The sequence below is a fragment of the Hyaena hyaena genome, unplaced genomic scaffold (assembly GCF_003009895.1).
Source record: "Hyaena hyaena isolate Hyena2069 unplaced genomic scaffold, ASM300989v1 scaffold_142, whole genome shotgun sequence".
Lineage (NCBI taxonomy): Eukaryota > Metazoa > Chordata > Mammalia > Carnivora > Hyaenidae > Hyaena > Hyaena hyaena.
In genome coordinates this window covers 615,903-850,023 of record NW_024080774.1, presented here as the reverse complement: position 1 = coordinate 850,023, position 234,121 = coordinate 615,903, and the positions used below count along the sequence as shown (strand labels likewise).

Genomic DNA, 234,121 nt, shown 5'->3' with positions numbered 1-234,121 from the left:
GTAGTCGGGCCCAACCGTGAAAACCGTGGGGGTGTGTATTCGGGGAGGAGGACCAAGGTGCCAAGACAGAGCTTGGGGGATTCTGGAGAGATCCGGCCTGTTGAGAGCGCAGTGGACGCCCCGAGCGAACGCTGTAGGAGAGAAGCAGGTGTATAGAGCCGAATGCCATGGGGGACCGTGGGCCACGTTCGCATCAGGATGGAGAGCCATCGGGTCAGTGGCAATCCACCGCAGTGAGCTGGTTTATAGGATCACGCCGCTGCTGAAAGGAAGGTGGGCTGCAGCGGACATGCAGGGACATTGTGGGAGAAGCAGGGTGGCCCCAGGGGCCGCTCACGTACACATGACAACAAGTTCTCTGCCTCCTCGCACATTTACGAGATACAGAAGATACGAAGTGCCTGCTATTCGACAGGATCCGGTAGATTGTTTAGGGAGATGCTCTTCCAGTAGCCATAGGGCATAACGTAGACCTCACGGAACCCAGTGCAAAGCCCAAGCCCAAACTGCTTCCCGTATCAAGGTGAACAATCCCAGCGTGCATCATGACGCCCCACGGATGGTCAGGCACAGAAGGCCCTTAGGTCTCCAACGTCAGCACTGAAGAACCGAAGCCGTGGGGGATGTAAACAGGAAAGGCTCCTGGGGAATGTTTCATGGCGCACTTTCTTAAATTTTGCTTCTTTGTTTAGAAGAAACAAACTTTGTTTGTACGGGAGCCTGGTGAGCTCAGTCAGTAGGACATGCAACTCACAATCTCAGGGTCATGAGTTCAAGCCCCACACTGGGCACGGAGCCCACTTTTAATGGATTAATTTTAGAAAATTAAAAATTGCATTATTTAAAGACTGACTGAAATGGAATATTCATACCCAGTAATTTTATTGAGACATGGAAAAATAGAGTAAATTTCTCTCTCCCTTTGATTCCTTGCCTGACCCGCCCGATATGGACAGCCCACTCGGTATCTCAGCGTCGCTACTGCTCTGAGTGTCTCTACTGTACAGACGATCTGTAGTACTCGACTTCTATTCATTGTAACGTTTAAACCGCACCTTCCCTTCCTCAGCGTCATTGTATAGCACTTTCTCATCTCACTTCCTGAAGAGGTGCATGTCCCCAATTTTACTTCCTATGCGCGATTCCCAGCCCCACATTTTATAGTATTCTACTTTGTGCATTCAACTACTGGAAAATGATTTCCTCTTGCCTAGTTTGGGGGCATAGATTTGTAGCATTGTTTTTTTTAATCGGTTCTTCCCAGAAAGCAGTTTGTTGATGTTTATAGAGTTTGGTCTATTACAGTGAGTAAGATGTGCTTTGCATAAGGACATCCCTAGCAATGTTCTTGATGTCCATGGGGCGGAGGATGTGGTGGCCATGCCGAAACAGACCATGAGGTCTGAATCATTTCCACTTCGATTTTCTCCAATGCGTCAAAAAGGCACAAAGAGGTATTGCTGTGCCGCTGATGAAGTCAGAAACTTTTTTTTTTTTTTTTTTTTTCTCCAAATGACGATGATGAGAAGGCCCTGATTGTATGCTGCATCCAGAGTCGGGAAGTTTTGGGTGAACATCATGAATCCTCTGGCACTGACAGAGAATATCAAATTGAATAGGGGTAGCCCGGGAGGAAGGAAAGAAAGACCTGCAGTCGTATGCGGTTGTCAAGAATGAATCACCCACTAACTCTTCATATGGAGCCTCTCAGTAGGCGATATAAAAATAGAAAGACACTCAAAACGTACTCTGTCACTCACCTTTCTGCCTGGCAAACTGCTTCTCCAAATACCAGATAGGAAAAAAACCCTGAAAACAGTGGCAAGATCAAGGTCTATTGTTGCAAAGGAAATATTCCTGCATAGAAATGTCTGAAGACTGAAAAAAGGGGGGGAAAAAAGGCAAAATGTTTCCCTTGAGATTGGTGATACTTGACAGAAATCTGTGTAGTCTTTCTGTGTCAACAGAGTTTATTGGGGTGGTGCGGATACACACTTCCTGAACCTTCAAGAATGCGTTCATTGAGAGACCGTACACTATTATACACCTGCCTCCTGTAGAGAATATCTTATAGATTCCTACTGGAGTAGGGTTTCTACAACCCTGCAAGTGAATTTTTGCTCATATCCTCTACTGTCACTCATAAAAGCCCACACAATAAAACATGCCTTGAATTTTCATTTGGGGCAAGTTGCAGTGGGTACAAGGGAAGGTAGAGATAGGTTTCTACAAATAAGTGTGTGTGTTTTCTCCTACGAGCAAAGGATAATATTAGACCGATGAATCTCTCTTTGGCTTATCTCTCAGCAAATGTCGATCTAAATCCTCAACCCAAGCTTCTCAAGCTACTGAATATGGATGCCTAATAGCACCAAATTCCTCCAGGTTTTCTGATGGATTGCATCCTGATGCTTCTTTATGTTTCCATTTTGTGCTTTGTCTTCATCGGGAGTTGACTCATAACCGTGTGGCTGTCAGCAGATGTGGACATCAAAGGAATGAACAGGATTGTCTTTTGTTGAGGCTGTGTATACCTCATTTTCCTGAGAGTCCACGTTTCTGGGGATGTCTAGAAATCCTTTTCTCAGTTGCGTTGTGTATACTATTCTAAGAGGAGACAACCTAACTGTTCAACCCATCTTTGGGCATCCCGCAGCAGAACCTGCTTCTCTTCTAGATGGTTCAGCCAAGGGGAGACATATGCATAAATATACTATCAGATGGGTCAGTGACACATGATATCTATGAAGAAAAATGACACAGGTAAAAACATAGTAAGTGCAAAAACTATATAGTGGACCATTCGGGATGGTGGAGGCTCGTCAGTAAAGGATGGGCTCACAGCACCTGGGTGGCTCAGTCGGTTAAGCTCAGTTGGTTAATCCAGCTCAAGTCTTGATTTTGGCTCAGGCCAGTGATCTCATGGTTCCAGAGAGGGAGCTCCACATTGGGCCCTGTGCTGACAGTTTGCAGCCTGCTTGGGATTCTCTTTGTCCCTCTCTTTCTGCACCTCCCCCACTCGCTGTCTCTCAAAAGAAATAAATAAACCTAAAAGAATAAAAATTAAGGGTGAACTCGCTTAATGCATTGGAAGGGACAGATATCCCTCGTATTCATGTTATAGATAACTCAGAAATAGCTTGCAGTCCACAGAAGTGCCAGGTCACTAAACCTGAATATCTCATTTTCCCAATTTCTAAACAAACCCTACTACTGTCTTGTGCACCTAATCTCTGTCCTACTCAATGTGGAACTGTCATCTTGATTGCTGCCATCTCTTCTGGGTTGAGATGATGAGTTCCTCAAGGTGTTTTTGTTTTTTTGGGTTTTTTTAGAGAAGTTATTATTGGGATATAACTGCATACCTGTTGAAAACATATTGAACTTAAGCTACATAATAGGTCTGATTTGGACATCAGTCAGTCTTACTACTTAGTCTTGGTCATGATGACAATGTAATAGTAAAACCTTAGGGTTTTCTGGGTATCTTCTTCCATGTAGACAGAAAGCAAAGCACTTCCCTTCCACAAAGACACATCAGGAGCTCTGGCTAACCAGCACGTAGGATCACAGTCCCGTCACAGAAGGTATCTTCCACACAATGTTGGAAAATGAAAAGGTTGCAAGTGCCCAGTGTAAAAAAAGGTAAGTAAATCATGGCGCCTACATAAAATGAAATCATGTTGCTGTTTAAGAATGATGTTTTTGGGCACCTGGATGGCTCACTTGGTTAGGTGTCCGACTTCGGCTTAACTCATGATCTCACAGTCTATGGGTTCAAGCCCTGCATCTGGCTCTCTAACCATTTCAGATCCTCTGTCCATCTCTTTCTCTGTTCTTCCCCAACATGTGCTCCCTCTCTCAAAAATAAATAAACATTAATAAAAAAAAAAATAATTAGGTTTTCAACACATGGGTTCATGGGCAAAGTCCAAAAATAGAATATTAATCGGGAAATAAGCTGTAACGCTATATAGAATTAAAGTTTGAAAGTTATATACATATATATCTATATGCCCTATGGATGCACCTATTGACATTCCATATGTACACCCCCCATCATCCTTACCAGAGAGAGAAAGAGAAAGGGGCACGGGAAATGAAAGGGATAATATTCAGAATCTTGCACGAGATAAACAAATCACGGTGTCTAGTAAAGACCTTGTTAGGTCACGTTTACTCTCTTCTTTGCCTTTTAGGATTTCTAAAAATAAAATAAAATATCATTCCCCAATACAGGATATAAATCCCCAAAGGCGATTCTTCTGTAGATAAATGACGTGCTGTTTTGCTACCATGGGCCTCCCTGGACGTTAGTGACTCCTGCCCTGTTGGTGAGGGAGAATTGCGATGTTCACTTTGGCTGCGTACAAAGACAATACAAATTGTTAAACCTGCAACTTACATTTGCACCTCCGCTCGAAAAAAAAAAAAAAACAAAAAACCTCTGCTTTTACACAACTAATGCTATTAAATACAACTTTCTTATCCCGAGGTAGCATTTTAGCAGGAAACTTTGATGATCTTGATTATACTTCAGCAAATGCATAATAGCCAGGCAGGCACCGTGCCGACCTCTGTGTGATGACTGACAAATGGCCAAGTTGCCATCTGGCATTCATTTGAGATGGTCACCTGGGAAACCTGCGATAACAAAACATCAGTGAGTCAGGCCGTCAGGTACCATCATTTATCAGGTGCTGATCTCAGAAGCTGTAGAGATGGTGGTAGTGACATTTGAGGAAAGGCATTGCCCTGGATCTATTTCTGTCAGCTCAAGAAAGGAAAGATGCTCATTTCTGAACTGAGATCTCTCTTTGTACCATCTATCAGGAAAATCAGACATACCCACAAGTATATAATATTAGTGTCCTGCATATAATTTAATGTTATCATTTTGATGGCTATTAGGTTAAATCTGGGAATCTTTGTAATAAACATTTAACATTACGTAGCTGTTGTCCTTAGATTTTAGTCCTTTTCCCATCATTTTCTGTTGTAAATGCATTTTCTTATCTCTAATGATAACACACACCTGGACAGTTTTTTCCCGTTGTCCTTTTTGTCATTGTCCTTTCTTTCTCTTCTGTTGTTCTTGTGATCGGTGGATTCCCCTAAGACTCCATCCTTGGCCTCCGTTCTTCCTCCAGCTGCTCTGTCTCTTCAGCCAATGTTTTCTATTCCTGTGGTCATCTCATACCTTGGTATCGTGATGACTGCCAAATTCTTGTCTGCAGCCACTGACCTCACCCCTAACAGTCTAAATGCAACTACCTAATTGATATCTACACTTGCATGTGCATAAGTCAACTAGAAATGAACACATCCAGCATAAAGCTGTTGATTCTGTATTGCATGCAAAGGTGTCCCCTCTCTTCCTCAGCTTCTCCATCTCATTAAACAGCAGGTGAAGTCAGATTTACACATTTGATTCCTGTCTTTCTATCTTACCACACCCATTAATAGACCATAAGCCTGCCCACTCCATTTTTTAAATTGTAGTCCAGGGGTGCCTGGCTGGCTCAGTTGGTAGAGCATGAGAGTCTTGATCTCAGTGTTATAAGTTCAAGCTCCATGTTTGGTATAGAGATTACTTAAAAATCAAATAAAGCCTGGGGTGCTTGAGTAGCTCAGTCGGTGAAGTATCCTACTTCAGCGCAGGTCATGATCTCAAGGTTCATGGGTTCAACCCTGCGTCGGGCTCTGTGCTGACAGCTCGGAGCCTAGAGCCTGCTTCAGATTCTGTGTCTCCCTCTCTCTTTCTGCCCCTCTCTGCTCATGCTATTTCTCTCAAAGGTAAATAAATATAAAAAAATTGTTTTATAAAATAAAATCTTTCAAACATTAATCAATTAATTATAGTCCGAACCTGTCCAATTTCTTTCATGCCCCCCACTGACACCTTACCCCCGGCTGCCACCATCTTTCATCTGTGCTGTTGTGAGAACTCCCTGGGCTCTCCCAATAGTGCCTTGTCCTGTTGTGTGGTTCAATAACTATTGGCCAAAAATTCCACGTTGTTTGGTCACAAATTATCAATGCTCAAACCCCCTCAGTGCTTCTAATCACACTCAAAATAGAAGCAAAAGTCACTAAGCCTTAAAGGCCTTACGTGAATGCCTTTGCCTCCCTCGCTAGGCCCATCCCCATCTCTTGACCGTCAATCACGGTGTTGCAGATTATTGCAGATTGAGAGGCTGATGTTTTTCAGCTTCTTAGACACAAGGCACATCATAATATTCCATAACGTTGTTTTCAGGAGTCAAGGAGTTAATATACATCAAGTACTCAGAGCAATATTCATCGGACACTCAACGAATTTATTGTTGCACACTGCATTCAATAAATATTAGCCAGCTAATATGAGCTATCCTATTATTTAGGAAATGAGCTAACTTGTTTTAAATCACAAGTAACAATTAGGCGACATTTCTGTCCTGCGGTGACTGTATCCAATTTCCAGATCATCACTGCTGTCTCTAAACTGAAGCAGGTCAGATAGCTAAGGCTTTCAGTTTCTTCTCGGAACTCTGTAGCTTAAAAATACTACAGAGCGGCCCCATACCCGTTCTTGCTTGCGTCTTTTGGTGAAAGCACTTAGGCATTTATGTTGGATGTTTGTCCACGAGTCGAAGTGCTGGGTCACAGAATATGCATGTATTCAACATTGTAGATACCACCAATTGGCTTTGCAAAGTGGTTTTTTTTTTTTTTCCAGATTGCACACTTACACTATTTTTTTTTTTTAGGTCTCATCAAATGGTTTCCAAATTAGCTAGGTTGAAAAATAATTCTTCCTGGATATACTCCATATGACAAAATGTATTCCTGTTAGCTCAAAAGATTATTATAATTAGGAAGAAATGTATCAGCATAAAAATTATCTAGGAATTACAAATTACATATCACTCTGCATTTTTATTGCATGTATCATTATTTGGAATAGCTCATTATTTTAATTGCAACCAATTACTCTGGTTGGCATAGCCACAGCAAGCAGTATTATATATTTTAGGAATAAATTAAATATATCATCTAGGAGCTCATACTAATATCCTGCCTTTGCATTCATTAAATGATCAGAGTTTCCGTTAATGCTCATAGGAATTCGGGATCCACATAAATATATCATTAGGCTGAAGGTGAACATGTTTAAGGTAGGTTTACCAGCAGTTTGGAATGTTAAATTGATGGCTAATGCACATTTGTACTTTTAATTTATCACATGCAGTTACGAGGGGCTGCAATACTCATGTTGAATGTACCGACTGTAAGGTATAAAAATAACTACACTCAGAGATGATATTCTGTGACTGTTTTATCGAGTTTTTATTGTTGTGAATCCAGTACTTTGCTATTGATTCCCTAGGTAAATAAATTATTTCCCAAGTTCTTAAAACAATTCTTAGTTTAGAGAGAGAGGGCAAGCTGGGGAGAGGATCAGAGTGGAAGAGATAGAGAATCTTAAGGCAGCTGGGTGTCTCAATCCCGTGACCCTGGGATCATGACCTGAGCTCAGATCAAGATTCGAGCGCTCAACCAACTGAGCCACCCAGGTGCCCCCCCTGTTTCTTAAAGTATCCAAATATGTTTGTTCAGTGAGAGAAGTGACCATTTTGAAGACACTTTAGGGTAATAATATCCTGAGTTTTAAGACAGAATTTTAAAGATTGTGCTATAAACATTGAACTTAATAATGCGGTTTTATGTGACTTTACCTACCAAAATGAAAATGCTATGTTTTGGTGCTGTGTTACATCAGTTTCATCACTGTGCTTTATTAGGGTTGCGTCTTCCTACTGGACAGCAGATTTTACCTGAGCTGTGTGCCGTGCACCTGTGGCAAGTACATTGCCCCAGCTGACGTGGAGATCTGATGACTAGATTTCACTTGGCATTTTACTTGCGGTGATTAATCACATTCTAACTGCGCACTGCTGACTTCTACGGAAATTCGTTCTCTTCCTCTCTTTTCCAACTGTTTATTTTTTATCAGTTTCCTCTTTTGTTTGCATCATTTCCTGTGTGTCATTCAGTCGGGGCTCGCTAATGTTTACAGATTAAGAAATAAATCCTACAAAAATAAAAATACATTTAGTACAGCCTTAATATTAGTGGAATTAACTACGTTAGCTTCCTTTTCTGGAATCTGTGCTTTTTTTCCCCCAATATGGATTTAGAAGTAGATAGAAAATAAAATCCACTGGGAGCATGCACTGCATGTAAGGTTGGTCTACCCTGCTTCCCGTTTCTATCCTAATCCATCACAAATACAAACCCACTGTCTTCAGCCAGAATGTTCCGGTCTGGGGGGCTTATAAACATCAGACGTTTGGTTCTCACGTTTCAAACGCTGCAAGTCTAAGAGCAAAGTGTGAGGGAGGTGTCTGGTGAAACCCAGCTTCCTGGTTTTAGTCTTGCACACGGTGTCCTCTCTCTGAGGTCTCTATAGAAGGCCACTAATCTCACTCATGAGGGCTGCCCCCTCATCTCCTAATCACCTTCCGAAGGCCCCTACCTCCTAATACCATGCCATGAGGGGCTGAGCTTCAACATTAATTTGGGGGGACACCTTCACTCTATCGCACCACACTTTATTTTTTGTATTTTTTAAAAATAGAGTTTATTGTCAAGTTAGCTAACGTATGGTGTATTCAGTGTGATCTTGGTTCCGGCTGTAGATTTCCATGATTCCGCTTACATTCGACGTCCAGTGCTCATCCCAACAAGTGCCCTCCTCAATGCCCATCAGCCATGCCCCCCCTCCCCTCCCATCAACCCTCAGTTTGTCTCTGTATTTAAGAGTCTCTTATGGTTTGCCTCCCTCCCTCTCTGTTTGAAACTAGTTTTCCTCCTTCCCCTCCCCCATGGTCTCAAGTTCTACATCTGAGCGAAAATATGTAATAGCTGTCTTTCTCTGATGACTTATTTCACTCAGCATAATGCCTTCCAGTTCCATACACGTTGGTGCAAATGGCAGGATTTCATTCTTTCTCACTGCTAAGTAGTGTTCCACTGTATATATAAACCACGTCTTCTTTATCCTTTCATCAGTTAGTGGACATTTATGCTCTTTCCATGAGTTAGCTATTGTTGAAAGGGCTGCTAGGAACATTGAGGTACACGTGCCCCTGTGCATCAGCCCTCCTGTGTCCTTCGTGTAAATTCCTAGCAGTGCTGTTGCTGGCACCACACTCTAAAACATAAAGCATGGGTATGAAGGCATCAGAACACCTTGGTTATATTTATTTCTCTGTAACAATGTTTTCTTTTTAGAGGGATGGAATGGTATTTTATAAAAATTTGACATAAAATAGCTATTTCTAAAAGAGCGGTGAGTTCTGGTATCTCGTCTTTGCATTAGAAAAGGTCCCATATTTACACGAGCAAAAGTCGAGCACCCTAACACTGTGTAGTTTAGGTCTTGGCTTTAGTGGGAGGGAGAACAAGGGCTTTGGAGCCTGGGAAACGTGAGCTCAAAATGTTACGTCTCTAAGCTTCCATTCCATATGCTGTGGGACAGAGATAGTACCATCAACACAATGTGTCAAGTCCTTAGCAGGCTCAGCAGGCTATAAGACAAATGGCCCTTCTAAATGCTTGTACCAGTTTCCCACCTTCCAGGGCCATGTGAGAATTCCATTGACTTCTCTCCCTCGTGGCCCATAACCAGCCAGCTGCGAGGCTCCTGCCATCTGATCTGGAACAGAGGGAAAACAATGGCTACACAGTGGAAATTTAGGGTGTCCAAGTGGGCGGGCGGGTGGATGATGAGTTGCTGCTGAGAATCTGGCCGCATCCAGTGCACAGAAAACCCAAGGGCCACCTTCAGTTAAAGTGGGTCTTTACCCTAAGAGGACAGTCTTTAAATGTGTTCTTCTCTTTGGTTCGTCTGTGCTGTCTTCACCATCTCCTCCCTTTCCTTCCTGTCTGGACTGACATATGTCTAATGCCAACTCCTGTTTCAAATCCCAATTAGTCATCGTCTTTCCCAATATGGAACCTATTTTATTTTCTCTCTACCACACTGTATCTAGTCCTGTGCAAATTCTGGTTCATCACAGATGTAACTTTCTCTAGGAAGCTTGACTTATACCTGTCATTGACTTAGTGGAGTTCTGAGTGAAATCACATACACTTAAATGGACCAATAGCTTTTGGAAATGTGCCAGTTTCTCCCATACACCAAGCTTCCCAAAGACAGGAGTGGCCTCCATTTTGTTCCCCCAATATCCGGTCATTCTCTTTGCTTAATTCCCACCCACCAGCATGTTTCCCCTTCCACGACCCATCTCCCACCAGCCTTGCACGTTACTTGACTAACCCACCCTATCTGAGTATTCAAGGATCCTGCCTCCGACAATACTAACGGAGTGATACAAGGTTGTGAGGAATACAAAGCATATGCAGGGCTGTTTTTGCCATGCTGCAGATGAACTGTTTACAACTTAGTCTGCTGTTGCTTCTTCCGCTGTTACTTAGAACTGGCTTCCTTTTTCTTCCTTTTCCCTTTTCAGTGATTTTTCTCATTTCCCCAGAGACTTATTTAATCATAGACATTGTAGCACTTAATTAATTTCTATTGAGTGTGGTCTCAAAATATTTCAGACTTAAATGCAGGGTCTACTGTTTTCCATCAATGACTTCCTGGCAAATATTGAGTTTTTTACCCGCAGAGCAAGAAACATACACAGTCTCATTAATCTCTACTCAGCTATCCCAAAGTTCCCCTCCTCCCAGACCTCTGTGTGAAACATATTGAGTATCCAGTCTCATATATTATTTAGAGAGTACCATTGATTTATACAACTTTTCCTAGGTCAGAAGTCTGGTGATTCATTGGCCCCATATTCGGTTTGACTGCGGGAAGAGTAACCATTTGTGAGAATACTCTTTCTCGATGCATGAGGCTGTTATAGTGGGTTTTATCTTCTTTTGGCAAAGAAGAGCTCTCTGTGGGTATAACAACCTGATCCGTGTGGACTGCTTGGGGAATAAACATTCTACAGTAATAGATGAAAAGAGTTGCAGAAACAATTGAACTAAAAAGGCTTTCCCCAAATCAGAGATTATACCATCACCCATGTGTAGATGAAGAGATTTGAAAGCAATATGGATCATATTTCCACACTAGTTATGAACAAAAGGATAAGATATGTCCACAAAGAGCTCCCATTTTTAAAAACATTTTGCATTAGTCAAGCGCCCATTCCTTTCCAGGAAGTCGACGGCAAACTTCTTTTATGGGTTTCTTGTGCATGCCATAAACTACTGGCATCAATTACCTCACTTTTCAAAGTTATCTCAACAGTCAAATCTTGGCTCATTCCCTGTATTTTCTGATGTGTGAAATTTTCAAAATGATAATGAAAGGGTTTAGAAGAAAAATGTAATGCCAAAATATTAACACCCTTGGAAGAATTAGAGCTTGTGGAAGTCCAGCAATCCATTCTTGCTTTTCACTGGAGACCCTGAGAAAAAGAAGGAAAGGTGACCCGGATAGCTCACCAGTGTCTGCTCTTGGTGAACATGGTGATGCTTTTCCCTAATGGGAGAGTCCATATCGATGATTTGCTTGGAGCAGAAAGTAACTGGCATGGTTAGGATTCTTTATGCATTTAGGAACATGGCTCCCACCAAAATATTATGTAAGCTATGTAACTATCTGAGTATAAAAGAAGTTTCAGGAGGGAAGTGATTCCCTTCTTTATAGAGAATGTTCCCGAAAGCATTGCTTAGAGACTCCAACAGTTAAATGAGGGCCAAAGAGTGTCCCAGTGAAACAAGAAAGAGTTTAATGATCCCAGACCTTGCTCTTCCTGTGTTATTAGTAAAGTTGGACACTGGGTAAGATTTCAGGACCTCATTCGATAATCCGATGTGACTTATCTCTATGCTGATTTTATATTAGTAGATATTCTTCACCTTTGTCTGTAAACATAAATATATCAAATTTTAATGTTTTATGCATAATGTTCACTTAGCTCTATCACATTTGTAAACAGGAAAATTAATGCACAAACCATCTAATTTTAGAAACAAAGGAATACAGATATATTATTTTTAAAGCTAATTTTACCTATCCTCTGAGTTCCTTATTTATCTTCTTGTTTGACTTGGTCTATACATCATGTTAAAACATAACTACTTGATCATCCTGGACTGTGCAATCCATTTTGAGAGTGACACACTAAAATGTCAGCTGGTAACTTTTGTTTTCTGTGGGTGGACTTCACAGCAGAATAGAATAACTCAGTAGAGGGGCGCCTGGGTGGCTCAGTCGTTTAAGCATCTGACTTCGGTTCGGGTCATGATCTCATGGTTCATGGGTTTGAGCCCCGTGTCGGGCATTGTGCTGACAGCTCAGAGCCTGGAGCCTGTTTCGGATTCTGTATCTCCCTGTCTCCCTCTCTCTCTGACCCGCCCCAGGTCACGCTGTCTCTCTCTCTCTCTCTCTCAGTAATAAATAAAAAACTTAAAAAATTAAAAAAAAAAATAACTCGGTAGAGACCAAGACCTTCCGTGGGAGGTCCTCCACTCAAAGTATCAACGATCCTTTCCCCTGGGTTCGTCAGTTTCTTGAGAAAGGAACTCTGGCTGTCAGAACGTGGTGGGCAAGTGAGAAAAGGACTGGATAATGCAGAATTGTGAATGAAGAATTTGGCCTAATTCAGTTTTCAAGATCGAGGCACTCTACCGCAGCATAAAAGCAGCCAATAGTCATGTTCATGTGGAACTTTGCAATGCCTTGAAAAATCCATGGGAACATTATCCCACCCCCCCCCATAGAATCTCATATTAAGCAGAATTATCAATCCTGTGAATGTAAAATACAAACATTTGCATCTTTTCAAAGTCTCAATAAGTTACCTTTTCCGAGGAAGGCACTAAAGTGTGTGCTTTACCAACAGAGAAAATATTGAGGGCAAACACATAGGAGTACCAAGATAAGAGAGAAACCAAAGAAATTCAGAGGATGGTGAAAAGAAACCCAAGTATGGAAGCTATATGGCATTTCGGGAGACAACTCAGTCCAAAATGACAGAGGTGTGTTTGTGTTATATATCTAGATGTACGTTTCTGGTAGAAAGTTGGTGATAACTCAGTAACAGAAAAAATAAAAATAAGTCAAGCAAATAAAGGGCGATTACTAACTCCAGGGAAAACCATATTGTTGTATAAAACTTAACTGTATCATTGTGCATTCTGTGCTTTGGTTCTGAATAACGGGTATGCAGCCTTAATAGTACAAATGATGATTATTGATTTAGCCAAAACTTGTGATTGTTATCGGGGGTTGGGGTGTAGGAGAAGTGTTGGAGGGGAATGGTAAGAGACACAAATGAGTAAGGAATAGTGGATAATCTCTAAAACTAAAAAACTCAAAAATTGCACATCCTTGCTTTTTTGGTCTTTATTTTGTTTTAATGTTTATTTATTTTTGAGAGAGAACAAGAAGGGGAAGTTCCGAGAGAGGAGCACAGAGGATCTGAAGCAGGCTTCATGCTGACAACAGAGAGCCCGATGTGGGGCTCAAAGTCACGAGCCGTGAGATCATGACCTAAGATGAAGTTGGACACTTAATTGACTGAGCAACCCAGGTGCTTGCTCAGTCATCCTTGCTTTAAAAAAAAAAAAAAAAAAAGGAATATCTAAAGAAACAGCAGAAATAGTGAAAAATGCATACCTGCAGAGCTCTAGAGATGGGTAAGAGAGATATAAAGGACTGATGGTTTTTGTTACAGTACAGCAAGATCATTTTGTTTTCTATATGTACACACACATACCTTTAATACATTTTTAAATTAAACACTTTTACAAAATAAAAAGGTTGAGACATCCCTCCTTTCCAGAATCACCTTCAATTTCCAACTATTGGCTTTTTTGCCCCAAGCACCCAAAGTGTACACGTTTTATGAAATGGCCCTCTGCTGGGTGTAATCACTTTTGGGAGCATCTCAGGGTGTTTTTCTTTGACTCTCTGTGAAACAGATACCAAACTCAGATTTGTTTTTCCTATACTGCCAAAGAAATGCATATATTGTCCTGCCTAAATGTAATTGTTTAATTTCCTTAATCTTTTAAAAAAATTTTTTAAATGTTTTTATTATTATTATTATTTTTTTTTTTTTTTTTGAGAGAGATATAGATATTGTGTGTTTTGGTGAGTTTTAGAGAGAGAGAGAGGGAGACAAAGAATCCGAAGCAGGCTCCAGGCTCTGAGCCAGCTGTCAGCACAGAGCCCGACACGGGGCTCGAACCCACAACCGCGAGATCATGACCTGAGCCGAAGTAGGTCGCTTAACCAACGGAGCTACCCAGGTTCCCCTTAATCTTTTTTTTTTTTTTTCCCAAAAATTTTTAGTTTATTTACTTATGAGACATAGAGATGGTATAAGTGGGTGAGGGGCAGAGAGAGGTAGACACAGAATCCAACGTAGGCTCCAGGCTCTGAGCTGTCAGCACACGGGGCTAAAAGTCACAAACCATGAGATTATGGCCTTAGCCAAAGTCAGATGCTTAACCATCTGAGCCTCCCAGCTGCCCCAAATTTGCATAATCTTTAAATATTTTGTACCTTCTATGTTTTGGTGCCATTGGGAAAGCTGTGTCCCCTCATTCTAGCCAAAGTCCTTCTTTGAGGAACAAAGTTCGTCCAAATCTGACCTTATTCTTTCTAACTTTCATCTGTTCCATTCCATCCCACTGTCTCCACCCTGGTTGTGTGGAAACTATGCCCACGCTTTCTCACATTCTGCGCCATCTAATATTAAATTCCTTTACTCTCCCTCAAAAAAAAAAAAAATGAAAAACTTAGAATATGTTTTTTTAGGTTTTTAATTCTTCAAGCCTTATTAAAACCCAGACTCCATTCACATGAGGTTGGTTGACCTGTTCTCCCTTCTCTGCCACAAGACTGCATTTCCATTCTCTCTTCCTTACCCTCAGAAATAAGTACTTATCGGGGCGCCTGGGTGGGGGGGCTCAGTCGGTTAAGCGTCCGACTTTGGCTCAGGTCACAGTCTCACAGTTCGTGGGTGCGAGCCCCGCGTCGGGCTCTGTGCTGACAGCTCGGAGCCTGGAGCCTGCTTTCGATTCTGTCTCCCTGTCTTCCTGCCTCTCCCTGCCTCAAGCTCTGTCTCAAAAATATATAAACGTTAAAAAAAAAAGAAAGAAAGAAGTACTTACCTACATACATGTTTTCCTTTCTGAGCTTAGATCCTCAGAGGTAGGGAATGTATCTTAACCATAGTTATGTGCCCATAGTCAGCCCCACACAGTAGCAGACACTCAGTAGAAGTGTAGTCAATGAATATATAGAGAATCACTAAGTAGTGACTAAGTTAATGGACAAATGACCAGCCTACTTGTATTGTAAGGAGAGACGGATCCTCTTCGTCTGTTATATGCAAAATCTGCGTGGGCAGAAAATTAAAAAACAACAAAACTTACAGTGACACAAACCATTGTTCACAGATTGTTTTTGTGACACAGAAATGGATTCGTTCCTTTATCAATTCTCAAAACATTCCATTTTATACTAAAATATAATGCCATTTTAATAAGATGGTTGTTGTAGTTGAAGTAATTGTATCCATCGGCAGAATAAAATTGTTTCCAAAATGAAATCAAACAACATACCATGAGATATGCATGTGTTCACTCAGACTGAACTTCCTGAAATAGTTTTCTTGAGATATCATTGATGTTTTACTATTTATCTGTCTTCGCCATCTAATTACACATTATGCAGATGAAATCACCATGATAAAAATCATTTCTGAATGTTACAGAGAAATGATGTACAGGTTCTTTGAGTTGATCATGAGCTATTGTTAAGCTCCTGGTTTTTAATGTGCAGAAGGAGATGGTGAGTATTTAGTATTTGCTTAACAAAGCGTACATGTTCACATCACATTTTGTGTGTGTCCCCGTCTTAGCAATGGGAAATGAGTTGTTACCTTCTGTCTGTCCTTTGTTCCTTCTCATTCATGTGAACGGACACCTCACTGACCAGAGGGGCTAGGTGTCCACTTATTTTTATATGCTCAGCATCTGGTACAGTGCTTGTAGATGCGTAATCTTTTTTTTTTTTTTTTTTTTAAGTGAGTCAGTGTGTGGAGGAAAAGTGCATTCTCTACAGATGAAGAAAGAGAACACAAACATACCAATGTGTTACTGGTGATAAATTAGGAGTAGGAAGAACAAATGATGATACCTTTTTCTTCTTTCTGCGTTTCTGTATTTTTCAGTTTGTAAAGTCTAAAAAATAATCTTCTAAGGATTAAATACATTGTGGCCCATGTATCTGCTGCACTGTGGACATCACTTGGGAGCCTCTTAGAAACGCAAATCCTTGGTCAGGTTTCAAGAGCATCTGAATCTGAATTTACAGGTTTTTTTGGGGGGGATCCCTAGGTGTTTCCTATGCATATTTAAGTTTGCGAGGTGTTAAAAAGTTTGCCTCAATAGTAAAATTTTTATCTCCTCATTGTACTTGATGTTGCCAATAATGATTTTGGTTTTCTTAATATGAACTACTTGATGGAAAATAGGGGGATAATGAAGAAGGTAGCCATGTGCCTCTGAGGAAGAGCCTTGTGAGGAGAAGTCCATACTTTAGAAGGGGATGGAAGGGTTCAAGGATCAGCAAGGGGCTTTGTGTGGTCCCTGGGAATGAAGCAAGAGGGGAAGAGTAATATGTCATGGAAGGGGGTCATCAATGGTCAAGTGGTCAGATTCTGCTTGTACTTGGAAGATGGATGCCATAGGACTTCATGAAACAGTGGAGGAGAGGCTATGAAGGATGGACAGAGCTCCAAGATGTCACCTCATACTTTGTCTGAAGAATTGACATTTAGTTGGAGGAGACTGCAAGGGAAATAGGGATTGATTGATTGATTGGTTGGTTGGTTATGGCATTGGAGAAGTGCTGAGGACTTCAGATTTTGAGTTGTTAAGATAAAGATGAGTTTTCCCTTCTTTCTCCTAGATAAGCCAGTTAGACAACATGATAGGATTTGAGGGCATAATGGGTGAAATCAGCCAGACACAGAAAGACCAATACCATATGACCTCACTTATCTGTGGGAGCCAAACTCATAGAAACAGGAAATACAGTGTGGTTTCTGGGTGATGGGGCATGAGGAAAGGGGAGATGTTGGTCAAAGGGTGCAGACTTCCAGTAGTAAAATAAACAAGTTCCAGGGGTCTGATGTACTGCAGGGTGATTTCAGTTAACACTGCATTGTGTATTGAAAAGTTGCTGAGAAGGGATGTAAGTGTAATGACCACGAAAAAGAAATGGTAATTCTGTGACATGATGGAGGTGTTAGCTAACTACTGTGGTAATCATTTCACATTTTATTTATCTTTTTATTTAAATTTTCTTTAATGTTTATCTATTTTGAGGGAGAGAGAGAGAGAGAGAGAGTGCGAGCGGGGGAAGGGCAGAGAGAGAGGGAGACACAGAATCTGAAGCAGGCTCCAGGCTCTGAGCTGTCAGCACAAAGTCACGAACCATGAGATCATGACCTGAGTCGAAGTCAGATGCTTAACTGACTGAGCCACTCAAGTGCCCTCATTTCACATTTTATACGTAGGGCACAGCATCGCATTGTACTCCTTAAATTTATAGAAAGTGATAGGTCAACCATTATCTTAATAAAGCTGGGGGAAAGACTGGGATGGATATTAGGCATCCATGTAGAGGTCTTCAGGGAGAGCTGAATGCATCAATGTGGTGTTGAAGAGAGAGGTACAGACGTGAGATAGAAATGTTGTTATCGGCAGAGAGGTGAAGTTTGAAGCCATTCTGGTAGATGAGATCCTGATGGGAGCACGTGTAGACAAGCAAACGGAAACATCTGAAGACCAAGCCTGGGCCACTGCAGAGCGGAAAGCTTGCGCACACAAGGGAAACAGACAAAGGAGCTTAAGAAGAAACAGCTAGGGACCCAGGAAGGGACAGAACAGGAGAGCAGGCATTACGTGACAAAAGGTTTCCAAAGTTACGGTTGTGTCGAATGACATAGAAAGTCAGGGCAGGGGTGTGGGGGGCAGGGAGTGACGTAGGTGATGGGGATTCGGGAGTGCTCGCGATGAGTACCAGGAGATGTGCTGAATCAGTGTATCAGACACTTGAAACTAATATGACAGTGTATGGTAACTAACTGGAATTAATGTAAACATTGTTTAAATGACATATTAAGTTCAGGCGGCTGAGGACTGAGATGAGCGTTGCATGCTGCAGAGTGGAGGTCACGGGTGACTTGAAGAAAACCAGTTTTCACTGGAGAGGTGTGCAAACCCCTTGTGTTAAAGAAGAATGTAAGACAGAGATCGGAACAAGTCAAAATCAACCGATTTTTTTTTCCGACGTGTTCTCTCATCAGGAAAGAACAATGAGGCAGTTCCTGACAATGGACAAGGGGATAAGAAGCAAAGTATTTCTACTGTTCCTTTGGGTGGGGGTGATGCTTGATAGCAGAACAATCACTCACTGCTGATTTGGTTGATCTAGTTCAATGTGACTAATGATGACAGAGAAGAGGCAGAGAACCATGGAGGTGACCGAGATCTTTAAGTGGGGCCACTTTCACTGGATGGGTGCCGGGGGTGGACTGAGGTCACAGAGTGGAGGGTGAAATGTGTGGGCATCGAAAGGGGTACTGGAAGGTCTCTGTTGATGGCTTGGATTTTCCCAGTAAAATAAGGTCATGAACTGCAAGCAGGGCTAGGGAGAAGGTATTGGGCACTGGACAAACGTTGGTCATTTGCGGAGGGAGGAGAAGGAAGGTTCCTCTAGATCCCTGCCACGCAGAGTGGGTTATGCAGACCAGCAGCATCGTGACGGCCTGGGAGTTACTTTAGTCATCACCAGTCTCCCCAGCACTGAAGGAACCAGGATCTGTGCAGTCTCTCGGTGATTTCTAACCCAGTTGTTTTCACATTCTGCACTGGATCCAACCAGGAAGATTGAAAAAATCTGGATGCCCAGGGCCATGTTCCAGAGCGATTCCATCAGGGTATTTTGGGACGGGACCCAAACATCAGCATTCTTTAAACCTACCCAGATGGTTCTAGGAGCGGGGTTCCGCCTACTACCCCGCCTTCTTTGTTCTGTTCTTCTCTCCTTCTTGCCAACCAGAGGGTCTCCGTTGGTAGCTCGTCTACACTCTAGCTTTCGGCAAGGGATTTAAAAGGAAGTTTTTGAGAGTTGAATGTCATGATGCGTGCTCAGCTCTCCCCCTCCCCGTACTCATCACACATCCCCATCAGAATCGTGCAAGCAACTGATCATTCAATGGATCCCCATCGTGTGTGTGTGTGAATCATCTTATTTTGTTCTTTGAGCCTAAATAACCTCATCTGTAAATCTGTGTGACCCATAATCGTGATTATCATTTCCTGATTTTTTTTGTTTTTGTTTTTGTTTTGCTATTCTTTCCCTCTTTTCTTTTATGGATTTACACAGATTTTCTTTCATGGATTTCCAAATTCCCCTAGAATGCTTGATTTAATTTTGGTAATTTGTATTTTCCATGGAGATCCTGCACGTCTCTAAAATTTTCCAGTTTGTCTGCACATATTCGTACATAGTGCTGCCTTGTAATTTCTTTTCTGTGGGTCTGCCATATTCAGTTTCTCGTGTCCCACTTTGTGTCTTTTTGTCCTGATTTGTCATTATCTTTTACAGAGTTTTGTCTCCTTTACTAACAAAGGCTAATTTTCTGGGGCTTACTGATAATCATCGTTTTCTTTCCTTATTATGAAGTTATATACAGAATACATATTTATTAGATATAATGATGGATATTTAATCTATATAATGAACATATTTCTAGTATGAAAATTCGACTACACATATAGGAAAGGGAGGGAGAAAGAGTCATCAGACAAAGCCTGTGTGACATGTGATAGCTCTCTGCAAAGCTGTTGCCTCTGCTTTTCTGTGCAGATGCTGTCTGCCTGCATTTATTTCAATTGGCCTCATAGTATAGTCTTAATTATCTGCTGTGTTTGCTTATTTTCAGTTTGATCGTAGAGAAAGAGGTGAAGTTAGAGAGATGAAGTTATGGAGCCTGGAATTGAGATTCTTAGCTTCTTTCTTTGTGTTCTCAAGAAGCCCCTTTCTTATCCCTGGTGAAAGGCTCCCCCCTCCTGTGCTTTCTGTGGGAAGCGGAGATAGTCACACCTGCCCAACAGGGATGATGAGCCGATTGTGAATATGAACAGTTTCCACCTCATTGCATATGCATCAGGTCAGTGGCTGCTTTATAAGCATCCCTTGTTATCTGTTAGCTTGCTTCAAGGTTTTTTTATTTTTTTTATTATAAGGAAATTATTTCTAAATCCCTCAATAGGCATTTTGTATATTCATCTGACTATCTTTACATTTTCTGGAAGTACAATTGTTAGAAGGAAAGGAAAGATTTTGTTTTATTTTTTAATTTTTTAAAATGTTTATTTATTCTTGAGAGAGAGGCAGAACGTGAGTAGGGAAGGGAGAGAGAGAGAAGGAGACACAGAATCTGAAGGAGCTCCTGGCTCTGAGCTGTCAGTACAGAGCCCGACGTGGGGCTTGAACTCGTGGACTGTAAGATCATGACCTGAGCCGAAGTAGGACACTTAACTAAGTCACCCAGGCGCCCCAGGACTGTAAAGATTTTAAATAAATATGTCTGAAAATGCAGTAGTTGACATGATAAACAATGGTTGACCACATTATAATACTACTTTTTCAGAGAAGAAATAATTCTGTTGTTTTAATATGACTTCATTTATATATGCATGAAAAATGAGTCCATATAGCCCTTTTCAACCCAGATTAGGCCCTAAGGGTAACGTCTTTATGTTTTAAGCTTTTATTTTTAAGCAATCTTAACACCCAATGTGGGGCTCCAACCTATAATCCTTAGGTCAAGAGTTGCATGCTCCACTCACAGAGCCAGCCAGGTACCCCCAGTGGTGACTTTTCTGAACATCTATAGTAGTACTAGGTTTAACAAGATGGTCATGGGGCGCCTGGGTTGCTCAGTTGATTGAGTTGCCGACTTTAGCTCTGGTCATGATCTCCCGGGTTTGTGAGTTCAAGCCTGCATTGGGCTCTGTGCTTACAGTTCAGAGCCCAGAGCCTGCTTCTGATTCTGTGTTCCCTCTCTCTGCACCCCTTTCCTCACACTCTGTCTCTGTTTCTCTCTCTCAAAAATAGATATTTTAAAAAATGGTCACTAAAATCACCATTTATATTCTGTGGTTCAGATAAACAGCACTTGTTGGGATGGAGTTAATAGGAAAAATTAATTCAGATTCATTAATTCAAATTTATTTACTGTATTTAAGATGAATACTCCTTAAGAATGATTTTGAGAAACTGATAAATTGAGTATGTTTAAAAGCAATCGATTGCCTTCAAAGAATTGGTTTTTAATAACTTGGCATTAGATTGATTAAATTGCAGAAACCGGCTGGCTATTTAATAAATAGACCTGTAGCCCCACCGTTTGATATGTAGCAGTTAATTCAGTCTTATGTAATTATTCAATTTCCTTGTTTATTTTTGCCTTTTAATCTATCAAAAGCAGAAAAAATAGGTTATGTCTTCAACTGTTCTTTCTGTTAATTTGTCAATTTTTTTTCTTTTTTAGATTCTCATTGTTTCTGATTCATTAGATGCCATTTTTAATGTTTTTTAAATTTTTAATTAATTAATTTATTTTATTTTATTAAAAACGTTTTTTTAACATTTATTTATTTTTGAGAGACAGCGGCAGAGAATGAGCAGGGGAGGGGTAGAGAGAGGAGGAGACATAGAATTCGAAGCAGGCTCCATGCTCAGAGCTGTCAGCACACAGCCGGATGCAGGGCTTGAACCCACGAGCTATGAGATCATGACCTGAGCCGAAGTCGGACGCTTAACCAAATGAGCCACCCAGGTACCCCTAAAATTTTTTTAGAAAGAGAGAATGTGAGCAGGGGAGGGGCAAAGAGATAGGGGACAGAGGATCTGAAACGGACTCTGTGCTAACAGTCATGAGCCTGATGAAGGGCAGGAAGTCAGGAACCAGGAGATCATGACCTGAGCCCAAGTCGCATGCTTAACGGACTGAGCCCCTTAGGTGCGCTATTAGTTGCCATTTTAATCTTTGTTTAGTTTGCTGTGTGTTTCCAGCTTCATTCACTTTCCTTTTCCCTTTTGTAACTAATTAAGTTGATGACTAGTAAATGCATTGTGGGTTTTGTCAGCTCATGTGGAAAACTTTTTGAGTATGAACTTACTTCTGAGTGCAATTTGGACCAAAGACCATACACATCAGTATTCGGCCATTTCTGGTCACCAGCGCCACCAGTGGCCACTGTCTGACATGTCCAGCTCATCCCTCTCACATTATGCTTCTGAGTGAGATGGATGTCATTGATATTTTTTCTCTTGAACCCAACTTATCCAAGGTATGTATTTCAAAGTATTTATTTACTGATGCATTGTTGAATAAGAATGAGAAGACTGAGGGAAGAGCCAATAGATAAGTCAGTAAGCACATGAATAAAAAGATACTCCATCATCAAGACAGTGTGGCATTAGTAAAAGACTAGACAGCTGGGTGAATGGAACGAAACAGGCAGCTGGGAAAGAGACCCACACAAATACAGTCAACTGATCTTTGACTGAGGAACAAAGGAAAAAAAGGGAAAAGAGATGGTCTTTTCAACAAAAGGTACTAGAAAACTAGGACGTCCACATGCAAAGGCATGAATCTAGAGCATAGACCTTCTACTCTTTATCTTTTATATGTTTTTAGGGTTTCATTTTTAAGTAAATTCTACACCCAATGTGGAGCTCAAACTTACACCCCCAAGATCCAGAGTCACATGCTCTGCTGACTGAGCCAGACGGGAGCTCTAGATCTTACACCCTTTAAAAAATTCATTCAAGTGCATCATAGGCGTAAATGTAAAATGTGAAACTATAAGCATCTAGATGATAACACAAGGAAAACAACGAGATGGTGTGGGGTCTTGCGATGACATTATACGTGCCACATCAGTCCTTGAAAGAAATAGCAGATAACCGACAGTGTATTAAAATTTAAAAGGTCTGCTCTACAAAAGGTACTATCAAGAGAATGGGAAGACAAACCACAGGCTGGAAGAAATATTTGCAAAAGACACATCTGAAAAGGACTGTTATCCAAAATATAGAAAGAAGTGTTAACATTCAATAGTAAGAAAATCACTCAATTTAAAAATAGGCAAGATACCCAAATATACACGTCACCAAAAAAGGTATCCATGTGGCAAATAAGTGGATAAAAAGTTCCACTTCATATGTGATTTAGGGAATTGCAGTAAATAACAATGAGACACACCCATGTTGGAACAGTCAAAATCCAAAATGCTTACAACACTAAATGCTGGTGAGGATGTGGAAAAACAGGAACTCTCATCCGTTGCTTATGAGAACGCAAAATGATAAGGTCACTTTGGAAGACAATTTGGCAGTTTCTTATAAAGCGGAACTTACTTTTACCATCATATCCAGGATTGGTACTCCTTGGTATTTATCCAAAGCAGTTGAAAACTTATGCACACCCGAAAACCTTTACATGGATGTTTGTAGCAGCTTTATTCATCAGTGCCAAGACTTGGAAGTAACCAAGGTGTCCTTTAGTAGGTGAATGGATAAAAACTGTCCTACATCCAGATAATGGAACATTATTCAGTGCTGAAAAGAAATGAGCTATGAAGCCAAAGAAAGACACTGAGGGAAGTTGTAGGTGAAAGAAGCCAATCTAAAAAGACTATATCCTGTGTGATTCCAACTCCGACCCTGGATAAAGCAAAATTACAGAGACACTATAAAGACTGGTGGTTGCCAGGAAATGGAGGGAAGAGGGATGAATAAGCATGGGCCAGAGGAGTTTTAGGGGAGTGAATCTCTTCTGTATGCCGTAATGGTGGATACACATTGTTACACATTTGTCCAAACCCACAGGAAGTACAGCACCAGGAATGAACCCTACTGTAAAGCATGGACTCTGGATAATACAGATGCATCAGTTTTTTTGATGGTATTTCAGGGCCATCTGGCTGGCGCAGTTGGAAGAGCATGCATCTCTTAATCTTGTGGTCGTGAGTTTGAGCCCCACGTTGGGTGTAGAGATTACTTAAAAATTTTATTTTTAATTTAAAAAATTAAAAAAAAAAATAGGGGCGCTGGCGGGCTCAGTCAGTTGAGTGTCTGACACTTGATTTCGGCTCCAGTCAGCCTCTCAGATTCTTGAGATACAGTTCTGCGCTGGGCTCTGAGACTGGAGCTGCTTGGAATTCTTTCTCCTCTCTTCCTGCCCTTCCCCCCACTCTGACACGCTCTCTTGCTCTCTTGAAATACATAAATAAACTTTTTTTTTTAAATCAAAAGATATTTCAGGTGAGCATTTTGAAGAAAATACGCGAAGGTAATATAATGCGGAGTAAGTGGAGGGGGCGATTTTGATGGATTATGGGTGTTCTCTCAGGGAATTGAAATTCCTCTTTTTTGGGTGAGGAAGGCTGATTTCCTATGCTTTGCTGCTGCCCTTGAGGTGAGAAGAGTATTGTTAGCAAAAAGTGTGTTTGTGTTCCAGTCAAGGAATATTTTCAGAATTATTTTTTTATAATTTTTTTAATGTTTATTTATTTTTGAGAGAAAGAGAGACAGACCAAGAGCTGGGGAGTGGCAGAGACAGAGAGAGAGAGAGAGAGAGAGGAAACACAGAATCCGAAGCAGTCTCTAGGTTCGAGCTGTCAACACAGAGCCTGATGCGGGGCTCAAACTCATGAACTGTGAGATCATGACCTGAGCCGAAGTCAGACGCTTAACCGACTGTGCCATCCAGGCTCCCCAGGATTATTTCTGTTTTTGAAATTTAACATAAAATTCTTTACTACCTAACATCTGATCTTTTAGGTGAGGCAACCTGTGTACAACTGGCCAAAACAGAGCCTTCTCTGCTTCTAGACTTGCAGTGTAATTTATGTCTGTTAACTAACACTATTGATCACATTGCATATAGTCTCTGTATTTTCATTGATTTATTCCTTTTGACTTAGTCTGTCAAAGGCTGGGAAAGTGTGTCAAAGTCTCCCCAAACAATTTAGTATCTTTGCATTTTAAAACACATTTTGCAAATACATTTCAAATACATTTCGATGCTTTGTCATGCACCTCATAAATATTCATGACTATAATAGCTCCATTGACATTTTATCTTAATTGATGAGTGCTTTCAAATTTTGTCCTTCACATATTTTAGTATCAACTATTTCAACAAATCAAACTTTGTTCCAACTTAGAGGGTGTTTTTTTGTTGTTTAAACTTCTTTTTGTGCAGATGCATTGGTTAAAGACTTGGGACATTAATTTTTTTATACAGAGTTCTGAAAAGAAAAATAGAATTACTTAAGATCAACTTCAGATTATGGGAAATAGAGAAAAATGCTTCTCTCTAACCTTTCCTAGGGTGATGAAAACAAGTAAAACCACAAGGCCACATCACATGAAGTCGTCACTCAGTATATGCTGATTTTGAAAGGATTTAGATGGGATGGTCCAGCCCAAATTATATTCTTTATTTACTTATTTTTTGAAATGTTTTTATGTACTTTTGAGACAGAGCACAAACGGGGAGCGGGCAGAGAGAGAGAGGGAGACACAGAATCCAAATCAGGATCCAGGCTGTGAGCTGTCAGCACAGAGCCCGACGCAGGCCTGGAACCCACAAGATGTGAGATCATGACCTGAGCCAACGTCAAATGCTTAATTGCCTGAGCCACCCAGGTGCCCCAGGTCCAGCCCAAATTTTAAAAAGAGAAAGAAAGAGGACTAAACAGTACACACATTGATATACATATTTATCGGTTAAGCCATTGGTACTTAATTTTTATTCACCATGTTTTCAAGTGTCTCATCAAATCCTGGTTTCCATCTTACTCTGCCATGTGCTTCAACCTTAGATATTGTTGTATTATGACATGCCCGGTCTTGTTGTATTTATGCATTTCAGTCGGCAAGTTAATAAGTGTTAATATTTATATGCTTAGAGGTTTAAAAATAAATGCACGAGATTTCCACTTTTCACATTTAGAATGTTTCTACAAATAGCACACTAGATTTCTTTATAAATTTTTTAATTAATTTTTTAAAAAAAATTATTTTGAAAGAGAGAGGTGGGGGAGGCGCAGCGAGAGAGGAGAGAGAATCCCAAGCAGGCTCCACACTGTCAGTGAAGAGCCTGATGCGGGGCTCCAACCACAAACGTTGAGATGATGACTTGAGGCGAAATCAAGAGTCAGATGCTTGACTGGCTGAGCCACCCAGGCGCCCCAGAAGATTTCATTTAACATTATCATATTGGAAATATATATCAGAATTAGACAAATACAGAAGACAAGAGCGTAGTTGAAAAACAGAATTATGTGGTTTTAGGAATAAATTCTAAATTTTATTCCTGGAAACTCAAGCACATAAGCCCTATGTGCTTGAGTTTCAGATGTGTGAAATAACAGGAATTAGATCATATCAGTTGTATCTTGGGCTGAAGAATGCTACTTCCCACAAAGATGTCTATCTCATAATTTCTAAAATGCTTGACTCTGTCACCATTGGTGGCAAAGTAGAGCTGTAGCTGCAGGTAGAATTAAGGCTGCCAATTCGCAGACCTTAAAATAAGGGGATTATCCTGGGTTTGGTTCAGGCGGACCAGTGGAGTCGTAAGGGTCCTTCAGTGTGGAAGCTGAGGACAGAATTAGTGTTCAGATGACGTGGCACAAAGCCGACTCTGGGTCGCTGTTGGCCGTGAAGAGAAAAGGAGGGACAAACCAAAGAACGTGGTCAACGGGAAACATGTTCTGCCACAGAGCCTTCGGAAAGGACCACAGCCTTGCTGACATCTGGAAAGCCCATTATGGACTTCTGAAGTCCAGAGCTGTTAAGATGATCTGTAAATCTATGTTGTTTCTATTGTCTGTTAGCCTGCAGTTTGCAGATTCACTCGCTTACAACTGAAATATTTGCCGAAAAGCCAAAAGGTCTCCTGGTGGTGCTGATTGATAAGCTTCTGTCTGCCAAGCAACACAGTGGTGGGTGGAAAAGTCAAAAAAAGAGACCGTTGGGAGGGCGTCTCCATTTGTACAATGCAGCTGTCTTGGAACTTCTTTCAGACTCGCCGTGTTGAGCTCAGAGAGCCCCATTTTGAAAAGGTGACATTATTTCCTTTTTGCAAGCTCAAGGTTTTAGAACTTCACCGGAAACAGTGTGAGACGTCTACTCATTATTGTCACTGCTGGCTCCCAGCCACGCCGTAGCTAGACTGAAATAGAAGGATAAGAGCTTAATTATTTTGCTTTTGATTTGATTATTTCCTTTTCGTTAATAGTAATGAAATGAGGCACACATCTGAAGTTAGCAGAAAGGCTTCTTGATAATGAGTTCCTTTATGCATCACCGAATTTCCTCATTCAATCAATAATTTCATTATTTTATGCGGAACTTTGTAAAGCTCCCCTTTCCGTGTACATACGTACATAACCAGTTTTGTTTTTCAACATCTGTTCCCGGGGTGCCTGGGTTGCTCAGTTGGTTGAACGTCCGACTTAGGCTCCGGTTATGATCTCGTGGTTCGTGGGTTTGGGCCCCGCCCGCATCAGGCTCTGTGCTGACAGTGCAGAGCCTGGAGCCTGCTTCCGATTCTGTGTCTCCTTCTCTCTCTCTGCTCCTCCCCTGCTTGCATTCTCTGTCTCTCAAAAACAAATAAATGTTAAAAAATAAATAAAAAATAAACATCTGTTCCTGTCAAAACTATATAATTTAAAAATATTATAAATGTTCACATGTAGTTCTTATCAGCATGCCATCTTGATGATATTATGGAATATCATTATTTAGACGCAAAATTTTGACAAATGATCACAACCAATCTAGTGATTTCTTCCATTACGTTACAGGAAGAGTCTTTCTTGGTAGCAATACTGCCGAACTTCAGAGCAGTGTTCTCCTCAGCAAATAGAAGTCCTGGGACTTTCTCTGCCGCTCTTGGAGCACACGGTGCTGGGTATGAGAGACGCTAGAGCAACTCTGTAAGGCGTCGGAATGGAAACCAAAATGAAGAAGATCCTACAGGTATATTTCTTTTCTCAATTCTTACTGCTAACACCCACCTAAATGTAAGGCAAAGAAATGCACAGATCATGTGCTGTCTCCACTTGTGAAATGATGAGAATTTTTATAAGGGAAAAAAAATGTGCTTTGAGTTTCTCTGTCTTTTGTTAGAGTCTTTCCACCTACGTAAATTGACACTCTCATTTTCTCCTAGAAATGGGCCTCATATTTATCCTGAGTGATTATAACTCGTTTTTCGGTGGCTGCAATTTGCTCCTGGAGTAATAACTGAAGATGCTTCCTATTTTATAAGAATGTCAGGATGTTTTCTCTTTGTGACAGTCCTTTGTACCTCCTGTGTACATGTGTATCTTTTTATTTTTGTCTTTCTTTCAATGGTTATTTTTGAGAGACCGCATACATGAGCCAGGTAGGGGCAGAGAGAGAGAAAGAATCCCAAACAGACTCTGCGCTGTCGGCGCAGAGCTCAATGTGGGGCTCGATCCCACCAACCGTGAGATCGTGACTGTAACTAAAGTCAGACGCTCAACTAACTGAGATACCCAGGTGCCCCGCACAGGTATTTTTCTTTTTAAACAAACAAAGTCTTCAGAGTTTTGCAAGCCCAAAAACTCCCTTATGTTACAAATCCTCTTATATTTAAGGAGTTTTAAACCTAGTTTTCAGTTCAGTCACCCCACCAGGCCTTGTTATGTCAAGGTAAGTCCTAGACTGAGATGTGAGTCGCCAGTGATTTCTGCAGTAGACCAAAAGTTGGTTAGCCCTTTGCCTCTCCAATGTCCAGATGCCATTGTTCATGGAAAATTCTATAAAGGCACTGACAGGTATTTTGGGATCAGGGAAGGAAGGAGTAAACCAGGTGGCTCTGGAGATGTTCCTGCTTTGAAGAGGAGGCTGCACACATTATTTTTACAGGGAAGGTAACAAACACGTGTTGAGCTGCTCTCAGTCACCACGTGTGTAATCCTCATCACAACTTCAAAATATGTTCTATATTCGTTTGACAGATGCGTATGTTTTGGCTCAACAGGTGAAGTGACTTATAAGAGGATTGAGTTTTGTGCGTCTACAAAGTCCAGGCTCTTGTGACTGTCCTCTCTCTCTCTCTCTCTCTCTTATTTTCTGCCACAAAACAGATATGGTCCAGGCCACTCACATCACCGAGCTGTGTGGATATTTACAGACAAGTCACTGAACCATCTCTCTTCATCCGTGGGAACCAGAGAGGATGGGGTTAAGGAGATAAAAATAGCACCGTCATTTTAGAAATCTAGATGCAATGCGAGATGATGTTTGATTACGATACATAATGGAGCCCTCAAACGCTTAAATGTAATTAAAGATATAAAAAGGATAGAGGGAAACGTAAAAATGTGACGAATATACAGCAGTGTGATTAGTTGCTTTCTTGACACATGGCAGGAGTTGTAAGCTCTTGTCCGTTAAAGAAACAAAAAGTGGCGGCGAGAAGGCAGTTACGAGGATGATGGAAATGGAGCTCACACAGGTGGCAAGACTCGGGCCGCTGGGGGAAGAGGTGGAGGTCAGAGAGGCTCAGTCATTGGACTGGCCTTAAGGAGGAGCCTCTGGATGGCCATCTCAATGTCTAGAGCGCTAGGTCGAGTGTCCTAGTTTCATTGGTAACTGAACAAAATTCAGCACAATTCCACTGCGGTCCCGTCCTTGAGATTTAGTATATTCTGTCTTGCGGAGAATAATGGCTCTGGGATTTATGGTTGGCGGGGCCGTCCAGAAAGCAGCATTTTTCTTGATACGTCTCTTCTCATAATTTGCTCCTTGGACTACACAGATGAGCCTGGAATGGAGAGGAGATTTTAGTTTTACTCGTTAGAGGTTGCCATGTACCTGAGAGCCTAGAATCTTACAAAACTTCCTCCTGCTTTCAAAAGTCTCAAATATAGGGACGTGTGGGTGGCTCAGGCAGTTAAGTGTCCGACTTCAGCTCAAGTCAGATCTCATGGTTCATGGGTTTGAGCCCCGCATCAGGCTCTGTGCTAACAGAGCCTGGAGCCTGTTTCTGATTTTGTGTGTGTGTGTCTCTCTGTCTGCCCCTCCTCCACTCATGCTCTGTCTCTCTCTGTCTGAAAAAATAAACTATAAAAAAAATCAGAAAATCCACAGAAGTCACACATACAGTGGCACCTGGACAGCACAGTGGGTTAAGCATCCAACTCTTGATTTCAGCTCAAGACACGATGTCACGTTTGTGAGTTTTTGAGCCCTGGGTAGGGCTTTGCGCTGTGGGCCTGGAGCCCACTTAGGATTCTCTGTCTCCCTCTCTCTCTGCCCACCCCCAGCTCGTGCTCTGTCTCTCTCTTTCTCTCAAAAATGAATAAACATTTTAAAAATTATATTAAAAAGTCACAAATACAGAGTCATTAGATTTCTCAATCAGATCCATATTTTTCCTTAAAAAAAAACCAGCATCTTGACATTGGTTAATCTTCAGTTTAATGATGGTGGTGGTCAGTGCTGTGAGGTTTTGAAGGTTACATTCTTTAGTCAAGAAGGTGTTTTGTGAAAGGAAATTGGATTATTTTACATTCTTAAGAAAAACATTCTGGTAGTGTCTGGCTGGGCTCAGTCAGCAGATCATGCAACTCTTGATCTCGGGGCTGTAACTTCAGGCCCCACGTTGGGTGTGGAGATGACTTAAACATAAAATCTTCAGAATAAAAGAAGACTTTCTGAAAGGTATACTCCTTTTATTTTTAGGAGAAAATAGCAATGTTTAATCTTTAAAAGGCTTTTGGAGTTCCAAAGTGGTGAAGATGTCTTCTATACGTCTACCAGTGAGAACAAGTAAGTATAGAAGGACAGACTGCACATAATTATATCTGTAGCGTTAGAGGACGGTTTCCGGACCTCAGCACTGAAACTACCATTTGCGTCTGGACGTTTCCCTGCGGTGCGGTATCCACTACTTTGCTGGACAGGGAGCAGTAGGTTCGTTTCCACCCACTAGATGCAACATCACCCCACTCTAGCTGCGACTCCAAAAATGACCCAGGACACTGTCCGTGTGCCCTCTTGGGAATCACTGTCCTGGCTGAGAACCATTATGTTAGAGATGAAGCTGTTCTTATAATTCTGATGTTTGGGAGATCTGTTTCCCTATTGTGGTATTTTTAGATCATCTGAAATTTTCCTACCCTCACATCCCAGGATGTGTAAGCTCTGTGAGAACACTGATCTTGTCCATTCTGCCTGGCATACCCAGAGGCTGGCAGATTTAATTTCTTTTACTGTGTAATTTGTTCTTGAGAGAGAGAGCATGAGCAGTGAAGGGTCAGAGAGAGAGGGAGACACAGAATCTGAAGCAGGCTCCAGGCTCTTAGCTGTCATCACAGAGCCCGACGTGGGCCTTGAACCTTGAGATCATGACCTGGGCCGAAGTCCAAGACTTAACCAACTGAGACACCTAGGCCCCAAGCCTAGCAGTTTTAATAAATACTTCCTGAAGAAGTGGATAGAAATATGATAAAAATAAATCTGCTCATGCTTTATTGAGTGGATAAAATAAGATGTGATTTCATTAATAATATATTTAAACCTATATGAGTTCTTAAGCTTTGTATTAAATGGAATTTTACTGACCTTGGATTAGTGAATTTTACAAGTAATATAAATCTCCTACTCTTTCCCATTGTCCTCTCTGCTAATTGGGTTAGACACTGCACTAATGGGCATTGTATGCAAGGTTGTAGAGAAATAAGTAAGAAATATATTGCGTATTGTGATTGCTTTGTAATTTATAAACTGGGGAAAACTATAAAATGTGAAGACAACTTGTCAATGGAAACAGAGAGGGCCATTCACATCCCTAAGCTGGTTGGTTGGCTTTGCTCACGTTTCAATGGGATGTTGTGCGATGGTGGCGGTGTGTTCAAACTTCGGGGAAGGGACTGATGATGGTGACCAAGCTAACAGACTTCGAGAGGAAGCGACTGAACAAGAGGAGCTGCAGAACAGGTTCCCGAGAAAGCTGGAGAGCCAGGGGCAGGAGCAGATGAAGAACCCGCTGTTGTTCACAGAGCTACACAGGGTGCGTGGGGGTGTGAGTGCTCAGCTCGGTGTGCCCTGCACAGAGGCAAGACTCAAAGGCCAGAAGCCACAATGTCAGCGCTGTCCAAAATCTGTCATGTCTACTCATGAAACTGTGGATGGCAGGCTGGCAGATTTGGAAACTGCAGGTGGCCTGCGGAAGTCGTAGAAAGTAGGAAGCTGCTGTTGGGTTAGAGCAATAAAGAGAGCTGGCCCGTCACTGGGATGTGGGCACTGGGAGAGGGGTCCAGCCCTCTGGGGCCCCAGGGCTATCCCTGCATGCAGACTTGAGGGCTGAGGGTCCTGTTGCATGGTACGGCTGGGAGGGCTGATGATCATGTGTTCTCACACTCAACGGTCTTGTTTCAGGTATGAGGTTACTTCCTCTGACTTCACCAATCTAGCATGTAGTGGAGCCACTGAGAAGTGTCTGGGGCCACAGAGGTCACTAGGCACGCTCTAGCCCCCTCCCCCCCAGGCTATGCCACCATGTCCCGTCCCTCTCGATGGGAGGTCAGAGATGACATGTGCCTTCTGCTGTTGATGGGGGACTCAACGGTGATTGGGTCCAGTTGGATGGATGGATGGATGGAAGAATGGATATATGGAGGGAAGGAGGGGAGGAAGGAAGGGAAGGAAGGAAGGAAGGAAGGAAGGAACGAAGGAAGGAAGGAAGGAAGGAAGGAGAAAGAAGGGGGAGGGGAACGAGAGGGAGAGGCCAGGAGAAGAAGAGAGAAAGGGAAAGAAAGGAAGGAAGGAAAGAAGAAAGGAAGGAAGGAAGAAGGAAGGAAAGAAAGGAAGAAGGGAAGAAGAAAAGAAGGGAAGAAAGAAAGGAAGCATGCTGGGAGGGAAAGAGAGAGGGACGGAGGAGAGGAAGATGGGAAGAAAGCAAAGTAGGAAGGAAGGAGAGAAGGAAGAGAGGAAGAAGGAAAGAACATAATGGAGAGTTACGTAGAAGCCTTAGATCTCTCATGGATGTCGTTCTGAGATTAAAAGTACAGATTGCACACTTGAAAATCCCACGTGTGCAAACTCATTTCTTGTCGTTCTTTAGTGAATTCCATAATGGTCTGAGTGTAAAGGGCCCTTCCAGGAACTCTTCGGACAGAAGGCCCTAGAACAGGGAGGGCATGCTTCATCTGCCTGTTGTCTTCAGGATGCTAGTTCCCGGAACAGACAAAGCTCGGTGAGCTGTAGCTCTTAGGGAAAGCCACTTAGTAAGAATTATTTCCAGTCGGAATGCACTGTTAGGGACGCTTTCCACAAATGTAAGTGACTGTCCATCTTCTTCAACTATTAACATAGTCAGGTGCGTTTTGTCAATAGTACTATCTGACATATCCCCTTAAGAGAGAACTTTCTGGGGGCGCCTGGGTGGCTTAGTCGGTTAAGCGTCCGACTTTCGCTTGGGTCATGATCTCGCGGTTCGTGGGTTCGAGCCCCGCGTCGGGCTCTGTGCTGACTGCCAGCTCAGAGCCTGGAGCCTGTTTCAGAGTCTGTGATTCCCTCTCTCTCTGACCCTCCCCCGCTCATGCTGTCTCTATCTCTCTCCTAAAATAAATAAAACATTAATAAAAGAGAGAGAGAGAGAGAGAACTTTCTGCCACCATATTTCACAGCCAGTATGAAAATTTGGCAGCCAACTAAGAGCTTCCCCTCGGCATGTCTAATTATTGCCCTGCCCCCCCATAAGGTCCCCTTCCTTCTCCCTGGGTTTCTGAAACTGCCCTCTGTAGGGTCACTTGTGAACCTCCGTTCCTCATGTCTTGCTCATGGGCTTGGGCTCTCCGAGGACCAGCTTGCGCTCTGTGCCCCTGGCATTGGGATCCCTGGAGCTTACGGATCTTCCCGATGCCCACCTCTTATGAAGTGGCTGCCATCGTGGCCCTGGCTGCAGCCTCTCCTGAGAGCTCCCAGCAGCACTTACAGGAGGTACTAGACCACTTCCTTCCCTTTTCCCCTCTCTTCCTTTGTCCCGAAGACACTTCCATTTCCTCACCTGTGAATCGCGGGCTTGGGGCTGGTTGTGGGAGAATCCGCTATACTCTGCGTCCTTCCTCTCCGCTTTGGTCATGTCTAAGGGTCAGTTCCTCTCCCTCAGAGCACCACTGGCTCCCAGCGCTCCATCACCCCCACGCAGCACAACACCAATACCAAGCCTTTGTGCCACAGCTCCTACCTGGGCTATTTTAAAACAGGATGTCCACAATTTCCACACGGAATTTGTAGCCGAGCGAATCCATCAGGTCTAGACCACACTTCTTCAAGGGCATGTTGCTGTTCACCATTCTCTTCCTCTTGTTCTCTCCTTTGGGCCAAGGCAGGCTTGTCTGTGGTGCTGAGGCTGGGGTGGGGGTCAGCTGGTTGAGTTCTGGTCTGCATTCACGTGCGCCTCTCGCTGGAAGACGGGAGCATGTCCTGTAGCACTCTAGACCTTGGGCAGCCCTGACCGTAGACCTCCGTCCCCTGGGCAGGGCAAGGGCTCCACTCAAGTCCAAGCGTGTGCTCTGCGCCACTTTCCTCCGAGCCCGAGCAGCTTGCTTAGGCTCCTCCCAGAAATTAGCGGGCTGCCAATGGTGTGCAGTCTATGCAGCTCTTTAATGTTTTGAATAAGTCCTTAAAAGGTTGACCCTACCTAATTAATAATTAAAGCCAGTAATGTTTAGTAAAATTTTCTAAAGACTACATAATAACTCACTTGAGCAGAAAAAAGAATATTGTTCCTAAAATAGTCCTTTGAAAAAAAATGTATGAAATCATAAAGGCTAATTTGTATAGGTTTTAAAAAAAGAAGCTTTAAAAGGTTATTTTATCCAGTTTTTTAAGAATTATTTTCAGGGGTGCCTGGGTGGCTCAGTCGGTTAAGCATCCGACTTCGGCTCAGGTCATGATCTCACGGTTCGTGGGTCCGAGCCCCATGTTGGGCTCTGAGCTGACAGCTGGCTCAGAGCCTGGAGACTGTTTCAGATTCTGTGTCTCCCTCTCTCTCTCACCCTCCCCTGCTCATGCTGTGTCTCTCTGTCTCTCTCTCTCAGGAACAAATAAAACATTATTTTTTTTTTTTTAAAAGAATTATTTTCAGTCAGAGTTCATAGATGTGAGGGACGTAGCTAGCATTCCTGGAATTACGAAGTCCATGACTTCTCTGCTCTTCACCATTACTCTCATCCTGGAAGGATGCTAGAATATGAGAGTCCATGGCTTCTCCGCTCTCCGCCATTAGTCTCATCCAACTAGGATGCTGGAAAAGGAGAGTCCTTGACTTCTCTGCCATTACTCCAATCCAGTGTCCTCCAGTGGCTTCACAGAATCCTAATTGTCTCCAACACTGGCTACTTAAGTCTTTCGTGGCTCTCACTTCATGACCTCAAGTTTCTCTCCCTGCAGTAAAGCAGTGAGGCCTTCCTGCTTGCATACTCACACATGATCCATGTCTTCCACTGCCAGAGGGGTCCCTGCACACGGTCAGGCGGGCCCACACAGCTTTGTCTGAAGGACGTGCTGTCGTCTTAACGCCCTGCCTTTAGAAGATGCCTCTGCTAAGTGAATGTCCTGCCCTCTGCTCCAAGATATCTGTGTACACCGTCTTTCTCCTACAAGAGGCTGTACTTCTTCACCATCCATGCTCTTCCACACAAAGCCCTTCTTTCCCCGCCCCTCCCAATGCAGAACCACTTTCCCTATTCTCGCATCCCATGACTTAAAGTATCTTCCCAGGGCACCTGGGTGGCTCAGTTGGTTAAGCGTCCAACTCTCGATTTCAGCTCATGACTTCATGTTTGAGTTCAAGCCCCACGTAGGGCTCTTGCCCTGTCAGTACAGAGCATTGGGATCTTTGTCTCCCTCTCCCTCTCTCTATTTCTGGCCCTCCCCTGCTCACACACATGCTTGCTCTCTCTCAAAACAAATAAACAGACTTTAAAAAATGTGCCCTATTACCTCTACATGCCAGCATGTATTCCAGGACCTCTTCTATTTCTTTCTTTTTTTCTTTTGTTTAATGTTTATTTTATTTTTGAGAGAGAGAGAGCGAGGGGCAGAGAGAGAGGGAGACACAGAATCCGAAGCAGCTTTAGGCTCTGAGCTGTCAGTACAGAGCCTGACACGGGGCTCAAACTTATGAACTATGAGGTCATGACCTGAGCTGAAGTCGCATGTGTGACTGACTGAGCCACCCAGGCGCCCCCAGGACTCTTCAGTGTAGCAGGCATCTTGAGTACTGGAGGTGTGTATCACCATTTAAGTTCCTCCTTCTCATCTTGCCACATGGCGTACACTGTGTATTTGACAGAGTAATCCATTCTTAACATTTCTTTTTTTTTTTTTTTATATAACCATTCTAGTCTATAGGATTAATGGAGGAATTTCCTTTTTTTCCCCCTTTCCTTTCATTTTTTTTTTTTTTTTTTAAAGCAATGAGGGGGATTTCACTGCAAATGAGTGTCACACTTACTGGGGTTAACCTAATTAAGAGCAATGAAACCAGATGCTCAGCAATCATAAGGGGAGGGGGCGGAGGGCCTAAGGGATAAAAGACAAGCTCAAAGCGAAGTGGGCTTTTAGAATAGACCTTGGATAGGTAGCCTATGTTCATGGAAGGTAAATCCAGGTTTTAGAAGTCTTCCTGTCAGAAGAATGATCAGACTGAACTAAGAAGAACCTAGAAAGTGTGTTTCAGCACAAAAGCAGCATGAGCAGAACTGAGAGTGTAATGCAAATTGGGACTGCAGGCTGAGAAAGTTAAAGAAAAAATGTTTGCACTTTCTTATCTATCCATTTCCAGCACCCACAGAACTCTGTTCTTCTGGGATGGCAGTGGGAATTAGCAGACAGTGCTTAATAATTGCAAGTCATAAACGCTGAAAGACAAGGAACATCGGGCTCAAGTTAAAAAGAGAAGAAATTATATCCCTCAGAATGAGCATCCCTCACCATAAAAGATGCTCACTTGTAAGCATTAACATAAAGCTATAGGGAAGGCAAACCTTGGGATAGATTTCATGAACAACAGACTGGAAGGTGTAATCCATTGTAGAATTCCCCTAATTTCTAAGCTAGGATCATTAACATGCTGTGAAGGTAATAAGCTGGTTTATTGTAATGAAAAATTGTAATTATCTGAAACTTCAATGATACTTACTTGTCACGTTGGACCCTTTAACTGTTTTTACCTAAGGTCTTAGTTCCTGCATCCTGAACGTATATACTTGCGTATCTGTTGTTCCTGGGATGCACTGCTATGTTGGCCAGTCTTCAGGGAAGAGTGACTGAATGAGTGGTTAACGGAATGTTATATGAACATCTCTTGTTTGCATTTCCTCCTCTTCAGATCCTATCTCCATTTCCAATAAGATTTAAATGAGCAGAGAAATGGATTTATTGTCCTCTTTGATATAGCACTGTTTTCTAATTCCATTCATCATTTTCTCTGACTAGTTAATTTCAGAAGGACTCTAAACAAATATAAAATTGTTAGGCTGATTATCTGCTATTAATGTTGATTAACAGTTAAACATACGTTGATAGTGTTTTTCGGTGTAACTCGAACATACAGACGTAGCCTTCATTGAGAATTATATGGTTTTAGTATTATGCAGAATGCATAGCTAATCCATGGTGAGATTAGCCAGTCGTATTTTGCGATGTCCGGAAGAAACATTTGCTCACATGGAAATATAACGTGCTTATAAAATTTCATAAAAGTTTGGTAAATTTTGGATAATTCCCTTTGCTTTGTCATATAAAAATTATTCTTTACCATCTTCATTTCAGTAATACATCTCAGATTAGAAATATTAATTCAAACATCCCATTGGTTTTATAATTTTAGGTTACGTATACATGGTCTGCGAAGCAATGAACAGACTTCTCTCCATCTGGACACCCTTTTGGTACAAGCAAAGAAATTCAATAAAGTAGAATTGTACAAATCAGATTAATCATGTACAAGCACAGCCACTCTTTGGCTCAGATACTCTGAAGAACAGTGGTTTTAGTCTGCATTTATTTCCTCGTCTCTTAATTGCTCATGCTTGGACAAAAGAACTCACGTGAAGATCTGCGGAAAGACCCATATCTCCAAATTGTTGGATGTTGTGTATATCTGAGAATGAATTACCCCTGCCGAGTCTTCTTACCCCCCAAGCCTGTGGCCCAATAGAAACTTTGGAGTCCAGCTCTGGAAATATCAGGGCCAGGAGAGAAAGCTCTAAACGGAGTGACCAAGCTGAACAGTAAAAATTATGTATCATAGGCTTCTTTGCATCTCTCATGAAAGACAAGAAAACCAGACATGGCCTTTGTGCCTGAATTTGGAAGTAGGAGTTGAGAGAAAGTCTCTCTCTTTTTTTTTTTTTTTTTTTTTTTAATGTGTATTTATTTTTGGTAGAGACAGCACGAGCAGGGGCGGAGCGGAGAGAGAGAGGGAGACACAGAATCTGAAGCAGGCTCCAGGCTCTGAGCTGTCAGCACAGGGCCCAACGCAGGGCTCGAACTCACAAGAACATGACCTGAGCTGAAGTTGGACGCTTAACCGACTGAGCCACCCAGGTGCCCCTTAAGCAAAGGAATATTATCAACAAGGGATTCAAGTAGCAAAAATAGTCTAAGGCATGATTTTCTGAATATGGATGAAACTAATCTTTGCTGTGATAAAGTCAGCCCAGCTGAAGAGTGTTATGACCTCTGAATTAAAACAAGGCATACTTTCCATTTGCTTATTTTTGCCTACCTGGTCAATAAAATTTGAGAAGACTGATAATATCCCTTGTTAGTGAAGGCAGGGAGAAAACTGTTCTCAACTGTTGAGAGCATTTATCTCAGTACAACTTTTCTTGAAGGGTAATGTGCCCAGATCCTTTTGGAATTTTAATTGTGTCTTCCCTTTGAGCCAGCAATTGTACCCCTAGGGAATTTTCCCAGTGAAAATCGTTGCAGTGGACAAAGATACAAATACAGACATCAGAGAGAATCTAAGTGATCTCACGTATGGGGCACCTGGCTAGCTCAGCCAGAAGAGCATGTGACTCTCGATCTTGGGGTCGTTAGTTCTTGGGTATAGAAATTACTTAAATAAATACAACTTTAAGTGACCACACATAGAAAATGATCATCTGAGTTTTAGCATCTTGCAACAAGGCAACTTGAAAATAATGAGTGAGAGTGCACCTGGGTGGCTCAATCGGTTAAGTGTCCGACTTTGGCTTAGGCCATGATCTCACAGTTGGTGAGTTTGAGCCCCATGTTGGGCTGTGTGATGACAGCTGGGAACCTGGAACCTGTTTCAGATTCTGTGTCTCCCTCTTTCTCTGCCCCTCCCCTGCTTGCACTGTGTCTCTCTGTCAAAGATAAATAAAAAAAAAAATGAAAAAAAAAAATGTGTGAATTCGAGAGAGTGGCTCCTGTGAGGTACTATGGGATGTTGAAAAAAATAAGGGACGCCTGGGTGGCTCAGTCGGTTAAGCGGCCAACTTCAGCTCAGGCCATGATCTCATGGTCTGTGGGTTTGAGCCCCATGTCAGGCTCTGTGCTGACAGCTAGCTCAGAGCCTGGAGCCTGTTTCAGATTCTAGGTCTTCCTCTTTCTCTACTCCTCCCCAGCTCGTACTCTGTCTCTCTCTGTCTCAAAAATAAAGGTTAAGAAATTAAAAAACAAAAAACAAGAAAAGTTGTGGAAGAATATATACTCTATAGAAAGTATGAACCAAATCTATTCTTCATCTCAAATGTGCTTTAGTGTATGTAGATCACACAAGGGAACAAATATATACCAATCATATAACAAGTAATATTCTTAATACGTTCAGAAGGGGAAAGAATTGAAACTCTTTTGTTTTTTTTAACCTATATATCTCTCATTTTGAATTAAAACATATGCACAACTTTTAAATACATACATACATATATACGTATACACAACTTTCAAAGTAAGATTAACTACCAGATGCAAACTTTCTAAAAGCACTCAGAATTCATGCTGTAGGAGGTAGCTGGACATTTGGCTCTTCCCACTCAATATTTATGGCTTAACAGCCTGAGTTCTTCCTGCATATTCTATTTTAAAAGAGATACACAGGGGCACCTCGGTGGCTCAGTCCGTTAAGTAGCTGACTTGATTTTGGCTAAGGTCGTGATCCCAGGGTTGTGGGATCAAGCCATGTGTCGGGTTCCATGCCTCAGTCTCCCTCCATCAGCCCCTCTCCCCAACTCACACTCCCTCTCTCTTGAAAAAAAAAAAAAAAAATTAGTCTTCTGACTCATATTGAGGTGGTAAACCTACCCGAAACTAAACCATGTCACATGGTACTAATCACACAGTTCCATGTTCAAAGGGGAAAATACTTGAGCCCAAATCATAACAGTTTGGAAATGCTTTTCATCTAGAAGGCAACTGTAAAAATAAATGACTTTTTCCTCAATGGAATTTTAGGAATGTAAACTAGTGTGAATATTGTTGCAGATTATTTGATGTCATGAAAGTTGAAAATAGAAAAAAAAATCTGAACATGAAGAGAGCCTTAACTAAGAGTATTCATGAAGTGTATAAAGAAAGATATGGCATTTAGAGAAATGTGTCACAGTGAAAAAAACATTAGCAAGAACAAAACTCATAATGAAAAATGTCAATAAGTGCATATAGTAATTCAATACTTCGCCCTGGTTCTGGTTTGTATCATTCCGCATTCACTGATCTACATTTGTTACATGCTGTAACCAAAAGTTCGTTTCTCTCACTTTTTCATGGCTCTTTTCTCCCATAAATAACGTTTTTCTGATAGTTGCAGATTATGCAGGAAGAACGAGATAATGGGAACTAAAATAAGTAGGTAAGGAGTATTTTTCTTTATTCTAAACATTCCATCTGTCTAACTATATTTATAGTATGTAAAACACCTGTTTTTATTTCCAAGGGACCAATCTGGTTCTAAAGTCGCAGCTGGTGATAGTCTGTGAGGGTGTTTAGCTACTATTTCTTGAGCGAGGCAGATGGCTATCAAAAGCAACTTGATAATTTTATTTTTTCTCACATCCCCAGATTTGGACAAATTCATCCAGGCAGAATTAACAGTACTTGAGGTTGAAGAGTGCAGGATATGTGTTCAGTATATATGCCTGAGGGATGACCATAATCACGTGAGGGTCGAAAGGACGAATCACCGAGAATGCTCGTCTCATAAAAATCATGCTGCGAGTAGTCAATACCTAGGAGTTAACGGTAAATGAATGATGATAATAGTAATTTCCAGCAGCCCCATTGAGCTAAACTGTCGGATGAACTGCACTTGGCCAGATCCCCTTCGGAGCCAACGGTGGCAGAGAATGGTCACTCTCTCTACACCAGTGTGTATAATTAAAGGACAAGTGGCACAAAAGTAGGTTTATGATGAAATGTACTAAGATGAGATGCCGAGGTCAAGTGACATTTGGAGGAATAAGCTGGAGTTACTAAAATATAACTGACCAATTATTGGAAGCAATGACTTGGACAATTCCTTATGTAAAAGACTAAAGATAACTATAAAATTAGGACCTCTCCAGTTGAGGAATCAACTCAAACAAAATCAGCTTGGAGCATACAAAAATTTCTCGTGACCTGGATCAGGAATAAGCTGGTTGGTAAGCCAAAACCTTCAACTGTACGTAGTCTGAATGCTCATTATCTTTAGGGTGAGAAGATGGAAACATTCAATGTGTGTACAGTTGTTAAAACTGATGAAATGCCAGAAAGACAACTCTTAATAATGAGTAAGAGAAAATAAGAATACAAATGATAAAGAAATACTGTTAAATTTATTAGTACTTTTGACCTGATTATCCTAAGTGAATCCAGTTTTCAACACATTCATTATTATGTGTGTCTATTGTGTGCGCTCAATGTAGTGCTTAAAGCATTTAAGAAAGTGAGATGTATCAGACTGTGATTTGAATTAAAAGATTAGAAAATTTTATTAGGTGTATAATCAGTGTTTAAAGGTCTATTAGGCATCTTTTTGTTTAATAAGTTTTGCTTTGTTGGTTAAATAAATAAAATATGGATATGTAGAAGAATGCTATATAAATAATTTGGGTATCAAAATAAAAATAGTGGTATTCATGTGCATAAACTTGTGGATATAAGGAATCATCATTATAAAGGGAAGATGCATTGCTATCTCACATTGTTTATAGCTAGTGGAAATGGAGATTTAAATTAAATTCTAGAAGTAACTACTGGTAAAGGAAAGATAAAAGTAAGGAAACAGTTCCCTCTGGATGATGGAAAATAAGATCCTCAAACCACGGATGATATCATCAATCACCAATTGAGAATATGTTATTTTAGGATATTTAAACCAAGTAACAGGAAGCAAAGGAGACCATCCCACTGAAGTATTTGTTAGCTGTTAATAAAATTCTTTTTTTTTTTTTCAAGTAATCTCTAAACCTAACATGGGATTTGAACTCACAACCCTGAGATTAAGAGACACTTGCTCTACCAACTGGAATTCATTCTTTTTTTTTTTTTAGATGAATATTTATTTATTTTGAGAGGAGGGTGAGGAGAGAGAGAATCCCAAGCAGGCTCTATGTTGTCAGTGCAGAGCTCAACATGGGGCTCGATATCACGACTCCAAAATCATGAGCTGAGCCGAAATCAAGAGTCCCAACACTCAACTGAGCTACCTAGGCATCCCTGGAATTAATTCTTTTTATTTTTAATGTTTATTTATTTATTTGTTTGTTTATTTTGAGAGAGAGAGGCAGAGACACAGTGTGAGTAGAGGAGGGGTAGAGAGAGAGGAAGACACAGAATCTGAAGCAGGCTCCAGGCTCTGAACTATCAACACAGAGCCAAATGCGGGGCTCGAACCCATGAATTGCGAGATCATGACCTGAGCTGAAGTCAGAGGCTTAACCCACTGAGCCACCCAGGTGCCCAGGGCCAGGGTTGGGTCTTGGGGGCCATCAGCCAGGGACACGGCAGGAAAAGAAGCATAGAGCATGCGTGTTTGCAGACGGTTTATGGGACGTGGATGAAAAATGCTGCCTGTGTTTCTCAACTCACAGGTCTCTGAGACCTTTTCAGGAGCTGCTTGGATGGAGGTGGGCGTGGGAGCCAGAGCAAAAAGCAAGAGGGTTGGCAGGAGGTGAGTAAATGGAGGTGTTTGACTCCGAAGGTGCACAGAGCCACAGGGTGGTTTCTCAGGGAAACGTGGGGACCAGGGGAATTTGTTACGTTAAATCTGGGCAATCGCGAAGCTCATTAGCACTGGGAAGTATGAAAGAGAGAGAGATGAGGGTAGTGATGAGGGAGAGAGCAGAGAAATGATGGACAGTCTCCCTTCAGAGAGAAGAGGTGATGGGCTACAGGGTAAATGCACAAATTCTGGGCAAAGGGAGCGCAGAGACATTCTCTCCATTTCAGCATGGAGGAAGGACAGGAAGATGGACTGAGTGCAGGAAGATTTGCTCAGTTGGTTTTGAGAAGCTGGTGGGGGGATTCCCATTAGAAGCACCTGATTCTCCCCCACCCCTACCCCTGTATAGAAGATGAGGTTACAGGCAGACTTTGAAAAGAACCAGGGAGGCATGATAGTTACTCACAAAAGAGAAGAAAGGAACAAAACCTTTATCCTAGTAGGCAGCTGAAGAGGGAGCGTACTAGGAAACATTTGGTATTGGCTCCTCATGAACAGGAGAATTAATTCAGTAGAACTTGAAAACAGAGTTTTGCAAAATTTGAGTACAGTAAAAATGTAACATGTAAACTATTTTGCAAAGTCTTAAGCTTTAAATTATTAAGCAAACTGCTAAAGTCATTTTACCATTGGAGGTAGAAAGACTAATATTATCATTACTAACCATTAAAATAAGTTACTGCAGAAAACCCCATCACTTATTAATAGACTTTTTCCTCAAATGGTAATGGAATTTGGATATTCATGTTCTATTAATGTCAAAGGTAACGTCATTTTCCCTAATGAGTTTAGAAACTTTCTCACCAATACTACGGTCCCGTGCACAGAAGGCTTTATGGGATTTCGCATCCCAAGGAAAATACCTTACAACTTTGGTATTTCCATGCACCTCATTTCTTCCAATCCATTATCCTACTTGCTCAAATCCAGGGGGTCTCTGACACAAGAGTGCTTTTTTGTCACCACCCTATGACCCTTCGCTCCATAAATTCCACTCTCCTGTTTGCCATTTTCCTACCGCCGTGGTCCTTACTAGTCTGTTTCCACGTGTCAGCTATTTGATTGTGGTAGAAAGCACAGAAGCCATTACTTTCACAAATAGTAGAAGAAATAATCCCAGCCAGCCTGGCAGACGCACATTTTCTGCATAAGCTGTTCTTAAATGATCTGCCTTTTGTTGTGAGATGAAAGCCAATACCCTGTTCCCTTTCCTCTATCCCTCAAAAATGATGGACACAGCTAACGTCTCTTCCAAAGATCTGGCTTTTCAGAAAGCATTCCTTCTCAGTCTGGCCCTGGTGCTTTTGATCTGACGTCTACCACCTTTCCATGGAAATGTGACCTGTACGTGGATGCCCTTCGTGCTCTCTGCCTTTCTTCCATGCACTGGATCTTCCTCGTTTGCTGACAAATGTGCCCTTCTCTTCCTTCTCCATCTCCCTCGTGTCCCCAACTAAAATAATGACTATCCAGCCATCTAACTTCTTATTTACTGTCTTCTCTCTATCCCTTCAAAACCATGTATCTTGGGACCAATCTGTGAAATTCGGCAATCTTGTCTCTGCCATGGGCCGTTACTGCCCTCCTCGAACAATTTCTTCTTCTCGTTGCTGTGGGAACCAGCCTCTGACCGCTATTTCTCAGAACTCAATGAATCCCTTGGTAATGTAGTTAAAATGCAGATTTGACTCGGAAGGCTGAGGATGAAGCCTGAACTTCTGCATTTCTAACAATTTCCCAAGGGATGTCCCACTATTGGGTTAAGGACTGCAATTTGAAATCCTGGGATGTAAGGGCTCATGACTCAAGGACTTACTAATGTTTTTGCAAGGTGGCGCTTGAAAACTAAAGACTAGAATCTTGTCTTCATTGTTTCAACTATTGTAACTCTCCAACTCAATATTTGTTTCACGAGCCCATCCCCCCACGAAATGGGCTCTCACTGATGGATAGTCCTAGAGGGTCACATTCAATGGCTTTTCCATTCCTATCTTACTGGCCTTCTCTGTTCAACTCAACAGACTGCAGTACTCATGCACCATACATCCTGGCTTTTTAATAACATTACTGTGCAAGTATCTATTTTATAACAAGCCAGTAATAAAAATATGTCAGTATTCCTCTCTTTCCATTTGGGCTCCAAGCCAAACTGTCAGAATATGGAATCTCAAGCCCGTAGGAGATCAGAGATGGCACACGATCCAATCATACCCCAACAGAATCTTCTCTTGAACTTTCTGTTAGGCCTAAATCATCATCATCATCGTCATCGTCATCATCATCATCATCATCATCATCCCTCCCTATACCTAGTAACCACTTCTATGGTAAAAGAATGAGTTTTGCTCAGAGAGCAGCCACCTTACTCCCCATCCAGAGAGAATCTGTTCTAAAGACAGATGATATCTGGTGACTTGATTTAAGCAGCTGTACGCAGGTGTGCTAGATCTATTCAGGACTGTCCAGACAAAGGTCATTGCCATAACATGTGGCCATCATCCTTCTTGTATTCCTCTTTGGCTTAAGGTACTTTGAACTGGTCTTCCTTCACATGCAACAACAGCTTTTGACAAGCAACTGGCCTAAAAATGACCTCCGTTTGGCTTCCAAACATCTCTAACACCTCCTTGGAAAAATGGACAGAAGGCATTAGGAAAAATTCTCTGAAGGGATTCAGAAAGTTAAGGTTAGAAAATCACTTAACCTTTGTTGGCACTCAGTGAGCAGCCCTCCGACCAGTCAAACTTTACATTCCATTTGTCACATCTTGAAAACATAAACACTGACAGTGTGAATGAAATTTACAAAATTTGTGTCTTAATGTGTAGAGAGTAGATACCACCCAGAATTTGATCTTCCCATTCTGAAACAGTCTATCTCATTATCACAGAGGTAGGTAAATCTAGTTTTCACATTTCTTGCACATTTTTTATTTGTTTTTTATTTAAGAAAAATTTGTTAATGTTTACTTACTTTTGAGAGAGAGAGAGAGAGCGAGGGAAAGCAAGAGCACACAAGTGTGGGAAGGACAGAGAGAGAGGGGGAGACACAGAATCTGAAGCAGGCTCCAGGCTCTGAGCCCTCAGTACAGAAGCTGACATGGGGTTCAAACTCATGAACCATGAAATCGTGACATGAACCTGAGTCAGGTGCTGAAACAAGTGAGCCACCCAGGTGCCCCATTTGCAGTTTTTAGATGTTATGTGTCTGTTCGCTATTGTGAATGCACTGCTCTACTTTTTAAGTTCTGCTGGTATAAAAGTATTATTTCCATATATTACTGCCTTTTTTTTTTTTTTTTTTTTAAAGGAAGAGAGAGTGTTTGAGAGGGGGGAAAAGGGCAGAGGAAGAGAGAGAATCCCAAGCAGGCTCTGTGCTCAGCACAGAGCCCGACGTGGGCCTCGATCCCACGACCCTGGGATCATGACCTGAGCTGAAATCAAGAGTTGGATGCTCAACCAACTGAGCCACCCAGGCGTCTCTATTACTGCCAACTTTTTCATGACTATTTCTTACAATATTTTTTAGTTGACTATATTGTTCTTCGAGACCTAGAGTCATTTATTACTCAACTATTGAGGATTTATGTGTGTTGGGTCATGAGCACAGTGTGAGACACAACATACAAAGGAAAATGGCTTTACTCCTTTTTCCACCATAAATATAAACACAATTTTCTACCGTAAGGAATTAAAGCACACTTGAAGAAATGGCTGATTCAATAGCTGGGGAAAAGAATGTAGAAGATAAGCCTGGAGAATCTTGTTCTAGAAAGCAAAGAATGGTTCAAAAAATGATGATTATCTGTCCAAGGGACACAGGCATCAGCTAAAATAGGTTCCCACGGACCAAACGAAGGCCAATGTAGTCATCAGGATTAATCGTGATAGTAGATACCAGTGCACTGAATAGAATGGAAAACCATGAGTCCACATGGAGATAAACAAATTGAAAGCTGGACGAAGAACCAGCTATTTATATGATTCTGAAAATGTTTCTCCATAGATACGTGTTAATCATAAAGGGGGATAGAATAATCTTACAGTTGAAAACGCTGGGCAGACATTACTTTAACCAAAATTAAGTCAGGTACCAGCCAACAGCATGCAATTAGAAAAAGGCATTACATCTGTGATGTCCCTCCCAACCACAAGGAAACATCAGATACAGGGAAATCCTATCAAATAACTGTAGTGGATGGAATAGTGATTCCCTAAAGTCCTGTCCACTCAGAACCTCAGAATGTGATCTTATTTGGAAATAGGTCTTTCCAGATATAAATCATTAAGTATATCAAGATGAGGGGCACTTGGCTGGCTCGGCTGGTATAGCGTGCTACTCTCGATCTCAGGGTTCTGAGTTTGAGCCCTACACTGGGTGTAGAGATTACCTAAAAATAAACTCTTCAAAAAATGTGAAGATGAATCGTCATCCTGAATTTGGGGTGATCCCTACGTCCAGAGACTGGCTTCCTTATTAGGACACAAGAGGACACAGGCACGTGCACAGGGAAGGAGCCCAGGTGAAGATAAGATTTTGCAGCGATGAGACCACAGACAAGAAATGCCGAAGACCTGCCGGAAGCCTCCAGGACGTGGGAGAGAAGCAGGGAGCAGAGTTTTCTTGAGAGCCTCCAGAAGCAACCACCACGGCCAACACCTTGAGCTGTGGATCTGTGGCCTCCTGAACTGTGAAACAAGCTCCTGCTGTTTTCACCCCCACCCAGGTTGTGGCAGCCTTAGGAAACTCACACAGAAGCAGACCCACAATCTTCCATACTTCCAGTGCCATGCGGTCAAAGACTGCCACCAACGGCCCAGACTGCAGGGCAGGCATAAGAGAGGCCCCAGAGAGCTCCCTCACCCTGCCGACCTTGTGAGGACACAGGGAGAAGGTGGCTGTGTGCGATCCAGGAAGCTGGTTCCCAGAAGACTGAATCTGCCAGAGCCTTGACCTTGGCATGCAGCATCCAGAAGTGTGAGAAGTGAATTCCTGCAGTCTCTGAGCCCCTAGCCTGTGGTGTTTTGTCATAGCATCCCAAAGGGCCTACGACACCATGGTGGACGGTAACATGGCCATGATCGTGTTCAGCCAGTGGAAGGAGCGATCGGAAACAGCCAAGTGAAACGGATTCCTACCCCTTGAGGAGGGACCGACGGCGATCACTCCTTTGGATTTAACACCACTGGTATATACTTCAGCTTTAGACTGGTCAGTACAGCTTCATCTCCCAGCTCCACAGCCTCGCCAGGGGCGAAGTTTGGGGGCTTTGGGAAGTGTGCCCATTGCCAAAGTGTTGCCCATGTGACCAAGCCCAGCGATCGAGCACTCCTCTGTCAAATTTTCTCCTTTCCTGAAGCAGCTCCTGGATTTGAAGATGTGTCACCATCAGCCTGTCCAACAGCACTTCTTCCCATCCCAGGTCAGTCATGGTTTGGGTGGGGTGATGGCAGAGGTGTGACCTTGGCTAGCAATAGATATCAATATGTCTTGCGTTGTGACAATAGGAAAGGCACGGACCGTGTGCCCCCCTCAATCATCCCAGCCCTTTCACACTGCTCTTGTGGCCTGAATTCCCTGCACAGCCATTTCCTAGTTGCTCAGGTGAGCGCCATGAGGGTAGGAAGCCACACATATGTCCCCTATGATCTTTGTATGGTTCATGTCCTATCTTTGGACATAGAGCATCTCACTTGACCTGCACCTTCCAGGATGGGGTTGGGCACAATTCTAAATCCATGAACCTCTCAGCCTATAGACCATAGCCTACGAGCCAGGGACCCACCTGCAGCCATGAGCTTGCCCACAGCTGTTAAATCATATGGCAACCCTGATGGGGCCCGTTAGGAGAAGGCTGTGCTCCTGGACTATCTGTTACTGTGTGGCTTTTCAGAAGTGGACAGTACACCGATTTGGCCTTTACTTGGTCCGCCCACAAACATGAATTTGACTATTGCAGCCTAAAGAATATCTGTAAACACGGTAGGTAAAGGAAAACTTCACGGTAAGTAAATGGAAGAACTCAGTAAGTAAATGCATCACCTCTGCGCAGTTAGGATGTACGTGCCCTGGCCTGCTGTATGTCAGGCCTACGCGGGTCTGCGTGCATACGTATGCTGAAGCATCATGTTTTGTCCAAGTAACGTTACCTTATTTCCAGATTAGATGGATATGTGGTTACTGTGAGGAGTGAAGGTCTGCATCTTCACAAACACTCTCTATGGTGTGGGAAAGATTGAATTCTATTTTTGCCCCTCCTTGAGTCAGTCAAGTGCAGGAGACATTATCCTCAGAGGACAAGTGTCAGGAATACATAAATATATGTATCAGCCCTGAGTAAGGACGTGTTTCACTTGTGTCACCAGAGGCAAAATCAAGTGCAAGCTGAGTAATTACATGGTGAGCTCAGCCCAACAAAACTGTCAATCTGCAAATAATGGTAATTAATAATAATTAGTAGTAATTATCAGCAATTACTACTAATCATTAGCAATTATTATTATTGTTGTTTAAAAATATGTCCACTTTTTCTGATCTGCACAGATTGCTTTTCTCCCTGCTTTGAGTTATGTGGATAATTACTTCCAATTTCAGTTTTATTTTGCTATAGCATAGCAATGACTTAGGCAAAAAAAAACGGAAAACCCTGAACTTCCTTAATTATTGGTTCCTCAACTGTAAAATTAATGGACTAGATCCAGAAACTTTCTATGATGAATATTTACAAATACAAAAAAGGAAAGTAATTATACGTGTACCTGTTTTAACCATCGGAAGAAAATTAAGAGCAGAATAACTTAAATCTGCCCGTTTTAAGTGCCCTTATCTGTTGAAACTTGTCATTCAATCCCAGAGCTGCAAGGCTGTGTTTTGCAAGCTTCTGGTATGCACACAATACATCCAATATTGTAAAACCAGAAAGTAATAGTTTTTTTTTTTTTTTTTTTTTAAGTATACTGCTTGTTCCTTTAGAACATTATTTAACTTCAAACCCAAATCTAGTTTCTCTAATTGTCAGTGGAAACACTGGGTTCCCATAGTGAGAAAGCAAATAGTGTTACTGAAAAGAACAGAAAGACTAATGAAATTTTAAATGACAGATTCAAAGGCACCAGGAATCTGGCCCCAACAGGGAACGGGGGGTTTATCAGGCTAACAGTCACAGTAATTACCCCGCGCACACACCAGGATCTGGCCATGAGAGGTTCCCCGGCCTTCCGTACACCCAGGCCACAGTGCTTCCACGTACTGATGTCAGTCATGTTGCACAGCCTGCTTGGAGAGCCTGGTTTCCATCCGTAGGGACGCGTAAGGGTGCATCCTGGCCCGCACTGAGCCTGCTCTGTGACCTGCCTCACGCGGGGACCCGGCGCGGCACCCGGCACGCACGGATTACATTCCACTGCGTCCCGCGGTGTTCCTCAAGGAAGGTACACCCACCAGCATGCCCTCAGACGTAAGTGGTAGGTACAGCAGCTCAGAAGTCTAACACGCTAGACTTTGCTCCCGGGAGGCATCCTAAAGAATTTATTGAAATATCATACAAATGGGATGTTCACGTAAAATGAAAAAGGGTGGGGTGTGGAGAATGAACAGATCTGAAACTGAACTGAAAATCGTCACGTCACTTAGAAAACAGCATACTAAGACAGAACTCCATACTCCGAAGAAGAGTATCGCCATTCTGTAGCAGGTCTCTGGGTAACTCGTAAGAAAAGAAGCCATAATTGGTGTTTATGTGCTAAGAAATGTGTATTTGGGGCTTTTAAGAGCTATAAAGCTGATTTAAAGAATGGTTTAAAATGGTAAAAGAGAAATGCATAACAGTTAAAACATACATTGAAGCTGGTTTGTTTCTAATTGCCTCTTGGTAATTAAGAGTTTGTGCTTAGTAGAGCCCCATAAAAACAGATTTAAGATCTGAGACAATGTCCATGAATTAGTGTAAACCCACATACAAGTCCTCAGTGTGATAGGATAGCCAAAGAACAGAAGACCTAGAATCCAGAACATGGCTTGAAATAATAAATGAATGATTATTTTGGATGTGATTCTTATTTACTAGGCTACTTGGTTGCCTTGGTTCTTCATATTTAGTAGTATATTATCTAAGTTCCTACAGTAGACAGATCCAGTCCATGGACTAATGGCCAAACATCCGGTGAGGTATGGCCTTGTAGGAATAGAGGGGAGAGAGAGAGACGTCAAGACATAGGCAGAAAGAGCTAGAGAGACAGATATAGAGAAATGGAGAGCGGGGAAGAATTATTAAAAAAAAAATTTAATGTTTTATTTATTTCTGAGAGAGAGAGAAAGAGAGAGGCAACGTGACCAGGGGAGGGGCAGAGAGAGGGGGAGACAGAATCAGAAGCAGCTCCAGGTTCTGAGCTATCATAACAGAGCCCGACGCGGGGCTCAAACCCAAGAACTGTGAGATCATGACCCGAGCCAAAGTCGGACGCTTAACCGACTGAGCCACCCAGGCGCCCCAAGGGGAAGAATTATTAATACAGCTTTGGGCTCATAACAGCAAAGCCTCAAAACAGCCTGATGTAAATCACGTTAGCCAGGAGGCTGGGGTGTAAAAGGAGGAAGGTGGGAAGGGAATAAACATCTCCTGAAGAATGAAGAAACCCCTACCTCGTGTCCAGTTCTGCTGGGCTTCTGGGCTCCCATCTCGCATCCACCCCGTACCTACCACCAGGCACAGTCACGACCACCCGTGAGAAGCAGACCTGTGTTCTTCCCACCCCGGTAACACTGCTAAGTCACAGAAAAACCCATGATTCACCTCAAAATCGTGCAGCCACGTTCTGTGTAGGAAGAAAGCACTCATGGTGGTCCTCCGTTTCAACCTTCCATGGTTGATCCGCATTGCTGGCCCTTCTAAATCTTTCAAAGGACATGAAAACTAGTAATCAAGAATCCTGATAGGTTTTTTTTTTTTTTTTAACGGATTTAATTAGAAACATCCATCAAGAACCATGTGGACAAAAATGAAAAAAAATTGTGAAGTCTGTTTTGCATTATAAACGCTGAAGCGTTCTATTCAAACCAATTTTCTTTGTGTAGAAACTTAATGGCGTCATCAAAGCCATGTTGATACAGTGACTCCAGTTTCCTCTTGCCTGGTGGGAAAAGGGCTTGGTTAAGCCTCATCAAGTTTGCCATGGACAGCTGCAATAGAAAAACAAATGGGAGCGATAGGACATTACAGTACACAGACATGTCACCTGAGATTTCTTACCATACATGCAATTAGTGGCTTAAAAAATCAGTAAGAGAAAACCCAACTTGAAAGCTTCACTTCACCCACAGGCTAGATGCGGGTTTCTCGGTCTTGGTGCTAGTGACGTGTGGGGCCAGATACTTGCTTGTGGTGGGGGCTGTCTGCGCATCAGAGGATGCTGGGCACCACTCCTGACCTCCACCTCCTGGATGCCAGGAGCGCCTGGCAGACGTGGGAATCAAACATGCGTCCAGGCATCGCCAGTGTCTCCTAAGTGTAGTATCGCCTCGGGTTGCGAACGATTAGACTACGTTAAGGGAGTCGATATTTTATGTAAGCTGTTCAGTTCAGTCCTAAAATTTTTCTCCAATACGTTCTCACACTCAATTCTCACCATTTGTTTTACACCAATAAATGACCTAGTTTGCAGTTGTACTGAAATCCTTCCCTAAGTTTACTGACCTGAAGAAAAGAGACAGAGAACTTTTCACAAATAGGTGAATAGTGAAAGGTTTGCCTACTCACAACATATCGGTGCACCCGCGTCCAAGTGCATGACAGGTACTGGAAACTATTAAAATCCCGTATTACTGAGAACATGCGATGCGTACATGAGGTTATCAGTGAGCTTCCAGCACTTTGGAAGCGTGTGGAAACTTTTAGGCAAGTATCTCCGAATGTCAGTGAACACGGTACTCACCATTATGTCCTGTTTCGCGATGTTAATGTACAGATCCAGCTGCCCTTTGTCCTGAGGGGAGATGTCCAGTCGTCCACTGAAGGGTGAGATGGCTACCGTTCGGCCGACAGGGAGGATGGGAAGGCTGTTGGTGAGCCCTCCATCCACCCACTTCTGAGGGAAGAAACGGCTCATGTCAACGACACCCGTCCCACATGAAGAAGATGAGCACAGAGTCTTCAACAGGGCTCCTTCCTTCCAGTATCATCAGTGTCTTTGGTATGCTCTTAAATGTCTACTTACGGTGACTGATCTGATTGGTGAGTTTTTTAAATCTTTGTACACAGACCATTTACCCCTATAATGAGAAACTGAAAAGATCAGGAAAGCTCTCCAATTGTTTAAAACCTTTCAGTAGAGTGGCACCCAGGTGGCTCAGTCAGATAAGCGTCCAGCTCTTGGTTTCTGCTCAGGATGCGATCTCATGGTTCTTGAGTTCGAGCCCCACATTGGCTCTGTGCTGACAGTATGGAGCTGACTTGGGATTCTCTCTCTGTGTGTCTCTCTTCGCCCCTCCCCTGCTCTCTCTCTCTCAGAAATAAATAAAGCCTTAAAAAAACGAAAACGTCCAGTTGATTATTTTAATTAAGGTGTACCTTCATTTTTATGATGACAGGGGATGCATAATGTAATAACGTTGGGGCTCACCATTTAATCAAAGTGCAAAGCCAAGTTTAGAGTTGATACTGAATATCCAGCAACACAGGACATTCCAATTTTATTATAACAACTGGACACTGGCATTCTCTGTAGCCAACTTAGAAATAAACAGAACAACCAGAAATCCTCTTATTCCAAACTGGCTCTTGAGTTTAAGACATGAGGTTTTTATTTAATTTTTTTTTTTTTAGATTTTTTAAGTTTGTTTGGTTGTTTTGAGAGAGAGAGCATGAGCAGGAGAGAGACAGACAGAGAGAGGGAGAGAGAAAATCCCAGGCAGGCTCTGGGTACTGTCAGCACAGAGCCCAACGTGTGGGTTGAACTCACGAAATGTGATGTCACACCCTGAGCTGAAATCAGGAGTCAGACACTTCACTGATGGAGCCACCCAGGCATCCTAGGACATGAGGTTTTAAGGCCACAAAGAATGAAAAGTGCCATATAAAACAATAAAATATTACTCACAAGAGGTTTCTTTGTTTTCAGACCAGTGCCTAATGGAGAGGGATGGACAGAGCAAGTAAGAGAAGCTTCTAGAGGCTTCTGCACAACTGTGTGCTGAAAAAGAACAACTAAAGAAATGCAAAGATGGTATTTCTTATGCTGTCCATTTCTTTCTTTTTTTAAATGTTTATTTATTTTTGAGAGTCAGACAAAGAATGAGGAGGGAAGAGGCAGAGGGAGAGGGGGACACAGAATCCAAAGAGGCTCCAGTCTCTGAGCTGTTCGACGCGGGGCTCGAAACCCACAAACTGTGAGATCATGACCTGAGCCAAAGTTGGACACTTAACCAACTGAGCCACCAGGCGCCCTGTTATGCTGTCTGTTTCAAAGTCAAATAGTCTCAAGCCACTGTTGTCCCAGTGTGTTGACCTAATCTAACAAATATATGCACGTGCGCGCGCGCGCACACACACACACACACACACACACCTCAGTGCAAAAATAAAAGTCTGGTAATGGTTGAGAAGTCCCTCAGAGAAGAATCTTTAGTCGAGAATTCTGCACGCTGTGTTTCCTCTGACACTGAGAAGTCATGTGGGGAAACCACACCGTGCTGTTGAGCGTAGAGCCAGAGGAAGGAAGGAGACATGGTTAGCATACATGTCCTGAACTTGATTATAAGACACATTCATCTTGTTATAAGGTGTCTTTCTTTTCATGTCTTTTTTACTTGTTTTTATTGGTAAAGCGGGTGACTGCTTGATCAGCCCCGGACTGTGTGCAATGGCTTTGGCCAGCCAGCAACACCCTCAAAGGGCATCAAAGTCAATAAATGATGAATGGACCCTGTGTTGAAAGCTGCAGAAAACAGAGGCAGATCAAGAGTAAAACAAAACCGATCTGCATAATTTGCATATCATTATTTTTAAAAGAACACCACACACATTACCATGTAATTACATTCTACAGACATATTCATATGTGTTTGTGTGTTTAACATGCCCATATTCATGTGTGTGTGTATATTGTGTGTGTGTGTGTGTGCGTGTGTATATATATATATATATATATATATATGCTTATATAAACCGTTTTTTTTTAATGTTTGTTTTTGAGAGAGGGAGAGAGAGTGTGTGAGCAGGAGAGGGGCAGACAGAGAGGGAGACAGGATGCGAAATGGACTCTGTGCTGACAGCAGAGAGCCCGATGTGGGGCTCAAACGTCTGAACCATGAGATGATGGCCTGAACTGAAGGTGGATGCTTAACCGAGTGAGCCACCCGGGCGCCCCTATACATAGAATTTTTAGAAGGGAGATTTGCAGTGAGAAGGCCCCCAAAAATATGGTTCTGTGCCTTCTTGTCCCAGATCTTGCTTTTGTTTTGTTTTATTTTTGTCATTTGCTTTGGGGATGGATACCGATTTCCAGAATATGTTAGTAACTACAGGAAAAAAAAAAAAAAAAGACACCTGAAATTATCTTTCATATTCTCAGTAGAATATTTCAACAATGACATGAAAGTCTGCTTAGTTTCCATCAAAGGATATTAATAATATATACCTTGTGTCACTGGACTTAACTAAGAGCCCTTGTGACTTTGCTCAATTTAAGGAAAAGAAGGGGAATCGGGTTCATCACACTGCGGTGTTGTAATTTACCACAGGGTTGATGACTGCTGTTTGGGGGAACTGAAAATTCTTGCTCCAAATTTTCTTCACTCTTGTTAGCTTGTTCTGATTGGATACAGGACTGTGGGAAACGTATAGCTTATTATGAAATGGCTTGATTAAATTTGCAATAGACCCGCTCCTCTCTAGCCATAAGCCTCCAGCTCGGGTACTTTGTATGCAGTGCCTCTGACTCTGATTTATGCTCTCAGGAGCCAGATCGTTCCCCGAAGCCACGCATTCATTCAGGCATGCTGATTCTAGCAAAATCTCTAGTAACACCAGTAACAGCGGTAAACATTCCTCAGCCCCAAATTAAAAGCGGAAATATTTTATATCTAGTGTGCTCTGGTAGAAACGCCTGCATTTGAATACTACTGTCCACGAATTCTCTGGCTCTCTGCTACAGATTCCTGCAGCGATCCCTTCCTGCCCCCTTCGTGGGCAGCATTCTGTAAGGTGGTAACCACTGCCATGACCTTCTGTGATTCCAGAATCTTCTGCAGATAAACAAAAACACAAAATACAAAAACCTGTGCTGGTTCTTCCCATGATGGTTTTGTATCATTTCTAAAGGGACCGTGGTCACAGTCACGGCCAAACAGGTCACATTATCCATATGCCGGACCTTGTCAAAGTTTGTGGTACATACACACTGATGTCCTCCCTGGGGACGGAGGAGGGACATGACCCGAGGTTTGGAAACTCAAGCACTTCTTGTTAAATAACTAAAGGGGAAAACCTCTTTGAAGAAAACCCTATGCGGGTAATGTCCTCTGTACCATCACTTCACGTACCTCACAGCATCCGGCCTGTGCCTGGAAGCGTGGTTGACACTGGGCTGTGTGTGCCCGTGGGACAGTCTCCATGCACGGCTGAACTGTCCTCAGGTGCACCTTGCTCGAGAAGCAGGTGAATACAGGGGCGCCTGCGCGGCTCCGTCGGCGAGGCAGCCCACTCTTGATTTGGGCTGACGGTTGGTGAGTGTGAGCCTTGCTCAGGCTCCACACTGACAGCACGGAGCCTGCCTGGGATTCTTTCTCTCCCTCTCTCCCTGACCCTCCCCTGCTCTCTCTCTCTCTCAAATTAAAAAAAACAAACAAAAAAAAAGCAAGTGAATACAAAACACTCTGTCGGAACAATGAATGAAACGTTGATGTCTATAATTATTTTGAGTACATGGCACAGGGCTTAACAGTTTATAAAACGTCTCCCCTATTACTTAGTTTAATCTTTACCAGAATGCTATTGGATAGGAAGCTCACGCTAGTATAATCAGTGTCTTCATTTTAAAGAAACAGAATCTCATGCGTGCAGGGTTGCTCACCTAGGTTACAGGCTGGCAAAGTGCGGCCCACCGCCTGCCCTTGTAAATAAAGTTTTATCGGCATAGAGCCCTGCCCTTTCGCTTGCACACTGCTGTGCTGCTTTCCCACTACGATAGCAAACCTGAGTAGCTGTGTCAACAGAGCCTGCATGTCTCACACGCCAGAGTATTTACCACTTGACGCTTTACGGAACACGTGTGCCAACCACTGCTGCGGGGTACGCAGGCAAAGGGGGTGCAGCTGGTGTTCTCACTTCCCTTCCTCATTCCCACACACTGTAAATCGGCCGCGTGCGAGGGGGCAGGGAGGATCAGAACTGTTCTCCGCAGCGGTGCCTGGGTGGCTCAGTCGGCTAAGCATCAGACTTTGGCTCAGGGCATCGTCTCACGGTTCGTGGGTTCGAGCCCCGCATCAGGCTCTCTGCTGTCAGCATGCAGCCTGCTTCGGTTCCTTTCTTCCTCTCTCTCTCTGCCCCTCCCCAGTTCGTGCTTTCTCTCTGTCTCAAAAATAAATAAAAATATCAGAGAAATAAAAAGAAAATGTTTTCTGTAGCGTTAAGGAGGTGGGATCAGGGGAAGTAAATACGGGAAATATGCCTTATTTTCTTTTATGATATAAAGGACAAATAGTTTATGATATAGAGGACAAATAGTGATGTCCAACAGAAATTCTTGGTTCTTTTTTTGTTTTTTTAATCTTTTACTTAAGAGAGAGAGAGGCATGGCAGAGAGAGATACACAGAATCTGAAGCAGGCTCCACGCTGTCAACACAGAGCCCTATGCACGGCTTGAACCCACAAACCGTGAGATCATAACCTGAGCCGAAGTCAGATGTTTAACCAACTAAGCCGGCCAGACGCCCCTGAACATTCTTGGTTCTTGATTCTCAAAGTAGAGGGGAGGGTGAGAGAGCAAGACAAAGAGACACCCACTCTCCACAATACAAGTCAGAATCTCCCATTTGAGACAAAGGAATGCAGGAGGGGAGACGAGATATATGATCCTTTCTTAATCACAGGGAGACAGCTTAAAATAAAGGAAACAAATTTAAGAAGAGGCTATGAAAACCCTTCGGTACTTCTGCTAAAGATTACTGGTACACTGTTGTCTTAACTTTTGAATTTCTGGTTTTCGATTCAGAAATGATGACTTTAGATACTTAACTTTGAGAAAATGCTAGAGGTATTTAGCTACTAACAGCATAAACGTTATCAAAAATATTCTCTGGAACACGCATACGTCATTTCAGAGACAGTGCAAAAAGCTGTAGGATGTTGCTGAAAACCAAGATTTTCTCCATCAGAATAACTGAGTCAATATCCAGGTGCCCGTCAAGGCTAATCTGGCTGTTCACTAGGCCAGTTACCACTCCCTGTCTGCTGAGAGGGTGACTGCGTCCCATACCTGTGTGCAACGTCTGAATCACGAAGTCATAATTACTATAGAGATAGTTTTATACAAACACGTAGTGACACTGTTCCACAATTCTCTTTCCCATAAATATGTCCGCAATGAAGGGATTATTAATCCATGTTCCACGCAAAATGCTCAGTAGACTAGAATCATTCAATGCTAAGTTTTCTCTAGATCATACACAGTCCCAATATTACCTGGATTGTAATTGAGACAAGAAAAAACCCACGGCTTGTCTTATGATCCACACAGTATCCGTTCCAGAGATGATCTTATAGCGATATTATGACGTAGCAGTCCCTTGCCACTGCTAATGGTGTCACATAAAAACCAAACAGGACAACTTGTTAGTGAAGATGCCCTCCTGAAAATGCTCATGCTTCTTCCAAATTGATGGCAAGAACCTGTGGAAAGGTGGTGTGATAGGACGCGTGTTTGGAGGCCATATTGCTGATGGAAGATTCAGGAGTGAAAAATACAAGTCTGACCTTCAAGATATTTCCATTCTTCATTCATCAGCTGTTAATGACTATCTACCATAAACAGGGTACTAAAAACGGTCTTATGAGATGAAGCCAGGGAAACGTACAGAAACTTTTTTTTTTTTTTTACAAATAGTTTATTGTCAAATTAGTTTCCACATAACACTCAGTGCTCATCCCCACAAGTGCCCTCCTCCATGCCCATCCCCCCCTCCCCCCCACATCCATCAGTCCTCAGTTTTTTGTCAGCATTCAAGAGTCTCTCATGGTTTGCCTCTCTCCCTTTCCCCCACCATTTCCGCCCTTCTTCTCCCCCTTGTTCCTCCATCAAGTTCCTCCTAATCCTCCTATACGTGCAAACATATGGTATTTGTCCTTCTCTGCCTGACTTATTTCGCTCAGCATAACACCCTCAAGGTCCATCCATGTTGCTACACGTGGCCAGATTTCATTGTTTCTCATTGCCATGTAGTATTCCATGGTATAGATAAACCACATCTTCTTGATCCATTCATCTGTTGATGGACACTTAGGCTCTTTCCATGTTTTGGCTATTGTGGAGAGTGCTGCTATGAACATTGGGGTACACGTGCTCCTATGCCTCAGCATTTCTGTATCCCTTGGGTAAATTCCTAGCAGTGCTATTGCTGGGTCCTAGGGGAGTTCTATTGTTAGTTTCCTGAGGAACCTCCACACTGTTTTCCAGAGGGGCTGTACCAGTTTACATTCCCACCAACAGTGTAGGAGGGTGCCCGTGTCTCCACATCCTCGCCAGCATCTACAGTTCTCTGATTTGCTCATTTTAGCCACTCTGACTGGCGTGAGGTGGTATCTCAGTGTGGTTTTGATTTGTATTTCCCTGATGAGGAGGGATGCTGAGCATCGTTTCATGTGTCTGTTGGCCATCTGGATGTCCTCTTTGGAGAAGTGTCTGTTCATGTCTTCTGCTCATTTCTTCACTGGGTTGTTTGTTTTTCGGGCGTGTAGTTTGGTGAGTTCCTTATAGATTCTGGATATTAACCCTTTATCTGATATGTCATTTGCAACTATCTTTTCCCATTCCGTTGGTTGCCTATTAATTTTCTGGGTTGTTTCCTTGGCTGTGCAGAAGCTTTTAATCTTGATGAGGTCCCGATCGTTTATTTTTGCTCTTGATTCCCTTGCTTTTGGGGATGTGTCAAGTAAGAAGTTGCTGCGGTGGAGGTCAAGGAGGTTGTTTCCTGCTTTCTCCTCTAGGGTGTTGATAGTTTCCTGTCTCACGTTCAGGTCCTTTATCCATTTTGAGTTGATCTTTGTGCATGGTGTGAGAAAATGATCTAGTTTCATTCTTCTGCATGTTGCTGTCCAATTCTCCCAACACCATCTGTTAAAAAGGCTGTCTTTTTTCCATTGGATATTCTTTCCTGCTTTGTCAAAGTTCAGTTGGCTGTATACTTTTGGGTCCACTTCTGAGTTCTCAATTCTGTTCCATTGGTCTATGTGTCTGTTTTTGTGCCAATACCATACTGTCTTGATGATGACAGCTTTGTAGTAGAGGCTAAAGTCTGGGATGGTGATCCCTCCCGTTTTGGTTTTATTTTTCAGTATTACTTTGGCTATTCGGGGTCTTTTGTGGTTCCATACAAATTTTTGGATAGTTTGTTCTAGTTTTGAGAAGTATGCTGGTGCAATTTTGATTGGAATTGCATTGAATGTGTAGAGTGCTTTAGGTAGTAATGACATCTTAACTATATTTATTCTTCCTATCCATGAGCATGGAATGTTTTTCCATTTCTTTGTGTCTTCTTCAATTTCCTTCTTAAGTTTTCTATAGTTTTCATCATACAGATCTCTTGTATCCTTGGTTAGGTTTATTCCGAGGTATTTTATGGTTTTTTGTACAATTGTGAATGGGATCCGTTTCTTGATTTCTCTTTCTGTTGCTTCATCATTGGTGTATAAAAATGCAACCGATTTCTGGAAACGTACAGAAACTTAAAAAAAAAAATTAGGGAAGGAGAGCCTGGGGGATTCATTCATTTAAGCATCCGACTGGCTCATGGCATGATGTCATGGTTGGTGAGTTCAAGCCCCAATTGGGTTCTGTGCTGACAGTGTAGAACCTGCTTGGGATTCTTCTCTCTGGCCCTCTCCTGTTCATGCTTTCTCTAAATAAATTAATTAATTAATAACTTAAAAATTAGGAAGGGCACCTGGATGCCTCAGTTAGTTGAGCATCTGACTTTGGCTCAGGTCACGATCTCACAGTTCGTCTGAGCCCCACCTTGGGCTCTGTGGTGACAGCTCAAGCCTGGAGCCTGCTTTGGATTCTGTGTCTCCCTGTCCTCTGCCCCTCCCCATCTCATGCTCTGTCTCTCTCTGTTAAAAAATAAACATTAAAAAAATAGAAAAAAAAATACATAAAGAAACGGACACCATACCACGTCAAACAACTGATACACAGGTTAGGAAGGAATTATACATCTATTAAGTTAACCTTCAGCCTTACGAAAGAATGAAACTTCTTTAAAAAAATTTTTTTTTAATGTTTATTTTAAAGACAGAGCACAAGTGGTGGAGGGGCAGAAAGAGAGAGGGAGACACAGAATCTGAAGCAGCTCCAGGCTCCAAGCTGTTAGCACAGAGCCCGATGTGGGGCTTGAACCCACGAACCACGAGATCATGACCTGAGCTGAAGTTGGAAGCTTAACTGAGTGAGCCACCCTGGTGCCCCAAAAATATGGAACTTATAAGTGATGATTGATGATTCAAAAAAATCGAAATATTAGGTGCACAAATAAATACCAACAAAATCCAGTATGTTCAGTACTAGGTCATAGCGGATGTGGGAGCTAGGAGTGTGCATTGCATGAGGGGGGCACAGTTGAGTGCGCACGAATCCCCGTTGGCGACGGCCACACGGTATACCCGCCACAGGCCACTCCCCCACATGGCACTGTTCTGCCCCTACTGCTGCCATCACCTCAGTCCTGTCAGGAAAACAACCAAATCCAACTGACCAATTGAGACCTCAGTTCCATGAAAACATTAAAACCTAGAACAGTAGGTGTTTTCAGCATGATGGACATGTTTCTGTACTGTAAATCCTAGGGAAAGCTCACACCCACTGGCAAACACTGTGTTTCAAGTAAAGCTGGCATTTCGCTGAAAATGGAAAGATTCCAGAAAACAAGCTGGCCTACAAATCGTACGAAATCTGCGGGAGGCTCTCAGGTCGAGCGTCTGGGATGAGCCTGTAAGGAGGCTGGCGCGGTGCTGAGCGTGTGTATAAATGGACGAGGTCTCTGAGGGTTGTGTCTCTAACTGTGTGCATAGGAACCGCTCTGTGTGGACGACATTCAACCACCAAGGGAAAGCCGATGCTTTCAGGAGACATTAAAAGTAAGTAATTGTCGCGTGTCTACTTTTCACAGACACGAGTAAATGCTGTCCATCCTTCCCGGCGATGGTCTCCTTCCTCGGTGATAGTCTCCGTCCTTCTTGCCAATGGTCTCCACCCTTCTCACGGCTCTGGGGCTGCATCCCCTTCTGTTCAACATTCACTTCCAAGTATTCAATCATAGCGTGTGAAATTCAGCGGAGAACATCTGACCCATTTACCATTCCCAGTGTTCAGGTCACAAAGCCAATGGGCAGGGATGAGGACAGACGGGAAACAAACTGAGGAAGATGCTGTTTTTAAGGGAACGGACCAGCGAGGGGACCAGGAGGCACAGCAGAGACACAGACACCGGAGAGCAGGCTGGGAAGGTGCCCCTCACTAGCTGGCTGACCTGCGAGAAGTGAATGCACATCGCTGTGTCTCCCTTTCTCGTCTGTGAAATGCAGCGGCCATCCCGCGACAGGTGACAGGGTTCTGTTGTAGCTGATGGGAAACAATAACAGCCCGAGTTGTACTGCTTTTTCCACCACAAGGAAAATGGAGACTGGACTGGTGAGGACGGCCTCCCCAGGTCGTTCAGGACCCGCCTTTCCAGCTCACTCTGGGGCCATCCCCATGGTGTGACTGGTGACCTCATGATGCACCACAGCTGCTGCACTTCCAGTCATCACAGCCCAGTTCCGGGCAGCAGGAAGTAAACAAAGGTATATAACTCCCTTCTTGTAAGTGCCACAGAAATCCAGCTTCTATCTCGCTGGCCAGCATTTACATGGGAGCCTCACCCAGCTCCAGTGGAAGTTGGGAAATGTGGCCTTTTAGCTACACAGCCCTAGGTCCAGCCGAAGACTCTGATTCTGTCAGAAGGAAGGAGCAGAAAGTTCATGGTGGAAGAAAACTAGAAGCCTTTACCACCTGCACCTCCTTTATTAATATTTGTACAGGAAAGAGTGTAGCATAGCCTTAGAGCATCCTGGGCTTCTGGGACTCAGCCTTATTGTAACTTTTCTTTCTTTAACTTTGTTTTATTTGGGGGGAAAGAGACAGAGGTAGAGAGACAAAAAGCCAAGCAGGCCCTTCACTGTCACCACGGAGCCGGACGTGGGGCTCAGACTCACGAAGCGTGAGATCATGACCTGAGCTGAAACCAAGATTCTGTCATAATATATAATCTCTGAGACACCTTAGCATTTTCTGCCCATTTCTATCATTATTGTATATTTTATCTCTAGCCATTTCTATCATTATTGTACATTATACAATCATATTTTGAAGTAAAATCATTACATTTCAGATCTTTATAAGGTTAAAGTTTATAAAATAAAGTTGATTTCAGTCCCATCTTAATCAAAACTTATAGCTAAAAATAAATATTAACTTTTACTCCTAATATATAATAGGAGAGGAAATGCTACTTAACTTACTTTAAAGTAAGTACAATAAAGTACAGTCCTCTCAAATTTTTAGATGCCAAAACAGCTCAGACTCCTTCAGAACTAAGTATGTATTAGGTCTGAGAGACAGTATCAACTACAGGGAAAAGAAACCACCCTGCTTTCCATGAGCTGATGTTTAAATTATCTGATGTATTAGATTTCATGTTGCTCTTAAAAAAAAAAAAAAGATCAGTGTGTATTTTGTTTCTAAACGGTCACAAAGAGGGTTTTAGCATTCTGTACGAAGTATATGCATACATACCGCTAATAAACAGAGTCAAACTGGACTCTCTTAGGCTCTGCAACTTTGTATCTACATGGCTTTTCTGGTTACTTAATATCTCTGTGCCTCGCTCTCCCCTTCTGTCCCCTTAGACAAGGGCCCTGGGGCAGACCAGTCTGGGCCCAGAGCTGTACAGGAAGCACAGCAAAGGACTGGAAAGCCCAGGAATGCTCAAAGAAAGAAAATCACGAGGACTTGCAAGATCACAGCCCAGTCAGGTTCCCAATCATACGAGGTAAGAGATTTGTAAAAATCAGTGCCTTTGTTGTGTGATCACCAATTCCTTGGGTACAGGTACTGTGCACAGGGCACTCGAAGTCCATGAGCGAGTGAGTGAATGAGTGAATGACAGATATGAGACATTTTTCATGTGCCCACTTATGAGTAAGTGCATATGATGTATATATAAAATAAAACAAATGGCATTTATTCATCCATGAATAGGTGCCTGATTTGGGGTATGTGTTAAATAGATGCCGTATTTGATTACAAAATACATATCTGTGGTTTATGTTAAATAGTGTATTTGATTATAAAATGCATATTTCTATATGTGTTAAATAGATACCTTATTTGGTTATAAATATGTATGTTTAATATATTTTAAATAGATCCTATATTTGACTGTAAATATATTATCTCTGGTATATGTTAAGTAGATACTATATTTGATGATAAAATGCATTTCTCTGGTATGGGTTAAATAGATACTATATTTGATTATAAATACATATCTCTGGTGTGTGCTAACCAGATACTGTATTTGATTATGAAATGCAAAACTCTGGTATGTGTGAAATAGATACTGTATTTGATTTTAAAATTCCTATTTCTGGCATGTGCTAAGTAGATAATGTATTTGGTTATAAAATGTATAACTGTGGTATGTGTGAAACAGATATTGTATTAGATCATAAATGCATATCCCTGGCATGTGTTAAATAGTGTATTTGGTTATGAATGTGTGTCTCTGGCATGTGCTAAGTAGATAATGTATTTGATTATAAAATGTATCACTGTGGTATGTGTGAAATAGATACTGAATTTGGTTATAAGTGCCTATCTCTGGCATGTGTTAAAGAGACAGTGTGTTTGTTTTAAAGGGTGCGCCTGTGTGGAGGAGCCAGCGAGGGGAGGATCGTGATCCTTTACTGCAACCGCTGCGGAAGGCCGAGAGGAGTGGCCGAAGTCCGTTCCTGCAGCCCCGCCTGAGAGGTGCGTGCTCACCTCTCTCTCTGTGCTCACCTCTCTCTCAGTCCCCCAGAAGCGGCCTCCTGCCTGGAGTGTGGGCCCAGGGGAAGTGCAGGGCTGGGGAAGGGCGGGGCTTGCTGCCTCGCAGGGGGCTTCTGTGGGGGTCAAGGAGTGGGTGCTCCCGCTCCAGCTTGGGGGGAATCAGGTGTGCGCTGCCCTGATGCTTTCCCCAGCTGGATGGCTCAGCCCTGCATGTAGATGAGGCTGTAAATACGACTTTTAGTGCTTTAGAAATTTGTTTAGTCTTTTTTTTTCTTTTAACAAATGGGATAAGGTTTATAACCAGGTGGAAAAAGGAACATCCCAATCATCCTGAATGTCGAGATCTTGCCACCAAGCCCCCTGCACTTGATTTCTTTTCTGTTAAAAACAGAATTATTTATGAAAAAAATCATATACACTGATTTGGAACCACCAGAATAATGACAGCATCAGGTCCTTCAGAGGAAACGTATTAATAGAGGAATTCCTGAGGATTCACCAGTTATAAGAATGTTACCTGCCCTTTGTAGTCCACTGGTTTCAATCCCGCGTAAAGGGGCACGAAGCTGCTGGCCAAGAGAACCTGGGTGGATGAAACAGAAACAGCTCGTAAGTATAGGCATTCACGCACGCACGCACGTGCGCGCACACACACACACATGCACGCCGGATTTGATATGTCAGTAAAAGATGCTACATTTTTCAAAAAAAAGCAGTGTTTACTATCAAGGACTAATTTCCGTATATTTCAAGTGCACACCAGACACAGTTAAACAGAAGGTAACACTTTTAATATCCGAAAAGACCCTGAAGACAGAGGCACAATTCAGTGGTCTGGGACTCAACTGACTTCACCTGAGTAAAATCGCTATTTTAATCGTAGACAACCAAGTCATTAGAAAACTGAACTTCCAGGGAGGTCTACATTCGTGAGTATGTACAGTCTGCAAATAAATGATTCACAGTGCTCTGTCACGTGCTGTAAAAATCATTCTCAACTTGCAGGTGCCTCGCTCGCTAGCTCAGTCTGTAGAGCACCGGCTTAACCTTGGGGTGGTGAGTTCAAGCCCATGTCGGGGGTAGAGTTTACTGAAAAAAACAAAAATAAGTTTGCATTCTTGTGTTCCAGAGGAGCAAACCCCTCTGGTCATCACAGGAAACACTGGGCTGCAGCTTGGGAGTATTCTCACGTGTCCCCAGGATGTCGCTATGGGAGGAAAATGCTCCACGTGCTAGCAACATAGTCTGGATAGCTAATGAGAAGGCGGCAGCTCGGGACACCAATTATGCGTTGTCTTCTGTTGAAAAAGTCGAAGAAGATCGCCGTTTAAAGTATTACCATTTCTTCCAACAAAAGTACTTGGGCATTGGAAGCTTTTCTGACTTTTTTTTTTTTTTTCTTTTTCTTTTTTGACTTGCCGTTTCCAAGTCACTACTGTTCTGTTGGGAAAGACACAGCAATAGACACTGAATATTTAAGCTATAATCTTTCAACTAGTAAGTGAAGACTACCACTGTTCCTTGTCAAAGATTTTATGAGATTTTGGCGGGGGTGAGGGGAAGGCGGTGGGACATATATTATCCAGAAACGGACTATGGCCCCCAAACTGATTTGCCAGTCGCCTGCTTAGAATTGTTTAGAACTCAGAGAGCATTTTCCCCAAAGAAACAATAGTGCAGGTATGTTTTCTGAGGTTAGCTCTCAAGGCCAAAATACATATTCTGCACTGTGAGTCAATGCGAGATCCAGTCACCGGCAAGCTGCACTTCCGACAGGAAAAGTCTTCTGCGGCTTGTAACCTGACGCAGCTGGAATCCGTTATCTCTGCATCGTGAGCCTGGAAGTTGGCACCGGCTTTTCGATGCAGCGGTTTCAACTCTAAACACGGCTCGTGGCTCCTCACCGCCGAAAGCTGCTGGAGGGAGAGGGTCTGTGCCTCCTGCACGGTCGGCCAGTCCTCAGGGCTGAGCGCCGCCGGTGCCTGTGTCAGCTTCCCTCCTCCACGGCAGGAACGCAGATGAGCACCCTTGACGCCTCCCTGGCCCTCCCAACAGTGGGGCGAAACGAGGATTCTCCCACGCTGTTGGGGGCGTGCCGAGCACAGGGGCAGAGGTCCTGGTTGTAACAGCCCCCACGGCCGCAGGCTCCTGACAGGCGCCCCAGAAACACCGGGGGCGTCAGGTGAGTGGTAGCCATTTCGGTGGTATAACAGCACAAGCCAAGGACTCCCGCAGGAAAGAAGGAAAGATCTGTGCTGTTCCCGGCTGGTGCCGAGTGCCAGAAGGAGCCACGTCCTTTGCGTGCCCAGCACACGATGAAAATGCAGGTATTAAGGATTGCAACATCAGGGAACCTGGGCGGCTCAGTTGGTTAAGTGTTGGACTCTTGAGTTCTGCTCACGCACGTCATGATCTCCCGGTTTGTGAGATCAGGCCCGGTGTTGGGCTCTGTGCTGATGGGATGGAACCTACTTAGGATTCTCTCTCTCCCTCCCTCTCTCTGCCTGTCCTCTGCCTGCATGCACATTCTCTCTCTCAAAATAAATAAAGTGAAGAAAAAAAGAATTGCAAGATGTTGACAGCGTATCACCAAGCCAAGGTACAATGGCGGTCTTACGTGAGGTTTGTCAACTATGTACAATGAAGAGTGATTGTACACATGACGTACTTAGCATTCCTCTTTTCTTTTTACTGTTTAAAAAAATTTTCTTAAATGTTTTTTATTTATTTCTGAGAGAGAGAGAGGGAGAGACAGCATGAGCAGGGGAGGGTCAGAGAGAGAGGGAGACACAGAATCCGAAACAGGCTCCGGGCTCTGAGCTAGTTGCCAGCACAAAGCCTGATGTGGGGCTCGAACCCACGAACTGTGAGACCATGACCTGAGCCAAAGTCGGACGCTCAACTGACTGAGCCACCCAGACGCCCCTATTTTTCATGTTTTTTGATTTATTTATTGAGAGAGAGAGAGCAGGGGAGGGGGAAAGAGAGAGGGAGAAAGAGAATCTCAAACAGGCTCTGCGCTGACGAGCTTAGCTTGTGGCTCGATCCCATGAACCTTGTGATATCATTAGCTGAGCTGAAATCAAGAGTTGGATGCTTAACCGACTGAGCTGCCTAGATGCGCCAGCCTTCCTCTTGAAATGTGTGGCTGGAAAGAAGCTGTGCCGTGATGTTGGGCACACCTGTTATACAAAGAGGCAAAGCAGGAGTGAGCATCATCTTGGGTGATGTGTGCAAGGTTACTTCATAAGCCACTGGGTGACGACAGAACAGAAGCCCACCTTCTTGGCCCCACGACATCAGCAGTTGGGTGCTTTCCAGAGAAAGGCTGTTCATGGTTTTCATTGTCATTGCATTTACCCTAACTGAATTTGGCTCTACCATCAATTGGCTACTCTTTAAAAAGAAAAAACAATTACAGACCCTAGGTATGTTTTGTAGACATGCTGTGGCTATTTAATGAAGTAATTTGGCAAAAAGTTACATCGCGCTGTAGCAATCACTGGAACGTTCTGGGGAGGGCAGACATATTGTGAAATTACAGTACTTAAGGGTCTTTAAAGAACCAGAGACACTCGGTAAATATACAATTTATTTCATTATGCTGCACAATCATATGTGCCCTACAAAAAAAAAAAAAAAAAAAGAAAGAAAAAAATCACTACCATTAGAATCAGAATGATGCGTTTTTCCTCCCCCGGTGTCAGAGGATAATGTAAAGTTCACAAGTTAATGCTTGGAACTGTTTTGCGGTGTTTGGTTGAAAAATGCTATTCAATTACTTTCCTACAGATAAGAACAGTACGAGTCCTCCTCAATGATATGAAGAGTGCAGTGAATTGGAAAATATCTGACAGGTATTTCCTCCAAATCAATGTAGTCACTCTGTCGTACCTCACTTTCCCTTTATGTGGGCTGCTGATTTGTGTATCAAACTAAGTCTAGTGGGAAAATTGGCTTCCACAGTTCAAAACTAAGTGGTCTGTCTTATTCGGGGTGTGCTTGCTGCCATTTTATTGCAAGCAAACGGGATTTTCCAAGGAAAGAGGTGAGGGATGACGCTGTAATGGCCACTTAATAGGACATACAGGAGGCCTACACACGTCCGTCCACTGTGTCTTACCTCGTTGTTTGCCAAGTGAAATTTCTTCTCATCAGTGAATCACAACACACGTAGAGTAGAGGTTCTCTGTGAGTGGAGGGGGTATCTTTGTTTCCTGGGGACATTTAGCGATGTCTGGAGTCAGTTTTATTTGTTGCAATTCTGTATGTGGTGGGGCTGGGGGTGGTTACTGCTGGTAGAGTCGAGGGATACTTCTAAACACCCATTAGTGCACGGAGAAGTATCAGACTCCAAATGTCAACAGCACTGTGGGTGACACACTGATGCAACATCTGGGTCTTGCTGTTCATGGCCCATCACAGGGCTCAGTACACAGTGTACATAGTTTAGGACACTGAAAATAATAGTATCTTCCTCTAGCAACTGCACAAAACATCGCCCAGTGTGTACTCAATGCATGTTCTGACTAGCTCTTTTTGTTTTACATGTTATAGAAGAGGGGTGTTTAGAAAATTATGTGGCCTGGCTTTCTTAGAGAATGAATTCCCAGCAAGTTTCATTTACGCCTAAGTTTGCTGTGGAGTTTAATGAGGACCTGGCTGTTTATTCAGAACCTGCTGGTGTAGTTGAAATTCAAAGACACAGTCAAATTTATCTTCCCCAGTCTTCCCAAGATAATGAACAATCTTAAATTCAGGCCTTTGTTCACCTTCACAAGGCTAAATGTGGGAAGATCTTGCTATAAGAGCATTCTCGCCAAAGTGTACGGAAATTCAGCACTTCAGAGCCATGGAGAGCGGTGGTTCTTCTAAGCGGGGAACAGTCATGCACGAAAGCCTTCCTGGGAATATCCATCGACCAGCATTCACTTGGGTCAAGTGACTGCCTCGGACCGCATGTGTCCATCAGTTTTAAAACGTGCAGAATTCAGCGTTCGGTACTCATCCACACAACACCAGTGCTCCGCGGCACAGTTAATTTCACAACCATTTCTGCTCAGCTGTGGAAGTGACCTACGACTTTCTTGGAGACAAAGGATTTGCCTCCCTCATCACACTTTGCCCAAGGCTGATATTAACATGTGCTTGGATTTCCTGACTGCATGTTTCCTTGTGAAGGAAGAACATGCAGAATCCCCAGGATATTGTGGAAAGGGGCCCGCAGGGAAAGGAACTGCCAAGGACATAGTCACCCCCAGAGGCCCCGCCTGCTAGTACCATCTCGTGGGAGTTGGGTTCAACATGAATTTTGATGACAGAAACATTCAAGATCTAGCATTTCATCCCGGCTCTTCTAAATTCATGTCCTTCCTGCATGCAAAATATATTCATACCTAAAAAAGTTGTAAGTTGTTCTAGCATCCACTCACACAGGTGAAGTTCAAAGCCTCACCTCAAGAGCATCTACATCGACTCGAGGTGGGACATGAATTACCATTCTTGCTGAGGCACACGCTTTCCGGCTGTGAACCCGTTAGGTGGGTCAGGTTATGTGCTTCCCAAATACACGGTGACAAGGGGGCAGGAGAGACTTCTTCGAAAAGGGAGAAAGAGGAAGGCAAGAAGAGGGAACGCATTCAGAGCAAGTCTGAAACTCAGGGGGCAGGTTCCCTTAGACCTGAAGGCTTGAGGGTAATCCTCCTTGGCTTGATGTTCTGCCTTGTGGGCCCATGAGGGCAGGGTCCTGCCCCTGAAGCTTTGCTGGGCAGGGCGTGGGCCCCACCCGGGTGTTGGCTCTGTGCCTCAGTCTCCCACCACAGGCTCCATAGGCTCCCGGGCTGGAATCCTCTCATGCCCAGTGCGCTTTGTCTGGGATCTCCATGGCAGGCCCCCTCCCGTGGCTTTAAGGCAGGGAGGACTGGCCTGTGAGAGCTGAGGGTGTGTTAGTCTACAGTTGCTTAATTCTCTGGGCTTCCGATGAGAGAGGCAACCCTCCTGTGACCTCTTTGACATGTGTCAGGGGTCATACTTCTGTTGTCTTGGACTATAGTCCTGGCTTCTCTTTACATGGCTGACACCACCCTCATCAGGTAAGTGGTTCGGTCAGCTCTCCTCGTTCTGTTCTGGAGAGGCTGTCATTGTTTTCAATAAGGACAGGCCGAGAAGGTTCCAAATCTTTAAGTTCTCCTTTGCCTTTGATAAGCAATTCCATCTTTAAGTCACTTCTTTCTTCTTGCATTTTATATAAACAGTCAAGAGAAACCAGACGGCTCCTTCAACACTCCACTTAGAATGAGGACTCCTCAAATATTCCTTGTCATCACTTCCAAGTACAACCTTCCAGACCACGCTGGGACAAGAACACAGTTCAGGCAAGTTCTTTGTTCCCTCGTAGCAAGGAGGGCCTTTCCTCCAGTGTTCAAGAGTGTGTCCCGGTTTCTCTCCGAGACCTCATCAGCATGGCTTTGCTGTGCACAGCTCTACCAACATTCTGCTTCCAGGCCCTTACGGATTCGTTACGAAGATGGCGGCTCTCTCTCCAGCTCTTCTCTTTCTTTTCTGTGTCCTCTTCAGAATCACCTCTACAGGTCCATTCACAGCAACATGGACTCGTTCTAGCATGTACCTGTAGTCTCTCCCAGGCTCCGTCTGTTACCCCGTTCCAAAGCTGCTTCCGAATGTGCAGGCATGTGTTACAGAAGCACACAGTTTCCTGTCTTAGTCCATTTGGGAGGCTGCAGCAAAACACCACAGGCCGGGTGGCTTATCAGCAACAGAAATTGATTTCTCCCATTTCTGGGGGTGGGGACGTCCAAGATCGAGGTGGTGGTGGATTCTGTGCCTGCTGAGAGCCTGCTTCTTCCTGTTCTCTCACGAGGAAGGGAGTGTGACCTAAGTGTAGGGTCTCTTGTATCAGGGCACTAATCCCAGTTATGAGGGCTCTACCTTCATGACCTACTCACCTCCCAAAGACCCACCTCCGATATTATCATGTCAGGGACCCTCCATTCACTTTAGGAGTCGGGGAAGGGGGATTACAAACGTTCAGACCATAGCACTGAGTTAAGTCACTGCGGACATAAGATTCAGAACACTATCGAAATCCAATTCTAAGGGAATCTTTGGAGCACGTGAGTGGCGAACAGAGGTTCGTAGAAAATAATCAACTATCCATGCAGATATCACATGAAAGAATCATCTTTTATTCAACTAAACGTGAAGTTAATAAAACTTAAGTGTGAGTCGCTGAACAAAAGCAAATTTATAAAAGGAAGCTAATGGTAAAGAGGTGTAAAATTAAATGCCAAAAAGGTGGCAAAACTGGGTAGTAATCCATTTCCTGAGATGTTATAGAATCAGATTAGCACAGTGTTCGTGAACACAGGTGATAAGTAAGAAGCAAAAGCAGTGTGTAAGAAAAGGTGACTTCTTCCCCACAGGAAGAAAGCTGTGATACTTCAAATTTCACAACAGACTCCTATGCGCATGCTAACCGGTAACATGTGTGGCTTACAACCTTATTAGTTTACCATTTACTACATACTGGCTTTAACCAACATGCACACAGGGATTTCCTGCTGAAACATACTTCTCCATGCTTCATTTAATGTGCTGTCCATGGTGACACAGATTGACTTATTACCTCCATTTCACAGTTGGGCAAACTGAGACTCCAACATCATTAGCCCCAGAGGACACTGTGAGGAAATGACAGACCTAGATATAAATGCTGGGAGAGGCACATGAAACATGCAGTACTCCAAGTGAGCACGTGTGTGCACACAGGCACACTTTAACCTACACAGGCGCCCTCTCTGTAATAGAAAATGGCGGCCAGCTGGTGGGTAATAAAGAGCCCAGCATTAACAACAACACCAAGACGCTAGTTGGTAAGGGAATAAATAGTTAATGATAAAATGGATATAAAATGCAACAGGGTAGGGCGCCTGGATGGTTCAGTCCGTTAAGCGTCCAACTCTTATTTCGGCACAGGTCATCCATCATCTCATGGTTCATGGGATCGAGCCCCTCGTTGGGCTCTGTGCTGACAGCATGGAGCCTGCTTGGGATTCCCTTTCTCCCTCTCTCCCTGCCTCTCTCTCACTCTCTCTCAAAATAAATCTATAAACTTAACAACCAGGAAGCAAACCCAAGGCTGTGTTCAAGGCCAGGCGTACAACACTCCCAGGAGACCAGCTGTGCACCATGGGGCTGCTCCCTCTTGGCTTTGGGAGGCCTCCCGTCTCCCTGTCTCTCTGCCAGGGGAGTGGAAAGGCTGGCTCTGGGCTTCCTTCTCTCCCTCCTGCTGCTCTACATGGTCAGAACGGCCACCCGGGCACGTGCCACTTCACAGGGCATTCTGCCACCGGCCTCTCTGTTACCCAGAGCACATGAGCTGGTCACGTCCCCACCCAGAAGGGAGTTGGCTTTCTTCCCCCGACCCCATGTGTCTTCATCTGCCCTCATGTAGCCTCGGCTCAATCCTGCTCTTGAACTCAGTGCTTCCCGACTATCCCAGGCGTGGGTATCAGACATTTTACAGTCACTGTCTGCCATCAAAGAACTATCTCCCCTTCCTATTTTCCGTTCTGAAAAAGGTTAGAGCTTTCTGCTAAACATTTAAAACGCTTCTTGTAGAACCTAGATAAATGTTAATTATTCAATTATTCTTCTTACAAGATATTACACATTTGTGTCAACTATTTCTCATCTGTTCAATGAACTCAAGTAATTACACCAATTCTCTGAATAGTTATTATCCAAAACAAAGGAAATTGAAAAAAAATCATGTTTACTTACTGCAATAGTTTGCTGTTGCTGCTGTAACAAATTACCACAAACGTAGAGGCGTGAAATAACACAAGTCCGTCCCCGGGCCATCTAGAGATCGAAATTTCTCGTGGAGCTAAAAGCAAGCTGGCAGGGACTGAACTCGTTCACATGCTGGCTGAGTTCAGTCATGCCGGCTCCTGGACAGAAGTCCCCTTGCCTGGCTGGCTGCTGGAGGGAAGCGACCCCAGCACCCAGAGCACCCACTACATGTGTCCTCCACCTCCATGAGGGCTCTACGGCTCAGAACCAGCAATGGGAAAGACCTCCATTTGTGAGGACTCATGGACTTAGTTTGGATCCACCCAGATAGTTTGGGATCCTGTCCCCATTTCTAGATCTTTACCTCAATTGTACCTACAAAATCCTTTTTGCCACAGGAGGTGACACATTCACAGGTGCTGGAGATTAGGGTGTGGACATCTTTGGGGGCCGTTATTCAGCCAACCACACGGCCACATAAAAGGAACTGAGAGACGGGACGCTTGGGGGACCGAGTCGGTTAAGCGTCTGACTCTTGATTTTAGCTCAGGTCATGATCTCTTGGTTGGCGACTTTGACCCTGTGTCGGGCTCTGCCCACTTGGGCTTATTTCTCTATCTCCCTTTCTGTCCTCCTCCCGCATGCACTCTCTCTCAAAGTCAATAAAATTAAAAAAAAAAAAAAAAAAAAAGACCTGCGAGGAGGATAATTTTGTCCGGCATATGATAATCTACATGTAATCGTGTAGAATGTTGGAGACCTGGGCTGTCTTCCCAGCAGGGCCACTGACCAGCTAAGTTATTTTGTTTTTTAATCTTTTTTGATGTTTATTTATTTTTGAGAGGGAGAGAGAGAGAGACAGAACACCAGCAGGGGAGGGGCACAGAGAGAGGGAGACATAGAATCTGAAGCAGAGTCCTGGCTCCGAGCTGTCAGCACAGAGCCCGACGCGGGGCTCGAACCCACGAACTGTGAGATCCTGACCTGAGCCGAAGTCGGACGCTCCACCGACTGAGCCACCTGGGCGCCCCGGCTAAGTTATTTTGTATGGGTCACTCCACGTGGAGGATCCAGACACTTGTCCTTTCGTCTTAAGTGAGGCCACTGTGACAGATGCCACGTGAGTCTGTTTAGGTGTTCAGTCAGTCACTCGCTGAGCACACGGGGCTCTAGCTGGTGCTGTGCCAGGCGTAGGGGCCGGGAGAGCGGAGAAAGCAGAGTGGCTCTTGCCCACGCAGAGCTTACATTCTAGTGAACACAGACTGACAGTAAAAACGAAGTCCTAAAGCAGGAAAGTACGTAGCATGTGAACAGTGACAAGGAAGGGAAGACAGGAGACAGGACACATCAGGTCGCTGCCAGTGCAGACAGCGGCCCAGGACAGATGCAACGAGGAGGAAGTGACTGTGATGAATTCCTCCTGTGCAAACCCCAAGAGGTCTTCCAACACCAACACACCCACAGCCTCCGTGTCTGTACCGGCATCGGCACGTTGTGACGAGTCACGCAGAGACTGACCGGCTTCTCCCTTTGTACTTTGCAAGTCTCCATGTGATTACAGAAAAGTGTGTTTTTCTAAGATGGGAAGACTATTAACTTATAAGCCAGAGACTAGCATAGTCAGCACACCGCGTAAAAATATTCTAATGTATTAAGTCACAAAGTAATTTCACTTGTCAGTTCAACATTTCATTAGGTATTTCAGATTATATCACCCACACAGTAAAACTCGAGCAGTCCGATTCGATAGTAAAAATCAATGCATTTAACATGCAATTCAGGCGGAACTTTTAGCAGTCACTCTCAATCCGTCGTCCACTGCTGTAACCAAACACACATCCGCCATGTTATCCAAAGCTTCCCATGATTCCCACAAAGGGGGAAAGAAAGAGAAAAGCTGCCCAGCTTTTGCAAGAAAAGTGCATTCTTTCCAATTTACAAATATTGGATGTATTATCTTAGCAAGCACACTGTTATTTGCAACTCTAGCCAAAGTATTTCCCAGAGATAATAAATTCACCACTGAGCAACTTTCAAATGCTTTGGGATAGAAAAGAATGAAAACAAAATGGGACCATCAAGTGGAGCATGAGACTGAAGAACAGACCTGGGGTCCAGTCCATTCCCACTGGCTAGTCCTCGTGACCTTAAATATGTCATGGAAAATCTCCTTCCCTCCCCCACAACTTGTCCTCTGTTAAAAACCCAGTAAAAGGGCAGTAATCCCATCTGTCTTCCCTGATGTACAGGTGGCCTGGGAAGGACTGAGTAAGGCAGCAGGTGGATGAAATCTTGGGACACCCAGGGACACTGGTTAACCCATCCACCAAACACATGATTTACTGAGCACACGCCATTCTGTGATAGGAAACCGTGGGTCTGTAGGGCATGCTGATGCTCACTGGCTGTGAGAAATATTTAAATCAGTACTCGCTGAACTCCTCGATCGTGAAATGTGGCTGTGTTACCTTAATAAGGTCCTCCCTGGAGGAAAACGTGGAGGCCAGGTAATTTTTTCTGGTTTTCATGTTGGTGATAGATACGTACAGTCGGTTATGGGCCAGCTCGTGAGCGTTGGGAGGGAGAATCAAGTCCATTCCGCTTCTAAAGAAGAGAAAGTGACCCGCATTACTCACCTTGAATTATTGAACGCCTTGTAAATATTTTAGAGGAGAGAACGTTGCGCTGAGCTTGCCACAGTTTACACAGAGCTCCCTCCACATTCTGTCTTCACATGCTTTGGGGGAAATGTTCTAGATACGTAGGTATACCTCAGTTGGGCCATGAAATCGTAGCCGGGTGTTACTGCCCCAAAATACTGCCTTCGGATTTCTTCGGCAAACTTGTAGGTAAATTCGTTACATTCCTGGAAAAGAAAATGAATGGGTGACCCTATGATTTGTAAACAACAAATTCCTACTTTTCCCAGAATGCTGTGGCCATCACACAAGGAACCTGGACCCTACACCCTATAAACCCAACCCTCGGAGTTCGGGGGCCACTTTCCTTCACAGGTATGTGAATCCCCATCTGACCTGGCCCTCACCTACCATTCTTAGTCTCCAGGCAAGCTGTGGGTTCTCAAAACGCAATCATTTCTTTTCCTTCTTTCTTTTCTTTTTAAACCAGTTCAAATGGCTTTGGCCACATCTGAGAAATCCTTGAAGTCTGAGTTCTGATGCTCACTTAGCACATTCTCCGACACATTTTTCCAAGACAACTGACCTCCTCTCCCATCCCAATTCTATGGCCTCTGGAACAGTCTGACTGCGGACAGTGCTGATTATTAATGACACTGAATGACCAACAGAGGAGTCATGATGACCGCCGTTTGTCTTTGGAACCCAGTCTCAGGCACTGGTATTTGTAACAGTCTCTGAGGGGTAGGGAGTGGGGTGGGGGGGACGGTGGGTGCATCTAATGTGCTGGTATCCACGGATCCAGCTACTGTCAGCCACGTGGGCACAATCACCCCACTTGACAGTTAAGAGGTCTGAGGCTTGAAGAGATTAAGCCTCTCTCCCAGGCTTTCAACAAAAACCCTCCAGAGTCAGGATTTGAACCCAGGTCTATCTTTCCTTTATTAATTCAAACATTAAGCAACCAGTATGGGGTGCTAGGCACTGGGGTTTGGCCGGAACGATATACAAAGAGCCCCTTCGCTCATGAGACATAGCAGTGCATCAGTGCGCGGGCCCCGGAGTGCTGTGGGAGCGCTGTGAGAACCGAGCCTCTCACCCCCAAAGATGTCCGCATTCTAGTCCCTGTGCTGTGTGTTTCCTCACATGAGCAAAGCAATCTTGCAGATGTGATTAAAGGTTTTGAGGGGCGCCTGAGTGGCTCAGTCGGTTAAGCGTCCAACACCAGCTCAGGTCATGATCTCGTGGGAAGTGGGTTCGAGCCCCACATCGGGCTCTGTGCTCACAGCTCAGAGCCTAGAGCATGTGTCGGATTCTGTGTCTCCCTCGCTCTCTACCCCTCCCCCACTCATGCTCGGTTTCTCTCAGTCTCAATAATTATTAAAAAACAAAAAAAAAAATTAAACAAAAAAAAAAAAAGGTTTTGAGATGGGAAATTGCCCCGGATTATCTAGGTGAGGCCAACGCCATCACAAGGGTCCCTGTAAGAGAAAGGGGGAGTCAGAAGTGTCACGGGAGAGAGATCTGAAGCTGCTGTGGGTAAGGGTTAAAGAGCGAGGGCGGGGCTGTGACCCCAGGAATGCAGGCTGTCCCTCTGGAAACTGTAAAGACAAGGACACAGAGTCTCCTTGGGACTTTCCGGACGGAGCCTGGCCCTGCTGACAATCTGATTTTGGTTCAGAATTATGACCTCCAGAGCTGTAAGAGAATAAATGTGTGCAGTTTTAGGCCACTGAGACGTGTTATCGTAGCAGCAAGAAGAAACTAACACAGTGGGCATTAACGAAACCACCCTCCAGCGTGATGTGTACAGTTGGGACCTAAATTTGCGGAGAAGCCGGACAGGAGATGGGAGTAGCTGGGGAGGACGGAGACATCTGAGCACAAGCCAGCAGGAACGCTGGCCTGACGGTCATCGTCGGTGAGCTGTGTGAGGACTGAGTCACCTGCGGCCTTGGGAGGCATGCCTAGAAATCTGGACCCTATTCTGACTCAAGACAGAGTCGGGGCGGGGAGGGTGGAAGGGATAAGAGAATGAGATTTAAGTTTGAGTAAAAACAGCGCCGGTGCCGTGAGGTGGGTGGTTTGTCGGCAGTGGGAGTGGATGCAGGCCCGCGGTCAGGAAGCCCCCGCGAGGACGGCCCCTAGAATGTGTGCTCCGTGTACAAGGCTACACTGCCCACCTGACCTACTTTCTGGTGTTAAGTTTAGTTACACACACCTCTGCTCACACTGGAAACTGATTAAGGGATGGACTTACTCATCTTTGTGTTCCCACACCGTGCCTTGCAAGCCGTGAGGGCCGAGGAAAGGCTTGTGGCACTGAGCTCTTCCGGATCGACGTCGAAATTTGCCTGCCACCTAAAATCCACCGAGCGTCAGGTGCTCCTCTTAATTATACAGGCCTACGCTCTGAACTAGATTAATTACTCACGTGTTTGTCACAACACCACAAAGCTCGAGGAACCGTCAGCAAGAGCTGAGCTAACGCGGACGTGGCTAAGTCCAAAACAGTGTGCTAAAAAACTCAAAGCAACCCTATGGGTGATGGATTTCAAAGGCTGACAAGAAAAGTCAAATAACCTTAATCCAACTGGCTGAAAATTGTTGTTGAAAAAAGAGAAATGAGGATGTTCTAGGTAAATACAGAGAATCATGTTCCACCTTCCAGTGTGAACACCCAGTTTGTCCATCCCCTTTACCAACTTACCAGCCAACTTAATCATAGCAACACCACTAGTAATACGATGGGTCTCCAATTGGTTGAAAAAACACGGAACAGGTAATCTAGCTTAATATGTGATATCAAATCTTGAATCCAGATAAACCGTCAATATCTTAACATCACTGAATTTCAGCTAAGTGCCTGTATTATGGCAGGATTTTCGAATCACATCATTCCTAATTCACACTTGATACAGTTCTTTTCTTTTTTCTTTTTTAAGTGTTTAATTTTGAGAGATGGAGAGAGGGAGACAGAGGATTCAAAGCAGGCTCTCCTCGGACAGCATGGAGCCCGACACAGGGCTCGAACGTGTGAACCGTGAGATCATGACCTGAGCTGAAGTTGGACACTCAACAGACTGAGCCCCCCAGGGCCCCATAATTAATACATTTCTAAATCTGAGGATTCAGAACCAAGTCTACTCAACCCCCTGGCTGGGGATTTGCCCCACCTAAAGGAAAGATGGCACTAAGGAGGAGGAATCAACCTCTGAGTAGAATCTGGCCTTAAAAAGTTCTGGAATGGAACTGGCTTGCAACCCAAACGATAGGATTCTGCCAGCCTGGGGGCTGTTCACACCTTACTTATATGTTCACTGCCTTCAGATTCTCATTCTGTGCAATGTATACAGTTTTTCTCACTTTCCAAGTTACCAATAAAGGCACCATATAAAGAAGGGAAAGAAAAGATAAATGGATTTCCAAGTAATTGGCCTTAAATCCAGTTTCTCTTCCGTAAGGAGCTTATCATCGATTTGAGAACAGATTTTGGATGTTTAAAATTTTCTAGTTTTGAAATTTTAAATGTGACTTAAATTTGCTCTTGGGCATGAATGTGTTGTTATTTGATTATTGCTTAAAGCCACTAGAGTATGTAGGGAATGAATGAGTATGCTATTTTTCACCTATAGAAGACAGCTCTCACAGTCAGCAAATGCATGGTTGCTGTCTAGAAGCAGAAAACACATTTTTACAACATAGATTGCATTAAATGAAATACCTAATGGAAGCTTATTTTCATTACTGTGGGATAAATTGCTTAGAATTCACGACTTCTCACTGGGAATGAAAAACAAATAAAATCCCTGTTATCATTCCACTTAATAGAAATTACTGGCCCACGTTTTCATTTGTATACCTGTTTGTCAATAGGAGTGAACAAAGCATTACTGGCCACATGCTCAGGGCTTTGAAAACAGGCCCTGTGTTCTCATGATCAGATAAAACAGAAAGATTCTTTGCTTGAAAGAAACCGAGCTGCAATCTTAAGACTAAATACTCAAGAGTAAAAGAAGGCATTTTATTTCCTCGTCTCACTGTCACTAAAATAATCTTTCCCAAATCCAGAGCACAGATCCCTAATAATTAAATTTTAAAAGAAATGTCGTAACCTTTTCTGTTACCCGGGAAAAGGATTATATCTGTGCAGTAAACTTAGCGCAGCTAACCTTCTTCTCCGTCGCTGGGTCTTAATTTCCTGACAAGGAAAGCAGCCTAGTTACCACTTAATTACCTCTAGTCTTTCTGGTGCAGTTAGCAGGACGGTAGCAACCAAGGACCCCGCAGAAGCCCCTGCAAAGGCCTTGACTTCCTTCAGGAGCTTTCGGCCGTGTCTATAAAGTGCTGATGCTGCCCCCAAGTGGTAAATGCCCAGAAACCCGCAGGCTGAAAAGGACAAGTTGATGGGCTTCATTTTAGCTGTGAAATTGACCAAACAAAAGACAAAAATGCCGTTTAATTGGTATAGTTTATTTCACATGGGGTGAGTGTTAGGGTCGTCATCATTTCAAGCCTTTTAACATACAATTCTCTGTGCTAGGCACAGTACCTTCAATTAAAGTCTAATGAATACATTTTTCAAGAAAACTTTATTCCCCTTTCACCTTGACTCAATATAGTTTTATGAATCGAAAAAACATTCCATATGCATTCATCACATAGAGTATGCAATCTACAAGTACTCGGCAAGAAACATCAATAAATTACAACGGGCAAGGCTTTTTTTTTTTTTTTTTGACCTTTTAACTTTCGAGAGAGGGCTACTATTGTGAAAGGTAAAATCACAAGACACTAGCAAATTCCAAAGGAGGGAGGGATGTATTCTTTGCAAGTGCATGGCTACATTTCACAAGAAGTCCCCATTCCGGATTGCCCCACATTTCCATTGCAAGCATCCATATATTAAAAACAAAAAAATACTGACGCCCACGATTATTCCATATTGCAACGAGCGATCATTCCATAATGCAATGAGCGATTATTCAATAATGTCATATATTTATTCAATCACCAAGTTTCTTAAGACAAAGGTCATGACTGTCAAGGGCAATTGAAGGCTCCAAGAAATGTGAAGAGCACCACTTGATTGCTTGTGATAAAGTTAACGACGGGACTGTTTCGGGAAGGCTCAGTGCACCTGATGTGACCACGTGCATGAAATCACGCAGCCAAAACGCTGCTCACCTGGAGGACCCCAGGCCTACCTCCCCCCAGCCCCCTCCCCCGGCTCAGGGGTCTTCAGATGAGGCACTTGGCCTGGGCCTCGAATTTAGGAACCTAAGACCACCGTTGCGGGCGGGAGGAGGCTCGGCCTAACTGCAGCCGAGCCCCGGGGGTGGTTTCATTTCTGCAAGGTGCAGTGGGGCGCTCCGTGTCAGCGCGGGCTGCCTGTGCAGGCCCGGCTTCCGTCAGCACCCAGGGGGCGGTGGCGCGGGAATCGCCGCCACCCCAGCTCCAGTTCCGGGGGCCCGCTCCGACCCACCCACCCCCGGGAGCGACCTCCAGGGGCTGGAGCCCGCCCCGCGCCCGCCCCGCGCCCGCCCCGCGCCCGCCCCGCGCGCCGCCCTACCGAGGCAGGCCCGAGGCACTTCCAGGTTGAACGGCCCCCTTAACCGGAAGGCGGGGCCGGGCCGTCACTCAACGAGGCCCCGCCTATCAGGGCTGGCCCACGCTCGCGGCGCGCCTGCCCAGGAAGGTCTCGCGACGGGTTTGGGGCGGGCCTATGCGCGCGGCATTGTGACGCAGGCATTCTCCCCGCGGCCCCGCCCACTCCATGTAAACCACGGCACTCAAGATGGCGGCGCGCAGGGACGCTTGACCCGGGCGTAAGGGGCAACACTTTCGTCCCGAGTCCTGCTGTCTTCCATACCTACTGATGCGTTGGAGTCCCTCTGCGCTTTTTAGCTGACCCCCTCGCTTGCGACTTCACTGACCCTGAACGACCCTCCGTCGCTGCGCACCGGAAGAGCTTGGCCCTCTTCGCGGCTGTCCCCCGGAAGTGGCTTTCCTCTGCCCCGCCCCCGCCCTCTCGGGGCGGGCCCAAAGGGCTGGGTCCACGTGAGGCGTGTGGCCTGGTGCCTCGCCGCTTCTCAGCACCTGCCTCTACTTCCCCCCTGGGCATTATGGGAAAGGCCTCACTGTGGCTTCGGGCGCGGGCACCCCCCTCAGGCTCCCTGGGCTTCGTGACCCTGCGCAGGTCGCGCCACCTCCCTGAGCTGCTCAGGTGACTTACCTGCGGGTGCTCCGCCGTAAAGCTCGTGCCCCTCCCGCCCCGGCCTTCGTCAGTCGGCCTCACTGTCGTTTGGTGGCTCCGGAGAGGCTCGAGAGACAGCTTTAAATGGGGGCCAAGCCCGCTGGCATCCCTGTCCGCCAGCTCCCCGGTCTCCTCTGTCGAAGGACACATTGCCCCCGACGGGTGCACGTGTAGGAGAATCTATGTGCGAGGGGCTTGGCCCGGAAGAGGGGGTGAACGGGGCTCCCCAAACGGGCTTCGCGTTGGGTTCTTTTTTCCTCGTCCCTCGGGCTGCCGGGACCTGAGCCCACAACGCTAGCCCTAAGCCAGAGCCCCGGATGTGATGCCAAAGGACTTTTGGTTTTCGCGCTCGTTGGTCCTGAAGAAAGTCTAAGCCTAGCGCAACCCCGCTACGGGGGGAGTGTTTCGTTCCCGTTGCGGTTTCGCGAAGGGAATGTGAACCTCATGCTGAGGAAATAGGGGTGGACAAGCTCTTCCTTCTGTGGTGGAGGTGGTACTCCCGGAGGGCGTCCTGCAGGAGGCGTCCTATGGAGGAAGAATCGCAGGCCTCCTAACAGGTGTCCTAAAGCAGAATCTGCATTTTAACAGAACCCCGTGCTCCGTATCCACCCCCCGAATTTGCTCTGCACCCGGAAGTTTGTGAAGCCGCAGTGTAGCTGCTGGGTGACGTGGCTACAGGTGATGTTGCGTTGGAAGATTCAGGAGGCACAAAGCTGCACAGCCGGAGGCTGGGGCGGTGGTGACGCGGCAGCTCTTTCCTGCGTTTGAGCAGTGCCCGCAGGCGGCTTCAGGAGGTGGTCAACACTGGTCACTGGGCAGCCGGGTGGAACAGCACGACCGCGGAGCCCTTGCCTGGAGGAAAGGTGAGCTCCCACGCTATTTCCACGACTGCTGGTGAGTGGGATTCGACTGCATGCAACTGTCAGGGCGGACGTGTCTGAGCAGCTGTAAAACTGAATTCTTAACGTTTTAAAGTCTTAAAAATTAGCCCCTCCTTCTGGCCTTCCCCCCCATGCCGTATTCACATGCACCTGATTCACAGGTTCGGCTCCCATGGGCACCTGAGTGGCTCAGTCCGTTAAGTGTCTGATTCTTGACCCTGGCTCAGGTCATGATCGGATGGTTCGCGAGTTCGAGCCCTGCACTCGGCTCTGTGCTGACAGCGCGGAGCCTGCTTGGGATTCTGTCTCACATGCCATATGAATAAGTAAACTTAAAAAAAAAAAAAATTAGCCCCCCCCAAGATAAGGAAGAAGATCAGATTCATCCACTCCAGCCCATTAATTCTTGCTGTGTCATCAGTAAATATGTGTTTTGGGATGTTGGATTTAAGGCAGTTGCTCTTGTGATTAAATAGTAACTTAATTGCCGTTTAAGAACTTCCCCCCCCCCCCCCCCACTAATTCATTTGCTCGTTTCTGCTTCTCTGTCTTCCTTGCTCATTTAGTTTGGAACTGGTTTGTTCATGAAACATTTATTAAGCACACGTTGTGTGACAGATGCTGTGCGGGTCGGGGCTGAGGCCGTTGAGCAGAACGGAGTTCTTCCTCATCCGGGATGTGGCTGGTGCGGGCAGGGAGGCGGGTGACTTGTAATTACGGAGACCAGCCCCACGCTGGCACTGAGCCGCACAGGTGCTCTGCCTGTGAGCGCCGGGCTGCAGAGAAGGGAACCCTGCGCTCGGATGCGCAGCTGGCGGGAAAGCCACGTGTGGAGACCGGCCTGTCCATCCTCTGGGCCCAGTGGCCTCCCACGGCATTTTATCGACTGTGCGGTGGAGAGGGAGGAAGGGACAGAGTGAGGGGTACTTGTCACATCTCTGCCCCCCGGGACAGGGCGCCATCTCGGTATTTCTGAGCCGATTGTCTTCTTCGAGTCTACCCTGCTGTCACAGGGTCTGGAGTTCTCTCTTGTCCAGCAAGGGCGCGGACGCAGGATTAAAATGCAAGGGAGGCTAATGTCCGGGAGGAGACCAGAGCCCCGAGGAAGGCTCCTTGCTCGATTTTGTTAGGGTCCGGGCACTTACAGGCGTGATGCATGTGCACAGAAGACCATGAATCCGTGAACATGAAGTCATGGGCATGAGAGAAAGGAGGTTTTGAGGACCCAGGGTGTGAGGGTCAGTACTTAGTGTGGGGCACGTGGTTGTTTCCGAATGTTTCTCTTAGCCAGCCTAGGGCACAGGACACAGCACGCCACCTCGGGGCCAGTGAGGCACCGTTCTTTTCCTGATTAGCTCTGCTTCCCCCTGCCGGCGTCTATAGCTCTGTGTACCTGTTGTGGGCCTTCCTTGCTGGGAAAGCAGCTTTCTGCGATAATACTAAGTTGGGGGGGGGCTTCCGCCCTGAACACCTAATCTTGTTTGCCTAACCTTGGATGCTTTCATCCTGAGGCTTCCTGTGCATATACGCCTTGTGAACCCATGGGTGCAAGCTCGAGGAATCCCCAGGCCTAGTCCCCACGCTCTCTGCATAGTGTGATGTCATTTCCCCTTCTCGCACCTTACCGCGTGTTAATGCCTCTGGGGCTTGCCGTCATTACCTGGCGACAGCCTTGGCCTCTCTGCTTTTTGGTGACTGCTCACCCGTCACCTCTTGCCAGAACCTTGCACACGGTTCCTGATTTCAGGGCAGGGTGGCCACACTGTTGGCGTCAGGTCATAACGGTCGATGATGTGGGCATGCCCCCCGTGGGAAGCTCGCGGCAGGATTCTGAGAAAGGCACCTTAGCAGTCACGGGGCAGAAGGTCCCGTCTGAACCCAGGGAGGGAGGCTGCATCCGTTCCCAGGGACCGCTCTCGCTAACGAAGCACGGGAAGGCTTCGATGAATGCCTTAAGGTTCTTAGAACTCAGTTTCTAAGTTTTGCAAGCTAGGCAGTGTCACTAATTGCCCTACTTCTTCCGTTGCATCTGTTTTCTCTTTACTACAAACTTGCTGGAAGAACCAATGCCTTGAACGAACACTGGGTGAATCCTTTCTTTTTTTTTTTTTTTAATGTTTTATTTATTTCTAGGAGAGAGAGAGAGAGAGAGAGAGAGAGAGGAGACAGTGTGAGCAGGGGAGGGTCAGAGAGAGAGGGAGTCACAGATTGAAACAGGCTCCAGGCTCTGAGCTGGCAGTCAGCACAGAGCCCGACGCGGGGCTCGAACCCACGAACCGTGAGATCATGACCTAAGCGAAAGTCGGACGCTTAACCGACTAAGCCACCCAGGCGCCCCTGGGTGAATCCTTTCTCAATGGGAGAACATTGTTTCAAAAAACATACAAATTACATGTGTAATATACACATAGTCTTTCTTGTATACTTAACAAAAGGCCTTTCTTTGACACCATAAGAAAACAATTCAAAGTAGACAACCTACTTTGAATTGTAGGTTGTTAAATTGTTAAATGTAATTTATGATTGGATGCATCTACAACATATAATCTATAGGTCTTCTAAACCTGGCATAGAAATTAAATATCGGGTTGTTTCTATGACAGACATTTTTAAAATGTAACATTTATTTATAAGCTGCATTTTATTAAAAAAATTTGGGGGGGCCGCCTGGGTGGTTCAGTTGGTTAAGCATTCGACTTCGGCTCAGGTCATGATCTCACAGTTTGTGGCCCTGTGCTGACAGCTCAGAGCCTGGAGCCTGCTTTGAATTCTGTGTCTTCCTCTCTGTCTCTCCCCCACTCATTCTCTCAAAAATGAATAAACGTTAAAAAAAAAATTAAAATTTTTTAAGCTTCATTCTCATTTAACACATTCCCAATGTATTATACATTTGCATTGACAAATAAAGATTCTCTGTTTCTACAGCACTAGTTCTTGATAATCTGCGTAAGCATAAGATAGAGCAGGAGACATTTGAACATCTGCATACTTAAGAATACATTTTGTAGGGGCGCCTGGGTGGCTTAGTCGGTTAAGCGTCCGACTTTCGCTCAGGTCATGATCTCGCGGTTCGTGGGTTCGGGCCCCGCGTCGGGCTCTGTGCTGACTGCCAGCTCGGAGCCTGGAGCCTGTTTCAGTCTGTGACTCCCTCTCTCTCTGACCCTACCCTGCTCACGCTGTCTCTCTCACTCCTAGAAATAAATAAAACATTCAAAAAAAAAATTAAAAAAAAAAAAAAGAATACATTTTGTAGCAAAGAGATTTCAGTCTTTGATACGGAAGTAGGGGAGTTGGGGCACCGAATGCATTACAGAGTCCTAATTAAAAGAAAAAAAAAATTTGGGAGACCACAAGCAGGGGAGGGGCACAGAGGGGGGACAGAGGATTCGAAGTGGGCTTCAACACAGACACCTCGAAATCAGAACCTGAGCTAAAGTCGGTGCTCAACCGACTGAGCCACCCAGGTGCCCCAAGTTACAAATAATTTTAAAAACCCAATGTTTGCTGCCCCATAAACATTCTTGCAGAACAGCTCTACCCTTGACTTGCCCACAGCCGTGGTCCACAGTTTGTGCACCCTTCTTGGGGTCCTTCACGTGGTTTCCTCACAGTGGAGGAGATTATTAGGGAAATAACGTCAGCGTCAAACAAGTGAAATTGTTGAGTGATAAACAGAATGCCCACGTTCGTGCCTTCAGCTTCGTTACATTTACCAAAATGCTGTATTTTCATGTGGACCTCTGTATTTAGCCATTACTGCTGCCGTTATCAAAAGAAGCACCCTAATTGCTAAAACATCCAATTACCTAATTACCTCATTTCGTGGGGACAAAATAAGGATTTCAATCTCTTTTGTTTTTGCAAAATGCCTTCTTTCCTGAGCACCGACTCGCATTTACCGGGATCTCATTACTAATAATTACTTCACTTCATGACCTCCTTTGACCCGTGGGTCCTTCATAAGCACTGTCTCATATAACTTTTACAACAATGATGAAAGGGAAGAAATATGGGTGAAAATTTAGAATGAAAACAGTTTTCCCACATCCACACAGACACAGAGATTATCAGCCCAGATCCCTCTCATCCCAAAACACGCCCTGTACACAGGTCTGTCTTTCCTTCACTGTTACAAAAACAAATTAATAAGTGCCCGCTTTGGCAGCACACGTGCAAAAGTGAATGAATAAAATAGGAAGCTCTCATTAGGTGCTGAGCACTGTGCTGTTTGGCCACGAAAGGGTTCAGAACCTTGTTTCTTCCTTCAGTTCTTTCTCTGGTCAGAGTTTGTAATTGGTGTTTGTATTTAAACATTTATAATTTTAATGGAAAACGGTAAAAGTCCTTAATGTGACCTATATATTCATGGCATTTAGAGAACTTGTTTATATCTGGAAAAGAAAAATAAAAAGCAAGCCTAACAGTTCGTTACAGCTACCCTTTCTCCACGTATCAATTACAGAGGTTACTCTTTCTGATTGCTACTTTTCCTGGAAGCCATGTCACAAAGTAGGTTATGGTGAAAAGAACATAATTTCCATCAGGAGCAATGTTAAAGGCTATCTTGTTACTGACCAAGGTCTTAACTCAAAGAAATGATTTATGTAATCATTTATCTTTATGCCTTTCCTTTCTCTTTGAATAAACTTTATTTGGTGTTTAATATATGACAAGGACTGGGCTAGGCATTAGGGGGAAAAAAAGGTACACTTTCTGCATTTAGTTTACTGTTTTTTTGTTTTGTTTTTCCTCGCTGGAATGTCCTTGCACATTTTTCCTTTTCTCCTAAGCCCTATTTATTCTTCAAGGCCTAAATCAGGCACTGCTGCCTCATTATATCGTTTTGGATCATTATTAGCAACCTTGTGTCAGTATTTGGCATACCTACCTCTTTGTTGGTCCCTGAGGTGTTGCCATAGCATTTATGAGTTTTTATTTAGGTTGAGATGTGGTTTTTGCACTCTCTGTGTTCAGAGTTCATTTCTAGGAAAGACTATCTTATGCTTCCTGGTTTTTGCCGGTGTCTACCAGACAACTCAAAACTAGTAACTATTTATAAGACTTGGGAGTCTTTAGATGGTGTGTTTCAGATAATCTAACTGGTTTAAGCAGGAAGAGAATTGCTGGTTAAAAAAAATCTAGAAGTTTAGAGGAGGCAGTGCTGCCTGCAGGTATGGCTGGATCAAGCACTTGGTTTTCATTTTGTTTCATTCTGCAGGCAGAGTATCCCCAAGAGGCTGCTGGCCCCACATCCTCTTAGCCTATCAGTGGGAAGGCTCTGCCTTCACTGTCTGCCTTTTAGACTTAGAAAAAGATTCTGTTTTTATCACATGCATATCCCTGGAACAGTCATTGTGAGCAGCAAATTTGACTACAGATTTCCCGGTATCTGAAGGTACAGTGTCCCTATGAAGTCTATTAGCCAAATGATGTGAGGCAAAAAAGCAGTTGCCATTAATTTATATAGAAAAAAATTTTGTCCATTCCCAGAGCTAAAAAACCTGATACCTTAGGACACATCTTCCAACAGATGCACAGAATAGGTGAAGATGCAGCACAGATGCCCCCAGACACACTTGAGAGCTGTGGTGGGGTGGTGCTGGGGTGCTGGCTGTAGTTCTGGGAAGGGCTTGGCATGCTGCCCTTGCCTGTGACGCTTCCTCCCCTCGGGATGTCACTGCCTCTGGCTGCAAAACGTGGCGTGCTACGTTTGCTTTTCCTGGCTACAGTGAAAATGCTCTTTGTGTTTATGGTTAGCGAAGATTGGTGCTAGTGTAGGTGTTTCGTCAGAGTGACGTGGTGTGATGGGAACTTCCAAACAGCAGGGTTATCTGCGCCGGGATGTGGGCCCATGACCGAGCAGGGGCATGCCGTGCAAGAAATGGGCAAGTAGACCCAGGCGTTGCCCAGTCTGGACTTGCCCGCAGGCCTCCGTGGGAGGAGACCTGGCAGTCTCAGTCAGCATATCCGCTGTAGTGTCCGATAAATACCTGTTCAGTTAAACACAAGGAAAAGGGCAGCTGTGACCTGTATGAAACAGGAAAAAATCTGTTTACTCCTTAGCTGTATAAAACTGCACGATACATAACCATCATGGGATTAGTTTCCCAAAGAAATAGGAACACAGCTGTGATGTTTGATGCCTTCAAAAGTTAGTTGCAATATTAATTATATTTAAATGTACAGTAAATATTACTTGGCATAAATGTCATTAGGCACTGAATTAGCTATAGTACTGCTTGGCTTTTTTTTTTTTTTTTGTAGTTACATGGGGTATTTGGTGTGTTGGTCATCAAGCCAGTATAAATGGATGGGAATGTTTCCTGTGATAAATTTCCCTGTAGAAAGCTGTGGTACTCAGAGTTGTAGCAAGATCTTAATGTTTATTTTTAAGAGAGAGAGAGAGTGGAAGCAGGGGAGGAGCAGAGAGAGAGGGAGACACAGAATCTGAAGCAGGCTCCAGGCTCTGAGCTGTCAGCACAGAGCCCGATGGGGCTCAAAACCAGGAATAGTGAGATCATGACCTGAACGAAAGTTGGGCGCCTAAATGACTGAGCCACCCGGGCACCCTAAGCAAAATCTTACCTTACACCTGGAGTTAAAGAAATAGGTACTAGCAAATGTTTGTTTTTGACAGCAATGACAAAAACGGCAATGCCCTTTTACCAAAAACATTTTGCAGAATAGGAAGTAAATCCAAATGTTTTTCATCTCTAATTTTCAAGCATTTTGAAAAAGTGTAGTTGGCATTGAGTGTTCACTAAACATCTCGCATTTCATTTTAAAACCGTAAGTAAATACACAATTCACAGACTTTCAAAAACATTCTTTACAACAGCTTCACATGTTTCTAGGATAAAAGTGACATCCCCAGCTATACAGATGCATTCTCTGTTTGGAAAACTACAAAATGAACAAGTAAAATGGATCAGCAGTCTGAAATAGGAGCGCCTGGGTGGCTTGGTCAGTTCAGAGTCCAGCTTTGGCTCAAGTCATGATCTCACGGTTAGTAGGTTCGAGCCCCACATTAGGCTCTGTGCTGACAGTCAGAGCCTGGAACCTGCTTCGGATTCTGTGTCTCCCCCTCTCTCTGCTCTTCCACCACTCATTCTCTGTCTCTCAAAAATAAATAAACATTAAAAAATTATTTTAAAAAATCTGAAATGGAAGTCAAAGTGAAATTTTGAAAGGACCCAGCCTGACATGTAAAAGACAGATGTAACTTCAAGATTTCCTATTATGGCTTGAGTTTTCAGGATACGTGCTTCAGAGCAGGAGCTAATAAAATATGGGTAGTATTTGTTGAATTATATGGACTGATGCAATTCTCCCTTGGGGAACCCCCCCCTTCCACAAAGTTCTGGTGAACTTTCCTAGATCCCTGTGGTCAGCTATATTTAAAATAATGAAAACACAAAATCCATTCTCTCAGTAGGTAAGATGGCAAGTTCAGGGTCACTGCAACAACATCCATGGCCTAGGGAAGTCTGCCTCCTCATGTACAGGCCTGATAGTAGTTTTGCGTTTGTAAATTTCTCATGGAAGCCAGTTAGCTGTGACTTGTCATTTTAAGCACCAGGCTTTATTTCCAGTACCTTATTCTCTCTCTTCACCTTGGGGTACATGATCCCACCCTTAACATACTTTTGAGTGCTATAGTAAGAAAGTAAGTTTTTTATAGTGTAGTCCTGGGGCACCTGGGTGGCTCAGTCAGCTAAGCATCTGACTTCAGCTCAGGTCATGATCTCACGGTTCGTGGGTTCGAGCCCCGTGTCCGGCTCTGTGCTGACAGCCAGCTCAGAGGCAGGAGCTGTCTTCAGATTCTGTGTATCCCTTTCTCTCTCTGACTCTCCCCTGCTCACGCTGTCTCTCTCTCTCTGAAAAGTAAATAAAACATTAAAAAAAAGTAAAATGTAGTCCTTTGAGTAGCCTCAGATTCATATCTCAAAAAGCAACTATAAATGTAGAAAACACTCCATATGGACCATCAATTTAAGGGTCTTCAAAGACTCTTTGTAATTCTGAAATCTAATTTTTCTTTAACTTTGCATACATATACTACAAATTTTGTTTATTTAATACAATTTTAATTAAAAATTGAAAATTTGGGGCGCCTGGATGGCTCAGTCGGTTAAGCCTCCAACTTCAGTTCAGGTCCTGATCTCACAGTCTGTGGGTTCGAGCCCCATGTTGGGCTCTTTGCTGACAGTTCAGAGCCTGGAGCCTGCTTTGGATTCTGTGTCTCCCTCTCACTCTCTGCTCCTCCCCTTCTCACACTCTGTCTTTGTCTCTTCTGAACAATAAATAAATATTAAAAAGAACCAAAAACTAAATTCCAGCATAGTTATCATACAGTGTTCTATATTAACTTCAGGTGCACAATACAGTGATTCCATACGTTACTCAGTGGTCATCACGGTAACTGTACTCCCTTCAAAAATATGTTAGGAGTGGGGAGAGTACTTCAGAAGGGATGGAGGAAATAGCCCCTGAAGTTTTTTATTTTCACGTAGTCCCGATTGTTTAGTTTTGCATTTTTTCCCCCCTCGCTTCAGGAGACCTATCTGGAAAACTGTTGCTATGGCCAAGGTCAGAGACACTAGGGTCTGGGCTCTATTCTGGGATTTTTATGGACTCAACTCTCACATTTGGGTTCTTAATCCATTTTGAGTGTATTTTTGTGTGTGATGTAAGACACTGGTCTGGTTTCATTCTTCATGTTACTGTCCAGTTTTCCCAGCACCATTTTTGAAGAGACTTTTTCCTACTGGGTATTCTTGCCTCTTTGTCAGAGATTAACTCACGCATAATGTGGGTTTATTTCTGGGTCTTTTCTGTGTTTTGTTGACCCCTGTGTCTGTCTTTGGGCCAGGAGCCTGCTGTTTGGATTACCACAGTTTTGTGCTCTATCTTGAAAGCTGAGATTGTGATAACCTCCTTTCTCTCTCTTTTCAAGATAACTTTTGGGGTGTTGTGTGCTTTCATACAAATTCCCTATGTCTTTTCATTGGAGGGTTTAGTCCATTTACTTTGGAAGCAATTATTGACAGATACCCATTTATTGCCATCTGTTACTTATTTACAGTTTTTATAGCTCCTCTCTGTCCCTTTCTTTTACTCTTTTCTCTCACATTTTTCTGGCTTTCTTTAGTGATATACTTGGATTTCTTTTTATTTTTTGCATATCTTATACTAATTTTTTGATTTGTGGTTACCATTAGGTTTGTATATAACATACATATAGCGCTCCGTTTTAAGTTGGACTCATTTAGAATGGACCCATTCTAAAAGCACTTAGTTTTTACTTCCTCCCCTCCCCCCATTTTAGGTATGTAGTGTCATACTTTCTATCAATTTATTTTTTTGGATGTAAAAATTACTTATACTTTGTACTTATATCCTGTGGTTTTTCCTTTCCACGCAAAGAGTCCCCTTTAACATTTCTCCTAGGCCTGGTTTGGTGGTGATGAATTCCTTTAACTTTTGTCTGGGAAACCTTGATCCTTCTATTCTGAGTGATACCTTGCTGGGTAGATTATTCTTGGTTGCAGGGTTTTGTTTTGTTTTTGTTTTCTTTTTGCACTTTGAATATATCCTATTCTTTTCTGGCCTGCAGTTTCTGATCAAAAATTAGCTGATAACCTTACAGAGTTTCCCTTGTAGGTATCTGCTTTCTTTTCACTTGCTGCTTGGGAAATCTCTGTCACTACTACTTTCCGTTTTAATTACTTACGTCTTAGTATGAACTCCCTTGGGTAGATTTTGATGGGAGTTCTCTGTGCCTCTTGAATCTGGATGTCTATGTCCTTCCCCAGAATTGGGAACTTTTCAGCTATTATTTCTTTAAATAAAAATTCTGCCTCCATGTCTCTTTCTCCTCTTTCTGGGATCCTTGTAATAGAATGCTCCCTTCCCTTAGTCTGTTTTCATTTGTTACTATTTTTTCTCTCTCCTGTTCAGCTTGGTTGCTTTCCATTTCTCTGTCCTGCAAGTTGATGATCCGTTCTTCTTCCACTTTACTTCCCTCCACTTAATTCCCTCCAGTGTACTTTTAATTTCAGTTACTGAGTTCTTCATCCCTGAAGGTTCTTTTCATTCAAATTTTAGTTTTGTTTGTTTTTCATGTACTTCAGATTTTAGGAAATTAGCTCAAATCCAAAGGTGACCACATATTTCTTCTTTCACTTTAGGAAAAAATTGGGTTTTTCAGTGTATAGAAACATTCATAAGGTAACGTTTAAATGTTATTAAGCTTACTTTCACCATTCTGTGAACACTAATATTAAAGTTCATTTTCCCTTTTATTATAAAGGAGAATAAAGTGATATTTTTGCTTAATTTTTAGAAGATAACTGCTTTTTTGTAACAGTGTAGTGAAGCACATCAATTCTGTGGCCCCACTTCTACTTTTCCAGTACTTAAATTAACATTCATCCAGGGTATATTTTCATTAGGTGTTGACATGTAATTACTGAAATCCTTGTGGTTTCCATTATTTACACATATTCTTGATACTTGGCTCATGCCTCTTAATTTCTTTTCTTAACCTCGGTACTAGAATTGTAAATCATCATGGTACCTTGTGCTCACAGAAACCCTCTGAATATATTTTTTGCTTCGTATTTTATGTTGTTAAGGGGGGAAAAAGCGCTGTCCGGTTTGTATTTGTTTTTATTTCTGTAGCATACTCTCCCATGATGTTTGCAATTTGCCTCTCGCAACCAACTTCCAAAGATAGATGCCGTTAACGTTCCCAAGAGCGCTGTGAGTCGAGTCCGTGCACTGCACCCACGGTTTATGGTTGGTAAATGTAGCAGAAAGAGGCTCGCTTTCCTGAGATCACTGACCATGAGCAAAGGCAGGATTTGCTTCTGGAGTGTCGGCTCTGCTGCTCCCGTCCTGACAGAGTCACAGCCGGACGCTCGCACGTGTTTGCCGCGGGCATTTTCATGGACATTTGAGGAGCAGAGTAAGAAGTGAGGCTGTCCAGCCGTCCTTTCCCAGGATCTTTAGGGGCTCGGCCTCCACCCAGCCAAGAAATGGGGATTCCCAGGACTCAGACCTGGGGCCTCCTCCCTCCCTCTGCGCGTTCCAACCAGGCGGCACCATTCATGTCTATGGCTTCAGTGCAGCCTCTGGGCCTGTGGCCTCCACGTCAGGTGACATGATGACCTGGGAACTACAGGTTTTGATAGGCTCCCTGTAGATGTGGGAAGTGGGGGTATAATTTAGAGCAAGGCCCTGCTTTTGCAAAGGGGGAAGCCCATCCCACCCACTAGCCCGGTTGAAGAGTGGAAGAAGGAGAGAGGGACACAGATAGGAAATCAGCATACTAGGGGCGCCTGGGGGCCCAGTCGGTTAAGCGTCCTACTCTTGATTTCAGCTCAGGACATGATCTCACGGTTCCTGAGTTTGAGCCCCGCATCGGGCTCTGTGCTGACAGCACAGATCACGCTTGGTGTTCTGTCTTCCTCTCTCTCTGCCTCTCCCCTGCTTGCTCTGCATATGTCTCTCAAAGTAAATAAAAATTAAAAAAAAAAAAAAAAAAACACCGTACTAATTCCTCCACTTCTCGTGTGTGTATGTTGGGGAGCTGCTCATAGACACATGCAGAGAAATAAAGCCATGCCCATTTTTCCGCACATAGCTGCAGGAAGCTGTAATACTGCCGTGCAGTGGTTCTTAATTCCGCCTCTTGTGATGAGTGCAGGATGGAGGCCCGGCATCCATATTATTAGGAAAGCACGAGCAAGCAAACAGCTCCCAGGGAAACCTGATGTGTAGCCAGGGTTGAAAACCACCGTTCTTGGAGATGTTCTCAATTTACCCAGTGTGGGACCGGAGCCATAATGAAGGTCTGGCACGGGGAGGTACCTGGATAGAGAAGCTGAGCTAAAATAAGCTTAGCATGGTGATCAGACGGTCTGGAAGCTTCTGTTCAGGCTGATGAGCAGTCACAGAAGGGCTGGCAAAATCAAGACCAGCCTGAGATTGGGATGCAGAGGCCTGGTGGCATTTGAGAACCAGGACAAAAGCCAGGATCGTGCACTGTACTGTCAGGAATGAAATGAACGCTCCACGATGCCAGAGGACACCTCAGAGAACCCCAGACCGGGAAGCAGACCATAGCAGCATAGAGCAACGCAGAGCCTGCTACTTGACCAGAACTTCCATCTCTGTGCCACAAAGTCCCAGGGACAGAACTTGATACAATTTACAGGGTCCAGTGCAGGAGGAAAATACAAAATTCTCGTTCAAAAAGAAGGGGGCAGAGTGCCATTCGAAGTCTTGTCCATATTTCCACAGTCTGTCTCTCTCAACTTGTCACAGACTTTATTGTTTGCTATTTAATGTCTTTCTCAATGAAAAAAAAAAACCCTAAAATTTTAAATTACTGGCATGAATTTTATCATTCATGTTGACATTGCGTAATGCCCAATGCTGTTAGCGTGGAGCCTGCTTCAAATCCCTTGTCCCCCTCTCTTTCCACACCTCCCCCCCTTGTGCTCTCTCTCTCCCTCAAAACTAAACAAAGATTTAAAAAAGGGGTGCCTGTTTGGTTCAGTTGGTAGAACATGTGACTCTTGATCTTGGGGTTGTAAATTCAAGCCCCACGTTGGGTATAGATATTACTTAAGAAAAAAAGCATTTTTTAAATATGTATTTTGAGAGAGCGCGCAAATGCACAAACAGGGGAGTGGCAGAGAGAGAATCCCAAGTGGGGCTTGACCTCATGAGATCATGACCTGAGTTGAAACCAAGAGTCAGATGCTCAACTTACTGAGCTACCCAGGCACCCCATAAATAATAGAAAAAATCTTAAAGAAGCAAACACAGGTTGAAAGATTAAAGCATTACTAATTTCAGGATGGTGACAGCAGATCGTTAATCCAAGTGTGGGTCCTTCTGGGCATGGAGCCCATCAATTAAGCCTTGCTCGAAAATACTCTTCTGGATTCCCAGATGTTATCTTAGAGGAAGATGGGAGAGAAGACCTTTTTTGCTACACCTGAAATCAGACTGTCTTGGTTATTGGATCCTACTTATAAATTCAAAGAATGAAATAATTACATCTTAAAAAATTATTCCTGAGATTGACTGCATTAGTTAAGATTCTATTGGTCACTGAGTGAAAAAGTGAAAGTCATTATATACATTATAAAAGATTTTTTTAAGAATATGAAGCCAGGGAAGGGCACCTGGGTGGCTCAGTCAGTTAAGCTCAGGTCATGATCTCAGAGTTGGTGAGTTCAAGTCCCACATTGGGCTCTGTGCTGACAGCTTAGAGCCTGGAGCCTGCTTCAGATTCTGTGTCTCCCTCTCTCTGACCCTTCCATGCTCATGCGCTGTGTCTGTCTCAAGAATAAATAAACATTAAAAAAACTGAGAATATGAAGCCAGGGAAAGATGGAAGCCTAGGGGATTGTCACTAGGAAGGGAAAGCCTGCAGACAGCATGCCTCTACTTTGGATTTCCAGGCTCTTGTGGATTCCCATCGGCGTGTCTTTCTTTCCTCTGCCTCAGGAGATGCACTTTCTTTATTTCTCAAGGTGCACATGACTGGATGTGGAGCCCCTCTGTTCAGAAGTGTACCTTGTAATTGATTAAGTGTTCTGTGCCTAAAAACAGTAAGAGTTCATAACAGTCAGGGAACAGTTACTGTGTCCCAGAGTCCTTGCTATCCATATATTCCCCATCTCAGTCTCCACAATCAGTGCTCAGAAGGACACAAAGTGGCCTCACGGACACATTGAGACACGTTTCCCAGATGACCTGGACAGTAAGAGAGCAAAGGAAAGGAGCCCAGGTTCATCTGTGCTCAGGGCTAAATTCTCAACCATTTCACTGGAACCTAATAAATTACAGAGGCTGGTTTTAGTATATACTTTGTTGGAACAAAAACCGTCCTCTTACAGTTTCCTTTTCCCCCTGGTTATACGTTGGCTGCTGTCAAAGAGTTGAGAACACTTGTGATCCTTGATTTTATTCAAGGAACTCCGTTAAAACGACAGTAACAAGCACAGCAGATTCTCATAAATCTTTGCCCTTAGTTAATGAGTGACTTTCAGAAGAGTGATTGCATATCCTCCAAGACACTGTGCATAATCCCACAAAAATTGATGCCAGGTGGATCCGACCTGCGTGCAAAAACAGGCTTCCTGGAATGTTCAGGAAGTGTCTTGTCTAAGTACTTTCAGGCTGCCCCCTGCTGGCTGATGGACGGGGACATTGCCCACCCCAGAAGGATGTGAATGCCACCGAGAAGCATGGGTCCTAGGAGGGCTCAGTTTCATGTGGCCTCAGTCCAGTTGGAAGTGGCTGAGTCTCCCCTCCCTGTATTTTATGCCCCATATCACCTCCACAGAGGAGTGAGAAACCGTTCACAGCAGTTTTTTTGTTTTTGTTTTTTCTCTCTCTCTTTTTAATCCTCTGTGTGCTGCATCCAAAGGCCTACTGTTGTTGCTTACCAGAGTCAGGACTGAAATCTTGATACAAAATTAACTACGTAAACATCGGAAAGCAGTCCAGTTAGATTACTGGTGGTCATTTTTGTCCTTCTCATCTCTTGCCTTCCTCAGCGGAAGCCTGCAGGGTACTTACTGAATTGAAATGTAGATGAACTAGATTCTGTCATGAATAAAAGTCACATGGCTATATAGTTACTTCTTTAGACTGGTTTTAATGTTCATTTACTTTTTTTCTCTATTTTCCTCCTGTACTTCGTAGCTGTGTCTGTATTCTGATGCTGGTGAATTTTTCTTTTCCTTTTTATTTGAGCGAGCGAGAGAGAAAGTGGACACATCTATTGTGGGTGTAAGCATGAGCAGGGGAGACGTAAAGGGAGGGGGGAGAGAGAATCCCAGGCAGACTCCATGCTCAGTGTAGAACTCAACACGTGGCTTCATCCCACGATCCTGGGATTTTGACCGGAGCCAAAATCAAGAGTCAGATGCTAAGCCAGCTGAGCTACCCAGGTGCCCCTTAATGTTTATTTTTATTTAAAATGTCATTGGGGTGCCACGTAGCCACTACTTTATTAAGTCCAGCTTATGATTTTTTTTTTTTAAGTGAAGAAAGTTAACTGTAAAAAATAATTAGAAGATAGGTACCTTGTTGGCTCAGTCAGAAGAGTAGCCCTTTGTTGGGAGTGCAGAGATTACTTACTTACGTACATAAATGCTTTAAAAAATAAAAAATAGGCATAAGATAATTTCTATATTAGCTAGTATAATTAATCAATAGCTTTCATAGAGCTAATATAAAAGTAATATCTAGGACCTGAAAACAGGCTGTAAAACTGCATGTGTGCACTCAAGGGGGAATAATTCTTTTACAAAACAGATGTCAGTTCTTTGTAATCCTGTTAGCATTTCGTTGAGAATAAAATAGTTAAGGATTTAGAATAAAATATTTTTCCTTATTTCTAAAGAAGCACATATTCATTATAGAAAATTCAAAGACTACAGATTTAGAGAAGCGAAATGGTGACTACACCTGTAAAATTAAGGTGTGATGTATATATCACACATATGTGTGTCTAATTTACTTCCTAGATATTTCTGTCTCAGATTTTTTTTAAAGTTTTATTTATTTTTGAGAGAGAAATAGAGACAGTGAAGGGTCAGAGAGAGAGAAGGAGACACAGAATCTGAAACAGGCTCCAGGCTCTGAGCTAGCTGTCAGCAAAGAGCCTGATGCGGGGCTCGAACCTACAAACCGTGAGCTCATGACCTGAGCCGAAGTCAGATGCTTAACCGACTGAGCCACCCAGGTGCCCCTTCTATCTCAGATTTTAATACAAAGTGTTGTATAAATGGCCATTAATATGAGAAAACCTAGCTAAATAACTGACAGTAATTTAAATGATTCTATAGTGAATGAATACAATTAAACGTATGTAAGACTCCTTTTCACATATATGGCTTCTAGTATCGTATCAGGTGAAGATGATGTTAGCACATAATAGTGCCCGCTTGTGAATGACAACAGAACAGAGATTAAGTATCGATGTTTAATTAGCTGCTAGGGTTGTTTTTTTTTTGTTTTTGTTTTTTTTTAAACCACCTAAGTAACCTCTCCCCACAAACTTTAGTAACCAAACTGTTTGAGCTTAGGTTCCAATGAATTTATAAATTCTGACCTGCCATGAGCCTTGATGCTAGAAGTTTAAGTGCATAAAGACAAGGGTGTGTATAATATAGCAGGTTTGTTTAAACACACCCCTTAGAGCTCATACCTTCAAGTGTTTCATTGCACATGCTTGCATTTAGAGGTTATGAATTGTCTCTGTAATCCATGAATGTATTCGATCAGTGCTATTGATGGACTGCTGTGTGTGGACGTAATCATGGATGAGACAAGCAGACTGCACTCTAGTGATGGAGAGAGATGACAGCTGGCCAGTCTAAGACAGAAGACCGAGTCCTGGATGGGAGATGGCACAGGGTGATAGAGCCCCCCGCCCAGCCCAGTCCTTGGGCTCAGGTCCATGTAAAAGCGTGGAGGAGAAGAAGGGGAAAAATAGTTGGGGAGAGGGAGCGAGGCAAACTATGAGAGACTCTTGAATGCCAAGAACAAATTGAGGACTGATGGGGGTGGGGGGAGGGGGGGGGAGACGGGCATGGAGGAGGGCACTTGTGGGGATGAGCACTGGGTGTTACATGGAAACCAACTTGACAATAAACTTAAAAAAAAAAGAAAATGTGCTAGTTGGGCTGTGTCATAGTCAAGGTGCAGTTAGGACTGCGGATACCTGACTGTTCAGGTCAGACCTTTTATTTTATTTTTATTCTTTTATTTTTAATGTTTAGTTTTGAGGGAGAGAAAGAGAGAGTGTGAGCAGGGAGGGGCAGACAGAGAGGTAGAGGGAGGGAGGCACAGAATCTGAATCAGGCTCCAGGCTTCAAGTTGTCAGCACAGAGCCCGACCCAGGGCTTGAACTCCTGAACTGTGAGATCATGACCTGAGTCGAAGTCATAGGCTTAACAACTAAGCCCCTCAGGCGCCCCGCGTCAGACCTTTGAGAAGCCCCAGGATTTAGCGGAGGGAGTGGCCTGCAGCAGGTGCTTAGTGAATGCTTACTGACCACTGACTGCGGAAGTGGGACCAAATGATGGTTGCACCACTGAAAAGTGCTTGTTCTGATCTCAGCCCAGGTGGATCTAGGTGCCAGGATGGATTGACTTGTCTGGCTCGCTAACTTGTTATCTCTATTCCTGCAGGGCTTTAGCGGTTCGGACGAGAGGCCAGGCCGCCACGGCATACTGAACACGTCTGGGTGAGTGCTTTGAAAAGGACCATATGTATTTGTGTTTTAAAATTGGGAGACATTTGTTTAAATCAAAGCCATTCGATTTAAAATCACTCGATTTGCATATGCATTGATACATTTACCTACCTACACAATTCTCCTAGACTACACGTTTAATTGATATGGCTTAAGATGAGTCAGCATTTTTCCTGGTTCATGCTGACTGTTCCAATCCAGGCTCTACCACTTGGAGCTGTGTGCCCTTAGGAAGGTTACTTGACATCTCTGTTCCTCATTTCCTAATCTATACATTTTGGACAATGATTACACCAAAATTATAGAATGTGTATGAGGCTGAGTTAATACACATAAGGAGCACACAATACTATTTGTCACATAGAGAGAACTGTGTAATTATTGTATTGTCATTATCCTAACCATAAAATATTTACATTAAAAACATTTAATTCACCAGAGTAAAAAGTCTATAAAGTAGTGGTTTATAGAACATATCTGAATCCAAATGAGCCCATATTGCAAAGAACAGAGAATGCTGTCAGACAGTAACTACTTTATTATTATTCCTAACCATGATACCACTAATGTTAAAAATATTTAGATTACTAGGTCAAACTAATACTTTAGTTTATTATCTATCAAGAAGGTTTTCATTATTCTTGGTGTTTTAAATATGTTGAAAAACATGAATTACAATGAGGATGAATTTAAATGGTGAAAATGGAAATGCAGTCATTTAGGATACCTTTTCTGTCTTCAGAGGAAAAATATATCCTGAAGGAGGCTAGTTCCTTGGAATGAATACATTTTAAAATCTAATTTGTTTTTCTTGCAATTTGTAGATCTGGAATTACTAAAGTGTTCACATCTTTGAGCTCATGCGGCATACCATATTTCATCTGCAAAGCAAAGATGACATGCCTAGAACATGATCTGTAATCACTTTGTTTCCTCCTTCAGCCTCATATTGCAAGCGCTCTGTTGGAAGGTGGACTGTCAAACATGTTTTGTAGCTTCTAGAACTTTCCAAAGAAATAAACTCGTAGGAATTCGTAAAAGAATAGGACATCCCTCGGAATGTATCTTCTTCACCGTTTCCCAGTTGCCTAGGCTTGTTGGAATGTGTGGGGGGCTTTGGGACTGTGCTTTGGGCCCGTCTTGTTCACTGGGAAGTCTGCACTTCTGTGGGATGTTTGTGTGGGATCCGTGGGAAGGGCCCGGGCAGTTGGGGGCGGACTCGGTGGTGGCAGCCACACGTGGCACTGCCCCTCCACGGGGTGGGCTCCGGAGGGTTGCCTGCGGCGCGGTAGCCCTGGGGTGGCCATGGCGGCACCCTCACGCCAACGACGACCGTGCTCCGGCCTCGGCGGCGGCCTCTCCAGCACGCTTGGGGCCTTGCTTTCAACACCGCATCAGGGCTGGAGGTGCGGCGGTCGGGCATCCCAGCCCAGTGCCCCCCATGTGGTGGCTCTCCGTGCTTTCTGGAAAGCACCTGGGAGCGGCGTTCTCCAAGGCTGCTGGTCACTGAGGTTTCTCACCCAGCTTAGCACCTGCCTGTGGTCTCCTGACCTTGGCTGTGGCCCACAGAGATGGCCAGACTTCGGCTTTGGCACTTCTGGGGTGTCTGGTTTCATAGCGTCATCTTGGAAGATCACTCACGCTTCCTGTTGGGTTGGCAGAGTGTGTGGGAAGAGGGTAAAGAGTAGCTCAGAGGCTTTTATTATAATTAAGTTTGTCTGTTTAAAGGACCATTTACTCTGCCGATCGCAGGGATTATTATTATTAGCTCCAGTCTTGGTAGTAATTATGGCAGTAAAAGCAGGGGAGGGATGAGAGGAGAAGGAGTGTAGTAGCCATACTACTACTAGTAATATTTATTGGGCACAGCACTAAGGCCTGCCATGTAGAATGTCACGCGGTACGTAGGCCGGCACTCCGAGTGGTGCCCAGTATGACTCTGATGTTGGAGGTAGCGTACAGAGGAGTTACGTAACTTGTCCCAGCTCCTGGAGCTGATAGCAATACAGGTGGGGTTCAGGCCTGTGGTAGGCATCCTTCATTCCCACTCCCATCTGCTGTCCTGAGAATCGGGACCCAGGCTTGATTATCCCATATGCTCATCGTATAAGATAACCTGTGTATTGGATTTTATTAGCCTCAGTTTCCTCATCTGCAGAAAGTCCCTAATAATAATAGCCCATCTGACTTTCTCGCAAGGTTAATATGAGGGGGGAAAAAGATGCTGAGAAAGTGTTTTGTGAACTATAAACCCTTCATCAATAAATGTTAGTGTCTTACTGACATTGAATATTTTGTGTTCTAGAAACGAGAGTAGTCTGCAGTTGTAAAATGTTGATGACAGCAGATGCTGTAAACTCATTCTGGGGAGTTGAGATCCCAGGGTGTAGGAGCTGGTATCCAGTCCACAAGTGCTCAACGCTGCTACATGTTTGTATCATTTGGGGCAGCTTCTAATAATGGTCGTAGTTCAAGATTTAGTCCGTTTTTCAGAAATCGTATTTACTTGGTCTGGTGTAGGGCCTAAGCATCTAAGTATGTGTACATGTGCGTGCATATGTATTGGTACATGTAAGTGCGTGTATGAGCCTGCAGGTGTATATATATGTTAGTGTGTATCCTCCAGAATGATTTTAGTATGTGTTGAGGGGGTACAAGTGGCGGGATTGAACCAACGAGCTTCCTTCTGACGTGAGAGGTGACTGTCTGTTCATGAAGGACAGCCCCAGTTGACCCGTGCTATCCAGTGTCCTACCTGGTGACCCACCCCCTTTCACTCTCAAGAGTCCTTGTTGGGATGGTAAATTACATAGGTTATATGGATTATGTAGTCGCCTGCTGATGAGGAAATGAGGTTTGGGGAGGCTATTTTCCTTCTAAAAGGAGTAGTGTATGGGATTGCTTTGGAGTCCTGTTGAACATCTTGTGAGTAAGCAGGATGTTTCTTGAGATTCTTAAGCTGAGAGAATTTCTTAATTTTTCTGTGATGAAAAGAACTCTTTAAAATAAAAACACGCACTGTTTCCAGGTAAGCCAACAAAGTTTTGCAACGCTGAGGTCTCATCCCACAGACTGATTTACGTAGAAAACAGTTGTAGAAACATCATTTATAATTGCTGAGAGCAGCTTCCTGTGAATACTGTCCTTTGTTACTTAGAAAATTAGATTTAGGGATATATATATATATATATGTATATACATATATATGTAGCTAAGATAATTTTCAGCCAGTAGTCTGGGTTGTAAAGGATACACAAGGAGTCTGTATTCAGCACACACAGAAATCCGTGGATATGGGCATTTTGCTGTGCTAACAGGCAGGATACCGCCTCATCATCGGGCATGCTGTTCCAGGGTGACTGAATCTGAAGTGCAGGGCTAGGGAGATCACAGGTCTCAGAGTGAAACCAAGGACGCTAGAAGGTCACATCACTCGGCAGTAATGGGTGTCCGCTTGTGGAGTCCAGGAATTGTGTGATATCCCAAAGATCTGGTGCGGTTCACCATGGGACCCTGAAGTGTTCTCACTTTTGTTTGTGTGTGATTATGGGTGAAAGTCAGAGATTTAATTTTTTTTAAGGCCAGTATAGTTATCATACAGTGTTACAATAGTTTCAGGTGTAGTGATTCAGCCATTCTGTACATTACTCAGCGCGCATCGTGGTGAGTGTACGCTTCATCTCTGTCTCCTGTTTGCCCCATCTCCCCCACCTCCTCCCTGCTAACCACCTGTTTGCTCTCCATAGTTACAAGTCTGGTGTTTTGTTTGTCTCCTTTTTCTTTGTTTAGTCTCCTAAATTCCACATGAGTGAAATAATACAGTATTTGTCTTTCTCTGACTTATTTGTCTTAGCCTTCACTATCTAGCTCTATCCATGTTGTTGCAAATGGCAAGATTTCATTCTTTTTTACTGCTGAGTAATATTCCATTGCATACATGTACCATCACTTCTTTATCCATGCGTCTGTTGACGGACACTTGGGCTGCTTCCATAATTTCGCTGTTGTAAATAATGCTTCTAAAAACATAAGGGGGCGTATATCTTTTCAAATTAGTATATTTTTATTATTTGGATAAATTATTTGGGGAAATTCCACCCAGTGGTGGATTTACTGGATCATGTGGTAATTTCTGTTTTTAAGTTTCTGAGGAACCTGCATACTGTCTTCCACAGTGGCTGCGCCAGTTTTCATTCCTACCATCAGGGCAAGAGGGTTCCTTTTTCTCCACATTCTCGTCAGCACTTGCTGTTTCTTGTGTATTTGGATTTTGGATTTGGTATCTCATTGTGGTTTGGATTTTTATTTCCCTGATGATGAGTGATGTTGAGCATCTTTTCATGTGTCAGTTGGTCATCTGGATGTCTTCTCTAGAAAAGTATTTATGTCTTCTGACAATTTTTCAATTGGATTATTTGTTTTTTGGGAGTTGAGTTGTATAAGGTCTTTATATAGTCTGGATACTAACCCTTTATTGGATATATCATTTGTAAGTATCTTCTCCCTTTCAGCAAGTTGTCTTTTTGTTTTGTTGATTATTTCCTTCGCTGTGCAGGAGCTCTTTATTTTGATGCAGCACCAATAGTTGATTTTGCTTTTGTTTCCCTTGCCTCTGGCGGCATATCTAGAAGAATCTTGTTATAGCCGGTTTCAGAAAAATTACTGCCTGCACTCTCTTCTAGAATTTTGATGGTTTCAGATCTCACATTTAGGTCTTTAATCCACTTTGAGTTTATATTTGTGTATGTTGTAGAAAGCAGTTCAGTTAATTCTTTGGCACGTTGCTGTCCAGTTTTCCCATCACCATTTGTTGAAGACTGTCTTTTTCCCATTGCATATTCTTGCTTCCTTTGTCAAAGATTAGTTGACTGTGTAATTGTGGTTTTTTATTCTGTTGTGTTGATCTGTGTGTCTATATTTGTGCCAGTACCACACTGTCTTAACGATGGCCGCTTTGTAATAAAACTTGAAATCTGGAATTGTGTGCCTCCAGTTTTGCTTTGCTTTTTGAAGATTGCTGTCACTATTCGGGTCTTTTGTGGTTCCATACAAAGTTTAGGATTGTTTTAGTTCTGTGAAAAATGCTGTTGGTATTTTTTGATAGAGATTGCATTAAATCTGTAGATTGGTTTGGATAGTATAGACTTTTTAACAATATTTGTTCTTCCAATCCATGAGCATAGAGTATCAGTCAGAGATTGATTTTGATGTATCTGAGATTTCTTCTTTTACAAATCTCCAAAAAAAAACCTTTGCAAAATATAGTGACACTTTCCTCGATTTTAAAGTTTGAATGGTTACACGGTTGATATTGGAAAGGTGCTATGACTGTGCAAAGTGGGTCCTCAGTGAACGGTGGGCTTGTGTTATTTGAAAAAGAGTAGTGTAACTCTTGCTGGGATTTAGAGTCCAAGAAATGTATACTCTTGTAGTTGTCTAATTTAAGAGAGGTCAACAAATTTCCCCATTTTCTGAGGAAAGAGGACAATTAAATGAAACACTTAATCCAACTGTTTTTCTGATTCTCCCAAGATGTGCTGGGTGTCCCTTCTCTGTATTTCTGAGTGCACCATGCACATTTCCTTTATTAGGATACAAGAATCATTGTTTTGCCCAGCCTTTTTCTGGTCTAGAGCAGAAACCATGTCCTACCTAGATTTGCATCCCAGGAGGTCGGCAAAGAAATTAACCCTTACTGGATTTACAGAATACCTTTGGAGGTAACACATAGTCAGGGAGCAGTGATATTTATTTAGGCTGACATGAAGATCTGCAATGAAACATCACGGAGACCAGGACTTTCCCATGAGCAAAGCACTTCAACTCATTCAGTGTTCAGAGAGAATCAACTCCCTTCTAAAGGTGACAAAAAGAATGAGGGAGGTAGAGAGAGCTTATCAAAATCTGGTTTTGCTCAAAGTGACCAATATGTTTTCATGACCCTGTCCTTAAATAGTTGTGCTCGTCAAAGTTCGCTCTGACTTAGTCTGAGCAGTGGGGAATGCATTTCAATGTGGGAATGGCCAAAGCTTCGTGGATACACTTTCTGGACTAATGTGATTATGAGGTCAACCAAGGACGACTGAATGCAAAGGGCTTCAGTACTCCTAGAAAGTTCTGCCTGATTGTCTGGACGAATATGACAGCCTACACACATAATAAAGTGCATTGCTGATCCCGGTCACCTGCTTCGTAGGTCTTAGCTGTGACCCTGGTTTCCAGGGAGGCACTTTGGCTGCCATCTCCAGAGCATAAGGACTCTCCACTTTCCCAAGTTAGACTGTCCACATGCTTTACTTACACAGAAGTAGCCATTTCTGAGCCACCGCATCACCCACATGGTAAAGGAAAAGAGCAGTGATAGATGGAGCTGGCCTTCTGAACAGGAAGGTGCTTTTTGTAATACCAAGCAGTTACCGATTTGTGTGTGTTCACAGGAGTATAAACCACCTGGCGGAGTTCAATTGTGCCTATCCGTAAAGTGCCAGATGGCCCCTACACACCAGCTTTGCTTACTAATCACAAGCAGTGTCATCTCTCTATCGGCATAATGCGCAGATTGATAAAGTCATGCAGCTGTCATGGGACTAGAGAAGGTTTATGACCACACCAGCTTCTGTGCTTTACAGTCCGTAATGTTTACAGATCGCTTTGGGGGTGTTTCTCCAAGGATAAATCTATCCCTTTAATCTTGGTATCATCCATACATCACTGACGTATTCTGCTCTGTGCTTTCACCTGTTCACAAGACGAATGAAACTCTTCCTTTCGGATCTCAAACCAGCACGTGACATAGGAAGCATCGGCGGCCTCATGGTCCTGGGAACCCCACCTCACACCAAGTTCTTTGACTTGACTGTTCATCAACAGTGCTTGTAACTAATAAGGTTTGCAAACCATATAGCTACCAGGAAACCACATCTTAGAGAAAAATTTCCCTGAGCTTAGCACAGTTGACTGAGCGACTTACTCTTTCTTCAGAGATCTTTTCTTTGTCTTTGGTCTTGAAGGAGGGAGTCGATATCTCCTGGTCTCCACCATACCCTTGTAAGAAAATCTTGCAAATAATCCACTTCACATTTTTTTTATTTAAACAATTTTTTAAAATGTGTTTATTTATTGTTGAGAGACAAAGACAGAGCATGAGCATGGGAGGTGCAGGGAGAGGGGGAGACACAGAATCTGAAGCAGGGGCTCAAACTCAAAAACTGTGAGATCATGACTTGAGCCGAAGTTGGACGCCTAACAGACTAAGCCACCCAGGCACCCTCCACTTCACAATTTACCAGGGACGGTAACTGTTTCATGTGACTGGGATAATGCTGATTCTGTTTCTCTTTTTTAAAAGACAGTTGTGACTTAAAAATGTAATATCAGCAATTATATTTTTTAAAATTATTTTTTAAGTAGGTTCTACTGTGGGGCTTGACCTCATGACCCTGGGATCAAGAGTCGTGTGCTCCACTGACTGAGCCAGCCAGGTGCCCCGTACAGCAGTATTTTTTTTTTTTTAACAAGAATATATTATATGTGAGCTGCACTGGGAGAACAGTTGTGTAATTGTAGAGTACATTTCTTGTGAATACTGTTTGTTCCACTATTTTATACTTTAGTTCTTCTTTTTCATAGTTTTGAATCTACAATAAATGGCGTATTTTAGAAGTAGGTGGCTCTGACATTGTTCACTTCTAGTTTTCCAGAAAACATTTCTGAGATGATTTTCTAAAAAGTCCCATTTTGGGAGCACCTGCGTGGCTCAGTCAATAAGCGTCCAACTCTTGATTTCGACTCAGGTCATGATCTCACAGTTTGTGAGACGGAGTCCCCAATTCGGCTCTGTGCTGACAGTGTGGAGCCTGCTTGGGATTGTCTCTCTTTCTCTCTCTCTGCCCCTCCTTCACTCTCTCTCTCTCTCAAAATAAAGAAACATTAAAAAAATAAGTCACATTTTGGCTTTTATACAAGCAATTGAATTACCCTTCCCAGGAGTAAATCATTTTTTTCAATAAAATCTGCACACTAATAGCCATGACATGACCAATTCTAGATTTCAAAATGATGAGGAAATCAGTATATTAAATTAATTTTGAGAAGTGTCTCCTTGAGACCTGCCTGCTATTCTAGTCATGTTAATAGTGTGTATACCTTTGTGTGATGGAGAACTTATTGCAATCACTTAATTTTTTTTGATGTTCACTTTTGAGAGAGAGAGAGAGAGAGAGAGACAGAGGATGACTGGGGGAGGGACAGAGAGAGAGGGAGACACAGAATCTGAAGCAGGCTCCAGGCTCTGAGCTATTAGCCCACAGCCCGATGTGGGGCTCGAACCCACGAACCGTGAGGTCATGACCTGAGCCAAAGTCAGACCGTCGACCGACTGACCCACCTAGGCACCCCTGGAATCACTTTTTAAAATGGCTTAGTGTAGGGAGTGTACGGTGAGGGAAGACTTGAGGATTGGTTTCTTCAGCCTTTTGATGAGATTCCAGTAGAGGTGCGGCTTCTTCTTCCTAGATAACTGGTTCCTCACAGTAACCACAGATATTCTTTCAGATTTCATAGACCTGTATGTTGTGCTATGGTCAAGATTTCAGATGGAGCTTAATAAATTGGTGGTAGTATTGGTGACACACTGGGGCTTTTGGTTTGTCCTTGTCCAGGGTGTCAAGAGAAGACCCTATGCTAGCCGCGTTAAGCTGTGGTACTTCCCCCACCCCGCGCAGGTGGGGACAGCTTCTCCAAGGTGGTGTCTGATTTTATTGATGTCCTTCTCTGGGCAGAAGGTCCACGTGCTCCCCAATCCCAATCAACTTTAAGTTGTAAGGGGAACAGAGTTTTGCGATTGGAAACACAGCTGCGTATCTTTCACCTCTACCCAGATATTTCTGTTATGCTGCAAGGAATCTTCATCAAACTGATCTTTAGTTCAAACTGGTAGAATACACATGGCAAACATGCCTATGAAAAGATGCTCTGTGTCTTACATCATCAGGGACATGCAAATTAAAACCATCATGAGATACCACTGCACGACTGTTAGAGGTGGTGAAATCCAAAACACTGACTACACCAAATGCTGGGGGTGGGGGTGGGAGGCAGAGCGACAGGAATGGTCTCACTCACTGCTGGTGGGCATGCAAGATGGCGCAGCTGCTTTGGAAGACAGTTGGTTTCTTACAGAACGACAGCCTTAATATGTGATCTAGCAATTGTGCTACTCAAAGGAACTGAAAACTTAAGTCTAGGCATAAACCTGCACACAAATACATACAGCAGCTTTATTCATAACTGCCCAAACTTGGAAGCAACCAAGATTTCCTTTAGTAGGTGGATGGATAAATAAACAGTGGCATATCCAGACCAATGGTGTATTATTTAGCACTGAAAAGAAATGAGCTGTCACACCAAGAAAAGACCTAAAGGTTCGGAACTTGTGCGTATTACTTAGTGGAAAGACCTAACCTTGAAAAGGCTACATACTGTGTGATTCCAACTCGATGACATTCTGGAAAAGGCAAAACTGTGGGGATAGTAGAGAGATCAGTGGTTTCCAGGTGAGCGTGGGGGCAGACACCGTTTCTGGGGCACCTCTGCATGTGAGAAAGCGTCCCTGCTGCGCTCCACAAAGTGGTTCTCTTGATCCTGGTGTGGACATAAGTGGTTTCACCCGCAGGGAGGGACATGGTTGGACCACCACCGTCACGGCCAAACCTGTGCGCGACTTGGACGGATGCCTTTGATACGTGTGTGTGGTGGCACTTGGAGAGTGATTTAGGGGCGCTGCATTGATGGACATCCCTCCCCCCAAATCTGCATGGGATTTGTACTGACTTGTCACCTAGCTGTGCTCCACGCCGCTCTGGATAGTTGGGTCCATGTCGTTTTATCCTGGTGACCCATCGTCTTGCACTTGGCATGCTTAGTACTTAATACACATAATAGAATATTATTCACGGAAAAAAGGATCGCTGACAATGGGCACACTGATTCACACCATTTCCTTTTTAATATCACTTTGTTTTGTCACCGACATTTTCACATGAAATATTTCTCTGTCTAAACTAAAGTACCTCTATTTAATTCCCTTCAGGGTAATGAATTCTTTACAAGGAAAAGCTGTTTTCCGTGGGGCCTCCTTTCTGTTCTGTGACCTTGCCGCCGCTTTCTAATTTATTTACAGTTCTGTTCTTCATGTGAGAACGCCACTTTGCCACATGGTCCAACTTTGTTCTTCCTGCAGTGTACTTTCCCCAGTCGGTGACATTTCTCCGTGACAAGTATGCTGTCTGCAGGTGCCTTGTCCTTCCTCAGTGACACCTGATAAGCTGTGACCCCCATCACATGGGACACAGGCACCAGGTGAACCTTCTCCCTGCTCCGTGCATCATGCACGGTGCACCCGCAAGGGAATTTTGTGCACAGTCTGACACTGCACGTTGCTTCACGCCTCAACGTGCTTTCCAGTTTTTTGCCTATTTTCAAAGTGTATGAAAAACAAACACACGTAGCATCATCTACTTTTATTTTTCTCCTTAAAAACGTTTTCTTGTCTATTCAATAGTGCACAAATTCTCACGAGTCAGTTCTTGTGGTTAGTCGTTCCTGACATTGGTTTTGAAAAAACGGACAAACTTTAATAGACGTTTGATCAGAAAATAAAGCCCCTCATTTAGCAGAGATATTGCAAACTCTGTGTTTGACGTAGTGACAGTTGGCTGCAAAGAGCACTGGTCCTAAACTTTATGGGTTCACCAATGACATTTTTCCCCACCCCAATTTCAGACTGACTGCTTATCTTATCCTTTTCTTAGGGCACTCAGGGAAGAAGACAACTTAAAAATATCATTTGCTCCCCAGCAAGGATGTGGCCAATACACACATATCTATTTGTGTGTGCACACACGCTTGTGTGGTACACATCCATTATACCTATGTGTGTGTGCGTGTGTATGATAATATATATCACAAATACATATTGGCGGTATGTGTATTTATACAACATATATGTATGCGTGCACATATAGTATATATATTTGTCACAAATACATACTGGTTGTATCTCTATTACGTATACAACATACGTGCACATGCATGTGTACATGTATATTCACACACATAAATATCCATTATAGCTTTGTGTGTATATATGATAACATGTGCATGTGTATGTTATATATGTAGTATACATTTGCTGATACTGTATGCATCACATATTATATATATGTATGATATGCACACATGTATACGTGCATATACATACCTATACACACGTACATAATACACATCATTATACCTATATGTGCATATGTGTGTCTCATATATAGTGTGTATTAAAATATGCATCCTGTGTATACTACATATATGTGCTATGCACACATGTATACATGTATATACACACATTTACAGATACATAATAAACATCATTATACCTGTGTGTATGCCTATGACAGTGCGTGTACGTATTTTCTGCACATAGCATACATTTGTTGGTAGCCTGTGTATCATGTATAACACACATATGTTATATATACATATATGTACTATACATATGTATGTGTATATACATGCACATGCTTACACACATATGATATACAAGTATAATAGTAATGCGTAGTTAGACTCCTTCTAATTAAGCTGACAGAGAGGAAGAGCTGAAGAGCAGAGAAGTCCTCTCCTCACACCCACTTCTATTGAGCTCTAGCACAGCAAAACCTAGGATGTGGAGGCATGTGGAACAGAGACTTTTGGGTAGCTTCAGTGATAGGAGGTTGCCCCTGAAGATTAGGGGAATCCATCAAGGTTCAGGCAAGAGAAAGTAGAAATTGAGTGCATCTGGGAGAGGTAGCCTAGGGCTCACAGTAAGAGTCCGTGTGGCTCATTCTCGAAACCAGCCCACTGGGAATTGGGGCTTTTCCCCTATAGCCAATAAGGAACTGAGCTGGAAAGCAGAAATTAGCAGAAGTCAACAGGAAAGTTCAATTGTAAATGAGCCCGTAGCTCAGCAATTTTTAACCTTCTTTGTCATCCAAAAAAAAATGTGTATTCATTGATAAAAACACATTTCAGGGGCTCCTGGGAGGCTCAGTCTGTCAAGCCTCCAACTTCAACTCAGATCATGATCTCACGGTTCATGAGTTCAAGCCCTGCATCAGGCTCTGTGCTGACAGCTCAGAGGATTCTGTCTCCTCCTCTCTCTGCCCCTTTCCCATTCATGCTTTGTCTCTCTTCTCTCAAAAATAAACATTAAAAATTTTTAAAAAAAGAAAAACATTTCAAAATGCAGATGACAAAAAAAAAAAAAAAACACAAAGTAATGACCAGGATTCGCTCTGAAGTTTTACTTACTATAATTGGGGGTGAGCTGGCATTTCTGTTTGAGGCAGTTGCCACTGGTGCTGTATCACACAATCAGGGTTGTGTAGCACTGAGGGGTTGCACAGTTGGTCTCCAGACTGTGGGGTGAAGTGAGACCCGAAGATTGAACAGAGCATCATGTTAAAGTGTTTGGACTGTGCCTGTGGCCAGTGGGACATCCTGCGGCGTGGACTGGGAAGGTGGGGGCAAGGGCAGCTAGACTTTAAACATGACAATGATGTTCAGATGCTAAGCATTCTATAAAAGCACATGTGGCCAACATAGTTCCAGCACATAGTTCCAGGCTGGGAACTATTTAGCGTAACTATAGAACAGGAAAGATCTGAGTGCTTTCAAGATGTAGGAAAGATATAACATGGCATTTGATTAGAGCTGGTGGGCGAAGAAGGACAAGTTTTGGGAGAGGTGTGATCCTCTGTCCCAGTGGCCACAACTAGTAGAAGCCGACACTGTTTGTGTGGATTTGGCTAAGAGGCCATTATGGATCTCTCATAGGTAACCTGGTATCCAGGTTAAAGGGGAGCACACTAGGCCAGGCTGAGGAGCTAACTCCATTGGAAAATGGCCTCAAGGAGAGCAGCCAATAGCCTGAATTTCTTCTGTTCATACAGGTACCACTGCTTTATTTCTGCATATTTTTTAGGATTGAAGAAGCTCAGGGCACTCGTCAAAGTAATGATCTGATGAGCGTGTGAAACCTAGGTTTTTGTGACTCCTCTGCCATCTTTCTTGGGTTCAAGGTCCTTAGTGCAGTGTCCAAAAGTCTACTGTGGGGATTTCAGTTCACCGGTGGAAGCTGGCATCACACCCCAGCCCAAGAAAGATGGGCTAGCCAAAAGCTTTTGTAAGAGAGAACAAGAAAGTGCCAAGAAGAGCATATCGATGTGCATAAATGCAATGCCAGGATGCTTTCTGCATGATCTTCAGAAATAGCGCTCAGAAATAACGGATGGCTTGTCTGAGGGCGTGATACAAGCGAGTAGCTGAGTCATCTTCAGCATTGGCGTGCAGGGATTTTTGAGTCACTGGCTCTGAGTTCTGTTTCATTATGATGGGTTATAATGTCTAACATCAAGCAGGACACTGGAATGAACTTTAAAAGGAGCTCTTCCATTTCAGTCCTTTGTCTTTAGACCCTGACCATACCATTGAGACAGGACTTCAAAGTAACCTCTTATACCAACCTGCTCTCCTACTCAAACACACGGAGAATGTGATCCATCCACCGAGGCCACTGGGGCAATGCAGAAAATATGGCGGACCCTGAAATAGCAAAATAACAATGCTCCCTCAGTTGGGCATTTTATACACAGATTATTCACGCACTATCCTGACTGTCCCCGCAGGTTTCTGTCCCTTGTGTTATGTGCATGTCTCTAGTTAGGCAAACATGCCCATAGCAGCCTAGATTTCTGAAGACCCAGTACATAGCAAGGATGGAAAAATTGGTGATTTGATTATAAAATAGATTGCAAATATAACCAACTACAAAACCATTACGTCACATCGTTGTACTTTTAGTCTTAGAATATAGGTAAACCAGGCATCATGCTCTATAGTTAATTCAGATAAACATTTTAGGAGACTGAAAATTATAAGACAGTTTTTACAATGACAGAGATAATTTGGTCTCGGTGTTTTCCACAAGAGAAGTTCTCTGTCGATTAAAATGCCATATGAAAGGCCATAAAATTTTGCATTAGAAGACTTTGGGATCTGGATTGACCAGTGAACGCTTCATTCTCTACAAGATCATTTTTGTGCAGGACCTTTAGCCAAATCTCCTATGAAGGGCTACTGCTAACATCAGGTTTTCTGCAAGAATCTCACAGAGAGCTAATGTGTGTGAAAGAATGTAGTCAGCTGCATAGTTCAGTGCAAATTTAGAGATGTCATTAAAGTATATAGTCCTTGCTTTAAATAGCAATATATATACATTTTTTTTCCTTTTAGAACTTTATTCATAAGGAATTAAGTACTCCTGGAATAGTAATTCTAACTTCTTGAGTAATAAAAGTAAGTGTAATTTCTTTTTCCTGTAATATGCCGTTTGATAGCAAGACAATTATGTTTATGGCTTTCATTGGTTTAATGGATAATGGAGTTTAGAAGTCTTTTTTTAAATGATCAAATTTGTCCTTGAATAAAAAGGCATTGCGGTCAAATTAGTATTCAGTTGGCTTGTATTATCCCAAGTTTCTGAGCTCTTTCTTCAAGAATCATTGAGTATTTGCCACCTCTTTTAAAATTCACAAGGTGATATTTAGGGAGGCATTCCATTTTAGAAAGATAAAAGGTAAGCAGCATTGAATGAGTACTTACGGTGTGTAGAATTTCTAGAAAATGTCATGTAACACGATTTCTGGTGGGGCTCAAAATGAGACTACAGTGGAACTTTGTGGTGAAGCTTAGTAACGCTTCACCCTCTTCACCACTTTGATTTCAATTGTCTGAGCTGATTTATTTGGGGATTTAAGAATCTCAGGGACAGGATATCAATACTTGCAAAAAATAGGTGACATTTCTGGTTTACTACCAGGCAAGATTGGGGGTACAAGTAGATGGGGGGAAGGACTGAGCCACCCTTACAACCCACATCCCAAAAGTGGATGATGTAGTCCCTGAGGTCATACTCCTCATAAAGGGAGGGAGCAGGGACGCCTGGGTGGCTCAGTGGGCTAAGCAACCGACTATGGCCAGGGTCATGATCTCACAGTTCGTGAGTTCCTGAGAGCCTGCTTGAGAATCTTACTCTCTCTACCCCTCCCCTGCTTGTATTTTCTGCTTCTCTCAAATTAAATTAATTAATTAAAAAAAAATGAGGGAGCATTCAGCAACATGGTGAGAATGTTGGAGCTACAGACATGTGGCAGGTTTCTTCACCATCCTGGTAACACATGATAGCTTTTGGGATTAAAATTCAGTCAAAGATGAAACAACCATTTCTGGGGAAAGTGCTTCTAGAAGGCGATAGACCGTGACCTTCTGGATACAAGCAGGTCTGTGTGTGGCGTGTACAACGGGAAGAGCTTCTGCTTTGCCCTCCAGGACAGGAGAGGTCTTTCAGCTGTTGCCGTTCCATGATCCGTGATACAAAACCATGATTTCCCTCATTATAAAAGCACTTTGCACTTAAGACTTTTGACTTCTAGGTGAAGTGCTGAATGATAGGTCTTTCCCCCATCCCTACCCCGCCCCCGGAAAAAGAGTGGGTTCTTAGAAGACGCAGGAGAGTATGAGCATATGTTACTTGTGTTGTCTCTAGCACCGTCTGTGTTTTAAGAAAAAGGTTGGAGAGAGGAGGAGAGAGGAATCATGGCGCTGTTTTTCTTCATCTTCGGCAGCCCCTGCTCCTTCATTCTGTAGCATAGTCCCATTCTTACATACGTGAGCAGTATTCCTTACCTGATGATAGTTTGTCCTATTAGAAACCTTAGCTAATTAATAATACATATGCAGAGAAAAGGCCGTTACATGCAGTGTGAAGCTCCAGCTTGCTGGGGAGCCATAAATCAATGAGACAGTGTGTCATCTTTGACCAAAAATCTTAAGGGAAAAATAAATTAGAAATATCATCTGAATGAGAAAGTTCTTCCTACCCTAGTCAGTATTCTCAGAGGATTTTCAGAAAAAGGTAGATAAGAAAAGCATGAGGCATTGCTGGTCTGATGCTCAGGGATGTGGTAGGAAAATGAGCCTGAATCCCTGAGGGCTGGGTTACTGTAACCAGACTCCTTCTGCCGGCCGAGAGTTTACCTGCATCATGTTACAAAATGAAGACTTGGTCTCCAATGCAGTCTAGAGCGTCGCCAAGCATCCTGGGCCACCTTCGAATTTGCTCTTCCTGGAAACGACTCCTTTGGGTTTCCATCCAACTCCCTGACTCCCTGCTTGAGTCTAGTTTTGGCAGCACTGGTGCTTAAGCCTGCGTGCTGAGGTTAAACTCTGGGCTGCCACATTGGCCTTCCAGGAACTCACTGGCAAACACGCACTGCTGGTTTGTTTTCATACCCGTCACGTGGCTGATGGCCAAGCTTGTCAGTCAGCCAAAAGCCTGTGACCTGCACATCACAACTAGCGTCCATTTGCTGGAACCATATCAGGAGATGAAGTGTGTTTCAGTCAAGAATCACATTGAACCACTGCTAGAGGTGGTTCACTAAGAAACAGGCTTCTACAGATGTATAACTGTCCGTGCATCAGGAGGCACCGAGCATCCACGTGACTCCGTGACCAGTAGGCGGCGGCTCTAATGGTGCTTTAAACTTCCTCCCCCTGCGGACTTTTTGCTGATCTCACTTGTAATGTAGACACTGCTCCTGTGGCTAGTGTAGGGGAATAAACCGGTAAATGAGCGCCAGAAGCTGAACAGAGTGCGGGGCAGATGCACGGTGGTGAGAGTACATGTGTGATGAGTTTGTGTGGTTTTGGCTGCTCTTGTATTTAATTGATCCGCTTTCAGTTGATAACTCAGGAAGTGAGACAAGCAGATCTAAGCAGGGTACACCAGGAGTTACGAGCCATGCGCCCTATACCTGACACGTACTGTGCTACATCCGGATCCAAAATTTTTTGACTTTGTGATTCACAGCAAATTAGAACTGCCTTTTCCGGGTATGTGATAAAAAGCTTAGGAGCAGAGGCAGAGTTCAATGGGACGTATTCATTCCCTCAAGGGACAGAAGAAATAAATTTAATAATCCCATTATAAGTGAACCTGCTGGCCTAAGAACATTGCTAGATGTGTATACAAGGCTCTTGAGAGGAAAGTGGGTTATTCGCCCACGACTAGAATTACTTGTCTGGTTAGTCTTAGGAACACCTGATTTTGATCACATGGTGACCACAAACAAAGGTGTCTTGCCCAATCAAAGGAGGTGTGCATCACAAAGGAACGGGATTACACCAGCTGCAAATTAGGCCAAGTTAGAATAGCACCAGATAACCTCATGTGGAGTCTGATTCCAAAGCTTTGTGACAGGAGCAGAGTGAAGGAGACCTGTAGGGGACACAGACATGAGTCATGCTGCCTGACAGCTTTGACAGCTGTCACAGAGGGCTCTGTTTACCCCACACGCGACTGGGTAAGCACACAATACATGGCCACAAAAATACAGGACATCGATTTCTTAGCAGTGCTCTATGGCTTTGTGTGGCTCTCTCCATTAAAACACAAGTTAGTGAAGATGTTATAAACTAAAAAGTACGGAATCATAGAAAAGCTGAAAAAAAGTATTCAGAGGGCATAATTCACTTAAATTGGATCAGAATCTAGGGACGTTGTTTAGAAAATTTTACAACATTTTCTCATCACACGCATTGTTGCCCAGTGACAAAGACCACTGAAGTTTTGTTGTGCGTCTGTAAAGGAATTCTGTGAAGGCACATTGTATCCCTGACACGTTATTTTAGCTCAATAGCTCAGGAACACATCTGTTGTATAAATTACGGTAAACTCTGCTCACTGAGGCTTCCTGTGTTATTTGGTCACATACAACGGTGGCTACTTGTAGACTTAAATCTTAATTATTTTGACATCTCTTATTAGGAAATGCATATTTCAGAAAGTTAATTCCAGTGGCGTTTATTGGATATGCAGTGTTATGAAGCAGGTGCTAGAGCAAGCTACTAAAACAAACAAGACCAGGGGCGCCTGGGTGGCTTAGTCGGTTAAGCATCCGACTTTCGCTCAGGTCATGATCTCGCAGTTCGTGGGTTCGAGCCCCGCGTCGGGCTCTGTGCTGACAGCTCAGAGCCTGGAGCCTGTTTCAGAGTCTGTGTCTCCCTGTCTCTCTGACCCTCCCCTGCTCACGCTGTCTCTCTCTCTCTCCTAGAAAGTAAAAAAAAAAAAAAAAAAAAAAAAAGATATTAAGACAAACAAGACCGTTACAGATACAAAGAATCACAGAGTGTCTTACTTGGGAAACGTGAAATAGAAACTATGTGGGGCAAATGAAATAGGAAGAGACCCTGTAAAACGTTCTGGTTTCTCTTTTCCTGAGGTCTGTATTCATGGCCCTTATTTTTTCTTTCATGAGACAAAAATAATTAATCTGACTTTTGCTGCTTCTACTCATATTCCGCCTTCAGGAAATTGAGCACCTTGGTTGCAAGATGTACTGGATAGCCCTTTAGTCACACATTGCCAGAATGTATCTTGATTCATTACAACGTTGGTTAATCTACTTCAGAACCAGCGTGACTGTAAGCATTTACCCTTTAAAGGGTCACTGTGTTTCCTCATTTCCAGTGTCTTACTGTCTCCAGATATCAGGGCTCATAGACTAACTGCCTGAGCACCTACATTTTGAGGCTTCTGCTCACATTATTTACTTTGTCACCTTCCCTCCCTTCTCCATTTACCAACACCCCACTCATCCTAAAAGTCTCATTCCAGCCCCTCGATCATCCCCGTCTCTTTTCTTCTCCACACACCCCTTCAGCTTTTTATGCTGCGGGTCGCTCCTGACCCTCATTGATGTCGCTTGTATTTGTACTGAAGGTGATATTTTTTTGAAAAATATTCCCATGCTCTTGCTTGCCCTTGGGCATAGCTTTTCTCCCCCGTGAACCAGAATCATCCATTATCTAAACTGCCGATAAGGATTTCTAAAGCAGGAGAGGAAAGAAGAAATAATGAGGTCATTGTTCACCTCCTCCCAAAAACCAGTCTTTTTTGAGCGCCTAAAGTGGGGCAGGCAATCTCGAAAGTCGGGCTTTATCAGGGAGAAGGGGGATTTATAGCTCGCTTTACATATCAAAAGGAAAGCTGTGGCCTGACTGTCTAGTGTTACTGCAGTTGTAGAGAGAGTAAGGGGTAGGACTTCAGGCTGGCATCAGCAGACTTTTTCTGTGGTGCTTCAGATAGTAAATATTGTAGGCTTTGGGACTCCTGTGCTCTGTCATTATAGCGTGGAAGCGTGACAGATAACACTTGGACAAATGAGTGTGGCGGAGTTCCAAACAATGTCATTTAGGATGCTGAATCTGAATGTAAGTAAATTTCACGTGTCACTAAATCTTCTCTTGGTTTGTTTTTTTTCCCCTACCCATTAAAAAAGATGTCCAGAATTCCAAATTCTTCCCTCTTGGGCTATTAAAAAACAAAACAAAACAACAGGATGGGTGGATTTGGTCTCCCTGAGGGCTATAGTGTGCAGACCCCTGATTTGGAGGAAGTCTCTCCTCCAAAAACACTTTAGGTAGGTCCAGGAGGCAGGAAAGGAAAAGCTGTTTAAATGGCACTCCGAAGATCCTTCTTTGGAGTTACCTGCACCGGGAAAGGCGAACACAGAGATTGAGAGGAAGGAAAGCCAGATGCAGAGGGCCATCTTCCCTGCTTCCGGCTTGAGAATCTGGAACACAGCTGTTTAGAGATTGCCCCATGCTAGCACGGGGCTAGGGAGTCTTCAGGGGGGTAGAACTGCAGATCGTTGGGGAAGAGGAGGCCTGAGCCTCCTGTGTCTGGTCTGTGCAGGCTGGGAGGGGACCCAGTGCATCCCCAGCACTCCCAGTGGGGGTTGAGAAAGAGACTGTTGGTGGGGAATCAGTAAGGTGTCGTGGCAGGGTCAGGGTGACCTCAGCAGAGGCAGGAGCACGGAGAGTGGGTGACATCTGCAGCAGAAGGGAGAGGAAGTACCCCCCCCCCCCATAGGAGTTGGCCTTTGGAAGCAGGAATATATTTCATGTATTCCCCGCCCCGCCAAACTACCTCCGTATCAAGAGTCATTATTTATCTCCTCTCAAAACTGGGAGTTCTTTGAGAATTAGTCCATTTGTTAACCCCCTTTGTCAATAAAAGTCTAGCCTCACTGCTTTAGAAATAACAGGGGCTTGATACTATTGTTGAATTACGATGTTGTAGTGTATTCTGTATACCTTTAGTGATGTGTTTTGGGGTGATGGGGAGGGTTCGGGGCTGACTGCCGAGAAACAATTCTTGAAGACCTCTTTGGTGCAAAAATGTGATTTTATGAAACCACGGGGACAGGACTCATTCGCAGAAGGAGCTGCAGTGGAGTTGTGAAGGGTGACTGATGGTATACCTTCAGGTTGGGATGTGGTTTGTGTAAGGCTCTAAGGACTTTTGGAAGCAAGGTTTCCAGGACCTTGAGGGGCTCCCTGTTGCTAGCAAAACGGCATTTGTTTCTGTTCAGTAAAACCTCAGTCATGAGACTCTTCAGAAGGATATCAGGGGCCATATGTTTGGCGTTTAATTGCCAACATATACTTGGGGTATATGTTAAACATAAAGGAATCTTGCAAAGGAACTTGTGTTTGTTTAAGGAGACTCACAGGATCCTGGGCGGGAATGTAATTTCTAATTTTCCTGTTTCCCACACACCAGGGCCAGCACGTAAGCCCCCTTCCACCTTGACGAGGGTGATACTAGGGCCCCAGGAAACGCAGTCTGTGGGTTTCTGGAGATGAAGCTCTGGACAAGATTGCCTTCCCCTTGCAGTTTTCCTGAGTGATCCGTAAACTGAAGGAGACGCATGTCCTGCGTCACTGTGATCTCCAGCAGTCAGCCGGCTGCCTCTGTCCCTTCCCCTGTCCCTGCGCGGCTAGGAGTGCCGGAGGAATGTCACACACATGCCACCTGTGTGTGGGGGTGCTCTTAGCCTGTACTTTGCCCTCAGCTTGCCCCTACGCTCCTTCATCATTTAGTATATTATAAAGGAATAGAGACCCATACTCACGTGTTTTCCATTCAGCCTCTAGTATGGAATTATTTTGTAATTTTCTGTCTAGTCTTCATTGTCATTAATGCTCTCAGATTTCTTAGCAAGGATAATTGGTAATACATGTTAATAAAATCTGCATTGTATTGTAACAAATCTTAACAAAATTAATATTTAGCTTCCTCTCTTTCTCCCTAACTTTTCTACAAATCTTCACGTATTAGTGTTCATCGTCAACATATAAACCAACGCTTTCTCCTTTCTTTTTCTTTTGTTCTTGAAGTGAGCTGATGCTTAACCACATGGGTCGTAAATTGGTTTGTCAAGAACAGTGTTTGTAGCAAGAGCTTTATGAAACTTTCATAGTAAAATATCTTGAAGGCAGCACTTACCTAAGTTTCATTTGTCCCAAAACATCATATTTCAGGCAGGATTTTGTATTGTTGACATTTTGACACTTGGGAAATTTGATTATTTTTCTTAAACCCTCATGCAAATCTGCAGTGAGCTGAAGGGTAAGAAGCCATATCATGGGGATATCAGTGTTGTGTTCAGTGAAGTATATGAATGCATATTAGGAACGGTCCTTAGTCTGATTGTAATAGGGGGATGGACTTCTTTTTTTTTTTTTTTTAACTTTTTTTAAAATGTTTATTTGGAGAGTGAGAGAGAGTGCAAGTTGGAGAGCGGTAGAGAGAGAGAGGGAGAGAATCCCAAGCAGGCTTTGTACTGTCAACGCAGAGCCTGACGCAGGGCTCCATCTTATGAACCGTGAGATCATGGCCTGAGCTGAAATCAAGGGATGGACACTTAACTGACTGAGCCTACCAGGTGCCCAGGGGGTGAGTTTTGTTGATTTCCTTCATTGTATCAAATAGAAAATAAAATGGCTGGCCGGTCACATGTAATGATGATAGTTTCTTGAAACAACTATGTGTGTGTGTGTATGTATTTTTTTTTTATGGAAGGCAGAATTGTGCATCCTCCCCATCCCCAAATGCATATGTGGAGTTCTAACCCCCAGGACCTCAGAAATTGACTGTAGTGGCAGACAGGACCTTCTTATAAGGTGCCATTCTAAGATGAGATGATTAGGACACAGACACAAAGAGGGACGGCCATGTGAGGATGCAGGGAGAAGATGGCGTGTCCGTGCTGAGGAGAGAGACCAACTCCCGCTTACACTGTCATCTCAGACTTGCGGCCCCCACAATAGCGAGAAAATCAGTGTGTATCTGAAGCCCCCAGTCTGTGGGTCATTGTTCTGGCCGCCCTTGGAAATGAATGCAGAGGCATTTGGGGCTTTCCAGGTCCCAGGAGAGTTGGATGATGCCTGTAGATATTATTATAACAGCCTATCTCTGGGTGGGTGTCTTTCTGCTCATGACCTCCCTTTATTGTGATGGGCACACTGCTGGGGGCAGTTGAGACTCACAGCACAGTGGGCCTGGTGGGCTCATGTGGACAATGTGGTGATGTCTGCGTGTCACCTGCGGATGGCCGGCTGGTTGGTGCCCACGGGCCTCTAGGGCACAGCGGACTTCAGTGAGTTCCCAAGTCCAAGGTTTCATCCTCAGTTGTGAAGGTTCAGAAATGGATTGTGATTGTATAAACAGTTTTCTCAAACTGCAAAATGAGTGGATGAAAATACCCATGCCTGTACTTCCACAAAGGTATTGCGGGGACTTGGTGACGAATGCCATGCTTCATGTATTGCAGATGGCGGAGGGCTGTTATTAGGGTGTGGAATGGCTTCAGCAGTGAAACATGAGGAGTGGAGAATGCCAGGTGGTTTATTTGCATTCCAGTTAGGATTCTATTGCCAATCAGCTGTAGGAGAGATTTGCACAGACTGCTCATGATGGGCTCTCAAACACACAGTTTGTGTAGAAGAACAAAAGGCAGAGGAGCAGGGCTGACCTCCACCAGGAACCCTCCATGTCTCCAAGTGTGTTTGTAGGGGAAAGGGCTGCAGTGGAGACATGTGAGCCCCCACGAGAGAGGGTTGCAGTCAGCCTGTTCTCTGTCTGCTGATACCCTTACCTCCACCTAAATGAAGAAGCTGCCACCAAGTGGGAGAGAGTTTCCCATTGGTCTTTTGGGGGGTCACTCCCATCGGACCCAAAGTGTATTAAAAATATACTCTGGCTTAGCTGAGCCTTCCTGTGTGCTTGAGCCCACCTTGGGTAACTTGTAGAAGGAGGTCTAAGTCCAGAATCTAGGGGAAAATCTAAAAGAAATTAAACACAAAAAATTAAAAAGAAAAAGAAAAAGAAAAAGATTGAAGAGATTTAGGGGACCAATTACTCTTAGTGCCATCACTCTGTGAAACTTGTAGCAATCCCCCCCCCTCCCCCCGACCCGCCACTCCAGCAGGTGTTTGCCATAGACACCTGTGACACATCCCATCTTGTTATTTGGGAAGAGAATAGTCAGCATTTGGCTGCTTCGCTCATGGTAACTTGGGAACCAGCGTGCACGAGTCTTAGCTTGACGAGTGAATAAGAAAGATAGAGACAGCCTCTCAGTGCCATCTGGCTTAGCCAGCTGAAGACCGACATACAGGGTCTGCATAGCAGTGAACATCTGACGTAGCCCGTGGGTTCATCTGGAGACAGAAAACTCTGCAGCAGAACGTGCATCAAGACCATTCTGATCATTGTCATTACTGTTCTCTGGCCCCGCTCAAGCTGGACGTACGAGACACCCTATGTTGGGTGTTCTTAAGTTGGAGAGCTCCTGCCCTCATTACATTCTTGTGTCAGTAGTAATGATAAAATATGTTGCATACACCCCAGAATAATGACTTCTGCATGCTAAGGATGCATGTGAAATCTTGCGTGTGATGTGGAGGTCAATGCCAAGACTTTCTTCCCTTTGGACCTCCGCCATGACACATCTGACTGTCAGGGCTTCCTTGTGCTGTGGGTGGAGGTCCATGCCAAGACTTTCCTCTCTTTGGGCCTCCACCATGACACATCTAAGCCTCAGGAATTCCTTGTGCCTGACACAGGAGGGCCACCAGATCATCTCAAATAAGAAGGGCTGCTTGGGTTTTAACCTTATTTGGCTACTTTTATATGCTATTATTGTTATCATTATTAATTAATCTGTTTTTCTTTTAGTAAATGATTATAATGTGTTTTAGTACTGTTTCACTCTCTTGCCAAGTATTTAATCTTCAAGACATGAAACATTGTTGACTGCATTAAAAGGCACATTTTATCTCTAGGTAATCAACCCTAAATGGTAAAATTGAGATATACAGTCTAAAAAAATTATCAGAATTCCTTCCTTCCTTCCTTCCTTCCTTCCTTCCTTCCTTCCTTCCTTCCTTCCTTCCTTCCTTCCTCTCCTTCTTTATTAAGATTTTATTTTTAAGTAATATCTACACCCAGTGTGGGGCTTGAACTCATGACCCCTGAGATCAAGTGTCACATGCTCCATTGACTGAGCTAGCCAGGTGCCCCCAAACTATCAGACTTTAAGGACGGAAAAAAAAATCATCTCCTAGAGGCTCCATAAAGGGATGTAGCCATTTTTCATTTTAGGACTATATGATCTTTCTGCCCTTCTGATCCCAGAACCATAAGAGAAACATACGTGTTTTAAGGTAACACATTTGTGGTCATTTGGCACAGCAGCTATAGGAAAACAGTAGAGGGCCCATTTTATTTTCAGTGACTCTGTTTTTGCAAAAGGATATATGGAGATTTGAAAACCCTACTATTGTCTGGGCACCTGGCTGGCTCAGTCGGGTGGAGCACGTGACTGTTGCTCTCAGGGTCCTGAGTTCACACCCCACGATGGGCGTGGGGCCTACTTAAAAAAACAAAATAAAACCCTACTACTGTCATCCTGTCTTTGAGATGCCATCTTCTAAAGGATGATTTTTGAGAGAGAGAGAGAGGGAGAGAATGAGTGTGGAAGGGATACAGGGCGAGGGAGAGAGAGAATCTGAAGCAGGCTCCGTGCCCACCACTGAGCCCAGTGCAGGACTGGGTCTCTCGACTGTGCGATTATGACCTGGGCTAAAATCAAGAGTCAGATACTTAACATACTGAGCCAGCCAGGCACCCCTCTAAATGATGATTTATTTAAATTTTTGGTTTTAAGACTCAGTTGGATGGAAATTATTAAATAATATATTATCCTGAAAACTGATTGGAAGCAATATTTTATTTTTTTGATGTTTGTTTATTTTGAGGGGAGGGGTGGGGTAGGGATAGAGGAAGACAGAATCTGAAGCAGGTTCCATGCTGTCAGCACAGAGTTTGATGGGGGACCCAGTCTCATGCGTGTGAGATCATGACCTGAGCCAGGGTCAAGAGTCAGGTGCTTAACCATCTGGGCCAAATCAGGAGTCAGACACTTTACTGTCTGAGCCACCCAAGTGCTCCTGGAAGCAATATTTTATAGATAAATCTATAGATATAGATGTGATTCATGGTAGTGTCTCTTAAATAGAAATGTATGTTTTATAGAAAATATGCCAGGCTTGCTTATTGTGTATGGCAAGGGAGAAGGAAATTTGCATCATTTCCCACCCCCTTTGAGCAGCACACTCATTACAGACACTGAAATCATTCCTGGGCACCTACCCTGTAAGTAATCGGTTTATACTTCTCAGGAGCCATTCCAGAGATGCCAAAGGTGTGAACTGGGAAGAACATCTGGGTGTGACCCAGAAGGAATGGACCACAGCACCCCCCCAACTGTAGGGCCTGCAGTATATGCGCCCCTGGTTAGAAGCTGTATTGAGAAGAATAAACAAACATTCTTCCAAACGTAGGGAATGCAGACGCTCGATTGGTGGTGTGACAGATAGTCACATTGTGGTGAAGTGAGATAATTAAATATGTGAAATCGACTGTGGCACAGACTTCATAGGCAGCATGTTCCTAAGTTATTCTTAACCCCTTCTGTTACATTTGAGCCATTTTGCCTAAGACATACGCAGAACCCCCCGACCCTGTTACCCATCTCCTGCTTGGCCTAAAAGGGCCCTCCCCACTGCAGCCTGTGACCGTTCTGGTGCCCTAGAGAATTTTCATGAAAACGTGGATTGCTGTGGCTGGCCTTCATGTGTGACTCTCACTGAGGGTGGTGTTTGACCGTGATCTGTAAACTCCAGTTGGAGTCACCTGGACCCTGGAGCTCTTTTCTACAACAGAGGTCACTTTTTTTATGATCGAAATCTCATCTGTGTTCCAGGAGTATAAGTTGAGGTATAATACTTTCGGAATGCCGAGCCTGGATTCTAACATCATATCTCAAATCATGTGAAATGCAGCTCTGGGACTTGTATACAGATTAACTCACTCACTAGAGCAAGCTTTGGCAAACAAGTTAATGGTGAACAGTCAGTAACTATTCAAGTGTTTTTTCTTGCGTCTGCTGTTCAGAATACCCTGGGACACCAGTGCAAAGTACATTCTCTCTGTCTCTCTCTCTCTCTTTTCTCTCTCTTCTGCCTCTTCTCTATCTCTCTTGGTCTCCTGCCTTTTTAAAATACTGCATCTAGTTTTGCAAAATCTCTACCCCCCCAAATACTATATTTCATGAATCCTTATTCCATCAATCCAAAGGACCAGTCATATTATTTCAAGAGAAATTGGAGAAAGAAGGTCCAGAAAGGGTTCAGACTTACATTGCAGTCAGGCAGGCTGCAGGTATGAGGAAGACACTTGGGTCTGATTCGCCCCCTTCTCTGAGGAATGATACAGCCTTTCTCGCTATCAGAAACGCAGCCTTTTCCCCCCCGCCTTAAGTTTACAGCCATATTAGTGATTAGAAACTAGCACAATCGTTGACCAAGAGGCTCTCCCTGTGCCCCACCTTTCTACCATTTTCTCTCCATACCTCACCTGCTTCTCTGTGCCACAGGCATGCCACCTCCTTCCAGCTCATCTTCCCCCCCCCCCCCCCCCCCCCCCCCCCCCCCCCCCCCCCCCCCCCCGCCCTGCTAGCTCCAGCCTCTGTCCCACCTTCCTCCAGGCAGCTTCTGGTTGAAACTTCCTCCAGGCCAAGGGTGTGTGTGTGTGTGTGTGTGTGTGTGCGCGCGCGCGCCCTCCCCACCCATCCCACACATTGTCAGTTGTGGTTTTCTGTGCATAGGGCATCTGCAGAAAGAGCTCTCTGGAAGGGATTTGCCAGCCTGCTCCGTGTCTCACACATCAGTACCTCTTCATACCTTATTCGTGACGATACTGTGAGTCTAATAAAAGTTTGAAGGATATGTATTGATTAACTGGCTCATTGCAGTAACATAGCTGAGCTGTGGATCCCAGAGGACTCGGTATCATCTCATCAGCCGTCCCTCAGTATCTCAGTCCTAACAAAGGCCTGCTCGTTGTGGAGATGTTGGGACTTTGCCTGCCAGTCTGGCCGCTTTACGATTCATACTGCACACGTTTCAGTTACTTGTGGCCTCCGGAATAACTCAGTCAAACCTGCCAAATTTTTAGGCACACAGGTGCCTAAATACAATGTGGATATTATTAGGATTTTGTAACCACGTATAATGGGCCACAAATCCTGAAGGCAAACACTTCACTCATTTTATGAGAAAGGTGTGAGTTTTGAGAGTTAGTTTGGGCTGGTCAATAGGCATAGGAGAGATGGAGGAAAGGAAACCATTTGTAGAAAATCATAGCAATAGGTACCAGGTAAAGAACATTATTACTAATCTCAGTTTTTGAACAAGCAAACACCTAGCTTTCGGTAGAGGTTTCTGCTCTCATCTGATGCCTTATGTTAGATGTAATTATGTAATATGATATTCAGTCTGCAGGTGACAAAATGCCCCTCCAAGTGTTCCACACCGGTAGTGAGCGGTAGAAACACAATCATCGCCCACTCACTTGAACCCAGATCCAGCGCTCTCTTTTATAAATTGTAAAACTCATAGAAGCTTCCCAAATCTATGGCTGGGCTTCAGGGAGTTCGTAAATGCCTGAAAACTACGCGTGCATGTCCATAATTACATTTTCCTTGGGGGAAACACCTCCAGATTTTAAGTTTCTCACAAGGTTGTCTGACCCTTACCAACTATCAGAAAAAGTATAGCAAATAAAACAATACCACTTAAAGAGTTTCTCATCGTTCCTGTTTAAACAATATGCTCATTACTCCCACAGAGCAGACCTTCTCCAATTTTTTTTTTTTACACTAACGACATACTGATTCTTTTATGATGGCAGCAGAGATAATCGCAAAAGGTGATAGTGTTTCTTCAGTTATAGACAAGTCATACGTAAGTTGTATGGCATTTTCAGCAGTCTAGTACATAACAGTTTGTTTGCATAAGAACCACTGATGACATTCACTTCTTTCTCTCCAAACACCAGTCTCTCAGTGTAAAAAGGGATCTCAGGGCCTGTGGACTTGGAGGTGTCCTTCTTACTCAACACGATGTCATTGTGCTGTGTCCTGTAAAGCGCCATCACTTCAGAGAGCTGCTGAGTGACCGCTTATAAGGTGTGCCCTCTGGTGCTGGGCGCTGCAGACTTCTTGCAGTGGCCCTGATTCTGGGAGCAAAAAGGGAACAAATCGAGTGTCAGGGAGGGAGCTGTGGGTTCAGGAACAAGAAGCTCAACACTGCACACATCTGACAGGAAGTGGAGGAGACCCGGGTCAGAGGATGAGATAAATTAGGGAACAAAGCACTAGGCAGCAGTAAGGCTGCCTTCAAAGATGGGGTGCTGTCCTTCAGTACGTAGGCTACACATTCAGTCAGAGGCTAATGTGCTACCTACCAGTCTCCAAGGAGAACGTGGGTCCCGAAACCAAGGAGATGAGGAAGGTTCCCGCTGACCCACTGGGACACTCCGTGCTTTCTATCCCCGCGGCTCTCGACTGTGCATGATTACAGATGTGGGTCCCCAAGGCAGTACACAGTCGCCAGGGGACGAGAAGGAATCCCCTGAAACTCAGTCTGCTTCTGCTGCCTGGGCACTTTCGGCTCATTGTGTCCATTAGGGGAGAAAAGGTAGTGTCATCATTTTGACCTTCTTTCTAGAAGACTTAGGGACTCAGTATACAGGAGGGGGGCAGGGAGGAAGAGGTGTGTTGCCCACGTGACTTGCTTTCAGTGCAACAGAGAGGTGCAGCAGCCTGCATTTAGAGGACTGTGGTATTGGAGCTCAAATTCCTCCCGGCATTAGGGCTTGTGTCGCTGCATCCGGGAAGGCACAGGTACCAGCCCAAGGGAGATGTAGCTGCTGTTAACCTCTCTGCACAAAATTTCCCGCAGGACGAGAAGAAGCAGGATCCTACAGGACCTAGGATTCCTGAACAGGAATGAAAGAAAGGGGTGGACTGTGGCAGACACGTGACATGCCTGCCAGAGCCACTTTAAGAAGGTCTTGAGCCCAGCTGGGGGCATGCGAGCACGAGATGGCTCCCTCGGGGTGACTTTAGCTGCAGAGTCCCTGGGCCCAAAGGCATATGTATCTTCACCAGGGTGACCAACCCCAAAGGATGGGTGAGTTGGGGACAGAAAGCATGGTCATTCTACTTCAACACCGGACAGCACCGACCGGCATATTTGGTGTGATCTCCTGTGGGGTTCACCAGAACTTTGCCGTGGTGGCACTGTAGCTCAGTGAGCGTTCCCTGCACCAGATCCTTTTTCCTCCACCTCCTCTCCACCTGTATTGATCCATAATAATTGTCCACCGGAAGGAAGGACCCATCTCAGGATCTGCTCCCAGAGAACCAGAACATATGTTCTCCAAAAACATGTTTTTAAAAGATTTTGAATGATTATTTACTTCGTTATTGTCAGATTGCTTTCTTAACCACCCCCTCCGTTTCAGGACTTAACTAGAGGTTCTCAGAATAGACTAGATTTGTGCAATTATTCTGTCTCAAATAAGTAGAATGTATGGGTAGTTCATTGATGATGTAACTAAAGTGTCATTTTAAGGCAGGAACAGATAATGCAGAAATAGACGGTATATATTTTAAAAGTTTATTAATTTTGAGAGAGACAGAGTGAGTTTAGGAGGGGGGCAGAGAGAAGGGGAGAGAGACTCCCTTGCTGTCAACATGGAGCCCAACATGGGGCTTGAACTCAGGAAACTGGTAGATCATGACCTGAGCCAAAACCAAGAGTCAGATGCTTAACCCTAGACTGAGCCACCCAGGCGCCCTGACAATGATATGTTTCAATTAGTTTTCTGACTTTCGGATTCATTTCTCCATTGGTGAACTTTAGCTTGTATTTTTTGTTGCTTTACAGGTGATTTGTGTCTATTTATCATGTATGTTGGCAGAAAAATGCCCTGTGTGGAAATTTTATAATACGGTTTAATGTTGTGTTCCTGAGAGGAAGTTAAAAACATGTATTTTTTCACATTGTATGTCATCTGAATTAGTGCTATATAATATTTCAACATGAAATTCCCTGACAGACGTAATGAACTTGAATACAAGAAAATTAGAGACCTTTACTGAACACCTGTCCTCTGAAATGGACAACGTTAGTCGTTCCTGCAGGGGGCGCTGTCCTACAATAAAAAAGTGACCAGCCTTACACTGGTTCTCTTCGTGTTGTCCTGTCTTCTTGTTACAAGTTTAAATATTAGGTTTCTGGACTTGACGTTTAAAAAATATATTTTCCATAGTGTGGCAGGAAAATATGTTTGTGGTAGTATTTACTCGCACCTGATCTTGGTCTTTTATTTTTAAAAAAATGCAGATATAGTTTGAACTTTTGCTGTTGAACATCAGATTCTTATTTTTAGTACATTTTTTAAAAAGGCACCCCAAAAATGAAAATATCTTAGCTTTCTGGAGCATATTTCTTCTTTTTCTTTTCCTCCTTCTTCCTCTTCCTTCCCCTCCCGCTCCCCTTCCCCCCGTCCTCTCCTCCCCTCCTCCCCCTCCTCTGCTCCATAATTTTTACAAAGCCAATATGCCAGAAGATAGTTGAGTCATCGTGGATGTGGCTAACTTGTTAGTCTGTAGGTAAGAACCAGGAAACGAGCCCTGAAAACGCACCGTGATCTGATGTTTGGACAGAACCACACCAGTCCCTAATGACATTCAGGGACTTCTCTCGGGATCAGCTCAATCAGGAACTGCCTTGGCAGATGGTTCATTCGTGATGCCTCACAGGCTTTTGGAACTTAAATCCTGTGCTTGAAACCTCTGGAGACTGCCCCGTTGGAAAGACCCAGAGTTGCAAGTGTCGCCCAGGTGAATTTCCACCTGAAGTGAAGAAGCATGCCTGAGGGGCTCAGTCTCCTGGGGTGGGATCCAAATGCAAACATGGTTTTGCCTGCCTCTGTGAAGTAGAGGCTCTCTGAATCCAGAGTCTCCAGTATTGCGTGGGGGGCCTTGGTTTTCTTACTCTTTGCGTTTGGGAAGGTACATAATTCACTGCGTCTGTCTGTCCGTGGAAGGCTGTGTAACTCACACGCTCCAGGCAGCACCCCCAGCATCAGCACCTGGGGCCTTTGTGCTACACGCGCTGTTACCGTCGGGCATCTGTGTCAACCCACATCTACATCTAAGCCCGTCCTCACCTCACTCCATCCTGAGCTGGGTGCTGAGTTGCTGACTTGTGTTTTGACGTCTCCCAGGTGGTAATTTCATTTGGGAAGGCTCGCTCAAATACTTCATGATCCAGTCTCTACTTGGCATTTTATGTATTCTCCTAACCCTGTTCTGCAGTTTTATCTGATGACCTGACTCTGAATTTGATACAGAGCATACCCTCCTGAGCCTTGTTAAGACCAAACCTTCCAGGGACGCTTCTAACTTGGTTTGTTTTTCTTCCCCTTCTCCTCCCCCAACATTTTTGAGGTGTAATTGATGAAATTGTGGGATAATGAAAGGCCGCAACATGATGATTTCATGTCTGTGTACATTGTGAAAGGGTCCCCATGGGGTTAACACAGCCATGGCCTCCTGTACTTACCTTTTTGTGGATGTGACAGACCATTTAGTTTCTACTCTTAGTGTATTTCTCATACTCTGTATACATTAGCTCCAGTCTCATTCATGTTGTAATGGAAAGTTTACACCCTTCTATCAATTCATCATATGCCCCCCGCTCGTAGCCCCTACCCGGCACTTTCCCAGTCTCTTTCTAGGCGTTTGACTCGTTTTGTTTGTTTAGGTTCAACATGTACGTGAGACTGTGGAGTATTTGTCTTTATCTCTCTGGCTTATTTTACTTCCCATAATGCCATTAAAGTCCACCCATGCCTTCAGAAATGGAGGATCCCCTTCGCTGTTAAGGCTGGATAGTATTTCTCTCTCTACGTGATTTGGCGTTGGTGTGTCGTGGATCACTAAGAATGGGTCTGTTCCAGGCTGTCCAGTGTGTTGGTATATACTTGTCCTTCATTTGCCCTTCTGAGGATTAAAATCTTGCCTCAGATTGTTGTTCAGGATGTTCATTTCCCCCCCCCCCCAAGTAATTCTCCATCTAACAATTTATGTTTTTAAGTTTTTATTTATTTCGAGAGAGAGAGAGAGAATGTGTTAGCACAAGCAGGACAGGAGCAGAGAGGGAGAGAGAGAATTCCAAGCAGGCGCCACACTGTCTGCGCAGAGCCCCACGTGGGGCTGGAGTGCACAAACTGTGAGATCACGACTTGAGCTGAGATCAAGAGTCAGATGCCTAACCAGCTGAGCTACCCAGGCAGCCCTGTCCACATAACAGTTTAAAGAGGGCTTTAAAAGTCCACTTGTACAAACACAGGGCAGATACTCTGAGGATGACAAAGCTTGCATTCTGTAATAAGACTCTGCATCGGTTAAGTGCGTATTGAAGGCACACAAGGTATAGCAGGTATACATCGTAAGAGTCCAGGTTGCATTGGCCGTGGACGTGAAGGCCGCCTGCAGATCAAGCTTGCTGTTTGGATAGGAGTTCATACTGGAGTTCTTGTTTGCACTGTATCCAGACTTCTTATGAAATGCCCCTAAAATGCTTCTGGCAATAGCACCTCTGTTTTAATTTTGTTTTTCCCTCTGCTCAGTATCCTCTGGGTTGTAAAGGCAAGCAGTTGGTCTGCATATCCATAACATTCTGAACGGTGTCCAGGTAGAGGCTGTGGAACAGAGCAGCTCGTCCTCCTTGGTAACATAGGAGAGGAAATTGTGTCTCCTCCTTTTTCGGGACCACTTCCTTACAGAACCTCTCACTCAGAAATGGAAAGGTTTGAAAATAATAACCGTACACGGGGCGCGTCGATTCAGAGTGTGACAAGCTATATACAGCATGTGGCAGTAGGGAGTACGTGCTCAGGTTTAGAAGGAAATGGAATCACAAATAAAGGCAGTTACATAATGATTTCCCTCCAGAATGGGAGGTGGAAAAAGCCATATGAAGATGAAATGGCAGAGGTGAGAGAGAGTGTCATAGCCTACGAAGACCCTCTTCCAAGCATGGTCTGTGGACACCTAACGTGTAGTGAGTGGGCCTTTCCACGCGGCCCGCCCTGCTCTCTCTGGATTGCACAGTGGGCCCTTTGGGACCCACAGGCTTCTTCCCCCTGCCCTCACTGGAGCTCATGCAGACTTTGCTCCCTAGGACGAGAGCAGCTACAAGTCTGGAGGGCTCCAGAGTGTCGGGTTCCCAGCAGCTGTGAACGGCCGGTGCCCGGTTCCAACCATCAGGCAGCCCGTTACAGAGAATGCTTTGATTACGGTGGTCATTAAATGTAACACTCTTATAAATGAAATGAGGTCTATCCCTGATGCTAACTCGCAAAAACACCAAGTTTAGAGTCTATAAAGAATTCTATCAGGGATGCCTGGGTGGCTCAGTTGGTTAAGCGTCTGACTCTCAATTTCGATTCAGGTCATGATCTCACAGTTTGTGGGTTTGAGCCCCATACCAGGCTCTGATCTGACAGCACAGAGCTGGCTTGGGATTCTCTCTCTCTCTACTCCACTCCTGCTCACATAAGTGCTCTCTTTCAAAATAAATAACAACATTTAAAAAAAAATAGAATTTTTTCTATCAAAAAAATTTTTTAGTAAAAAAAGAATTCTATTAGAGATGGCAAACATCAATTCCTCCTGACAGATACCTCTCTAATATCTGGATTGTAAAGCGGCTCAGTTGGTTAAGCACCTGACTTTGGCTCAGGTCATGATCTCACGGTTAGTGGGTTCAAGCCCTGCGTCAGGCTCTGTGCTGATAGCTCAGAGCCTAGAGCCTGGTTCAGGTTCAGTGTTTCCCTCTCTGTCTTTTCCTTCACTGCTCACACTATCTGAAAAATAAATGAGCATTAAAGAAAATTAGAATGTAGAGTGACCACTTGCTCATTGTCACAAGTGTCTCACCTTTCATTTTGAAATCCATGTGACATCTTAAAAGAAATTGAACAAATGTTGAATGCTTCTGATTAAATTTCACTTAGCTCTTCAATCTTTTTTCTGGAAAATTCATCAAATGGAGATGCCTTTGGAGTAAGGCCTTCTCAGCGTTTCTTTAGGAAAACAGGAAGCCACATTTTGGAAGATGATCTAAAGAATGTTAGTTTCCAGAAGACTGTTTCCTAACCCGTATCTATTTTATTCATATTTATGTAGAAATTCTCAAATTAGGTAATACCTGATGTAGAAAAATATATATTTCCTCGTGTTTCAAACTGATTTTATCAGGACAAGATACAGGTCAAAGCAAACCCCAGTTTTTCAAGTTGAGCTCTGTCATCGATGTGGCTGGATAATTGTTGGGGGCTCTCCTGACAGGGGCTGCATTGTGTCATGTCTGCCGGCGTCCTTGACCTCTACCCGCTAGATACCCAGTCCTGATCACCAGACATATCTCCAGACATTGTAAATGTCCCTTTTTGGGGCACCACAAGGCGGACAAAACTGCCCCTGCCTGATAACTACTGAAGCGTATTATAGAATTTTTACGTAATTTAAAAAAACTTACTCTTCACAGACTGTGGACATAATTATAGATTATAACTTAGATTTCTATTTGAGTAGAATTTTCAACATTTTCGTTTTTCAGTGTGTCGGATTTTAAGTATAAAGTTCAAGAAAAAGGTAGACCAGTTACAGTTAAATTTTTAAGTATTTCTAGGGTGCCTGGGTGGCTGAGTTGGTTGAGGATCTGACTTTGGCTCAGATTATGATCTCATTCTTCGTGGGTTCGAGCCCTTCGTCAGGCTCTGTGCTGACAGCTAGCTCAGAGCCCGGAGTCTACCTCGGATTCTTTGTCTCCCTCTCTCTGACCCTCCCCCACTCATTCTCTCTCTCTGTCAAAAATGATTAAAAACATTACAAATATTTTTTTTTTAATTTGAAGTATTTCTGGGGATAAATTTTTGTAGTATAAAGTATTGAAATGTATACAGTACATTGAAATAGGTGCTGTAAGAATACAGCTTATTTAAAAAAAAAAGAATACAGCTTATTTTTTGTTAAATTTCATCAGAGTTTAGATACGGAATCATCCTTTTTCATGTCAGGTAAGCAGGTTATCTATGAAGAGACATTGAAAGAACTTCTCAAAGTCAAGGGTGAATTGTATGGCACTGTAATGATCACAGTGATGGTAATGGCTCTTCTGGCGGGTCAGATGAGAATTTAGGTGGGAGTATTTTTTTTAATGTTCATCTGTTTTGAGAGAGAGAATGAGCATGTGCATGAGTGAGGGAAGGCAGAGAGAGAGAACCCCAAGCAGGCCCCTCACTGTCAGCACGGAGCCTGACATGGGTCTTGAACTATCTGAGACCATGACCTGAACTGAAATCAAGAGTCGGACGCTCAACTGACTGAGCCTGCCAGGCGCCCTGGGAGTATTTCCCCCCACAAAGCAGTGTACTATTGATCGTGACCTGCTTAACTGGTTTTTGGTGGTGCCAACTTTCTACTTTTTTCTGCCCTTTTCTGTCAGATAGCCACCATGAGTATTGAATTGCAAAGAACTGCAAACAATTTGAAATGGGTGTGTGTTAAACTACAGAAATCCTCTTTTTGGCAAAGTGTTCTGACTAAATGACTTTGTGTGCTAAGGAGGAGTTGGGGAGCAAATAATTTCACCCAGCTTTACTGAGATCTTGGGTCAGGGGGAATAAAGCCTGAAGAACCGCAGGTGCTCACAGAGGATTGCTAAAGGATTTGTAATGTGTTCTTTGCCGATTGTGGAGTATTTGTTTTATTGCAGCCATTGAAATACCTTTACACGTATGTTCTGGCAGAGCAAGCATTTATTTTGGAAACATTTGCTTGGCTTTTAACGTTGTTACTATTCAGTTGTTTGCTCAGGAGAGGACAAAAATATTTGGGAAATGCTTTTCAAAGTAGTCGTCACCTAATGATTTTTCTGTTGCCTTCAAGAAGAAATATTTGGGGTTGTGTGAATGTTCAGATGGTTCAGGAATCGAAGACATACCCGAGGAGGTCTGAATAAGGCACTCATTGTTACACGAAGATGATAGCTCTTGGCAGAGGGTTAAGAACCTTAAAGAAGAAAATACGAGAAACCGGAAGATAAAAGGGGGAAGAAAAGCACTGGCAGACAGGAGACTAATGGAAGTTAGCAACCCAAGGAGCTCTGAGGGGAGAGGAATATCACTTGGCTCCAGGTTTCCCTTTTTCCACATTTCCTTCCTCAGGCCTATCTTGTTATCAGAGCTGTCATGGCAAGTTAGTAGATAAGAGTATGATGTGGGCTGTGGTTGGGTGTGAATAGAACTTTCCACTAAACTAGATTTATGAACGGAGGACAGTGTGTCCTACTGGAAAGAACAAAGTCAAGTTAATAATGAGATTCCAGGAATAAGGCGGAAAAGGATGATTCAGCAATCCGACAATCGATATCCATTGAGACACTGAGCTGCGGGAGCGGCGGTGGCCTGGAGCCCAGGTATGAGCGGCCTTGGCGCCGCCCCGTGGACACGGAAGACGGAGAGGTGAATTTTCGACAGACAGCACAACTAAGACCACTAGAGGAGGGCTTCGTGTAGATTGCAGAGATGTGCGGAAAGATCAGAACCATTGTATTAATAATTTACATTTCTAGTGCCGTTGCTTAAAAAAAAAATGTCCAGCTCACCTCCCACCCACAGCAGTAGAGCCTCCGTTTTTAGTGTGTGACAGAAGGAACACGCATTGTATCTGTGTTGGGACTCTGATGGATTCTATGAACTTTATTTGAAAAGCTAATAAATAATACTTCCATTTCTGGAAACTTCTCTTTGATGGCCTTGAGAGACCTGAATCTAGTTAGTAATTTTTGTTTCTAAAGCAAAGTGCTTTCACCTGCTTTTACCGCCTTCTGTGAGGGTCACCTGCCTGTTACCTCCTCTCCTCTGTGCCGTTTTGAGCCCTACTTCTCTGGATGACTGTGACCCCAAGCTTCTCCATCTTCTCTCCTGACTGCCCCGGATGGACCGTCTCAGGTCCCTGCTGCATGGCCTCCCTACGCTTCTGAGGTTGTTTACACCCTCCGCTAGCTGGGTGGCCCTCCCTGCCCACGTCCAGGGTCTTCTCCTGGTCAGTTACCATTCCTTTGACTACCAGGAATGCATGGCTGTGTGTCAGGGGAGATGCAGGAGGGGGGAGAGGTGATCCTAAGTCATGTGCCGTCACTGAAGTGCGTGGCTGTGCAGTAAGGGAGAGGCTTGGGAGAGAAGAGGTGGTGTGGGGCCATCTTCTGCCACGGTGGGAAAAGTACTAGCGATGGAATGGTTGCACAGGGTGAGATCGAGGCTATGATGCTCCCCATCGGCACACATGTATCTCTGACGTCGGCTGAAGCTCCTTGTGTCTAATCACTTAACCATCGCCCGTCAGTTTGGTTAAAGGCAGCAGTGCTAGCTTGCAGACAGTGCATGAACAGCCATATGCTTGAACTAGCTCTTCTAAGACTTTTAGCTGGCTTGCTTTTCACAGGGCAATAGAACATCATTCTAGAAATACACAGAGAAGGCTTTTCTTTACCTCTTTTTTCCCCCTTCAGTCTCTTGATGAAGCTGCCTTGTCTGTGGCACTTGACAAACATTTTTGTCTTAAAGTCCTTGTCAGTGCCTTTTCCCCCCTCCACATATATAATCATATGCCAATCAAGGCAGGCTGTGACCATGAAGAGAAGACATTCCTTGTGTTTTTTCTTATGCAACTCAGAAGAGGCACTACCAGCTTATATTCAAAGGGACTTTCATTTGTTTCTGCTTGAGAAGTGAAAATACTCATAGGAGTAATAACAGGGTGGCTTCTCATGAATACCAGTGTGCATGATCACTTTTCATGTATTTTTCCATTTCCTGAGGCTGTTTGCAGCACCTTACATGTGGACAGTGCACAAGAAAAATATACTGAAATGGGCTAATTGAATTGCTTTCTATAAAGCTCATGGCATAGCCAGAATCTGAGGTCTGTGAGAATGGGCAGTGTCTGTCATCATGCAGATACACATTTCTAATAAAGTCTCAGCTCTTGAGGAATTTGTCTTCCTTCCTAGCCTTCTATCAGGACTCATGCATACTTGCAGATACGTTGAGAAGTCTTGTCAACACCACATCATTGGGGACGTAGATGAATTCTTTCCACCCTGAAATGTTATACGTGGCAGGAGAGCAATAATACAGCTAGTGATTCCCGGGGGTGTTTGAAGCCCAAGGTTAGAGATACCCAGTACAGCCCGATACCTTCAGAGCTGTGTTACAGAGCATCCATCCTGGCAATACTATTACCCATGCAGCTGATGCAGCAGCTACTTGTTTCTTGGATGGGTGAGAACAAGTTCATTCAGTTGACTAGCAAAGTGTTTTATGCAAGTAGGAAACAAATAGCTCAAGTTTAACTGCTGTAATATTATGGAATATTCTGGCCATTCTGATATCTAGCTGCACTGAGTAATGGATTATGGCACTTAAGATTTGTTAAAAATACCTTTGTTATTGCCATCACTTCACATTAAATAAGCAAATAAAAATATATGAGCTTAACATTTTCTATTTTTTTTAAGTTTTTCTCGCCTGCATTTCCTTTCATTCTTTTTTAAAAAAAATCCTTCCAACTAAATTCATATTAACTTGGCTGATAAAAAGTCATCCATATTTTTAAAGAAATGTTGCTATGTGTGTTTTACTAAAAATATTTCACTTGCAAATATCAATCCCTACAAAGGTAAACACAGGTGTAGATGAAGGACAGGGGCGTGGAAGGGGCTGAGGTGTGAGCAAGTTGTGTTTCAAACGGTCCCAAGCAGCAGAAAGAGTCAGTTATTGGCGGGGGGCAGCGGGGAGACCCAGGGATCCCAGCGGCACTGTAATGCGTTCAAGTGTTGTGCTTAAGAGAGAAGTGCCCACCTCACACCTTTTCAGAGAGCTGCTGGAAAAAGTTGTGATTTTTCCAAAGCTAAAAACCAACTTATTATACATAGGAACCCAAGGCATTCTCTTCATATATTTTTTAAGATCTGATTTTTTTAAGTTTATTAATTTAATTAAGCAGTCTCCATGCCCAGCATGGGGCTTAAACTCAAAACCCTTACATCAAAAGTTGCATTTTCTGACTGAGCCAGCCAGGCATCCCTTAAGATTTTATTATTTTTTATTTTTGTAAAGTTATTTATATATTGGGGAGGGGCAGAGAGAGAATCTGAAGCAAGCTTCTCACTGTCAGCACAGAGCCCAGCCCATGAACCATGAGATCGTGACCCGATATTGAAATCAGGAGTTGGATGCTTACCTGACTGAGCCACCCCGATGCCCCTAAAGATTTTTTTTTTTAATTAAAAAAGTTTTTTAATGCTTATTTATTTTTGAGAGAGAGACAGGGTGCGAGCAGGGCGGGATAGAGGGAGAGGGAAACAGAATCCGAAGCAGTCTCCAGGCTCTGAGCTGTCAGTACAGAACCCAATGCGGGACTCAAACCCACGAACCCTGAGATCATGACCTGAGCCGGAGTTGGACACTTAACTGACTGAGCCACCCAGTCGCCCTATAAAGATTTTATTTTTAAGTAATCTCTGTACCCAACCTGGGGCTCAATCTTACAACCCCAACTTCAAGAGTTTGATACTGTACAAACTGAGCCAGCCAGGCGCCTCTGTGGTTTTAATATATATGGCATCTTCTAGGAATACAGCCAGCAGGTAGATGGAAGGCATATTTTACTTTGTCTCATTGAGAACATCCCGAACAGTGGCTCCCTGCATGAGTAAGCCACATCAGTTTTGACAGTGCCCGTTGCTGTCTGAGTTCTTGGAGAGACTTCCGTTATTAAGATACAGTGATATTTATGTATTTATGGTAGGTTTACAGCTATGCACAGATGTACTTCCCTGGTTTCAAAATATCAGATATTTTAAAAAGTATTCTTATTATCCAATTGAACTACGTCGTCTTCTCTTGTATCTAAGGTTCTTTATAAATGGGAGCAAGCACATGACAGCCTTACTCTGCACTGTTATCATTATGCCCAATCATTTGCATGTTTAGAAAATTTGTTACAAATTATATTTTCTTTCTGTTTTATATTGCAGTGGGCATTTTTCTCTATAATGTTTATAATCATGTATGTAGATAGACTATGCCACCTTTGGACGTGATTTGAGCACAGTTGAAAAGTCACGATAGAATATTATGCTACAGAGGGGGCCGTGCATGGTACAGAGAAAATCATTGATAGAAAGGCATTCAGGAATTGGGAGAAACTATACGACCAGGGAAGGTCAAAGAACTTTAGTGGAGCTCCAAAAAACCAGCGAAGTTTAGGTTAGGTAAAGTCCATATATGAGTGTGGAAAGGAGCCTGAACTTACGAAGGTCAAGCAGATTCTAGGCAAGTACAGGATTGCAGTCACTCCGAATGGACTATCCCCAAGATGTTAAACGTGAAGGCAAATATATATAGGAGCTTTTCTAAACCTAAATAAAGGTCACCTGTTAGCGACAAGGCTGTGTCCTATGAGGCAGAGAAAACTAAGACGTTTCTGACTTGGAAGTAGTTTACATCCTACTTTGAGTGGCAGTGCGGAAGCATTGACCTAAGTTGACAGTGGTTCAAAAATTTAAGAATGGAATTCAAGCTTCTAAGAAATATGACTGGTAATATTGCTAAAAGTGCTAGGTTTTAAAAGATTCAGATAACCTTTGTAAGTTTCTAAAATAGTGTAACATGTTTTTATAGATTTATAATTATAATTGTGTGTGTAATTATAATAGAAAATAGATATTTTCTTCTACTTTGAAGCTTAAAAATCATTCATATGGGTGCTTGGCTGGCTCAGTCAGCATTAAATGCATAGATTGCTGTGGGCAATAGAGGTATTTTAATACTATTTGTTCTTCGAATCCATGAGCATGGAATATCTCCATTTCTTTGTGTCCTCTTCAATTTCTTTTCTGCAGTGTTTAATGGTTTTCAGAGTACAGGTCTTTCAACTCTTTGGTTAGCTTTATTCCTAGGTACCTTACTGTTTTGTGTGCTATTGTGAATAGTACTGTTTTCTTAATTTGTCTTTCTGTTGCCTCATTAGATATAGAAATGTAACATTTCTGTACATTTATTTTGTGTGCAACTTTACTGAATTTGTGTACAAGTTCTAGCAGTTTTTGGCTCAAGCAATTCAGGTTTTCTATATAGAGTATCATGCCATCTGCAAGTAGTGAAAATACTGCTTCTTCCTCACTGATCAGAGGCCCTTTATTTCTTCGTGTTGTCTGATTGCTGGGGCTTGGACTTCCCGTACTATCTGAGGTAACAGTGATGAGAGTGGACACCACTTCTTGTCCCTGACCTTAGGGGAAGGCTCTCCGTTTTCCCACCATGGAGGATCGTATTAGCTGTGCGTTTTTCATATATGGCCTTTATTATATTGAGGGATGTTCCCCCTACACCTACTTTCTTGAGAGTTTTTATCATGAATGGACATCGCACTTTATCAAATGCTTTTTCTCCATCTGTTGAAATGATCATATGGTTCTTACCCTTTCTCTTACTGATGTAAGGTATCCTGCCGTTTGATTTGCAGATACTGAACAGCTGTTAATGCTCTTTATTTCTCTCCTGACTAAGGTAGTCTGGGGTTATAAGCCACTGCCTACCCCCTGCCCTGGAATTATATTTTAGCATATATTGCCAGTTCCAACTCAGGGGCATTAAATTAACCAAAGTTGTAACAACAGAATATGAATGGGTTATTTCCATGATCTGTCACACACACTGATTATTTCCTATACTTTAAAATGCTTTATTGAATTTAATACGTGAGAGATAGTTCATTATTTTGATCAATAATATAGGTTGAATGATTTTTAAGTAGATATTGGTGGAGAAAGAGCTCTCAGGTCTGTTCTTATAAGGACACTAATCCCACCCTGGGGGCCCACCCTCATGATTTCATCTTAAGTATTTTCTAGCAGCTGCACTCCCCACAGCCATCCCCTTGGGGTTGGTGCTTCAGGAAAGGAATGTGGGGACACACATTCAGTGTGTAACAGCATCCTATCCCCTACATACATTGCAATTATGTTTTTCAAACTTTAATGAGAAATTCTGCTTTTTTCTTGTTTTTGTTAAAATGCAAAGAAAAAAATTGAAAGCTATAGTCAGAGTCTTAAATTGTTTTCTGTCTTTGCTTGGATGTTTTTAAGGGTTATCGGTCATTGTATATTGTAATATCAGATAGATACTCTCCTGTGTTTTCATCTAGTTGTCAAAAGTTTTTGGTTTAAATTTTTTTAATGTTTATTTTTTGAGAGAGAGAAATCTGGGGAGGGGCAGAGAGAAAGGGAGAGAGAGGATCCCAGGCAGGGTCCATGCTGTCAGTGCAGAGCCCAACGCGGGGCCTGATCTCATCGTGAGATCATGATCTGAGCCGAAATCGAGTTGAACCCTCAACCGGCTGAGCCAGTCACGTGCTGCTGACAAAAGTTTTTTGTATTTAATTTTGTAACCATTTCAAAAGAAATTTGTTTATCCATGAGCTGAAAATTTTATTTTTTCAAGAAATATCATTGAATAATGCAGCTTCCTTATCTCATTATCTTAAATGAAGTACTTGAACTCAGATCCTCCAGTAACAAGATTATTCATCAACTGATCCTGTTATTAATACTGATTGAAACTGTTCAAATGAATTGACATAAACACATTATTATAATTATTGACTTCTACCATCCCCTTAATATATGATGGTACCATTTCTGTGTTACATATATTTTTGTTAAAAATTTCATGGGTATTTTCAAGCATATGTTTTTCCCAATATTTTTTGTTACAATTTATAATTCTTCCTACACGCTCATCATTCTCAAGATTCTTTTTTCATGGTAACTTATTTTTTCTATTATTATTATTTTATTGCTATTATTACTTGTACCTTAATCTGCTTATTGGATAAGATAGGGAATTATCAGTATCTATACATGTATTTTAGAGGCATTGGTCTTACTTGTGATTTTTACATAGGGTGAAGTTAGGAATTTTTAAATCTAATCAGATAGTCTGTGTGTACACACATGTATCATTTGATGTTATCATTCCTTGGCATGTGTGTGTGTTCTCACCCCGCAATATGTACTTTTTATTGTTCATCTTCTTCTGTTGTCTTCTTTCTGTAGCATTCTTACAGTCTTTCCACTGCAGGTTACCTTTATATTTTGAGGAATGCACTTTAATCCACTTGTTTACAATAGGCAACATTTTATTTTCCATCACCCTTATATTTCTTCACTCTTCCCAATTCTTCATTATCATTTGCATTCTATAGAATTTTTCATCTGGAGGCGCCTGGGTGGCTTAGTCAGTTAGGTGTCCGACTTTCGCTTAGGTCATGATCTCGTGGTTTGTGGGTTCGAGCCCTGCGTCGGGCTCTGTGCTGACTGCCAGCTCAGAGCCTGGAGCCTGTTTCGGAGTCTGTGTCTCCCTCTCTGACCCTCTCCTGCTCATGCTGTCTCTCTCTCTCCTAGAAATAAATAAAAATATTTAAAGAAAAAGAATTTTTCATCTGAATTCTTACTGAATTTTCTTTAACATTGGTTTTCAAGAGTTATTTTGACCCTGTTAACTTTACATAGTTATTTATATATAGCTTTTGTGTTAACATGCTTTCTGCTACAGGTTTTTTTTTTTTTTTTTTCCTACTTGGCAGTATTCTTTTCATAATCAACTTTTATATCCTTGACTTTGGGTTTATTGAGTCCTAGGGTGGTCAGCGTAGTTTGTTTTTCATGGAAGATATGCTCCGTGATCCCTTGCAGTCCTGAAATGATCTTTTACTAGTTCCCATTTCCTGCACAAGTTGGACGGATAGAAAGTTCCTGAATCGTGAGCTTTTTTTCACCTTAAGAAAGCTTGTTAACTTGGTTGCAGTGTCTTTGGTACATAATGTGGTGGAGGCATTTTCAACCAGTGTGACTTTCTTCTTTTGATGCGTTCAATTTTTCTGACTCGTTCTGACTGGAAAGGTTTTGTTTTCTGTTTTTTCTTTTTAATGACATGAGGTCTGTCACCTTAGAACACACACATTTTATGGGGCCGGGTGGAGATGATGTGTATCTCAGGATAATTTATTCTGGGTGAAATGAATCCTGACCGTCTCCACACCATTCTGAATTCCAGCCTGGGGAAACCCATACTTCATACATCTGCCTTCTCTTCTCTGGACCTTTCCTCTTTTCTGGGAGATTTCATATACTTGTCACATCCCTCTGTATTCTGAGACGGTGCCTCAAGCTTGTTCTTTTTGTCGGTATTCACATTTTGGCACTGTGCATCGGGCTGTGGATTTGGGTGTCACAGCCCCCAATGAGTGCTCAAGGACAGGAAGGTAGAGCTGATTATCCCAGCACCCTGGGCCCTTCACATCTGGCTTCCTCACTGTCTTTCTGCCTTATTTGGTGATTAGAGTGGACTCTGGGACTACAGGTAATACAATGGGCCCACAGAGTACAGTGGTTATAACTCATGTATAGGAAGACTCAGAATCGAATTAAGACTAGCCCACTAACTCTGAAGCATACCACTCTCAAAGCAAAAAAAAAAAAAAAAAAAAAAAAATATCACTGGACTAAGTTAATTCCTATTTTTACACATCACTTCTTAGTGACTGGGGGAGTAGTTAATAGGTTACCTTCATGAAGTTAGATATGTTGTCTTCAACTGAAGTTACCATGACAACAGAAACATTTCTATTTCACAGAGACCCTTCTGGCTCACTGTCATACTTTGAGGCAGTGAATAGTCTACTGAAATATTTGGTTTAATCATCTGAAATTCTGCAAATTAATAATGCATGCTACAGTGTGGTAAACTGGATATAGACTCTGATTCTATCCTTAATGAGGATGAATGGTTAACTGAGCCTGGTATGACTCTACCTCATAACATGTAATGTTATGTTGTATGCATGGAATGTATTTATTTTATCATACAGTAATATGCTTATGGTTATTTGTATTAAAAATATTTTTCTGGGGGGCCTGTTTGGCACAGTCAATTAAGCATCCAACTCTTGATTTTTGTCCAGGTCATGATCTCACAGTTCATGAGTTAGAGCCCCGCATCAGACTCTGCACTGACTGCGCAGAACCCACTTGGAGTTGTCTCTCTCTCTGTCTGCCTTTTCCCTGCTTGCATGCTCGCTCTCTCGCTCTCAGAATAAATAAACATTAAAATTTATTTTTTCCCTCTCAGAATTTTGAGAGAGAGAGAGAGAAAGAGCATGAACAGGGGAAGTATGGAGAGAGAAAGGGAGAGAGAATCCCAAGCAGGCCTCATGCTGTCAGCACAGAGCACAATGTAGGGCTCGAACTCACTGACCATGAGATCATGATCTGAGCTGAAACCAAGAGTTGATGCTCAACTGACTGAACTACCAAGGCCCCCCAGGCCTCCCAATAAATAAACATTAAAAACATTTTTTTACGCCATTTAAAGTTAGTGCACAGATCTATTTAGAGAATGGATTTTGAAAATGTACCAATTATTAATTTACCCATGGTAGCCACATACCCTGGGTTGGCTCTAGGTAACTACTTACTGTCTTTTCTTACTTACTCCCATCATCATCATTGTGAGGGGTGATTCTTCTTGCCTGTTTTGAGAACAGAGTGGTCCTGGAGCTTTGGGAGTAATGTGAGAGTCTTCCTTTTTCTCAAAAGCATTTCAGTGAGAAGTTAGAAATCACAAGAATTGCAGTCTCTAACAACTCTGACTTTGGGTACATTTCTTTCTCAGCCTATTTCTACGTACGTGAATAAGTAAGTAGTAGTAGCAGCTCCATTGTATGATTTCTAGAACATGTACTCATTTAGGGACTAGTAACTGCTGTCCATGTTTGCGATGTGGGGAAAGAGTGTGTCAGAGTAAAAGCCAGCTGTCTTTCTTTGTGAGAACTCTGCCAAAGGTGGCTTCAGTAAATAAGTATTATATGACTGATAAGTGGGTGAATGAATGGACATTTAACAAACACAGGCAATGCATAGTGAGGCAAAGTTCTGGTTAGACTAGAACTCTCCACCCTCCCTTTTTCCATCCACCTTTGTACATGTCTTTCACGTTTTTTTCCCATTAAGGTGAATTCCAGGTATGCAGTCTTTTTTTTTTTTTTTTTTTTTTTTTTAAGTTTTAGTTGTGTAAGTAAGCTCTACACCCAATGTAGGGCTCGTACACCACCCCAAGATGAAGGGTCACATGCTCTTCTGATTGAGCCAGCCAGGCACCCCAGATGTGCCATCTTGTTAAAGTCCGTTTCCCTAGACGGTTCTTCCTCTCGACCACTTCGTTTCCTCTAGCCTTTTCTCAACCAGGTCTTGAGTCTCTGGTCCAAAATTCCCTGCCTTGAACGTGAATTGGGTCTTCAGGTCTGGAATTTTTAACTGCCAGGGTCTGTCATCTATGTTTGGCTTTCTCCTAAGATCCTCAATTGGGTTTAACCCCTGTTCTCCTCCATGATCTGAAATGCAATAAATCATTCAGTTGAACATCCTAGATCCTAGATCTAATTTCTTTCAGGGGAACAATATTTCCAAGTTAGAGACTTGAGTTTTGATGTGTAAGTTATGATACTTAATGTAGGAATGATAGTATTATAAGAAATAAATGAATTTTAAAAGTAGCTCTACGTTAACAACCTATTATTTCATATAGAATTGAAGACAGAAATCAAATGAAGTCAGCATAATTCATTATTTTGGAGCATGTGAAAACCAGGGGTATACTAAAAATGGGAAAGTCAATGCATTCTAATGAAATCCTGCTTGTTGACAAATAAATAACTCACTTTAGTCATTGTCCTACCCTAAGTCACAATTTAGAGCACATGTGCTTGTCTTCAAGGCCAATAAGCAGGGATCATCACCTTGCTTCCAAAAAAGTACAGTTTAGCGAGAGATCTTAGTTGACCTGTGAGTAGGAGACTCTGCTCGCACAGTCTTCTCCTTGCAATTTGCTGTCACAGTTTACATGTCCACAGCTCTTTGGAAAATGCCCATCAGCACCTCCTGCCTCGTTTGCTGTGTCGTCTTTTCAAATCTTTCTCTCTGCTTCTGCATCTGTAGTAACAGGTGCTCAGTAGCACATGGCTGCCGGTTCGTGCATCTTGTGACATGTTCCCGGCTTGAGGAGTCCTTTGTAACCCCTCTCTGCAGCCTGCTTCACTCTCTCAGTAGATTGCAGATTGCGAGGCTCTAGCCTCATTTGCACTGAAAGTCCAAAAATCACATTGTTGGTTTCTCTGTGAGCCCTAGGAAATTAATTTTCAATTATTAGAAAAATGTAACGATTTAAAGTATTACCCCAAATCATCTCCTTTGAGAATCCTTCTGCAGTATTCTGATTCCTTAAAATCCTTTCCCTTCCCCTTTGAGTCACTTGGAATCTACTTCTGATGTAGTTCCTTTATGGGTATCCCACTGGGACCAAACCATATTAAGGCCCTCCCCTCAAAGGGGGTGGTTTGCACAAGAAGCTAGGTCAGTGTTCTTAGCTACCGCATGATTGGCATCCAGAGCTGGGTAACTCTTTGCATTGGAGACTGTCCTGAACGTTGTAGGATGCTGAGCAGTGTCCCTGGCCCCCGCCCACTAGATGCCAGTAGCACTCACCCCCAAGTTGTGACAATCTAAAATGTCTGCAGACATTGCCTCATGACCCCTGGGGGACAGAATTGTCTCTGGTGGAAAACCACTGAGCTGGATTAATGCCCTCCTCACACCAAAGCTGGTCACTAATCCCTTAGTGCGGGAGACTTGGCGTACAGGATCAGAGCCATGTATAGGAGCTGTGGGCTGACCAGTCAGGCTGACATAACTTTCACTGCTCTGTTAAAACTCCCCTGCCAGTGTTGCTACAGATAGCTATCTGGACTGTTTAAATTCCACCTGACTAGGCACTCAAAACTAATGTGCCTCGGGATTTGTGGTCAAACCAAGGTGCGCAGCCATCATTAATGTAAAACTAGGTGGATTTTAATAATGTGTGTTTCACATCCACACATCAATTTAAGAAAAAAAATCAGCTTAAGAGGAATAAAAAACTGTTGGAAAAGCACTGTCGCTTCAGCAAAAGGTGCTGGGAACACTGGACAGCTGCATGGAAAAGAAGGAAACTACACTGCTTTCTTCCAGCACATGCAGAAAAAAGCTCAAAATGGATTAAAGACCCATTTTAAGAGACCATAAAAATCCTAGAAGAAAGCACAGGCAGTAATCTCTCTGACATTGGCTATAGCAACATTTTTCTAGACATGTCTCCTGAGGCAAGGGAGACAAAAGCAAAAATAAACTATTGGTACTACATCAAGATAAAAAGTTTCTGTACAGGGAAGGAAACAATCAACAAAACTAAAAGGCAGCCTAAGGAATGGGAGAAGATAATTGCAAATGACATATCCAGTAAAGGGTTAGTATCCAAAATATAGAAAGACCTTGTACAACTCAGCCCTCCCCTCCAAAAAAACAAACAATCCGATTAAAAATGGGAAGAAGGCATGAAGAAACATTTCTCTAAAAAAGACATCCCAGGTGGCCAACAGACACATGAAAAGATACTTAGCATCACTAATCATCAGAGAAATACAAACCCAAACCACAGTGAGATATCACCGCCACATGTCAGAATGGCTAAAGTCAACAACACAAGACACTACAGATGTTGGCAAGGATGTGGAGAAAGGGAGCCCTTTTGCATGCGTTTGGGAATGCATACTGGTCCCTCTGGAAAAGAGCATGGAGGTTCCTCAAAAAGTTGAAAGTAGAACTGCCATATGACCCAACAGTTGCATTACTAGGTATGTATCCAAAGAATACAAAAATGCTAATTCAAAGGGATATATACACCCCAGTGTTTATTGCAGCATTATTTACAATAACCAAACTATGGAAACAGCCCAATCTCTATGATAATGAATGGATAAAGAAAAGTGGTATATGGGGCTCCTGGGTGGCTCAGTTGGTTATGTGCCTGACTTCAGCTCAGGTCATTATCTCATGGTTTGTGAGTTCAAGCCCTTCATTGGGCTCTCTGCTGTCAGCACAGAGCTGGCTTCATTCAGATCCTCTGTCTTCCTCTCTCTCTGCCCTTCCCGTGCTTGTGCTCACTCTCTCTAAAATAAAATTTTTTGAAAAAAGTGGTATACACACACACACACACACACACACACACACACAATGGAATATTATACAACCATAAGAAAGAATGAAATCTTGTTATTTGCAACAACATGGATGAGCTAGAGAGTATTGTTGTGAGCAAAATAAGTCAGAGAAAGGCAAATACCATATGATTTCACTTATATGTGGAATTTAGGAAACAAATGAACAAAGCAGGAGAAAAGAGACAGACTAAGAAAGACTTTTTTTTTTAAATGTTTATTTTTGAGTGAGAGAAACAGAGTAAAAGCAAGGAGGGGCAGAGGCAGAGGAAGACACAGAATCTGAAGCAGCCTCCACGCTCCGAGCTGTCCGCACAGAGCCTGATGTAGGGCTTGAACCCACAAACCGTGAGATCATAACCTGAGCCAAAGTCAGATGTTTAATTGGCTGAGCCCCCCAGGCGCCCCCAGACTTTTAATTATGGAGAACACGTTGATGGTTACCCGAGGGGAGGTGATGGAGGGGATTGTGAAATAGGTGATGGGGATTACGAGCACACTTATGAGGAAAAAAATGATAAAGTAATCAGCTTAATCAGATAAAACAGTCTAGCTCTGAAAAATATTTTTTAAGAACATAATTGTGATAGTGTAGTCTATTCTTTTTTTTAAAAAATTAAAATAAAAGCACTTTTTCTCTAAGACCGTATTTCCTTATTCATAGTCTTTAACAAATCTAGTGTCGCTGAATACTAAGCGTTTTTATTCTGTAAAAGTAAAGGCTTTTTTAAATTTCCTTTTTGAAAGAAATTTAATCCACATATAATACTTTTTGATTTGTATTTTGAAATCATCTATTTGAGCATAGTTGCAAAATATTGCAGAAAGTTATTTTAACCCCTTGGAATACAACTACTGACATGATACTTAAGCGTTTCTACACATGACAGCCACAGACCCCATCCAGCTTTACTGGTTGTCCTCATAATGTTCTTCTTTTTTTTTTTTTTTTTTTTTTAATGTTTATTTAACTTAGAGAGAGAGGGACTGAGACTGTGAGTGGGGGAGGGGCAGAGAGAGGGGGAGACACAGAATCTGAAGCAGCTCCAGGCTCCGAGCTGTCAGCACAGAGCCCGATGCGGGGCTCGAACTCACAAACTGGGAGACCCGGGTTGTAGTCGGACACCTAACCGACTGAGCCCCCCAGATGGCCCTGTCTTCACAAATTCTTTATCCAAAAAGACTCTGTACAGAATCACATAAAGCATTATGTTGTTATTTCTCTGGTCTCTTTCAATCCAGAGTAGTCCCTCAGCCTTTCTGTAACTTTCTTGACCCTGCTGAGGTTTTTTTTTTTTTTTTTTTAAGTTAGAGGGAGAGAGAGAATGCATGGAGAAGGGGGAGAGAGGGAGGAAGAGAACCCCAAGTGAGCTCCATCTGCAGAGCCCAGTGTGGGGCTCCATCCCATGAATGTTACTACCTGAGCCAAATGAAGTGTCAGATGCTTAACCGACCGAACCTCCCAGGCGCCCCTTGACCCTGGTGGTGAGAAGGTTACATGCCCGTCATTTTTGTAGGGGCCTGACTGGACATTGTGTTTCCTCGCTGCTGCATTTGCATTGTCGTCTTTAGCAGGACTGTCACGGAGAAGACCCTGTGTTTGTCTTGTGTCCCCTCTGCTGGTAGTCTGTTTCCTGACTTGAGGCTTCGAACCTTGAGCACGTGGTTGAGGAGGAGTTTGCAGTTTTCTGCACTGTGGTCAGTGAGTGTTTGGTGCAGAGGGACGTGGAGACTGGACACACCTGTTCCTCGTCACAGTTGCAGCCCTGGTGTCGCCGTCCATCGACGTGATTCCAGCACCTTCTCCATTCTCTGGTTGGCATCACACTGTAAGGAAGAGCTTTTCTCCTGTCCCCATGTATTTGTCTCAGCGTGGACTCAGATGCCTGTTTGGTTTAGCGCATTATGATATGTGTGCATCATTACTGACGAGATGCTTGTTTCGTACTAAATCCACACGGTGTCAGCTGTTCTGACTCTTCTGTAGGCCGTGCCTTAGATCTTTCCTCCCTTGTTAGTCTGTGCGTGTCTGCGCCACACGGTGAAGCAGCGTGCCCCATGGACTGCGTGCAGTGAATCCCTTCAGGCTGCACCAGCCCGTCTTGTTTTAACGTGGGCGGATAAAGGATCCACGCCCCACCTGGGGTCTCCCGCCACCATAGGGCGCTGCCTTCACAGCGGTCTCATGAGTTTGGGATCCGCAGCTTGAGCGCCTCAGGGAAGTCCCGAGACAAGAATATGCCAGGTCTCAGGTTGTCATGCTCTGCTTTCTGCTCCTCTTTGTCCCTCACGTCCATCAGGCAATGGGACTCCTGTGGGGTGGGGGAATCCGGCGTCCTCTGCAGACACCCACCCTGCCAGGCTGACCAGGGTTCTGTTCATTGTGACATCGTAAGGAACTGGGTTATGGCTGCCGTTCTGGCCCCTTAGGTAACTGAGGCACCTGACATCCACACGCCCGTGTCCCTACCCTGTGTCAAAAATGTCTGCGCAACCCTAACAAGATGCCTCATTCACTCAGGACTGTGTTCTGGGTGGTTTCCCTGACGGTTTCCTCACATCCTCCATCCCTTTGCACCCTACATGCCACTACACACATAGGGCTGAGGGGCTTGTGGGAGCGCAGGGACCTAGACGTTCTTCATTCAGTGGTAGTGATGACTGCCTTTTCCAGCAAGTGGTCAAAAAACCATGAAAAGCAATGCACTCATGTACATGAGGAAACTCTAAAGCATGAACTCACTTCTGCATGGTTTTTTTTTTTTTTGCCTTGGGAGCCAGTTCAGTGGCCACCCAAATACTTACCTACGTTGTGTGGTTCCACATGGATGGGATGCCCCCATCAAGGAGGCGTGCGAGAGGCATCTACCAGGTCGAGGCCGGAATGCTGTTACACAATTCCTCACAGCAGAAGATGACCCATCTGCAAATGTGAACAGTGCCAGGATTCAGAAAATATAAGTAAGGGTCTTGAGATCATTTTGTGTTTTTCCTGAAGCCTTTCAAAACGTGATATTCCTCATTGATGGCTTACTGGGCTTTCAAGATTCTAATTGTTCTAGACTTAATCCAACTGGCTCCATCTCCTGGTTGATTTTCTCTCCTCTGACAGTTAACCATTCGTCCTAGAGTTACGTTCAAGAAAATGCACTCAAGTTCAAAACTTATTTTGGGTCCCTGACTACAAAGACAGAGGCCTGAGCCTAATTATTACCATTGAAGTGGTAGAAGTAGCTCGTGCATTGACACTGTCTCTATTTTATTGAATTGTTTTGGAAGGTATGTTAGGCAGTGGATATGTGTCATAGGACTCTTTTCTTCCTCTTTTTAAAAATACTTTTTAAAACACTTTCATACTTTCTTTAGGAGAGTTACCAATGCTTTGCTTAGTAATAGATGGTTCCAGAAATGCACTCTGCACTTCTTTTGTTACTGAAGTAACAGTGTCACTTTATTGTTTATACTTAATTGCAAAGACATTGTAGGCTTTGGACCAGTGTTTTACCCACATCGTGGACTAGACTGTTTTCCAAAGTATTTGTGTCATGTTGCTAACTATAAGAACTCAGGAGTTTTTATTTATTTTTAAAAACATTTTATGTTTATTTGAGAGACAGAGAGAGAGACAGAGAGTGGGGAAGGGGCAGAGAGAGACAGAGACACAGAATCTAAAGCAGGCTCCAGGCTCCAGGCTCTTAGCTGGAGCCCAATGCGGGGCTTGAACTCACAGACCCTGAGATCATGGCCTGAGCTGAAGTGGATGCTGAACCGACTGAGCCATCCAGGCGCCCCAAGAACTCAGGAATTTTTAAAAAACACAGAGACACCTGAATTTAAGAAAAACAACAACAACAAAAGTTGGTTAGAAATAGATCTAAATTTAGATCTTAGCACAGTCGTTAAAATCCATGGATTTGTGCTGATTTATATAGCACAGCATTAAGGAATGGATATTTCCTGTTTTCTGGGTTCCCTCAGTGTGCCAGTTAGTAATTTCTGATGTGTCCCCAGGCACTGGATATCCTTACCTAAACTAGAATCTTCAACAATTTCATTTCGTATCCCTGTTTAAACAGATTGCTATGCATTGGTCTTGAAGATGTAAAGATGTGAAGAAGTTTCCCCTCCGGACATTTAGAACAAAAATCAGTATAAAGCGTTTGTCCACCACATCTGACTTTGCAGCAAGGGTCGTGGGTCATATTGGAAGATGTTTGAGGTTGCAGTGGAAGACTGTGCAGAGCATTATGCATTGTGTTTGTATACCTGGTGGTACTTTTATTAAATCTGCTGTAGCTCCTCCTCTGATTCTTAGAGACAACTAAGTGCATTACAGTTATAATGTTGAATGTGAATAAAATACAGTGCAGACAAGTTAAATCTGGCAGTTGGGAAGTGGCCAAGTGGGGCCTGGATCTCATCCGGCATCAATTCCAGGGACCATTCCCTGTATCTCACCTACTTTGTCCCTGAAGATCACCTAACATATGGAGCACCCTTAGGAAGTGTTTTTTTTTGTTTTTTGTGTTTTTTTGTTTTTTTGTTTTTTTAATGAATATGTGTTTGTGCTTAGAAGCCATAGTCCTGCAGGGGATTTTTTTTTGTTATTTTAATAATAGTTGTTTTTGTTTATGACATGAACAGGCTAGATAAGAGGTATTTTTTTGTGTGTGTTTGTTTATTTTGAGAGCGAGTAAGTGAGTGAGCCGGGCATGGGCAGAGAGAGAGAGGGACAGAGCGAGAATCCCAAGCAGGCTCTGTGCTGACAGCATGGCTCAAACCCACAAACTGTGAGATCATGACCTGAGCAGAAACCAAGAGTTGAACTCTCTGCCAGCTACTGCTAGCTCGGCAAGTGGTATTTTAAACTAGGTTTCAAAACTGATTTAAACCCCAAATCTGTTGCTGACATGGTTGTGCTCACTGGCGATTCCCTTCGCTTCTTTGGTACAGACTTTCCTTATTTTTGGAAAAACAATCTTAGAGAGGGAATTTGAATATTTTATACAATCATTTTCTTGTAGAAGTGTCTAGGGTTTTACATTTAACTGTAGAGGGTGAAGCCTCAATTCACATTTTTGTAGAGTGATTCAAAGGCAATACAGTTTTTAATTGGGTTTGTAAATCTTGTTCTTGTTTATAATAACTAAAATATTTACTTAAAAGTGTCACGTGGCTGTGGAACAGTTCTTAGTAAAATTAGGAATAGTTCTGTATCTAAAGCTCCCAGGATTAACAAAGTGAAGTTAATGCTCTGCCTGGGTTATGAATTGTGTCAGAAAATATTGCAACTTTCTTGGGAACACTGTTGATGTATTTTTGGTAGTTCTGTTCAACTACCTTTCTATGTAAAGTGCAGCGTATTCCCTTAATCTTACTCAGGGGTTTGATTGTGGAAGAGCAAATGTACGCCTCAGCATTTGACTCACGATGATTCCAAGTTTTGTCTTTGTGTTGAGACACCTCTTGAGCGGTGCTGAGGGTCTGATGCTGCAGGAGGCGCTCGGTACTTGGATGTGTGTGGGATGTGGCCTCAGAACCCCAGGGGCTGCAAACAATGGAGAGGTCCCTTCTCCGCGGTGCTTGAAATGATGCTTAGGGAAAAGCTTCTCAGCACAGGTATTTGGACTCCGTCTGAACAGGTGATATTCGAACTGGGTAAGGATACCGCTGGCAACAGGGAATAAGATAGTTTCGGTAGAGATAGCCATAGGAGTAAGCATGGATACGTGACATGCTATTGTGTGTGACTCCGTGCAGAAGATGTCATCAGCTTGTCACGTGCAGCAGTGAGTAAGGGTCCACCACAGGAGAGGAGACAGAAACCTGGTGGGAACGGACCCAGAGGGCTCTGAATGCTGTGCGTGATACTTTCTCAAGTAAACCCAGGGAGGGTATTAAAGAGTGTCAGTTGGGGAGTTGCATGCTCAGGGTAGTGTTTTGGAAACTCGTCTTTTGGGAGGGCAGAGCTACGCAGACTGCACGGGGAGCTAGGGGACTTAGGACGTGACTGGCACCATCCAGGAAGGAGACTTTTCAGCTCAGGAGCTGACATAATAAGGATTGGAGCAAAGCAAGATGGTGGTGTGTATTAGGGAAAGCATGTGGGCGCCTCTTTGCCAACTGCACGTGGGGTTTTAGGGAAGACGAGTGAGATGTCTGAGATTTTCATCTGAGCGGCTAGCGAAAGGGGGAGGAGGATGTCGCATGCAGGTAGGGAATGATTTTCATGTAGGGGGTGCGGCACGACATTTCTTTGGATAAATCTAGTGGTGGGTGAACACAGGATCAAGCAGGACATGCACACTTAGTTGCTCAACATGTTGTCGGAGCCAGGGCGGCATCGTGGATCCTTACCCGTGAGCATTAGGAAGGGGGCGGCATCGTGGATCCTTACCTGTGAGCATTAGGAAGGGGGAGGCATCGTGGAGCCTTCCCCGTGAGGATTAGGAAGGTGATGGTGTCATGGAGCCTTCCCCATGAGGATTAGGAAGGTGGTGGTGTCGTGGAGCCTTACCCGTGAGGATAGGAAGGGGGAGGCATCGTGGACCTGACCTGTGAGAATTAGGAAGGTGATGGTGTCATGTGTCCTCCCTGGAGCACTACCCTGTGTTGACCCTTCCTGGAAGGCTGTTACGCCTAGAGCTCTAATCCTCTCCTCCTACAGCACTTATAGTCTGTATAATTCATAGTTTGTGTTCATCATCGACCACATTAAGTTGTCTGCTGTTTCCCTTTTTCAAACCTTTTCATTCCAGTGTAGTTAACACACGGTGTTACATTAGTTTCAGGTGTATGGTAGCCTGGTTCAGCAGCTCGTATATTACTCAGTGCTCATTCTTCAGCCCCATCACCTGTTTCTCACCCCCCCACCTACCCTCTGGTAACCCCCACTTTGTTCCCTGAATGTAAGAATCTATTCTTAGTTTGTCTTTTTACCCCCTTGGTTTGTTTGTTTTGTTTCTTAAATTCCACACAAGTGAAATCATATGGTATTTGTCTTTCTGTAGTCACGGAAAGTCACATACTTAGCATAATTCCCTCTGGCTCCATCCATGTTGTTGCAAATGGCAAGGTTGCGTTATTTTTTATGGCTAATAATCTTTCTGTGTGTGTGTGTGTGTTTGTGTGTTTGTGTGTGTGTCAGTCATATCTTCTTTATCCATTTATCACTCGATGGACATTTGGGCTACTTTCATAGCTTGGCTATTGTTGATACGCTGCTATGAACATTGGGGTGCATGTATCCATTTGAATTAGTGGTTTCGTATTCTTTGCGTAAATCCCCACTAGTCCAATTGCTGGATTGTAGCGTGGTTCTGTTTTCAACTTTTTGAGGAAACTCCCTACTGTGTTCCACAGTGGCTGTACCAATTTCATTCCTACCAATAGTGTAAGAGGGTTCCGTTTTTCTCCACATCCTCACCAACACTTATTGTTTCTTCTGTTGTTGATTTTAGCCATTCTGACGGGTGTGAGCTGATATCTCATTGTGCTTTTAATTCCCATTTTCCTGATGATGCGATGCTGTGCATGTCTTCAGCTATCTCTTGGTCATCTGTATGTCATCTTTAGAGAACTGTCTGTTAATGCCTTCTGCCCATTTTTAAATTAGATTATTTGTTTTTGGGTGGCGACTTGTATAAGGTGTTTATATATTCTGGTTACTAACCCTTTATTGGATATATCATTTGTAAGTATTGCTTCCCATTCATTAGGTTATTTTTTTTTTTTGTCTTGATTGTTTCCTTTGCTGTGCAGAAGCTTTTTTACTTTTTTAAGAAAATTTTTTATGTTTACTTATTTTTGAGAGAGAGAGAGCATGAATTGGGGAGGGACAGAATGAGAGGGAGACACAGAATCAGAAGCAAGCTCCAGGCTCAGATCTGTTAGCACAGAGCCCAACATGGGGCTTGAACCCACAAACCACAAGATCATGTCCTGAGCTGAAGTCGGACGCTTAACCAACTGAGCCCCCCAGGCGTCCTGGAAGCTTTTTATTTTGATGTAGTCTCAATAGTTTATTTTTGCTTTTGTTTCCCTTGTCTCTGCAGACATAGGTAGAAGAATGTTCTTATGGCCAATGTCAGAGAGATTATGACGTATAGTCTCTTCTAGAAGTTTTATGGTTTCAGGTCTCACTTTTAGGTTTTCAATCCATTTTGAGTTTATTTTAGTGTCTCGTGTAAGTAAGTGGTCCAGTTAAATCTTTAGCATGTAGGTGTTCTCTTTACCCAACAGCATTTTTGTTGAAGAGACTGTTCTTTTCCCATTGGATATTCTTTTCTGCCTTGTTGAAGATTAATTGACCATATAATTGTGGGTTTATATCTAGGCTTTCTATTCTGTTCCATTGATTTATATGTCTGTTTATGTGCTAGTACCATACTGTTTTGAGGACTACAGCTTTGTAATAGAACTTGAAGTCTGGTATTGTGATGTCTCTAGTTTGTTTTTTTCTTTTTCAAGATTGCCTTGACTACTCAGGGTCTTTTGTTATTCCATATCAATTTTAGGATTGTTCTAGTTCTGTGAAAAATGTTGTTAGTATTTTGATAGGGATTGCATTAAATGTGTACATTGTTTTGGGTAATATGGACATGTTAATATTTGTTTTTCTAATCCATGAGCATGGAATGTCTTTCTATTTCTTTGTGTCATTTTCAGTTTCTTTCATCAGAGTTTAGTAGTTTTCAGAGTATAGGTCTTTTTCCTCTTTGGTAAGGTTTATTCCTAGGTATTTTATTATTTTTGGTGCAATTTGTAAATGGGATTATTTCCTTTCTTTTCTCTTTCTACTGCTTTATTATTAGTGTAGAGAAAAGCAATGGATTTCTATATGTTGCTTTTGTATCTATCTTTCATACTAAATTTACATATCAATTCTAGTAATTTTTTGGTGGAATCTTTACAATTTTCTGTATGCAATATCATGTCATCTGAAAATAGTGAATATTTTACTGTTTCCTTACCAGTTCAGATGACTTTTATGTATTTTTTTGTCTCACTGCTGTGGCTTGGACTTCCAGTGTTGTGTTGAATAAAAGGGGTGAGAGTGGACATCCTTGCCATGTCCCTGACCTTAGGGGAAAGGCTCTGTGTTTCTCCATGACTATGATGTTAGCTGTGGGTTTTTCATATATGGCCTTTATGGAGGTATATGTGGAGGTATTTTCCTTCTAAACCTACTCTGTTGAGGATTCTTATCCTGAAGGGATGTTATACTTTGTCAAATGGTTTTTCTGCATCTTTTGAAATGATCATATGGTTTTTATTCTTTCCCTTGTAGATATCATGTATCACATTGTTTTGTGAATATTGAACTATTCCATTCCAGGAATAAATCCCACTTGATCATAGTGAATGATTTGTTTTTAATGTATAGTTGGATTCAATTTGCTATTTTGTTGAGGACTTTTGCATCTGTGTTCATCAACTGTATTGGCCTATAGTTTTGTTTTGTTTTTTTCTTTTTATGTGGTGTCTTTGTCTGGTTTTGGTATCAGCATAATGCCGGCCTCATAAATGGATTTGGAAGTCTCCTTCCTTTTCTCATATTTGGAATATTTTGACAAGAGTAGGTATCAGTTCTTCTTTAAGCATATGGTAGAATTCATTTGTGTGTTCTTCTGGATTTTTGTCTTTTTGACAGTTGTTTTGTTTTTTGAGAGAGACAGTGTGAGTGAGGGAGGGGCAGAGAGAGGGAGAGGAGACAGAGAATCCCAAGCAGGCATTGTGCTGCCAGTGCAGAGCCTGATGTGGGGCTTGAACTCACAAACTGTGAGATCATGACCTGAGCTGAAACCAAGAATCAGATGCTTAACTGACTGAACAACGCAGGCACCCCTGTTTTTAGGCAGCTTTTATTACTAATTCAGTTCCGTTGCTGGTAATCATTCTGTTCAAATTTTATATTTCTTCCTGATTCACTTTTGTGAATTCTAGAAATTTATCCATTTCTTCTAGTTGTCCAATTTGTTGGCTTATAGTTTTACATAATATTCTCTTATAATTGTAGTTTGGTGGTGTCAATTGTTATTTCTTTCATATCTGATTTTGTTTATTTGAGTCCTTTTTTTTATGAGTCTGGCTACAGGTTTATCAATTTTGTTGATATTTTCAAAGAATCAGCTCTTGGTTTCATTATATCAATGAAATATATATATTAGCTCCTATATCATTTATTTCTGCCCTAATCTTTATTATTTTCTACCTTTTGATGTTTTGGAGTTTTGTTTGTTCTTTGTTTCCTAGCTCTTCTAGGTATAAGCTTAGGTGGTGTATTTGAGATTTTTCTTGCTTCTTGAGGTTTATCTGTGTTGCACAGGACAGAGATTATAGACTGCTGTGTTTTTTATTCTAATTTCTCTCCATGTAATTTTTGATTACTTCTTTGGTTTCTTGTTTGACACATTCATCGTGTAGTAGCATGCTATTTAACCTCCACGTATTTATGCTCCATCCAGGCATTTTCTGGTGGTTCGTTTCTAGTTTCATAGTGTTGTGGTCAGAAAAGACGCATGGTATGACTTCGATCCTTTCGAAGTTGTTGAGACTTATTTTGTAACCTAATATGTGATCTGCTCTGGGGAATGTTCACTTGTACTTGAAAAGGATGTGTATTCTGCTGCTTTAGGATGGACTGTTTGGAGTTCATCTGTTAGATCCATCTAGTCCAGGGGACCATTCAGAGCTGCTCTTCCCTTGCTGATTTTCTGTTGGGATGATCTGTCTGTTGGTGTGAACAGGGTCCCTTATGCTCCCTACAGCATCCCTGTCATCCCTGCGCTCTTCAGCATGGCTTTTTCTCTTCCTTTAGTTGTATGCTTGTTCTGTGAGCTGTCAATCATTTTCTGCTTATTTACACTGATGTGCATGTTACCTAGTTGTATCTGTGGGATGAGGTGAGTTTAAGATCCTCATTCTCCACCATCTTCCCAGCCTCTATTAGTCTCTGTTGCCTTTTTTTTTTTTTTAATATTTATTATTTATTATGAGGGGAGAGGGGGCAGAAAGAGAAACAGAGAAAAAATCCCAAGCAGGCTTCATGTTCAGTGTACAGAGCCTGATGAGGGGCTCATTCTCACTACTGTGACGTCATGACCTGGACCAAATCAGGAGTTTGATGGTTAAGTGATTGTGCCACTCGGGTGCCCCTGTGTTGTCTGTATTTTATTTTTTTTATTTTTTTTAAAATATTTTTTATTTATTTCTAGGAGAGAGAGAGACAGTGTGAGCAGGGGAGGGTCAGAGAGAGAGGGAGACACAGACTCTGAAATAGGCTCCAGGCTCTGAGCTGGCAGTCAGCACAGAGCCCGACGCGGGGCTCGAACCCACGAACCACGAGATCGTGACCTAAGCGAAAGTCGGACGCTTAACCAACTAAGCCACCCAGGCGCCCCTGTGTTGTCTGTATTTTAAAGAATGTACTGTTTTCAGTTTCTAAAACTAGAGTGTGTCAGAATCTGTGCATTCGACCTGGCACCACTGTCTATAGCGGTTAGACACACACATACATACATATATTTACACACCCACTTGTGTGTGCATCCACACTGGGTGGGAGCATAGCATTTGCCAGAACTGGTTAATGTAGGGTTGATCCAGGAGGTGCTGGTAGGAAGAGTTGTTTATGGTCCTCTCTGAAAAACGAGATTAGGAACAAGACCTACTTCTGTATTAATTTATCGAGTACTTTTGAGCTCCCAGTACACGTGTAGGAGAGCGCTGGGTGCTGGAGATTCAGAGGTTGATTACACATGAGGCCTGTTTAAGGAAACTTATGGGTCAGAACCACTGACTCTTAGGGTTACACGTGATCCAGAACATTGTAAGTCCCACAGTGTTCTGTGTATTTCTTGAAATTTATTTTTAATTTTAATTTAAAAATAGATTGAATTCGGGGGCGCCTGGGTGGCTTAGTCGGTTAAGCGTCCGACTTTCGCTCAGGTCATGATCTCGCGGTTCGTGGGTTCCAGCCCCGCGTCGGGCTCTGTGCTGACTGCCAGCTCAGAGCCTGGAGCCTGTTTCAGTCTGTGACTCCCTCTCTCTCTGACCCTCTCCTGCTCACGCTGTCTCTCTCTGTCTCCTAGAAATAAATAAAAAAACATTTAAAAAAATAAAATAAAATAAAAATAGATTGAAATCATGTTTGGTTTTTAATGTAGATGAATTTTAATTCATCTTTGGTTTTTACCAAAGTAGTAGCTTTGGGCTTCTGGCAGCGGTTATTAGAAAACTGAAAGTAAAAGGGACTGTGTGTACACGGTGCTTGCATTTTGTCAGACTGACATGATGAAGGTCAGTAGCGACACAAGCGTTATTAAAAATTAAAGAGGGGCACCTGGGTGACTTAGTCGGTTAAGCGTCCGACTTTCGCTTAGGTCATGATCTCGCGGTTTGCGGGTTCGAGCTCCGCATCGGGCTCTGTGCTGACTGCCAGCTCAGAGCCTGGAGCCTGTTTCAGAGTCTGTGACTCCCTCTCTCTCTGACCCTCCCCTGCTCACGCTGTCTCTCTCTCTCCTAGAAATAAATAAAACATTAAAAAAAAAATTAAAGATAAGTGTGTCTTCATTCTGAGTTTCATCATCACAAAGTTGAAAGTGTGACCAAAACTGCAGAGACCTTGTCAGTAACACTGAAAGTAGTTTTCACTAGTTCCAAAAATCACTGACCTATAATCTCGAGTGTAGAACACATTTATTGCTGGCAAACATTTGTTACATATTTGCTTCAGAAAACTTTTTCTTTGTTCACTTAAAATTTTAGAACATATTTGCTGTAGAAGGTTGGATTGACCACTAGCCTTGCAGATAATCAGTTTTTGATGACCTCACTGATCTTGAATTTAACTCAAGCTAAGCAATTTATTTTTGTGGTAAAATAGATGTTTTCAATAGAATTAAGTGCATTTAGAAACTAACTTGAAATAAGATTCAGAATCATATCTCTAGGCAACAACAAATGAGGAAAATGAAATAAAAAAAAAAATTCCTGGCCAGTGGCAAAGTTGCTGCAGCCAGTCTGGTCTTCCTTGATTAATTGACCATCCATCCATCCATCCATCTATCCATCTGTCCTTCTTTCTTTAATTAATTAATTAAAATGTTCAGGTGAGGGATGCCTGGGTGGCTCAGATGGTTAAGCTCAGGTCATGAACTCATGGTTCATGGGTTCAAGCGCTGCATCGGACAGCTCAGAGCCCGGAGCCTGTTTTGGATTCTGTGTCTCCCTCTCTCTCTGTCCTTCCCGTACTCATGCTCTGTCTCTTTCTCAAAAATAAATAAACTTCATAAAAATTTTTTTTAAAAATGTTCAGGTGAGAGACCACATATTGATTACAAGAGATTACCAGGAGTTATGTTAGATTCTGAAAATAGAAAGAAAAGCAAGGCATTTTGTTTTGAGAGCAATTGTTCTAAAGGTGGTCCCTCAGAGGAGTTCCTATAGATCAGATGGATGCCTCAGTAGAGTTTTGAGATCACCGTGGAATCCCACAAAGTCGACTTACTCAGTCTTCTGCAAATATGATGATTGCGAGGATTAATCCATTCACTTGCTTAAGTGTGGACCTGACCAGTGATGGTAGCTGGGAGGGGTGCAAAACAAGCCTTTTTTGTGTCCCACCCAAACAACTTTCCCTACTAGGCAGAGCCCCTGAGAGGCATATGACCCGGAGAGGCCGGGGGCCCCTAAGTACCTGTGGGAGTGGCGTGCTAACGGTGCAGGGCTGACACGCGGGAGACCCGCATGAAGACCAGGCCCGAGGGTGCCATGCCAGGCAGGTGCGTGATGGGAGTAACAAGGCGCTTAGCACCTGGGCACGGCTGGCACAGGCTGCTGGAGGAGAAGCGTGCGTTTTGTGGCGTTGACGCGGCAAGGCAGCAGGCGTGGGTGGCATGCTTCGGGGGGAAAGGGGCTCACCGCTGCAGCACCATCACAGGGAGAACATGGGTCCTTGAATCCTTGGGGTGCGTCAGAGCTCCGGGAGGTGATCAGGGTCCGCTGCGTCGGCAGTTCATTAATTGAACAGGCCGAGGTGTTAGCTGCATATCATCCTCCGAAGATTGAAAGCACATGCCTATAATACATTTCTGTTTCTTCTAGAGTCTTGGGAAGACATGCAGGCCTCCCTGTATCTCCCAAATACAATAGCAAATAAATCCTCATGTAGCTATTAGAACAGTTAATACATTTTAGAAAATTAGGTTTTCAGAGTAAAGCTTTCATGGATTTGTAAGAACTTGTTGTTCAGCAGCATCAGATCTCAGCCTGGTGGTTAGGAAACACGATTTCCTGATTCTGACTGGTATTTGCAGGGCTGCCTGGGGTGAGCCGCTGACCCTGTTCAAATCATGGTTCGGGACACTCTTGTGATTGCTCTCAAGTGTTACTTCTAGAAAACACTTCGTGATTTTTTTTTTTATTGGAAATTGAATTAACTGTTACATTAATTTGCCATATCTACCAGCCTTTCTTTGCTCAAAATGATCATTGGCTGCATTACAAAGCCACGTCACAGGAATAAAAAGGACAGCATAGGGAATATAGTCAATAATATTGGAATAGTGACACATGGTGACCATCCTTAGCATGGTGAACTCAGAGTGACATATAGAATTGTAGAGTAGTATTGTGTATCAACTCTACTTCAGTAAAATAAATAAAATAAATTTGAAAAATTAAAAAACCTCCCGTAAAAGATTTCATGTATGAGGACAGCGTAAAGGATCAGAGAATCCAGAAGTGATTGAAGGAAGACCAGCATTATTAAAGAACTCCTGAGAAGGATGTGGATGAATTTAGCGTGCAAATTCAGGGTGTTTGCCAAAGTAAGCTCCATGCCTAGCTTAGAGACACAGTCTCTTAACATCTTACATCATCAGGATGTAATCTGGAGGTGTAGAGAACAGCTCTTTTTTTTTTTTTAATTTTTAATAGTTTATTTCTGAGACAGAGACCGAGAACATGCGTGGGGGAAGGGCTGCGAGAGAGGGAGACACAGAATCTGTAAAAGGCTGTGGGCTCCGAGCTGTCATCACAGAACCCGATGCAGGGCTTGAACCCACGAACTGTGAGTTCATGACCTTTATGAGAACAGCTCATAAAGGCAAGTACTCCTGTCCATTTGCCTAGATTATAGTCTCCTCCTCTGCCATCTTGAATGGCCACCCAACCACCTCTGCCCACCCATACTGCCCATGTGGTTTCATGCTCTCCTATTCCATTGTCAGGTGGGAAGATCTTCAGTTAACACTTACAGGAAAGACACATAAATTTGTCAGATTGGATGAGCGTTCATTTAAATATTTGTGAGGTAAATTAGTTTGGGAATATTCTAAATTTTCAAAACTGACCTCAACATTACAAAAATAAAAATTATGATGTGTTTAATAGGGTGCCTTTCAGTCAGGTGCTTAGTATTGCATTTGGCTTCATGAAACTTGGAATTTTTATGGTCGTTGTTACAGTAGGAAATTTCAAGGGAATCATTTTATGGTCTGTATTTACTCCTTACTCATAGCTTGGCTTCTGAGTGTATAACGTCCACTTACCTTTAACTCCATGAATTAAGTTCAAATGTTTTCAAAACCCTCTTTGTGTTCTAATTGTTTTTGGCTTCAGTAGGTTAGGGCAAAGCCAACTAGAAAGGAATAGTGAGTCTTCAATGAAAATCAGAAAATATTGGATTCGCCAGATGCTTTCCCCTTCATTTACTTGGGAAGCACTCTTGTGTTTTTCCAGGCTGTGAAACAGAATTCTCTTCTCCTGTAGCACACCTCTTTTTCATCACCTGATGACGTGTTCAGCACGGGTCATGTGCATTGGAAGACGGGCAGATGTCCACGTCCACGTGTAAAAGTAGTTCCCTCTCCTGTCTGCACCTTCAGAGAGCTGTAGCAGCAAGTCACTGAGGTTCATGAGCAGGGAGTCACGGGTGCTCATGGCCCATGGAGTGCTTGTCATCATTCTGCACGACTGCAGTAGGAAGGTGGCCGGAAGATGGAAGGCGAGCACGCACACCAAAAGTTTACTATTGATTTTTGGGAATTTGGGTCTCTAAGGAATAAAGATTACAGAATGATGTACTTGGAAAGGACTTAGCTTTTTGAATCCAAACATCTGCTCAATTCATAGATACTGTCACCAAAAACCTAAACACACTTTGCCTGAAGAATGAGGAAATCACTACCTTCTGAGACCACCTCTTTTATCCCTGAAGAGATTTAAAGTCCCTCGTTTCTGTCCTCAGTGCCTCTGCCTTCTTTCTTGCACTATCCTTCCCAGCAACACTGAGCAGCGTGAAGTTTTCCAAATGAAGCAGTTTTTGATATTTAAGGTGTTTTTGCCCCATTTTCGCACCATCTCTTCCCTCTCAGGGGTTCAGTGCTGTCACTGTTAGATTCGGCCTTGGAACATCTGTCCAGCTTGCCAGCACCCACACAAATGGCTCGGGTCTGAGAAGAGCACCCTTGGGGAAGTGTAAAGAGGGGGAGTGGATGGGGGCTATCCTTTATTATTTCCCTTTATGTTCATAGCCCCAACTAATGAAGTAAAAATTCCATTAGCTTTTGAGACAGTAATTACACTGTTGATTTATATTGAACTTACAGCTAAATAAGTTTTTAAGTAGTTTTGTATACTACTTTATATCTAATATTTATGTATTTTTTTTTTAATCATAGATTGGAAGCTTTATTTTACCATTACGTTAAAATAATATTGGAGTAAAATAACGCCTATGCAAATCAAATAAAAAGGTATTAAAATACTGTGGTGTTGCAGAGTTGGGGATAGACTTCTTTATCCTTTGTATTGCTATTTTTGAGTTTCTCTCAACATCAGTATAGTATTTGTGTCCTTGCATTAAAAATAAGCCATGTTGGGGCACCTGGGTGGCTTAGTCGGTTAAGCGTCCGACTTTCACTTAGGTCATGATCTCACGGTTCGTGGGTTCGAGCCCCTCGTCGGGCTCTGTGCTGACTGCCGGCTCAGAGCCTGGAGCCTGTTTCAGTCTGTGACTCGCTCTCTCTCTGACCCTCCCCTGCTCACGCTGTCTCTCTCTCTCCTAGAAATAAATAAAAAAAATTAAAAAAAAAATAAGCCATGTTGGTGTTAAGAGCTCGTTCCTAACTGTTGAGATCAGATTCTCTCTTCTAACGCATTGACTATTCTTTTGAAGTCTTGTCCTTTGGAACATCTCTGTTCTCATCCAGGTAACTGTCAGAGAGGATGGCGTGGACCAGAGGACCCATGACTCACTAAGCCGCACTTGCTCACAAGTCCCTATCATCCAGAACAGTGACCTGTTAGTTAGTAGTCCTTGTCTGGAATCACTAAAATGCCTATCAGAAGAAATTTGTATTTTCCAGCCATGAGTTCAAGGGCTTATACTGACTAGGAACACATTTTTGCATTTCCGTAAAATGGTTCCTGTAAAAACCATTATTTCCGAAAATGTGGAGACTAAAAGGTGCCATCAGAAGTATTTCAACCCAGCTCATCTGAGGGGTGGGAAATCGGACCTCTGCCAAGACTGCGAGCAGGAAAGTGCTCACGGCCTTGTTTAAATCTGTTTCCAGATGTCAGGAGTTCTAGGACTTGTTTCTAATGTGGATCCCAAAGAAATTTCTGGAAAGGTCAGTGGCTTCAGGGTGTGAATAGATTTTTTTTTTTTTTTTTTGTAAGTAGATTTTTAAATAAATTTCTGGAAAGGTCTGTGGCTTGGGGCTGTGTATAGATTCTCAAAGAAATTTCTGGAAAGGTCTGTGGCTTCAGGGTATGAATAGATTCTTTTTTTTTAAATAGGTTTTTTTTTTTTTTTTTTTTTTTTTTTTTTTTTTAAGTAGGCTTCATGCCTAGTGCGGAGTCCATGCAAGGCTTGAACTCACAAACCTGAGATCAGGACCTGAGCTGAGATCAAGAGGGGAATGCCTAACCAATTGAGACATCTAGGTGTCCCTGGAGTGAATAGATTCTCAAAGAAATTTCTGGAAAGTTCTGTGGCTTAGGGTTGTGAGTCTTGTGCATACACATTTATTTTTTAATCTGAAAATTTTGACGTGCTAATGAACTGAATATAGGGTTTTGAAACACTGAATGGCTAGCACTTTGTTTCTTTCTTTGCATTTCAGTGTTGAGCCCGTTTTCTTCTTCCCCTCACTGTATGACAGCACATGCAGTAATACCTCTCACATACTTGAAAACCTTCCTTCCTCTTCCTGCCTTTCCTTGTCTGGTTTTCTTCCTGTGTTTTCTCTTTCCTTCTTGCCTGCCTTCTATTTCAGTGTCCCTTGTTCATAATTTATGATCTCTGACACGTCCTGGGATTAGTAGCAGTGAGAATCCGTAGCACATTGAGGCTGGGAAACTGCAAGATAGCAGGAGGTCGGGACCCTGAAGAAGGGTGGTTGGTGTGAGGCCATGGCTGCTCTGGAAACTGGTCCGAAGCAGCAGGGAAACAGCCTGCTGGGGAAATCCTGGGTGTTTGCGGTGAGTGAGTCAGTTGCGCCATCTGGACCTCAGTCTCTACCAAGCCCTGTGCTGAGCCACCTGCATGCAGCTTCGCATGTCTGAGCGCTCTCCTCTGAGCCCCCTGCAGAGCCCCTACCCCACTGCTGTTGGCTCACCGTCCATGTGCCCCTCCAGCCTCTGATCTGATTTCAGTCCCCATGACCCAGCTAGAGTTGTTGTGGGGGATAACTTACTAGAACTCGAATGTAGTAACATTTAAATCTTTCCTGTCAAAGCCACATACGTACCTATGTAACTGAATGACAGAATGTGGGGTGCGCCTGGGTGGCTCAGCCAGTTAGGCATCCGACTCTTGATTTTGGATCAGGTCATCATCCCAGGGCTGTGGGATCGAACCCCACATCTGGTTTTACACTGTGCGGCAGCTTGATTGAGATTCTCTGTCCCTTTCCCTCTGCCCCTCTCCCCCACTTACATGCACTCTCTCTCTAAAATAAGGGAATGTGGAGCTGAGCTGAACAGTTTGTTCATAGAGAACAAGTGACAGTGGTATCGCCTCCGTGCTGTTCATGAGCACTACTTTCTGAGATCTGCCCTGATCGATACGTAATCACCACACATGCATTTAATGGGAAAATTAGAGTGATGTTGCAGTAAGTACAAGAAACAAAAATATATGTGCAAAACGGTCTTTATAAGCAGTTCTTCACTACCCAGATTCTGGTTACCTCAGTTCCTGCCATCCAAACCATGAACAGAATGGATTCAGGTAATGTTTGACATAGGATTATTTGGAGAAGTTTTTCAAATGTATTTTCCCTTGGTTAAATACACATTAAATAACTGAACCCAGGAGTGGCGCAGATTTGGGGGAAAGAATGCCTCCCTTCTACCATCCTTTAGACATGCACCTTGGATGTAAGCATTCAAGTCGAAGAGTAACTTTTCAGCACTGCCAGAACATATCAGAGGCATCAGCACACAGGCAATTTACTATATAATGCCGAGGTGAACTAAAGGGTTTGGTGTGAAATGATTTAAAAAATGTGGGTTTTCCTACACAGGCAAGTCTGCAGTCTACAGCAGAAGACTTTGGTTCAGTGAATAGGAGATCAGCACCAAAGGCCCCAAGTGTCTGTAATATAAACCAGCCCCTATGTAATAAGCCCGCACAGTCACACTCAATAAAAGGTGTTTCTGAGATTTAAGAATCTTGAAAAGTGTTACTATTCATTTTTATGAACACTGGCAAGACAGATTCTGCCAAAAAATATTTCAAGTAGAGAGTTCAGCGTATGATTGATTGTTGGTTTTGGCACAAGGGTTTGTTGATCATCAGCAGTGTCCAGTGTCCTTTACGGATGTCCCCCCCCTTTCCTTGTTTTGTTATAACATTTCACTTTGGAATTTGTTTTTGGTTTTGGGTAGGGAAGAATCACGTTAATTTCAGACAGTGGCAGCCCAGAGGCCATTGATTTTAAATGCATCCGTTAGATGCCGGTGGCACTTCAGGGCAAAATTTTGATTCATATTCCTGACCGTACAAGTTTTTCCTTCTTTCTTTCTTTTTCTTTTTTTTCCAAGTTTTTATTTAAATTCTAGTCAACTAAAATACAGTGTAAACTTGGTTGCAACAAGTTTTTATTTCTGACTGTTGTGTGTGGCGTGGCTTTACGCTTTCTGGTGCTCTTGTTTCCCCAACAGCAGATACCTATGTGGTAAGGTTTTACTCAATTTACAGTAGGAAATAATTTTACTCAATTTATCAGCTAGGAAATAATTTCCATTGATGACGTTGTGGGAGTTTTGTTTCCTACATGAGACGTTCACGTAAGGACTGTTGTCCCAGAGTCTATGCAAGTAGAAATAAAATGATGTTCTCTGTGGCTTCCTAGCCAAGTGGTGAAGGGTATATGGGCCAGGTCTGTTGCTAGTTAGATGTGTGGGTAACACAAGAAATCTGTTTGTGGCTCCAGAAGCAGGAAACAGATTCTGTTCTTGGGGAAAGCAGGATGGTAGAAAGAGAGTGTGTCATCGTGTATGAATTCATGATGAATAGGAGGTAGAACTTGCCCAAGTATCCATCCTCTTTCTCAGCCACAGCTCAGAAGCATTGTTGTTCCCTTGTACTGAGGTCACTGACTAGATTCTCATCCAGATAACATCACTTCAAGTTTTTAGATGACATCTTGAAAAATATCCCTGCAGCACACAAATGAAGATGTGTAAATACACACAAATACCATGTTTTTCTTTGTTGGTAATTAAATGAGGCACCTAGGCCGGCATATTCATACTTTAAGTCATTGGAAGACTCTTCCTGTTGCAAGTTTTAAACAGCACACAGAAAGCAGGCTTCTTGGACCATCTTGGTTCACTCAGTATTGAAGGAGAATGGCTGAGGCTCCCGTATGCATACATCTTATTGAAAACAGAAGCCTTTTGAGACATGTGGGTTTTTAAAGCATATTCATCCATTTTTGTAGGGGAAAAAAACCATAAAATATATCGCCCATCACTTTATCCTGCAATAGAAGCTGAAGACTTTAATTTATGTGGCCAGTGAGCCAACGTCACTGCCGTGAACCATCCGTTGTGTTTAAGCGTATAATACAGAGGTCGTCCTCAAGCCAGATCAGGCTGCATAGGACTATTTGCCTTTGCATTCAATAGCCCCCAGATGCCTTGTTTGTTGAGTTATTGGTCTTATTTTTATAGTTTTCCTTCTTCCGGCTTCACTTTCCTTCCAGCAACTGCTGTGTTTTTGCAGCTGATGGAAGCTGTGAGCCCATGTGATGTATCAACATTTTTTTTCTTTCACTGTGGACCTGAAATTCATAATTGGGAGTCTTGTGACCTACTACACAACCTCACCACACCCCTTCTCAGGAAATCTTATAGGTAAGAACCCTGCTTCCTTGACAAATCCCAAGGGACATAGCAGGCACCATCTAGGGCCTTAGAGAAACCCACAGAAGGTTCCTGTGCCCAGCACAGAAAAAAGCATGGGGTCTCTCTTCGTTAGGCTGTGAGCATCAGGAGGAAGAATATCTCTGAGCCTGAAGTGGGTGGGTCGTAAGAACAGGGTGAGATTTTCCCAAGATACATCCTGTGTAGACCCCTGTCCAATCCCAAGGCTTCTGTGTCATTTCGCTTTATGTAATAGTTAGCAGTCGTGGCACCTGGAAAAAGTAAATGTCATGGTAACTCACAGAATGTCTGGAGGAGGCTGTACGGGATGATACGTAGCCTCACAGAGTTGTCAACGATGCAGGCTTCTTTCCACCATGCCCCCAGTGCCCCATATGCTATGGTGGCTGCTGGGGCCCTAACCTCACGTGAAGTGGGATGCAACCCCTCCTCTCCCTCCATACCTGTTGTCTGGAAGTAAAGCATTCTTCCTGCTCCTTGGCCAGAACTTAGCCACACAGCCACATCTATTTGCAGGGGAAGCTAGAAAATGCATTGTCTTTGATGAGAAAGTTTATGGGCATATAGAGATTCTGTTAGTAAAATTTAGGGAAAAAATTAAATACATGTCAGATTAAGGATTATGCCTTAGAATTTAAGGCCTTGAATAACTTCCCAGAAGTTTTGGCTCCTCTTGGGATTTCCTGGGATAAATGTGATTTTATAAAAGGATACTTGGATAGAAATAATGGAATTTCTAATATTTTAAAATTCTACTTTGGGGTGCCTGGGTAGCTCAGTCAGTTAAGCGTCTGACTCTGTTTCTGCTCAGGTCATGATATCATGGTTCATGAGTTCAAGCCCTGTGTCAGGCTCTGTGCTGACAGTGTGGAGCCTCCTTGGGATATTTTCTCTCTCTCTCTCTCTCTCTCTCTCTCTGTCTCCCTCTCCCTCTCCCTCTCCCTCTCCTCCCCTCCTTGCACACACACACTCTTTCCCTCTCTCTCAAAATAAACTTTAAGAAATAAATAAATAATAAAATTCGATTTCATGCAAGTAAAAATGAATTAGAAGCACATAAGTGGATAGTTTTAGAACAGAGCTTCAGAAAATGAAAATTTATGCTTAAGGCAAAATAGTATTTTTGGGAAAAAGACATTATCTTAGACAATTATTTGGAAGTTTAAGAGTAGGTTGAGGAAACATTTGCAATTACGGGAAATCACCTAAAGGTTTTCAAGGTTTACATGAAGTTTTGGAAATGAGGCTTATGGACTGATTATAGAAAAGGGAATCTAAAGAAAACATCCTGCAGTATGTTCTGAATTTCCTGTATTTTGTAAATGAATTGGCTCTAAGGCAGTTGATGAGAAGGCTGTGACATCAGCAATCTTACTTTCTCCCTCCTCATCTCCTTCACCCTTTCCCTTCCTTCTCCAAAGTGTATTACATCCTTGAAGAGAAAGTCTTCTCAATGGTAGAGATCCTTGTGAAGTCTGGTGTTTTGTCTTCCGCAGCGGTGGGTTTTGTTTTATTTTGCTTTCGGTAGGAAGTCAGCAATCTGAATGTTAGACTGGCTGTCGTGTGTCACACTCCTAGGCTTGCCTGTCTTCCCTGAACGCTGAGGCGCAGCCATCAGTAACACTTACAAAGCATGTCCACTCGGACGCCGACTGTCCTGACTGTGAGTTATCAGGAGAGACTTAGAAAAGAGCAGGAGAATCATTGGAAACCAAATTTGAGTTCACCAATAGGATGGACGAGTGTAGCTGATGTAGCATGAGAGAGCATAGAAGTTTACTTTTCTGTTTCAATGCGTAGACCCCACATTTATTTTTAAGTTTTGTAAATACACTCAATTTATAAAACAGTGACGTAGAGTTTATACACAGTGCGTGCATAATGAAGAAAGTTTGTGATTTAATATCTGCTAAATGGCTTTTGGACGTTGGTCCCCTGAGTACTGCGGAAGTCCTTTGTGAAGGGTGAAAATCTGAATTTCAGGCGCATTTAGACATGAGGAAAGATGGCATAGGATGCATTGTGCAAACAAGATAGGGCCTTTGTTAATCACGGCTTGAATGCCTTACATTTTTAAAAATGTTTTTATTTATTTCTGAGAGAGAGAGAGAGACAGCTTGAGCAGAGGAGGATCAGAAAGAGAGGGGGACACAGAATCTGTAACAGGCTCCAGGCTCTGAGCTAGCTGTCAGCACAGAGCCGGTTGTGGGGCTCGAATCCACGAACTGTGAGATCATGACCTGAGCCGAAGTCGATCGCTTAACCAACTGAGCCACCCAGGCGCCCCAGAATGCCTTACATTTTAAGAAGAAAGCAAACTGTGGCTCGCATGTTTCCAAATAGGAGCTCTTCCTGAGAGGAAAGAAGGAATTTCCCTGCTTCTATTTGGAATTTATCTTAGTCATGCATAGCACACCTGTACACCGTGTAATTGGTTAAAGCCCATTGGAGCACTGGGGAATTACGTGTCTACTAAATTATTTGGAAGGATAATGAGTAATAGCTAATTCATTACTACCCAGTTAATTAATCCAGGATTAATTAGGAACTCTGTATTGTCTTATTTTACATTTATGGTTGTGAGTAATAACTTGGGTTTGTTTGCTTTTTTTTTTTTTTTCTCCTCTCATTAAACTTTTTTTAATGGGTCTCAAAATTCTGTGACAGATTTTTGGTCAAGTTGTTTCCATTAAAAAGTACTGATTTTAAAAACTAATAACTTAAAACTGCCACACACAAAAACAAATGGTCCACAAAGCATTCTCCTTTCCTTCTGAAGGTTTTACGATGCATTGTTATCATTAACCAGTCTTTTACTATTAAACTTAAATGGCCAATTGACACAAACAGTTGTGAGACCGTTCTTCCACCACTGATTAAGACTGGGGTTTCAGGTATTGGGGATAATATTCATTTAGCCTTCTGAGCTTTCTGGGCAGACTTGGTGACCTTGCCAGCTCCAGCTGCCTTCTTGTCCACTGCTTTGATGACACCCACAGCAACCGTCTGTCTCATGTCATGAACAGCAAAGCGGCCCAGAGGAGGATAGTCAGAGAAGCTTTCAACACACATGGGCTTGCCAGGAACCATATCAATGATGGCAGCATCACCAGATTTCAAGAACTTGGGACCATCTTCCAGCTTCTTTCCAGAACGACGGTCAATCTTCTCCTTCAGCTCAGCAAACTTGCAGGCGATGTGAGCTGTGTGACAGTCCAGCACAGGTGCATAGCTTGCACTGATTTGGCCTGGATGGTTCAGGATAATCACTTGAGCTGTGAAGCCAGCTGCTTCCATTGGTGGGTCATTTTTGCTATCACCAGCCACATTGCCACGACGAACATCTTTGACAGATACGTTGTTGACATTGAAGCCCACATTGTACCCAGGAAGAGCCTCACTCAAAGCTTCATGGTGCATTTCAACAGACTTTACTTCAGTTGTAACGTTGACTGGAGCAAAAGTGACCACCAGGCCAGGCTTGAGAACACCAGTCTCCACTCGACCCACAGGGACCGTACCAGTACCACCAATTTTGTAGACATCCTGGAAAGGCAGACGCAAGGGCTTGTCAGTTGGACGAGTTGGTGGCAGAATGCAATCCAGAGCTTCAAGCAGTTTGGTTCCACTGGCATTGCCATCTTTACGGGTGACTTTCCATCCCTTGAACCAAGGCATGTTAGCACTTGGCTCCAGCATGTTGTCACCATTCCAACCAGAAATTGGCATAAATGCTACTGTGTCAGGGTTGTAGCCAGTTTTCTTAATGTAGGTGCTGACTTCCTTAACGATTTCCTCATATCTCTTCTGGCTGTAGGGTGGCTCAGTGGAATCCATTTTGTTAACACCAACAATAAGCTGTTTTACACCCAGTGTGTAAGCCAGAAGGATCTCTTNTAAGCTGTTTTACACCCAGTGTGTAAGCCAGAAGGATCTCTTCTGGCTGTAGGGTGGCTCAGTGGAATCCATTTTGTTAACACCAACAATAAGCTATTTTACACCCAGTGTGTAAGCCAGAAGGGCATGCTCACGGGTCTGTCCATTCTTGGAGATACCTGCTTCAAATTCGCCAATACCAGCAGCAACGATCAGGACAGCACAGTCAGCCTGAGATGTGCCTGTAATCATATTTTTGATAAAGTTTCTGTGTCCTGGTGCATCAATGATGGTCACATAGTACTTGCTGGTCTCGAATTTCCACAGGGAGATATCAATGGTGATACCACGTTCATGTTCGGCTTTCAGTTTATCCAAGACCCAGGCATACTTAAAGGAGCCCTTTCCCATTTCAGCAGCCTCCTTCTCAAATTTTTCAATAGTTCTTTTGTCGATCCCACCACATTTGTAGATCAGATGACCAGTAGTGGTAGACTTGCCCAAATCTACGTGTCCAATGATGACGATGTTGATATGAGTCTTTTCCTTTCCCATTTTGGATTAGGTTTAGCGGTGGTTTTCACGACACCTGTGTTCTGGCGGCAAACCCATTGCAAAAAAGCAGAAATAACTTGGGTTTTAAGTTTTCACCTCTCCTTCTGCCAAGAGAACCTGATTATTTGAACACCTGTCTTTGTTCATTTTTGGCTTTATTATCATGGACCCTTGGAGTTTTTTTGTTTTGTTTTGGTCTTTTTTTGTCAGTCATCTATTTTAATTTCATAGTATTATAAAAAATGTTAAATACACAGAAAATGTATAAATGCCACCTACGTTGAATACTTGTTAATATTTTGCCTGCTTTTCTTTCTTCTTTTCTTCCTTCTTTCTTCCACTACTTCCAAGTAAGCGGAAGACAGCGTTCCACTTTATCTGGAAATGTTTCAGCATGCATTTCCTAAGGAATACATAAAATATATACATATCGTTATCATAGGTAACAAACTTACTAATTGCAGTATCTCATCTAAATTTGATATTCAGGTTTTGTCAATTGACATACCAGTTGTAAATTTAGCATCTGACAGTCCCATATCTTGGACCATTTTAACCAAGTATAACATTATTTGACAAAGATAAATATTCAGGATGCAGTTGAAGTTATATAAACTGTACAGGCTCTGTGGCTTATGATAATTCTGTGTCATTTCCCTCTGGGTTGATAGTATTCTCAGGTTGAGACCAGAATGTTTCTTATCGGGGTGTGTGTGGGGTGTGTGTGTGTGTGTGTGTGTGTGTGTGTGTTTAATATGTGTGTATGAGTTTATGTTGACTTGAGAGTCTAGTCCGTGAATGCGATGCTTTACATGCGTGATCTCATTCTCTCATCTATTTGCTTCTAACTTTTGAGCCCCATCCAGAAGTTGGCTGGATGGCTGGGAAGCCATTGCTGGAGCCTTGACATGGGCTGCTGCCCCCATTGAGTCTGTGACCATTGCTAGCAGGTCTCACCCTGGCAGAGACTCCTGGTGACAGGTGTGTGGTTGAGCCAGGCTTCCTGCTAAGGTTCCACACAAACAGTGCCTCTTTCTCGATGGCCTTTATCACAGATGGATCAGTAAACAGGGAGGATTCCACAGGCTCAGCTGGACTGATTAAAGGTTTCATTCAAAGATGGCTGATGACACTCACCGACAAAAAGCTCTCCTTGGAAAGATGGCAGAAGGACTACATTTCAGGGCTTGAAGCCCCAGAGGGATGTCTTTCATCCCTCTCACGCACTCTGTTACACTCCGCAGTTGTTGACTGCTGAGAGGGAGCCATTGTACATAAGGGGAAGAGCCCCAGGCCTTCCTTCTGTTCTGTCCTTACCAACAGGGCCTTCCCAAAGACCGCTGCTACCTCATTCTCCTTGAAGAACATTTATTTAAATAACCAGAGTATTTAAGCTTCAGTGCTTGATAATGATACTCAGTGCCGCATGTGGGAGTTTGCCCATGAAATGTGGCAGAAGTTTGCCTTTTTTTTAATGCTTTAAAAATTTATTTCTGAGAGAGAGAGAGAGATAGCATGAACAGGGGAGGGTCAGAGAGAGAGGGAGACACAGAATCTGAAGCAGTCTCCAGGCTCCAAGCTGCCAGCACAGAACCCGACTCAGGGCTTGAACCCACGAATCGTGAGATCATGACCTGAGCCGAAGTCAGACACTTAACCGACTGAGCCACCCAGGCACCCAAGAAGTTTGCCATTTCTATAGCCACGCCGAGAGAGATGCTCAGTTTGATGGCTCTCACTCTTCATGGAAATCATTCGTTAGTTTCTACGCTCAGATGCTGGAGACTAACACAGTGGAAACCATTCATTAGTTTCTGTGCTCTTAGATGCTGGAGAACTAACAGAATTTGAAAAACATGCTCTGGACTCAGTGGATGAAATTGAGCCTAAAGAAATACCTAGTTGACTCTACAAAGATTGTCTTTAATTAGCAGCTTTTTACTTTTGATTTTGATAAGTTTTTATGGTTGGGTATACAATATATAAAATTTACAATTGTATAATTCAGTAAACATGCACAACTGTTTTCCAGCACCAAAATATGTAGTCTGCCAGCTGCAACAGCAAAACAAAGCTGTAGCAACATAGAGGAGCAGAGCTTTATTTTATTTTTTTCTCACATAACAAGAACTTGGGACATAGGCAGCCCAGGAGTGCTGTGTGGATCAACGACTTGGGGACTTAGATCCTGGGAACTTTCCTGCTCTGAATTAGGAATTCTTAATGATGGCTTCCGGAGCTGCAAGTCTAGGGCTAAGGTGTCAGTGGGAACCAATGGAAAGATTGAAGATCGGAAGCACACACCCATGAGTGTGCCTCCCTACGCCCACCCCCACCCCCTCCATCAGCCCCCAGCTACCTCTGGTTGTAAGGGAATCTGGAATCACAAACACTTTCAGTGCACACTGTCGTCCTCAGCATTGTGGTTCTGATAAGAAAGACAGAGAGGGTGGAGAGTGGGTAGGCAAGTGGTTTGGTGGGGAGTGCCGCAGGGGTGCAGTTAGGAGAGCATTCCTAATCTAAAACAGTACCCTGCCATGGTAGAAGAGGGAGCTGTGAAATATTTACGTAACTTCAGAGGCAGAGAATTTTCAGGGCAGGTGTTATGGGGCAAACATTTAGGCAGAAAATTGCTCTATGGCAGAGACCAGCTTCATAAAGAATAGCTTTTATGCCAAGTTAAGAAACTTCCGTATCATGAAAGTGAAGGATGAGTGTTACAATAGAGAGAAAACTATTATTGGCCTGGAACATACATTGAGGAGATTGCAGGGAAAGACTTGGAAGGCTGCCAGGGGTATGGGTGCGATGGAGGAAGAGAGCTTGCACGTGGTATTTAAAGCTTTGTGTGGGTGGGTGGCATGGAACAGAGCATGTGTACCGAGGAGGAAAGGACCGGCTGGTTAGATCAACAGAGGAAGGAATAAACTGAAAGGCTATTCCAAAGAACCCTGCATATTGCGTTGGATTAATAGGTATGCCGCAGACTTGTACTCACAAGTAAAAAGAGAGCCTTCAAAGACAGGCACACATTCTCCATTTTCTGGTGACATAGGAGAATTGTGACATGACCAGAGAGAAGGTTGGAAAGAAGAAACACATTCCAGGGAAGAGGCATGGTTCCATTTGATGAAGGTCATCGATGTGCTCAAGGTGATAAAGGAATCGTCAAGCCGACTGTAAGGGCAGGCCCTGGGTGAGGGCTGGGTCTGCAGGCTCGTAGGTGGGGTTTGATGTCAGAGAGGTTGGAAGGGAAGAAGAGAGCAGATCAGCTCTCTAGAGGGATGGACATAGAGAACTGGAGAGAATACCAAACGGAGCCTTGGGATACCCTCAGCATTAGGGAATTGAGTGCTTACGGTAAAAGACAGTTTGGGGATAATACGGGGTCAGCAGGGGTGCGATTTGACACAGGCCAGCAGAGAGCGCACAGGTGGAGAGTGGATGCCAGGAGAGCTCGGTGTGGACGAAGAGGTTCAGCATCGTGGGCAGTAACAGGCCACTTGATTTCAGCGAAGGAGTCAACTCCAGACTCCAGGAAACCCGTGTCCGTAGGTGGGAGATAGAAATCCTGTCACAGGCATTTGGAGGGGGAGGGCCTGCGAAGAGGCATTGGCCCAGAACAGAAACACACAGACATGGCCCCACAGCTCAAAGAAGCGGTGAGGTGTCATTTGTTGTGGTTCGCGTCTTCCTGAAAGTGATGGGTGATCAGAGCACGCACGGGGACACACAAGACCGTCGATGCCCAGAACCTGAGTCGACTCCTCTGTGTTTCCTGACAGCCAGACTGAGGGCCATACGTGCTAACCTAGCCCTAGCTCTATGGAGTGTACTGTGTTTCTTGCATTATTCCTGAAAAAGATGAACTTTGTTCCTAATAACAGAGTTGTCATTTTTGCAGAAATATATTTTTGCTTTAGGAAAAGGACCCTCCTCTTGGGAACTTGAGGAGGGTCCCTGTGCCCAGGACTTTTTCCTCAACAGTAATACCTGCATGAGCGAGAAAGGTGGCACCATATACATGTATGGAACTTGTGAATGTATACTTACAGTAGGCAGAGCTCCTTGCGAGCCGCAGGCCCTGTTTTCCCCCAGTAGCATGCCTGAGGATCGCAGTGCATTTAGTTGTGCTACAGAAACGTGCAGTTCTTCTTCTTCTTTTTTTTTAAATTTTTAATGTTTTATTTATTTCTGAGAAAGAGACAGCATGAGCAGGGGAGGGTCAGAGAGAGAAGAAGATACAGAATGTGAAGCAGGCTCAGGCTCTGAGCTGGCTGTCAGCACAGAGCCCAACACGGGGCTTGAACCCATGAACCGTGAGATCATGACCTGAGCTGAACTTGGACGCTCAACCAACTAAGCCACCCAGGTGCCCCAGAAAAGTGCAGTTGTTAGCAGATACTGTCTAATGCTGGGCAGTTAGGTCAGGAATGGATAAGATTCGAGGGTTTTTGGGAGTGTATTCCCTCCAGTAGGATGCATTTCTGTGAAGTGCTCTTTCACACGGAGAACAAAGCAAGTACTTACATTTTCAGAAAGTTTGTGAAGAGGCAAGATGGGTCCGAAGATTGTCTAAGCTCATGGTTTCCAATATTTTTAGCTCTAAAGTATCTATCTTATGCTTCAACAACACTGGCTAAGTATAAAAGAACAACTGAATCACGTATTTGTTTCATTAAATGAATAAATAACTCATTTAATTTGGCATATTTTTGCTACCAAGGCAAACTTCACACTGACTTTGCAAATAGTGTATGTATTTTACAGATCAGGAACACCTACATTTTACTGCCAACTTCCTGCAAGCCTAAGTGGGAATATAAGATGTTCACAAGTCTAGACGAAAAAATTTTCTTAAAAACAAGAACTTACCCCAAATGTAAACAGATGCAGGCTGAAGAGTGTCCAAAATGGAGCAGGAATCAGGCACATGAAGACACATGCTTTAGTTTTTGCTTTACTGGGAGAGAAATATAAAACTTAGGATTTTATTTATCTGGGCACTATAACCTTCTCTTTCTTAAAAATAAATAATAATAAGCTTGAGAAGATGATACATAGAATCACTTCCAGTGCTCAGATTATATGGTCCCATGCATTTGATGAATGCCGTCTAGCTTTCTGGACACAGAGAATGAGTGGTATTGATAGGATTCATCAGAATGTAGCCTGCATCTTCATTGAGTGAACTAACACATGGTGACCACTTAGAGACCATTCTTGGCTACCTTTTAGCACTGATGCACAACTGACTGGACATAGAACCTTCCAGAATTGAAATCACTGCCCCTCTTCCAGCAGGCTTCATAACCTGTTATAATTGGTTCCATTGGGTGGGGCAGATGGCTGGCTCAGTCGGTTAAGCATCCGACTTCAGCTCAGGTCACGATCTCATGTATCGTGGGTCCGAGCCCGTGTCGAGCTCTGTGCTGACAGCTCAGAGCCTAGAGCCTGCTTGGAATTCCATTCTCCCTCTCTCTCACCCCTTCCCCCACTTGTGCTCTGTGTCTCTCTGCCTCTCAAAAATAAACAACATTAAAAAATTTATAATTGGTTCCATTGGGCTATTAAATGGCTTCAATTTGGAAAAAACGTAAACATTAAAATCAGGGGTGCCTGAGTGGATCAGTCAGTTAAGCTTCTGACTTCAGCTTAGGTCATGAGCTCGTGGTTCTTGAGTACAAGCCCTGCATCAGGCTCTGTACTGATAGCTCAGAGCCTGGAGCCTTCTTCAGATTCTGTCTCCCTCTCTCTGCCCCTCCCCTGCTTATGCTCTGTCTCTCTTCCTCAAAATAACTAAACGTTAAAATTTTTTAAAAAATTTTAATTAGATCTATATCTAAGTTTTCATTCATCCACAATTCATTTTTATTGACTATCACATCTATTCCCCTAAAATTGTGATTTTGATAGTATGAACTTATAAAAGGCATTTGTCCGCTGCAAGGCAAGTTTCTGCAAATCCAGAGAACAGGAGAGCTACGTGGCAAGCTCACCGGCAGACACGGAGAGAAAAATACCCTCTTCCTGTGTCATGAGAGGTTGACTTCACACTTGCTCCTTCAGAGAGAAAAGAAGCCTGACAGGCACCTTCTGTCAGCACCTGTGGCTGCTCTCACTCCAGCAGCAGCTGTCTGCTGGGCCCTGCTGCTATGGAATTTCACCTCTGTGATCTCAGAAGCTACACTTAGGAGCATAACATAGGTACTGCGTGAGCACAGTGAGATGGACACCATTTTGTAATGGGCACATGTGTGCATGTCTGTGCGCGGCTCTGCACAGCAAAAACACATTGTGAATATCTTGAGTTTGTGCTTGCAAAACGGGTTCAGAGGCAGCTCTGATGGCAGACGTGAAGGAAGGGAATATGAAGTGTATAGGTGGCAGATGCACAGTGTATAGGAGGCACCCGGAGGCGGCCTCATCATATTCCCGACAGATTTAAATTAGGCGATTTCCAGATTGCGAGGCGCCTCACGGCGTGGCCAAACCGTCCACCCGTGTCTGGCACTGCTCCTTGCACTTCAAGCCCTGCCTGCAAGCGGTGGAGGGGGTCTTCCTGATGTTTTCTCAGGCAGTCACCTTTGTGTGCGCCAAGATAGGAATGTTCCGTGGCTGCTTTCCCACATTTTTCAAGGAGTGCGTGGTACTTCTGTACAGGCGTGTGGTGGTCGACAAGTACACTCACAATAAACACAACACCCTCTCTTCCGAGCTTGTACGTCTGTGAACGTTGCTCTAAGCGATGAGCTGTAGCTGCTACTGTGCCCTCTAATCAGCCTTACATCTGGGGACATATGTGTGCTATGAGCATTTGCGATGAGTTTGGCATTCTGTCTCCTTTCTGGTTACCGGAGAAAGCAGCCGCTTGGCCACAGGGCAACTCTTTAAGACATGGTGCCTTGTTATGGCCACGGCTGGTCTTTCCTCCTAGTGCCATAGAAGTTGATGTTCTCCTTGAAGGTGTACAGGTGGTCCTTCAGGGCCAGATAACTGGGTCACATTCAGCTGATGTCTTCGGACAGGCTTCCTGTCCAGACTTACTGGAGAAGGTATGAAAGAAAGTAATCACATGGCTCTTATTCAATTGTTTAAGACGTGAATCTACTTTTTTATCTTTCCATGGCAAAAGACTTCTATTCCAAAGCATGCACATGTATATATTTTCTTTTTTTTTAAATGTTTATTTATATATTTTTGAGACCAAGAGAAAACAAGCAGGGGAGGGGCAGAGAGAATTCCAAGCAGGTTCTGTGCTGTCAGTGCAGAGCCTGATGCGGGGCTCGATCCCATGAACCGTGAGATCATTACCTGAGCTGATATCAAGAGTCGGATGCTTAACCGACTGAGCCACCCAGACGCCCCAGACATACATATTTTCTGTCAATATCTTTGCCTTCATTCCTTAGTATTTGTTTGATACCAAAAACCCTAATAATATCCACATACTTGCAACTAAAGTTAGTTATTCTACATAAATCTAAAACATCATCCTATAGCTGATTAAAATTTTGGATGAAGGTTCCTTTGGTGCTAGTTCATGTAAAGATCCTTTCTATTCCTGATTAATCTTGAATTTTGAGAGCATCAGGCATTAACTTTATAGGGAATAAAGTCTTGGCAAAAAGAATTTTTATAGATAAATTATACATACACACACATACACACATGTGTACACATATGTGAACAGAAATCAACTTTATAGGGAATGAAGTCTTGTTAAAAACTTTTTTTGTAAATACACACACACACACACACACACACACACACGTGAATAGGTATCATGGTAGCAATTTTAAATAAAGAAGGAATCCACAGCCCTAAACTATCTTAGCTAAGAATTTCCTGTAAGATGCAGATAATTGTAACCCTACTCTTAGAGGAAGGAGAAGAAAACAGGTCGATAAGTCAAACAGAGTCTAGAGTTAGTCACATACTCTGTGGCCACACAGTCTTTTCTACTGTGCGACACACTTTTAACTTCTGTAAGCTTGAATCTCTTCATCTGAACAACTGGAAAATAGATTATATGCAGAGCCTTTGAGATTTAGCGGTGTTTAATACGTGCTCATTTCCTATGTCTCTGTCAGTCAATGCATGTATGTATGTAACTGACTGTGGCGTTCCTATGGCATTTCTGAAGATGCAGGGTGTCATTACGACAGACAAACTATTAGGAACAGGCACCGCCATGTATTACTGTCAGCTGGACACTTATGTAAGGATGGAGCAGTTATTTAATGAGCATTAACTTCGTTCGGAAGCTCATGGCAGTGGTCAGTAAATTTTTCCTCCCACTTACCAAAGAATTATAATACACATTTCCCAAATTTATGATTCCAGAATCAGTCCACATTTTGTCATTGTTTTCCCTGGGCTTTCTTTACATAAATGTGTCTTCTTGTTCACAGGCGATTGAAAAACTAAGCTGAGTGGAGGCAAGCACAAGAGTTATGTGAAAGATGCTATCACATTGTTTTCCTAGGAAAACCCAGGCCGGAAATTCACCCTGAAACATGAATCACATCACTGTGCTTTCAGAAGTTTCTTCCTCGATAAAAAGGAGCTTTGTTTGTTTTGTGTTAGTGCTGTTTTTCACCTTTGTTGAGCAGTGAGCTGCGTTTTTTCCTTGTGTGCCTGATACCCCTGCTGTTCGTAAAGGTATCCGGGTGCGTGCCATACCCTGAAGTGTTTCTCTCTCTAGAGGGACCCAAGGTTTCTGCTAAATTCATCTCTTCAAGGCTGGTTTGGGGAGGTTGGGGGAGCCTTTTCAGTCTTTATGCCCTTGCTCCGAGGGAAGGCCTTCCAGAAAGCTGCTTTGTGACCGGCAAGAGAGAGCGTACCTTTTATTCCTCATTGGAGTCAAGAGCAGATGTGGAAAGAGGGGGCAGAGATCCATGGAGACTTGTTACAAGGCCCTGGAAGGTGGAGGTCACCTGCTTCAGCTTAACAAGCTGCTGCCACGTTTCCAGCCGGGCTTGTCAGAGCTGCAGCCCTAATCAGAGCCCCTTGGCTCTGCCCTAATCAGAGCAGCCTTAAAGGGACAGGACAGCCTCCAGGTAGCTTTGGTTCAAGCCAGTTTGATCCGTGAAATCAGCCTGCATTCTTCAGCAGAGTCTGCAAGGACAAATGGGGGGGGGGGGGGGGGGGGGGAGATGATCACAGGGGGCCTAACTCAGTGCACAGTGTGCATGACTACTTTCCTGGGAGTGCAAGGAAGAAACGGTGGTCTGGCATTTTCAAGGTTGAATGTGTTTTGCTCCAGAAGGTACCATAGGGGTATAAATATTAACCCATTTCAGTGCCATAGTTTTCTCTGGTTCACAGAAAAGCATCCCGAGGAAGTGGGGAACCACTGTTGTTATTTTGTGCCCCTCGACTGTACCAGGGTTTGGCAGACTACCGCCTCTGGCAGACTACAGGTCTGGCCCACCAACACCGGTTTTGTAAATAAAGTTTTATTGGAAGACAGCCGCTCAAGGTCCAGCAGTCTGTGGCTCCATTGGTAATACAATGACACAGTAAATTGTTGTGACGTTCTTTGGCCCCCAGTGTAGCCAAAAATATTTGCTGTCTGGTTCTTGCAGAAACATCTGCCTGCCCTCTGGAAGACGTCACTGTGCTCTGGGTTCCCATTCTACAGACTCTTAATGGGAGTTTCTTTTTGGCAGAAGCTTAGCTGGCATCTCTTTCCCAAAATGTCTTTTACTGAGCACGTGTGGCTGTACCGTACGTGAAACGTGCCTGCCAAGAGCAAAGAGCTGAGTTTTACATTTTATTTAGTTTTAATTAATTTACATTTAAGCAGTGACTGGCTGTTGGCTACCATGTGGGGTGCCTGCAAGAGTTTGGGGCCTGTATCCGCCCAGGATCACAGGTTTCTGCCAATGCCTGCCCACCCTTCAATATCCTTATTCCCAGTTTTTATTGGGAAGGATAATACACACACAGTCTGCAGAAACATAATGATACCGTTTGTCTTTAATGTGTCAGATCATTTAGAATTTCAGTTTCCTTTTGAGTTTGTGCCAGTGTTTGTAAGGAATGTGTATAATATAAATTGTGAAATTTTAGGCATAATGTAGTTAACCTGCCCAGTGTATTTCTACTATTAATTATGTGTGCTTTATTTTTTTTTAAGTTTATTATTTATTTTGAGAGATGGAATGAGCAGGGGAGGGACAGAGACAAAGGGAGAGAATCCCAAGCAGCTTCCGTACTGTCAGCAGAGCCTAATGCAGGGCTCAGTCCCCTAAACACTGAGATCATGACCTGAGCTGAAATCAAGAGTCGACACTTAATCAAGTGAGCCACCTAGGTGCCTCTGCTTTATTATTTTTGTTTTTCTTTCTTGCCGGGTCATCTTTCTAGAAGGTTATCAGTCTTTGCTTTCTTGGAAAAATGTCCAGCATTTAGCTCTCTATTTTATTTCTTTGCCTTCTATTTCATTAATTTATGTGATCTTTATTATTACTATCCTTATACTTTGTTCACTGATTGCCTAGACTTTATTTATGTAAGTGTTTGGTTTGAGGTCTTAGCACAAGGACATTTAACAGGTTTTTATTCCCTGGTATATGCATTTTAGGTTCACATTTTCTCTCTCCTTGTCTTTGCTATTATTAATTTGACTAGCATTGATACAGCTTTCTTTTTAATTGTCCTGTTTGGGATTGAATGATCTTTCTGATTCTGAAATTTATGTCTTTCATCAAACCCCAAAGCAGGGGGAAAAAACCCTTATATTCCACTGAATACATCTTGGACCTTGTCATTCAGTTAAGTCTAAAACTTGTATTTAATTTCCATACTTTTTTACCTCTCTGTAGTCCAGTGTGCTTTGTTTCTGCACGCCTGTATTATGATTCACTCGTATTCTCTTCAGCTCTCTTTTTTTAAATTTTTTAAAAAAATTTATCTACTTTTGAGAGACAGCACAAGTGGGAGAGGGGCAGAGAGAGGAGGAGACACAGAATCTGAAGTAGGTTCCAGTCTCTGAGCTGTCAGCACAGAGCCTGATGTGGGCCTTGAACTTACGAACTGTGAGATAGTGAGCTGAGTCAAAGTCAGATTCTTAACCGACTGAGCCACCCAGGTGCCACTGGAATTTTTTCTTAAGTTTTATTTATTTACCTAAAAATTGTTTTAATGTGTTTTTTTTTTGTTTTTTTTTGTTTTTTTTTTGTTTTTTGTTTTTTTAAGAGAGCGAGCAAGCAAGCACACGAGCTTGGAAGGAACAGAGAGAGAGGGAGCCACAGAATTCGAATCAGACTCTAGGCTCTGAGCTGTCAGCACAGAGCCCATCGTGGGGCTCGAACCCACAAACTGCAAGATAGTGACCTGAGCCAAAGTCAGACGCTTAACCAAGTGAGCCACCCAGGTGCCCCAGGTTTTATTTATTTTTTTGGGGTGGAATGCAGAGAGAGAGAGAGGGAGACACAGAATCCAAAGCAGGCTCCAGCCTCTGAGCTGTCAGCACAGAACCCTAAATGAGGCTTGAGCCCACGAACTGTGAGATCATGATCTGAGCCAAAGTCAGACGCTTAATGGACTGAGCCCCCCAGGCTCCCCTCTGTGGGATTTTTGTGAGGCTTCGATTGAGGGCACCTTCACCCAGGAGAATTTATGTGTGCTGCTGATGACTTGGAATATTTCAGAACCAAGATTTCTTTTAACAAAACTCCTTCTGGGTGCTCCTCTGGCCACTCAGTTTCCTGGCCATCCCTGCCCGAAGTCAGCTTGTTTGTTGTTTGGTGATTTATTTGTTTGGGGTTTTTCTGGGGGGTATGTTTTTATTGTTATTGTTCTTGACCTTCATAAAGAGCCATAGAACAACTCCTCAACAGCTTTGGAGCAGTCTGCACAAGGCAGTTAGGTGTGCCGTGTTAGATGGTAACTATCCTCTATGAAATTCAGTTTGCTTCTCCTGCGGTGTAAAATGACAGATGTGTAAGGAAGTTGTGCTGATGTAAACAAACCCGAATGTGTGCCCCCTCACGCACCGCCCCCCCTCACACACACACGCACCTTTACAATCACCTGGCATGTGTCAGCCCGGCAAAGATTGCTAAATCCACTATCAGTAGCTTGATCAGTTCACCTGAAATGGATGGGTTACTGTGTCCTGAATAAATGGCTTGTGGTGAAATTGTTCTAGTTGGATGGTGTCGGGTTTGCAGAGTAAAGGTGACTTTGCTTATCTGTACGAAAGCAAGTTTTTCTTCTTTCTTTCTTTCTTTCTTTCTTTCTTTCTTTCTTTCTTTCTTTCTTTCTTTCTCTTTTTTTCTTTCCCTCTCTCTCTCCTCTCTCTCTCTCTCTCTCTTTCTTCTTTCTTGTTTATTTTGAGTGAGAGAGAAGGCATGAGCAGGGGAGGGTCAGAAAGGGAAGGAAGGAGAGAGAATATCCCAAGGAGGTTCTGTGCCATCAGCTTAGAGCCCGACATGGGGCTCAATCTCACAAACCACAGGATCATGACCTGAGCTGAAACCAAGAGTCAGACGCTTAACCTACTGAGCGCCCCAGGTGCCCCTACAAGCAGGTTTCCTTAACATTTAATTCTGGGCAGTTACAATTTTTTTTTTTAACAACCTGAAGCTTTGAAAGTTATGACATACCTATCTTTTTGTTTGTTTGCATACTTCGAGCCAGGATGTGGGTATATGATGAAATTTTACAAAAATAACCTGTATGTCTGGGAAGATTTTCTTTTTCCTATTAAGCACTAAGTTCACATTACAAAAATTATGTTCCTGGCCTTTGGAAGTTTGCCAGAATTAAAATGCAACACATGAACCGACAGACGTCTGTTTCCATCTTTTTTTGTATTTGTGGTGAAAGATAATTTAGAGCATAGACTAATCTGACAGTGGTGTGTGTGTGTGTGTGTGTGTGTGTGTGTGTGTGTGTGCATGTGCGTGCATATGTGTGTGTGTGTGTCCCCTTTCTCAGCTTGTCCTGAACCAACATTGACTAGTGGACTGATAAAATAAGCAAGGCAGGTGATCCCTTCAGTACTTTTCTTCAGTGTTCCCAGTGCGATACTAAGGATCAGTACTTCTAACAAGTTCCCCACATGCTTCTTATCATCAGACAAGTCATGAAAACACTAATTTAGAGAAATCAGTCCCCATTAACCACACGCAGTCTACAAAGTGACCTAAGTGCTTGTGGAAAAAAAAATTTTCCCCATTAAGCACCAAAGTCAAGATACAAGATAAATATATTTGGCCTTGGAAACTTGGAAACTCTCATAGAATATGAATTCATAAATAATCTTCCCATTAGTATATATTAAATGTTGAAACTTGTGTTTTTTTTGGTTAGTTTTCAGTTACTCCTTTTAAAGCTCTTACTCAAGTGGGACAAGAAAAGCACGTTACTAATTAAAGTTTTGTTATCCTTACAAAGCATGTGACTTACTGGCTTAAAAATCTCTGTGTCTTTGCTGCCTCTGAGACATAGATATTTGGGTGCAACAATGAGGAGGAAGTAATAGCTCAGGTGTAGAGCTAAAGTTCCTTTGGCTCATTGTCACCCGAGTCACTGTCTGGATATGACTAGAGGCCCCCTGTGTACACTCTGGGAGCCTCATTTCCGTCTATGTAAAGTGGAGGAGGGGCGCCTGGGTGGCTCAGTCGGTTAAGCATCTGACTTCAGCTCAGGTCATAATCTCGCGGCTCATGGGTTTAAGCCCCGCGTCTGGCTCTGTGCTGACAGCTCAGAGCCTGGAGCCTGTTTCAGATTCTGTATCTTCCTCTCTTTCTGACCCTCCCCCACTCATGTTCTCTCTCTCTTTCTCTCTCAGAAATAAATTTAAAAAATAAAAAATAAGTAAAGTGGAGGAAATAATGCCTCTGATGATAATGGAGTGATACTAAAGATAATTTATGCAAGTGCACTCATGACGTTTAGCATTTGAGAAATGATATTCTTACTGTTACGGTGAACGTTGGTACAATTTTTATGTTGATGATATCAACTGTTATCATTAGAAGATGTGCCAGTTATCTATGAGGATGACAGAACAAGGAGTTGTATGTAAAAAACACATGTGATTCAACAGTGTCTCAGCTGAAACATTTGCAAAAGTATTGGAGTAGACAGACAGACAAATTTATGACATTGGTACCCTTTAAATATCTTCTTTCTCTCTAGTTGAAACGTTTTGTTTTAACCCAGTTTTGATATGTGTCCGGTCTTAGCAGTCATTGAATAATTTATTAAATGTTGTTAATCTGTTTTACTAACTTTTTGCTTAACAGATAAAAGATAGTGACATAATATGGAAAATGAAGAAGTATATTTATAAAATGTTTATGTATGATAAGACTCTACCTAAAAAGATGTGAGAAAATACTACAATCCTGTTTTTTTTTTAATGTTTTTATTTACTTCTGAGAGAGAGAGACAGCATGAGCAGGGGAGGGTCAGAGAGAGAGACAGACACACAGAATCTGAAACAGGCTTCAGGCTCTGAGCTGTCAGCACAGAGCCCGATGCGGGGCTCAAACCGTGAGATCTGAGCTGAAGTCAGACGCTCAACCAACTGAGCCACCCAGGTGCCCCTACAATCCTGGTTTTGTGTGGACCAGATAATATGGTGACAAAATTAACTAAACTGATTTTTTAAAAGCAAATGTAAAATAAAATAGATAAAATGTCAGACTTAAATAAATGTCAAAAAATAGTTTATATTCACATGTGTGAAAACCAAATACACACATATCGTTATGTTTTGACAAGAACTGGAATATTTAAGTGAACTCAAAAAAATTTGTACCAGAAAGTTCATTGCTTAATTTTTCATCTTTTGGGAGGGAAAGCCCAAACATCTGGTAACAGATCATGGTAGATGTTGAGTAGACCTGTAACATGTGGTACAATAAATACAACATGTAAAAGTAATTCACTCTACCTGTGAGAAGATGTCAGTCAAAAGCATAATGAAAAGCACGTTGTAGGAGAGGACAGGGTCTGTACCGTTCACGGTCACTGAAGACATACAGATGCTGTTTTGTTGACAACACAGTGATGGGGAACTTTGAAAGGAGAGTCTGGCTCTGGGTCCTATTCTTGGCGGTATTACACGTGCAGAAACAAAGCCAATAGGGCGTGGGATGTTGTCATGAATGACTTCATGTTTCATGCTCTTTTTAAGTGTCAGAGCCAAAACACAAGTGACCCCTATTGTTAATTCTGGGTTGGCCTGTCTCTGTGCACAGACGTTTGTTTAAACATGTTTCATACCCTGTTTTCTTTTATTAGAAATAATAAAACAAGCCTTCAATAAATTAAAAGTAGACTCCCAGAAGGTGATGTTATTATCTAAGGGACAGCACCGCTGTATTCCAGGGAGAAATGTTTCCACTGTGTTTGGAAAATTAGACTTTCTTTTCTTAATAACCTAGAGAAAATACCTGTCTTTTCATTCCCAGGCCATGCAAATATACTCAGATCACAGCTAATTAAATCCTGTAGGTTTAAAAAAACATTTTAAACTAGCTATGTTTCTGGGGCACCTGGGTGGCTCAGTCGGTTAAGCATCCGACTTCAGCTCAGGTCATGATCTCACGGTTCGTGGGTTCAAGCCCTGCATCAAGCTCTGTGCTGACAGCTAGCTTAGAGCCTGGAGCCTGCTTCGGATTCTGTGTCTCCCTCTCTCTGACCCTCCCCTGCTCACCCTGTCTCTCTCTCTCAGAAATAAATAAAACATTTTAAAAAATTAAAAAAAACAACAACAAAAAAACTAGCTCTGTTTTTGAGATATTGGAAATTGTCATATTACAACCACATTGTTTCCTGGATAATTCTTGGGTTGCTATAATCCTCTCTTAATTAGTTAGAATGATCACTGTTAATATGTAGGGTGGAAAGTAAACTGTACTTCTGGGGTCACTTATACCTCTCTTCTTTTAAGCTTTAATATTAATTACAGCTACTTAACATACAACGTTGTATCAGTTTACAGTTGTGCGGTGTAGCAATTCAGTAGTTGCATGCATCACTGGTGCTCATCACAAGTGCACTCCTTAATGCCCGTCACCCAGGTAACCCATCCCCCCACGCACTTCCCCCTGGTGACCATCAGTGTGTTCTCTGCAGTCAGGAGTCTGTTTCTTGGTTTGTCTCTCTCTGTCTTTTTTCCCTTTGCTCATTTATTTGTTTAAATTACACATGTGGCTGAGATCATACGGCATTTATCTTTCTCTGACTTATTTTGCTTGACACATCATACTCTTTAGGTCCATCCATGACATTGCAAATGGCAAGATTTCATTCTTATTTTTATGACAGAGTAATATTATACACACACACACAAACACACACCCCATATCTGCTTTATCTATTCATCATTTGATGGATACTCGTGCTGTTTTCATAATTTGGCTTTTGTTAATATTCTGTAAACATTGGGGTGCATGTATCCCTTTGAATTAATGTTTGTGTATTCTTTTGGGCAAATTCCCAGGAGTAGTTCTATTTTTAACTTTATGAGGAACCTCCGTACTGTTTTCCACAGCGGTGGCACTAGTTTGCAGTCCCACCAACAGTGCAAGAATGTTCCTTTTTCTCCACATCCTCACCAACGTTTGTTGTTTCCTGTGTTTTTTATTTTAGCCATTCTGACAGGTGTGAAATGATATTTCATTGTGGTTTGGATTTGCATTGCCCTAATGGTAGGTGATGATGAACATTTTTTCGTGATTCTGTGGCCATCTGGATGTCTGCTTTGGAGAAATGTCTGTTCATGTGTTCTGCCCATTTTTAATTGGCTTGTTATTTTGAGGGTGTTTTTATAAATTCTTTATATATTTTGTGTACTAACCCTTTATCAGCTATGTCATTAGCTTTTTTGTCTTGTTTTCTTTTTTCTTTTGCTGTGCAGAAGCTTTTTATTTTGATATAGTTCCAATAGTTTAGTTTTGCTTTTGTTTCCCTTGCCTCAGGAGAACTTGCCTCAGGTTACTGCCTGTGTTCTCCCCTAGGATTTGTATAATTTTGCATTTCGCATTTAGGTCCTTCATCCATGTTGAATTTATTTCTGTGTGTGGTTTATAAGAAAGCAGTCCAGTTTCATACTTCTGCATGTCGCTGTCCGGTTTTCCCAACACCATTAATTGAAGAGACTATCATTTCCCATTGCGTATTCTTGCTTCCTTTGTCATAGATGATTTGACCCTATTAGTGTGAGCTTATTTCTAGGCTTTCTATTCTGTTCCATTGATCTATATGACTATTTTTGTACCAGTACTGTACTGTTTTGATTACTACAGCTTTGTAATAAAACTTGAAGTCTGGAATTTTGATGCTTCCAGCTTTGCTTTTCTCTTTCAAGGTTGCTTTGGCTATTTGAGGTCTTTTGTGACTTTGTATAAATTTTAGAATTGTTTGTTCTGGTTCTCTGAAAAAAATGCCATTGGTATTTGGATACAGATTGCATTAGATGTGTACATTGCTGTTGGTAATATAGACATTTTTAAAATTATTTTTTCTTCTAATCCACTAGCATGGAATGTCTATTTTTTTGTGTCTCCAATTTCTTTCATCAGTGTTTAATAATCTTCAGCATACCGAGCTTTCGCCCCTCTGGTGAGGTTTATTTCTAGGTATCTTATTATTTGGGGTCAATTATAAATGGGATTATTTTCTTAATTTCTCTTTCTGCTGCTTCATGATTGGTGTATAGGAATGGCCTTTACTTTTTTCCAGCAGTAGTTGACATTAAATGTACAATTTATTTCATTTCTTCGATTCTTGCTTCTGAATCTCCATCTGCCTGAATGATTTAGCAAGATGTCTGCTTACTCAATTTACAGTTACAGCAGCTAACTTTAATCTCCGGTTAGGGGAGACTGCTCACCTGCAGCATGGACTGTGAGCCAAGCATACTTGACACTTGGTCACAAATGGCTGCTCGCACACGCACCTGAGTGTTTGTGAGCACCTGCTCAACTGTCAGCTGTGTGCGGGCAGAAGTCCTGTTGTGTTACTTATTCCAGGCCAGTACTTAGGACAGTAGCTAACCCACAGCAGATCATCAGTGAGCAAATGGGAAAGTATTGAACAACACATGAGTGGTTTATAAAGAGCTCGAATGTAGAAATGGAAACCACCAATCAAGCCAGGCTCAAACAGGGTAACCTGAGACATGAAGACATGGCTGAATTTGGGTATATGAGATACACAGGGCTGATAAAAAGCATGTTTTAAAATTTTTATTATAAAAATTGTAAGCAAACACAAAGTTAAGAAAGCAGTATAGCAGTACAGTAAGTACCATCACTCAGCTTCAAAGCACATGCAGTCATGGCCAGTTTTGTTTCCTCCATACCTTCTGCCTGTCCATTTTGGGTTATTTTAAGGCCAACTCCACCATGTTCACATTTCAGTGTTTATCTTTAGAGTGTTGGAATCCTTTATTAGGAGTCAGGTGAAAGTGGAGAGTAGGCCTTTGAGCCTGTTTTGTGAGGGATCAGGGTTGACATGATCAACCGACAGCAGATACGGCCCAGAGAGGATGTTCCTTGAACGAGAAAAGTAATCAGATGAAGGCAATACATGGCACTGAAGAGAGGGACAGAGCACACTGCTTCCTGTGCATTGCCTTTGAAAGCTCATTGCCCCAGAAGATACCTTTCTGCTATGACTGCAGTCTTACCTTATTGCCATAGCTAAGCGTGTATTTTCCACACACCACTACTACGTTAGACAAAATCTTATTTTGTCATTTTCTGTTTGTGACAAGCAGACGTCTTGTGTAGATCAGAATAGGGTAAGATATAAGGTGGCCAAGTAACCCTGTTTGTCCAGGATAAGTTTGTCTGAAAGTAATGCATGAGTATAAAATGCTGGAGTCCCACTCCATCAGGTCCAGGGGTCCCTGAAGGATGGATGCTGTTGGTGAGGGAGGGAAGAGAGAGCCAAGGGATTCTTTCTGGTCACTAGCCAGGCATCTCCTCTCTGTCTGAGACTCAACTTTATTTTATGATTTAGTGTTTGGGCACAAAAGTGGCATTCTGATGATAAATACTTTGATCAGTAAAAACTTTCCAGAACATTGATATGCATTGATATGCAGGACAGCCCAGAAGTGGCATTCAAATATAAACAGGATGTTTTTAGCATAGTAAAGGCAAAAGTTAGTTCTTTGTGAGCAGGGGTCAATAGCCTGTTTATCACTTAATGGGAAGTATTAAGAAAAACAGGTTTTTCAGGAAACACAGTGTTGTTCCCATAACTACAAAGGAAAGCATCTAAACATTAGCCACAGGGTTTATAGTTCCTATAACATCATCCATGCCCAGGAACACTACATCAGTCTGTACCAAAGTTATTTTATTAATGTAAACCTGAAAGCAATAGCTGACCTTTTTGTGTCATCGATTACTCAGTCCTGATCACTGTTTCCAGATTACTAAGCATCAGTGTTTTTCCAAGCTACAACAATTTCCTTCACAAGGTGCAGTCATCATACCAGGGTCAGAATAAGTCACTCCCAATAAATCAACAAGGTGCCTTGGGGGTCGGTGCTCAAGCAGAGACAATTGAGTGGGGGTGGGTATCAGTCGCCATCTGATGGCAAGAGCCTTGCAAACTTGCCTTAACCTCACAAGAAGTTTTCTCAACTAGTGAGTTCAGAAGTGGCTCCCGACATCACGACTCTGTCTGTTCAGACAGTGCCCAGACCTGAATCATCCAGTATATGGCATCCCTAAACATAAAGGACTTCAACTAGGTTGAAAGCTAACAGTGATTGAGGGCCCATTTCCCCAGATGGAAATGCATGGGCCAGTCACCATGAGGAGACAGGATTTGCAGAGAAGCCATTGGTCAAAATTAACTATTTCTAGAATCAGTTATACTCTAACAGAGATACTAAAGAACAGCAACAAGAAAGAAAAGCAACAGTAAAAGAAAGCAGAGGGAAGTAGGGTTTCACGATGGAGTACTTCAACCTACAGTAGTGTCGTAGGGACAGAGTCAAAGAAAGACTAGAGATATATCTACTAGCCATTGCTGGCAGTAAACGCAAAAAGTAAGATCTAGTATCTGATAGTGAAACCGTGAAGTATAAAAATAGTACAGACGTGGAATTGGTAGGCACTGTTGGTAGATTTGCTTCAAAGAACAAGAAAAATTAAAAGGAACAAGATGAACTAGTCAGGTCTGTGAAACCACAGTGTTGGAGAAGAAGAGAAAAAGGAAACCAACAGAAAGGATTTTCGTGGCCCCTCTGGGAACATGTTTCGGGAATAATGAAGATTTTCAATGAAGATGTTTTCGAATAGAGTAGAACAGATAAAGCCCCAGACAAGCAAGGCTAAAGTCGCTTAATCCGAGGACTTTGCTTTTCTTGTGTAACAAATGGATCGGCTTTAACAAAATTTTGCACAAGCCCCCTCAACCCTCTTTAGTAATTGTTTTCACCAGCTCTGTTAAGAGTACAGTAATTTCATAGAGAGACAATTTGAACTAAAGCACAAAAAACTTTTATTTTTCTATTCCTTCCTCTATTGCTGCCTCCCTTTAAGAAACGGGTATATAATTGATGCTCAGTGAATAACTTAAGGTGAAAGCCTCAGTCTTCCCAGGGCCTCATAACTGTTGAGTATTTTCATTTTGTTTTAAGACCCATAGTGGTGACTTAAGAGTTTATCACATAAACTTAAGATTTAGTTCAGAAGGTTCTATATTTATATATTCAGATTTATATATAGTGTACATATAACTGCATATATGCAATCAGACATGCAGAGTTCATGTACGTATTTTAGGTATTTATAGCCCACATACATACATATTGTGTATGTAATATATATATCCAAACACATACACATGTGTATATATATATATATATATATGTATCTTTATAGTAGTACATATATATGTATATACATATGTGATTGTAGATAACTACATATGTGCTATGTATGTATGTATGTATTTATGTATATAATATATAAATATATATATAAAAATATAAATGCAAAATATATATATATATATGTATATATATAAATGCAAACTACACAAAGGATCTAGAGATGTGCATTCCAGGAACATAAAAAGAAAAAGTACTAGCTTATTAAATATCAGTACTGAAAAGAAGAAAACCTATTTTAATAAGGAATTTAATCATGTGAATATTTTAACCAGAAGCCAAATATTTTCTGCCACTATCGCTCTAACAGCACTCATCCAAAAAAAACCACAGTAATGAAAACAGAGTTCTCCTTGTGTGGAACAGAGGGCTGAAGAGTCTTTGGTGCCTAGTAAGACTGCATTTGTATTCCTCTGTGCCGTGTTCATTCTAAGAACTTGCTCATTTTTTCCTGTTGCCCTGTGCCCCATTCATTTCTGTTTTTTTCTTGAATGAGGAGTGGTAAGACAATGGCTAATAGGATGGAGGATTTTGGTCACTGTTCAACATAATAGATTGAGTGGTTGAAATATATTTGAATTCTCTAGAAAGAATCAGTAAAATCTGGAAAATGGTTAGTTTCACCCTTGTAAAAGAAAGCTCTAAAATTAGAGTCTTCTTTCTTCTGGACTTGGCCTGAGTCCTGAACCTAGCAGATTGGGAGTGTGAAAATGTACCAGAGAAAAGCTGTGGGTTCATGTGAGGGCCTAATCAGTTTACGCTGTGACTGAATGTAAGGCAGTAGAATAGTTCAGTTAGCTGTCCATGAGTCTATCAGAGTAAACCCTGAGCAGTGGATTGTGGTCACCCAAAGCCAATTCTTCAGTCAGGAAAGGGGGTCTGCTGTGCCAGAAGGCGGTCAAATTAGGCAGATCATTTACAGCCCTTGAGGGAGGTCAAGTGATAGGAAACAATTTCTGGGGCTCTTGCAAGGGGCCTCAAGAGAGTGGAAGCTAGTGATGTGTCTGTAGTACATCACAGAATCACACAGGCACAGTTTGACCATGACTTGAAGGTGAAAGTGACCTAAGATGTTGATAAGTCATACATCATTATCTTAAATATAGGATGGTAATGTTTTAGGCAGAGTGTAATGCCTGCCCAAGGTCATGTTGCCAGTTAATAAAAAAACAAGCACTAGAAATAATTTTTTCCAGGTTCCAGTGAATATCCCGTATACCACACCGCCTCTCGTTTTTGTTCTTCTTTTTATGATTTTATAATTGTTACTTTAAAAAAACAAAAGGAACAGTGAGTTCCATTTTTTTACGCATTCGGTGCATGTGAAGTATAGATGGAAGACAGGAGAGGGATTTTGCGTCCATGAGCACACACTGTGGAGGCCCACGTCCCACGTTACCTAATGAACACTGTGAGTCATCCAGCCCCATGTCACGTAATGATCCCTAGAAACATCTGGCCTTGCTGCTTGCAGTGGTAAGTTGACATCAGTTGAGAACATACATCTCAAGGCTTTAACAGTTACACTTCTGTCACTGTTGCCTAAAGAAATTAAATGTTTGCAGATGCAGCACTTTTTTCCTATTCTTTCTGCCCATGCACGTACCCTTCACCCACGGCTGTTCTTGCTGTTCGTGGTGTAACTTCATGGTGTGCTCTGAAAGTACCGTCAGGTGTCCTCTGAAAGTACCGTCAGCTTCTAGCGGTCATTCACACCCGTGTTCAGACCAAAGGCTGGTTGGGAAGTGTTTCACCAAGTAGCCGTCTCTTCCAGGGCTTACTGTGCTTTCCATCTCTGTGTCAGGCCCTCTACGTCGCTCATGAGAAAACACAGATGCTTGGAAGCTTTTGCTGGGAGGGACAACAGGCTTCTAGAACTTCTGCCTCCAGGTGTTCACTTGTCATGATTAGATCACATTAGATACACGGCCAAAGAATTTTGCGGATGAAATTGACATTACTAACCATTTGGCCTTGAGATAGGGGATGATCGGCCTGGGACTCCCCTAATCACAGCAGCCACATAAGGAGTTTCCCATAGCCAGCAAGACAAGTGAAAGAGGGATATGAAGAGGTTGTGGCTGCAGGGTACACGCTGTGATATGAAAACACACTGAGGACCTGGAGCTGAGAGGGACCCCAGCCGACAGCCAGGAAGAAGACGGGGCCCACACCCCAGGTTCACAGGGAGCAGTGTTCTGCCAAGGACCTGCATGAGCTCAAAAGCGATTCTCCTCCAGGGTTGGTAGTAAGAGCCCAGTCCTCCCTGGACCTCAGTTTTGGCCTTGGGAAGCCATGCACAGAAGCTGCCTAGGGTGTGTAATGTGCCCGCAGCAGCAGAAAGTGAATCTTCTTCGGAGGCCCAGAAGCCCTTTACCATCACGAAGAGGAAGAAGAGAGGAGGAGAGAGACTGACTGTGAATACACCGGAGTGTTACCTTGTGCTGTAGGAAAGGCCTCTCTTTGCGAGGGCGGCTCAGTCAGCAAGAACATGGCCATGGCAGGGAGCCCGGAGGAATCCTCTTCAGGAACAGGATTGAGCAAAGAATATGGTGTCCAAGCATTGCTGTATCTATAGGCTCTGGGAGAAAAGGGCGTCTGCACATGAAGCCACGTCATCAGGGAAAAGCTGAGCTTGTGTCTGAGAGAAGGTGCAGAGGATGGTCAGAGAAGATCTGAGCGGTAGAGAAGGTCACTGTGGATGCCAGCTTGGTGCAAAAGCACCGTGGAGGGTTTGAGAAGGGAAGAGAGGAAAAGAGGGTGGGTTAATGGAGTGGTACAGCATGGAAGGTTGAGGAGGGGGCATAGGAAGGGGTAACCGGGTGGGGGTCCCCTGGTGACGCCTCATGACATATGTCCTGATGGCCCCTTAGGACGCGGTAAGGGAAGGGGGCATGGGTGACAGCTTACTCCCTGCAGCGTTTGACAGTCAGAAGCAGGCCAACAGGCCCAGGGGAAATTCTTTAGGCACTCATGAGCTTAGAGCCCTTGAACATCAATGCCATGAAGTCAGAGATGTGGTCTGTCTGTTTGATGCGATAACCAGACATCAGGGAACAGTGCTGGCATACAATGGGCATCCTGTCTGTGTTTGTTTGTTTGTTTGTTTTTATGTATGCTTCCTTCCTTCCTTCCTTCCTTCCTTCCTTCCTTCCTTCCTTCCTTCCTTCCTATTTTTGAAAAAAAAAATTTTATTTTTGAGACAGAGAGAGACAGAGCATGAGCAGGGGAGGGACAAAGAGAGAGGGAGACACAGATTCTAAGCAGCCCAGGCTCTGAGCTGTCAGCACAGAGCCCGATGTGGGGCTCGAACTCACAAACCATGAGGTGATGACCTGAGCTGAAGTCAGATGGTGAACTGACTGAGCCATCCATGTGGCACGCCCTGTCTGGGTTTCTTGAATGAACTGTGAGAAGTCTTTGTTCTCTGTGTCCCAGGCTTGCACCACCTGGCAGGAAGGGTGTGGACATACTGCCACTTCTCTCAGGCATGTCAGATATAAACGAAGTCAAGGTCCAAGGAGGTCTCCATCCCCTTGACCCTGGTGCTCATGTAAGAGAAGGTCTCAACCCCCTTGACCCTGATGCTCGTGTAAAAGAAGGTCTCAACACGCTTGACCCTGGTGCTTGTATAAGAGAAGGTCTCAACCCCATTGACCCTGGTGCTCGTGTAAAAGGTCTCCACCCCCTTTACCCTGGTGCTGGTGTAAGAGAAGATCTCAACCCCCTTGACCCTGGTGTTCATTTAAGACAAGGACTTGACCCCTGGACCCTGGTGCTCCTGTAAGGGAAGGTCTCCAACCCCTGACCCTGCTTCTTGTGTAAAAGAAGGTCTCAAACCCCTTGACCCTGGTGCTCATAAAAGAGAAGGTCCGCGATCCCCTTGACCGTGGTGCTCGTGTAAGAGAAGGTCTCAACCCCCTTGACCCTGGTATTTACATAAGAGAAGGTCTGAGCTCCCTTGACCATGGTGTTTGTGTAAGAAGGGCTCAATCCCGTTTACTTTGGTGCTCATGTAAGAGAAGATCAAGAGAAGGTCTCAACCCTCTTGATCCTGGTGCTCGTGTAAGAGAAGTTGTCAACTCCCTGGACCCTGGTGCTCATATAAGAGAAGGACTCAACCCCCTTGACCCTGGTACTTATGTAAGAGAAGGTCTGAACTCCCTTGACCATGGTGTTTGTGTAAAAGAAGGTCTCAATCCCCTTTACCCTGGTGCTCATGTAAGAGAAGATCAAGAGAAGGTCTCAACCCCCTGGACCCCAATGCTCATGTAAGAGAAGATCTCAACCCCCTTGACCCTGCTGCTTGTGTAAGAGAAGGTCTCAACCCCTTTGACCCTGGTGCTCATGTAAGAGAAGGTCTTCACCCCCTGACCCTGGTGCTTGTGTAAGAGAAGATCTCAACCCAGTGACCCTAGTGCTTGTGTAAAGGAAGTTCTCAACCCCCTGGACCCTGGTTCTCGTGTAAGAGAAGATCTCAACCCACTGACCCTGGTTCTCATGTAAGAAAAGGATCTTAACCCCCTGACCCTGGTTCTCCTGTAAAAGAAGGATCTCAACCCCCTGGACCCTGGTTCTCATGTAAGAGAAGGATCTCAACCCCCTGGACCCTGGTTCTCGTGTAAGAGAAGGATCTTAACCCCCGGACCCTGGTTCTCGTGTAAGAGAAGGATCTTAACCCCCTGACCCTGGTTCTCGTGTAAGAGAAGGATCTTAACCACCTGACCCTGGTTCTCATGTAAGAGAAGGTCTTCACCCCCTGACCCTGGTGCTCATATAAGAGAAAGATTTGGATTTGTGTTGATATTTTTGTTTTTCTATGCAGAGAAAAGCTCCAACTGTGAGAGCTTTTTTGTTTCTATGCCCCCAAGTCTCACCCCATGGAAGATTCTCAGTTCCCCTACAGATTTGCTATGGGAGCAGATGGCACCCTTTTTGTGGTTGTTCCACCTGGATCATTCTGGAGTTCTCTGTTGCTACTACACTCTGTATCTGAACGACTGACTTATTTTGTAGACTGTCTTCCAGTGAACACCTAGAATATAGTCACATCTCACCACGTGTACCCCACTGCCCTAAACCAGGTTGCCAAGCAGGCATCAGAACTCACCTCAAGAGTTATGAGGGCCATCTGGTCTACCTGTGTCTACCCTTGTCTTCCTGCGCAGCTACAGTGATTCTATTCAAGTATAAGTCATGATACTTCATGTTCAAGTGTATGTCCTTGCACTTGCACATTAAAGTATTCATCGTAAAGCCCTGTGTGGCTTTCCTCACTCAGCATGAAATCCCGGTCCAGACGGTGGTCTTGTGTGCAGCCACCTCTCAGATCTCACTTCACCTGCCTCTACCTGTCATGAAGAGGTGGAGCCAACCACGGTGCCCTCCCCTGGTGGGCACTCCTGCATTTCCCCTCCCTGGAACATTCTCCCTCCAGGTACCTGCAGTGCTTCCTCCTTTGCCCTGGCTTTCAGAGATATTTCTGTTCTCTGCTTAAATTTCCAGTCACCTCCCCCTTTCCTCTCTGTAACCTGGCCTATTTTTCTTCCCAGTTCTCATTATCACCTACTGTCTTTCTCTCTGATGGTATTTTTCTCCCTCTCCATGTTAGAGAGCACTCCATGACAGCACGGCTTTTTCTGTGTTGTTAACCGTTGTATTCCCAGTATCTGACACTGTGCCTGTTACTTAGAAGGTATGTAATCAATGCTAAATTAAATGAGTGAATGGATTTATTCTTTCCATGAGTAATTGTCTTTAGAGACATGGTTTAAAAGAGAGAATCTTTCAGGAGACATGGTTTAAAAGAGAGAATCTTTCAGGAGACAATACAGTTTTGTTTTTGTTTTGGTTTGAGAAAGAGCAAAGGAAGAAGAAACATCATGAGCACAAAATAGCTAAATGATTGGATGGGCAGCACTTCACAGAATAAAGGAGCTGAGGTGCTCCTCAAATTGTTCATGAAGACGGTGAGACTGTGAAGGGCAAATGCTCTCTCAGGCTCAAGCAGCTACAGGACATCATGACCAGGACTAGAATAGTCTTTGGACTATCCAAAATAGAAACCTACCTCCAAGAGGTAGAAGAAACAGATCCTGTGACGAATGAAGAGTCGAATCCTTTATTGATCGCACATTTACCAGTCACAGTGCTGGACCCTTATGCTTTCTCTCTTAAATGTATTTATTTCAGAGAATGTAAATATAGAGAATGGAATAGACAACCAATGTGTATTTTGTTTTGTTTGAATTTTGGAGAGAGATAGCAGGCAGGGGAGGGGGAGAGAGAGGGAGACAGAGAATCCCAGGCAGGCTCCGCACTATCAGCACAGAGCCCGATGCGGGGCTCAAACTCACAAACCTTGAGATCATGACCTGAGCTGAAACCAAGAGTCAGATGCTTGACCGACTGAGCCACCCAGTTGCCCCATGTTCTGTTTTTTATGAATGGTAAAATGTCTTTGGTTTTAACAGAGAACCTAGGGTTTGTTTATAGTCCAATTTGAATGGGCAAAAATATATTCATTTTTTAACAATGTAACATTGAAGGAATAGCATAAATATTACAAATAAAAATTCAAAGTGATAGCATGCATTAAGGGGAAGTATTTATTTATGATTACAAGAAAAAGAAAATACTGGGTAAACAATGACCAAATTACCACATCACCCCAAATGATCTTTCATAAGGAAAGTTTGAAGTGTAGATGAAGCAAACAAAGGTACTTAAAAGTGAACCATGAAAGGGTGTAGGGAGATTAACCAAGTACCATTTCAATCAGGTCAGCCTCACTTACTGTCATACTGGATGGTGTATTTACATTTGCTCGTCTGCTCTGGGCGGGTGATTTATACGAGTAAGTCATACTTAGTGCCTCTTGCCAACACATTGCCTCCGATTAAAACATAAACACTCCCTCACTCCTGCCCTGTGGTTTGGAAGCTTCATCTTCCTTGGTTTTGAGCAAATAAAATCCTCACACATTATATTTAGACAAGGTTCAACAGTGTATCATTTTCAGTATCTTCCCCTTTGTGGACTCGTCAAACAGGAAGCTTCCCTCCAGCAGCTGGCGCTCTGCCAGATCAAACTCCCCAGATCAAACCCCCCCGTCTCGTATGAGCTCAGAAGACCTGCATCTCCCACCACTACTCCCTGTGGGCAGCTGGTCTCCATTTGCAAGCTCCATCTCTCCTTCTCCACCTCTCTCCCTGCTCTGTGAGGCTTAAATGGCCACCTGGCTGGTCAGTGTCTACTTTCTCTTTTTTTCAAATGTGAGTTGGCTGTTTTGCCATTTGCTTCTTCTCAAAAGCTCGGAATTATCTCAGCTCTCCTCTCCCTGATTCCATACGCCTTTCAGCAGCAAAGTCCTCTTACTCGTATGCCTTAGGTAGTTCATAGTATCTGCTGCTACTTTTCATGTCCCGCTCACAGTTAGGGCTTATCTCCAGACTGGTCACACTGACTTTCTGGCTGTTGGCTCTGCCTCCCGCGTTTCCCCATGCCAATCCATCCTAAATAAAGCCCGGAGAGGTACCTTTGCCGAGGTATTCCTTCCCACTGCCAGTACATTCCAGAGGTCAGCTTGATGTGGACACCTTCCCTCCCCCACACAGGCCATACCAGTCCCGCAGATACCTGTCCATCTTCCAGGGACAGATGGCACGTTCCCACTGGGGTCTTTCTTCCAGCTGTGCAGCACTTTGCAGGGTCCTTCAGAAGCCCCATTCCTGTAGTCCGCTCTCTCCCTGATCTTCTGTTTGTGACCGGCTTATAGTGTCGTCATAACCTACACCACGCTGTGTCCTAGGGCTTGTTTGTCTGCATCACAGGTAGCTACACTCAAAAGTGGTGTGCCCTATATTAGTCATCCTTGTCACCTACCTAGTACTTGACAAAAATGCCTTGTTCATAGTAGCTGCTCAATAAAACATATATTTTCTCTTGACTCCGTAATTAAAGTTTGTTCCTCCCCAAATTACAATATATCCCTGATCTGCGTCTCCTTAATGAAATACCCTGTCTGGTGTTACCATGGCATTAACTAGTGACCAATTTTTTTAAGTTTATTTTTGACAGAGCAAGCTGGAGAGGGGCAGTGAGAGAGGGGGACCGAGGATCTGAAGTGGGCTCCACACTGCCAGCAGAGAGCCCAATCTGAGGCTCAAACTCAGAAACCATAAGACCATGGCCTGAGTCAAAGTCAGATGCTTAACCAACTGAGCCACCCAGGTGCCCCTAACTAATGACCAGTTTAATTGGAGAGTACCTACTCTAGGAAACCAATTTGTTCTTTTTTTTTTTTTTAATTTTAAAAAAGATATTTATTTTTGAGACAGAGAAAGAGAGAGAGAACATGAGTGGGGTAGGTCAGAGAGAGAGAGGGAGACACAGAATATGAAGCAGGCTCCAGACTCTGAGCTGTCAGTCCAGAGCCCAGTGCAGCGCTCGAACTCACGAACTGTGAGATCATGACCTGAGCTGAAGTCGGATGCTTAGCCGGTTGGGCCACCCAGGCACCCCAAAAACCAATTTATTCTAAACTCCACATCTGATCATGAATTCATGTATTCTCTTGTAGATGGGCTAGTTCCACTTTACTCTGGTTCCTTACTAAATAAATTCAGTAAGTTACCCATGAAAACGTCAGACACTGAGACTGGGTAATGATGAGAAATCTGGGGTTTGGGGCACCTTCGGGAACTCCTAAACTACGTCGCATAGGTGGGTCCCTGGGTCAGGATAGCCATGAGGGAACTGATCATTTCCCACCATCGCTCGCTGCTCTGAACCAGGTGTCTCCCAGGAGAGGCATATCTGAAGCCACCGTAAGTCTGACACAACAGGTCCTTGTTGATTAACCACCTGCTAATAGTAAACAGTTGTCTTTGAACTGTTCCGCTTTGGGGTCTGTATTAGTACAGCTCATTCCATCTAACCAAGGGGATCTGATATCACCCTTGACTTCTACTCTAGACTTCTTACCTTATCCAGCCTCTAGCTAGAGAGCAATTCTGATAGGCTGTACCTTCTAGACGCCAAGAAAAGACGGGTTAGTGAAGAATGAAGTCAGTTTCCGAATGAGAAAACAGTCATGAAGTGAGTTATGACCCATTAAGAGAGAAAGTAACTTGTGGACATGAGTACCTTGTTTCTTATCTCACATCTACAGAGTCTTCCTGGCAAGTATGTTTGTATAAGGTGGTCAATAAATCATTGAGTAAAACTTGGAAGAAGATTGCTATTGTATGAAAATAATCCCACAGTTAAGTTGTATATATGAAATAGGATATAAGGTGTATATTCGATTCACCTTTATGAATACCATTATAAAAATTCAGTGATCCGATAACATATAATCAGTTACTGTCTACTGTGTCTAAGAAACCAAACTATAGAAATTCAAGATGATGGCTAGGTCAGCTGCGCAGGTCCACAGATGTAATGATACAGACTCCATTGCTGGATTTGAGAAGAGCCTTTTAAACTGCACAGTTTCCCATTTTGAAACTTAGGATTCTGATTTAGGAAAAAAAAAAAATATTATCAGATTTTCATTCACACACTGTGTGTGTCTCTGTGTCCTTTGTGTGTGTGTGTGCATGTGTGCGCCCGTGTGCATATGTTGTGTTTTGATATCGATATCCCCCCTTCTAAAAATGAAAGATGTAACAAAAACCTTGACTCTTTCTTGAGTGCTTCAGCAAGTAAATATGTTTCCCTGGCCACATCTCCTAATACCCAATTAATCCTCTTTCTGTTCCCCTTTCACGAGTCCTGCGTCCACTCTGCTCATTTTGATATTTTTGTGGATGGACTGAATATTCAAAAAGCATCATCCAATGACACGGATGTTTTAATGATTCGATGCAAGGGAGACAAAGGCAAACTTAGAGAACAACAGCAATCTGTCTCCCTCCACCCCCCACCCAGAGCTGGTGATTCAAAGTACAACCCACGTGAGGGCCCTTCTGTTAGGGTGAAGCAAGATGAGTTACTTCTCTCCACACGCACACATCTCGCAGGAATGGACTGCGTTAATCTAAATGAAGCCAACGCAGGAGATGATTTTGTTTCAAGTTCACTGCCTCCAGCCATAACAAATCCGTGGAAAGTTCTTCCCGGTGATGGGTGTCCTGGATCAGACACTCCATGTATGGATACAGGATTGTAAGTGGGATTCAGACGTAATGAGAGACGTCGAGTGATATGTAAATGTTTGCCAGGGGAGGACAGCATGTTTTATACAATGTAACTATACGCATTTATATATGACTCAGGATGGAGCCGTTACCTCTGGGTCATTTGTACGGGATCTTCCCTGAGGCAAGGATTTTTTAGGCATGGTTTCTACCAGCTGGAAACCATCGCGCTCTGCCCCTCGCACCTCATCTTCCACAGGCGCTCTCCTACTGCCCTTTGCTCCGGCAGCCCCTCCTGGGTTCTTCATGGACGCCTCTCTCTTCTCCGCCCTGAACGTACATCCCCGAACGCTCTTGCCGGTTTCCTCATTCCGCTGGGAAAGCTCAGCGGGGTGCCAGTGCCCACGTGAGTGCGGCCTCGCTCAGCCACTGCCTGTGACAGAAGAGGCTGCTGTGGCGGGCGCCGTGGGGACCCTTCCCCCACGGATGTGCACGTCCGAACTCCCGGCGTCTGTGAATCTGTTACTTGACGTGCACAGGGGAGTCAAACTGGGAGATGGAATTGAGGTTTCTGATCTGCTGACCACAGAAGAGGCAGATCTGTTGAAATCACGGGCATCCTTAGAAGTAGGAGGGCGAGACAGAAGTGGGGTGAGGGCGACGTCCTGTGCGAGTCCTGTGCGAAGAACTTGCCCTGCCCTTGCTGGCTTTGAAGACAGAGGGGCCACGAGCCCAGGGATGCAGGCAGCCTCTGGAAGCTGGAAGAGGCAGAGGGGATGGATTCTCCCCTAGAGCCTCCAGAGAGAATGCAGCTTTGCTGACATCCTGATTTTAGCCCCGTGAGAGGTGTTGTAGACTTTTAACCTCCAGTAATGTAAGACAGTAAGTCTGTGTTGGTTTAAGCCACGGAGCTTCTGGTCCCGTATTGCAGAGGCCATGGGAAACCAGCAACGTCAACTCTTTGATGGACAGGTGGATCGGCCTGCATTATGGACGTGCAGCTGAATTCTGCGATTTCCAAAACTGAGGGCACAGATGGACATGTAGTATTTCCATTGTAGCCATGACCCAACTACCTTGACCCAGGGCGATGTATTTCGGGGGGGGGGGCTGCAAAATGAGGTCCTCCTGGCACTAACAGGGCCTATGTCTGTCAGTTATCAAGTGATGGCTTCTCAGCCACAGCTGCACCCTTCTTTGCTCTGCACCGTGAGGTCTGGAGCCAGACCCTCCACATGGTCCTCTTGCAGTGGCACCGGAGTCAAGAGAAGCACTTTGTATTTTAGAATCAAAAGGAAAGATAGGCGATAGCACCCCTGATACTGTGAAGAGATTGCTCTGGTACGATCTGTTCCCTGTGCTACGGCTCCTTTTCCACTGGCCTCACTTACAGATTTCCTCAAATACTTTTTGTCACTGTAAACCGTGTGGTCAGGACTGCTGGCATACTTTTTCCCCAGAATTGTAAGTGGATTATAAAACAGTATCCGTGCATTTATATGTGTGAATTCCAGAAGATTATTTTCTGTAACTATAAAGGGTCTGTATTCCAAATTTCTAAATCTGAGAAGAACCAAGTGCTTGAAATTAAATACATATCAGTGAAATATTGGCCCAATAAAGTAAATTTTTTTTAATGAAATGCACATTAGTGTGAATGGTGAGTGATGCATGGTCTGACGTTGATGCCATTATATTTATAGCTGCCATGATGGATACCTAGGTGTATCAATGGATAGGATCAGCATATATATATGTAAGGCCACAAGTCTAAACGTCTAAACCAAACTGACTCCATGACAGGCTTTAAGTTTCCCCTCTGAGCTAGAAGGCCTGAGTTTCAGCTTCCCCAAAACTATCAGGCAGTGACACATTGCCCAAGGCAGGAGTAACCACCCTTGCAACACCCAATCAGGAAAGGCCAGCGACCACCCTCCACATTACTAAGGGAGAGGCCTGGAGATAGAAACTATAGATAGGATCCTGTTACCTAATGTTAAAGTTAACCCTTTAGTCACCGAACAAGACCCTAGGCTCGCTCTGTGATTGGTTGAATTTAAAAGGTACTCTAAATGTTGTAATTGGATCCCGCCAAAAGTAACGAATACTCTAGACAATGTGTATGGTCAAACCCGCTGTCAGTGATGTTGAATAATAATGATTGGATCACTGTTCCCATGTCACAACTTCTGTAACTCCCCCGTCTCAAACCCCATAAAAACCCTACTCTGCCCTTGTTTGAGGCTCTCAGCACGGACCCATACACTGGTGAAGTCTGTGAGCCCGAGCTTAAGCCCGTAATAAAGCCCTTTGCCTTTGCATGCGTGACTCGGTCTCCCTGGTGGTCTCTGGTCGGTGAGGATACTGCGATCTGGGTATAACATATACACCTATAACTGATAGAGTTATAACTCTGATAGAGAGTGATGTCATATACTTTCTATAGAATCTTTCGTTTTTACACATAAAATTTAATTTGGAAACAATATATTTAGATCAAAGCTGCCTTATATGTTGTAGTTTTCAATATTTCTGTAACTTGTATAGTATTTCTAAGCATAGAATGCATCAGATTTGCAGGTGAATATTTATTTGATGTAGCCAAATTAATGCAAATGCAAAATAATCATCTGTCTTTTAGAATACACTCAATGTTTGGACTTGAGGCTCCAAAACAACAAATGAAAAACGCAGGGGGGCGGGAAGAGGAAAGCTTTTACGTTATCAGTAGGGGAAATGTCATTAGAAACAACTCAGAGGTGGTTAATTAATTCACAAGAGTAGCTTTTTCCTGCGCCTCAAGGATTCAGAAATACCCACTTTGAGAGAAATCTCTGCTTCCCCCGTGTTGTCAGCTCTGTAAGCAGAGAAATGTCCCTTCTTTCCTCTGCAGCTTCACGCAGGATTTGTGAATGGTGTTTTTGTTTTAACAGGCTCTAATTCAAAGATTATAGTAGATTTTTCTCTGTACCCGCCTGTTCTGGAGGAAGTTTACCTCTTTGCTTTCAGACATCTAAGGACTACTTTTTCACACCTCCATTAGGAAAACATAATGGTATCCAAAGGAGAACAATTCTTTATGTTTCGGGTCTTAAGTTTCTAACTCAGCCCATACTCAAGAGTGGCTTTCTGGATTAGAATTCTGTCAAATCGGCCAGTTTGAAAGGACAGCTAATGAAAGCATGCTAGTAATGTTCACAACAAATTAAAAAAAAGCGAATGAATACCCAGTCATCTTCCTAATTGAATGGTTCCTACTGTTCGCTTATCTCTAGGCCATTCAGCCTTTGTCAATGGGACATTTGTTTCCATCTTTGTTTCCTTAAAGGGCTTCCGTTCTCTCCACACACAAGGATCCTTGCTGTTGGCCACTGGGGTGTGTCCCCACTGTAGCGACCTTTAATGTAGAAAGGATGGAAGAGCAAAACCTCCTCTGAAGGTGAGGGCACCTGGGTGGCTGGATTCCTTAAGCAGCCAACTTCAGCCCAGGTCAAGATGTCTGCCCCTCGCCCGTGTGGCATAGTCTCTCTCCCTCTCACAATCAGTAAATTAAAAACAAAACAGGAATGACCACCCTTGGTTATGAATGACACCCGGAATGAAAACTGGATTTCCCCTGGATTTCCCACAAACTTGGGGCCTTTCCATGAGCATGGGGCTCCTTTGGGCCTACTAAGTGCGCTGGTGGCCACCTCTCAATGTGTGCATTTCTCGTTGTTCCTTCCTCACTTGAGAGAGACTGGCCAGTAGACAAGGCTATTCCCAGTGTCTGGGCCAGTCGGGGACTGAGTTTGCAGGTTATATGAATCCCCTGCCCTGGGGGCCAATCACCCGTTTGTCCTAATGGACTATGAAAAGCCAAGATTTTCCTTTTGTGAATTTGCCTTGAGTCAGAGAAACAAAGGAAGGTAACTGAAGACACTGCGGTGCCTCCAGGCTGCTTGGATTCGGGTCTGTTAGGTGGAAGAAGGATTAGACACACATTAACTCTTGTTCTTCTCAACAAACATTTATTTTGTTTTTACTTTAAAAGGCTTTTAATGTTTATTCATTGTTAAGAGAGAGAACAAACAAGGAGAGGGGCAGAGAAAGAGGGAGACATAGAATCTGAAGCAGACTCCAGGCTCCGAGCTCTCAGCACAGAGCCCGACGTGGGGCTCGAACCTACGAACTGTGAGCTCATGACCTGAGCCGAAGGCAGATGCTCAACTGACCAAGCCACCCAAGCACCCCGATTCTCAACCAACATTTAAAAACAAGTGTGCCCTTTTATGCCCTTGGTATTCTTTGAGACGGTTATTACGGTTCAGTTCAAGAGTGAGCAGTTAATGAAATAGAACCTCCACTTCGTTTCTGCTAAACTCCAAGGTATTTGCAATGAGCTCCTCGTCCCAAAAGGAGACCAAGAATTTAATGGCTCCCCACAGGTAGTTCAGTGGGGGCATGAGTGAGAAAGGGGAGTGAAAATGAAGCACAACACAGGGAACAGTGGATTTCCAAAAAGCGAGGTGCACGTGAGGCACAGCCCGGCAGTGTCCGTCCCGGGAAGGGTTCCCTTACCAGGTTCATTGTTTCTCAGGTGTGTTTGTGTAGCAGCAGCATGCCGTGGTCAGCAGGAATTCTGCCTCGGAAATATAATTACCAGGATGTGACAAATGATGGAATGCATTCAGATGATAAAATAGCATCTGCTAAGATCACTTTTGGCAAGGTTCCCGGCTTTTCATTACTTAAGAAAAATAATGATGTGTTAGTCATTGTGAAGCAAGAAGATTCAGAGAAAATGTTAATAATGACTCAAGTGCAATGCCGTCATATTCATCTGAGAACACCCAGTGATGAATTTTCTTGGTCCCTAATCAACTTTATCTTGTCCGTCTTAGGTGCAATTTTACAGTTAAAAAGAAAAAACACCTTGTTTTTTAAGTATAAAGTTTACTACTAGCCAGTAAATTCCTTTTATGGTTGATTCCTCATCATGTGGGGATGTGACTCAGTGAAGGGGTAAATAAAAAGGAAACACATCTGGCAAAATGGATGTTTTACAGAAACATACGCATACAGGACAGTGTGGACTGAAGATTCGGGGGCAGACACTGGGAGATTCACGTTTTCAGAACGGTGTCCGGCGTGGTCAACTGCCTGCACCAACTCTGGGTGTTTTCCCGTTCTCCCAACTCAGTGCCAGAACTCTGAGCTTTTCCTCCCTAAGTGTTGAGAGTTGCCAGAGGAAATGCAAGATACCGGTTAGATCTGAATTTCGGATAAACGGTGTTTTCAGTTTACACGCAGGATATGCATCTTCTGAATAATGAGCCACTGTTGATCTGACGCCTAAATTTAGTGATACCCTGTATTTTAACTTGCCAAATCTGGTAACCCTGGAGGCATTGCATACTTGTCTATGTATGAACTTACTCGGTCGGTAAAAACGAAGGGAGTTGATTTGCACTCAGCATCGCAGCTGCTCAGTATGCAGGAAAACATATTGCAAGGGCATTTTTTTTTTTTTTTGAGGAAAAAAAGTCATATAAGTTTGGGAAACAGCACATATTATAATTCATTCTGGAAAATTGAAAACTTACATTAGTATATCAGAGTCTGTAAGAATTACTAAACTTTTTTTTTTTTTTTAAATGTTTTATTTATTTCTAGGAGAGAGAGAGAGAGACGGCGTGAGCAGGGGAGGGTCATAGAGAGAGGGAGACACAGAATCCGAAATAGGCTCCAGGCTCTGAGCTGGCAGTCAGCACAGAGCCCGACGCGGGGCTCGAACCCACGAACCGCGAGATCATGACCCAAGCGAAAGTCGGACGCTCAACCGACTAAGCCACCCAGGCGCCCCAAGAATTACTAAACTTTTAAAAACTGGTGGGGCGCCTGGGTGGCTCAGTCAGTTAAACATCCAACTTGAACTCAGGTCATGATCTCACAGCCCATGGATTCGAATTCCATGTCGGGCTCTGTGCTGACAGCTCAGAGCCTGGAGCCTGTTTCAGATTGTGTGTGTGTGTGTCTCTCTCTGCCCCTCTCTCTGTCTCAAAAATAAACATTAAAAAGCAATTGTTTAAAGCCAAGATTGTGTAATCTTATTTTCCAGAGAACCGGATTTGTTGTCTTCATTTGGAGGAGGGGGTGGGAGGTAATTAGTCTTTGTGTGTGTATGTGTGTGTGTGTGTGTGTGTGTGTGTGTGTGCGTGTGCGCGCGCGTGTGTGTATACATCCATGAGAGTGCTTGTACATAACAGGCCTCTCTGAAATACAGGAAGTAGAAATGAATATGAATTCTAAGATTGTCATTTCTGTGGTTTATTTTAACACAACATTGTAAAATATCCAGTGCCCCTAATTTATATTTTACCATGAGTCTCCTGAAATCTTCACATTCAGTGTTGTTAAAGGGGGACGAAATGTTCTCATGTGCCTTTTGAGTCATTCTCCGCACTCATAAGACCTAGTGAATATTAAACCTGTGCGGAAGATTACGTACAATATCTAAGTGAGAATATCTGCTCCTGAGAACATGCTGATCATTTAAAGTGCTTCTAAGGGACAACCAAGTGTGACTGCTGAGAACACTCAACTCTCCCTTTCTCTTCCTCTCTGTCTCTACCTCTCTCCCCCCTTCTTCTCCACTTCCTCCTCTCTCTTACCACTATCTACAACTTCCTTCTCTCACTCCTATTTCACTCCTTCCTTCTAATTACTTTACACTCAACCTGTGGATAATGGAATTCATGATTTCATGGCCTTTTCTTTGGCCTGATGTTTGGGTGTTAAAATAGATCAAAACACAGCCTTGAGAGATACACAGAATCCAATCATTGGCCACTTGGATGATTCTAAGTGTGTTGGGTCCTCTAACAAAGAATCGGTAAAGAATCGAGAGTAAAATGAAACACTTAATTCATACGTTATGCTGGTGAAGCAACTAGAACGAGGTGTTGTCATTTCAAACCAGAGTCGGAGATTATCGGTAACTCAGATCAAGTGTGCAGATTGTGAGGCCACATACATACTGTGGGGAGGATGCAGTGTGTCTCCAAATGCATGAGGGATTAAAAGGAACACGTAGAGAGTATCTGTTCTGTGTGCGTGTGCTCCACACCTCACATTAAATCCCTACTTGCTGAGAGGACACCCTAACATGCTGAAGCAGATAAATAAACTCCCGAGCTAGCGTGAGCCCCCTCAGAGCGCGTGTCCCTTACCTGGCAAGCTGAACACCAAGGTTACAGATGCATTGTAAGAACCCAGAGTACTCAGACCCATTTCGCACTGGTTTAGGCATTTAATCAGGGCAATGCCCAATAAAAACGTGAACGTCTTCATGTGCAATTCCAGTGTGAAATCTATAACTGAGCACTGGATTTAAGATGAAAGGCATAAAGGCATTTTTACCAAGTTTGCTGATGATCATGGAGTTTTTGAGAAATGAGATTTCATAGGTTTATAAGTTTTATTTCATTTACAAAAATCATTCAACTTCTTAGAGACTTTGTTAGAATTTCAGATTCACTTGAACGATTTACATATCCGTTTTATGAATGTTCCAAATATTGTTCTGTTGAGATTTGTCTGGGGAAGGTTGACTCTCAGGACATCATACATCAGCCGTTTGCATTCAGACCCTATTTTTTTCTCCAAGGTTATCAAAGGTCTTCATCTAGCCATGCCAAAGCCAGGACAGGAAGACCTGTTCTTGCTTGCTTCTTTCTTCCTCCTCAGCGCCCCCTCGCCCCCCATCCCAACTACACCCATCAGTTACCCTCCATTGTCCCACAGGTTTTCTCCGGATTTGTTTTCCCTTGTCTCCATCCCCTTTCTCATTCCCGGAGATAGAGTTACAGCCTGATAACCTAGCTGGGGCCCTAGTATTGTTCTCTTCCACCCCGTGCACAAGCAGAGACCAGCCCCCAGTGTCTGAAACACAAGTCAGATCACGTTAGGGCGCTTCCAGTTTATCGGATCCCCGTACGCATCCTGAACAACGTCACGCCTCAGATGCCAACTTGGCCCTTCTGCAGTGGCTGCTCGGGTTGGCACCATTTATCTGTCTTTCCCGTCCCTGAAAACATACCTTTTGAGAGGACATGTCTTGCTCACTGTTACATTGTCTGTACTTTGCACAACACTTGACATGGGAAATGTGCTCCATAAATGTTGGACACGTTTATGAGTTACAAAATGACTGTTTAACTGATAGACCTGCAACTTTGATGTTCCTGGTTCTTTATTCATATCAGCCACTGGTTCTCAACTGGGCATGATGTTGCTCTGCAAGAGACATTCACCAGTGTCTGCAAACATTGTCGATAGTCCCAGGGTAGTGGGGTGGTGACCATGGCACTGAGGGCAGTGTCTGCAGACATTGTCGATAGTCCCATTGCCGTGGGGTGGTGACCATGGCACTGAGGGCAGTGTCTGCAGACATTGTCGATAGTCCCATTGCAGTAGGGGTGGTGACCATGGCACTGAGGGTAGTGTCTGCAGATATTGTCGATAGTCCCATTGCCGTGGGGTGGTGACCATGGCATTGAGGGCAGTGTCTGCAGACATTGTCGATAGTCCCATGGCAGTGGGGTGGTGACCATGGCATTGAGGGAGCAGAGGCCAGGCGTGCTGCTGACCATCCTGTAATGCACAAGGCAGTTCCTCATGACAGGCATCCAATGCTGTACAAGGCAGTTCCTTATCTGAGGTGGGGTATCAATACTGCTGGGGTTGAGAAAGTCTGATAGACAGTAATGGTAAAATATAGTCTTGAGTGGATTCCGTTCAGTTGTTCACCACCAACAAAGCAGTTTATTTTATTTCCTGTCTTCTCCATACTTTATAGGTGCTCATTCAGTTGAACTTTCAGTGTGCAATCTGTTTTTATGCCCAGGGGTGAGTGTGGAGAATTAGCATAAGTATTATATCACTTTATATATAGCTCTTCCTTGAACACTGAAATGCATGGCAACTGTGTTCTCTGTTTCTTATTTAGATTTATAAGCAAAATAGGTTCTGCTTCATTTGTGAAGTACACTGATATTAAACGTATACAGAAATAGTTATCACTTTAAGAAGTTTTCCTTTGTGGGTAACTTATTAGATGTATTTCAGGATTGTGAATTCATTTATAAAAGTTGAGGGGGGCTCAGCAGTCTAGAAAAGCACTACCAAGGCAGGTGAAAAATGGTTGCTGTACCCATGCACATTGGTGCTCAGGATAAGGCATAAAACAGCAGGTTAATTGAGAATAATTGGTTGCCTAGCAGCAGTGTGGAATTCAACAGCACTGGCCCGTTTGTCTGGCCTGAGTGATTGAGAATAAGCAGCCTCGGAGCCACACACACCAGCATGGAGACTCAGTTCGTGTCAACAGCATATAGATGACTTATCACCAGCTGATCAGAGTTGTATATGTATGCCAACCACAGAAATCTAACAAACCGCTTTCTTGAAACGGAAAATCTTACCAGGGTCACTCCTTCAAATGAATGGGGGCAGAGTCTGTTGGAATTTGTTTTCTGTGAGAGGCAGTCAAAACTCAGCTGCATTTCAGTCTGTAGATTTCTAGGACTGATGGAGGCAGCGACCCAGTTCTTATTGAAATCAGAGCCTCCATACTCCAGAGCTGCTTCTGAGCGGAGGACTCAGCCCATGATTTGTTTACTTAGGCTGCCATTAAGTTGGTATAAACTCACCTTCCTGGACTTTTCATGGATTCTCCTCTGTGATTACTACCCCATCACTAAGTTGGTGGAGCAGTTTCAGCCTATATGAGTTTTACGGCCAAAGGAGGTGCTCAGAATGTAAGTAATTAAGAAGTGGAGACATTTTCATGCTGTTGAGTCGTGATTGAGGAGATTAGCTGCTTAACTCACTGAAACCCTTGATATGCAGCAGTGTGGCATTCCATAGACATAGACGTGTGTAGGTATGTGGATAAATATTTATACAAGAGTGGGCTCTGCATTTCTTTTCTGTTGCTGGTTTCTGTGAGCTGCCCTGAGGGTGATTGATGCTTTCCCCGTGTACCATATATAGTAACAGCACAGACCTGATCCACCTGCAGAATAAAACAGGGCAGGCCTCTTGTTGAGGCCACTTCGTGTAGTCACTGTTCTCCTGCATATCTCATACTGCAAAAATAGAAGTCTAGACTGAGTCCTGCTGCTTCTGTATTCATTTCCTTGATGGAGAGGATAGATGATCTCCAGTGAATGACATAGATCAATGTGGGTGACCATGGGTGGTTTGGTAATTAAAACTCATGAGCACTGCACCATTTGGGAATTCATTAGACAAATAGTGTGGGGATGAAACCTTGTCAAGCCTAATTGCTGCAGCTGCTTTGATTTATCTGAGGAAAGTCTTCTAACTTTTGGAAAAGGTGAAAAGAGTCAGGTCTTTGGAAGTCTCATGGTCTGGTTTATTCTCACCTTTCTGAAGTGTGATAAATCCTTCTCCCTCTCAGGTGAAGTGAGAACAACAGGCAAACACAAAAATATGTTGGCAGATTATCTGAAAAGAGCCGGGTTCATAACATTTTTTTCATACCACCATATATTTTCAATTTCTGTTGAGTGCTAAGAATGTTGTGGGAGAAAAGCAACTGCATGTTAAGTATTAAGTCCTGAATCCAGGTGGAAGTCTCCATCCAGTTGCCACCATCTTGAATGCCCAAATGGATGTTACATTCTTTGTATTCATGGGTTATATATCAAACCAGCTACAGGTAGTGTGATAAGGTCCCCTCCCTAAGCAAGGGGCAAAAAAAAAAAAAAAAAAACCCTCAAGGCAACCTGGCTATATGCATATATGACATCCCTCATATGCATATATGACATCCCTCATGACCTTGTAACATGAGACCACTTAATCAGATTGTGTGTTTGTGTGTTGCCATATTTGGCAGACAAAGAAGTAGGAAATGAGTAAAAAAACTACACCACATGACCTTTGGACTCAGTTCTTTAGGTATGAACCCAACTGAGCTAGTGCCAGCACTAATAAAGTTGTTTAACTTTAGCCTCAATGTCACGACTCTGTGTGAGAATCCTGCTACAGTAGTAATTGTATATGTATACATATATACATTCACACATACACATTAGGAATTTAAACCACTCACTCACTGGGACACCAAAGGTTGTTTTTTTGTTTTTGTTTTTGTTTTTTAAAGAGAAGGTACGAGTGGGAGAGGGGCAAAGAGAGAGAGATCCACAGAATCGGAAGCAGGCTGCAGGCTCTGAGCTGTCAGCAGAGTCCAAAGTGGGGCTCCAACCCAGGAACCATGAGATCATGACCTGAGCCGAAGTTGGATGCCCATCCAACTGAGCCAACCAGGTGCCCTGGGACACTAAAGTTTTTGAGGCTTCTCTGTCGTAGTTAACAGAAATTTACCTTTACCATGTAATTTCAGATGCCAAAACACCCACTGATAAAGGACAGAAGCAGGACGCCTTAGTGCTCTGTTTGTTAACATCCACCTCTTGATCTCAGCTCGTGTCTTGATCTCATTATCGTGAGTTCAAGCCCCACGTTGGGCTCCGTGCTGGGTGTGAAGCTTACTTAAAAAAAAAAAAAAAAAAGAGAGAGAGCAAAAGCAATTTTTACATACCATGCAAGCTTTGAGGAGATTGAACCACATATGTTAATGGTATGAAGTGCCCATGCATTTGGTACACAGACAGGACGTAGTAGGCTTATTTCCACACGACTGGCAATGTATCCTCTATGTGTGGCTGTCTAACCCGTTGGGGGAACTGATGTCCTGGTCTCTGCATCTGTCCTTTTGCTTCGGCTGGGCCACTTAATCCTGTATGTTAAGTTTAACCGCCTTCCATCTTTAAGACCATTGTGGGACTTAGTATAAAGTCCTCAAGGTTTTGTGCAAATGATATGATAATCAGATTGTGTTATGTCACTCTCTTGTGACATGGCACCTGCCTTTTCTGGTTCTGATGACCAGATCCATGACCTGTGACATCACTGTCCTCCCTGAAACCCTAAACTGCCAAACTTGGAAGTCTCCCAGACCTTGGCTTCAGGAATGCCAATCCTAGTAATGATCATCCAAATGTGCGTGTGGATGGTAAGGGCTTGAAGTTGAAAAAGAAGGAGCAGTGGGCCCTTCTGAAAGGTGCCCTTGCGTAGCTCCCTTACCCCTGGGTTTGAATTTGTTTCGTTGAGCTCATCTTAGAGCCTGCCCTTGGTGGTGGTGCTGTTGCGGGTGGGGAGAGGGGAGGGATTCAAAGCCTAAGACTTTGAGACTCTGCTGTATGATGCGTCTCCATGCCCCAGTCCCCTTTCTGCCGCCTCCTCCTCCTCCAGTGTGCCGTTCTACATTGACCTCTGAGACTCTGGATGCCTCTTCACCAAATGATATTAGTTGGTGCAGTAACCTGAGTTTCCATGGTGCATCACGGGGCACCTGGCTGGCTCAGTTGGTTGAGCGTCTGGGTCTTGATTTTGCTCAGGTCATGATGTCATAGTCACATGGGATCCAGCCCTGTGTTGGCCAATGCTGTGTTGAGCGTGGAGTCTGCTTGAGATTCTCTCTCTCCCTCTGCCCCTCCCCCACTCGCACTCTCTCTTTAAAAATATAATTAAAAATTCTTTTGAATGTGGCAAAGGTTGAACAAGCAGTAAGTGGCAAGTGTGAATGTACACTCCTGATTGATCCATTCCAAAGCCTAAGTGTTTAACCTTGATGCCCATCCACCATCCTTCCGCTTAACTCCTGTTAGCTTTCCTTTGTGCACCTGACTGACTTACCCATGGACCCATCTTCTCTGTGTTGAATTTGGCTTCTATCTATCTAGGAATTTTAGCAGCTCACCTCCAAATGGGCAGGGTTGATTTCTGGTTGTCACCAGTCTGATGTCACCTATCCCACCATTGACAGCCACACCATGCCTGAGTTCTGAGATAGAATGCGATAATCTCTATTTCTTTACCCAGGGTGGGGCCGGGGTTCTAAAGTACACTTTGATGGAGAATTTTCACTGAAATAGGTCTTTTGTGGCCCCTTGAATCTAAGTGCATGAGTTTGTCATTTTCCGGTTCTGCAGTATTCCTATCACATATGTGGAAGTACCTAGGAAGGCACTTTCCTTACTTCCTATAAATAACTCCATAAGATTCAAACACACTGGAAAATTTTCACCAGCATCTTAGGGTTTCATCCAAGGTCATCATTCTCTTGCTCTTAATGCCTCATGCTTATGCAAGTCATATTATCACTACAGGTAAAATTTCAGTGCACAATAAAACACTACTCCAAATACTAAACAACACTGTATATTGTCATGGGGTGGGTTTATTAGGAAATTTCCAGCAGTCCATTTGTAAATGGTTGGTTGAATTCAGAACACTTTTTCTCCTATAAATAATGTTGTAAATCCTAGAAGCATTCCCAGGATGTCGTATAAATAACTACTAAATCCAAATGTAGCTGTATTAATAGTATAAGAAGAGTCCATTTCTTCCATTTCCAGTAACTAAACCATGTGTTCTAAATATGAACATTATTTTGAGTAAAAGATGCCTGTACTTTAACTGAAAAACAGTTTATTTGAAGCCAGTTGGGACATGATCCTCTCCTCTATGGTGTATTAAATGGTTCCATCCCACTTAGTCAGAGTGCTGTGACTGTGCTGTACTTAGGCACTCACATCTGGAGATGCAAAGGGCACTTGCCTAACTGAAAACAGTGCCATTTAATTTCATCACTGTGCCCAAGCGTTTTTAATTTGTTCTCATGGTGAAGTAAAAATATGCTAATCTGCCAGGTGAAAACGTAGTCAGATTCAACAGTATTTTAATTACTTACAAGGAATAGAACCATCTTTCCACCTTTGTCGAATGAGTTCTTGAAGATACTTTCGGTGAATAAGGGCTGTTCTGGCTCAATGCTGTCATGTGACCACATCTTCTGTTGTAATGTTGTTGACCAGTCATCCTCACAAGGTGGTGGTCAAAATACTAACCTGCTTAAGTTTTGAGAATGAGTTTGCTGTACTCTGGCCTCAGGAGATGTTAAAATGCAAAACTAGGGAGTTTTATCGCATTTGATAAATTAATACCTCTGCACCTAAAAAAAAAAAAAAGCTGTTACTTGTAAGAACATTTAAAACAATTTCTTGGGGCGCCTGGGTGGCTTAGTCAGTTGAGTGTCCGACTTTTGCTTAGGTCATGATCTCGCGGTTCGTGGGTTCGGGCCCCGCGTTGGGCTCTGTGCTGACTGCCAGCTCAGAGCCTGGAGCCTGTTTCAATCTGTGACTCCCTCTCTCTCTGACCCTCTCCTGCTCACACTGTCTCTCTCTCTCTCTCTCCTAGAAATAAATAAAAAACAAAAAAAAAACCAAAACTGTTACTTGTAAGAACATTTAAAACAATTTCTTAATGTTTGTTTATTTTTGAGAGAGAGAGAGAGAGAGAATGAGTTGGGGAGGGGCAAAGAGAGAGGGAGACACAGAAACTGAAGCAGATTCTAGGCTCTGAGCTGTGATGTGCGGCTCGAACCCATGAGACATGAGATCATGACCTGAGCTGAAGTCAGAGGCTCAACCGACTGAGCCACCCAGGTGCCCCACATTTAAGAACATTTAATGGTGTTCCAGCATGGTCAGAGCAAGTGAATATTCAAGTTATTTACGTTTTATTTCACCTCCCGTCTTCGTATCATGCCATGCCTTGAGGTAGTTCTTTCCGACAAAAATTGTCTTGCACTTAATATGAGCACAGCTGTGGGGCTGATCAATGGCCAAGAAGCCTTATTAATTATTTCTGTAGCTGTTTGGTTTATTTTTGTAACATCAGCATCTTTTTTTGCCTATATTGAACTAGTAACTAGATCCAAGCTTCAGCAAGACAAAAAAGAATGCTTCAGAAGCTCTTGACCAGGGAATTTGCTGTGGGTCAAACTCAGTAATATATTGTGTAAAGAACAGTCTGCTTTGTCAAGTGTGTAAAAGTCCCCGGTAGAAAATAACACACACACACACACACACACACACACACACACACACACACACAGTTTGGCTACATTCACAGTTGTAGGACTGTACCCAGCTCGCTCCTACTTTTCAAAGTCACAGAATATATGCTGCTGCATCTGTACGTGCGCACAACAAACTTTTCAAGTAAAGGTCAGTGCACACGTGTCTGAATATGCAAAGTAAATGTTTTCATTTTTCCATTGAAATACTAAGGTGTATATAGTTGTAGAACATTAGTTTAAGGTTTTGATTTTTCATTCTGAGAAAAACTATCTTTAATGTGACTTTTGGGTCAAGAGGTTTATTTAATGAAAACAAGGAGGGATAACGAGGCAGCAGTGACCTTTCTGTGAAGTGTTGGTCACGTCTGATCAGCATCTCCTGATGAATGAATTTCCCACCTTAAGAGGTGGCACTGTGTGTACTTCTCTATCATTTTGGGGGATGGTAGAGGATGAAGTGACCCAGCGCATGCAAATGCATTTTGAAAATACAGGCTGAGAGAAAAAGAACAATACGTATTTTATAGTTACATCTCTTTTGGTGGGCCTGCAGAGAAATGGAGACCATGAGTTCCGGTGCACATGTGGGAAAATCACACCAGCCGAGATAAAAATCTTCCTCTTGGAGCCTGCATTACTGAAGACACTGTGAGGAACTATACAACATAGAGGTAAATAGGACACGTAAAAAATAAAAAGCCAAGAAATCAATCAATAAGAATTCAAAAAGCAGAGGGGCGCCTGGGTGGCTTAGTCGGCTAAGCGTCCGACTTTCGCTTAGGTCATGATCTCGCGGTTCGTGGGTTCGAGCCCCGCGTCGGGCTCTGTGCTGACTGCCAGCTCAGAGCCTGGAGCCTGTTTCAGTCTGTGACTCCCTCTCTCTCTGACCCTCCCCTGCTCACGCTCTCTCTCTCTCTCTCTCCTAGAAATAAATAAAAATATTAAAAAAAAAAAAAGAATTCAAAAAGCAGAGAAGTGCGGCATTGGTAATACGGCAGAGGTAATTATGGGTTGAAGGCAGCCATTGCTGGAGGGTTCAGAGGAGAAGGTGGCTGAGGATGGGAGACTTCCCGAAGGTGGGGTTGGACTTCAGCCTTGCAGGAGGAATAAAGTGTGTGGATTCCGTGCAGGTTGGATAGACATGTTCAGAGGGGAAATAGCGAGGCAATCCGATTTCACACGTGTAGGACATGCTGAAGGTTTCCCTGCCAGCACAGATGGTAGGTTCACCATCACCTACCTCGTGTCCCACGGGAAAGCTCCATCACAGAGAAGCCACTTAGCGCTGATCGCTGTGGCGTGTGCCTTACCAACTCTATGTAATTTAATTCCCACAGAAACTTCCCGAAGGTTTAGCATCTACCCTTTACAAATTTGGGCACTGAGGGAAACAATAATAATTACATTCAGTGGTATGCAGTTAATGACTTGAAGGCAGCCCTGTCCGTCTCCACATCTCCATCGATTCTGCCGCTGCTGCTCTGCTGTGGCTTCCTCAGCATCACGTGGATGGCTCAAATTAAGCGTGGAGCTAGGACCTGGTCTTCTGCCTCCCATTCTGGTGCCTCTAATGTTCCATCCCCTTGACTGTTCCTATGTAGGGACTTCTCTGTTGGCTAAGTACTTTCACAGATCTTGTCTTATTTTAAAAAATAAAACTCCTTCCCGAGAGTTGGATCAGATAAATATGCAGAGAGAGATATGGAGAGAGAAAGAATTTAACCACATCAGCATTGCTAATTGCCTAGCTGCTTGGAGAGTTTGGTATTTTAACCTAGAGCTTCTGACCCCGAGTCCCTTGATAATTCTGTGCTATTGATTTATTTTGAAATGAGTGATCTTAGGGTGTCTTATTTGGAAACTTAATTTGCGTGCACTCTCTGTGATAAAAATCAAGAGAGTGTCAGATACAACGGAAAAACCGGGAGAAATGTATACAGATTGGCCAAAGTCACCTTGAACTCAGCAATTCAAATATTCTCCAGTAGATGTAGGATCTCCAAGCAAACATACAGAACAGCTTCATCAGTGGGAGAAAATGCTCTGAACACCGCGCACTTGGAGAAGGACTGATCTTGGGTTCATAGCATTTCTCTGCCCTGCCATGAGAGGCATCATTTATAGTCACGTTGCACAAGAAGATGGTTATTCCAGTTTACAAAAAAAAAAGATGTGATTTTTTTTCCCCAGATTTCAAACATACCCTTATTCTTTACATGTAAAACATTCTCCAACACATTGTCCTCTGATTTTGGTGGGGTGGGTAAAATCTTGGTCACTTAAGAACTGTCCAGAAATCCTGCTTTTCCCATTACTTTCTTCTAGGGATTTTAAAGATTTTTGCCTCACCTGTTTTCTGACCATTATTTGTGTCTCTCTGTGAATCTGAAACTCATCTTTGGTACCTGTGCTGCCTGAAAATTGTAGTCACATCTTAGGGTATTGCAAAACAAGACACAGTTTCATAACTTTACCTATTTTTTTTCACTTTTCACTTGGCGCTTTCCATATCATTCCGTACCTTGTCATCATCTACCAGAACTAAAATGAAATATATTTGCATTGTTGATTCTTCATAAAAATATTGTTTAAATCCAAATCTGAAGCTTTGAAGGAAGACTGCATGTTAATAAATAGAATAGATCGGCTTAAATTTCTTGATGATCCTAAAATGTAAATGTTTAATTCCTCACTTAATCTTACAGGCTGTCTAAATCTCTATAAACCCCTTGAGAGAAGAGGCACATATTACATATAATCAGGGAGACTTAAAATAGTGTTTACTGTTGAGCATCAGGATTTCTTTTGCATTTCTTTTTGCATTTCCTGAATAGCAGTGTGATTATGGAACCCAAATTTAATTTGTCTTCAATGTCAACAGTTAAGAACATTTTTATCTACTATCTTTCTGAATCAGGGGCAGTATGATACATCATTTCCTTTTGGATCAGTTTATTTTTAAGATATTATTATTGTTCAGGGCACCTGGATAGCTCAGTTGGTTGAATGTCTGACTTCGACTCAGGTCACGATCTTGCAGTTTGTGAGTTCGAGCCCTGCGTTGAGGTCGGTGCTCACAGCTCAGAGCCTGGAGCCTGCTTTGGATTCTGTGTGTGTGTCTCTCTCTGCTCCTCCCCTGCTCATACTCTCTCTCTCTCTCAAAGAATAAATAAACATTAAAAAAAGATATTATTATTCATAGTTAAATGATTTTAGATTAAACATGAGGTTGAAACTGTATTCATTAAAACAGTGACTGAAAAACACATCTTTTAACCTATAAGTAAAATTTCATTCCATTCACAACTGTCATGATGACTTAACCTTGGATAGTAAGTCTTAATTTGATATGACATAAATGCATTTAATTCACTATAGATCAGTGTCTATTTTTAAAGTAAGTGAAGATAGTAAGCAGTTTTCTAGTACATGAGGCTAAAGCTACTTTTTGTACAAGGGCATTTTCTGCATTGATCCTTATTTGAAATTGACAGAATGTCCACATTTTTATCAGTAGAGGAAGATGATGTGTGACTTCTAAGTGCAGCAAAACCTTGAAGAAAAAAATAACTTACATTAAAGCAGATAACATTCTGGCTAAGGAGAAGAAAGAAATTTTACTATTAAAAATTCTTAAAAATTACTAAATTTGCTTTGCAAAAAGTCAATCAGTTTTTTTTCTCCATGATTGCTCGTGATAGAAAAAAAAATACTCTGCAAAATTTAACTGTACACTGACCCCAAATTATTCTGAGTCTCTCTTCAACTTGTAATGTCAAGGAAGATGTTGAAAGAAATTAGATTATGCCTTACAAAGTTTATGCTTAATCCAAGTGAGAAGAGAAACACATTTGCACTGTATCAAGTTAATTTCCATACACAGGATACTGTACATTAAAACATTTAAGAAACTGTGAACAATTTTTTATTAAAGTCAGATGCTTTAAACTCTGGGGTGTCAGTCTTTCAACATCTGAACTACTACTACAGGAATATCAGAATTATTCTTTCTGTTCTTACATTCACATTATCATATTGGGTTCTTCCTATGTACTACAGATTAGTAAATGTCAGCCCTTTGCTGAATTCAGTTGGCTACCTGTTTTATTGGAACGTATCCTAGGTTATTTATTTACGTGTTGTCTATGCCTGCCTTTTGCTGCAATGGCAGAGTTAAATAGCTGCTTACGTGGCTTGCAAAGACCAACATATTTACTATCTCACCGTTTACTGAAGATATTTATAGATCCCTAGTATGTATCAGTATATGTCATTTTTATAGGATATGCAGGAAATTTGTAAGAGAAATACAGTTGATGGGTCGCCTGGTGGCTCAGTTGGTTAAACATCTGACTCTTGGCTTCGACTCAGGTCATGATCTCAAGGTTCATGGGATTGAGCCCTGCCTCGGGCTATGTGCTGACAGCATGGAGTCTGCTTGGTTTCTCTCTCTCTCTCTGCCTCTCCCCTACTCTCTTTTTCCAAATAAATAAAAAATAAATAAACAATTTTTAGAAAAGAAGAAATACAGTTAATTTATTAAGCTCAGGATTGCACTACCTGGGGGAGCATAATTTTGTTCTGGTCTCTGCTAAAAAAAAAAAAAGTACAAAAATCTATTCATGGTTGGCTCTGAGAAGCCTGAGCTTAAAACATTGATAGCTAATATATATTACTATTTGACACTGATTTCATTTAGGCTGTGTAGTGCTCTAGCATACAGTGCTAACATTGTCTTTTAAAAATTATTGCAATTAAAAATTCATTATACTTAATGTATGGATGTGACAACCAAAAAACTATTGTATTAAAAATAGAGTTTTAAAGATAGAATGGATTGCGGACCCAACCTGATCCTTTTTGCAGGAGAAGAAAACATGCTGGAAGATTTTATTTTTCCTTTTCACTCTCACAGTGTGATTAAATAATAACTCATTGAACTGCATTTAAATCCTGTGTCAACTACTATTTATATTTCTTTGCCTCTGATCTCAGCTGAACATATTCCTGGAAGTATATGAAAATATTTCAGTATTGGTCCAACTGTCAATGAATCCAATGTGAAGGTTTACAGACACATTTTTTGGTATTTGGCTGATCTTCTACCATATTGTTTCTTCTTACTTTTTATATTTCTCCTGATGGTAATCTAAAAATGAATGAAGCATGCCCTGTGTTATCAAGGTGGCTAACTTTTTTTAAAATTTCTTTTGATGTTTATTATTCATTTAAAAAAAATTAAATGTTTTTTATTTCTGAAAGAGAGAGACGAGAGAGAGAGAGAGGCAGCATGAGCAGGGGAGGGTCAGAGAGAGAGGGAGACACAGAATCAGAAGCAGGCTCCAGGCTCTGAGCTAGCTGTCAACACAGACCCACCCTGACACGGGGCTTGAACCCATGAACCATGCAATCATGACCTGAGCTGAAGTCTGATGCTTAGCTGACTGAGCTGACACCCAGGTGCCCTGAAGTTTATTCATTTTTAAGAGACAGAGACAGAGTACGAGCAGAGTAGGGGCAGAGAGCGAGGGAGACAGAATGTGAAGCAGGCTCCAGGCTCTGAGTTGTCAGCACAGAGCCTGACGTTGGGCTCAAACCGACGAACCATGAGATCTTGACCTGAGTCGAAGTCAGCCGCTTACCCGACTGAGCCACCCAGGCGCCCCAAGATGGCTGTCTTTAGCAATGCTCATTGTGAGGTCTCAGTGCCTTTGTTTGTGTTTACAGTTCCCTTGGCACCAGTTGGTAACCTTGGCTTATCTCAAGTAAAGGGAGAAAAAGAGAGATGAAATCAGAACATAAATGATGTCTTTATCCAAAGAACACCAAATGATTTCAACACAGGTTGTTGGATGAACATTGTTCTTCCAGAAAGAGAGCAGCACGTGTGGGTGGTGAGGTGAGGGGGATTACAGTCGAGAACATCACTCTGAAGTTTTGAATGCCAAGTTCAGCACACCTGCACCTGCTTCCACAGTTATGTTCTCAGCAACCATTCAATTTCAGCAGTGCCACAGCTTGTATCACATTAAATTAACAGTAGCTCGGGTTTTATCATCCTTGCCGTTTTGTTTGCCTTTGACTTGTAAATTTGGTTTGGTTTTATTGTTGTAGTATGCTAGAGATTGAGGCGTTTATAATCAGTTTATATTTGTATATACTTACATAACATGAAGATGCTAATTGAAATCAGTGCTAGAGATCAAGGAGAACTTTATTTTTTCCTTGATATATATATTTTTATTAAGCCTATTTGTTAGAGCAGCTTTAAGTTCGCAGCAGAATTGAGCATGAAATACAGAGATTTCCCATCATGCCCTGCCCCCACATAGGCACGGCATACCCCATTATCAGCAGCCTCCACCGAAGTGGGACAATTGTTACAACTGATGAACCTTCACTGACACATCATCACCATCCAGAGTCCATATTTTACATTGCACGTCGCCCTTGGTGCCGGACATTCTGTGGGTTTGAACCAAAGTACAATGGCATGTTTCTGTCATTATAGTGTACAGAGTGTGTGCAGTGTCCTAAAAGTCCTCTGTTCTGCCTGTTCGTCTCCTCCTCCCCCAACCCCTGGCAGCCACTGATCTTTTTAGTGTCTCCATGGTTTTGCCTTTTCCAGAATGTCATAGAGTGCGAATCATATAGGTTGTAGTCTTTTCAGACAGGCCTCTTTCACCCAGTGATATGCGTTTCTAGTTCTTCCATGGCTTTTCATGATTCCTCATTTTTTCCTTTAGCACTGAAAAATGCCCCATTGCCCCAGTGTACCACAGTTTATTTATCCATTTGTTCACTGAAGACTTCTTGATTGTGTGGGTTTTGGTGTGTGTTTGTGTGTGTGTGTGTGTGTGTGTGTGTGTGTGTGTGAGAAAGCTTTAAAACAAACTTTTTAAAATTGCAGTAACATCCATGTAACAAAATCTTGCCATTTTACCCATTCTAAGTAAATATTGAGTGGCATTAAGTACATCCACATTGTATGCAGCCATCACCACTGTCAATTGTCAAAATTCTTCCATTTTGCAAAACTGAAACCTTGTCCCCATGAAACACTAAGTCCCTGTCCCCTAGAATAGCATGTCTTGTGGAGGGCCCCTGTGCCACATGCAAGTGTGAGAATGTCTGTAGAGGCTTATAAAGTCTCTGCCCTGGCTCTTCTCCTTTGCTTTTGCCACATACAGAAAGTTGGGATTGCCTGAGACAGGGGATTGCACTTGTATGTATGGGAGAGGGGGGATGTATTTTACTTGCCCAGCTATTTGTGGGGACACAGTAGGCGTGGCCATCCTTCCCTGCTGTTTTACGTAATTTAGCATAAGATGAAACTGAAACTGAACTACCTGTCAGGGTGAGCTACCAAAATCTCAGATTTCACATCTGCTCAGCAAATTGCTGAGTGCCGTTGTTGTCTCAGCCTTCGGCCAGGCCAAGCACCAACTATCAGTGGCTGGAAGATCGCCTCCTCCCGCTGTCAGAGATGGGTGGGCTTCTTCTGTGCTGAGCCCGATGGTTGGAGAGTCCTACTGTAGCACTTATAGAGAGCAATGAACACTCTGGGCAGACAGCTTTTCCAGGAGGTCCTGGACATTCCAGCGGTAACAATGACTGTCATGCCAGCAGAGATGATTTACAGGTTCTAGAAGAAAGGGTACAGGTGGATTCATTCCCCCCACCACAAATGCACGCTCTTCTCTTTAGACTCCTGGAGTCCATTCCAATACCATGCAGTGAGGTAATTTCTTGCTCACCTGGATAAACATGCCATTCACGTGACTGGCCCATCTCCCTTCTTCTTTCATCACCTTGAACCAATCAGAGGGAACAATCAAATACCAAGGTCATTGTACATACTGACAGGGCCAGGTTCCAAATCCTCTTGATGGGTGTTACTTAAACTGTGATTACTTCAATAAACTTTAATTAAGATGAGAGAATAAAAGGTCATCTTTGTTATATATGTTTGCCATCTTTTTCTGCTATAAGGTGATTTCATTCTATGTATTTATTATGAATACTGTGTATTTGTCTATTATGAAAGCAACTGTTCTTTTCCCAGTGATTCACATAGGAAATTTGGAATTATTTGGAGTTATTTCTGACCATTTTTCTCCTTGATGTCTCAGCCAGTTACTCTCCAGGTCCCACAGAGTCTTCTCACTCAGAGTATCTTGTTGTGATCACTCTGTTCCTTTTATTACTCATATGCTAATTTTTTTCTTTGGGCCTTGGCAATAGCTTCCTTCCCCATATCCTTATCCTGCTCTACCCCCACGTCCAAACACATTGATCTCATTAGATGTGACCCTGCTCAACACTGTGATTGGTCCCATATTGTAACAAGTAATATTTAAATTTGTTTGCCTTCAGGCACTCCCCCCCCTTAAAATGAGCCACTGTAAACATTTCTGTTATTTTCCCCAAGGATGTAGTCTTTATATGTGGTCTTTCTCCTCTGGCCTTCCCATATCCAAAGCTGTCCTCTGAGGCAAATACATTGCCTCCTGATTCTTTATTGTGATCTCAAGGTTCTGTGTGCAGCAGCTCTTTCTTGTTTTTCATTCTCATCTTATGAGAACCACTCCCTCCTGTTCAACCCACCAACCCCACCTCAGTCTCTTATATCAAAACACACTCAGATTTTCAACTCTTAACACTTTTTGCAGGTGATATTCCTGCTACCTGTAAATGCTTCTCTCCACCATGGTTACTGACTTTTTTATCCTTCAGTTCACAAATGAAATGCCCTTTCCTGAGACAATTAGTGGACCCTATTTAAGTCACCTCCTTTTCTGTCCTTCATGGCACTGACATAACTTCTGTTGTCTTCCTTCCTGGCATACCATTATTTTGTCTGCTAATATTTTCTTCCTTTCTTCCTTTCTTCCTCTCAAAGGCAAGTTTTCCCTGTGTCCAAATTCTGCTACAGTTTCCAGCATGTGATAGGTGCTTGATAAATAGATGAGGAATGAACTAAGGAATAACTGGAAGTCTTTGCTTTCTCCATCTTCCCTATATGGAAAAACAACTGTCTTTCCGTAATATAAACTCTCTTCATCCCTCAAACCTGCTACTTCTGCATATAGCTTTGGGAGTCACTTCAGATTCATAGCATGCCTCCTCTATCAGCCATCTCCGGCCTGCCTGGCAGTGCATCAGGGACTGACAAGTGCCATATCTTGTACTTTTCTGTCTTTATAAATACATGTGGAGGGACTGGCATGAGGAACCTTTTCAAGCTGTATGATACTTCCCAGTGTGTGGCCCAAGAGCTTCAACACAAAAAGATTTCATAAAAATATTAAGATGGATTAATAGATAGTATTGAGGGTCAGCATATAAAGTAGGCACAATTTTTCTTCCCCACCTAAAACTTGTGAGGGAGTGGAAACAAATGTTTGTGGAAACCTCATGGCTTCATCTTCTTAACTGGTTATCTCTTAAGTTGGATGGAATAGCAGGAACAGACTGAATTTACTTTTTCTTAAAAGGAATCTGTGTTTTACTGAGATTGCAGAAGGCTTATCTCCGTGATCCTTTTGAAGTGATGGCAAGCATGGCCACAGCCATCTAGGGCTTTTTCCATTGATAATAATGGACAAAGAAGACAAAAGCCAGTGGAAATTAACAAGATATATATTTGCAAAGACCAAATTTTCTAGTTTGGGGACTGAGCCATGGAGGACTCTTTCCACTGATAACTAAAGGACAAAGAAGACAAGAGCCAGTGGAAATTAACAAGGTACCTTTGCAGAGACCAAATTTCCCACTTTGGGGACTGTTTACTCTTTTAGTGCCTTTCCTAACTATTATTGCTGTATTAAGGGTAAAGCTAAGTAGCTATAGCAAAGAGAAGGCATATGACAGTGGATCAAAAAGACAGATGTGCATTTCTCTCTTACCTCAGCCAAAGTGTGAAGGTATATCTGGCTCCAGAGGGTCGTCCAAGACCGTAGGAGAGCAGGAGACTGTCACCTCCTCACACGGCTCTTATTGCAATTCTGTGCGACACACATTTTAGCCAGCAAAAAAGAAAAAGGAGAGCTCAGCTAAGCATCTGTAAGGACCTGGAAGTTTCATCCAACAGTTTTATTTACAGCCCTTTTCTGAAAGCTAGATATAGACCACACCTTTATCTAGAGACCAGAAATAAAGCAAACAGTGACCTTAACCACAAAACAAAAACAAAACAAAATTAGGGAAACACCCAGAAGTCACCCAAAGTCCATTCTCCAAGCATGTAAATAGATGCACATTGCTTACCTTCCACACATAGAAATACTTGGACCCCATTCTAAGAGACAACCCAAAGTGCCGTGTGCTGAGAGCATCCAGCTCAGCATGCAGGGTCTTGAGAGAGATACTTTTCTCCTTCAGATGTGAGGCTCCTCATTGCCCACTTTTCAACTTAAAATTTCAAAGACAGCTTCTATACCCTCTCACATGTAAAACGCCAATGCAGTAACAAGGTTCATGTGAATATCTTCCATTTAGAATAAGTAAGAATGAGGAACAGAGCAGATGCATAGCAGTTATGAAATCTTACTGGATAGCAATGTTTCTGGCGGTGATGTAGCTGCTTGGCTCTCCAAGAGACATATCCTTATTCTTTATTCTCCTTGATCTATATATGCATATAGGTGTATGTACGTATATATGTAGGTGTATGTACGTATATATGTGTATGTATGTTTATACATATATATATTTTTGTTTTTTTTTAATGTAGGCTCCATGCCCAACATGGGGCTTGAACTCACATCCCTGAGATCAAGAGTTACATGCTCTACTGTCTGAGCCAGCCAGGTGCCTTTCTCCTTGACTCTGTATAAAATGAATGTTGAACATTACTTTCTGGGTTACTGTAGATCTTTGGAAGCTCTTGTCTCTGATATCCATGAGAGCTCTTGTAGGCATACTTTTACAGGTCAGGTGTGTGGTTTCATTAAACACATAAATTCCTCAAAAACATACTAGGTTTCCAATGTATTTACCCCAAGTAGGTTCAGGATACTACCGTTTTTCCCAGAGCTCTTTTCTGGAGA

The 234,121-nt window shown here is 43.2% G+C and overlaps 2 protein-coding genes and 1 long non-coding RNA gene across 3 annotated transcripts; 1 reads left to right on the top strand and 2 right to left on the bottom strand.

Moving 5' to 3' along the window:
• Window positions 1-52,394: 52,394 nt before the first annotated feature.
• Window positions 52,395-82,756, bottom strand: PNPLA4 (patatin like phospholipase domain containing 4). Its single transcript, XM_039238558.1, has 7 exons — window positions 82,719-82,756; window positions 81,384-81,568; window positions 77,279-77,373; window positions 76,976-77,111; window positions 66,211-66,276; window positions 53,330-53,482; window positions 52,395-52,577 (listed from the first exon to the last, which is right to left on the bottom strand). Exons 2-7 carry the CDS (start codon window positions 81,561-81,563, stop codon window positions 52,446-52,448), a joined length of 762 nt encoding a protein of 253 aa, XP_039094489.1. The 5' UTR covers window positions 81,564-81,568; window positions 82,719-82,756; the 3' UTR covers window positions 52,395-52,445.
• A 1,142-nt stretch (window positions 82,757-83,898) lies between these two features.
• Window positions 83,899-223,733, top strand: LOC120235979. The gene is made up of 3 exons (XR_005529558.1): window positions 83,899-84,265; window positions 101,506-101,561; window positions 223,624-223,733. It is a non-coding gene; the product is annotated as an uncharacterized LOC120235979 (long non-coding RNA).
• On the bottom strand, window positions 175,367-177,098 carry LOC120235977 (elongation factor 1-alpha 1-like). Its single transcript, XM_039238560.1, has 2 exons — window positions 176,642-177,098; window positions 175,367-176,509 (listed from the first exon to the last, which is right to left on the bottom strand). Exons 1-2 carry the CDS (start codon window positions 177,047-177,049, stop codon window positions 175,529-175,531), a joined length of 1,389 nt encoding a protein of 462 aa, XP_039094491.1. The 5' UTR covers window positions 177,050-177,098; the 3' UTR covers window positions 175,367-175,528.
• Window positions 223,734-234,121: the final 10,388 nt, after the last annotated feature.

Coding starts and splice junctions, on each gene's coding strand:
- PNPLA4 (XM_039238558.1), bottom strand. CDS start 81,563: ATGAAGCCCATCAACTTGTCCTTTTCAGCCTGCGGGTTTCTGGGCATT. Junction 77,112..77,278: donor GATTTCATGGCCCAACTGAG/GTATACCTACGT, acceptor TCTCTTCTTTAG/AAGCGGAATGGACTTGATTC. Junction 53,483..66,210: donor CAGTGGACTACAAAGGGCAG/GTAACATTCTTA, acceptor TTCTTCCCTCAG/AAGTGGGTGGATGGAGGGCT.
- LOC120235977 (XM_039238560.1), bottom strand. CDS start 177,049: ATGGGAAAGGAAAAGACTCATATCAACATCGTCATCATTGGACACGTA.